General features: G+C 43.5%; 2 protein-coding genes across 5 annotated transcripts in view; one reads left to right on the top strand and one right to left on the bottom strand.

The window, feature by feature from the left end:
- Positions 1-54189: 54189 nt before the first annotated feature.
- KCTD16 (potassium channel tetramerization domain containing 16) lies at positions 54190-265522 on the bottom strand. Of its 2 annotated transcripts, none has more exons than XM_090065064.1 (3): positions 264980-265522; positions 263587-264702; positions 54190-69206 (listed from the first exon to the last, which is right to left on the bottom strand). In XM_090065064.1, the coding sequence occupies exons 2-3, from the start codon at positions 264416-264418 to the stop codon at positions 68755-68757; spliced, it is 1284 nt and encodes a 427-aa protein (XP_089921190.1). In that variant the 5' UTR covers positions 264419-264702; positions 264980-265522; the 3' UTR covers positions 54190-68754. The 2 variants fall into 2 exon arrangements, with proteins under 2 accessions (XP_089921190.1, XP_089921191.1); XM_090065065.1 differs by having other exon boundaries at positions 265361-265522.
- Positions 265523-284241: 18719 nt separating this feature from the next.
- YIPF5 (Yip1 domain family member 5) overlaps positions 284242-288358 on the top strand; it is a 10383-nt gene continuing 6266 nt past the window's right edge. The window contains exons 1-4 of one of the 3 annotated variants that reach the window (XM_090065000.1): positions 284242-284345; positions 284545-284663; positions 286337-286509; positions 287624-287769. In XM_090065000.1, coding sequence (XP_089921126.1) covers positions 284557-284663; positions 286337-286509; positions 287624-287769 — 426 coding nt within the window. In that variant the 5' untranslated portion in view covers positions 284242-284345; positions 284545-284556. The other 2 variants (XM_090065001.1, XM_090065003.1) reach the window with 2 other exon arrangements.

The raw sequence follows: 288358 nt of genomic DNA, 5'->3' as shown, positions 1-288358 counted from the left end.
ATGCACGACAAGGTGCGGTTAGCCTTACTGACCACTTCCTCTCATTGGCAGCTCATGTCCATCCTGGAGTCAACAATGACTCCAAGATCCCTTTCAGCCACCGTGTTGATGAGAAGGGTATTCCCCAGCATATAGGTGTGTTGTAGGTTCCTTCTCCCTAGATGCAGCACCTTGCACTTGTCTGCTTTGAATCCCATCCTATTCTCATCCGTCCACCTCTGTAACCTGCCTAGATCTAGCTGGATTCTGTCCCTCCCCTCTAGTGTGCCCACTTCTTCCCACATCTTTGTGTCATCAACGAATTTGGATGGCGTGCTTTCCATGCCCATCTCCAGGTCACTGATAAAGATGTTGAACAGTACAGGCCCAAGGACCAAGCCCTGGGGAACTCCACTACCTACATCTGTCCAGGTCAAAAATGACCTGTCCACCACCACTCTCTGGGTGTGACCATCGAGCCAATTTGCCACCCATCTGACTGTGTAGGCATCAAAGCCACAGTCACCTATGTTTTTTTATGAGAATGAGGAGATAAACAGTGTCAAAGGCCTTCTTGAAGTCTAGGTAGAAAACATCAACTTCAATGCCCACATCCAAGAACTTTGTGACCAGGTCATAAAAGGAAACAAGGTTAATCAGGCAGGATCGTCCCACAATTAACCTGTGTTGGTTGCCCCTGAGCATTACCTTTCCTACTGGGTCCTTGCAGATGTGCTCCTTGATAATTTTCTCAAAGGTCCTCCCAAGGACCGAGGTGAGACTAACTGACCTATAGTTACCCATGTCCTCCTTTCTTCCCCGCTTGTAAATGGGGACCACATTGGGCCTTTTCCAGTCCTCTGGGACCTGGCACAAGTGTTCATACAGCTGTGCCAGGGACCTTGCTATGACCGCCGCCAATTCCCTCAGTACCCTCGGATGAAGAGCATCCAGATCTGCTGATTTAAACATGTCCAGCCCCTCCAGAATTTCCCTAACTAGATCATCCCTGACCCTAGGCATGGCATCATGTCCCCTGAGCCTGTCCATAATCCTAGTGAGGGAATTGTCCCAGTCCCTCCTCAGAAATATGGAGGCAAAGAACTCATTGAAGAGGTCAGCTTTTTCCTTTGCTGCAATCACCAGATTGCCAAGCCTGTCCTGTAGGGGCCCCATATTACCTGGTGCCTTCTTCTTACTCCCTATGTATTTGAAAAGGGACTTTTTGTTATCCTTAATTCTGGTCACCATCCCTAGCTCCGTCTCTGCCTTGGCCTTCCTAACCACCTCCCTGCAATCATGAGCAATGGCGGTGTAATCCTCCTTAGTGATAGCCCCTTGCTTCCACTGATTGTATGCTACCTTTTTGCCCTTTGGCCATCCTGGATGTATTTACTGAACCAAGGGGGCTTTTTAGCTGAATTTACCTGAACTGTACCAGGTAAAATGCCTGCAAAAATAATTGGGGCTTTGTGAAGCTTTGGTCGCTGATTCAATTCAGTGGAGATTCAGCCCAATTCAGTGGCCGAATCTCTGAATCCGAATCAAATAAGGACACCCTTTAATCTCTCTGAAGAGAATCAGAACCCTCCAAATAATATCTTGTTTTTAATCAAAAAGCCAAATTACCTTGTGATTGGTCAATACTTGGCTAGGAGGTTATGCAGGTCCAGTGGGAAATGGTGCTTTGGATTCAGTAGCTAGTTCTTGTCCTTTAAATACCAGCTGGATTACTGCCTCCTCCTTCTCATCATGGAAGGAAGTAGAGGGCATCTGGAGCTTCCATTCCAAGGACAATAATTTGAGGTCTTCACAAAGCCTGTAGAATAAAAGTACAAGCATAGACAAGGTCTATATACAGTTGTATTTGCCTACCTAAATTCTCCATGTGGTTTTTGTTGGCTCTAGATTTAGGACCCAAAGGCCTTGTTACGGGGTGGGGGGAGGGGAACGACCCACCCTCAGACCGACCATGACCTTTCCATTCAATAATAGGCAAATTTATTGATACATAGTGATAACAGAAAAAAAGCAATACAAACAATTAAGCATTCTATATATCTACCAAATCCTAGGGCTGTCACCACAGTCTGGCCAGGATGCAATCTCCACTCTGAGGCTCTTCATTAGGTATCAGATGTCAGTATGTCAGCAGTCTGGAGGTGGGATGCTGAGGCCCACAGCCTTCCTCCCGTTCCAGTAGGGTGGATAAGATGGGCTGGTGGTATGCCTTCTTTCCTTGGTGGCCTTGGAGACCCTTCCCAGGGGATGAGAATGGGGATCCTCTCAAGAAAGTGGAGGAGGAGAGACGGGGAAGGACCCAGGCAGAGAAGGGAAGGGGAGGGACCCGGGTGGGACTCATTGTTACTCTTAAGTCTCTGCTTCTGTATTCTCCTTCCCTTCTGATGACTCCTGATAACTCTTCATCCATGGCTATTGCTAGTTGGTTGTCCCTCTGCGGTCACACTGTTCACATCAACACATTCCAATCCCATCCCATGCACACCTACTAATTTGGTCCTTCTGTGCCTTCTCCTAATTGGTCTGTTCTCTCCAAATCAGGACTCAGACTCTCTCCCCCCCACCCCTCCCCTCCCTGCCCCAGGCCTTATTAGCTGGTGCTGCTTTATCTTATGTTATGGACAGTATGGTACATATTCCCTCTGTTTCCAGACTGTTTTCAGGCTATGTGTTCTTATTGTCCTTGTTGTGTTAGACAGCCTGTCTGCCTCCAAGGCTGTGTGACTGTGTGACCCAGACTCTTAGAAATCAATTAACCACTGCTGGCAAACTTTGAACCATTCTAATGCATATATATATATATATATATGTATGTATGTATGTATATATATATATATGTATGTATACACACACACACACATATATATAAAGCCAGTTTCAAAAACCCTCTAAATACCAACTGTTCTAAGCCAACAGTTTTAACCTGATACAGCATCCATTTTTTACTCTCCTGCACTGTTGTGTAGACATTATGTTCCATGGTTTACCATCTTAGCCAAAATATGCCTTCATTCTATTATTCAAGCAGTGACTGAATTAACAGATCTAGCTGTAAGGGTGTGTTGGGGTTAGTACCTTTGCCACAGCAGCCTATTAAGAAAGTTAATTACATAAGCACTTCAAAATCATCAAATAAAAGGTGTTCTGTGTCTTGTGTTTTTTATTCACTCAGATTTTAAAACTATGAAGACTTGTTGTCATTGTTTTTCAGTAGTTGAGCTCCAGCAATATTCTCAGAACTGTACAAGACAAAAAAAGCAAGAAGACAGTTCCTAGCTTGGAGAATTTAGAGTCTAACAGGCAGACAGGACAAGACATACTGTTCTAGGAGCCCCCTGGGGATAGAGCAATCATAGTTAATTTTAAATTCTGAAGTAAAATTGAATTTGGACATCACGTAGGAAGGTTTCAGGGGCAGGTGAAATATAGTTGCTTGCTTTTCAGAGCTGTAAGTTTTAGGGGTGGGCAGAATAGTATGGATTGCCTTTTATCCTGGAAATTAATTTCTCTATTAAAGAAGAGCAGTATTATAGAGAGCTTTAACCCAGTTATTCTTCTGATTATAGATAAGCTCTCAGACCAGGTGACAAGCTAGTGTCTTACAGACTTGACAGGGAGCAGTACTCCATTAACAGTGAGCTCATGAACTAGATTTAAGACCTGCATTTTCTCACCACATAGGAAGGTGCTTACTGACATGGGAATATGCCAAGCAATTTCTAAATAATTCAAGTAGCCAGAGGCATATCTAGACACAGGCACATGTAACTCAGACCTACATGGCTTGCCAGGTTTCCCTCTCTCCACTCTAATACCAACAAGAGCCTCAGAATAGGAAAGGAGGAATCAATCTGTAAGAAGGCATTGCTTGGTTGGATTTCCAGGAGTGCTACAGCAGTGTGTTTACACTACGGTTATTTGAGATTATTTAAAATAAGCAAACTCAGGTCCTAAACTTCCCTAAAGTGTACAGTTTGTCCATATCTCGCATTTTGGCTCATTGTACCATACAAAGATCTAATCCAGGTTCAAAGATTAATTCTGTACACTTGACTGAACCAATATTTGGTACAGGGTTTGTATCATGGCATAATGATGTTGTTTGAAAGCCTGTATGGGATACTATCCCCTCCCCTTTCCTTATTAGTCCATCATTAAACTATAATGTAGAGAATTTGTGACATTACTCACTATTTATGGCCCTGTGTTTCTCTTTTTTCTCCCTCAATTCTCTTTAGTTGAGGAGGAAGAACAATTGCTTGGGCTAAAGCTTCTGTGTTACTGGATCGTTCTGGGTTCTAAGAGCCATACATCAGACGAGGTGAAGCATGTTGAGATTGTTAGGGATTTAAATATACAGATCTTGGAATTTATGGTATGCATCTAAATCCTGGAGGTAATTCTAAAAAAAAAATCTCAGTCCTAGTAAGTACAGACATTGACTAATAGAGACACAATTTTGGAACATCACACATACAGAGTTGCATCACATGTGCAATTGCCGAGTTACACCTGTGCCTGGTAATTAGATGTACAGGTCTATAGGGAATTTGTGCATCGAGCAATGAGCAGAAATTCTTTCCGGACTTTGCACTAGTTGTGCATGTCACATCAGTGCAATGTTCCATTTCCAGTTTCCTGCATTTTACAAAAACGTACTTTTAGAACCTGTTGTTTAAAACAAAAGCAAGACTCAGCAGAAAAGACATCGAGATATTCTGTTAAAAATATAAAAAAATGCAATTACTCAGTCTTTTGATGTAAGAACTGGGCATTCAACAGCTCTTTAAGGTGAAATGTCAGCATCAAAAGGAAGTTTCTGGCCAATTTTAGTGAACTTCCAACGTGTGCGTCAGAAAACGAGTGAAGAAAATGGAAGCCGGTAACCTGCAACCCTACTGAGACTCAACCCCTTCTGCGTGTGAGATATGATTAGCTTCTGAAGATTCGCCTCCTTTATACCATGACTGGATTACCATTGCACCTACCCCAGAGTGCCAATTAAAAAAGGAGCCCAATGCAACCCTAAAAAGGGCATGAAAGTAAATATATGAGACTCGTCAGGAACCACCTTCTCTATGTGTCACCAGGCACGTCTGCTTCCTGCTAGATGAAAGCAACTGAAACAGGTGCTCTATTAATATTCATAATTCCTCACTAATGCATTTGATCTGATGGTGCGAAATGCCACATGCTAGAAAAACTTCCCATGAACTGGCTCTCAAGTGCTCTACTTTCTTTCTGTGCTGCTTGCATACATTATATATTTTGCCAGTGGAACTTCATATTATTCCAAACTGATTTTTTGCCCACCAACCTAACAGAGAAAAGCATTTCCCTTCCTCCTGACAGCCTCCCCCACCCTCACCAGCACGGGAGTGCTGCTTGCCGACAGGACACTACGCGCAAAGAGGCTTTAAAAGCCATCAAACATGCAGTTCTGAAAATGCCAGCAGGCAAGTTTTGAGGTTGCCACAATCTTCAGTGCAGCCTTTGTGTGATCTGTAGGGGCATCTGGGCTTCCACATGCTTGAAGTGATGGGAATGGCGTTGCTCTCTTGTTTTCTGTCCTCCATGTTTTAACCCCTGTTACAAATTGTTCTGTGTCTGCTCCATCAAGAAGGGGGAAAGAGTGAATATGATTATAAGCTGGGAATACAGCATGTCTAAGAAACAAGTTGCTCACAATGTAACCACAACACTATAATGGTTACTTGTACACACTTGCCATTCCATTTCAGCATTTAATCAGTTCACTGGTTGTTTGTGAACTATTTAATTGTGAAATAGATATTATATGGCTACTGGATACATCTGATTGTACGCCACTTGTCCACCCTTATGTCACTCCTCTCTTCCTGTAGTGATGCAGCCCCAATCTGGATTGGGGCCTATTAGTATCACCACAAGTATGATGGTATTTGGTCTACTGTCTCAAACATAAAAAGGGAAGAACAGTGAACCTTTGCAATGACTGGATTCACAACAATAAAAAATTGTGAGGCAGTACAAAAATGTTTGTGATTAGGTAATCATTACATACTAAATGACAGGGACTAATGAGTCTTACTTCCACAGCTTTTATTCACAAAAGGACTCATGGACCAGTTATTTTTTTCCCCTTATTTCTTAATTTGTAACACCAGAAGGGTGGTGTCCTGAATAATGCAATGGAGACAATATTGCCCTCGTTTAACCAAAGCATATGACCAGCTTTCCTACTCATCTGATCACACTGGCACTGGTACGGACAGGAAATCCTTTGTTTTGAAATAACATATAAAGCTGAGACCATTCGTTTGTTACAAACAACAGATTCATTAACAAAAAATCACATTTATACATGATGTGACCCATAATTTGGAATTGACCACCTATGTCACAATTCATTGTTGCTATTCCTACTTCAGTGGCAAGTTAGGGATGTGCGAAACGGCTGTTTCATTTCCATTTTGGATTTGGCCATGTTGGAGAGAGAGTGATTCGTTTCAGTGTTTAGTTCAGCCATTTTGATTTGGCTGAATCTGTTTTGGACTTTCAACACTGCTTTGGTGCTGATTTGGAGATTCAGATCAGCCAGGGAGAGGCAGGTTGTGCCTCTGCCCCGATGGGGAAAGCCGCAGGAGAAGCCCCCATGGCTTCTCCCCCACCCGGCCCCAGCCTCCTGGCACTTTAAAAGGAGGGCTGCAGAGCTGTGCTGGACCCTTCCCTGGGGGCGTGGACCCCCAGATCTGCGCGTGGGATGACAGCAGGCTGCCGTCCCTCTGCCAGAGCACTGGGATTGGAAGGGACCTCAGGGACAGATCACAGACACTGGACAGCTACAGATGTCTATATCAGAACAGTCCTTCCCCCGCCCCACTTCTCCCTCCCTCTTCTGAATTTCTGTTTCCCAACAAGCCCGCCTCTGAAACATCCGAAACATTTCCAAAATGTTTTGGATGGCTTAATTTAGTTTCAGAACTGTTTCGGAGCCTTCTATTTCATTTTGGACTTGGTGTTTTGGGTGCTGCCATGGGCCGAGACACCTCCGAAATGAAACGACTGCTGAAGTTCTGCATGAGCCTCTAATATAAGCACTTCCAAATGATTGAAGCCAGAGCCTTTAAAAGGAACAGTGTCTGAACTTTGCTGTCCCTGTCGTGTTCACCATTTTTATCCGTAAGTAAGAAAAAAATACATCACTTGTGCTCTGAAAAATTAAGACTATTAAGGCACTTCTACACAGCTTTCTTTTCTCCCTCAAAACTTGAGCATGAGTACAAACACCCCCTGTTCCCTGCTGTGCACTGTACAAGATCCTTCAGGATCAAAATGTCAGCAGTATAAACTCAGTCCCAAACCTATGCTATTTAATATATTAGAATATTTGGAAAATGACCCTGCTTCCCTGAGATGAGGCAACAGTAACAGCAAGCTTGACACACATAAAACTTTCTTGATTCAATCAATAAAGGCCCATGAAAGCTGAATGAATCTCCTTTGCTTTGTTTCTTTCTAAGAATTAGTTGTGGCTTTTGCCATCTTTAGATTTAATACCTTTCATTTTGTTTTCCAAATGTAAAAAATCATCAAATGTGTGTCTCAGTAGGATACTAACACCCAAGACAAAATAGGAGTACAGAAAGCTTGAAATGATTCTATATGCAGTTTGTTAGCAGAAACAATAACCACAGATTCACCATTCAGTTTTTGTGGGAACATAATTTATAATGATAATAAAAGTGGGATGCTGATAGCAGTAGGTTCATACTGAATGAAGATGAATAGGAGAATGAAATGAAGAGTTCCCTGGTAATGAGGGACAGTTGTTGAAAGTGGTTTATGAGGACATTTTATGCAGCCCATGTACAGTAGGTGCATCAAAGAGGGTAATATAGAGGGAATGAAGGATAAATCTCCTGAGATGTTGTTGTTGTTTTATTGCCCATGTATTTACTTCTGTACCTTTACACTCATGGTAAAGCATGTGTGATGTTAATGGTAGCAATAAAATAATGTATAAAATTAGCATTGCAAACCAACTCTTTATTTTGCCTGTTCAGTGCAAGGCTTTGGCTATTTAGGGCTGCTCAGGAAAGTTAAATTCACATCTTTAATTTGGATTAAAGTAGATTAGTTAAACCATATTACCAGCCTATGTCAACACTCGTGAATTAACCTAAGCATCATTAAGGTCACTGTAATTTTGACTTCAAGGGTCCACATAGGACTTTAATCTGAATGAAGTCTTAAAGCCAATTAGTTAAATGTGGCAGGATGGTCCCTAGGGGTGCCGTGACCTCCCTTAGCGCCCTTGCCTACCGTGCCAACCTGGGTCATGAATGCACCCTCTATCTCGCCCGCCACGTCTTTGATCTTATTATTATTATTATTATTATTATTAATGGGAAGCTGTCTTCCTGCCCTCCTTGGCACACGGCTGGTCTTGCTATACTGGGATTCTGCTCTATTCCCTGTGCTGGTCCTCTCCTAGGGCCTACTCGATATGCGCACTCCTTCTCGGGGCCTACTCAATATACTCGCCCCCTCTCCCAGGCCTGCTCAATATACGCGCCCTCTCCTGGGCTCCTCGCCGCACGCGCCCGCTCCCGGGGCTCCTCGCCGACTGTGCCCTCTGCCCTCACATGGCTTCTCAATGGGCTTACTCCCCTCTTGGGACTTCTCAATTACAGGCAGTGCCCAACTCGGGCCTGCCTCCCATATGTCCCGCGGTCACCTGCACTCAGACCTGTGCCTCGCGCTTCCCGCAGTCTCACGCACGCTCAGGCCTTGTCTCCCACGCTTCTCATGGTCCTGCCTTCACTGGGGCTTCACTCACGCTTCCCGCGCTTACGCACTCCTTGCCCTCACCGGGGCCTTGCTCGCGCTTCCTGCACTCACCCGCACTGGGGCCCACCCGTGCTGGGGCCTTCTATGCCCGACTTGGGTTTGTGCTTGCACTCTTCACATCCCTCGCCCACACTCAGGCCTGTACTCGTGCCTCTCGTGCATCCACCTGCACTGGGGCCTTCTATACTTGCGCCTCTCGTGCGCCCGCCCGCACTGGGGCCTTCTATGCCCGACTTGGGCTTCCCAAGGTTGGGGCTCAGGTGGCCTTAGCCTCACCTGGCCCCCAGACCCACCTTCTCGGGCCTACGCCCCACTGGGGCTCTTCCCAATTGGGGTTTGTCCTGATATCGCCCCTGCTGGGCTGGGGTCGGAATACCCCACTAGCTCAGACCTGCCTTCCTGGGCCTACGCCCCACTGGGCTTCTGCCTACACCGAGCTCTTCCCGAAGCTGCCCACACTGGGCTGGGGTCGGGACACCCCCACAACGCAGCACCCTCTGGGGTGCTAGGAACTCCCCCTCTACCGGGGAGCTCCCTTGAGGCCTCCTCCACCCCTACAGCCTCGCCCGGTCCTCCGGTGTTGCTCAGACAACCCAAACAGAAGCTCAAGACCATAAACCTGCCGGCTGAAACACAAAATAAGCCTCCTGGCTATAACCTCCGTTCAGCGCCACCCTGGCTACTCTCTATCTCCCTGTCAGGGTTCTCTCCACCGCGTATCATAATGCCCACGCTTGGGTGGTCGGGCTGCTCTGCTCTGCTTTACAGCAGAGCTTCCTGCTGTCCAGGCTGCCAGAGGGGAACTGGCTCTGGCCTCAGCCTTCTCTGTTTATGAAGGCCAGGCCCTGCCCCCTGGCAGTCAGCTGACCCAATTAGTTGCTTTGGCAACTCACAGCTGTGCTGCCCTATTGAGTGGCAGCTAAGCCTATATCACCATTATCAGTAGCAGGCTCCTTAGTGCCCTGCTACACACCATTATCTAGTAGCAGGCACCCTGGTGCCCTGCTACATTAAACCACATTCATTTTCTTGAGTGTCCCTGCATACACAAGCCAGTAGTCTTAGAGATGAATCCAGGCTGCATACATTTCCTTCTGGATTTCAAACTCCATAAGGGTCAGAGAAACTTGAATCCAGCATTTTGTTTGGGTCCATTGCCGTGAGAGGGACTTGTTGTGAACTTGGGATGCAGATCTGTATTCACATTTCAGGCAGTTCCAAAGACTGGGAGTGTTCAGAACTGCTGGGAATGATTTAGCTGACTTCTGCTGAATTTTACTACTCATTACTTCTTTATTATATTATTTAGTATAATTATAAATAAACTGTACTTATAATTTGTTTTGCAGTGATACCTAGAGCCTCCAGCCAAGAATTCTGGGCCATTGGGCTTGTCCCAGTATGAAAATGTAACAAAAAGATGGCCCAAAAGGACTGCAGTCTTAGCACTGGATAAGATGAAAGACTATACCTGGATATGACAAGCAGACAAAGGGAGTCAAAGTCACAGTTCTAGAAAAGAAAACAGAGCTGCTCAGGTAAACCTGAAAAAAATAAGAATATGAATTCCATGATATGAAAATACCACCTAGGAGAGAAGTTACAACAGCAAGGGATGTGGGTAGATGACAGTAGTGCTATAGCGCGGGACTATAACTTTACTGCTATAGTAACCACTTATATGTCTGTTCCAACAGACAAGGACAACAGACAAAGGTTCTTCAGAGTGAGATGCTTTTTTGGGAAACGTGCTTGATTTATCTGCTTACATCAATAACCTGAGAGTGCTATTGGGCAAAGCCAGCCATGAGACAGGGGATGCAAATCTTAATAGAGAGTCTGAGGAACTGAAGGAGTTACTTAAAGAGGCCTGCGAAGATTCATAGATTTGTAGATGCTAGGGTCGAAAGGGACCTCAACAGATCATTGAGTCCGACCCCCTGCCCAGGCAGTAAAGAGTGCTGGGGTCAGATGACCCCAGCCAGAGGCCTAGCCAGCCTTAAAGACCCCCAAGGTAGGGGAGAGCACCACCCCGCTTGGAAGCGTGTTCCAAATTTTGGCCACCCTCACCATGAAGTTGCAGAGCAGGTTCTCCTTCCTTTGTACACACTGGGCCACATTCACAAAATCTTGTGTGGCACTTGCCCCCTTCAATCCACTTTCTGCAGCTCTCATCCTATCTGGATGTAATCACAGTTGCTCCATTAGTGCTCCTGCCCCTGGTTCATTAGGTAGCAGCAACCTAGTCTTCATCCCTCGATCCCTTTGGCTCAAGAGCGGAACACAAGTCCCTCCTGTTCTTCTAAGTCTCAGCACATAAGCACCAGCCCTTCACATGACGCTCTCAGGACCACTTCCTACCCTTGTTCCCCAACATCAGTATTCTCTTACCCAAGGTGCTGTCCTCCTCCTCATGCAGCAGCACTTCCTTCACCTCCAGGCTTTCAGTGAAGCCTTTGACCAAAACTTCCTCCACACTGGGAGCTGTCTAGATAACAAGGCACAATTGCCACTTCAAGTTCCCAGCCTGAAGTGGCTGCTTGTCCCTGGCTCGTACTCCTAGACAGGATGGGACTGGAAGTCACCAGCTGCCTGAGTCTTAAGGGGACCTCCCTCTGGACTTCAGCAGAAGTCCTTTTTTTTTATATACATTGAAGCTTCTCAAGTCCCATTGCAGGTTCTAGTCCTGAGCTGTTGGGGAAAAAAAGAAAACTAAATTGTCTGTGGACACTTCCAAGATGTATTGATGCAACCAGAATTAATGACACTGATACTGAAAAGCAGCTGATTCACCGCACAGCACAGCATGCTTCAGAAACTAATTGAGCATTGCTGGTTTCTTTAGCACTTGTTAAAACTATCTGAAACTATTGTAACAGGTTCATGCTGATTATTAATTGTTACTGCGATGTTTAAGTGGGAACGGGATGGGGTGGGAAAGTGGGTGGAACTGTACATTTTACCAAGCTGCAGCACAAGCCAGTTGGAACCAGTTGCCATATCATGCAGAGGCTCATGTTACCCAGTATTGAAAAATTACAGTTTAAATACTGACTGAAGGAGACATGAGTCAGGCTCCTTGGCTCGGAGTGATTACTGAACACCACAGCATCCATAGAAGCCTACCTCCATGGCTTCCAAGCTCTTGCTGCTTATTAACAGAGCTGTAGCAGGCTGCATGGCAGATGCAGCAGCTGTGAGCCTGCTCTGGAAAACTGAGCCAGCTAACAGCGATAATTACCTGGCTCCGCAGGATTTCAGGTTCCTGCAGAGAAACAGGGAGGGTGAGATAGAAGAGAGACAGGGGACAGCGAGGCATGAGGCTAGTGGCAGCACAACTGAGCCAGGCAATTTCTCGAGGTCTGGAAAGAGACCCATGGCTGCAAGGCTGGAAGCAGCTGCACCACCACAGGACCAGAGTCGGAGCCAGGTGGAGAAGGAAGAAGACAGCAGTGTGGAGGGAGCAGAGGGACCCAGAGGCACCTTCTCGGGGCTAGAGGAGACTCAGGACTGTATGGATCTTCTTTAGATGTGTTACTGAGTTCGGATAGATGTTTGTGGCGTTTCCTGAGTGGCCAGTGGACCTGGAAATAAAGGACCATATCTTGTGTAAAGACAGCATGAGCTAAGCAATAACCTGAAACCTGCTACAAGAGCTCTTCCTTTGTTCTTCCTAAAGCACAGAGAGGGCATGGAGCTAAGCATCTCACTGAAGTCATGAAAGCTGTGTTGAAGCCCAGGGCTTTGTCTGCCCATTTTACCTTGTCCTCTTGAGAGTTAATTGGTAGCTATACAGCTGCACTGCACTTCCTGTTTCCTCCTCTGTTCTTGAGCCTTGTCCTGATCGAAACAGCACTTTGTATTTTTACTGTGATGGATCAGGCCGTGTGTGCAAGATGATTAGTTTGGATGTCAGCGGATTGTACGTTTTCTCCTAAGGGTTATATGCTGGGAGCTATAATAAGAAAGGTTTGACTCTACGTGAGAGCTCAGCAGAAATGATGTCAGAGGGATGATTATGATAAACTACAAGCAGCAGCCAAGATCTGTTTGCCACACCTGGCTTTTTAGATCTCTGCAAGCCTCACATCTGGCGCAGGGAACATTATCATTGCTACACTATGTGGGCATAAATGAGATGAAGAGAAACTTCTCAGCATGGATAAAACAATTCCACTGCTTTCGCAGGCAATTTCTTAAGTATTAGCAACCATGGTAACTAGAATAGAACAGGAACCCATGTACTGCGCATTCACAGTTTGACACAATTAAAAAAAGATACCTACATAGGATGTTCGTGTTAAAAATAAACCCGACTTCCATCAGCTACCTAAGTCTGCAAAGTATGGGGGAGCTCCCAAATGTGTGGTTTGGTCATGAGAAACACTATAATATACTGGGATCGTAAGACTGCGGGAAAAGGGGACCATTCCAGCCTCAGGGAATCGCGTCTTCCCCAGCTTTATGTAGGTCAGAAAAGGTTTCGTCAGACCCGTTTTTCTGTCAGAGAATTCCAGTTCCACAAATTGAGTTTTTTCATGAAATCAAGGTGATGTAGATGAAAATTAGTTTAGAAAAAAAAGTTGGACAACGCCTACATTTTTTCCTTAAATTCCAACATTGGAGTCTAATGTATATGACAAGTAAAATTTGATAAGCTAAATAGAGACTGAAATCCCTTGAGGACTTTTTTTTTCCCAGGGATTTTTCTTTTCATTCCCTCTTGCCGTTAAAAAAAATTCCTAATCTTTGCTGTATTTGTAAGCATGCCAGTACAGTTAGCCATTAAATATATATTCACAGGGCTCTAGGTTTAAAAGAAAATGTAGTCTTTTTACCGTTCTTTTTGTTGAGGTCTTAGAAAATAACCAAAATGAAGAGCCTACAGCCAGTGTTTTGCTCCCGTTTTTACTGACCTAAATCAGGGGTGATTTTAATGTGACTGATGTCCTTGTAATCAAAATTGGGATTTAAATTCTAGCTTGCATAATGTCACAGAAATAAGTCATGTCCATTTTCTGCCACACTTATTTTGTCATAACAGTATCTTATACCAGCAGTACAACACCAATGCCTTACAAAGCAATAAGAATACTCATGGCATTAGGGACTAGTCAGGAGGAGTGAAGATGGTAAGCCTTGACTTTTAAAGACTCCATCAATTCAGGAACAAGCACAAAATTGGATTTCTGCTGTGTTCGGGTTGTCTTTCCAATGATCATATTGGGGTTTAAAATGCAAATGTTAGCTTTTGAGTCGCACACTTGTTGCTGCTTCCTCTTTTTAAAGAGAAACAAGAGCTGACAGAATTTATAAACCTCCCTGCAGCTAGCCCATCTTAAAAGCAACCATTAGGCATGTCCCTCTCAAGCATTGATTCAAACTGTGCATCGGATGCATGCTCTAAACCTGGCCTGCATCTCCCATTTGTAAAGTTGCAAAGAATTCCACTTCTGTCTCAAATGGTTGAGTAGGTTTGAAAAGAACCACATCAGTTACCCTTGAAGGTATTATTCGCTCTTCATTTTTCTTTTGAAAGCCCTAGCAGAGTTGATAGCATTTTAGCTTGGTTAGCTTTGTTCAGGAAGAGGGCATTAACAAACTTCACTCTGGCAACCACTTCAGAGGAAACAGAAAGCAAACTAAATAACCAAAAAGATGCTGGAGTTTTTTCCTCTTATTTTCAAATATTTGAAAGAAAGGCTTTGCATTTGCTGCACAACAGGAGAATGAGAACTGGGTAAACAGCAAAAAAAAAGTAGGTGATAGATGCCTTTAATGGAGTAACAATATACCTATATACATGCCAGATGCCTTCTCCAATGCGTGCTAATTAGCACACATTGGAGCAGACTCAATTAAATGATTAATTAGCATGCTCCAACAGCCTCGGCATCATAATCAGCCCCACACTTCAAACTGGCGGCAGGAGCACTTTAACTAAAGCTTGTTTTGAAGTGTGGGATGCTGAATACACAAGACACTGTGGGCACTTTACTTAGAGTGGCTCCTGAAAGCCCCTCTCTCCCTCCCAGCAGCACGTATAAGGGCACCCAAAAACACAGGACAGCAGAAGGGGTGGGGACCAGAGCTTAAGCAGGTATGTAGGCAATGCTTATTTCCAAAGGAAGAACATTTCCCCTCTTGTTGCATGTTCTGAACATCAGAGGGTAAAGACATACATAGATAGCTTAGCTTCCATGCTCCCAACCACCGAATCAGCAAAGGGTTAATACAACACACCATAATTTCCTCAAACATCTCAAATTCCATGGATAGATCCTGATTCTACAGAGTTTTAATGGACCAGATGATGTGCAGTAAGCCCCAGTGACTATTACTGCATTGCAAAGCTGAACAGATGAGAGGAATCCTTTCTTTTGACTGAGATCTTTAATCAATTGTTCCTTCTGTTCATGCCTAATGGCTGCTATCCAAGCATAAGAGATTCCAGGGCCAATGGCAACAAGGTAAGAAGAATGGTGATGACTGCTCCTGCTGAAAAAATTTTCTGTCTCAATTAAATATGGTTCCTAGGAATATGTAAAACCGTGTGAAAACCGTCCAGGTGCAGATTTGATTTGAAGCCATATTTGATCACACATGTATTGGGCTGCCAGCATCTGAGCTGTAAAATCTACCTGGAGGCTGAAAGGCACTATCAAATAGTAAATGCTGGTTACTAGGCTATACTGGCTCACAGACGGGTATGGAATGTATATATATTTCAGAAAGCCAGGGTGGGATACAGCTGATAACGCTGCATTGTGACCCATTGTTTGGCAGTCCTGAGGGTCTGGATGATCATTCTGAGAAAAGAATGATCTTCTGAGATGAAAGCTGGATTATACACTATCCACCTGTTTATGAAATGAGATTGAACAATGTGGCAGCAGCTCATGCCCAGTACCAAAATAATTGGACTGTGCTGTTGCCAAAGCTGATTTGGAAGAAGACCAAGTACAGGACAATCAGCCGTCCTTTCAGGAAAATATATGGGGGAGGTTGTATATTCCCGTGATTTCCTTGGAATCAATATCTAGTAAAACAGTGACTCATGAATGACCAGAACTGATTCAGATGAATAGAATAAAAGAAAAGGATAGAGAATCTGTACATGTATAGATTAATAAACTATTGAAACATCTCTATGGCTGTGAAGACATTGGGATCCAATATAACAAGCTGATTAGTGGTGGAAGTTCATGTCATTTTAATACTCCATTTTGTCAAGGCAAAATAAAGAGAAAATGGGGTTTCACACCTAGCTGTCCCTCTACGTCCCTTGCTGTGCATGGCATTTAAAGCTATTTAAATAAATAGCTCATGCATGAACAGATGAAGTAGTCATTTGAAAACTAGAATCCTCCATTATATGATGGGTCAGTCTGTCTGTTATCTCTCATACCACAGAAGGAACATGTGAAAAGTGATACTGCCTAAGTGGATGGGGCCAACATGTTTTAAACATGGAGGAAAAAGGAATAGTTTTGGTTCAGATACAAGAATTAGGAGATATGCTATGCTACTGGATCATCATGTGGCCTTGGCCAAGTCACTTAACCCTGATATTCCTTCATTTCACTGGCTGTGAGAAGCTTTAGAGATGTCATCCACTTCTGTTAGAAACACATGTCCTCACTGTAGGTCAGCCATGAAGGAAAAACAAGTGAAGTCTACTCCTGATTTCATACCGTAACAGTCCTTAGATTGAGAAATGTGAGCCTGGGTTGCTGTGAAGTGTGAGTAATCTTCTACATTCTGGGTGGTTGGGTAAGGATGGCCTTATATTTCAAATAGATACCTCAAGGTGGTATTTATACAATTCCCAGGTAAGTCTGTGCCTATTGTACAGTACACATTGAGCATATGACTAAACATAGTATTATCTGATCAACCCTCAATGTGTATTTTTTTTTATAGCTTGTCATCTGGACTTATATATTCTGCAATATTGTATTATCTGTGACAGCTGCCAGCACAACAGATGGTTTGGTCTTGTGTCATCGGCACTTTGAAAATGTAGTCATTTAAATGTTCTCTGAGCGTATTCATTGCTTTCGCAAGTTCTGCGAGTACAGCAATAAACTGGCAATTCGACACTGAAATCTGTTGGACTTTCTTCATAAATATCTTTATTTGTATAGTACCAGACTTCCAAAAATACCAAAACTTTTCCCTCAGGTTTTCAAAATACGTAGTACAGAATTTCTTTTCCAAATGAGCAACCACTCGGTGTATAATTCTTCATCTACCCATCTTTAGAACCATAGAAAATGAGGGTGGGAAGGGACCTCAGGACCTCACACCTAGTCCAACCTCCTGCTCAAAGCAGGACCAGCCCCAGCGAGATCACCCAGGCCAAGGCTTTATCTAGCTGGGTCTTAAAAACCTCCAAGGGTGGAAAGTCCACCACCCCTCTGGGTAACCTGGTCCAGTGCTTTACTACCCTCTTTGTGAGAGTTTTTCCCAGTATCTAACCTCAACTTCCCTTGCTGCAACTTGAGCCCATTGCTCCTTGTTCTGTCATTCGTCACCACTGAGAACAGTCCAGCTCCATCCTCTTTGTAACCGCCATTCAGGTAGTTGATGGCTGCTGTTAAATTGCCCCTCAGTCTTTTCTTCTCTCGACTGAATGGGTACCTGTTTAGCCAGTCAGTCCCCAGACCGTACCAGTGCATGGGAATGTTCCAGCCTAAGTGCGGGACTTTGCTTTTTTCCTTATTGAACCTCATGACATCTCTTTTGGCCCAATCCTCCAATTTGTCAAGGTCTCTCTGAATCCTACCTCTATTCTTGAGTGCATCTACTACTCCCCCCATCTTGGTGTCATCTTTAAACTTGCTGAGGGTGCACTGTATGCCTTCTTCCAGGTCATTGATGAAGACATTGCGCAAACCCAGCCCCAGAATCAGCCCCTGAGGCGCTCCACTTGATACCAGCTGCCAGCTAGACATTGAGCCATTGATGACTACCCTTTGAGCCTGGTGACCCAGCCAGCTTTCTATCCACCTTAAAGTCTGTTCACCCAACCCATACTTCTTTAGCTTGTTTACGAAAATGTTGCCGGAGACTATATCAAAAGCCCTGCTGAAGTCAAGGTATAGCATATCCACAGCTCCCCCAGAATCCACAGAGCACCAGTCATCTCATCCTAGAAGGCAATAGGGTTGGTCAGGCATGACTTGCCCTTGGTGAATCCATGCTGACTGTTCCTCATCACCTTCTCCTCCTCCTCCAAGTGCTTAGACATAGATTCTTCCAGGATCTGCTCCATGGTTTTTCCAGGGACCGAGGTAAGGCTGACTGGTCTGTAGTTTGTCTGCTTCTCCTTCTTACCTTTCTTAAAGATGAGCACTATGGGCATCTTTATATGTGCTCTGTGGGTGGGGGGGTTACTTTAATGAGAGGGGAGAGCTGCTCAATCTTGGGAGAACCGCTCTACTTAAAGCACCCACAGGATGTTGTGTATTCAGCATCCCACACTTCAGAATGGTGGCAGGGGCACTTTAACGAAAGGTTGTTCAACAAGTTTTAGTTAAAGCACCCTCAGCACCATTTTGAAGCATGGGAATGCTGAGTACACGAGATACCAAAGCGGTTGGAGCTAATTAGCATGCTCCAGCAGACTCAGCCGAGGCTGCTCCAGCGTAGTGCATCGCATCCAGCCCCATGGACTTGTACACGTCCAGCTTTTCTGAATAGCCCCAGACCTGTTCTTTCACCACCGAGGGCTGCTCACCTCCTTCCACAATGTGCTGCCGGGCGCAGTAGTCTGGGAGCCGACCCTGTCTGTGAAGACTGAGGTGAAAAAGGCATCGAATCATTACCAAGCGTTTTCCTCATCATCTGTCATGAGGTTGCCTCCCCGATTCAGGAAGGGACCCACTCTATCCTTGATCTTCCTCCTGTTGCTGATGTACTTATAGAAACCTTTCTTGTTACCGTTCAAACGAGTTGCTAGCTGCAACTCCAGCTGTGTTTTGGCCTTCTTTATTTATCCCTGCATGCCCGAGCAATGCTCTTATATTCCTTCTGAGTCATTTCTCCAAGTTTTCGCTTCTTCCACAAAAAACTTCCTTTTTGTGTCAAAGCTGACGGAAGAGCTCTGTGCTAAACCAACCTGGTCTTCTGTCATACTTGCCAGTCTTTCTACACATCAGGATGGTTCATTCCTGGACTCTTTAAAATACAGCCAGCTCTCCTGGACTCCCTTACCCCTCAGACTGGCCTCCCAGGGGATCCTACCTATGAGTTCCCCAAGTGAGTTGAAGTCTGCTTTTCTGAAGTCCAGGGTCCTTACTCCGCTCTGCTGAGGTCAATCGTCTCATGGTTGTTGCTGTTCAAATTGCCATCCACTTCTGCATTCCCCATCATTTCTAGCCAACGGTTCTGTTTAGTCACCCTGGGGCCTTTTGCTCAACCAGCTGGTGGATTAATCCCCTGGGCTATACCTGCAGGCTCCCTGCTTCTGTTGGTTTGCCAGAGCCGAGGCATCAGAGCACATATGCTTTACACTCCTTTGGGCTCACAACCCAAAAGGGGACAGGCCCTTGGCGCACTGCCATGTGGCCTCCTTATCTCCCATATAGCCAGCAGGTTCACTAGATGCTGTCACCAAAAGGTTAACAAAACTTTCCTTCTCCACTGGCTCATGGGAACACAAAGCTTCACCCATCTGGGTGCAAGAGGAAAAAAAACCTGTCTGTATACTGCAACTGAAATCTTTACATGTTCGGGTCTCCTCACTGCCCATTCAGGGTACTTGATTTCTTGTCCTTGGGGTGTCTCCCCTCTTTGCAAGATTAGCAAATCCGGGCTCCCGCATCAAGCTTCTCCTTCCTCCACCTCCCGCTTTCTGTCTGGGACAAGTCTTTATACCCACTGGCCCTTCGCCTTTGCTAGTCTCCTGACCTTGGCCACTCAGGCTAGCACAGGAATCTCTCATGAAATAGGTGCTATCTCGAAGGGTGGGTCTGCAGCTGCTGCTCACACTCCTTTTTTGGCTTTTCACTCTTCCTGACCCTGGAGGTCCTTCTCTTAACGGGACCGTGCTACTCGGTTGTCTCTCAATCTCTTCCCAGTAACAGGAGTAGAGCTCCCAGGTACAGGGTGTCACAGATTAAAGTCTCTTCCCCTTCACTTCACCCTAGGAGTAGTGGACTTCATTGCAGGGTGAGTTCATCTGGTTCAGGAAAGTGCTCCTTCCACTTTGTGTTGAGGGTGGAGCTGATTTTTAAGGATGATTGTTCCATCCTTGGACCTCAGAGGGATGGCTTCTTCTGTACTTGGCCCATAGATAACTTTGGTTGCTTCGAAGAAACAACACACGCCGTGACTGTCTGCAGACTTCTGAATCTATTTGCTTTGTCCTTCCACCACTTGTTCTTTTGCGCTCACATTTTCCTCTTGGCTTTTAAAGTGGAGAGAAATGTCTTCCTCCTATTTGGAGTTAATGTCATTCTACCAGCTTTGAAGGCTGTCCTTTTCCTGTCATCAAATCAGTCCTTGACTTAGTTTGGGTCAATTCATGTCCTTCTAATTCAGGGAACAGGACAATGGAGGGTATTTGTTCATCCATAAAAAAGCCAATTTCACTTGGGTATTATTGAGAGAAATAGATCTGTTACTTTCTAATGGGAACTCATGATGCACCTTGTGAACTTAAGTCAGTTTCAAGGTCATTTTCGCTGATAAATAGCAGGAAGTGGCTCGATTAATTATTTGCCCTCAGGAAGATGAATCTTTCAGCAAAGCTCTGACCAGAAAAAGCAGTCTACTTACTTATTAAAATGCTAGCTACATCACTTAAAGATTAAGTATTGTACCTACAGACCCAGCCCTGGCTAACCCTTGGGAAGCAGAGATCTTGCAACATAATAGTAACTGCCCTTTGAAAGTTTAGCAAAGACTCAGTGCTCCTATAGAAAGTTACTTATAACTAATATCTCTGACAAATTTTTGTTTTGACTTAGTTTTGACATTTCAGACCCTGTTAGTAATCACCAAGGAGACTAATGCTCCTAGGGCTCTTCACTTAGACACTGCTAGTGGGTGGCAGCAGCTGATTTGACTTATATTTCATTTTGATCAAGGAAACAGGAACACTGAGTGCTCCCAGGCAATGAAACTCCCAGCTTTCTCTGTCCTACGCTTAAAGCCATCTATGAAGCTACGGTGAATTCGTACACTTGCCAAAAAAAAGGATAGAGGGGGAATATAAGAATTCCATCTTCTCAAAACCTTGTCTCCAGGTAACACATGACCGGTTTATATGCAGGGAGTCACTTCTTGCCACGGTTTTCTCCCATAAAACTTGATATGTTGAACTCCCTTGGACTTGTGCACTGTGCATTCCTGATCAGGAGGTGGCCAGCAGATTTGTACAGTGTCTAGCAAAAAGAGTCCCTGTCTTTGTTGATGTTAAAAGAATACCTTGTAAATGTGTACCTATGAGCTGGGCTTTTTACCCATGCAGATACAACTGTATGGCCATCTTTATCTCAGCAGATAACCAAAATGAAAGGTGCAAAAACACCTGGATCAGCCAAGACCAGAATTCCAAGAGATTCAATCAAATCCTCATATTTTATTGAAGTCGATGAATAAAACAGCTCTGATTGAATTTCACAAGACAAGGCTTGGCTCCTCAGTTTGAAATCATTACCAAGAACAAAAGAAACTCTAAATTATAGGAACCAAGTTACGCTGCTCCATAAACTACCCCCCATACCAAATCCCTAGACTCCAATTTCTAGAGGAGATAAATTGCTTTAAAGGGGAAGAGGGGGAGCTTACCACGGGTCAGCTGAGTGCTCTGTATCTATTCCTTCCCTCCCCTTTTACCCTGTATTAAGTAGAAGTGAATCAAGGGCAGCTTCCACTCAAGGAAACAGAAAAATGATTATGGCTTAGCCACGCTTACTACAGGATAGAAGCAGGCCCATGAAACAGTTACAGTGCTTGGGAACAGTAAGTCCCTTCCCTCCCTTTAGAGCTTTACAGTTATTTGTCTGACCGTATGCCCCACCATACACTTTATGAATACTATTTTATTATGGTTGTGTGTTGTTTCAGGACTCCACCCCGTCATAGAAGGAAGTGAAAGGAAGAGAACTGACTTTTCTGCATACAGTGAAGTAGATGAAGGCAACCCATCATTTCTCTTAATGTCTTGTCTTTTCAACCCAGACTTTGGTGCTGCTGCTGTGACAGATGCTGAAAGAGATTGGTATCATTCTTTGTGCTAGACACAGTATTGCTTGTTGACAAACTGTTAAAAATGGGTTTATTGTACTGTTACCAGCCTGTTTTCCCTTTACGTTCCTTTGCTATGGGAATCATTTAAAGTCCATCTGCGTTAAGGACATTTGGGAATACAGCAGCAACCTGTATATGGAAAGTAAGACCCAAGGGGAGGGGCGTATTGCAAACATTATTTTAAAGGACAGTTTTGACCAGATACAAGCATCTATCGACTATTTGTTTCTTTAAAAAGCTGGTGGGTTTGGACCTGAATCTGCCTCTGTTACTCCAGCTAAGCAGAACAGCATAATGGCCCTTATTCAGGAAAAGTGTTAATACGTACTTAAATCACACTAAATCCAATAGGGTATCAGCATATGCTTAAAGCTATGCATGTACTTTAGTGTTTTCATACCTGTGTGGTCCTATTAGCTTTATTTGAGTCAGAGCACAGGACTGCTAATGATTATCCTTCGCTACTTGTAACCTGCCGTTCCTGCTGCTCTGCTCCTGGGTAAAGCTGCGAGAACTTCCTTTTTTTTTAACGCAGCGCATTGCAAACTTTCTCATCCGGCTTGTTCGTGTACCTGTCACAAGCAACATATAGGTAGAGACTTACCCATCTGGCCTGCCTTAATTCTTGACTTCCTGTGATTTCATGGGCAGAAAATCTTAGCTGTTTTCTTGTCCTGTGTGACCCAGTTTGAAGTACATCCCCAGGGAAGCTTTCACAATATATGCCTTACCTATTCTGGGGCTAAATGGGCTTTATTCTACACACTTGTCAGTCTGGTATTTTTTACAAGCATTAAAACAGTGATTTTTTTTTTCTTCAAAGAGACTGATGGGGGTTTAGCAGCTCACCTCTCGTTTGGAGTTAAACAGAAATCATGTACCTCCAGCTCCATTCAACTGTTTGAAAATATTAATCTGCTGTAAGTGTCTTCTGGTTATATTACACGTCTACCTTTGGCGACTTGACAAGAATTAATAACTGTGTCCACAAAAAAACAAAGCCCAAAGCAAGTCTGTGTGTGTGTGTGTGTGTGTGTGTGTGTGTGAGTATCTTGCTCATGAATGAAGGAAATCATTGTTCAGAGCAAGATGGTTTCATACCTTTCCTCATTTCTCTATTTGCTTATTTCACAGACAGATATTCAGCCACATATGTTATTCAGTTCACCTTGAATGTGTCTGAAATCTCCAATCTCTCTTCAACATATTTTCAGCATTTTGCAATGTCAGATGTTGCTTCCAGCTGTAAGAGAAATTATCCTTTATGCTCTTTAAAGTAAAACCAATTTAGAGCATTTACATCTGTAGAAACAGTAGCTCCTTGTGGAGTCCAACACCCAAGAGGTGCTTGTTTTTATACATGATTGGACTATATCAAAGGCGGCATTGTAGAGTAGTTAATGATTGCCTTTTCATGTCAGTTTTTAAATTCCAGTGCAGAGTCTTTATTATTCATACCAATCTGTCTTTTAGATCATCTTCCATAGGCACTCCAGATTAAATTTTCTTCATTATCATTACAGAACTAGATGAATAAGTGGCACATCTGTTCATGAAGTGGTTTATTATCTGTCCTGATGAGGTTTTGGATGAATAGAGGAATGACTTAAATATGGAGCAGACAAATGCACACAGGTTTGTGCAGAATCTTAAATTCAAAGCCAGTTGTGCTAACTTGGGAAATCTGATTTTACAATGAAGGGATAATTATTATTAACCAATGATCTGGGCCAATTTATCATGCCGAAAACTTAATGTAAGGACAATACAACACGAAACAAAAAGCTGGCATGTGAAACAGAGTTGATGAAGACCCTGCTTTGTTATTTCCCATTCTATCATTAAAACAGAAAACATTAAGCTATGTAAATATTTTATAAACATACCAGCATTTCAGCCTAACCATGTAAAACCAAATTGCACCAATAAATCTATTTATCCTGAAGCCATTAACAAGCCACTATCATTACAGTTGCATCATTTACAGGGGAGGCTCCTATTCATTTGTATATCACAGAGGGCATAATAATGACTCTTCACTACCTAATACTGCACACGCATGACTGATGGTGCCTAGAAACACCCCTAGAAGCCTGGGAGATGCAACAAGTCATGGTGGTACTAGAGTGTAGATGTCCCTGGTTAGAGAGAACAAAAGGTGGGCGGGGTGGAAGAAGTGGCCTGTCTCTTCATTGTGGCTCTGTTATGGCCAACCATAGTTACTATCTTTGTGATTGGTGCCATACCGAATACCAGGAGAATTAAGTCAAGCCCACGTCCTCCCTTGGAATCCCATTGCACTTTTAAACCTGCCCTGAGTTACTGTAGGTGGTCGGTTGTGACACAGCCTGTCTTCTGGTAGTCCTTGCAATATGGACCATGGCTGAACTCCCAGGGCAAGTTGCCAGGCTGCAAGATCAGGGGGGTTCAGGGACAGAAGCTGGATGTAAAGCCCTGCCTTCCCTATCTGATGCACCCTAATATGATACTCCTGTGTATTCAGCCCACCCTCTGGTTGTGGTTTGCATGTGATATCGCATAGCATCAGCCCGAGGTGCCTAAACAACCTATCTTATTTTAGGATATGAAATGGAAACAGATTCTATGTAAAACAATGTAATGTAAGAAAATTTCATCTTGAGATGTTAGTGGCAAATCACTTGAGCAGCATGAGCTGTCATTGTGTATGATGTTGCCTGAACAATCAATGAAATTATAGCCTTGTTCTACACGGTTGTTTATCTGTTATTATGGAAATAAGATGCCATCAAAACTGTTGAAAAATTTGAGGATTATGGTATGCACAGTTTTGGGGTATGACAGCACCGTTTAATCATGCTATCCTGACAGGGCCTGTTTAAAAAAAAATCATAAACATCTACTGCTGTTGTCTGCATGTAGCGGAAAGGCTAGTAATTAATGTTATTTATTAGCTGTTATGCAAGAACAAATTTGGAGCACTGTACAGTGTCTCAGCAGTCTGGAATCCCTGGAGTAGAATAAGTAATATAACAAACAGAAGGTTGTTCATTATTAGCATGCCTTCTACCAAGGAGAAGCGGAAGTATATCAGCTGCACCAGATCCTGGCATGTGTTAATGCTTTTATCATCTGTAATCCATTGTAATTATATATCTACCTATATGATGCTGTAAATAATCTTTCAAGGTAACCAATAGATGGTACCACACTGGAAATGGACCTTGATATATTTAGGTATTCCAGCCCTATACGCAAGCCTAAAGTCATATGAAAGAACAATTTGGGGTATTCAAACAAATACCGAAACGCAGTCGTTCTGCTCCCTGCTGATATCTTTGGCACTCTCACTGTCATAGACATTCTTTGAAAAAATTCAAGGCCCAAATTATGGCATCTCCTCTTTTTTAAAGAAAGAGCTAAGCATTTTACAGCCTTATCTGTTCAAATAAAGAAAAGTTAGGAGATTTGCTTTCATGGTGAATAAGGTCACAGCAGAGGCTCTGTTTCTACCCCCACCAAAAGCATCTGAGTGCCCCATAATCTTTTAATGAATAATGCAAGTGAGGGAAGCTTTATTAACCCCATTTTACTGAGGGCAGATGAGGCCTAGAGACCCAGCTCAGTAACATGATTTAGAGCCGCACAGTAATCAATGAGTAGCATTTTAGGAAATCTCACTAGGGCTAGCTGCCTCATGAAGTACTTAAATGCCTTCAAAAATCCAGCTCCAAGCGTCCAGATCAAGGAAGAGGGAGCCTGTGGTAGAGCAGGGCTTGAATCTAAATCTAATTCGAAACTAGTCACCTAGGCCAAAGACTCTTTTAAAATAAATAAAATAAAAAGAAGAGCAAACTAACCCACTTATTGAAATATAAAGTTTGTTCATCTCCCCACTCCCACCCCACTGCTGCCCTGGGCCTAGCCAGCTTATTCCAATTCATCTGTCAGCTCCAAGTTCCCTTTGTCATTTTCTGTCTCAAAGAACCAAATTGTCCTTTCCTACAACAGCTTCCACTGATTTAAATAGGACTCAAGCACAGAAGGAATAAAATGACTCAAAGTAACCAAAGCAGTATCAGTGTAGCTCCACTTAGGATCTGGCCCAGTTTTACAATAACTGAACACGTTCTGGGCCCGCGGGAGAGCCTAGTCAGCAAACAGGAGGAATACTGATCAGACCACCCCGGTTGGGGATCTCCTGTGTTGTTCAGAGTTGCCAAGGCATCTCCAGCTTCCAGGCAGATGAACATAAAGGATGATCATTTAATGCTTTAGTAATTGAAAGGCAGTAAATAGTAGCATAGCTACAAACAGGCAAGCAGGACACCAGCCTCAGGTGCTGATACAGAGCAACCACCATCTCCATCCCAGGTGCAGAAATTGCTTGTTACATTTCTGGTAGTGAATATAACATTCAAGACCCTTCACTCTCAGCAAGGTACTGGGATAGCTTTAAACTGAGCTCAGGGCCTGGTAGAGAACAAGATTTTTCTGATGTTCAGACTCAGAAAGCAAGAATCTTACAAGTAAACTACACTGATAGCTGATGTCTTCAATGGGAATGATATATTATAACGGATGTTAATTATTTTGATAATAACAATTTATAAAAACCTTTTATAAACATAACAGTATAGCATTACCATTTCCCCTCATCATATGTGTGCCATGTATCTGCTTCTACACTCTTGTAGGTGGGATAGCCGTGTGGCTTCCATATTTATTTTCCAGATTTTGCAACTCAGGAAAGTCTGCACCATGATTTTGATAAAGAACTGTAATTTATACCTAGACTGCTGGCTCAGGCATTTGAAATATAAAAAACCATTTAGTACAGATTAGCCTAAGAACATTATTTATGTAATCTGTCATAGTGGCAGACACTCTATAGCACATTTTTCTCCTGCCTTTGGAACAGAGTATCAATCATGACAGCTCTCAACAGGTCCTAAGGAGAAGACCATTTATCAGTATATATGAGGAGAATCTAAAAATAAAAAATTAATAGAAAGCTGAGAATGACCATTTATATATTCACTGGTTGCATAGCATCAGAAAGAGAACATCCATCTGAGGTGCTTATTCACATCCTCGCCACATTGTAGTATTTGACCACCTCAATATCCTGTTTAAAATATATATTTACCCTTATAAAATATCTGTGTAGTAGGAAATATTCTTGTAAGTATGGGGGGTGGGGGAAGGGCACAGAGCAGGCAAGCAACTCACCCGAGTCTAAGGCAAGCAGGGAATAAAATGTAGTCACCTAGATTAGTAGCCTAACTTCCCATCTCTCTGCACAGGTAGGAGTTACTGGAGCAGTCAGACTTCCAGAGAAGACTAAGCAAGGGACATGATTTAGCTGGAAGTGCACTAAAACCTACAATGTGATATAATGGGTTTGTGTAAGGCAATGATTAGTCTCTGCACTCTCCAAGCTATGTGAAATACACCATTAGTATAAGGGTGTTTGTTTAGTTTGAGCTTTACATAAGATGTAGGCTAGCCAGTGGATCCCAAGAGTACCTTTCTTTCATGAACCCTCCACCTGTTCTTTCCAGTTCTGCTTAATCAGTGAAACAAAGTCAATGCAAGGAGGGCCTGAATTTGAAGAACAACTGTGCTTCTCCACTGCCTTGGCACAATGGACACTGAGTTTCCGTTTCGGCCTCTATGAGTTAATATAAATACATATTAATAATACATGAGCATGCCATTTTTATTAACCTTTCATAGAAAATGCTGTCACTGGGCATTGCTGCCCTACATCTCTAAATGTGTTAACAATACTTCTTGGGGAAGTTTGTTTCCGCCCCCCCCCCCATGACAGCAGCAACAAAACAACAAGCACATCTCTGTCTGGACAAAGATGATAAGCGAGTGAAATAATTTCATTCGTCGAAGAAAGACTTCTTGCCTCATTTTAGACAAGCACAAGAGCGTTCATAAAACATAGAAATCTTCTGTATGATGACAAGAGATACTGCAACTGGAAAGGCTAGTGTAGTTGATTGACTGTATCTACTGTAGGAATCACTTTGAGAAACTGGCTGCTCTTCTTCCACAAATTAAGTGGCCCTCATGCTTCTCAAAGCCAGTAGGTTTTTCTTCTTAAAATGTCAAGCTTTTGACTTGAAAAGGAAAACAAATATATGCAGTGTTCATAATAAGATCGAAATCCCAAAAGAAGGTCAAATCATGACCATACTTGTATAACATTCTCTAGCATAGCGTTCTCAACATTTTTGCTGGGACCTGCATCAAACCTGAGGCCTGTGGCAGACATTACACATAAGCGATTACCTGGTTACATGTTTTAAAGTATAACCCTGCCACATGTTTAGGCAATTAATGGCATGACAAAAAGTGAAGCTAGCCATAAAATTATTAATCATTTTATGGTTGGTTTCAGTTGTGCCTTAAAATGAACATGGCAAAGGACAGAAGTTACACATAAACCCATTGGTGTGATCACAAACTGGTTTAAACCTGAAATAGAACATAAGTTCAGTGCACATAAACCACTTTTAAAATGGCTGAAACTGGTTTAAGATAAAAGTAGTATCAGACTTAACTGATTTGGGTCAAACTGGTTTATGAGACTTCTGTGTTCTGATAAGCTCCCTGCTGGCTTGCTTCAAAGCCATCGAAGTGCAGGCATCTCAGAACCTGAATCCCTTATATCAAATGAAGTTTCTTTATGCAGCTGTTAATGCTGGTGATTGCCTCTATGCATCAATTACTGAGCCTGGTTATAGTGCAGCTTCCCCTCATCCCGCAATCTGTCTGTGTTCAACCGGGGGCAGAGAGAGGTGTGAGAAATGACCTGGTTTGCCATGAATGGGACCTGTCAGTGCTGTTGGCTTGAGATGTAGGCAAATACAAAATACAAGCTAGCAGGATAATGTAGATGCATGTGGTCCACACAAGCAACTCCTCCCTCCCTTTGGCCTTTGCCTTTGCCTCAGAGTGCTAGCCAGGGCCAGGGTCTGAAGACACTCCCTGGCCCATGGGTGGGAAGCTTGGCAGTGACTGCTACCCCCTCCCCCTCCAGGCACACCCTGGCTGGGAACTGTGCAGGCCAGGGTGGGGGTTTAAACCCCTCCCTAATCATAGCATCCTGCCAGGGCCTGGCTTCTCCCCACACCACCCAGCTCATTACTGTGGAAAGGAAGGGAGGGCTCACTCTAGTGCCCACTGGCTTCTAGCCTGAGCCACTGCAGCATGTACCATGCATTTCCTGAATCAAAAGTGAATGTCTATCCACTTGCAAATTGGTTCAACCTCTGCTGGTTAGACAAACCTACAAAGATGTAATCAATTCAGGCTTGGGCTTTTTGAATGTTTGTTCCTAGCCCATGTGGCTGGGTGAAGTCCCAGACTATCACCAATCAACTGATCAGTGGCCAGGTCCAGGGGCTCGAACAGGCCTGGTGGGTCCCTGGAGCCAGCTGGCTATCAGCTGATTCTTGGGTATCTCCCTGGTGAAGACGGAGCCCAAGATCATGATCCTAGGATCCCCCTGTACTGAAAAGTAGGGCGCAATTGAGGTCTGACCCATGATGTCAAAATTAAATGTCTTGCCATGCATATGTAGCATGGCAGAGGGCACAACTGTTGGGATTGCAGAGTAGACCCCATCACACCTTTAACTGGACATGTGTTAGTGGCCTGAGAGTTGCTGTTACAATGGTCAGGCTTGCTGATCAAAAGTGTAATGCAAGTTGCACTTAGTTGGGTACTAATGAATTTCCAGCAGATGTTGTGAGAAGCAGGTCATTCCTTACAGCATGGTTTCTGCTTGAACAACACCTGCCTCAAGATTTGTTCTTTTATTTATGTTCTTTACAGCTAATTCTACTGTGTGGCTTCCAAATGAAATCCCAAGATGGTCCCTGTTTTGGCTCCTTGCTAGCAGGATGTAGCAGACTCTGTCAAAACTCACCAGTTGATGCAAGATCAGGCATTTGCACTTTACCAAAAACAGCATTTATTTCTGTAGTAACTGATCAACCAGAACCAATGTCAGAAGGAATACAGCTGCTTTTGAATCCTGCTAAAGACACAGAAGCGGGTATGTGGTTATCTTTTTAAAGAAATAGTATGTTTCAGCAAAGCAGCATATGGGAAATATAATAGACAGCATGATACTAGCAGTCCAGCCTAATAGCTACTGTACTCCCAAGCACTACTGCTTATCTGTGAATATTTCTTTTTGAACTTCCTTATTTAATATATGATGTAACGAGTAATGCAAAACCAAAATGTTACTTTAAAGCTTCCATGTTTTTCTGCATGGGTGGTTTTATTTATCCCAGACAATCTATTTGCAAAACATAACATGCCAAAACTTAGATCTGCTTAATCTAGTTCTTTCTGGGAACATCCAGAACAGGAGCAGGCAATTATTTGGGCCTGCAGGCCACAAAGGCAGTTCGAGGTAGCTGCAGTGGGCTGGTCAGCACCCCTTCTCCCTCCACAACAGCCCAGAGCCCACATGCCCTGCAGTTCCTCCTTGCCACCCCCAACAGTGCAGAGCCCTAGCCCTGGCCTTGGCCCACTTTGCACCCACTCCGGACTTGACCCAGCTGCAGCAAACCAGCAGGAACCCATGCGCACAGCCCTGAGCCCAGCCTGCTATGTGCGGGCACGGGATTGCCGCTTACACTAAGCAGCAGCAGCAGTGGCCAGCCAGAAGATGCTGCTTGGTGTGAGAAAGGAGCAGCATCTCCCTCTCCCCTCACTGCTGCTGGGCCCTTCTTGTTGAGCTGCACAGAGCCCACACCTGAGCTGCCCTGTGGCGCCTCTCTGCCTCCATCACTGCCACCTCCAGACTACCCAGTGGGACAGCGGTGCCAGTGCAGAGGAGCTGCAGGGCAGCCGGAGTGCGGGCTCCAGGCAGATGCAACACGACGGGCCCGGCAGTAGTGAAGGCGAGGCTGCTTTTCTCTCTCACTAAGCAGCAGCTTCTGCCTGGCCACTGCCACTGCTCAGCATGGGCTGGCGAGTCTGGAGCAGACACGGGGTGGGCTGGGGTCAGAGCTGTGCTTACTGGTCCCCACCAGTACCATAGGGCTGGGGCCCAGCAGCGGCAGCAGCCAGAAGGAACCACTGCCACCTGGATTGCCCAGAAAGGGCAGTCCGCATATGGAGCTGCCCCAACCCCACTGCATGCCCAGGGGCCAGCATCTTATGCCACATACCAGATGGCACCTGGGCCAGGCAGGAGGGATCCGTTGCAGGCTGGACAAAGTCCCTCCGTGGGCCAGATCTGGCCTGTGAGTTGTATTTTGCCCATCCCCCCTCTAGAAAAGATATTGTTGGTGTTTTTGGAGATGCAAAAATATTTGGTACAAAATATACCCCAGAATAGGTGCAATGCTCTCCTCCTCTGTTCCCCAGAAATTTCATCACAGCAGGAAGGCACCTCTGTATAGCATTGTATCTCCCAGTGCAGGGGTCAGTCTGGGAGGAAATACAGCAGGTCCTGGGGGGACCCAAGAAGCAAAGGAGCATATTTGGATATGAAATCTGCCCACCCACATGAATTCTATACCCTTGCATAGTCCTATGTGGTCAATGAAGGAGAGGCATTATATAGAAGATATCTGAGAGTTTCCCTAACTTGTGGATGAGACTACATTATAATCCACAATTCTCTGAACAGGAGAAACAAAAACCTCCTCTCCCATTCTTGGCCTGAAAGTACCAGGGAAAAGATCATATGAGTTGTTGGCATGTTGACTATTATTGGTAACAGTGGAGTTTTCTGAGAAAGAAAGGGAAGGGCTAAAACATAGGCAACGAGAGAAGTATATGGATGAGAACATGTTAATTTTATCTGCTTGAAATGATATATTGTATCAGCATTACTGTAAAAATGTTGATACGGTAAAGTAAGAAAAGGCGAAGAAGTGATATGCATGAATGCATTTTCTTTTCTCCCATATACCATTTCACTCAAGAACTGTCCAGCACTTTATATCCCTAAACATGACACCACATATATTTAGCTTTAATAGTAAAAATCAGTGGGACTACTAAAGTAGATTATGCACTAATAATTATGCAAATATTCCTTCAGTGAAACTATAAAAATCTCATGAAGATTTAGTACGTGGCTATTATAAGATAAGAAATATGTGGAAAATGAAAATGAAGATCGTTAACTTTAAGGGGTTGAGGGATTTTTTTCCTATCATTTAAATACATGATCTGGGACGCCTTTGAAGGTTTAACCTGGAAGAGATTATTAGTTATAACAGTTCTAAAAGACAGTTGCAGGATAAAAATTGGGTCTGCCTGGAGGAATAATTACAAAAAACCACAGATCTCAAATGTTTTGTCCGTTAAAGGGACTTCAGCGTATATGTTAGGTATTTGTAGGAACTAGAAGAACACTTGCATCTCTGGTAGTTAAGAGGGATTTCTAGTCTCATGTTTCAGGGAGTAAATTAATCATTGAAAGACATTAGGAGGGAATTTTCCCCATGCTATAGAAATGCATGGTGTAGTAAGCCTTTTATGGAAGGGAATTTTTGCCCTTTATCTTCTTAATCTTAGTGAGAATGAGCAGGCACGGGTTCAATAGAGCCAAGGAAGACAGCTTTTTGGTCCCATTTGTAAATAAAAGCACAAGGCTCATCTAAGAGCGGTGGTGCTCAACCATTTTGGGTAGTAATCCAGATGGGCAATACCTGGTCCATCTGCAGGCTGGATCTGGCCAGTGGACCCAATTCGGTACCCAGGCTGGGCACAGCAGGCCCTGGCTAGCTGCACAGAGCAGGGAGGGTGGCAACCTGGTCCCAATTCGGCCACACAGGACTCAGTCCCAGCCTGACCTGCAGGGGGAGAGAGGGTGTGGCCCAGCCCCCATACAGCCCCAGGGCAAAAGAAGTGTGGCCCAGCTCTGAGGCTGTCGGGGGGAGGGAGCGTGGTCTGGCTACAACCTGCCATGCAGGGCCTGTGGTTTGGGAATTTGGCAATGGGGAGGGTGGTTATATTAGTGTCCACCACCCCCCGATGCCAAATGTCCCCAGGGGCCAGATGCAATGGCTCCATTGGCTGCATTTGGCCCACAGGCTGGAGGTGGAGCACCCCTCTTCTAGAGCAGTACCAAGAACCAAGTGTTCACCCAGTGGAGAGAGGATGACCCATGATCACACGCTATCGAAGAGTGGTTTCTTCACATGCTGGAACACTCAGGTCCCAATCCAGCAATGCACTTGAGCCTTTGCTTAATTTTAAGCATGAGCTGGACCACCGAAGTGCATTTTCTAAGTGTAGCAACTATGTTTGTCAGAGGAGAATTACAATTCTTAGAGACATCTTCTGCTTGGTCCATTCAGGACTTTTTAGTCAGTTAATAGGTTACTTTTATTTCCTATGCAAACATTTTTTTTAAAGCTTACTAAAATTAACAATCCTTTTCTGTACTACCAAACTAGATCTATTGGTATGCTTGTTCCATGGTCTACCTTGGGCTACCCTGGCAACATAATGCAGCTGTTTTTCCTGGCTTCCCAAAGACAGCTGTGACAGCCCATGGTGGGCACACAGTCAAGCTAACAGCTCCCAAATCTGTGTGGACAGGCCCCCGGTGCAGAAGGCATTGCTGAAAAAAAAGGGAATGGCTGGGTCATGCGGAGCTTCAGCGATGCCTAGCATTCAAATCAGTTTACTAGGGCCATGAGCATCTTAGTTTATACCAGAACAGTGCCAGAGCAATATTAATTTATGCTGTGGATCTGATTGGGTCCATGATTGGTGGGGGATATAAAGAAGGAGGAGGAAAGCCACAAAGCCTTCCCCTGCACTGGGCATAATTTGGCGAGACCCAAATAACTACTAAGTAACATATCAAAGTACCAGGAAAAGAATTGTCCCAGTGACTACCCAATTTAGGTGAATGGGAACAGCATCCCTAGTGTTTCACACCATTCAGATTAATTTAGCAGGCTTCAATAATCCATCATTAGCCGAATTATCACCTCCTTTAGTCTGGGCCATCCCTAACCTTTGAAAATATGCATATATCTTTACAGTCATAAAAACAGAATAAATAAGCATGGCCCAGAGATGTTTGTGGACTAAGGGAATAAGTGTTATAGCAAAATGAAGCATAAGATATAAGAATAGAAACCAGTGTCATCTAGGCAATATCAAACCTAACTATTATAACTGCGGATTTTCCTCTTAGAGATAAAGAATGGTCTTAGATCTAGGGAATGTGAGTGAGAAGACATGAAGATGTGAATGGTTGAAAGATATGAAGGAAACTGAAGGAAGGAAATAACAGAAAAGTTTCTGTATAAATTGTTCTGGACTAGTGTGATGTTGAGAAGGTGAAGAAGAAGGTTTTGAAACACCATACGTTGTTGTGTTATATCACATCATGTTGGCTGAAGGCATGGTGTCACAGCAGAGCCTTCTGCTTTGTGGGGGTCCACCTCACCTTTACAACAGCTACTGCTTCTGAGAGCATGGGCAGTGCCTACATGTTTCATAGTTTCATGGTTTGTAGGGTCGGAAGGGACCTGAGCAGATCATCAAGTCTCACCCCCTGTCATGGCAGGAAAGAGTACAGGGGTCAAACAACCCCAGTAAGGTCATTGTCTAGTTGGAGCTGGGCAAAATGGAGAGAAGAAAGGGACCGCCCTTTGGTGGCTAAGCTTCCTAAGCTAACATCAGGGATTGTACATGACATCTTCAACCATAAAAACAGAATAACTCCATTAGGTATATGCATTAATAAGTTCTCATCTAATTGAACAAGCCACTAGAGAGGGATGCAACACAGTTCATATGTTATAGATTTCCCCATGTCCTGCAAGACTTGTGTTTAAGCCATTCTATGAACCAGCTTTTTACAATGGCTCTTGCTGTTGTCCGCAGGAATCACGCTGACCATTCAACAACAAAAGCACAAACCAGTGCCGCTTGAGCCGAATAAGTAACTTCATTAGGTGGCAGCAGTTAATAGGTTCTTATCCCCCATACCAGCCGTAGGGGTACGGACATAATGTACTTCCTAAACCCAGAGTTATGTATTCAAAATTATAAGAGATAGGAGCAGCATCAGAAAAACATTCCCTGGAGCAGATAGGAAATGGATGGGCTGACAGAACTTGCATGAGAAGAAATAGCATAGAGGTTCCCAACCCCTGGGCCGCAGCCCAGTACCGGGGCACGAAGGGTTGGCTGCCGGTCCGCAGGAGGGTTGGCTGCCGGACCAGAAGTCCAGAAGTGATCATCATACTGCAGACCAGCAATCAACTCTTTTTTATAAAAAAGGGTTGGCTGCTGGTCCTCAGTATGCCGGCCAGTATGCTGCTCAGTAGTTTGCCTGTCCGTGGCCTAAAAAGGTTGGGAACCACTGAAATAGCACATGTAACCTTCCCTGATGACTGTCTAGGTCATTTGCATGCAAAACTGCCAGATCTGCTCTCTTGAGCGAGACTCCGGGGACAATAACATTGGTCTCTTACAAAGAAACTACAATGCAGACTGGGATTTACACAAACAAACATAGATGATAAGCTTGGCAAAAATGACAGCAAAACTACTTGGTGATTAATCAGATCAATAAACTAGATCTGCAGACAGCAAGAGAGTGCTAAACTGCAATATGCAGTGAATTAAGTTGCAACAGATGTGCCTGGAATAACTCACTGGAAAATGAATTAAACATAAACAGGAGACAATACAGGGGGGAAACAGGAAGACACATCGGGACAGTTGTAAAAGCCTGTGGTTCTCCTTAATCCTTTCTATTGCTAGTCTTGTGCTTACTGATTTTACCTTCTGATAACACTTTCTACTAGAGAATACAGTGGGCAGCTGCTGTTTTTAATTCAGGAATTGATGCTCCTGACAACTGATTAAAAGAGTTGCCTCCAGAGGTTCTTTGGTCCGCCTATGTGAGATTTAATATCGCAATGCAAAGGCAGGAGCTGATCATACATGTCAGCATCTCCTCCAAGATCTTTTAATCAGTCATTTAGCTAGATGAAACAGACATGAACATCTTATCGAAAAAAAAATCTAAAACCGCTATGGAAAAATTGGTTTGGAGTATGTGTGGCCTTTGTTTTGAGGAGGTAAGAGGTACCTGCTTTCTGCAGGGTTCCAGCTCTTTGTAGCTCAATATCTCTAAAGTGCAAACTGGCACTTCATTCACAGTTATTTTTCTCCTTCACCTGTTTAGTCAGAAAGCTCAACAGGTGATTAATGGAGGTCACTGAGGGGGGGATGCTGCCAGTAGTAGTGCTTGTTGCTGTTGAGTGAGTCACCTACATGCTGCAAGCGTTTGGTCCCAAATATTGAAAAATGCTTAGCACCTTGAAATCAATTGAACGATCTTTTAGGCTCCCTCTCCAGATTTCCCAAGTCAGGTAGATTTTGGGTTAATACTTTAATGGGAAAGGTCATTACAAGTAGCTTGCACACCTCCAGAGAAATGTTATGCTTATTCACCACGTATTTCTGCCCTTTACTATTTGGATATAATCACTACAACAATAGCATGGGCATTCTCTCAATAGACATATACACTAATAAACAGAATATATAATGTTACTCTCATTGGTAAAATGCAACCTTCATTTCGAACGCAGCCATTGTTCAATGCTGCACAATAGCAACCTTCTATGCCATCAGATGGTAGAATAAAGAATAAGGTATACTTTGGAACAAATTTAAATGATTGTAATGAATAATTATGAGCGTGCCGATATCAGCTCTTTGGGCTAACTGCAAAAATAAAATCTCAAGACTGAAGAAGTAAGGTGAATATAATCCATTCTCAATTCAATTATTTTTTGCATTGATAATATCACAGAATTATATACTTTCTGCAACAAGTTACATTAAAATGGCACAATCTCAGCTATCTTAGCTACACCTCCTTGTAAATAATCAGAACATTTTAATAAAAAAAACCCTTCAAGACATGATCTAATGGCAACATCACAAAACAAGGTAGAAATTATGACTAATATTAAATGCTCTACAATTCATGCATTTTTGCAGGGGAGTGGATTACAAAGGCGCTATTGTAACAACAGGCAGCAGTTGACATAATTTGGATTTTTTTTTAATAAATAAAAAGAACGAACCTGATTTGTCTGCAGAGGTGTAGTCAAGGTCACTTTATTCCTTTGAAATAAACGTGTATAGCCTGTTACATGCCTAAAGCCCTTTATCTGTTATGGTTCATCTGTTGTTCTAGCTTATCTTCATTTTATCTCAATTTATAAAGAGGCAGCAAAAGTGGGAGGGAAAAAAAAAAGAGTGGAGTTAATAATAATGTTAGGATTTCATTTTTTCCTTTAAGCTGAGGGCACCTTTTTTCTTACAGGGCAAGAGTCTGGAATGAAAAGATTAGCTTTGTTTGTCTCTTTCAGTTCACTTGACGGGAACACTTCCCTTCTTGTCGTTCTGTTGATGATGTGCCTTATTGACCACTAGACAACGAAACACCTTCAACAGCAGCATCATAAAATAATCTCTGTTCGGGGCAGACTGATTATCAGCACTCAGTTAGGTCTGTCTTCCCTTTGCAGCTGCTTTTACCCCTAGAGATTGTATGGAGCCTGGACTGGAGGCACTAGAACCCTGTAACCTAGCCCCGATTTCAGGTAACACCAAAACCAGGATTTGCGAACATTCATGTGATAAAAACCTTGAATTTGGCTCCCGTGCCCCTTCCATTTGCTTTCCTCAGACTATTTCTGAAACAAGTTTACAAGTCCTTTTTCTCCTCTGCTTGGTTTGTTTGAGTGTTCACAGAGCAGACATGTCATGGGGGCTTGTGAGAGCGTGTATATACTCAGAGCACATCTGTCACAAATACTTGTGAGACTATAGTTGGACCCACAGTTACTCAAGCCTTGTTATACGCTTTCAAGCATGATCCAATGAGAGTGCAGAAACAAGTAACTAATCAGACAGAGGATGTAAAACTTCTGCCAGGTGCTCTTGGCAGTGACATCGGCCAGGTTCGATTCCCAGGGGGTTCCTGCTGAAGAAATGAGCTAACTCCGGTTGAAGTCATCCCCTGCAAACTTGCAAAATGTTGCCTCTGTGCCTCGGATGAGCCATCTATCCTCACGCACAAGCAGTGAATCTAAAGGTGTAAAACAAAGAGAACTTAAGGGGGAGGTGTTGGGGGAAGTGATACAGGAGGGAGTGCAAAACAAAAGCAGGAAAACCTGAAATTAATAAATTAGCAATACGTATCAGGTAGGACACCACCCCTCCCCACCAGGGCACTTACGCAGCATCCTAATCTTTGTTTTTCTCTCGCAGTTCTGATTGGCTAAGGAACCAAGGCATTCTGGCATTAGCTATTTCCCTTGTCTTCTAGACCTCACTCATGGTGTATTCTGGAGGGCTGGCAGAGTCCAAAGTTTGGACAAATTTAGTTCTCAGCCCTGAAAGACATGTTTCTTCAGTGGCTCTGTCCCCAATCCCAGTGCAAATTATTACAGCTCAGGTTTCGAGTAGGGCACCCCTTCCCAGAATCCCTCAGCTCTACCCGCTACCTCAAAGCTACCTAGACCCAACTTCAGTCTTCAGAAAAGAATCCCTTTCAGAAGCCTTGGCCCAGGACAGACATTTCTGATGAGAATATGTCCTTTTCTCTCTGTCTATTCTGGCCATCCTGACGCAACCACGCCAGCCTGTAGTTGTGGTCAGGGTGACCCCTCACACCAGGACTATTTGGTGCCATTCTCTTGTGCTTTCACTACCCGGAAAAGACAGTTGGCCTTGCGTTAAGCCAAGTTCAAAACTGTATTTTAACCAACCTGGCCCAAACAGTCACACCACTGAAATGTAAATGAGACTTGGCATACTCAGTCATCTCCGCTGGCTCACCAGTGTTTCCACTTGCTTCCTTCCCTGTGGGGATCCGTCCATCTGGAGTTCTCCAGCTGTGCTGGGTTATTCTTTTTCTTGTTCCCCAACAGGTAGCAACTGTGGTTTCCTTGCTCTCTAAGGCTTCAGGCCACAAGTGTACTGTGAATTAGGAACTGCAATTATTCTTCATAATTGCCTTGATCAGTCACTCACAGTGAATTCATAAGCTGACATTTGCTTGCATTAATATCCAGTGAATAAGCTCAGAAAATTAACCCATATGTAAACCTGGAAGTCTATTTGAAGATGCACCAAAAGGGGTGACATTAGCAGCATCATTTTTTTCCTATGTGGCATTCACCCAGATGTAACTCTCGGATAAATGGAAACATGTTGGAGTCAGAGAGATTAGGCAATCTTCCTGACACATTCAATGCTAAATCTTGAAATCAGGGAAGGTTTTGCTTCATTAAAGACCAACTACCATCTAAGCAAAGGCTTTAAGATATGTCAGCATGGTCCAGCACAGAGACACTAGACTGAGAATAACATAATGCAGGTGCTGTTTTCATGGATGCCATTGATTTACTGTATATTAGTCAATCTTCTCTGCCTTGGTTTCCCCTAATAAGTTGGACTGATGATACATACCAGTCTAAAAATCGTTGAGCCCTATGAATGAACATTTAGTCTAATGAAAAATATAGTGCTGTGTACTATTTATTAATAATATAATAGTTCTCTAATGCAAAATTTATGCCACAGACAGCCTGCTTATAGTATTAATATTTTCAATGATTTTAATGAGTCTCTGAAGAAACCATTTTTCACAGGCTTTCCTCTGGGATGCAGCTAAGCTACTAGCAGCTCAATTACTCTATATTTTGTTTGACCTGATGTGTGTTAAAAATGCTGACTATTTGGGGATGATTTGTCAACTATTAATGATGTTTTTGTTGTTGCAGATAAACAGCTTGCCTTGTCTCCACAAATCAATGTCACACCAATAATCCTGTGACAATCATCTCTAATGTGTACAGGGTATCTAGAGCAAATAACATAGGACCAGATCCTGCTCCCATGGTGCGTTTGCTTGAGATGCTAACTGTGCAGTAGCCAAATAATACTGCGCAGTAGCGTGTCACAGCACCAACAGCTAATATGCTACAGCGCAGTATTATTAGGTTACTGTGCAGCAGCATCACTATAAAAGGCATTTGCTGGCACTACTTTGAAGTAACTCTGGTTCCTACACATTTATTTAGTACTTAATTATATGAGCACTAATTAAATGTGCAGTAACTACAGTGCAGTAGTGTCTCATGTAGACACGCCTCCCCTGAAGTAAAAAGGTGTTTTGCCATTAATTTACATGGAAACAAGCAGAGCTTTATTTATACATCAGTAAATGGTCACCTGCTTAGTAGGGCTGTGCAAAGCTTCGGTCCCTGATTCAATTTGGCAGAGGTTCAGCCCGATTTGGTGTCCAAATCTCCAAATACAAATTGAATCAGGAGACCCTTTAATCTCTCCAAATCTAATTGGCCAAATCAATTCAGAGAGATTCAGAAAGATTCGGCAATTCAGGTATAGACATTAGGGCCGTGCTACGCTTCAGGTGCTGATTTGATTTGGAGGAGATGCAGCCCAATTCAGTGGCCAAACCTCCGAATCCGAATTGAATCAGGGGGCTAATTAAAAGGTCAGAATTGATTTGAAGCTCTCTGAATCAATTCGGAAAAGATTCAGAGAGCTTCAGCGATTCAGGCGGTCCCCACACACTGCAGCTGGGAGCTGGACCTGGTCTCCATGCTGGTAAGTAGGGGCAGGGGAGGGGAGGCTGTAGGAGGGGACCATGGGGGGGACGGACCCCTGCCTGCTCCCCCAACCCCCCCAAGTACCCCCATCCCCCCCACACAGCCCCAGCCCCCAGGTCTTTTAAAAAAAGCCCACGCTCACTGGCTGCTGCCAGGTGGGGAGCAAACCCCACTGCCGCCCCACAGCCTCACATTGCATGCGGGGCTCTGCCATGAGCTCCCCAACCCCCGGCCACTTTCTCAGCCCCCTCATGGCTGCCTCACCTGCCCCAGCTCCTGGCCCTTTAAAATTGCTTTTTAAAAAGCCCCCACTCACTTTCTGCTGCAGTGGCCTCAGGGCTTCTGGGGGTTCATGGCAGAGCCTCCCCCCGCCCCCAAGCACAGGGCAGTTGGGAGCAGCAGGGATCATCCTCTTATCTGGTAGTGAGTCAGGGCTTCTTTTTTTTCCTGGTAGTGAGCCAGGAGCTGGGCGAACAGGTCGGGCAGCATAGAGTGTGGGCAGCAGATGAGGCCAATTCAGAGATTTGGCCAATTCAGCAGCGGACGAATGGATTCGGGACATTGATTCAAATCACTGAATCAAATCACTGTCTCCCGAATCAGCCAAATCTGAAGCAAATGCTAGCCGCTTCATACACACCTAATAGACACAGCTTTAAATGGTTTTTCTACATACCTCAAGGTACCAGTGCAGCTTGTGAATGCTGCGATGCTGGGGCAGATGGAGCATCCAACAGGAGTGTAGGGGGGTCCCCAGTGAACTTGGCAGCAGACCTGAAAGTGGACCAGAAGCACTTCCGGTCCACTTCTGGGTTCACCAGAGAGTGCACAGGGGCCCCCCCCGCACTTCTGTGGGATGCTTCATCTGCCCCAGCATCGGAGCATTCACAAGCTGCACTGGTGTCTATGGCTAAATCGATAATTTTCCGAATCAGCATCAAGTCTTCAGATTCAGATTCGGTCAAATCAAATTGGGGACAGTGATCCGAATCAATGAATCGAATCATTCTTCCCGATTCAGGCCAAATCTGAATCCAAATCGAATATGGCCCTTTTTGCACACCCCTACTGCTTAGCCATTTATTTTCTGCATAGACAGAGCTTGGACTCTGATTCTGCCCTTTCAGCTGGGAGTAGGAAAACTGATGCTTTTGTCCACACAAAGCCATCAGCTGGAAGAAGCTGTAGCCACCTTTGAGTGATTTATTCTGCTTTGTATGCTTTGTTCATGATCATTGAAAGTGTGATAGGGCATACTACAGCTAGTTCTTATCTCTCATTTTGCTGCCTTTAGGGAGAGAAACCCCACCTGACAAAAGTCCAATGGTGCCTGCATCCATTCCTATTTAATATACTTAATCAGGTGGCCAAAGATGTTCAACATCAGAGGGTGGTGGTGGATGGGTCATATTCAACGTGGGCAGAAGTGGGCAGCGGAGTCCCCCAGGGCTCGGTCCTTGGGCCCGTGCTGTTCAATTTCTTTATCAGCGATTTGGATGACGGGGTGAAAAGCAACCTGTTTAAATTTGCTGATGATACCAAAATTTGGGGTGAGGTGAGCACGCTAGTAGGGGGGGAAAGACTGCAGCAAGACTGGATAGGTTACGGGAAAGGGGTGGGCTAGCAAAAACAGGATGCGTTTCAATACTGACAAGTGCAGGGTGCTGCACTTGGGCAGTAGTAACCAGCAGCACACTTGCAAGATGGGAAACTCCCTTCTTGAGAGCACGGAGGCAGAAAGGGATCTTGGAGTCATTACTGACTCCAAGATGAACATGGGCCGACAATGCGAGGTCACAGTTGGCAGGGCTAACCGGACCTTGCTGTGCATCCACAGGTGCATCTCTAGCAGGCCCAAGGAGGTGATCCTCCTCCTCTATGCAACACTGGTCAGGCCACAGCTGGAGTACTGCGTCCAGTTCTGTGCGCCCCACTTCAGGAGGGATGTGGACAACATGGAGAGGGTCCAGAGGAGGGCCACCCGCATGATCCGGGGACAACAGGGCAGGCCCTACAAAGAGACTGCGGGACCTAAACCTGTTCGGCCTTCACAAGAGAAGGCTGAGGGGGGAACTGGTGACCGCCTATAAACTCACTAGGGGGGACCAGAAGGGTTTGGGAGAGACCTTGTTTCCTCGCGCCCCCTGGCATAGCAAGGAATAACGGCCACAAGTGGTTGGAGAGGAGGTTTAGATTAGACATCTGCAAGAACTACTTCACAGTTAGGGCGGGTAGGAGCTGGAACCAACTCCCAAGGGAAGTGGTGCTGGCTCCTACCCTGGGGGTCTTTAGGAGGAGGCTTGATGCCTACCTAGCTGGGATCATTTGAGCCCAGTTTTTTCTCCTGCCCAGGCCGGGGGTCAGACTTGAAGATCTACAAGGTCCCTGCCGACCCGACTTCTGTGATTCTGTGATTCTATGAACATGGCCCATTCACTTTAAACAGAAAGTGAGGGGGAAAATACATTTGTAGTCAAAGCAGTGCATTAGGGCTCTCCTATATTTGTGGTCCTGCTAGATTTCTCAGATAAGTTTTGGAAAGTCATTTATGCTGAAAGTGTCCATGAATTTTGGATACCCAACATGATACAGCTAAGGATAGAGGTGTCCTACACACTCGAAGTTGAAGATGAAGTTCAGATGAAGTTGTGTGTCTTCAGTACCTCTGAAAAGTAGGCTGAAGGTGTATCTAGAGGAGGCTCTCAAAATTAGTTGCCACACACAGAAATGGCTTAATTTTTTTTCATTCGCAGTTTCTCCAGCTGGAAAATGGCAGTAATGACATTAATCCCCTCTCAGGCTGACTGTGAGAATGAGTATGTTCACTTTTCTAAATTGGTTTCAGATCCTTGAATGCAATATAAAAATAATAGCATGCATTTCTCTATATACGAAATGCCACCTAAGAAATAAAAATCATAGACAATTTAGATAAATGCTGGTGCTCATTATCAGTATGGATCAGAGGGCATAAAAGAATGGTGTTTCTCTCTCTTGAATGAGAACATGTTTTAGCTTTAATACTTCTTGTCTCACAGAATACCACCTGCCCAAAAGACCCTCCCAGTCCTACAACCTGCATCTTACATTAGTAAACTGATTGTTTCTGGTTCGCTGATAGTGCCAAAGACACCATTTGCTCACACAGAGATTTGTGGGATTATTGTTTTCACTCCAAGCACATCTTTTCCAACTGTGAAGAAAATGTGAGTTTTCCGCAACACTGCAAAGGTCTCTTGGAGTTGCCCTCATGAGGACAATTTACCAAACCCTGGATATCAATCAACCCAAGCATAAGCTGCCCTCTTGGCTTCCAGCTAAACTAGTTTTGTCCTTTTCTTTCAAAAGAACACGGCTTCCTTGTTCCACAGTGTGGAATGAATAACACATTGATCCCAAGGTTAAACACTCTATGACAAGTAATTCACAGGAGCTGGTTGCAAGAATGACAGCCATGGTGTCATTCACCATCTTCTGAATTGCCCTTAGGCATCTTGTGGCCCAAATACAATCTCTACCCTGCCTCCCGTGTTCCAGTCTCTTGCCTTCTCTTCATCCTTTCCTTTCATCAAAGCCAGATCCATTCTCCTCTAATTTCTTGGAGTTAGGACTTCCAGTTTAATATTTTCATGTGTGAGATTTCTGTAAACCCCACCATGCCTTTGCTTCTCATTGTTCTGTGACTAAGAAAGATATTGTAAATGGCATTTCCAGCATGGAAATGATGAAAAAGCACTTTCCGGTACATCCCTATATTTTTCCATTAATAATCAGCACTTTTGTCTTAATCATCTTAATGAACTTTCATATTATTGTATGTTTAACGATTCCTCAGGGACCCCAAAATGCTTTATAAAATTCATTCAAAATGAAAAGCCATGACATCTAGCCATGTGATATGGAATAGATGAACAGCAAACCATGACACTGCATTTATTATTAACACAGGTTCACAGTCTACTTGAACTGAAGTACAGGTGATTGTACTCCAGTTAAGGCTGCATACTGTATTTTGACTAAGCGATTGGAGCACAATTTTTGGACAAAACTTGTCCTCAGAGGAAATAGGCATACTCAGCAATAGTGAAATATTTGCTAAATGGATGTTGATTTCACATTTTTACTTTTTCTTGAACTCTGAAACCAGAGGGTTTTTTTTTAACATTTTCCAAATATTTTTAGATGCTTGCATTTCAGTTTTCTGCTGTGAATACTTTGTTTTATAATCTCCTTTACTGTTGATTTAAAAAATCATTTTCAAAAAAGATTTACAAAGAAAGTAAATGCGAGTTTGCCAAAATTAAATGTTTTAATCAACCAGACATTAAATTATTCTTTTACTTTTGGATTCATTAAAATGATTTTTTTCCCCTTTGAATTCCAAATGGAATATATTTTCCAAATTTCAAACCAAAGAACTGAAAAATCCATTTTCACTGACGTATGATCTACTTTTATTATTTGGCAAGTTTGTTGTTCTGTAAATGATACTTTACTTCTCAATACAGAGCACCTTACATTTTCACTCAAATTAAGATTAACCACTTAATTTTCACGGTAGAACTGTAAGGTAGGTATCCTGACAGCCATTTTGTAAATGAGGAAATTAGGGCACACGTTCTCATGGTTTCTAACTTTGAGTGGCTCATGCTTTGGTTGCTGAACTTTGAACACACAACAGACTCCAGCACGGGCTTTTGAGTACAGAGCACTTCTGACAACCCACCAGGCCCAATGTGACTAAAGTTAAGGGTTCAAACCTGAAATCCCAAAACGAGACACCACTTTGAAAGAATGTGCCCTATTCATTAGGGGAGATCAGTGGAATAGTTGAAGATTAGTTCTCAGGCTTTAGTCCTAACTTTCTGCCCTGAGCTCAGTTAATTCAGTCGTGATGGTTCTCCAATGGGTATTTTTGAATTAATATTTAAAATGAAGTTTCAGTGCTTGTAAAACTACCAAAGCACTGATCAGAAACCAGTAAGCACAGGAGGCAGCACTTTAAAACATCGATGCATCTCACCCTGGAGAGAGCCGGAGGAGCTTTTTCTAACAGTGTGAGGGCTGTTCTTGGGCACTCAGATCACAGGCTGTCTGCTGACACTGTCAATAATGCTGCCAAACAGTCTCGTTTGTAATTCTAATTTTTATTTGATGTGCTACTTTATAAGAGGTACCTGAACCAACTCCCCGATCCAGATCCTAATTTGGATCTGAATCTGCATTGCTCTTAGTAAGAGCCTCATTTGAATGCTGGCCCTGACCATCCTCAGATTTAGGAGCGTTTGTGTTCAGATCTAGATTTCTAACCCATGCATCAGAACATTTTGTTTGACCCTACTCCACACAAGGTTGCTTTGCTACAGTCTGTAATTCAACTGCACAGCTTGAATTTCAGGTTTTGGGCTTTGGTGTAGATACTTCAAAACAGAGTATCCTTCACAACAGAGTAGATAATAGACTGTAAAGAATAACATTAGATTATTTATTGAGGCTGCTGGATTCATATGGAACCTGTGGTTCTTTCTGATCCACTAGCTCCCAAGGTTTACTGAGTCAAAAAGCTATGGAGCCAGAAAGAAACACAGAGGTCCTCTGACTACAGGAGTTTGAATAATGAATGCCCTACTTACTCATTATGATTGAGACTTGGGCTGTCTAGGTAATGCCAGTAAACGTGAAACTGGTTAGTTGCTTATGGGCAAATAATATTTATGCAAACAAGGGATCTGCCCAAGTCCTTCTGTAATCTAAGCAGTCAGGGAAGAGGTTGATTACCCTACTGGCCCAACTCAAGCATTGTTATGATACTTGCCAAAAAGAAAATACCTAGATGGAAAACAAATTTCACTTCCCAGAGCGCACCAACTCCCAGATGACATGGGCCCTTGAGTTTGAAGCCATGGCTTGTTAGATGGTGCAAGCTCTACGTCCCATTTCTAGTTCCCTGAGTATTCCCCACCGGTGTTTTATTTGAATTGAGTTTATATTGGTTTTGTTCTTGCTAAGAATGACTTCCTTCATCTCACTGTAAAGGGTGAAAGTCTCCCTCTGTGAGTCATTTGCACATTATATGATACGGCTGCAGTCTTGTCAATAAGTATCCGTAGCGCACTTCTCAAATATAAGTCTGCTGGAACAGTTCTGACTGTCAGCTACTCAGGTGTGAGATATGCAATCACGTATCTAAAGTCTCTTCAATGAATTTCTTATCTTGGACCTTCAAGACCTAAAAATAAATCTGGAATGCCGCATCTCAGGGTCATTTTTGCATCTGCTGCTCCCTGCCATTCTGTTTCCAAATATAACGCAAGTAGGTTTCATTTTCAAGCCTTTATTTCTGTCCTGGCCAAACATCTCAAGCCCAGAGTAATCACAGTAGATTGCTGTATTTGTTACAAAGAAACATACACTGAAAAGTGCAATCTGACTTCAACAGGCTCCTTTTGGATTAGAATCATATTTCATTTATCATATAAAGTGAGTCTGCTGTGTCACTGTACTGCAAGCTCTGCTGAGAAGGAAGTGTTGCACTGTTTTTTTTTTTGTGTGTTTTTTTTATGAAATGCTTTTAATGATTGTCTCCTATATGGAGGCAATTTTCCTGGACTAGGATGTCTGGAGTAAGATATATACTGGAAAGGCCAGTATCTGAGATTGTCTTGGCAATGACTCAGAGGAGATGGATGTGGAGAGGGAAGTCATAAAGATATATAGAGAGTAACAGCCAGAACCATTGCAAGCTTATCTGATGCCTCTTGAAAAATATTCTGTTAAAATGTCCAGCAATGAGACATTTCAAAAGGTTTAATTGGTGATTCCCCCCACCCCCCAACACACTACGTTCCTATGTTATGGTAGATGAGTAGCTGTATTCAAGAGGCAAAAGGGAAAGGAGGGGTATGGTGGAGAAACAACATAATAGATTTGGAACCAGTGGGCATGTCTACATGTGCATTAATGCTCTGTAGTTACTGTGCATTAAGTTAAGTATCTGTAATAACAGGTACTAAGTAAATGCTCAGTAACTGGCGCTAATGTGCAGTAGTACCAGTGCACACCTTTTAAGTGACGCTAATGTGCAGTAGACGAATTCTACTATGAACTAACGCAATAGCATGGCTTTTGCCATAATAGAAACATAGAAAATTAGGGTTGGAAGGGACCTCAGGAGGTCATCTAGTTCAACCCCTGCTCAAAAGAGGACCGTCCCCAACTAGATCATCCCAGCCAAGGCTTTCTAGCTGGGTCTTAAAAATTTCCAAGGATGGTGAATCCACAACCTCTCTGGATGACCTGTTCCAGTGTTTTACTACCCTTCTAGTCAGAAAGTTCTTCCTAATATCTAACCTAAACTTTCTTTGCTGCAGTTTGAGACCATTGCTCCTTGTACTTGCCACCAGTGAGAACAGTCTACCCTCTTTCGAACCACCCTTTAGGCAGTTGAAGGCTGCTATTAAATCCCCTCTCAGTCTTCTATTCTCTAGAACAAATAAACCCAGTTCCCCCAGCCTCTCCTCATAAGTCATGTGCCCCTGAATCATTTTTGTTGCCCTCCTCTAGACCATCTCAAATTTGTCTACATCCTTTCTGTAGTTGGGGGGGAGGAGGGGGGCTCAAAACTGAACACTACTCCAGATGTGGCCTCACCAGTGCTGAATAAAGGGGAATAATGACTTCCCTTGATCTGCTGGCAACACTCCTGCCAATGGATCCCAGTATACTGTTAGCCTTCTTTGCAAAAAGGGCAAACTGTTGGCTCATATTCAGCTTATTGTCCGTTGTAACACTGCATTAGTATACTGTGCATTAGCATCTCATGTAGACATGCCCAGTGTGTATGGAGTGTTAAATAAAACGAAGGAATATCTATACTAATAGCTAAAGATACTGATTCCCTTCTTTTGAAGAGAATGTGAGAGACTGGATAAATAAGATTTGATGGGATAAAATGTTTTTAGCATTTGACACCCTGGTCATGGGAAATCACCTCCAAGAAGCAATTAAAGAGCATAGTGTGCAATCACTGTTTTTCTGCAAATGAGTTGCTTCTTAAAGGTGAATTTATAGCATGGACAGTGAAGTCCTGTACTTAGCTGTCACCTCAAAGTTGGTGCTTAAATTAAACATAGAGGTTTTTTTTAAGTGCTTTGCTGTATGTAGAAAGAATTAAGCTCTAGTTATTTTCTGCTGAAGCAGGGGAAGAAGGAGTTTGCCTTTTAAGAAAAGAAATAATTTATCTATCAGTTTGCCTTTTTGTTGCGTGTGATGTGCCCACTACCATGGGTTTTGTACAGTTCTGAGGTATTGTGGTTAAAAATGGGAATGAGGAGATCTGGGTTGGAAGACATAAAATCTTCATCTTCAATTTTCTAAAGTAATGAGCGCTTCAGTTTTTGGACAGGGTTCCAATTTTTAGCAGTGCTGATCCACCTAATTTCGGAAAGTCAGGTCCTTTTACTTTGCCTCCATCTGGACCCTCTGGGCACATCTACACAAGATACTCTACTGTACAGTAGACTAATTTATTACACAGTAAATTGTCACCATCTATACGTTCAGATACTTACTGCATAGTAAATTAGTCTACTCTGCCTGCTTGCCTGTCCCATGTTGTGCCCCTGTGCTGGACACTGCAGGCACCTGCCCTGGCCCACCAGCACCTGGACTGTTGTGTGCAAGTCCTGCAAGCCATTGAGGGAGTCACATTGGCATTGTCCCTGATGCCACACACTGCCTCCTGTGGAAGGAACTGCTCCAGGAGAAGACCACAGACCTAGTGGTTTTGTGGGGTGAGGCCAAGGTCCTAAACCAGTTCATACAAAGTGGGCACTCCAATGCCCACATCTAAGTGTTTGTTGTGCTACATGTGGGAGCATGGGCATGACCAGTTGGCATGTCAGTGATGCATAAAAGGTCAAGGCCTTGCAGGCACAGAGGGTCACCGTTGCCAGCCACACTTGACTTGCTGGTCAGGGTCTTCCCGCAAGTCAATTGCCTTTATGTGGCAGCTGAACCAGATCCTTATGTCCCAGGACCCTGGCTGGAGCTGTGCCATGTGCTCCAGCACAGCTTCCTGCTATTCTGTGCCATGGCTCTGCTATGGCCTGGCAGTTGCAATGACGTGTCAGCAGGAGGGGGCCCCTTGAGCCACCAGGAGCCTGTCCTGCTGTGGTCCTCACCCCCAGCCTCATCCAGCAACCCCAGCCATGGCACTGACACCTCTCACCATCATCAGCTCCTCCCTGGAGGAGGCCTCTGCTATGCCTCAGCCAGGTGCTATGCCTCTATACCCCAGGACACTACTGGGAGTCACATGTCATTGCCTCCAGTGGTGACAGACTCAGGCCACAGGACACAACTGCTACACCCACCCAGTAAGCCTTGCAGTGAAGCTCTCCCCACCCCTGCCTCGCCTTTGCCCCTGCCCCACCTCCCCACCCAGCCAGGCTGAGCTCCTCCTGGCCCCCAGAGCTCCCCCCCATAACACAGTGGGAGGCAAGAGGGAGTGTAAAACTTTATATTAAGAAGCCTGTACTCTCTCAGCTAGGCAAGCATGGGGAATGCATTGATGCCAGCAGCAATGTCTTCCTCAGCTGCAGGGGGCAGGGACATGTAGCATAGGCACACGTACCTCTCCGGGCAATGGCAAATGTTGTGGGCCAGGACAGGCTTTCCCACTGCACCACTGAAGTTCATGGTCCCACACCAGGTTCTCAGGTGCACCTGGAGCACCATGGCAAGCAGCAGCAGCAGCAGGATGTAGTGGGTCAGGCACCCCTCAGCCTTTGCAAACAGCTCCTCATGGGGCACCCAGAACACTCTCAGCAGGGACACTCTCAGGGCACATAGCAGGTGAGGGGTGGGGGGCACTGGCCCCCTTGAGGGAGGGCAGGGGTGCCATCAGATCCACATCCCAGTCACCCAGGAGCCCTTCACCCTCCTAGCGTGGGCACTATAAGCCCGGTGGCAACAGAAGAGACAGCCTAGTATGGAGGAGGAGAAGGGTGAGGAGTGGGTCTGGAGCCATAGCAGTAGGTGCTGCCAGGAGCCAGGCCTGTCCTGGCCTAAGAAGAGGGCAGGCTGCCTGCAGCAAGTACGCAGTGGCCCACCTGTGCCTGTGGAGCAAGTGGAGAGAGAGGGCTTGGCAAGTAGCCACTTGTTCCAGGCTCTACCCAGCTGATTTACCATGGTCCCAGAGCACTTGTGTGTACATGACCCCTGGACTGAGGCCATGGAGTGCACAGCCCTTTCATATAGTGCATGTTATCTCAGCAATGTTGTAAACTCCTATGAACAGCCTCTTTCTCCTGGCTCTGGAGGCCCAGCAACTGCACATGGGAGAGAGGCAGCAGTGACCAGCAGGGATGCTACATCAGGGTTACTACCAGTCTCACCCAGGGCCCTCTGTATGTGCTGGCTCCAATGGTGGACCCAGGACCAGACCCAGCTGTTGGACTTTCTGATCACCATGGTGGAAGAGCAGCTGGCAGACTCACATCTGGCATGGGGAGGACATCATGCACAAGCAAGACAGTGATTGGGAGAGTACTGGGTGGACCAGGAGTTGCAGGACAGACTCCTGGCCCTCCAGAAGAGGCACCTGGAAGCCTAGGAGCAGCAGGCTGCCATAGTGGCCAGGGTAGTGGAGGTCATGGAGGAGGACTTCTGGGTGCTGGACACCATTCTGACCCTGGTGGTTGCCTTCATGCTACCCACCCAGCCCCCTGCCATAGTCCTGCCTGCCCCCTGGCAGCTGCCTGCCACCCTGCCACTCTTAGCTCCATGGCAGGAGCAGGAGCTGCCTACAGTGGGGCCATCACTGTGTCAGGGCCCTGCTGGCCTGTCCCACTGGCTGCAGATGCATCAGCAGATGCATGCCAAACAGAACCAAGGAGGTGATACTTCCCCTCTATCAGGCGCTGGTCAGACCGCAGTTGGAATACTGCATGCAGTTTTGGGCACCACACTTCAAGAGGGATGTGGCTAACCTGGAGAGGGTCCAGAGAAGGCCACTCGTATGGTTAAGGGCTTGCAGGCTAAGCCCTATGAGGAGAGACTAAGGCACCTGGACCTCTTCAGCCTCCGCAAGGGAAGGCTGAGAGGCGACTTTGTGGCTACCTATAAATTCATCATGGGGGTGCAGAAAAGAATTGGTGAGGCTCTACTCACCAAGGCACCCCGGGGGGGTCACAAGAAATAATGGCCATAAGCTAGCAGAGAGCAGATTTAGACTGGACATTAGGAAGAACTTCTTCACAGTGAGGGTGACCAAAATCTGGAATGGGCTCCCAAGGGAGGTGGTGCTCTCCCCTACCCTGGGGTCTTCAAGAGGAGGTTAGATAGGCATCTGGCTGGGGTCATCTGAACCCAACACTCTTTCCTGCCTATGCAGGGGTTTGAACTCAATGATCTATTGAGGTCTCTTCTGACCCTAACATCTATGAATCTATGAACCGCCTCCAGGGGGTCATGGATGCAGAACACAGTGGGGCCCAGCACACCCTGGAGGGTGCTGCGGACCTCCAGAACAGCCTCTCTGGTAGTCACCTTACCCACACTGAAGAGGTTGGCTAACTTAGGGCAGACTCATGGGCCTAGACAGCTTGAGCAGGGTGATGGCCAGCTTGGAGTCTTTAGGGTGGGGCCACCACATGGTGGTGGCCTGCTATTCCAGGTGCAGGCAGAACTTCTTGAAGAGTTCCTGGAAGGTGGTTTGGGTCATGCAAAAGGACTCCAGCCACTGTGCATCATCCCAGGTGTACTGGACGATGTCCAGCTACCAGTCCTAGCTGACTAGGTGGGCCAACAAGCAGGGGGGCTGGGGCCCTAGGAGCTCGTGGACAGCACTGGTGGTGGCATCCCTGCCAAGCAGCAGTGAGGTGGCTGGGGGTCTGACATGCTGCGGTAAGCCTGGTCATGAGGCTGTGCCACACGGGGGAGGCAGCCAGGGCTGAGACTGACCTGGGCCAGGTGGTGGTCAGCACAGCAGTGAACCACAGGAAGCAGGGTGGCCAGCAGGAGGCCAGGGCATAGGTCATCGTTCTCAGGGCCTGGGGGTGGAGCAGCTATTATGCAGTGGGCAACAGTCACAGAGGGTTGTGTCAGCCTGCCTGCAGCCTGCTCCAGGCCAGAAAGGCAGGTGGCCAGGGAGAAGCATGTTGAGCTGGCTCTTTGAGATGGCCTCCAGCTCCCCCTAGCTGTTGCAGGGGAGAGGTACAGGACCAGAGGAAGCCAGCAGTGGGCTACTGCCATGAGCAACAAATCTGCTCCCAAATGCATGTGTAGACTCCTTCCCAGGGTGGGTTTACTCCGCAGTAAATTAGAGTAAATCCATATAGCACTAATTGCATATGTAGACATGCCCTCTGGCTCACAATTCACATTTGAAATGTAGGCCTCTGAAGGCAAAGGCACCTGGTCCATTTCCCTTGCTCCAGTTCACAGAAGTTGTGGAGGAAGAATTTTTCACATGAACAAGGGAAATATTTACCAGGCCTTTAAATGGCTTCTAGTGACTTCAGTGTTTGAAGAAATCACTTTGTAAGCATTTACTTGATGACTTGTGTGATGAACCATCAGGAGTGCCAAGACTTCAGTGTACTAACATGATGGGGTTACTTGACTGATGATATATGGACAGACTATGTGCATCATCTGAAAGTGCTGACTTGAATAATAGTAGTTGAATGGTAAAGAGATGTGGGTTATAAACCTAATTTTCTTTCTCATTTGCACCAGGGCAAAGAGAATTAATCTACTAAAATCAATAGAGTTACACAGTTAGGTGAGCAAACAAAGAGCTGAACCAGGCCATTAAATCGGCTATTCTATTCACTTTGGTCTGCAAGTGAAAGGGGAATTGGGCAATATTCTGCTGTTACCCTTGAATAGTTGCAGATTTACATTTAATTTCCTATGCTCAAAGGGGTGAAGTGGCCTTGGCCTCCAGAAAAGAAGGAATGCAAAACACATCATACATATAGCAGTTTCTCTAAGGCTTGAATGGATCCAGCTGGCCAGCAGTGACAGTATTCCAGGCAAACTGTAATGTTTGAGGTGGCTGAGAAGAGTAGAGAGAGCTAGGGAAAGCATATCGCTGTCTATCAAATCACTGGGAGCACTTAACTGAAATGCTAGGACTCACTCTGATAGTATAGAATTAGCCACATTATTAACTAGCTCCAGCATCCCCGGTGATTTTGATAGGACTGGCTACCAGGCTTCTCCAAGAGTTATGCAGCAGCAGGTATTGGAGCCCTCAGACCTGTTCTCCTCCAGTTGTCCCAAAAACTTGAACCCGATGACGTGAATCTTCCCAGCTTGGTATACCTCCCGGTGTAATGTTGAATGACCTCCTCATTAGCTGCATGGAAGTTGTTCAATCCTGTTCCTAGTCACATATACAAAGACTATTGTTTTTGTCTTTGGTTGATTTTTATTTATCAATAAAACAATACTACAAAACATGGGAAACATCTGCATTAAATATAGATCTGCAGTTAATTTACCAACTTTTAACCTGCTGTATTTATAGAGTTTTCCTCCATGTCAGTATTGATCAGGAGGGCCCCCATGGCCAGTTACCACTAATCAAGTCACTTGAAAGCTGTACAAACCACCCCCCTCCCCCTGCCTTTTTCACAAGGAATGGCAATATGAAATGGAGCTAGATGCAAGAATTAGCTGCTTTCTTCCCTTGTTAGACTCAGGATGGTTGTCTCTTGAGTCTCTACAGTAGATCGCATCTTTGCCCCATTCCAGCTATCATCAAAAAAGGCAGTAGATACTGCTGATGTGCTTTCTCAGTCCAGCCCAGTACTACCCCTGAGTGCTCATGTCCTTAGCTAAGATCCTTTTCTGTCTTGTTCGCTATATTTTCTACCAAGCCAATTGCCAAGGTATTTATTCACTCCAGTTCTATTGAGCTTGTAAACGTGGTATTAATTTACTCCCATTTTTACTGAGCCTTTGGACAGTTCTGACTCTTACCATATTTCTTTCCCTGTCTGTGGCATTTGCTAATAACAAAGAGTAGAAAGAGTAACAGAAGTATTAACCTGTAACCTTCCAGTCAGAGACCTCCATCTCCATATAATAAATGCTCAGACAGCTTTTTATTTTCAAGGTCAGAGATGCACCACATCTCCTGGGAGGTGTCTTTCCTCTGACAGGGAGTTGAACAGACTAGTTTCAATTGGTATCCTTTCCCCTCACAGTCCCAATTACTTGTTCGGACTTTAATAATAGAGTATTATAATTTCATGAAAGGTGCAAAATAAGGTTAAAGGCAGTCTTGGATTACTGAGGAGGCGATTTCTCACAATCTAAAAGAACAATGAATGAATCAAAGAAAATAATATATGTACACACAGCTATATACTGTATATACACATCTATATACATCGATATACTGTATATATAAATATACACACACACATATATATGTATGTATATGTATATATGTACTTGACATCATCTAATTAAACAACGGTGAGGCTGATTTGAGCTTCTTTCTGCTACCATCTGGTATCAAATAAAAACACTTCTACTGTTCATATGCAGTACACTGCCTAGCTGGGCTGTAATTGCACCTTCATTTAACTATTAGGGAAGGAGTCTAACTTGGAAAAACTGAGATACACCAGATGCTCTTGAATTAAAAATAATTTAAAAGAAAAAGACTCACACATCCTCTGACACCTCTAGGATTAATAGAAAGATCAAAACTCAGGTTCCAGCTAAGAATGACATCCTCAAATATCTGAGAAAATCCCAAAAGCTTTGCACACAGCAGTCCTCAGAGTAGACAAACCCAAATTGTAGATGCTATGTAAGAGAAAACAGTGAGAAGGGAAAGGATGATGGCAGATGAAAGCTGGGAGAAAGGAGGGACCTAGAAAAAAGAATTAAAAAAAATAATTTTAGGTCCACTTTAACTTTCCCCTTCTCTAAGACCCAGAAGGGTTGGTAAATGAAGACTAAGAGTAAGTGGCAAAGAACCCATTTTAAGTGCTTTCTGCATACGCTTTAGAGAGAGAGTACACGGAAGAAAGAGCTGAAAGGCAAATCATATGGTTTGAATCATGAATGAGTACTCAGAAAGTGGTTCCTTTTTCTCCCTATTTGTTATATTGAATCTGTTATATTAGTGGTCAGTAAAGAAGAGGACTTGCGATATTTTTATGAGCATGGTGCAAATTACGACAATGCACCCCAACTTAATTCCCTTTTTGTCTTCTAGAGGTTTATTAATATCAAAGCAGAACCACATTACTACACATATGCATAATTCACAGTAAGAAAATGGCTCTCTCTCTCTACACCTCTTAACCAAGATTCAGGACCAATTATCCTGCAAAATGAGCACCAGGTTCCAAAGAGCACAATTTCTGCAAAATACCTAGCAAACATTGACTAATACTTACTAAAGTAGTATCATAATTAGGTAAAAACAAAGTAAATGAACAAATGAGGAAAGCTTAACTGCACTATGTTTTGTGATATCTTGAGTCATTAAGGGAAAGCAAAGAGCTTTTGTGAGAAATGAACTGCACATCAAATCAAACAAAAAAAAAAAATCACTTGCTTGTGCTGCTCTACCCAGTCACATAACTAAGTGGTAAGAGTTTAAAAGAATGTAGGACTCAGTTGCTATTGCTGACTGGCAATTGCTACATACAGATACCAAATTTATATATTATATATATTATTGGAAAACTTTCTTCAGTTCAAGAAATTAAGCTCATGTTCTTCAGTCAAAAGTTGAAGGCAGAGTAGATGTGTACCTTTTAGAACAGCTAAAGTCAAAAGTTGTCATCGATGACACTGACTCCCAAGAAAAAAAGTGCACTACTTTACTCACAAACCGTATCCCAAAGTGCCCATAACTTGAACTAGTTAATCCAATCAAAGGGTAGAAACAAAAAAGGTTACGGAGGTGACGAATTTTGTAGCTAAAATTTCATGCATCAAATACTGGTGGCAAACTGCTCCCCTTATAACCTGCATACCGGGCACATATACGCGAGATGCTATTGTGTAGTAGTCACTGCATTTATTTATATATGTCTAAGTTTATATTCGCATAACCAAGTATTAAATAAATGTGCAGTAACTGGAGTTACTGCGCAGTAGCACTGGTGAACATCTTCTAAGTAATGCTACTTAGCACTGTCCATGATGTGACACGCTGCTGTGCTGAGCAGTCAGCATCTTGTGTAGATGTGCCCAATGATAAACTCTGGATGAAATTATTAATTTCAAATAATAAATTAAACTAATAAAACTCTGAGTCTGGTGGACAATTTTTGTGACCAGAAGAAAAGGTAAATGCAAGTGAGCAAATTGTTCTCTACATAATAGTCACCTCAGTCTAATACTGGCTGGTCATATTCCTCTTTATTAGCTGTTTTATTGACATTGTGTTAGTAGCTGCTGCAATATTTTCCAAAGGTGCTTACAATAGTCCTAGAGCTCTGCTAACATGGATTGATTGAATCATGAGTGATTGTAGACAGCTGTTGTCTGTTTTAGCAGCACATAAAACAAATGAAAAGACATTTCTTTGCCTTGCTCTGCCTCTGTGGTACAGACCCTCTGATCAAATAGACCATAATACTCTACACCAATATAACCACTCCCTCACACTTTTTGATGCCAGCACTGATTTCCATACGCAACATCTGTATGTAACATCTTTTCAGTACTGTGTAGAAGGCTCACAACAAAGTTCACCTGAGATTTTTAATATTGAGAAAGAAGAATCACAAAAGAAATACTTTAAAGACCACAACAATCGCAAGCTGGCTTTATAAGCTGATATATGCTACCACCAGATAACACATAAAGCAATAATGTGCTGTTGTAGAGTCACAGAAGGTTAAGACAGGAATGACTTGATATGTCTGGCCCATATTCCTGACACAATGTCCTTTGCAGGCTGCCAGTGGCACAAAATGGCATAATAAACTGAGGAGAGTACTCTGCCTGAGTCACACCTTATCTTCTGAGATTGTTTAACTTTCAAAAATGCTTTGTCTTCCACATGTTTGTACAGATTAATGTGATCTGCATGCAGACACTTCTGCAGGTACAGGTTCCTATCAGCTTCCCTCAAAAACAAACCACCAGACCTAACTTTCCCTCAAGTACCAAAGATGAAAAGGCAAAAGCAACCTCAGAAACTCAGCGACATAAACGGAGCAACTGCCCCTTCTCCTGCCTCCTTCGTCCTTAGATTGCTGACTTATATTAAGGTGCAAGTCCTTAATGGAATCACACCAGCGTAGGTGCCCCTGAGCTGGTGGTCAAAATCCGGTCACAAAGGACTAGGACTATGCCTATACCATGTATCATCTAGCCAGCTGCATGGAGAGGAAGAAGATATGACATCAGTGCACAGGTATGGGTGTGTGCTGTTCAAAGGAGACCGGTGTGAAAAGGGATTACAGATAGGTCTCACTCCCAACTGCTCTGCACTAGCCCAAGGGAGCAACTTAAAGATCTACCGTAATTGCTGAATGCCACTGCCCACCGCTGATCCCTCTTGTGAGGAAGACAAGAAGATTCAATGCAGAGAAAGTCCTCAGCTGTTTTTTTTTTCTTGTCATCACAGCTCTCCTTGGGGAACTTTCCCTTCCCTTGCTTGATGCCCTACATTCTTTTCCGTTTGTCATTCATCCGTAGGCTTTAATGAAGACTTCTTGTTGAGACATATTAAAAAAGACGGCAGAAGAATAAACATCTCCCTCCCAGATGTGTTTCTTTCCTAAGCTCTCTGTTTCATTCTGTAAAATTATTTCCTCTTGGAAGTATCACACTGGCAAGTGGTCTCTGATATGGTGATGCCACTTCCAGGAGCACTGCTCTATGTGACAGCACATTCAGCTATGGCATCAGAAAATACCTTAAGCAGAAGGATTGACAGGTGGTAAACAACCCACCGTACTCACTGAGCTGTGATTTTCATCCCATCTGTAAAATAAAAGAAGAAGAAATAGACTTCAAGGGGAATTACCTCCAATCAAAGACACCGGGTAAAATCAACTGAGGCTAAATTATAATGGGACAAGTAAGGAAGTGCATACCTTTATATATGACAACTAAATGATACCAAATGATTTATTATGAGTTGTGCTATTACAGTGTATATGAAATGGTTCTTTAATGAGGAGACACAAAATAGTTACTGACTTGTAGCTGCACAGTTTCACAATACTGATAGCTGTATGTTTTGGTTAGACTAGTGCATTAAGACTCAAACAGGATGTGGAAGCTGTTAATATCTAATTGCTCTCATTGCCCATAGTGATTCGAAACACAACGGGCACATTACTGTCCCAGAAGAGCAGCTAAAGCAGGATGGCAAGAGCTACAGTTATAGCCACCACTTAAGAGCTTTTGGATGCTATAAATAGCTAGTTTAACTTGTAGTTGGACCAATGATGTCTGGTAGCTCCACTCTGATCAAAAGTATGTTTTCAAGCCTCTTTTTCTTTCAAGATCTCACTCACTATGGGAAAATACAGCAGGCTAAAAGCTACATTTTTTTTTTACATACCACAGTAAAAACAGTTACTGAGTTATATTTGTCAGAGTCACAGTAGTTTATGCATATTTGCTATTCACAGACTGCAGAATATTGCCAAATAACCTCACTGGTGGGGACTGACAACATGGAGATACATGCATTCATGTGAGACCATAATCAATGATGTCTATACTGTATTAAGCACATTCATGTTTTTTAAACACCTTCCAGTAAAATTGATTCCTTTAAAGTTTTAGTTAAAACTGCTTTTTCACAATTACGCACAAAATAACCTGTAAACAATTTGACATTACACTTATGTACAAGTGAACAACATTGGAAAGTAGAAGAGGTAATTCAGTGGGTGCCACTTGATATACATCAATGTGCAACAGACTGACTTGGCCTCAGCAAAGTCATTAAGTGCTTGTATGAGGTCAGAAAATGTAACATGAGCAAGGCCCCGTATAGATCACCATATCACAGAAGTCACAAAAGAAACACAAAAATCCTGTGTTTGCTGTGAAGATATTGCATTTGATGCACTTATTTCACTATGTGTGTGTGTATGTTGATTTGAAATCAAAACAGCTGAGTTATGTTTTTGGATAGCTGCATATGAGTTACTCTTAAAGAGTGATGTCAAAGAGGGAGCCCCATATACATACCAGAGAAGAGCTTCCCAGATGGATCTGAGGAAAGCATGTCCCCCATTAAAACAAATAGGCTGGATCCTGCTCCTGCTTCACTGCATACACATGTTCAAATGATCTGTGAGAATTCTCCCAGGTTTGTTTTCCTGGTAGAAAAACCTACCCAGTGATGCCTGAAGAGACATTTGAATGCTAAGCCCTTGAAGAGCAGAGAGCTTACTGTGCTGATGCTGCACAGCCCGAGGGCTCTTGTGCACACGTCTCAGCATGCTCTGCAGAGTCTCTCAGTCTGCCTGGAAACAGATGGCAGCAGTGCATAGGGCAGCCCTGATCGACTGACCCTGGATGCTCAGGATCAGCCTGCGTCTCCCTGTAGCACAATGTGGAGTTACGAAAGCGGTGCACTCTGTTCCCTGCTTCACTGGAACATCAGAGGCCAATGAGCAACACAGTCTCCTGGGGTGGGGGTGGGGTGGGGAAGCAAATGCTGGAGGACAGTTTTCAAACATTCTCCTGGGAGTTATTTAACTCTTGTTTTCCCGGGTTATTTTTCTCCTGGAGTGGCCATTTTTGCTGTGGGAGAAAAATCCTGAACATCTGTATGCTTGTGGTTTCACCTGGAGGAGCAGCAGCTATCTCAGAAGAAATGGAAGTGCATGTCTGCATGTGGCCTGAACCTCACTAGGAGCCTTGGATCTGTTTTGTTCTGAATTTGACTTCCGTTTCACTTGTCCATTGCTCTAGATTGAAATTAATAATATTTGGGATAGTGATGCCAAGAAAAATGAAGGCAGTATTTTATAAAGATTTTAAAAGTGCTTTTTATATTTTTTTTCTATTAACTTACAAATTCCCTTTTGGGGCATGGACCATTTATGACACCTGCATTTTTTTTTTGTACCATGATTTACAGGGGGCCTTATATTTAAGGTATGTGTAAAGCAAAATACATGTGCATACACACAACTAATGAAAAAAAAGCTATGAAAGAGTAAGATGTTGAGATCCCTTCTTAAGAAGATTTTCAGGACTGTGGAGGTATGGGGGGAGGGGGGCTAAGGGAGAGGGGCAGGAGGTCTCTTGGTTTACATTTGGTCTTTGCCAATGGAGATTAGAGCTGTTTTCACTTTCTGCTTCAACACAATGCAAAGAAAAGTACCAAATGGACCCCTCAGAACTGCAGTGAACAAAACCTGTATTCCAGTATTGCATTGTTATCAAGCACTTAACAAGACTCTGTGCATACAGATGACCTAGAAGGAAAGTATGTGGTCTACAGGGGTCTGAAAGCTCATGTGCTCTCCCTTCCCTCCTCTTACGCTTGAGTTCTACTAGGTTTAGCCAGGTGTATATCTTCAGGTATTTGGATATATGAAGAAGTACCTTCAAAAGGGCAAGATTCATTTTCAGATCGTTACCTTAAAGCTTGGAGACCAAATTGATTCTTGGAGTAAGTGTGCGCAAATCCACTGGAGCCAACTGATCTGCACCTATATATATCCATAGTGAATTTGCCTCCAATAGCTCCCACTTTTTAATGAAGCACATATCACTACAATGGTATAGCACACCATGATAACTGTGAAGTGTGTGTGATGGTAGCTGCATAATGCATCCAGAATACATTCACTCCAAGGTGCATGTGTGCACATGTATATATTTACAATAAATATTTTAAAACTAGTATCAGTCAGCATCCACACCTAAATGACTACTAAAGGAAACAGGATAACCAAAGCCTTTACAAAAGTGACAAAATCTATTCACCATGTTCTGTAACGAACCTCACAGGTGGATGTGCACTGCATTATAAGTTAGCAGCTTTTTTTCTTACTCACTGACATGCATTCACAATAATGGGAGTTTTACCAGTTGAGTCCAATCCCATTGAAGCCAATGTAAATGCTTAAATGAACTTCAAAGGAACTTGGAGTTGGTCCTTCTTAAGTATGGAAAGTAGCTTAAATATTTGGTTGGTTCCATCAATATTTCCAAAAGCTGTCTAGTCAGTGATTTCCAATTTGGCCTTGTGCCCATGATGTAAGCTTTACAAATATTTGAGGGAGGGGTAAGCAGCAACTGGATGTTCCTGTTGTTTTCATTTCCGCACTCCCTATGTGATCTATTGTCACAGAAAGAGAAATTGCAAAAGGAAAGCATAATTGTGTGGTATTTATGACTCAGGTCAGGAAGCAGTGCAAATATTAGCAGACAGGCATGGGACGGGGGTCCTGTTTGTAGATGATTCCTGTTTGTATAAATATCCCCAAAGTAGAATGCTTGACCAAGCATGGCTTACGAATGCTTAGTGCTCCCCTAACAGCTTCTGCATTTTGCCTCTATATTGTTCCCAACTGCCATTAAAATCACTTTGTTTTTTATCTCACTATCTGTCATTCTGGCCCTTCTTTCGTACCAGAACGAGAGGTAATACAGTGTACAGGAAAGTAGGTAACAAAGGACTACATTTTAGCCTGGTATCTAACACATTCACAATGGAAGAAGTGCAGGTGGTGATGAAGACACAACCATGGTCTTACCCCTTTTCAGCATCTGGTTTTCTGAGCAGGGAATTAAATGAAAACACCTCTTTCAGTCTCAATAGTGTAGGTAGCACAGGGCTTGCCTAGTTATGCAAAGTGGGCTTTTTATGCACCGTTTGAGCCCTAAGCAAAGGTCTCATAAGACTATCACAGCTATTTCTGGCAATATATTCTCCCTCAGATACTGCTGCACCTACAGTATTTGACCTGGTAACAATACCAAGAATGAGAATGTGGAAGGATAGCACATATACCCAATAATACCCTATAATTGAAAACATTGTGATGTCCAAGGCAAGCCTGCATCCCACTGAGCCCTGTGCTTTTATGTTGCACATACTTCCATTTCATTTGGTCTGTTCGTCTGTTTCTTAAGCCCCCGACACACGTTAGGTATATTATAAAATTAACTGGGAAATCACGCAATCAATTTAGACTGGCCATAAGTGCAACGTGTATATGGCACAATTAACTAGTCATTAGTGTCATAAATTTAGACTGGCCACATGTGCAAAGTAATTTATCATACCATGAAAATGTCCATCCACCTGTAAAAAGAGCCAATCAGCTACAAAGTTAGTGCTTGAAAATGCATAACAAGCTGATTTCCATCCAGCTTTCATTTGAACATGTGGCAGGGCCCTTAGGTTTAATTTACACTAGCAGGGCTATTACCATGCCCACTGGTATATATTCTCCCCTGCCCACAATAGGTTTTCTGCCAATGGATTAGCCCCAGCTCCACGAAATGGCAGAATCTCTGTCAGCAGAGTTGTGTCTATGACGGGGAATTCGCTTGCCTAGCTATATCTGCACTAGCTTTCTATATCTGCTGTGGGGTGTGCTCTTTTTCATACCTTACCTGACATAGCTCTTCCAGTGGCCCTTTGTAATATAGACAGACAGGGCTATCAGAGAAGGGCATTTGCTGGTTTTAATTATCAGTACGGCATTAACCACAGTTTGGGTTCTGCAGACCAGTGGTAAGTAAAGAAAGAGGCTGGGTTTTACAACAGGGCCTGAAAGAATTAGGCACTGATCTTCCACTGAAACTCGGGCACCTAAAATCCACTGGCCTCAGCCTTAAAAAGCATTATTGTGGAGGAAGCATCTTTAAGGTGAAAAGTTGAGGTCAGCATACATTCCTGTTTGGCCGTTTTGCTGGGACTTCAATCACACTCACAAATGATTGCATGCTATTTCTTTCCCTCCTTCTATTAGTTGCAATTTATATTCTCTGGGGAATTGGCTGTCTCTTAGATCAAGGGCCTAATGTATGGGGTTAACGTGACAGTGTGTAATGTGCTGGGAAAAACGTGGAACGTAGGTGCTTGCTGTTGCTTGTCTTCCCTGCACAGTGGTGCAGCATTTAAACTGCCAGGCAGGAGGCTTGAGTTCCCGAACACATTAGCCTCCTATGTCTGAGGCTAGGAAGGGACTCAGGGAGACTGAGGAAACACAAAGGCAGAAAAGGAGCCAGAGCTGATTTTGTTAATTTCTCGACTGTAATTTAGGGAACATCTCATGCAGAGCTGTGCAAGTACTCCCCCAAGATCTCACATCTCATAAAGAAATTTTAATCTAGAATTAACCTGCGATTTACAGACCAAAAGAATTCAATAAGGGGTCTGATTCTCATTTATCCTAAGGCTCCTACAAAACCCTTCAACAGTTTAAAAAAAATCCTAGTGTCGTTCCCTTTATTCTGCTGAGGTGGTATAAAGGATGCCTCAAGTTAACTGAGAAACGGATGCAGAGGCCGGATCCAGATGTGCAGGCACATGTGGTTGGTGGCACCGCAAATCTCTGTGCAGCACCACAAACTGCATGTGTTTCATGTTAAACTGTGCGCAGCACTACTAATTTGCGTAGCACCAGGGCAAAATTTGCTACCAGGATTTCCCGGTAGCAAAAAAAGGCGGCGCAAAGCATGTTGAAGTGGCATGCATCGGTACAAATGCAGAGATGGGCCACGCCACTCCCCAGCTGGCTTGAGCACAGGGTGCCTCAGCACAGGGGTTGCCTACTGGCTTAGCCCCACACTAAGGTACACTGTGCTGCAGCCAGCCCCCCTCCCCCAGCACATGAAGCACCTGCAAAATGCATGAGCAGGGGCGTGCACTGCAGCACAAAGTTGAGGCACAATTTTTTTCTGCTACTATTTGTGCTGCTGCAAACGCACACCCCTGCTCATATGCATGCAACCAGAAAAATCTATGTTTACACTGTCCAATCTATATGCTTATCCTGGAGCAGCATGTAGAAACAATAAGACGAATGTCTCACCAAGGGCGAGGCCATATCTAGTGCAGGTCCACTCCAATTAAATTAGGACTGAAGTTGGACTCAGGGATTACACTTCTTGTTCCCTAATCAGAATACAGTAACATTATCTATGCCCATTATATATGTATTCGCATATATGTACATACTGTGTGTGTGTGTGTGTATTACACACACACACATACACAAAAGGTGTATATGCACTTTCTAACTTGCATGACCTGCTTATAATAAAGTTTAAGACACTTTTATTTCACCAGCAGTGAAGAGTAATAACCATTTCATCGAAAGCCAGGAACATGAAAGCCACATAAATCAAACCCATTCTGGTGCTTTTCATTTGGTCTAATTTTTCTGCAGATATTAATCATCATACAGTCCTGTGCAAATTGACTCCAAATCCATTCACACTTCAAGGAAAAGAAAAAAATTGAATACAGACACTTTCTCTCTGTCACTCATATTCGGTAAGGCAATATTGTGGGGATTAATGAAAAGAGAAGAAAAGTGACAATACTTGGAGGTGAGGTTGCAAAGCTCCAGCTATACTGAGCTACCAAAAGAGAGAAGAGAAATGGTCAATACTTCACTAATTAATGAAAACTGCTAAACATATTCTTGCTGCAGTGCTACAGAGACCAAACCTGCTCCGTTTTTCTCCATAATTTGCTGGCACAATGGATTAATGCCAGAATTCTTGCTCATGACTCACAGTGACTATAAATAGTGCAGGAGGATAGTAAATAATACTCAGTAGTACTGAGAGTTTTCAACAGGGGAAAAGTTTCTTGGGCTGATTTTCCTTTATTTGGAAAGTCTGGCTGATAGTGATTGTTTTGAAATAGAAACATCACAGTTTGCAACTCCTGATATGTTAGAGATAATGGAGTTGCCTGCTATGAATATAGTGAGAAAGAGAAAAAAACCCCCTATGAAGTCAGTTTTGAGGTCCCTGGTACTGGCCTAGTATTTGCACTTTGCACTGGCAAAAGGGCAGGAAGTTGAGTGCAAACTTGCTAAAACAGCCATATCCAGAGTGGTTTCATAGGAAGCATAAATGCAAAAGTAAGAGGATTTTAAAAAAGGAGTGGAAAGGAAGTAAAACTATGGTAAGAAGAAAACTGTGTGTGCATGCGTACATACGCATGAATGCATACACGTGCAGTCTTATGAATGAGTATGCCTCTGAAATATGTATGTTTGAGTGTGAACAAGTGTTTTAACAGCTTAATTGGTTTAAGCTTCTGAAATCCCTTCTATTTTTAGCTCCGAGCTTTTTTTTTTACTCCATTCACAACAAAAATTTTGCTCTACTGTATATGAACTGGCCTCCTCCTCCTATGTAAAGTAATTTTATAAATTGGACCCTCAGATAGGGGTGAGTCCCAGCTGCAAACTTCAGATCTGGATTCAGAAATTCAAAATTCAGATCAACCCCAAATCGTTGGGCGTAGTTGGGCTGCGAGTTTGATTCACATTCAGCTCCTTTTCCAACCTTCTCGGATTGGGCAGTATTTTTGGAGATATGTTATTTCCTTCGCAGGTATGATTTACATACGCAAATCCTGCAGTTTAGTAGGGCAGATCTCAGTGTTCACATCTCTAACTACTTGATCCTACTGATTTGGCTCCAGATTTCATTTTGTGATGCCAAAATTCATTGCAACAGCCAATTTTGTGGGAGCAGGTTAGCCCTGCAAGCAGAGAATTTCAGCACTATTGAAAATATCCCCTGATTAATCTAATGCATACTTGAGATCATCTCCCTGTGTAGTCTTGTGAATTATTCAAATAGTGAAACTGAAGTTTAGAACCCATGGTGGGGCTAAATAAGTCAATATGCAGGCATATGAAGTTACCAGCGCTCTTGAGGACGGTGTCTCTCTCACTCTGTGTCCTGAGTCATTGACTGACTTACACTAAACTCCCTAGGGCTATAAATAGATGTTGCATTTGTCTCTGGAGAAAGCAATTTGTCCTGTAACCCTACAGACCACTGTCTTGCTTCAAGTTCCATCCACATATGAGGGATAAAATGTGCTATCGTTTTTTCCTGTGACATTGCGGTGTGCATCTGAAAAGTTATCGTGGATCATTTTTGCACCAGCTGGCCAGGATGTCTACTCACCCATCTACTGGCGGAGAAGCAGTACCACCACTTGGAAGGGCAACATGCAAATACCTGCGGTGCTCCTGTTTTGATGTGGGTCAAGCCCTGGGACAATCAGACTCATGCCAGATGCAATATCTATTTACAGCCACCGTGACTTATTCCTCTCTGGAGCCAATGATGGCTCAGCAGACTGGGTAATGCAATGAATGCATCATTAGGTACCTGTTCTTCAGTCTCTTAATGACAATTTCTTTTATCCCATTAGTTGGAGCCTGTCACCTGGAAACCCGTTCACCTTAAATGTCTCTATTCCTACCCCTGAGACCTTTGCCTACCACCAAATTATTGGCACCAACAACTTCTTATTGGCCTGCTAAAAAATAAGGCTTGAATGTCAACTATAGTGCAGATAATGTGGGTCAGTCTTAGAGAAATGGAAACCATTCTCTCTTGTTGCAAGTGCTTAACAAATCCTTGTGCTTCTGAGTTGTTCTCTGCAAAATAAGAGCCCTCTCTCCTCTACCCCCCCCAATGGAACTTAGCAAATAGGAAATTATGAAAAAGTTATGTATTATACATAACAATAATGCTCCAAATGAATTCTGCTACCCAATGGGTTATGCCACTGACTACCCAAGGATGCTGAGAAGGCTGTTTCAATTACAGAGTATGTTCGGTTTCTTTTCAGTTTTTAATTTCCTCTTAAAATGTACATAGTGGAGTATGAGGTGGTTGTCATTTTTAACAATCAATTTCCTGCCAGTCAGAGCACTAAATGCATCTCTTGTTAGGTTTATAATTCCTTATAATTGCATCTGTGTCAGATGGGAACAGGATTCTGCTCTCCCCATTTGTTCAGGCCAAAGATGATTTGGCAACAATGTCTGGCAGGCTTGCAAAAACCAGCTAAGCTTACTAATTCAGCTACTTGATCTGCCATTCCAGTCCATCCAGAAAAAATCCCTGGAACTTGTTTCCCATCTGAAATCCTTCCACATGTAATCCTGTGTCATCTGGAAGCCTTGAAAATGCAAGCATAGATTTGGGGAGGAAATGGTCAAAAACTAACAAAATAGTCTACCCATAGTTACAACAGACACAGATCCTTTTCTCTGATCCCCAGTAAAATGCATGTATGGTGTCCCCCCAATAAGGGAAAGAGAGAGGCCTTGTTCTATTCGTACTTCATATATCTGTAGGGGTAATGGAACATCCAAAGAGTGCTAAGAATTGCTTTTTATTATTTTTTTTTTTGAGAAAGTGCAGAATTATAGGGAGAGAACCAGGAAAATTATTTCTGAAACATATATATATATATATATATACACATACATACATAAATATGTACATATATATATACATATGTATATGGACATGCACACTTACATACACACAAATGCTTAATGTAAACTGCCTCGGCATAGCTTTTTTGCTTAGATCACATACATCTGCCATCTCCCTCATCCCTCCAGATAAATGAATTAAAAGGAGAATGCAAAAGGCATGCAGTTTACGGAAAACACCTGGCCACTGCCTGATTGTGTATGGGACCTCCCCCACTGGCCCCAGGAGCCTCCGCACACGAATTTCATTACTTGTGGTTGTTGTGCCTTTAGTGTTTGAAGTATCCATTTGTGTAAGAGCAAGAGCTTACAAACAAAAGCATCTCTCATTGTGCTTCCACCACTGGAAAAATATCATTACCCTGTGACTGTAAATGTTAAGGTGAAATAGGCAAATTAGGCAGTACTATAGAGATGGATTTTTTTTTTCTTTTTTGTGACCTAACAAATTGTTATTATTATTTCTTTTTATTTCCTTATCACTTAGTGTCTGGATTTGGAAATGATAATAAGGTTATTCACCCCCACCCCTGCTCCTATAGATGATACTTTCGTAGCAGTTCAGATTGCCAGGGATGCTTCCTTTCTGGAAACCTTTCTGGGATTTTGATTTTAAGGAAATCCTGGATGCATTTTTCTAACTCTTCCTCAATAGAGAGCTTTTCCTTCACTGCTTTTTTTTTGCTCGTGTTGGACTCCCTGGAGCCAGAGGTTAGAGTTCGGAGCAGGTCACTTTTTCTTCGGATTTCAGACTGCTGCAGAAGCTGCACGGGGCCCTTCTTGATTGGTCGATCCAGAGTCTGTATGTTGGGCTGGCGGGTAACCGGGCCACAGATGACCGTCTCTTGCGGGGAGCTGGCTTCTGATTGGCTGTCGCAGCTGGACGTAGATAGTTCGTTGCAAGATGTACCACTTTCCCCCTCTTTGTCTCCTTTGCCGTTTTTGCAGCAGCAATCACAGTGGGATGAAGACCACCTGGAAGGCTCGCCTAAAAAAGAGAAAAGCGAGTACACAGTGAGGTAACATAAAGCACAGACAGCGGGGTAGTCAGGCACACGCACAGTCGGGTTTGCTTTCATCTGCTATCAAATCAGCCCTTATCTGCTGAGCACTCTGCACTAGCAGAAGAAAATTGAGGATCTGCTCTAGTAACTGGAACAGGATTAAGGATTTCCGAACTCAGAGGTTCTTGTTTTATATTTTCCTCACAGGTTGTCAGGAAGTTGCTCATGCACAGAACTTGCACGCACATGTTGCTAAATCAGGACCTTCGGCTCCTGGGTCTGATCCTCATGAACATTGAGGCTCTGTTACACAACCTGGTAGTAACCTAGTAATGCCTCTTTAGATTGCCCCAGGGGTTTATAGGGTATTTATGTAAAATGATTTTAGCGTGAGACTTGCTGGTCATCAAGGTATGTTTGAAAAAACACTTTGAGATCCTCACCAGAAACCATTATACTAATGCAACGACTAGGTTGTTATTCTCCTAAGAGCAAACGATCTCCCCTTCAGGAAACCAGTGTTATTTCTGAGGGACTTGCTGCTAACTCTGTGGCAAGTAACCACATAAGCAAATCTCGTGGGGATCGCTCAATTATTTTCTCGAGCAAGCTCCCACTCAAGTCAATGGGATCTTTAGTCAATGGGATCTTTCCCTGAAAAGCACCGAGTTAAAAAAAAGTAAGTCCTTCAACATTTGACCCGAAACCCTTCCTTGCCACCCTTGCCCTTACAAGTAGTTCCACTAAAGCCAATAGGATTTCCTACATCAGCAAAGGTTGCAGGATCACACCTGCGGTCACTGATTCAGGAAAAAAATCTGTTACTGACTCACAGAAACGGAGCCGCTATCCAACAGGCTGCTCTTTACCGAGAAGAGTAAGCAAGCTATTGCCTGCTGCCAAATCACAGCAAAAGTTATTGACTCCAAAAAACATAAAGGCTCCAGCAGCTTATTTTAGTGTTTAATCTTCTAAATCATTTTGATTTAATAAATAAAGGACACGGCAGAAGGAAACAAAACTGGTTTGACAAGAAAAGAATGAAGATATAACTCTTTTTAGGGCAGTAAAATCAAGACGCAGCTACACAGAATACGCTTACTAAGATTATCGCATAAAATACTAAGGCTATTCAGGCTGTTGAGGTATTCCTCCGTTCCACTCTTTTTAAAAGAATGCTGTCATGTTTCATACGTGCAGAAGAAGTTGAGCATTGAGTCTATGATTATAGCAATTGTATCATCTTCTTCTGGTTAAAAAACCCACCAAGGACACATGAGACATACATTGATCAGTTTTTTTTATATTAAAAGCAAAGCCTAAAGCTCAGCTTTTATGTGCAACCCTACTATGACATAGCAGTGCGTGCACCCTGGAATTATCCTAAAGAACATGCCCAGCCCAGGACTCACAGGCAACTCTCCAATAACAAGCTGGGGTGAAAGGCTGACTTCATTAAAGTCAGCAGGAGTTTTAACTTCAATGCAGCCAGGATTTCAACGCCAGTATGTGCACCCCACCACACCAATAACAAGTTGGTTCACATAAACCAATACACAGGGAGAAAACCCTTTCTAATGCTCAGTTTAAGTTGGCGGGGTGTGAACACAAACGGAGGCACTCTATGGAGTTTCACCTGCTGGCACTCTAGCTACTCTTTTAAATTGGTTCCTTGCAGTACAGCATGTGCTGCTTCATCACGTGGTTCCATCGAGGGAGGAAAAAAAACCCCTACCTGCATCAGTAATGCTTTGCAGTATGGTGTGATACAACAAACGAGATATAAGAAGCCAACACAAGGCCAATGTGTATGAAAAACACCACACACAGATTTTGGCCACCATGCACTGCTCTTTTATGAGATCAGAGGTAAAAATCTAACTCCAGTAGAGGTGCAAATCATTTCCTCTGCTGCAGTCTAATGCCTAGTTAAGCTGCAATGATTTTTATGCTACAAAGCTACCAAACAGCTGGGCACAACTGGACATCTCTTTGTGTTCTTAGATATTTAGGGCAGGGAATGCGTGCACTGGAGCCAGCTAGCTGGTAAGATATACAGTCAAAAACAGCTGCCGTTTCCTGATGAAACCCTGTTCATAGGCTATCATCTAGAGGAGCTAATATCTGTGTGTGCTGTGTAGTACCTTGGAAATATGAATTTTCCCAAGAGCTAAAAAATCCCATACTGTTCTTCATGTCTAAATAAAATTGAGACTATAATGCTTCCAATGTAACTAATATTCAAAAGAATGCTTATTATTATTTTATTGTGTGATCATCATCATTTCCACTCAGCACCACAGAAGTGGGAAGGGATCTCAGAGTCACAGTGGGCTCCAAGATGAACATGAGTCATCAGTGTGATGAAATCATCAGCAAAGCTAATGGCACTTTATCATGCATCAACAGATGCATGACAAATAGAGCCAAAGAGGAGGTGATACTTCCCCTCTATGCGGCATTGGTCAGACTGCGCAGTTAGAGTACTGAGTCCGGTTCTGGGCGCCGTACTTCAAGAAGGATGTGGATAGCCTCAAGAGGGTTCAGAGGAGGGCCACTTGCATGGTTGGGGTTTACAGGCCAAGCCCTATGAGGACAGACTGAGGGACCTGGACCTCTTCAGCCTCCACAAGAGAAGGCTGAGAGGTGATCTTGTGGCCCCCTTCAAATTCAATAGGGGGGCACAGCAAGGTATTGGAGATGCTCTGTTCACCAGGGCACCTCTTGGGGTAACAAGGAACAATGGCCACAAACTAACAGAGAGCAGATTTAGGCTAGTCATCAGGAAAAACTTCATGGTAAGGGTGGCCAAAATTTGGAACGGGCTTCCAAGGAAGGTGGTGCTGTCCCCTACCTTGGGGGTCTTCAAGAGAAGGCTGGATAGGCATCTGGCTGGGGCCATCTGACCCCATCACTCTTTCCTGCCTAGGCAGGGAGGTGGGACTCGATGATCTGCTGATGTCCCTTCCCACCCTAGCATCTATGAATCTATGAGTCATCATCATTAGTAAACTAAATGTAATAATTTGTTTCTTAAAAATAAAACTACAAGCAGCATTAAGTTCCTGGTTACCTTAAACTATGTATGTGAATAAACATCTCCTGGGCTACCAAAAAGTTACTTGTCAACAACCATTTAGTGAAAAACGAGACAGCTGTGGAGTCTGTTCTCCACAGTATCACCCACAAGAACACACAGTGGACTCAGCTACTTAAGCACTGATAGCTGCTTTACTTTCTCCTAACATCTTTCCCATGACAGAGGTTGAAGACATTGATCACTCTGCCCAGAAGATGATGCTATGATAGCAGCCTCTTCCCCTCACCCCCACTTCTTTCAAAAGGCTTCTGCTTTGTGTAGCTATAAAATATGACACTGTGAGCCATAACCTATTCCACCAACTGGCATCCAAGTGGCCTGCAGTACCTAAATGCAATTCAACTGAACCCTGCTCAAGTCCCAAAAATCTATGCATGCAGCTACTTCTGTAACACACAGTCCTCTTGCCCTTCAGACAGTGCCAAAATAACAATAGTGAACAAAAGGAGACTCTGGATTAAGAGTCTTTCAGGAATCTGACCACAGTGGACTTAGGTGCCTAGGTCCACGTAAGAGTCTAATCGGCAGAATAGAATCTGGTCCTGGTGTCTAATTAACTTAATTTCCACCTGAAGCATCCGCGCAAATATTTATTTGTACACGCACAAAATGGAACCTTTTGACAAGCATGGCCCTCAATTTCTGTAGGCCTAGGAGGGGAAAAAACCACTAAAGTAAATTATGCTTTGATTTGTTTCTTGAGTCATATGTAGCAGTTCACATGGATCTCTTTTTTTCATTATCAGCTGGAGAACTGCCCAAAAGCTATAATCCATGACCAAGGGGGAGTACTGGCATTGATATAAACTGTTCTCTGACCAAACTGCTGAGATAATCATGGATTTAAATGCCATTTGGAAGCATCCGTCTTCCCAGTAAAATGTAATTATCACCTCCAACTTGGACAGATTGGTACCATTATTCAGGCAAGAAAAATGTAATTCGGCATAGAGAACAGACGCCTTGTATCAACAACACAGCTCCTTATTTCATCCATAAAGCAGAAATGAGGGCACTGTCTTCAGTGCTACACACCTTATACTGCACATTTTAATAATCCACAGGAGATTTTCTTCCGTTTCGAATGAAGAGGAAAGAAAAATCAAGTGATTTGCACTGCATGGAAAGGTTCTGGTCACAGGCTAATGAGGCCTAGATCATTTTCTGTGCAGACTCTACAGGTATGTGCACGTGTCTGTGGGACCCAGTCTTGATTTAAGCTTTGTAATTGTAGATCAGCTCCCACTTGTGCAGACATTCGCCGGTGCTGGTAGCTGCACCAGGACCTCATCCGGGGCTGTGGTGGGGTTGTGTGTTTAGGGGGTGTTGGGACGGGGGGGGGTCAGTGGTCTAAAAGTAGTCCAGTCACGGTGGAGGGGAAGAAAGGAGCAAAAGTGCAGCCCCACAGCTGGGGCAAGTGGCTGCGTTTTCCCCAGACCAGGGCTATGCTCCAAATTGCAGAGTCTATGAACTGGCAATAAAAATAGGCTGTAAGAAAGGATTCTGTACAGGTAGGGTATCAGATGGGTTTCTAAACTCTAGCTCATCTCAGATGAACTAAATTACCTAAAGCTAGCCATTCTTTGCCCAACCTAACCTCAACAAATGTCTGTAAAGATTAGCACTTAGACTGACCTAACTCTAGTTGGGTTGATCTAAGTCTGCACAGACCCAATGCAGGCAAAAGGAAATGTCATTCTGCTTTCTGTGTCCTACATCTTAAATGTAGCTTCTCTCCCCACCAATGGCAGGGGTTGCTACAAGTCACCTAGCCATGGTGTGACCATACTCCAGCAGCACAGAGTTAGAGTCAGTGCTTTTATGTTCTCTTTTTTTAATGTAGACTTTTTTCTGAATACTAAAAAAGAAAGAGTAAATGATAGTCACAGATGCTGCAAGTTCATATATTTTTGCACCTCCAGGCAAGATACTGCCCATGTACACTTTGAAAATATGAAAATAGTCATCCAGGTCTAGTTCTAAGCAGGCCTCTTTTACTCTTTTAAATGAGAGCGATAACAGTATACACGCTTACTTTCTACTCACTGGGCGTTACTGTAAATGCCACAGGTTCAGGACACTAGGGAAACAAACTCATCAAATTCAATAGATGTGCTGCCATTGACTTCAATGATAGCTAGATCAGGTCTGTTTTTCAGGACCGTCTCTGTATTGCAGTCCTAGCTGTGGTATGGCTATTGGGTACATACTAACACATACATACAGATGCTGCAGACTTATTTTCTACAAGAAAGTCAAGCCCAGTGGAGCAAAACATGACTTTGCAAGCTCACAGAGTGCTTATGCATTTTTTAAAAGATGCACTACTCAAAAAGCGTCCCGGTCTTTCAATTTCTCTGTCTTGTTAGTAGCTGTGAACAAAGTGCACATCGTTTATAGAAACAGCTGGGAAAAAGTTCCCCACCCTGCCACTTGCTCTTCCTTGTCAATGATGAAGGAGTCTGGCAGTCTGTGACTCGTGTGGCTAAATTTAATTTATAGACTTGCTTCAAGACTGGTTCTGTATCTAGTCTGCAAAAGTCAATAATGGGTAAATTGAAATTTTTTATAATTCTCCCAGCTTTGGAAGAGACATTGTACACCAAGGCTTTGTAAAACCTGATCATGTGGACTTCTGAAAAACACATCCATGAGCCTTATTGATTTGCCGCTGCTTATTGTGCCTGACATTTTAACTCGATGGTATTTTTCCTCTGCTGCAAATACGTATTGTTTCCTACTAAGAAAAGAATGGGTTCAGAACTCCAGTACTCCATAAACAGAAAATGATTTATTCCAGCAAGCAACTGCCACTTTTCAAAAGGCAAAAATCCATCAGGTACAAAGTAGCTGAGAGAGGTGTACGTGACTGTGCTGGGGCCTGGAAACTATCAGGAGTCCAGTAAACAGCTTATTTTTAAAAGACACATTGTCAACTTAAAAACAACACTTCTGCCTCCAAATAGGAAGCGCACTCAAAGCAAGAGACTGGCAGGGAAGAATGAGATGCTCCGTGTTTTCAGTCTTTACGGTGTGTATTTTGACAGCACTTTGTCTGTAGTCACTTCCAGTGTTCTCCCCTGTATACTTATTTTCCCCTGTTGTTTGTATAGATCTTCCACACTAACAATGGCCTGGAAAACCTTTAAGTATCTAGGAATATGATGGCAGAAACACAAGCAACTGCAGAGATGAGAGGCTTGAGGACAGTGATAGGCCCCACAACTATCTTTTTCTCTTCTGTTTTATTTTTCATGCACTTGATTTAAGGCTGACAAAGACCCTTTAATTCAGTGCTACTCAACCGGGGTAATGCAGCACCCTGGGGCACTTTGAAATCCTTTCAGGGGTGCCACAGGGTACAAGCAAAGTTGTGCAAACACTATTCACAAGATAAACCCAAAGGTTTCAAACAGGGGTTCATAATGCTAAAAACAGTCTGACCTGTTGTGGTTTGAGTTCTTTGCAATAAACACATTTGCGCTATTATTTTTCTGTAGCCAGAAAAACAGATGAAAATTAAGGGCTGGCAAGGGGTGCCTCGAATGTAAAAATGCTGAGACCACCGTTTTAATTAAAAGCTTTTAAAGAGAATACCTGGTTGGCTACTAGTACTCTTACCACTGCCTCATTCTTATGTAGTCATCAACAGGTCTCAAGGTATTTTACCAAACAGATAAGTATTGTTATCTTCATTTTATACCTGGGGAAACTGAGGCACAGAGTGGTAAAATGACTTGCCCAAGGTCACCCAACAGGCTGAAACTCAGGTCTCCTGGGTCTCCGCTAAGTCTGTAGCTGCAGAAATTTAGAAACCTGTCTGACCCCCCACCTGCGCAGCATCGTTTCCTACAGCATATTGCCCCCAGCTTATAGACTCTGGAGTTTAGAGACTCACGCATATCTTAAAATATCCTTACAGATGGAGCTGCACTATTTCCCTCGGGAAGCAATTTCACAGATTAATGCAGCTCACCAGAAAGGTTTCCTCGATACTGAGCACACATTTTTTCTTTCTTTATTTCATCTATTGCTCCTCATTTACCACCCAAGGAGCTAGATCCTCAGTTGGTATAAATCTGCCCTGCTCCATAAATGACAACGGGACTATACCATTTACCCCAGTTGAGGATCTGGCCCAGACTGATCATGGTCCTTGGAAGGATGTGCAGAGTGGCAAGGGTGCTTGCCTTGTACATCCTTTGGAAGAAATAATCACACTCCCTGCACTCGGGGAAGCACAAGCCATGTTCATTCCTTGCTTCCTCTGTGCTCCCCAGAATGGGTGCCACTTATATTGGTTGGTATACTGAAGGCAATTTCACCAGGATCAAGAGTAGATAGACATGCAGCTGTCATCTCAGGGTAATCCACCCTAAGAAGCTATTAATGTGTCTCACTACTAGGTTGTGGGAAAGCAGGTAATAGCCTGTTTTCTTCGCTCAGATTGCTGCTCTGGGATGGATGTAGACTTAAACTAGGAGAACTCCTTCAAAGGTAGTTCTTTACTAGATTAGTCTCTACACTACCTTTTTTATACTGGCATAATGCTAATTACAGCAGTGTAGATGATTTGTCTGTTCATAAACTAATATGCGGCATAGTACTACCCATAGGTATCCTGGAAATAGATGCAGGTTAGAGTATTATCGTTGCATGCCCAATAGAAGGCTCTTTAGTTGCTTCTCAACCACATGCTTACATTTTCCAAAATATATTGATTAAAAAGGTCAGATGAGGAAAACATTACTCCATGGGTAGGAAGACAGACTGAACGTCCCCTTCCACTTCAGTGACATGTACTCCCCTCCCACTCCCTGCAGCTAATTTTTAGCACAGCAGTTTCCTGTTTACCTCAGAAGCAAATTTCAAGCAAATACTTAGGAATATTCAGAGAAATCACATTTAGAAACCCTAATCTAGAGCACTCGCATCAGAAACCTGATTCTAAGGCCTGTGCTCATCCATGGAAAGATCAAAACACTCAAGAATTATGATTTTATTCTCAAGGAGGAAGGAGGTAAAATTCAGTTGATAAATTGAGGTATGGGCACAAGGATAAATTGCACAAAGCAAGCTGAAGTGTAAGCTTCCCTCCTATTTATACTCCATATAGGTGTAGGATCTCTCACGTGTACCACAGCAGAACGTGTGTGCACAGGGGGCTGCTATGGAGGAGTTGATAAGCTGTAACTTTGCACCCTAGCTTAGCTCACTGTCATTGGTACACTCCTAGTTACGGATTAAATCACATGGCACCAGTGATGTGTTTAGGATCTTTTCTGTGTATATGCCATTCCACAGATGCACCCTATAAAAAGTCTAAATAAAACACACATATTTTGCCTTTATTTCCTTAATTAAGACAAATCCTACATCTTTCTCACAGGTCCAAATACACATGACATGGTATAATATAGGCAGTTATTCCAGTTTACACCCGCTGAGCATCTAGGCCAATGGAAATTTTCTGAGTAATGACCGGCCTAGAAGTGGGACACAAAAAAATCTAATTCAGATTATTCTCCTTCCATTTGTAGGCTAAGTAGCTCAAGGGCTCTACTCTATGCTTGAAACAAACTGCATATTCCTAGGATAACTCTTCACATGTGCAATTCATAGGCTATCACTAATGGGATTTCTATATCCACTTATACCAGGAACAGTCTATTGCCTCATCATGTTTTGATCAGAATTCAAAAAAAAAAAATTTCTCATTTACCATTTTTTATCCTTAAAGGAGCCCAATGCATTTTATAAACTTATTCTAATGCACTGCAATAGCATAATTTAAGGGCAGGTGGGGGGGAGGGCTGGTAGGGGGGAACCAGGGCAGCTGGGTGCCACCTTAGATGGGGAGGGGGGAATGCAAAAATAGCTGTGACTGGAGCAGCAGACGATCAGACAACCGTGACTGTTATCACAGAAGCTGGTGCTACACTGGGGTTACATGGCTGCCTGGGGTGCATAGATAGCTGGCTATGCCTCACCGCACTATGTAAATATAGAAATGCTTCATTGAAATATAGGTTGATAGAGGAGGAAAAAACCAGAGACTTTTACAGAGTGGAGGGGTGCTGTGGCAGAGTGGTTAAGGTGCTTCATTATGGCTCCACAGATACAAGCTGAAGCCTCACTCCAGACTCATGCCAAAGGCCACCTCCATACTGGGGAGTCAGAGCCAGCCAGATATAACTATATCATTCTCTTATACATTGTTGGATACAAAAAATTACAGTGGGACAAGGGGTCTTTAGGCTTGGATGGACCTTTGTTCTGACATAGCACTAAAGAGCAACACTACATTTAGTATAGGGGGACAGGAACACCATTCCTATACAGCAATGGTTCTCAACCGACTGCCCACGGGTCACATGCAGCCCAAGCAGCACATTGCTGTGGCCCATGTGATATCCTGTTAAAAAATAGTAAAGACATTTGACAGTGTAGAAATGAGAGGTATTACAGAATACTGATTTGTATTGCATTGCTGTCAGATAAGTTACAAAACACCTTTAAATGAATACACAGGAAGCAAGTTGTGCAGATGCAGCCCACAAAACACATTGAGAGCTGCAAGTGTGGCCCAATATAGCAAATAGGTTGAGAAGCACTGCTGTAGGGGAAGGATGGTCTTGTATGTAGGAAGCACAATTTGTGAGTAGAAAGGCAAGTCATTTCTGCTTTTTGCTTCAGCTCTTCATCTGTAAAATGAGGCTAAATATTATTTCCTTTTCAATATATACTCTTTTCACACCATAAATTTACCATAAATCCTGCCTGGGCTTAGAGAATCAGCTTAAGTGAGACTTAAGTGGTATCTTGGCCCTCTTCACAAGGGTGGATTTACCTTAATTGGATGTTTGTAGTTATATTTTAGCCCTTAGTTCACAGAAGACTGTTCATTTTAATTGTTTGAACGTTAACAGTTCTCATGAAATTGGGCAACTAAATGTCTTAGCTTTACTCTGCTCTTCTGTTAGATGACTGGAACTTTTAAATGGAACTCCTTTAAAAAATAACATATTTTGGTATGATTTGAAAGATGGAGAGTAATTCAAAAGAAAAGCCAGAAAACACACAGGATTTTCAAACCTCAGAATCCGATCAAATCTGAAGAAAAGCTTTCTAGTCGTAAATCCAATAGGACAACGGAAACAGTTAATGAGGAAATTGTGGAACCTCCCTCATTGGAGATTTTCAAAAAGAGGACAGTTTAGGAACAGGGAATCCTGCATCTGTGCAGGGGTTTCAACAAGACGACCTTGGGGGGGGGGGTGTCTCTTCCAACCCCAATGATTCAGGATTGAATATGTTAACAAATGTTCAGCAGCTGTCTAAATACTCACAACACTTTATACGCATACACACACCATACATAACTTTCATTGAAGGGTAGGCTTTTTTTACTTTTTCTTCAGGGTAAGAGTATGCACATAAGCAGTTATTGCAGGACTGCTGATGGACTTACCCTGAAGTACCTTCCTTATGGGCCTGTATCTTTTGAGAATGACCGGTACCAGCTGCTTCATGGGAAGACAAAGGAGCCCTACAGCAAACAATTATGGGATTTCCCATCAACCAGGAAAATTGAATGTTAACTGCCAAAACGAGAGGCTGGCTTTTCCTCTCTGGCCTGAGGGGTTTTATCCCTTTCCAAACATTTCTGGTGGTTGTTATTTACTATAACAACTCTGGCTATTTTTGTTATGAAATCCTCCTTTTTTTTTTTGAATCTCACTAATCATTGGGATTCAGTGATGTACTGTGACAGCAAGTCCCAATGGTTAATTGGCATTGAATAAAAAAAACTATTCCCTTTTATTGACATTAAAGTTGCTTCCTTTTAATTTCATACAAAGTTCCCTTGTCTTTTTATTACGACAAAAGTATGTTAGCGTTGCCCGATGTACTTGCTTTGTACCATCTGTTATTTTGTATTACTCATATAAGTATTGCCACATCATATTTTTGTAAAATACAACTAGGTCTGTTCTTTAGAATGACCAATTAATTCAATATCCAGATAGCCTAAAATATCTTGGTCACTTTTGGACTCATATGTGTACAGGGAGGCTCTCGATTTACATGTGATAGTCTGTTTAAAGCAAGCCCTGAAAGCCAATGAGAAAGGGGCACTATATTCTTGCAAATGCTTCTGTTTTTCCATGTGACACACAGAATAACCACGACCAAACTGCAATCAGGAACTTACTTAATAAACCCAATATAAGCCCATTGTAAGTTAATTAAGACCTAATAAATGTCAATTTACTTAATGAATATTCAACAATTTGGGCACATGACAATCAAGCTAAAAGGTGGAAAATCAGAATCTACTAACTGAGCAAAGGTGGGGGTGCAGACAGAAATGACAATTTTCAACTGATCTGGCCACAGAAAGCAGTCTACAGCTGTGACCAAACACAAGTGCACAGCTGAAACACACTTTAGAAATGGCCACTCAGGTGAAAATCTGAACCCTCATTGCCGATGCCCCTCACTCCTGACCCACAGTCCTCTGCTTCCCAGGCCATGCTGCTGCCCATCACTTCTGACCCACAGCCCCACATCCGTGTTGGTGCCCCTTACTCCTGACCCACAGTCCCCTGCTCCCCCTAGCCCTGCTGGAGGGGGACCCCAGCTGCCCCCATCCTGACTGGACTGGAACATGGTGGCTTTGATTCGTGCAGGTGGTGGTGAAGTGAGTCCAGCCCTGGCACAAGTGGGAGGGAAGGGGGGATGTCTGTGACACCCCCTGCCCTGGGCTGGAGTCCAGCACTGCACTAGGCAGCTTGGCTACATCCCCCCTGGGCAGCATCTCCCAGCTGGCTTAGCCCTGAGAGCAAGGGCAACAGCCCTGGTGCAGCCAGCCAGGCCACAGAACTCCTCAATGCCCTTCAAGGTCCCCCCCCAACCCATCTGCCTCCCTCACTGGTGGGGCAGGTGCCTGCCCCTACCCCACCTGCCATGCCACAGCCCTGGCTCCTAGAAAGCTTCTCCCAGCACCGGTAGGCACCTGCCCCCCCCCCCCCCCCCCACACACACACCCATCCCTTCCACACACCCTGCCACACACACAACCCTCGACAGTCTCCAAGGCCTGGCACTCTAATCCCCGCCCCCCCACAGAATTAACTCCGTCCAGCTGCTGAGGCTGGTCCCACCACCCTGCCTGAATACATGCTGGCCACGTGTGTGTGCACACACAGATGCATGTGCACCTGCTGCCTCCAATCTCTCTTCCCCTGCTCCCTCCAACAGAGGGGGGCAAAATCCTGGACATTGGTTCATATTTCAAAAAAGTCCCCAGACAGAGATTGGAGGGTCCAAAAAGAGGACATGTCTGGAAAAACCCACATGTATGGTAACCCTGGAGGAGAGGCCATTGCTAGGGTATCCCCCTCAAAGCTAGCAGCTAAATTCCCCGCCCCCTGGAACCATCAGTGAACTTGTGTGGTCTGGGGGGTCATTATACTCAGAACACTTCCTGCAAAGAATTCTCAGTTACAGCAGAGAGCTGCACTTCTGTCTGCGCCCTGGGAAAACAGGTCTTATCCAGACCTATGAATAGGTTCTATGTCTGATGAACACACTGCAAATTGTGCGGGGAGGAGGGAGGGAGATGGGATGGGACAAGGGAGTCTTCTGTCAGGGCAGCCATTTAGTAACTCACATGAATACCTCCAGAAACCGCGCCATCTCCAGCAGTTCAACAATAGAGTCCCAGGAAGAGAGAAGCAGTTTTTACTTGCATTGGGTTGAGCTGCTAAAGGATCTGTGCTGCTGTGGTAAAGTGGGCTGCCCCCACCCCCACTCATCAACTGGTGAGACCAGGATTTTTTGACTTTACATAGGTGGCATGTAAGGTGCAAAAGGCTGAGAACCACTGATTTATGATGCACATATATGTTTAGTTATTACAGCTTTGCTGCTTTGTCTAGGTTATTGCATCAGAAGAATAACCTCACCCACATGAAAATGATCTCTGGTCTGATCTCACTTTTCCACATTGCAAAAAAAGTCTGTAAGCAGCATTTCCAGTCAGCAACAAAACCTTGACTGATTCACTACATGATGGAATTGGGCCCTAAAACAGTCGCATGAGAATATTAAAATGTTAAAAGCAACCTTTCCCTTGTGAACTCTATGATTCATTTATGTAGAAAATATAATAGCAGTGAAAAATCCATAACTTGCCATATATTCACACACTTTGACATTCTTGATGAAAGTGTCAAACTTCTCTAAAAGATCTAGGAGCCCAGTTCATTGGCTTTAAACCGTTGTAACTCTCCTGAATTTATTGGATTTACTCCTAACTTGCTCTGGCATCAGTGAGATCAGCATTTCACTATGGCTAGAGACAGAAATTACACATAAAGTGGTTTAAGTGATCATAAACAAAAAAGCCTCAGTCAGACTCCAAGAGCGATGAGAGAGACGCAGGTGCAAGCCCATTGCACCCCACACCCTGAAGCCCCCCAGTGACCCCCAGCAGCCACAGCTGGAGGAAAGTGGGGCTTGTGGTGGGAGGGACATAGCCCAGCTGCAGGGCAGCTGACTGGAGCCGAGGAGGATCTTGCACCACCCTGGCTCCTATTTCACCCAGTCCCCCAGGGAGCCACACAACCGGAGCCTCACAAACAGGACATGCAAACAGGCGAGCTTCTGGGCCCAATGCATGAGTTAGCATGGGAGTTCGTGCAGGTTGGTGAGCGGGAGGGCCCGAGGCCCTGCCAGCGAGCCCTAGGGAAGTTAGTCCCATCAGTAGCCAGCTTACCAGCAGCACAATGTGGATGGGCACATGCCACACTCCGAGGGTCCCCCTGGAGTCTGCACCCCTCAGAGGCCTCCACCCAGATGGAGCCCATGGTTCCAGTCTCTACGCAGATGGAAGCTCTGGCTCTCGGCTGTGGGAGCTGCCTGGCACGTTTCCAGGCTCCAGGGACTGGGAGCATGGCCTCCTCCCCTTGCAAGGTTTTCTCCACTTTGGAGTATCTGGGGTACCAGATAGAGGAGCTCCAGGCTGCAGTCCAGAGACTGCATGCCATCAGGGATGGCAAGCAAGAGACAGACTCCTATTGCCAGGCTCTTCACCCCCTGGAGGCAGATGGTAGACCAAGGTCACCTTCCAGGACAAGGGAGGACTTGAGGATCTTCCATACTGTCCAGCCAGAGGGTTGAAATAAGGCGGTCAAGGATCCCAAGGCCCACAGCACCAAGGTCTCCTCCCCTCTAGGGCTTTGCAATAGGTACAAACCTCTTGCGGCCTCAGCTGAGCCTGCAGAGATGCCAGCTCCTGCAGGCAAAGGAGGACCACCCACCCCTACTCTCCCTAAGACAAAACATACAGTGGTCATTGTGGGAGACTCCCTCCTGAGGGGGACTGAGGGGACAATCTGCCACCCCAACCCCCTAGCCTGGGAAGACTGCTACTTCCTGGGGGCCTGCATCCAGGACATAGCAGAGAAGATCCCAAAGATTATCTGGCTCTCTGACCACTACCCTGTGCCCCTTATCCATGTGGGCACGAATGACATGGCTTGGAGCAATCCCAGCGGGGTCATGAAAAACTACAGGGCTCTGGGGCATGGCTTAGGGGGTTGTGGGCACAGGTGGTCTTTTCCTTGCTCCTCTTGGTTGTGGGTCATGGGCTGAGGGGGGAGAGACAGGTCAAGGTAGTTAACCAAAGACTGCTGCACTGGTGTCATCGTGAAGGCTTTGGCTTTCACAATCACAGTCCGCTCTTTGGTGAGAGAGGCAGTTGTCTTCTGGGGAGAGACAGCTTCCACCTCACTTCATTGGTGGGGAGGCTTTTCTCAGCCAGGCTGACTTCTCAGCTAGCCTGCTTGACCGGGCTTTAAACTAAGCCCACCAGGGGTTGGGGGCATTACTGCCACTGCAAGCCTACTCAGCAACCTTTGCAAATCCAGCAGGATAAGGCACTTAAGGGAACCCTACCCTAGCCCCAGAACAATCTGCAGGGAAGGCAGAGGCCCCCAGTGGGACACTTACCTGCCTGTACACCAATGCCAGGAGCTTGGGGAATAAACAGGAGGAACTGGTCCTCCTGCTAAACAAGAATTACTATGACCTCATAAAGATAACAGAGACCTAGTGGGACTCCACCTATGACTGGGTCACAGGTATAGATGGCTATACCCTGTACAGGCAAGATCATACAGATAAAAGGGATGGGGGTGTAGCTCTTTACGTCAAGAAGAGCTACACATCCCTGGAAATTGACATTGGCACCCAGGAAGGATGACTGGAGTCTCTCTGGGTTAAAATACGTGGGGAACGTGGCACAGGGGACATCGTGGTAGGAGTCTATTACAGACCTTCTAACGAGAAACAAGAGCTAGACCAGGAATTCACCAGGGAATTGGCTGAGGCTGCATGCTCTCAGTGTATGGTTGTCATGGGAGACTTCAACTACCCGGATATCTTATGGGAAGAGCTCTCAACCAAATCCAATCAGTCACAAAGTTTCCTCACGTGCATGGACAAGCTCTACCTGACTCAAGAAGTTTATGGGCCAACAAGACATAAAGCGTTGCTGGGCCTGGTAATGGCCAAAGGGGATGACCTAGTCAGCGACCTAAGAATCGATGGAAAGCTGGGTGATAGTAACCATGAGCTGATCACCTTTATTATCCATCACAAAGCTGGCAAGTCAGTCAGCAATACAGAAGTTCTTGACTTCAGGAAAGCTGACTTTGACAAGCTCAGGAGGCTCACTGTCAAGGCCCTAAGGGACCATGACTTGACAGGAAGAGGAGTCCAAGAGGAGTGGTTACTCCTCAAGAGAGTGATCCTGACAGCACAAGGGATGGCCATCCATATTGGAGGAAGGGTAGCAAAAGGGCACAGCAGCCCCCTTGACTCAGGCAGGGAACCTGAGCACCTCCTACACCTCAAAAGAGATACTTATAAAGGATAGAAGGATGGAATTACCACCAAGGAGGAGTACTCAGCACTGGTCCGTACCTGCAGGGAGCGAATCAGGAAAGCCAGGGCTGCAACGGAGCCCCATATGGCTTCACATATTAAGGACAACAAAAAGTCCTTTTTCAGATATGTAGGAAGCTGGAAAAAAAGCAAAGGTAACATTGGACCCCTGATGAACCAAATGGGACAGCTGGTAACCGACATCCAGGAAAAGGCCAATCTGCTTAATGGGTACTTCACGTTAGTCTTTCATCAGTCCAATGGGACCGCCCTGCCTAGCAAGACATGGGATGGCCAGGGTGAAGGCGTATTTATACCCAGCATAGGTGCTGATTTAGTAAAGGATCACTTTGAGAGGCTGGACACCTTCAAGTCAGCTGGTCCTGATGGATTACACCCTACAGTACTCAAGGAGCTGGCAGGTGTCATAGCCCAACCATTGGCAAAAATATTTGAAAACTCATAGCACTCAGGTAAAGTACCTGAAGACTGGAAGAAGGCCAATGTGGTGCCCTTCTTCAAGAAAGAGCAGAAAGTAGATCCCAGGAATTACAGGTCAATCAGCTTGACCTCAATCTCTGGTAAGATTACGAAGAAAATAATCAAGGAGACCCTTCTGGATAAGATGGCTGAGGGCAACATCCTGAGGGACAGCCAGCACAGGTTTGTTGCAGGTAGGTCTTGCCTGACCAATCTTATCTCTTTCTATGACCAGGTGACATATCACCTGGACAATGGGAAAAGAGATTGACGTCATATATCTGGACTTTTTAAAAGCCTTTGATCTGGTGTCCCATGACCTCCTCATGGAAAAAAACTGACAAACTGTGGCCTTGGCTACACCACAGTCCAATGGCTGGGAAACTGGCTCCAAGGTTGGACCCAGAGAGTAGTGGTCAATGGTAGCGAATTATTATGGCGCTGTGACCAGTGGCATCACCCAAGGCTTTGTCCTTGGACCAGTTCTCTTTAACATCTTTATCAATGATATGGACATTGGTGTCAGAAGCACTCTGGCTAAATTTGCTGATGACACTAAACATTGGGGCATAGCATCCACACCTGAGGACAGGCTAGTAATCCGGGATGACTTGGATAAACTTAGTAAGTGGGTGGATACAAACCTGATGACATTCACTACTGATAAATGTAAGCTACTACACCTCGGGGGAAAAAAACCCTGCAGCATACATATAGCATACATATAGGCTTGGCAGTGCTACACTTGCTAGCACCACTGCTGAAAGAGACTTGGGGGTCATTATTGACCACAAGATGAACATGAGCCACCAATGTGATGTCACAGCTGGTAAAGCAAACAAAACTCTCGCTTGCATCCATAGATGCTTCTCAAGTAAATCTCAGGATGTCATGTTCCTGCTGTACTCGGCCTGGGTGAAGCCGCAGCTGGAGTACTGCATCCAATTCTGGGCTCCACAATTCAAGAAGGATGTCGAAAAGCTTGAGAGAGTCCAGAGGAGAGCCATGTGTATGATTAAAGGGCAAGAGAACAGGCCTTATCCTACACTTGGATGCTTATCTTGCTGGGATCCTTTGACCCTAGCTGACTTCCTGCCCCTGGGGCAGGACTCGATAATCTTCGAGGTCCCTTCCAGCCCTAACATCTACGAAGTCTATGAAACTGGTTTAAACCTGTACAGAACAAAAGTTCAGTGCACATAAACCAGTTTCAAAATGGCTGAAACTGGTTTAAGATAAACCTGGTTGAAAGTAGTAAGAACTTAACTGATTTAGGTCAAATCAGTTTATGCAACTTCTGTCCAAGACCTCTTCCAGGTTTAAGTTAAATCAGAGTCCCCCAGCATCCCAGCATGCTTTTCAGCTCTGGGCTAGGCTGTGCTGTCTGCTCCAGACAGCAGGGCTGGCCCCAGCCCTCTGCTTATCAGCCAGCCCTCACTGCTCAGGTTAGAAGAGAGTGGGGGTGGGAAGCCCGGATGGGGACCACAGCAGGTTCTGCCTGAGGCAAAGGGGCTACCCCAGCCAGACACTTCCCCCTGGAGTGGAGGGGCTTGGGGCAGAGCAGGGCAACAGCCTGAGAGAAACTGCCCTCCAGAGGTCTGGGAGGGGGTTTAATCCCTACTTCCCCAAATCAGTGTGCTGCCCATACCCCCTGCTCTCTGCTCATGCAGGGTGTGGGGCTCAGGTAGGAAACAGCTCAAGAGGGAGTGCCCTCCCTCAAGCAAACCCCTGTCTGGAGCCTGGGAGGGGCTTTAATCCCCACTTCCCCAACTCAGTTTGCTGGTACCAAGCGCTGCAGGACCAGACTGAGAGGTGGAAGGTATTGGCAAAGACCTGGCACAATCACCACATGTTTGAGGGTCATAGACAGCTTGACCAAAGAATGCAGAGAGGTACATATACATTATAAAGCAGAACCTGCAAAAACTGGGAATACCTAAACAAAGGCTTTCTGAATACCTTACCGTTAAGGAGACACTCTGCCCTCAGGATTATGTAACACTTATGTAAGGCTTCATCTTGACTTTTGGTTTCTTACATTCCATTTTAAGTTAGAGCAAGTTGCGTTTGCTCTCACTGTGTTTTACTGGGCTGTACCTTAACTTAGGCGAAGATTTTTAGGTGTTCTTTGTTGTGTGCTTGAGATTGCAAATTGCTGTGTTCAGTACATTCTTGCTTCAGAGAAAGGACTTTTTCCCTGCGCCCCCCTCTCCAACCTCCCCTGACCTCTATGTGGCTTTAAACTCCCACCCTCCAGGGGACTAGTCCTGGGCTGGTGCCTGGCCATGCCCCCTCTGCTCCAGCAGGGAGGGGTGAGAGCCTTTTGAAGGGCTTGTCTCCCCTCTCCTTTGGCAGTGGCTGGCAGGCATGCTCTAGTGCTCCCCAGCTTCTGGCTTGAGCCACTGCAGGCATGTGGCTGCATTTTCTGATTCAAAAGTGAGTGTATGTCCAGTTGTTAATCAGTTCAATTTACACAGCTTAGGCTAACCTTCAAAGATTGAATCAATTCAGGTTCAGGCTTTTTGAATGTCTGTCCCTAGCCTGTGGGTTTTTAAGCAATATAAAATGCTATAAGTGTAATTTTTATTGGCATATAGCTACAACTGTGTGAACCTCAGGGTTTTAGACCAAAGCCCCATGGCATCATCATTATAAAGAAAAAATATCATGTTAGCCAGTCCAGTCCATTGAGGAAACCTGAAGAAAGCAAAGGAGGAAACTGAATTGCCCTTTAACACTTAATGAAGTGGGAAAAAAATCTAATTTTCATGAGAATATCTTCAGATAGTAGGGGAAAAAGGGAAAGATTTCCAGAATTAAGCAGTAATGCATGAAAAATACATCTGTACTAATCAGTAACAAATGAATTACTATGTAGCTTCACCAGTATTTCATATGTTAGTTAAAGCAGTGCTTGCCCTCGAGATTTCTGCTAGTTTTCAAGTCAGGTGGTTTTATACATTGATTTCATAGCTCACAGATCCTCTTTCTAAATGTCATGAAAAGACCTGGGATATTTCACCACTATAAGGGTGAAAAGGTTCAATTTTTTTCACACCAGAAGTCTGCAAATAAATAATGAGGATGAGATTTTTTTCAAAGTTAAGTGCCATCATTTGCAAAACTTTCTGAGCACAAGTCAAGCAGGCTTAGTTCTGCTTTCTGCACATGCTTCATGTAAAACTATACATGCAGGGGCCTGTTGGCATACATGATTGCCAGTCTGTTATCTTACAAACTCATACTCCATAATTTTGACCGCACTCAGGCACTGTGGATTACAAAATGTTAGGGGTGTGTGAAACAAGCTATATTCATTTTGGTCCATTTCACCCAAATCGGGGACAGTGATTCGATTCGTTGATTTGGAACACTGCCCCCAATTCAATTAGGCAGAATCCGAATCCAAAGATTCAATGCTAATTCAGAGAATCAGCGATTTGGCCATAGACATAGCTTTACATGTTTTTTCTACGTACCTCAAGGTACCGGGCGCACCTCGTAAATGCTGCAATGATGGAGCGAAGAGAGCGTCCCACAGGAGCACAGGGGGGCCCCCATGTATGCTTGGCAGCAAAGTTTTCAGTCCACTTCTGGGTCCACCACTGAGCATGCAGGAGGGCCCCCCCCCCCCCATGCCTCCCCAGCTCAGCAATTGGCTACGGAGGGACTCTTGGTGCCCGCCAGACCCAGGAGGCACCAGTTGCTAAACCACAGAGGCATGGGGCCCCTGTGTGCTCCCCAGTAGATTTGGAAGTGGGCCAGAAGTGCTTTTGGTCCACTTCCAGCTCTGCTGCTGAGTGCGCTGGGGACACCCGGTTGCTCCTGTTGTATGCTCCATCTGCCCCAGCATCACAGCATTCACGAGATGCCTGGTCCCTTGAGGTATGTAGAAAAAACATTTAAAGCTGTGTTTATGTCCGAAAGCTATGTCTGTATCTGAATTGCCAAATCTTTCCGAATCTCTCCAAATCAATTTGGAGGGTTCCGATTCAATTCAGAGAGATTAAAGGATCTCCTGATCCGATTTGGATGTGGAGATTCAGCCACCAAATCATGGTCAAATCTCTGCCAAATTGAATCAGGGACCGAAACTTCGCACAGCCCCTACAAAAGATATATTGGTTTTGTCCTGAATTTAAGAGCCTGAGCATGCCTGTGGAAATCAATAGCAAAACTCCCACTAAACTCAGTAGTGTAAGATAAGCACCTTAGGAGAACAGCAAAGAAGAGCTCTTCCCTCTATCCCTGCCACATCAGCTTGCCTTCCCAGAGCTCTCATTCTCTTCCAATTTGTGAAGGGAGGTCTCATTAGGTAAAGGAATCTGAAATGCAAGGAGTAGACAGAGCTAATGCCTGGCTGGAGACTGCAAGTCTCTCACTCCTTCTATTAGAGAGTAAAACTGCCAAATCTTCAATATAAGATTTGTCCTCCCTGCCTGGTACCCTAAAGGAGTGATGAGGAAACTCCCAAACTTTGGGAGTTTTATTTTATATAGAATACATCTTTTGAAACAAAACGGTGATGTATAGTAGCTAGTGGAGAATGAGGACCTGAAAAGCAGACCCCACCTAATGGGGGAGACACTTGGAAGAAGATGATACATCTCTTGAAACATCCTTACATTTTAAAAGGCATCACATTGCATCAGGAATTTCATCTAAGTTGGGTGAAATAGCCCTCAGACTGATACACCTCATACCCTTTTTTACTGTTCTTTCAGTACCCCACCCTAATCGTGGGGAGCAAGACAGCACTAGGGTAGTATTTTGAGCAAGCTGAGCACACATGTTAAGGGTTATCGATTCATTTCAAATAGATACATTTTCCTCCTGTGACTATACTCTTCTCTTTGGTGCATCCTATCCCTTTGATGATACAATCCCGGCATCAACATGGCAGTACTACTGACGACAGCCGCCAGAATTGTGTTCCCTGCTCCTTGTCTTAATCTCTGTGACTATCTGGGAGGAGAAAAGCATGGGGGCGGAAGAGAAATAGGAGTCAGGGAGGAGAGCAGAGAGGGTCACTACCTTGACAATCAATCAAAGAAAGTTACTTGAACATACAGTCAGCAAAGCTCAGCTGGTAAATCAAGAAAGGACAACTCGACCAGCTGAGGCCAGTCTGTCTGTTGAGCTAAATTAAACAGACCTTGATTCTACCTTGGGCAAGTCTAGTCTAGCATTAAGTTGTATGGTTTGGGAAGAAGGAAAATATTTTTGCCCAAAAGAAAGCAGCCAGCACTGACTGTTCAATTTTGCTATGGAGGTCATTTTGACAGCTCATCTCTACACCCTGCATTAGAACACTTATTAGGTTCGGCCGTCTGTTCCTGCACACCTGCTGGGGGTTGCTTGATTGACTCCATTGACTAGGTGCCTGGAGCCTAATTCCACAATCAGGATTCATTATATTGTTTGTAAACAATGACAGCCTATGATAAATACGCAGTTTGGCTAATTGCTGCCTTCTTGTGTCTTGTACCTTCTTTTTCATTTTCTTCAGCATTTCACATCTTAACACCTGATCTGGCTGATTCCTGGTTCCTATGGAAGGAACTAAAGAGCTCTGCTTGCTCTGAAATGAACCTGGCATCCTCACACACCAATAGTCACGTCCAAAGCTAGAATGCTGCTTAGCACCTGCTGCCCACCCTCTGCCCTCTATTCCCAGGGATGTCATGACCTTTCAGGAATGGCTGTGCCGTTATTGTAGATTTAGACTATTTTTCTTCTCTGTTTTATAAAAGATCTCTAAGTTCTGAAAAAACACGAATGGGTGCGACCTCCCGATCACACTCCAGTCTTCCCCAAGGCAGGACCATATTACAATGGTCTCCATTTTACAAATGGAACAATTAAGACAATAAAGTGAATTGAACTCTACTGTGCACAAGTCAGTGTCAGAAGCAGAAAATCCTGATTCCTAGTCTGCTCCTCTAATCAACATTTTCTTCTTACAGACATTTCCCATATGTTTCAGCTGATTTCATCAAACATAAGTAGTGATTTAGGTACAACATATGAAAGACAAAACAGATTCAGCTTTCTGTTGCTATAAATGAGACTGAACCAGTTACAGAATATTTCAAACATAGCAAATAATTTTACAGAAATGTGTTCAGATATTTTTCAACTATAAAGTTTATGGTCACTATTGGCCCAGTCTTAAGCACAATTAAATAGCTGCTGAATTAGTGGAGGATCTGGCTTAGTACTTTCTCTGAGTTATGCATATATTAGCTGGCTGAGAAATACTTCTTATTTTTCATAGAAAACTCTAAAAAGTATTCCTTTATTCTATTTTATCTTTGTTAATATATTTCAGGTTTTTCAACAAGAAAACAACAAAAATCCCTCTCCCTGCAAAAAACCCCACAACTCTCCAGTATGGCTTGAACTTGAGGAAGGGCACTTCGTGCCTGAAAATTTGGCTGACATCTCTCCCAACTATACATTTCGTCCAATGAAAGATATCATGAAAAAAAGCCCTTGCTTCACCCATTCTTAGGTAAAAGTTTGCAGATTCTCAACATAAATTCATATGTTTTTTACCCAAAACTTATTTCTTTACACTTTTTTCCCCAGATTTTGGTTTCTTGTTTTCCATCAAGAAACCTGAAAGTTTTGCATTTCAACAAAAAGACACTGACAGCCCTAGCATGTATGGCTGCTTGTACATGTCACGGAGGTTTAATTTGGCTAAGTTCTCCCTAGATTGAAATGGTGGGTTTTTAAATACACTGCTTGGATTTAGGGAGAATTAAACCAAAGTAAACCCCCATGATGTGTACACAAGGGTGGGGGCCCAATCCTTACCTGCCTCTTTGGGGGGCGGAAAACAAGCTGCCAGCGGGCCGAGCAGTCTCTGAGTTGCTCAGGGGCCCCCGAGGTGGCATCTTCCCGCTGGCACCCAGCCCAGGCAGTCCCTGAGGGCACTGCAGCTGCAGAGGGAAGCACTGACCCCCACACAGCTCGGGCAGGCAGGCAGACTCCGAGGGGGGAAAAAAGAGATCAGGCTCGCCAATTCTTTTTTTCTTCAGTGGAGCCTGCCTGCACAGGCTGCCATGGGTCCCACAGCCCTGAGCTGCGTGGGGCCCGCCAAGCCCTGAGCACATCAGCTTCCAGCACCCCATGCACTGTTACACTTTGTTAGGTAGCAAACTAAAACACCTTGGAGATGTTTTATCTTGCTACGTACTAAAGTCATTTAAAGTGGAATATGCTGCCGAGTGTGCAAACAGTAATGCCATTAAAATCAAGCAAAAGGGCATTTAAACTGCTTTAAAGGCCAATTTTGTGATGTGTACAAAGGCCTTATGAGTGGTTTTCTCTCTCTCCCATATTGCACTTTAAAGAAGCAGAAATCTAATGGCCTGATTGGATTCAACTATTGCTGCAATGGTAACAACTGTGTTTTAATTTAGAGGCCAACTAATGCTCTAACGTGTACCATACTATTAAGAAATTCACTTTTATTCTGGTGGACAACAAACTGGTGCATACCGAGCCACTCTCACCTCCAGACCACAGTAAGTGGTCATCCCAACCACCACTATGGGACCTTATGAAGGCTTTTGTGTCCCAGGGTTATGTCCCACCAGTGAGTTCACATTGCACACTTCCTAGAGGAATTACCTGGCCAGATCCATCAAAAAAGGCAAAAATTTGACCTGAAATTGGGAGTCTGAGAATGATAGGGTAGTCAAGGTATAGAACTAAGAGTATGCAGAACTAGCCTCTCTTCTAGACCCTATCGCTGCCTTGCTCTGGAACTTCAAAAAGTTACTTGACCTCTCTGTCTCAGTTTTCCCCTCTATAAAACACCAATGATAATACTCCCCCTACAATGATAACACTTCACAGGGTATTTTTGCGGCTAACTTTGTAAATGTTTGCAAAGCTTTTTGAGCTCCTCACATACATCTTTGCTGATGATACCAAAATTTGGGGTGAGGTGAGCATGTTAGTAGGGAGGGAAAGACAGCAGCAAGACTGGATAGGTTACAGGGGTGGACTAACAAAAACAGGATGTGTTTCAATACTGACAAGTGCAGGGTGCTACACTTGGGCAGTAGTAACCCGCAGCACACTTAGAAGATGGGAAACTCCCTTCTTGAGAGCACACAGGCAGAAAGGATGAACATGGGCCGCAATGCGAGGGCTAACCAGACCTTGCTGTGCATCCACAGGTGCATCTCGAGCAGGTCTGAGGTGCCCCTCTACGCGGCACTGGTCAGGCCGCAGCTGGAGTACTGCGTCCAGTTCTGGGCACCCCACTTCAGGAGGGATGTGGACAACACTCAGAGGGTCCAGCGGAGGGTCACCCGCATGATCCAGGGACAACAGGGCAGACCTTACAATGAGAGACTGCGGGACCTAAACCTGTTCGGCCTTCACAAGAGAAGGCTGAGGGGGGACCTGGTGACTGCCTATAAACTCACTAGGGGGGACTAGAAGGCTTTAGGGGAGACATTGTTTCCCCGAGCGCCCCCTGGCATAACAAGGAATAACGGTCACAAATTGTTGGAGAGGAGGTTTAGATTAGACATCCGTAAGAACTACTTCATGGTCAGGGCAGCTAGGAGCTGGAACCAACTTCCAAGGGAAGTGGTGCTGGCTCCTACCCTGGGGGTTTTTAAGAAGAGGCTTGATGCCTACCTGGCTGGAGTCATTTGATCCCAGTTTTTTCTCCTGCCCAGGCAGGGGGTCGGACTTGAAGATCTACAAGGTCCTTTCGACCCGACTTCTATGATACTATGACAAGAGACTCTAAATGTGCAAATCAACATTATTATTTCTAGCAACCACACACACACACGCACACACATGCACACACACGCACACACACATAGTAAAACGTTTTTTTTATACCTCCTTAAAAACTGAAGTCATTTCAAAGGCAGTCTTTCCAAAAAAGAATCCAAAACAAACTCTAAACCCACCTATACATTTTTAAGTCCAAAATGCCTTTACCACTTTAATGAATTCAATGAATGATGGCTAAATGCAGTACCACAGCAAGTGAACAAAATTTACCTAACAGAAATATGTGTGGAGGTACATGCAGCTCAAGTTTCTTTGTAATGTAGCTATGGGTTTTTTTTACAGCCTAAGGGTGACATTTTGATCTCACTATAAATCTACAGAAACTCCACTGATTTCCATAAAATATGTTTGTATTTATAACAGTAAATGACATCAAAATTTGGCCCTGTATATTAGGGGAAAAGAAGAAGAACTAGAAAGAGTGAGGGTATAATACATCAGATTCATGTAAAATACCACCCTATCTTCTCTTTCAAGGTACAATGCCAATTTTATGGTTGCAATGTATCAGAAAATGCTATCCTCTTTAATGTCTACATTCACTAAAAATAACAATAAAGTTCTTCAGGAAGAAAGAAGATACTGGAAAAATAATTTCTGACTAGACTTTAAAATTTTAGACACCACAGAAGCTCTAATTTTATCATGGTAAGTGGCTAAATTGCCCTCTCTATTAGATCAAGTAAAATGGTTGACATCAAAGCCATTGCAAATGATTAGCTAGCCTAGTGCAGTGACTCAGTTCAAAACTCTAGAATGATGGGTAATTGCATGCCCTTAACATTTAATGAAAATAAAATCCTTAGCATTGGTATTATAAAGGAAAAAAAATACCGTGAGACTCTATGGCTCTCACATCTAGTATGGCAAAGCGAATCCAGTTCAGCTCATCAGCTGCACTTTAATGCTATATGAAGGCTGCTTGGTGGCACATATGCAAGGACTTTGCAGTCCCAAGACATGAATAATAATTCAAATGAACAAGTTTTAAGCCTGGAGTGTGGATTCAAGCAAATTCACATTTTATCCACATATGCCAACCATCTCTAATTTCACTACTTCTTGGGAAGATCATCTCTAATTTAATATTGGGAACCCATGCCTCTGACAAGTATGTTCCCCAATCAGCATTGCAAAGTCATATTTACCTACAAGGAAATGCTTTAAATAATTAAAAAAATAAAAATATTTAATTGAAAAAGAAGCAAGCTGTTTTGAAAAAGGTAGGAAACCACGGATATAATGGCATCATTTCTGTCTGTTTTTATTTTAACTGATCCAACACGTTGACACTGCTGAGAACACTTTTTTCACCGTGGCAATCTGTCAGAGGTCCAGGTCACTTCAGAGAGCTCTCGCTCCTGACATGATTGAAAGACCTGTTTTTGATGGATTTACTAACTGCATGTCTAGGGAAAAATGCGATACTTCTGAAGTGACTTCACTGCAACCTAATCACAGCCTCACTCCTCACAGAAAGTTACTGGAAAACCAAGATCTTTCCACTCAGTGATTAATGAAGATATTTGCCTTCTGAAACATGGGAAGCACAAAGACCTGGCAAATTCACTTGGAAGATGCATGTTTTAAAAACCTTGCTCAGCATTTAAGTCAGGGCCTTATTCTAGTCACCTGACCAACATGAAGGGTATACGTCTACACCAAAGCGCTGCATTATGGTGCGTCATAATGACATGCTTCACACCCGTTCCATGCACTCTACACACCAAAAAAGATGTAATGTAGCTCTACCTTAGTGCAACACCCACAAGACCGAGCTTACTGGCATATGCTCAGGGACACATTAGCTTGACTATATTACTCCCGCTTCAGAGTATATGGCACATGTGCAGAGGGCACGGTGAACTTTGCCACGGTGATTTCTAGCACACTGTTTGACAGATACTGCTGAAGAAGTCAGTAAAGTGATTAAACATTTCATGGTCAAGTCAGTTTGGGATAAAGCCCTGGTCATTGTAGTCATGTGCAGGGCCGGATTAACCTACGCAAGGCCCTACGCAAACAAACTCGTGAGCCCCTACTTTCTTCACTCAATAATTATAATATGTAAAATAAGCACAACCGGGCCCCTTCCTTACATAAGGCCCTAGGCATGTGCCTAGTGTGCCTATGCATTAATCCGGCCCTGGTCATATGAATATATAGGCTGGGCCATCAACTCTACACTAGAAAAGAGACTGGTTTTACTTGGAGAGTATGCCGACTATGCTGTATTTCTTCTACACCTGTGGACTTCTCATAACAAAAGTAGAGATACAGGAACTAGATCTTCAATGAAGGCCATATAGTCCATCTTATATTTAACCACTAGAGCCTCTTATTTATTCCTATAAGAGAAACTTAGAACAAGATGATCCTGTCAACCTCACTGGTGCAACTCTATTGGCTGCAACAGAAATGCACTAGAGAAGCCAAGAAAAGAATTTGGCCCACTGTCTTAAAAGGCTGAACACCAGCCATTGGAAATGCCATTTTCTTTCTCTAATCTCTTTCTTTGTCTGTTGTTCCCATACATTCTCTCTTCTTTCCATCTCTCTCTAACTTCCTCTGCATTTCTGTCCACAGCAAGAAGATATCTCTTATTCTAATCTTCGTCCTCATGAATTCTCTTATGACTCCTCTATGAAATGACGCTGATTCCTCTCTTGCTCTATTTCACTCCTACTTGCCTCCCTTAAGTGCTAGGGACAGAAATTACACATAAACCAGTACAAGTGATGAGAAACTGGTTTAAACCTGAAAAAGAACAAAAGTTCAGTGCACATAGACCTGTTTCAAAATGGTCAAAACTAGTTTAAGATAAACCTGGATGGATGTAGCATCAGACTTAACTGATTTAGGTTAAACCAATCTATCTAACTTCTATCCCAGATCCCCTCCTGATCCAAGTTTCCCCCCAGGCCTCTCAGCATCCCAGGATGCTTTACACCTCCTCCACAAAGCCCCACTCGCATGGCGGCCCTCTGGACCACAGCACACACTCTGCTGCACAGTGCCTAGCTGGCCCTGACCCTGAGCTGCTACAGTCCTATTGCAGGTGAGGGCAGAGCTGCCAGGTGTTTACCCACATGGAGAGAGCCCCCAGCTTGGGGGGCTACACCCACCCTGTGATCCCCCAGCCTGGGGCAGCCCCAGGGAATTTCTTCTGCCCAGCCACTGCCACAGGTGGGAGGCAGCAGGAGTCCCCAGGGCCAGATGCCTGTCCACACAGCTGGGCATGGCGGAGCCCTTGCATCAGGAGGCTTCCCCTACCCCAGCCCAGGGTTATCCCAGAAGCGGATGGGAATTCCCCCTTCTTCCACTCCTCCTGTAACTGCTTGGCTTAGCCACTGCCATAGGTGAGAGGGGGAAGGAGTCCCCCAGACCAGGGTGGGGGGAAGTCCTCCAAGGTGGAGGCTGTGCAGACAGGCACCCAGCTCGGGGACTCCTTCCCCCTCCCACATGTGGCAGCAGCTGAGACAAGCAACCATAAGGGAGAAGGGGAGGGGAATACCCCTTGGCTCCCCGGGGCTGCCCCAAGCTGCAGGACCCTGGGCCAGGCCAGGGAAACCCCCCTGAGGCAGAAGCTTCCCCCCATGTGAGCTGGTACCTGGACAGGGAACACCCTGTGGGGGGGACAGCAGGAGGTTCGGGGCGGGGGGGTGCTGGGCAGCCAATTGGGGATGGCCTCATTTGGCTGTGCTCACAATGGCTGGCAGGCTGGGAGCCATGCTCTAGTGCCTCTACCTTCATGCCTGGGCCAGTGCAGGCACCTGCCTGCCTTTCCCAACCGAAAAGTGAACATCAGTTCAGTTCACTATCAGTCCAAACTATGCAACTTAGAGACACCTGTGAAGACTGAATCGGTTCCGCCTTGGGCTTTTTGACCGTCTGTACTAACCCAAGGAGTTCTTTTAAAGTGAATATCAACCCTGCATATAAGGCTGCCCTTTTCACAGGTTAACAGATTTTAAAGCCAGGCAGGACCATCATCATTACTTGGTTTGACCTCCTGCATAGCACAGGGCCAAGATTTTATGGCATGATTGCAGCACTTAGCCCAATGTCTTTTCCCTCAGTATTTCCTTTTTGAGTACAGGGAGGAAGGAGGGCAGTTGCAACTCAGAACTGTTCTAAAAAAATACTGATTCAGATAGGAAGCCCTTCACTCTGAAAATTTCTTTTGGCCTAAATGAATCAATCAAACTGCAGGATTTTATTAGGAACTTGAAAAGCTGGGAGTGATGTCACTAAGTGGCCATTACTAGTTATCACACAAGGTTTAATAATATTTCAGTGGTTCCTGAATGCTTTTATTCCATTCAGACCCTCCATGATTAGAGTTTGTTTTATTAATAAGGTTCTGCTCAAGTTATGTTTTCGCCTTTTAATGATCTTCCCTTTCCCCCTTGCACCTGCTTTCAAGTATGTGCTATGCTCTCCATTAATTTCCCTCGAAGAGCTGAATCTCATAGAACATGCCTTGGCTCCTCCTGAGACATCTGTTCTCTGCTCATATCTTCATTAGGAAGTCTGCTCTGAAGCACTCACTCTAAAAGTGGGCAGAAATCAAGATGGGGAGTGGCCTGAACGTCTGTCAGATTACCAGCTGCAAGACAAAATGCAGAGAGCTGATCTCATCACTGGAATTTGAGCACTGCTGAACAGTCCTTGAAGTCCTCTTTGGAAAGTGTAGACTTTATACCTCTGTTGCTACAACAGCCTCCTGTTCAGCTAATTATACAGATACCTCTGTCTGAATGACGAATGTAACACTCAGCTGACAATACTTCATTGCTGTAGACAGCATTCCACTGTGCTCACTGAAATTACAAGTAAAGATGAATTAGACCATTTTACTACCAGCCAATACAGGAGTGCTCCCTCCAGAACATCTTTTATTACTCTGCTCAGTCCAGTTTTAAACACTGCTGATCTTACACATTTTCAACACATTTTTAGAAGTAAAAATTACCTAATTTCTTCAATCTAACTTCAGAAAATTTTCACCAGTCTTGTGATCCTGAGATCCCTGCTGCAATCCCCAGTGAAGCTGCCATGGTCCCATTCACCTGTATGCAAAGCTGTCACTACCCACTCTCCTTTCATACACCTCCTGTTTCTTGCCAAGGCTATAGGTAGGAATCTACCTATACCACACCAGGCAAAAAAAAAATAATCATGGGCCACTTGCAGCCTGTGGCACCATTTTTGCAGTCTTTTCACAACTCCCCTCCCACTACTGATTGGTTAAGGAGCCCCTGCAGCCCTGCCCCTCACCTCTGATTGGCCACGCAGTCTACCCATTGTGCGGTCCCATCCCTTGCTGCTGATTGTTAGAGAAGCATCATATGGCTAGCCCTCTCGGCCAATCAGCAGCAAGCGGTAGGGAGTAGCTGCCATCTTTGCTCCTCCCCTTCATGCCAGCAGCTTCCACCCCCCACTGGCTGCGAGGCCAGACCGCAGCAGCCCTGAGGATGGCTGGCTCTCACTGAGGAGCTAGCATTTGATTTTTAGTATGATTTTTTTTTTCCCCCCTAGTGATTCCATGCCAAAATTTCAGGGATTGCCATTTCTGTAGGGTTCACAGAAACCACTTTTTCTCACGGTTTCCACAAATAACACACAATTGTGAATAGAGTGGATCCCTAACTATAAGCCTCACCCATTCATCTTCCCAAAAGATTCCACATGCAGATTTGTCTGAATGTCCCTAATGCTCTGGCTTGAAACTCATCAAGCAAAGGGTTACTCTCCTGAGCCTCAGAAAAAAGAACTCTTCCCAATTTCCCTGCAACTAAAGTGTGAGACATGGCAGAGGTGCTTCAGAAACTACAGAAAAAGACTGAAGTTCCTTGCCATTTTGACTACAATGAGGAGCTTAAACTATGCTGTCTTTAAACTATGTCTCTTCTCACTCCAGTGCCATTCTTGATACAATTTCTGATTGACAGATCCACCCACGGCAGCATCCTTGAAGCCTGTACGGGCATATTTTAAACTGACAGATCTCATATCCAAGCTCTGTCTTGATGTTCTAAATGTAAATCATCTCTGGAAGAAGTGAAATTCAGAATGAGATGCTTCAGCATGGGTTTTACTCGAGAAAGACTCTTTGGTTCGCTCCATTCACAGGAAATCTTGAGGGATTTCCAAAGTGGCTGGGACCTTAGGCTAAAGTCCTTCAAGAAATGGAAGACAAAAAATAGAGACAGACCCCAAGAGACAATGTCATGTTGTACGGTTCCAGAATGTATGGCAATGTCCAAATGGTTCATTATTAATTTCTCCATATAAAAAAGCAGAGGGGCAGGCAGTGGAGAAACAGGCACCCAAACCATCCAAACAAGAAGCCTCCCAGTTATCCAGTGGGAGTCGAGCACTTGCTTCACACCTTGGTAGGGCTCAAGATACTGGACTTTCATACTAGATTATTTCAAGTAAGGAAAGTGCTTGAAGGAAATTAGATTATGCATTACTTTAGATTTTAGCTTTGTTCTCTCCGCAAGGCCTTTATAGTTAAAACCATATGCCACAAAGGATGAAAGAGTGATAATGCTGTAGTTACATAAGAATCAGGCCCAGAATACAGATCTCAGAAGGGGGTGCTTGATACTTTTACCATTATAACTTTTCAGGTTTTTATAAAATTGCCAGATTCAGACAAATTGGGATTAATTTTTATATGCCAGGTGATTCAAGGTGATTTTTTTTTTTTTGGAAACGTTTAGCCAAAACTGTTTTCAAGAACAGAGCTATGGATAATATGTGGAAGGAACTTGAAATGTGTGTGACGGGGGGCGCTTTTGTATCAGAAAGTCCCTAGGAATGTTTGCCCTAATTTGGGGCTGTACTTGGTAGCCGTGTTGGTCTGAGACAAAAAGACATACAAAAAGCTAGAACTTTTGGTTCCAAAATGATATCTTTTATTAGACCAACTAGAAAGTGGCAAGAAAATCATCCTTTTCTGTAAGCTTTCAGGATCAAAGACAAAGGGACTTTGATCCTGAAGCTTGCAGAAAAGGACTATTTTCTTGCCATTTTCCAGTTGGTCTGATAAAAGGTATCATTTTGGAACCAAGAGTTCTAGTTTTGTGTACGTCCTAATTTGGATAACTTATAAATGGTCATTTTGAAAGGATTCAAGCAATTGGGCTTCCCCCAAGTCTTTGAAATGTGATTTCCAGGACAATAGATTTGACTGCTGGGAAGTACTTATTGATTTTCAACTTAAGCATTCTGCTGATCCTAACTCCTTCACGCTAGTAGAAAGCAGAGGGGGCCAGAGAGGGGGAAATGCAATTAAAAACCTGAAGTAGAGTCAGAGTTTAAGATTACAATCCAGTCGGTTCATCACAGGTGCGCTATTCCATCAGATGTACGGCCCTTTTCCCAAAGAGGGACTTTCCCATAAAGAGTTTAAAGCTTATACTACCCTTCAGCATCCCAGGAATTTCATTCTGAAAGATACTGTTACACAAAAGTAAACACCCTGATAATCCAGTTGCTGACTGTGTGCTGGCTTGCAGCATTTGTACCAATAAAGCAGACTTACTAATCATCACAGTAAAAACTGAACAGTATGCTTCGGGTGATTCTTTTGTATTATCAGATTTGTCCTTCTGCAATCAAATTCCTGACAGCACATCAGAAAGCATAATGTCATATCCCAACTGACTGAAAATGCAGGCATAAATAAATAAATTGATGCACAGCCCTCTGAGACATAATCTATATTCCCTCCTGTTCCTTAAAAGGATTATTATAACTTACTTAAATGGTGCTGTTCCATGAGTTATGAACTTCTACATAATTTGTAACATAAATATGATATCTGATAGCAAATGTACCCAGTAGAAAAGACAATTAATTGTGTTATTAAATCCCATATCAAATGTAAAAAAGGAGCTATCATATCTAGAAGGCCAGGAAGAACATCATTCTTACAGACTTAGAAACTTTCTAATATTTTATAGCAAATGCTTGTCTATCAAGTTAAAATGTTGGCATAAAAAATATACTCTTTGGGGTTTTGTTCTGCTGTGAAATATTTCACTAGAGCCCAAGGGAGAAGCGAACAACCAGAGGTACGTAATGTCACTGAGCACGAGTCCAAATCAGTGGATAGTCTCGTTTCACTGTGGGAAACGATTAGGCTTCAATGTGTTGGAAAGTGGAAAACAATTTCACAAATTGTCAGAGTCTACTGCTCTTCCTTGAAGACGTCAGGAAGAGGAAAGACACACCTCCTGCCCAGCAGGGCCATTGTAATCCCTGGGATGTTAGCACCCTGCCAGGAGGAAGGTCCTTCTTTATCAAACTGAAGGTTCATTGCATTACAAATAGGTGCAATGATTAAATAGGTGCAATGATTCTGATGTATTAATAAAGTATGGGGGGGGGCAGGAACACATGGTTCAACAAGGCAGGGCACACTTTTCCTTACTCAGAAAGTAACCCTGTTCTCTCAGTCAAACATCAGACCAAGGACCCCAGTAAAGCATATATCAGATCATACTGTTCTGATGCAAAGGATGCAAGGTGGCATCTTCCCCTGGAGCAGGGTTTGCAACATCTCTCCAGTTAAGGGTGGCGGAAGACAGTACAAAGCAAGAAGTGGTGAGAGAGACATCACAAGGATCTGCTGGTATAGCAAGGGACTCTGTTTTCTGCATGCAGTTCTCTCCCACATTTGCTATGGTGCTTTAGGCAGGTCATTGAATTTGTCAATGGTGGTTGCATCTACAGGAGACATTTAGGGGAGAAGGGTGCTTCAGTGAAGGGGCTGCCTACCCGCTAGCCCCATACCGGAGCAACCTCATGCCCCAGCCAGCCTCTCCACAGTACACTGAGCCAGGGGAGGAGCAGCCCTGAGCTGGCAGGCTGATCCGACACAGCTCAATGTGCACGTGAAGATGTGGTGCCTGGGAGCAATAAACTCTTGCATGATATGTGCCAGAGTTTATTGCTTTACATTAATTGCACATATAGAAGCACCCAGTGAATGCTATAATAATGCTTCTACCGTGGACCTGATGGGAGTATTTGCATTAGTTGCCCATCAATGTTAGCATCACTGTTATCTGTATTACAGTCATTCCTGGAGGACCTGAGATAGGGAGCCCATTGTGCTTGGCTTTGCACAAGTCTAGTACTTAGGGACAATACATCCACAAAAATTTCTAATCAAAGGATAAAGAAGTCTCCATTTCACAGACAGAAGCCAAAGAACAAAATGACTGAGGCCTGCATCCTCCAAAGATGTTTAGTATATAATTCCCATGAAATCAATGGAATTAAGTTCAAAAATATTTTTGAGGAGCTAGGCTAAAACTTGGCCAAAGGAATACAGGAAGACCATGGCAGACTTAGTCCCAGTATCTTAAACAGAGGATTATCCTTCCTGTCAATAAAATGGATAGACCACTAATTTAACCACAAGATTTATTAATTAATGCTTAAATGTTTTGAGATTCTTGGATAAAGGGGCTAATTAATTCTAGCCTTACTGTCTTACTTCTCCTCCCTGATCTCAGAGCATCTCTTCCCAATGCCCTAATTATAATTATTTCTATTATCAGAAGCATTGAGAAATGTTTTTAAAGAAGCACTAAGCACATAAACCACACACATAAAATATCAGCCATTCAATATTTCTCTTCTCTCTGTCCATTCCAACAAACACCCCCTCAGCAAGTAGGGAAATGTGAAAACCTTCCAAGGGGTCTGATTCCTATACATATAAATCTCCTGAGATGATAGCAGTTATGAGTTTTCAAAGAAAAATTACCAGATTAGCACAGAACCCTCAAATCCAAAACCAATAGAGCATTTTTTCTGAAAAATTGTTTATGGACCTTGAGTCTAGGCATTGTAAGTCCATCTCAGCTACTAGCATGCTCAGATACCATGGTTATAAGCAGGTGATAAATAACCTGATGAAGAGATGGTAATTAGATAACCCTTCCCCATCAACAGAAAATCTGACTATTCAAACGCTAACCACTGATAATGTGCAATGAACTAAGCCTGCCAATTTTGTAGGGGCACATGAGAAAGCTTTTTCTAACGTAGCAGAATGACATGCAAAAGCCTGCCTTTATACTGGAATTCATGTAACGGATATTAATATTTCTAGAAACATAAATAATTAGAATCATGTGATGTTTAACCCTCCCCCTCCCCGCAAAAAAACAAATTGGAGGATGTCAAATGATAGTCACCATGAGCGAGTTCCCACATGCAAAAGCATGCACCTACAGGCTGTGTCCAGATGTGTGTGGACATGTGGGATGTGGCTCCACACACTGCACATGCAGGCATTCCCCATGCTTCTACCTTGCAGCATGGAATCCCAGGGTCAAAAAAAATGTGCCTTAAAAAAGTGGGGTGGCGCACATGACAGCAATGTATGCCACCCAAAACTGGAGCCTGACCTGCTGGAGCCATACTCTAGCTGCTGGCCACACTCCCAGCTGCAGGAGCACCACAGCTGCAGGTCCCTGAGCCCCCCAGAACCACAGGTGAGGCTGGGAGAGCCAACAGTTTTTGGACCCAGCCTCCTCTACCCATCCCGGGGTAACTTGGTGTGCATCAGAGGGCTTGTGGCATGGGTACGCCACTGCTTCTTGTTCCCAGGGAAACAAACGTTTGTGGTCATGAGGATACAGCTATACAGGCAGATAGCAGCGGCACAAATTTGTGCCATTGCTTTATGTCCCACCTCATGCCCCTGAACGTGCACTTCGGCATACAGCAAATTGTCCAAGGTAGGATAGAGCAGCCTGGGGCCAACACCAGTGCTAGCCCCAGCAGTATTACCTGGTGTTCTGGTACAGCAGGAGTATAGATCCAACAGCCTGGAGCCTAGCCAGCAGCCAGCACATTGCTCTGAACAGCCAGCCCTCTGTTTGTTCCAGGGCATGCTACTAACGCATGCTCTGTGCCACCTTTTTCCTCCGAGTCTTTTTTTTTAATCATGAATTCCTGTTAACAAATTTTGCCACCACGCTGCTAATTTGCAGTGAGGTGCACATTTTCACGTTCCCCGCATGCGTTTTGTGGCAACACAAACTGTACACCCCTCCTGCACATGGGGACCCACCCCATGAAAGCATTTCACCAAAAGAAATCTATTTCCCTTTCTTCCCAATAATTTACAACCTGGGGAATGCAGTAGATATTTGACAGAATACTTTAAAATCCTCAAGAATTAGGAACTGTAGAGGAAAAATCATGACTTCTAACCAACTCAGGGTTTGTATCCATGGTTCTGATTTTCACTCATCAAAGGCAACTTTTTATGCATTCCTGCCTGCAATTAAATAAAAGTTTGCACTGTTGGTGCAAATACCTTCTTACGTGCATGGCATCCCTCCGCTGGGTTCCATGAATGTGTTTTCAGCATGTTGAATTAAATGCTGGAGAATATATTATAGAAGGGAACAATTTTTCACTGGTGGGTTTTGGGCTAATATATGACCTAACAGATTGTCTGAGGCCACATTTATTACTGTTGTTTGTGTGGTGGATGGTGGATTCTAGCTCTGATGTCATATGTGGGTACCTTAGCATAATGTTTCTACATCACTTCCCCAGCAGTTCTGGAACACCACTCTAGAGTATGCTCTACCCACTTGCTCCTGCTCCAAATGAACTAAGCCTCTTTCAAGCAGTCCAAGATAAAGACTTTGAGGGCACTGATGGGGAACACCACCAGTGCTTCATTTCCAGGAGAGCGGGAGTCAGTCAGCAGGCATGCTCATGAATCGGAGAAATGGTATAGTGATGAAGCCTGTGCCAAGTGGCTAGTATTCGCTTCGGATTCAGCTAAGGGGATAGTGATTCAATTTGGTGATTTGAATCACTGTCCCAAACTGATTCGGCCAAATCTGATTTGGAGATTCAGCAGCAGCCAAATCCACATAGGCCCACCCCCTGCCCACTTTCCCAGCCTGGCAATGGCTGCCCCACCCACCCCAGCTGTGGCCCTTTAAAAAAACCCCAACACCCCTAAATCACCTGTTCCTGCCCAGTGGGGGGGTGGTGATTCCTGCTGTTCCCTGCTGCCCCATGCCATGTGGGGGGCTCTTGCACAAGCCCCCCGAAGCCACTGCAGAGCTGGTGAGTTTGAGGTTGGTTGTTTTCTTAAAGGGTTGAGAGCTGGGGTGGGTGGGACAGCCATGGGGAGGGGGCTGGGGGCTCATGGTAGAACCCTCCATGCAGTGGGGGGCAGCAGGGATTGTCCCCTGCCTGGCAGCACCCGGTGAGTCTGGGCTTTTTTTTTTCCAAACACCAGGAGCTGGAGTGGACAGTGCACCCATGTGGGGCTGGGGGAGCGGGAAGGGGTGGGGGAGCGGGCAGGGGTCCCCCCATGGTCCCCTCCCCGCTCCTCCAGCCCTCATCCCCCCATCCCCTATTTACCAGCTCCAAGTCTGGCTCTAGCTCCCTACTGCAGCATGTGGGGACTGCCCAAATCATTGAAGCTCTCCAAAGCTTTTCCAAAGATTCAGAGAGCTTTGAATCAATTCATTACTTTTTATTGGTCCCCTGATTCCATTCAGATTTGGAGATTCGGCCACCAAATCAGGCCGAATCACCTCTGAATTGAATCAACACCTGAAGCTTCGCACAGCCCTAACAGTTCTTGCCCAAGTAATCATGGATGATATTAGGGAAAACAGATCCCTTTAAGATATCTTGTTGCTGCTAAATGGGCAGAATGTGCCTTTTTTCCTAAGGCGATCAGGCAGGACTTGTAGTAGAGATGATATCTTTTATTAGACCAACAAGATTTTTGCAAAAAAAATTCTTTAATTGAAAGCTTTCGGGCATAAACACCCTTCATCAGGCATTGGAGAAAAGATTGTCTTTTCGTCTAGACCAGTACAGGTACAACCTGGATACCTGACTGTTTTCCTAGGTGCACCTTCTAGCTGAAAAATGGCTGTACTGGAATTTTTGGAAGCCTCAGATAAGCCTAAGGACTGGTGAAGAAAAATTTGTATGTAATCCATTGATCATTAGAAAACTAAGTCTTATTGGAATCTGAAAGGTTTATAGCAGGAGCATGCCAAGTTGGATGAAACTTTCAACAGGAAAGCATATAAATGAATCATTTCAACTTTCTCATTTTGTTTTGATTTTCATATTATAATATTAATGTTATTATAGTACAGATATTTGGTAAGTTATGATACCATTTCAGTATTATCAAAACAAAATGAGTTGACCTTATCAAACTAAAAAGTTTCAAAATCAAAATTTACCAAGCTTCTATTCCACAATAAAATGATTTAATTTTTTTCTCTCTCATTTGGAATTAAAGCAAATTCTGAAATGTGATAATTGCCTGTGGGATGCAAATTCTCTTTTTCTGATCAGCTTTTATCCTCCGCTCTTACATTCTTGATATGAAAAGCTTGTTGCTTTCAGAGTCGTACTAATTTTATCGAGCTTCTAAATTTTTCATATCCACTTGCTGAGGTTTTGTGGGGCTTTTTTGAGACTGCCATACACAGAACAATGAATGGCAGGTTTGTTGCTATAGATATGGAAATTGAAATGAATTAGTAATCAAAAGTCACAAGTGAGTTTTCTTACTCAGAAAAACATTAGTATTAGCAGGACGGTAGCCTTGCTTCCAATGTTATCAGAATGATCACAGAAAGGAACAGACTGGCTGGGTCACAAACTAGAATGTTATTGCAGAAGCACAGGGCATAGTGCACATGTAAGAGTATAATGCCAACAGTGTGATTTCTGAAGGCTTATGAATCATCTATTCTAGAAAGCAGTGGTGTACATTATTGTACAACAGGGATTCCCAGTTCTCCGGTGGTATATTTTATAACATGAGTTACAGGAGCTATCATAGCTTGAAATGATCAATGAGTCCTTAAACAGGTCAAAGAAGCCATCCATCAGAAGCTATTTATCAAGTAGGCTAGGATGTTTTCAATATCCTGAGCACTCTAGTCCAGTCCATATCTAGAATGAAACCAGGTAAAGGTCTGAGAATGGCACAGTTTTAAACATGTCCTTATTTTTGTTGCACACTGTTCCCTGACTTTGTTTGCTCTCCATTCTTCTGAGTCTTTGTCCTTTTGTTCCCGTTTCCACAGCCCCATTTTGCCCTTTTTTTAATTTCTCCCCTTAATCTTCCCCTTCTGTCATTCTCTTCATCCAGCCTCTCTGTTTTTTCTCTTTCACTTCATACTCCCTCTAGTGTCCGTTTTCCAAGACGTTTTTCCCACTGGTTATTTTCAAGTCCCAATAGTCTTTGTCCCTATAACCCCTTCTTGCTTCCATTCTTTCTCTCTCCATTTATGAGATCACCTTCCATTCATCATTCTGGAGTTATGGCTTAATGTAAGAGTGGCAGGAGCTCCCTGGATCACTAAGTCCAGATAAAGGTCTCCTGGGGTGCCACAGATAAACAACAGAAAAGATGGGGGTGAGGTCCAAGAACTTAGAAAAGCTTTAGAAACTATACATGCTTACATGCCATTATGGAAACCAATGCTAAGTTTTAAAAGATATACTGAACACTAAGCAAATTAGGCCTGTGGGAGTAGGCAGCTATTCGATCCGGCTTTGGATCCGGCTGCTCCGGATGCCAGGGATCCGATTCAGAGTTTCAGATCAATTTCCCACTTTGATCCAGCCAAAGCAGCTTCAAAGCTTCGGAGCTGCCTCGGAGATCCAGCCTTAGGGTATAATGTGAATCAATGAAATATGTGTAACTCTGTTGTTTTTTGTCTGATTTGGAAGAAACTTGAAAGCAAAACTGATGTCACACATACGTGTTACACCAAAAGGGGGTGAAAACTGGAGGGGTAGTGGCCCCTGCTCAGGCCACAAAGCCTGCCAAGTTTCAAGGAGATAAGTGCAGGGGTTTCAGGGGAACTGTACCTCAAGCTGCAGACAAGCAAAACTCGTGAAATGGGTGACAGTGTGTGTGTTAAGGTGCAGCAGGGTGAAAGCTGCAGGGGTGGTGGCCTCTGCTGAGGCCACGAAACCTGCCAGCTGTCAAGGATAGGTTCAGGGGGAGTTTCGGTTATGGGGCCCTGCACCCCTAGCTGCCTACACAAAACTCATGATACGGGTGCTTGTGCAACTGATTGTGTCCGTCTTGGGACAGTTGATTGTCTGTATCGATTCTTTCCTCTCCTTGGTCTATGGCTGTGTAGGTGTTAATCCTTGCTCATTAACTCATTATGTAGTAGCTAGATACTGTGTATTGAGCTGGTCCCTGAGTGAATCATGAGTAACTAGTAACTGGTAACACAGTAACTTAGCAGCCAGGCCTGCAGTAGTCCCCATTTCTCCCCCGCACCCCAAGACAGACAGTTGCACAAGCACCCATGTCACGAGTTTTGCCTGTCAGCAGCTAGAGATGCAGTTCCTCCCAAGCCCCTGCACGTATCTTCTTGAAATTTGGCAGGCTTTGTGGCCTGAGCAGGGGCTGCCACCCCTGCAGTTTTCACTCCCCTGTGGTGTAACACATAGACATGACATGAGTTTTTCTTTCACGAATTTGGGGTGCAGTTTCCTCCGACACCCTGCACTGATCTTCTTGAAGCTTGGTAGGCTTCATGTCCTCAGCAGAGGCTAGAACCCCTGCAAGTTTCATCCAAATCAGAAAACAAACAACAAAGTTATAGATATTTCATTGACTCCCCATTATACCCTATGGCTCCAAAGCGGGTCCAAAGCTTCTCTGAAGCCGATTGGAAGCTCTCCAAATCACTTCAGAAAGCCTAATGAAGCCAGCACTTTGATCTGGACATGCTGCTTTGGATGCCAAAGGTTCAAAGCTTCTGAGGATCCAAAGCACGGTCCAAAGCCTTGCACAGCCCTAAAGCAAATCACATTGGAAGGTGATCACCCTCAAAAAATAAGCAGCAGAAGGAGGATCTATCTCATTAACCCCAGCAGCTATTTGGCTCAAAACAGCATTTTCTAGGGCTGTGCGAAACAGTGGTATTTCAATTTGGTTTCAGCCATTTTGAAGGACTGTGATTCATATTGGCTTTTCAGATCACTGTCCTGTTTTGTTTCGGCCCAATCTCCTCCAAATCTGTTTTGAACAGGATGCAAGGGAAGCTTCACACAGCCCTACCTACCCAGCTGGGAGGGACTTGGGGCTAGGGGCTGCAGGGCCCCAGTAGGGTGAAGGACGAGGCTGTGGGTGACTCATCTGGGGGTGGGGGAGGGCTGCTGCCCTCCATGCGAGAGAGGATACACTTGCAAGGATCTGTGATCCCTGTCATGCTGGGTTACAGGGCAGGGAAGCAGCGCAGAGTGGTGAGCAAGCCTGCTGGTTCCTGCCACATGGCTCTGGAGCAGAGATCCACGCAGGGGGGTCGCCTCACCACCACTGCTCACCCCACGCTGCCCCAGTGACGTGGTGCTGTGCAGGGTGGACAGCGGTGGCCAGGAGACCCTGGCACAGATCTTTGGTCCCTGTGGAGCCAGGTTGCATGTCAGGGCAGTGCTGATTCCTGCCACATGACCTGGCTCCACAAGGAAATCTGGGGCTGCACGGGGTGGGCAGTGGCAGGGAGGAGACCCCAGTGCGGATCTCTGCTCCCTGCAGAGCCAGGTTGCACAGCAGGGCAGTGCTGGTCCCTGCCACATGACCTGGCTCTGCAGGGAGCAGAGATCTGGGGCTGTATGGGGCAGGCAGTGGAAGGGAGGAGACCCTCAGCATGGATCTCTGCTCCTTGCAGAGCCAGGTCACATACTACGAGTTGCCCAGCCCCCGGATCAATTCCCCAACCCCTGGTTTGATTCCCCAGCTCCTTGTTCGATTGCCCAGCCCCCAGTTTGATTCCCCCAGCTCTTTCTGGGGGTGTGGGCCCCCAGATCTGTGCGCTGTGCAGGCTGCCGCTGCAGGCGGGGGCCAGCGGCAACAGCACAATCTTCCCAGTGCTTGGCGTGGGCTGCGCCAAGCAGCTGCTGCTGTGAGCACCGCAGCAGCCTGTTGAAACCTCGAGCGCAGATCAGGGGCCCGTGCCCCCCAAGGTAGAGCTAGGGAAATGATCAGAGAGCTAAGGAATTGAACCGGGAGCTAGATATCAATATTAGAGCAGTCATCCCCAACATCCCTCTTCTTAGTTTTTGTTTCCCTGCAAGCCCAGCTCTGAAACTCCAAAATTCTCGAAAACATTTCCAAAATATTTTGGAGCCTTCCGATTCATTTCAGAGCTGTTTTGGAGCCTTCCGTTTCAATTTGGATTCAGTGTTTCGGGTGCCAAAATGGCCTAAAACACCTCCAAAACAAAACTGCTGAAATTTCGCACAGCTCTAGTATTTTCCACAACAGGGGTGTTAATGCGTGGCCCACAAAACCGCTACATCTGACCTGCTAGGCTACCGGTCAGTTACTTTAAGTTGGGGGAATGCAAGGGGGTGGCCTCCTTAAGAATCTGAGATCCTTGGATGCTGTGGACATGATTGGCAGCAGGAGGACGTACTAGGGCAGACACAGCCTCAGTCACCTGCCAGTTGCTTTGCCCATCACCACCATGGCAGCCCCAGCTTCTTGGAAACCTGCTCTGCTGCTGCCACTGCATGTCTCATGACCTATGCCTCATGCCAGACCCGGAGCAGTCATCGATGCATGCTCCATGCCAGAGTCAGAGCTGCTGTCCCTGAATGGGATCACCACAGGAGCCGGAGCCACCACTGCTATAGTTTACACCAGGCAGGAGCTGCAGCTGCCAACAACAAAGCCACCCATGCACTGGACTGAATGTGCCCTGTGAGGAGCCCTGCAGTCTGGATCCAGCCTGGGGCAGGAAATGAATTTTACACCCTTGATTTACACTCACCTAACTCAGGTTCATTCTCCAAGAGTCTCATGTAGTAAGAAAATCCCAGGGATTGTTTCTTTCACCTCCACATTCACCTTTGTGTTCAACCTTGCAAAGCAAATTTTTTCCTTTCAGCACCAAAATGACACGTCAAAGCTTTTAAAAATATCACACATTATTCATATGGTAAATAAAAAATTGATTGCCTCGAGGTCTAGAGATAAGGTAACGCTGGTAAAGTGACAATTTGATTTAGATCAGTCATTCATGCATACACAACGCCTCGAACAGTTTATGTATCCACACATGACTTAAAGGCCTTGTGATTGATGAGAGAGCAAGATCTAATTGGTGTTTTAATAAATACATTCTGACTTGGTAATCTAGCTAGATTTATCAGCAGAAAATGCCCCTGTCTAAATAAAATTACCAAGGTAAAGCTTAGGAACAATGACAAATGCCATGTAAGTAATTGGCTGTTGTATCAGTGTTGGCAACAGGAGGACATGTAGTAGATTTATTTGCATTGGAGACCAAGTATCTGGAGCAAAAATTCAGCAAGCAAACAAAACTAAGGGGAGAGCTGACAGTTATGTCATTTACTTCAAGGTACTCCGTATGCACAAAGACAGTAGCTATACAAACACAGATAGACTTCTGAATGTAATATCTGGTGTCAAGTGCTGGAAATAAGTTAACATAACCAGTAAGGAAACAGAAGCACATCATTCTCACGTATTCATTTTGCATCCAATCCAATGCCCACCGTGAGGCTTTTCACTGAGTACATCAATATGGCAAAATGTAGTTCTGTACAGTCACCTCAGTTAGCTCTGCAGGTAGCCTGGACACAATTGGAGAAATACTGTCACCCTCCACTTTCCATAACTACCTCTCTCCCTTGCACACACGGGTCTGGATGCGAGCACAGAACTCCACAATGAAAACAGCCGGGGTTTCTCTATGAAGGGTCATAACAGGATTTGAGTGACTCTCTTTACAAGTACTACCGATAAGTATGCCGCAAGATCCTAAATTGGATTATGACCCATATCTATCCATATTTCCTGACTTCTCTTTGCACCCCAGGTAATAACTGCCCAGTTCCCTTTCAACCATTTAGTTCATTAACATGACGGGATATAACTGAAGCAATTGTTCTAATTTGTCCTTAGCATGGACTACAACTGTTGTGTTTCTGAATCTGAGGAACAGCACTTAAAGCCTGAAAGCTTGTCTCCTCACTCTCTTAATTATCCAGGATGGTCCAATAAAAGATATTTAGTCACTTTGCAAATCTTACTTCTCACATGCCCCAGACCAGTCTGGTAGCTATGACAGTGCTACCATGTATTTATTAAAATATTTTTCCATATCTACAGAGCAGGAGGACATGACAGTTCAAAATAACCATACAAGTTGTCCTGTTTGGTAATTTTACAGAGAATCTCCTGGTCTTGAAGTCCCAGATCTGGATGCCAGACAAGCGAATGAAAATCTCACCTTCCATTAAAGAAAAAATCCTTCGTGACTGTTCCAAAAACGATTAAAAATCAGATTTTGAAAGGTTCTAAATCCAGAATCAAATTTTAAAAAGCCCAAACTGTTTAACATCTCATGATTTTTAAGCTAATGACCTCCTAAGTTTCCAAGGCCTGACTCATGAATTTTGAACACATGGGTCACTAATACCCGGTGCTTGAGAGGTGGGTTGAAAGGGAAAAATCTCTTGCAATGTCATGAATCCAAATACTAGAGGCATATGCAATGGTAGGAAAAGCCAGGAAATGAAGTTAGTTTCATTATCCAGAGTGAATGAAAACATTATAGGAACAAAAATAATACATGTATTGAAAAGTGTAAATTTTGTAAAATGCTTTCAGATAGTCTTAAGCTGATATTCTTGATATTATCAATACAATAGAAATTAATTGTATATATGACTCTGAACCATTGCCATTTTCCCAGGACTTGGGAAAGCTCTCATGCAGGTCTAAATGTTGCATAGCAGGCCATATGAAACTATGAAAGAAGGAAGATCAAAATTACAGATGACGTGAAAGAACAAAATACAAGATCCAATCTGTTAACAGATTGTTATAAATAAGTAAAACTGGATGTAGTGATAAACACAGTTATTAGAAAGCACTGATCTTAAAGATGCAATATGTTCCTTTCCCCAGGTCATAAATGCAATAAAGACAAAAAACAAAAGCATATACATTCAGACCAGCTGCATATTTCAATAATATAGGAACAGATTTGACATGATCTGTTATTTCATGTTAACTCAACACCACAGGAACTTGGCCTTAGCCATTTAACAGTTGGGGTTTACTTCAGTGAAGTAGGAAGTGGACAGTTGGTTCTGGATGTTTTTTCACAGTATTATTGCTTTTCCCAGAGTAGGAGCCAATGTCATGTTGGCCAGGATGCCTGAATGATACTGCCTGACTCTCAGTGTGCCAAACTGATAGATATCACTTGGTAGAAATTCTTCTGTTCAACCGTATTTTTTAGCTCAGAAAAAAATGTGAACATAAACACTAACTTCAGTTATGGTTCTAGTTTGAAAGCAGAACATCCTCATTTTATTTCCGTGTTAGCAGGCTGCTCAAAGTGGTAATGACAAGTATACTTTTTAAAAAATCTACTGATTACACAATAAAGCAAAAGAATCAATTTGTGAAAAATCATGGGTAAAATTTTGCAACTCTCATGTGTTTATTTTGCCTCTGATCTAATACACGTTCCCTTCGATGTATGCGGATTCTTCATATGTGAATTCACTCTTATGCAATGAGCATATTTAGACCCATAATTCATTATATGCAAGGTAAATTTGCTCTTACGTGATCATCATATACGTGTCCCCCCCAGCAGGTAAGTTTGTGGGGGGAAGGGAAAGGGCCGTGGCCCCACTCAAGCCAGCCCCGGCTGCAGTGGCCCCAGGAGCAGCCAGTGCCAGCAGCCTGCAGGCACTGGGCTGCACCATGCTCCACCTGTCCCCCACCATGCCTGGGCTCTGCTTGTCCGCAATCACCTCTGCTCCTGGGCTGTGCCATGCCCTGGTGCAGGCAGCTGGTGTCAGCTGCTCCTGGGGCTGCTCCAGCATGGGCTGGGGTGAGTGTGGACAAGCAGAGCCCCAGGCGGCGCAGGGCGCAGCACTCACCCCAGCCCTGACTGCAGCGGCCCTGGGAGCGGCTGACACAAGCTGCCTGTAGCTGCTGGGCTGCACTGTGCCCCAAACCCCTCAGGGCTCTGCCTGTCCCCACTCACCCCAGCTCCTGCCGCAGCAGCCCTGGGAGCAGCTGACACCAGCTGCCTGTAGCTGCTGAGCTGCTCCGTGCCCTGATGTTGGCAGCTAGTGTCGGCTGCTCCTGGGGCCGTTGCAGCCAGGACTGGGGTGAGTGCCGCTCTGTTCCCTCTGCTGCCTTGTGCACCCCTCCCCCCACCCCTTCCCTAGTCCCAGCCTCACTCCCTCCCTCATTGCCATGGGAGCCTATCCCTATTTCTTACGCTGTAAAGTGGGTTCACTTTATGCAAATTCGATTTATGCGCTGTTCTCCGAGAACGCATGTACCACGTAAATCAAGGGAAACCCGTACTTACTGAAGTCAATAGGAGTACATTCACTGGGTGCGTGTACATCAGAGCTACCCATGCTAGCTATAAATGTACTAGCTCTGTGTGCGACGGCTGTGTGAGGCTTTGGACTGTGCTTCATATCTGGAGAAGCTTCAGGTGTTTCAGCATCCAAAACAGCATGTCTGGATTGAAGCACTGGCTTTGGAGCCATCTCAGAGATCCGATCATAGGATATAATGGGAAAATCAATGAAATAGCTATAACTGCTGTTTTTTGTCCGTTTGGGATGAAACTTGCAGGGGCGGTAGCCTCTGCTGAGAGCAGGGAGCCTGCCAAGTTTTAAGATCAGTGACGGGACCTGGGGGGAACTGCACCCCAAATTCTTGAAAGCAAAACTCACGTCACATGTGTTACACTACAGGGGCATGAAAACTGTAGGGATGGTGGACCCTGGTGAGGCCACAAAGCATACCAAGTTTCAAGAAGATAGGTGCAGGGGTTTGAGGAGAACTGCACCTCAAGCTGCTGACAGGCAAAACTCGTGCCATGGGTGACACTGTGTGTGTTAAGGTGCAGCGGGGTGAAAGCTGCAGGAATAGTAGCTGCTGCTGCCGCAGCCATGAAGCCTGCCAGCTGTTGAGAAGATTGGTGCAGGGCTTCTGGGTTCTGGGGTCCTGCCCCCCTAGCTGCTGTATGGTATAACACATAAAAGTGACATGAGTTTTGCTTTCAAGAATTTGGGGTGCAGTCTCCCACGAACTCCTGCACCGATCTTCTTGGCAGTCTTCATGCTCTCTGCAGAGGCTACCATCCCTGCAAGTTTCATCCAAATCAGACAAAAGAAACCCCAATGTTATAGATATTTCATTGATTCCCCATTATACCCTATGGCCGGATCTCCAAGGCAGCTTCGGAGCCGCTTCGGCCGGATCGAAGCAGGAACCCCGTCTGGAGCTCCAGATCAGATTGCTGGTGTCTAAAGCGGCCAGATCTGAAGCCGGATCGAATAGCCGCCTACTCGCACGGGCCTCCTGTGTGCTTAATGGAAGCAGCATAGCCAGGCCAGTGTACCCTGTTTTTCATCAGGCTAATTAACACAGGCAAAACATGATAGTAATGAAACTACGCTCCTTCCAGTACTTGATCTACTGTGGTTAGAGTTAGCTTGAATATCTACGCAGAGCATTTAGTGCCACATAGACAAATCCACGGATTCCAGTTGGTGAAATAGTAGGCCTCATGATTCAGTATGTGTACATGTGGTCTATAAAAGTTATTTCTAAATTCAGGAAACCAGTATGCTCTTTGTTGTTATGGAGACATGTGTTTACTGCTCCACAAATGTTTCCAGCATTGATTCTGGTCACTTGCCAACTTATAATTGTTTCCGTTCATCATTGCTTCAAACTGATGCTTTTCTCACATCTATCTTTATCTATTTAACCATACTGTTTTCTGTATAAGACTTCAGAAATCAGAGCTCTGTTGGGTTTGTTTGGGGTTTTTTTTACCTTTTATTATTTTCTCTATCTTACCAAGGAAAAAATTTCCCCGAGGCAAGATAAAAGACAGGTAAGGAGCACTTTTCATATCTGTATTTCAGAGTCAATGTCTGGTAAGCTTGTGGACTGAAGGAGAAATACAAAGTACCATGGAGCATGTCTTATAGAAAGAGCAGCCAAAGTTTGACTATATTCAGCACATCTATTACAGCAAATTCAAAAGCTGAATTTAGTGCAAGCACATTCCCAGTTCCACACTTTGCTTTCCAGACAATATTTCTGGGTATAATATTTTGATACAACTCCCAGGAGTATGGCATTTAATGGCTTTTTCTGGGGAAAAGCATCTTGGTATAAAAAAAAGACAGAAAAATTCTTTCTGGGAATTCTATTCACTTCCTCACTGAACAAACTCACACAGACTTTTAATGAAAATGTTTGCACCGAGAATTAAATATCTGCTTTTACAAATACGATGGTCTTACTTCCTCAGTTATATAACTGCCTCCTCTAAATTTAGCCAGGTCCCTAATATAGTTTGGGTTTCTTATTATTTTGATTGAACGTAAGCAGTTAGGGTTAAAGAGAAAGGGCTTGTCTACTATTTTCTGAATAATATCTTTGAATTAACAAAAGAACAACTCTGACTTGCATCGTCTTCCTGTCACACAAAATATGTGAACTACTCCAATGGGACATTAAATCAGCTGAGGACCAGAAACCAGTGAAGTCATGAAATTGCATGTGGCCTGATAATTCATAATCATTTTGCATTGACTTGTTGCTGGGGTTTATGAAGAAAGGAATTTAAATCCTCACATGAGCCCTCTCCTCCCAATGGCCTAGTCATAAAATTTTCACCTATATAATTACTGCATCTCTGTAAAGGAAAAGCTGAATCAGATCCCGAGGTGATGGGCAATGTACTGCAAAACCTAAACTGATAGAGGTACTTTCTCTTGTCTATCAAGACATACTGAGTACAGAAACAAAGGGACTATGAGGCCCTCCCTAGCCTTAGCCAAGAATATTCCCACCCTTGGAAGTGAATTAGGACATGCATATGTTCACATCCCCACTGGGTAACAGCGCCACAGGCTTCTCTGCCTCCTGTCTCCAAGAAATGCCGGATGAAGAGGAATTCGCTGGATTCCCAAAGCTCGGCTTTCTCAGCTGCTTTGCACTACTGGACTGAGGCTCCTGCAGAAGCGAGGATTTGCTTTGTTAACTGCAACTACTAAACTGGCTGCAAAATCAAACTACATGTTTGTCATAAACACTTCTTGGTCAGTATGAATGTCATCAATCATGTCAATGGTCAATGCCCACTGTGTGTTAAGGCACGTAAGTTCCTTTAGCCAATAGCATGCAAGGGAGTGATGTGGTCACTAGGACTGCATCCAGCCACCTTTGATTCCCCACCTAAATGACCAGGTATCCATTCACAGCTAGATCATCTGGGCCGTCTTTGGCATGAGGCCAAGTCAGGGCTTGGACTCAAGACTCAATGGCCATATCAGGATGCCTAATGTACAACGTCACCACGTCCCCCAACGTCAGCAACATTTCTGCAGTTTCATGTAAACTCCTGATGTCACGTAAACAGGAATGGTCTTAAGAGAAATTGATTTGGGTTTTGTGTAAGCAGGCAGCAACTCTCAACAATATCAAGTTTTGCACAGTGTAAGTTATAGAAACTGTATGGTAGAAGCAGTGGGACACCTTGTTCTAGCATCTTTTGACTTTGACTGCTTAACTTTGCACCTTTAGCCTTTTTAAAAATTTTTAATTTAGTATTTTTTTAACCAGGTTGGGATTATTATAACTGAGGATTCAAAGCACACAAACACACAAAATAAGCAAAAACTGGAATTTAGGAGAGGTCAATATTATTATCCATATCTACATATCAATAAGTTAAACCACTATAGGTTCATTTACTCATCCAAAATTAGAAGGCAAAATAATAGGCGAGCCTGGATTATGACCACCAAAAATAACATGTTTGATTTTACAGTTGATTGTGCCCATTTAAGATTCATGCTTAACTTTCAGTATCCCATCTGAACATTTACCATTTACAAGGAACAGGCATGCTGCTATAAAATTCCAATTAAAAAGAAACAGATTAGAAATGGATAACAGATGGCTTTGATAAGATGGAAACCTCTATTTTGGAATTTTTAAAAATTAGGACTCAAGAATTGAAAAGGACTCTAGAGATACAGAGTCATCGTGTCAGCCCATGTTGTTCCAATTAATTGCAATAAATTGCTAATTTCAAGTTATTTTAAGATTGATTATTGCACTAAACATAATGGGAAATAGTTTCTTGGGATTTTTTCCAATGATTATTTATACAAATTCAAAGGACTCCCTGCTATATGAGAAAGAAAGGAAGAACAACCAAAAGACAGACCGATTTCTTCTGTGTCTTGTTTTATATCTACTTTAAAGTCAGGCCTTCTAATTGACTTCAGGTTTATGGAATCAGTGTTTTCATGAGTATCAACTAAAAAATATTTTTAAAAGGCATCTTAGATTATTATGGTAATCCACTTCCCCCTATACATAACCTTTTTCTCCTAGATGTAGGATTTCCAGAAACCACACAAATAATGTCTCCTTTTTAATAAAAGCTAATGCCTACAAAGAATGTTGTACTTTAAACCAGAACTGCAACAGGAGGAGAAGAATGAACGGCAAAAAGAATCTTTGGGGGCTGCCTGCCTTTATTATGTTATGGGAAAGAGTTGTTTTGAGATATGCCATGGACGTTTAAAAGAAATGTTAAACCATTTTACATTCAGAGAAAAGGCAAGGATTAAAATAGTCCTAAATTAGTGTTTATGCAATAGCATTGCTTGAACAGCACCATGACAACATGCTGGGCTGACAACTTACACATCAAGTATATCCCAGACCAAAGCAGGTGTTTTGCAACCGAAATGTGAGCAGAGAGAAGAAACCACAAGGCTTAGGATTCAATCCTGCTGTTCAGAAAATATTCCCACTGTTATAAGGACAAAGGTCCTCCTGAGCCTAGCAGCTGAGAGGCTTAGTGTGCTTCAGGAACAACAGTTTCTGTAGCCTATTGCACAAGATGGAGCAATGTGGCTGGCATTACAACCAACCACTTTTGCCTCCATTGCCCAAGTAGCCAGCTCCCCATGTATACTAGTGCTGTACGAAACAGCTGTGTTTCGATTCAGTTTTGGATTCGGCCGTTTCAGAGGAGAGTGATTCGTTTCAGTGTTTCAGATCACTGTCCTGTTTCGTTTCAGCCAAATCTGTTTTGGAGATTTGGCTCTGCTGAATCTCCTCTGAATCTGTTTTGAATGGGCTGCAAGGCAAGCTTCACGCAGTCCTACCCAGCCAAGTGGGGCTTGGGGCCCCAGCGGGAAGCAGGATGGGGGTATGGGAGGCTCATCCAGGAGAGGGCCGCTGCCCTCCATGCAGGTGAGGAGACCCCCGTGCAGATCTCTGATCCCGGTCACACTGGGTCATGAGGCAAGGAAGCAGTGCAGAGTGGCAAGCAAGCCTGCTGGTCTCTTCCACGCAACTCTGCTCCGAGGGTCACCTCACTGCTGCTGCCCACCCCGCAATGCCAAGAATCTCTGCTCCCTATGGAGCCAGGTCACGCGGCAAGGACCAGCACTGCTCTGCTGTGTGCCCTGGCTCAACATGGAGAAGAGATCCATGCTGGGGTCTCCTCACCACCGCTGCCTGCCCCATGCAGCCCTAGATCTCTGCTCCCTGCGGAGCCAGGTCACATGGCAGGGACCAGCACTGCCCTGCTGTGCAACCTGGCTCCACAGGGAGCACAGATCCAGGGCTTCATGGGGAGGCCAGACGCAGCGAGGAAACCCTGGTGTGGATCTCTGCTCCCAGAGGAGCCAGGTTGCGTGGCAGGGACCAGCACTGCCCTGCCGCGTGACCTGGCTCCACAGGGAGCAGGGATCCAGGGCTGCACAGGGCAGGCATCAGCAGCGAGGAGATCCCAGTGCAAATCTCTGCTCCCTGTGAAGCCGAGTCGCATGGCAGGGCAGCAGCGTACTGCTGTTTCCCTGCAAGCCTGGCTCTGAAAATCTGAAATTTTCTGAAACATTTCCAAAACATTTCAGATGCCTTGTTTCATTTCAGAGACGTTACTGAGCCTTCTGTTTCAATTTCAATTCAGTGTTTCGGGAGCCGAAATGGCCCCAAACACCTCCAAAATGAAACTGCTGCTGAAATTTCACACAGCCCTACTGTATACCTGGGTTGACTGGGTGTATAGCCTTTAACACAAGTCCATATTAGACATCAAACTGGAGTCACAGTGAGAGGCCTTAACCCAGGGGTGGGCAAAATATGGTCCACAGTCAGATCCAGCCTGCAGAGAGACTTTGTTCAGCCCACAGTGGGTCCCTCAGTCCTGCTTGGTCCAATCACCATATGGCCCATGATGCATTTCACTGCCCCCTAGTGCACAATGGGGCTGGGGAAGCTTTGCAGCTGGACTGCCTTTCTAGGGAGCCCAGGCAGTGGCGGATCCTTCCCACTGCTGTCCCTGCTGACCATCATTGCTGGCCACAACACCATGGTACTGGTGGGGTCCCGCATGCACAGCCCCAGCCAGGGCCCAACCTACCCCATGCCTTCTTCAGACTCTCCCCAACCAGTGTGCACCAACTCTGGACTAGCTGGGACCTGTGTGCATAGCCCTGACCCTGGCCTACCCTGCATCCACTGCAAACCGCCTGTCAATGCTGAGCAGTGGTAATTACAGCAGCAGCAGCAGCAGCTGCCAGTCAAAAGCTGCTGCTGGGCACAGGGGAAAATTAACCACATCCCCCTTGCCACAGCCAGGCCCTTCTTGCTACAGCCCCCCAGAGCCTGTGCGGAGGCTGCCCTCTGACTCCTCTCCCCTACCATCACCACTGCCTCTGGGTCACCCAGCAGGGCAGCAGTGGCAGCGGAGAGCAGCCATAGGGCATGAGGGGCACCAGGCGGTCACCGCAAAAAGGGCCAGGCAGTGGCAAGGGGGAGGCAGCCACTTTTCCCCTGTGCCCAGCAGAAGTTTTTGCACAGCTGCCACCACAGCTGCTGCCACTCAGCTTGGGTGGGTGGTCCAGAGTGGGTGCAGGGTGGCCCAGGACTAGGGCCGTAAATGCAGGTCCTGGTTGGTCTGGAGTTGGTCCGCTCTTGTCCGGTTGAGTCTGAAGTGGGTGCAGGATGGGCCGAGGCTGGGGCCAGGGCTGTGAACTCGGCTGCTGCTGGGTACTGGTGGCGGAGGTGGGGTGGAGCCGCACGGTGCTCAGGCTCTGGGCTCTTGCGGGGGCAAGGAGGGTGATGCTGACTAGCCTGCGATAGTTCCCCAGAACTGCCTATGTGGCCTGCAGGCCCAAATGAATGCCTTCCTCTACCTTAAACACTCTGTCATCCCTTCAGGATTCCTACTATAATCAAGGGGAATTTACCCTCAGCAAAGTTGGTAGGAGTGATCAGTTTTGGAAGTTGGGATGGATGACTAAATAAGTCATCAGTCAATTTGTAATTTCTAAATATAAGAATGAAAACAGAGAATAAATAAAGAGTGCTCATCTCTTAGGCTAAAATGAAACTAGCCTAAGTTTAAAATTAAAAATAGCTCTCCCCACCCCCGCAAAAAAATTAAATACAGAGCTAATGGGATAAGCCAAAGGTCCAAATTTGAGAAATACAGGACCAGATCAGCTTGGCCCCCTCCGTGTTTAACATGCTGTACATCTACACATGCGCTTTACTGTGGACTTGACTAATTAGCTCCGCTATAAAGTGTCATTGTCCACATGTCTGCTGGTATTAGGGTGCAATAAATTAATTAACTCCACTGTAAGATGGTACACGTAGACAGTGAAAGGGGCTAGCTGGGGTGCAAAGGAGCTAAATTGCACGGGCTGCCTGCTGCCTAGCCCCTCATTTTAGCACTCTTGTACCCCAGCCAGCCCCTCCACCTGGCCTGACGCTGCCACCCAGAGCCTGGGGCTGCTCACCCTGGGCCTCCTGTTAGTCTGGGGCTGCTCAGCCCCAGCTCAAACTGCTGTGGTCCTGGGTATACGTGCAGATGCTGTGCCTGAAAGCAGATGACCCTGGCAAAAACTGCACCAGAGTTTATCACATCGCCTTAATGGCACATATAGATACACCCACAGTGATATATTAGTATGCAAATTGAGGCTATAAGGTGCAAAGTAACAGGATGCAATAATAACTAGAACACACACTGGTAATAACACACACATTAAGTCATAATGTGTTCTGGAGCAGAAACAAACTGCCTGAAGGAGTCAGGAAGGTTTTTTTTCCCTTAAAAACCAATGGGTCTGAAGTCACCCAAACCTATCATGAACCTACAAGTATGATGACAGCCCTACCTGGGTTTTTACAGAAGAAGGTGATGTTTGAAGGGAAAGGATGCTGTCTGGGCTTGTCGCATTGTAAACCATGATTGTTTTCCTCTCAGGAATTTTATATTTGATCTGATTTTAATTTTAATTTTCAGCAAAAGCCCCGGGAGTCACAAAGATGATTTTTAATACAAAGTCAAAAGAAACAAAGAGCAGTGCATGCAGCTTTCTGCAATAGTCCAGGTGTATTATAGGAAGTGCCCTTCTTCTGAAGCATCAAATCTTTGCCATGGCTAGAGGTAGGCTGCATTACTAGAGATCACAGCTATCCATTTCAGTATAGTAAGCCTTTTCTTTACAACTGCCCATTGTTTCTGCAAAGAACTAGTGATTGTATACATACATGCATACATACCTATACACGTACACACACACACACACACACACACACATATATATTTAGAGAGAGAGCAGCTTGGAAGCAGTTTCTGTATTTAGCAAGGCCGAGCGTTAGGGAAATCCTCAGGCAAATAATACTCAGATGAGGAATTTCCATTTATGAGGGATATAGGGCAAGTTCCAAGAAACATAGATTATTTTGCAGATCAGCACTTATTCTGCATGTTTTGATTGTAATGTACTATGCTGGCAATTGCACAAAAACCTAAGTCACACCCCCTGCTTTTCAAATGGCTAAACAAAATGGTTTTTTTACTTCTGGACATTTAGCTACGCTTCCCCCCTCCCCACACACACACTCACTCTCTGCTTCTCAAATGTCTAAACAAAGGGGTTTTTTACTTCTGGACCTTTAGCTACATTGACCATTCTTTCCTATTTTCCTTCTAGCCCCCATATATACCTTCGGACTTTTTGACTGACTTCTTGGCTTACTACCCCACAATCAAACATTTTCACCCTCCCCTGTTTACCTTGTCTACACCAACATCTTAGCTGTCAAGTCTTCCTGCTTTCCCACTATCTCATTATGCTGTTCCAATTCATCTCTCCTCTATCTTTATATCATTTTCTGCATCAAGCTGTCCACTGCTGTTGAACCAGAGTGCTCTCTCATGCCCTGATCGTTGCTTCTTCAACTCCATGCTTAAAACTCTCTTCCTACACGAACCATTATATCTGAATCTCCTTACTAATGTCTCCAGCTCTTGAAATGACTGCAGTGCTAATTTGTTTTTGCTTAGGCCACTGACTTGTTATTTGTTTTCTCACACTAAACACACATTTATCATGTTATATACATTAATAAAATAAAAACAACACTATGCAATAGTCTGTTATCACCGATATGAATCATAGCTTGGAAAACATGTATGGGAGGTAAGTGTTCTGTATCTATAGCTAAGGTATCAATTCAGTTTGCTAGCATGCCAGTCACAAGGACAAGTATCCTCTGTTTAAACCCAGATCAGATACCGGCTGGGATAAGACACCATGACCTCCTAGATTTCATTCCCTTCCATGCCCCCTGCAAAGTGCTGCATTGTATTGGATGAAAAGATAGCTCAATTTCCACAGCCCACTCAAGTGTCTCTGATGAGGACGACAACACAGGTATCAATCAGTGTCATCTGAGACAGCAGTTTTTCGGGTGAGGACACCCGAGTAAACCAAATCCCTAGTCCTCAGACAATAACACTTACTGCTCACTATTGCAATTTCTGCCGTGGTATACTCTAAGGAAGCCACATATATTAAGCACTGTCATGCAGGTAATGAAGAAGTTTGTATTAGCAGCATATAGTTATTAACTTGCAATTAGTTCATTAGCAGCTCCCTTTCCTCCTAAGTCTAGCTCCATTTGCTAAAGATTTCCTTCTGCAGTCTGTGGCAGCATGGATGCTACTGGCAGTGCTGAGAGAAACAGGTGCTTTCTTGATTATCAACAGTGATGTGATGTATGTTGTTATTATGAAATGAGCTGAACCATGGCTTGTGCATCTGGACCATGCTACAATAAGATGGGGAAGAATACCAGCAAATCAAGAAGCAACGTTCCTACTGCTAATAAATGAATATTTTCAGAGAAAACTATTGATAGCAATTGAAAAAAGAAAGTTGTTTAGACGAAACAATTACTTTGGAAAACACTGTGTCTTTTTCTTCGCTGAAACCATTACTAATTTTCTAATTGCCACGGTTTGTTTTCCTTTTCTTCTAGGCTTAGTTTAAATAATGCAATATCCTAGGGTTACCATAAATATTGTACAAAATGAAGAAGTAACCAACTGCAGCCTATGATGGGGAAACATCAGTTACAAGCCTAATGGCATGGCTTGTGGCTATAGCATCTATTGACCAAAGAGGGTTTAACTCTGCTTAGTTTTCCACGATCGATCCAAGGCTTCATTTTTACGTAGTTGGGATGCATCCTTGAAGGGTGCCATAAATTATTTCCCGACTTATTTGGAATTAACATCACCACAGAAACATAATTTACTGCAGTACATGCCTAGCCATGTTTGCAATGTGCTCACCGCATACTTACTGCTCAGGATCACACAGAATCTGCTGTGGTCTTTCACTTTGACAACGGGCACTAATAAATAACTCATGTTCTTTGCAGTAGCAGCGCATTTTCAATAGCATCGAACCGAGCCTCATTTTTCATAAGTGACTTCTTAAGAATAACATTGTGTGGCGCTGGCAAATCAGCCAATTGATCGCGAGCACATGGAAGTGTCAGGTGTATGAATCCTGGCGCCATCAACATCCCATAAAAACGTTGTGGGTGGCGGTAACTCATCAATTCTCACTGAGCTGACCCTGCTGTTTGGTGTCGTACTGTGCTGTACTGCCAGAGCCTTGCTTTTGTTCTCCATACATTTCAAATCAATTGCATCTAGATAAACATTGTAGTTACAAAGAAAATCAAAAAGCAAAAGGATGTTAAGCAAGGAGAAGCCCTGCAGGGCACTCTCCTGAAGGAATATTGCTTGTTAACTGGGTGTTTCAAGCATAAATCTGACAAAAGTGCCTCACAAAGCAGTCCATGTCAAGCAGGGAGAGAAAGAGTCCTGAGACTTCACTAGCGTGGACATTACCAAGAGGCCTGCATATAGTATAGTGATATATTAAAGGGGATTCTGGGAAGCCTTGTCTTTAGAGGCAGATGTTCACTTTGTATGAAGTGTCTGAGGACCAGCTTATCCCTGAACATGGCTCAGGCTGGCAGGATCTGTGGAAGACTCTGGAGGTATATAAGACCACTTTCTTTCTGGAAGCCTTTATAGTCTTTTGCTACAGATCTCAGGAGAGAGCTTCCTGCTACCCAGAGATAAACTGGGTTTATATGTGAAAAATGCACCCTGACACAGAGGGGTTGAAAGAAGGCTTTGCCCTAGAATCTGTATCTTGCTGTTTAATGTTGTTGGGGTTTTCCTTCTTTTCCATCCTGCAAGAAGTGCATTGAACTTTAAATGGTTTTGTTTATCAGCCTTAACTTCTACAGCTCTGCATTAAATAAAAAGATGCTGCAGGAGACTCTCCAGATATTGCTTTTTAAAAAGGCAGTTCTTTCAAGACATTTTTAGCACTAGCTTCAAGACCAATTAAGTGATCAAATGTCTGGACAAATTCTAACCGCTCTGAAATAGCAGCCTTTCAGTTCCATAAAAACAAGGCTCTCAGGGCACATTTAGGAGAGCACTGCTGCTGATGCAGGCAACATGACAAGGAGAGGAAATGCAAAAGCTCTGTTCATTTTCCCTTTCACACGGCAGGTCTCTATGTAGGTCATTCGCAAGCTCTTTCTAACATAGAGAGTCAACGTGAACATACTTCTTTGACTGTACCTGGCTACTTCCCTTTTTTGTAACATATAAAAAAAATGTAGGAAACCAAAGTTTTATATACCCTGGAACACACTTAAAGGAAGTTTTATGCGCAAAGGGTATACAGAATTTATTCCTTTGAGTAGCCCATCCAATAAATAAACCAGTAGCATTTGTGAACTGGTTCTGTTGGAGTAAATCCAAGTGGGATCTGGAGCAAGTGACATTTTGAAAACAAATAAAACAAAGCACCTGGGCCCTAGTGATGGAAATGACACTGTGGAAGAACATGAATCAGAAAAAAAATGCTGATTGGAAGGTGAGATAGAAGTGGATTCGTTTACATGAGGTGTCTCCACTCTCTGTTACCTCTCAAGGGTCCAGAGAAGCAAAACAGATAAAGGAAGGGGCATGTATGACTTGATTGATTTTCAGATGCATTGGTTAGCTGGGCAGAGAAGTCAGATCCCTAGACACATGCTAAGTGAAAGGTTACTGATCTTTTCAACTGAATACAGATCAGAGCCAATAACTGGTCATCATTTGCCTATCAGAAACTTTTCTGGATAAATTCCCTCTAAACAATGTCTGCAGGGTAGAAGTCTCTTGGTTTTCTGCATTTAGAGTTTTATATGGCAACAAACACAAAATATTCTGAAATTCTGAAGCTTTTGGTTTTTTTTGCGCTTCTGGTTTACAGTGTATGCACTGTTTACTGGGATATGTATTTTAGCTGTGTAGAAAGTGTAGAACTAGGATCTTAATAAACAAGATAAGCTCCACCTAACCCTCACATCCTCACCTGTCAGACAACAGTATCTAGTCTGATTAAGTGCCAGGCAAGCGTAGTTTCATTAGTGGAACTTCATAACACAACTTTGTACTAACTTATCATTAAATCTTCCATAGCAATAGAACAAAACCAACATTATTTTGTTCTTGCTATTAAATGCGGGTCCAAAAGTCAAATAAATAGGGTACAAATCAAATAAAATATGCTATGTAAGATTTGACAATGTTTCAAAGAAGCATCACCTATAATTTTTAAGCCATCCAATAACATTTTAAAGCAGGGATATCATTTTTTATTAAATTATATATATATATATATTTATTAAATATATGCACACGCACACACACAACTACACATACCACACACACAGTAGCATTTGTGAATGGGTTACACACACACACACTGACCATACAGAAGGTTTCACATTTTTTATTAAATTCCAGAGTTTTTCTTTAATGGGCATAGAGACGAACTGTACTCAGTTTTTGAGGTGGTCCCTCTGGGTTAGGTAAGCTGTGGGAGGACTTTATATTCTGTTGCTTATAATATAGTTGACCTGTTCTGTCTTCATGGAAAAACTTCACCAAATTTAATAGAAAATAAAAATGTTTCTATAAAACTTCTGAATGAACTTTTCTATTACAGTAGCTAATAGAAAATCATATCCTACCATTACATTTTGCAGGCAGGTTAAAAAAAAAAAAGTCCATATAGAGGTTAGCCTTTTCTATTAAATTGTGGAAGTTTTTAGTCATTTTCATGGAATCCTATTGATTTCATCCCTACTAAAGTCCAAAGAATTTTTTTTTTCCATAGGCATGTGGAAAACCTTAAAGATTGCCAATCCAACAACCTCAGGCATGAGGGTCATCGGAAGTTTTACAGATTTATTAAATAACAGGAAAGGGAACTTTCTATTAGTTAGAAGTACTTTGAAAATAAAGAGAGTAACAAATTATTGCCCTGCTTCTTAGAAGCATGCTTTGGAAGTTAATGCAGACCTAGAAGGGTTTGAGCTAAACTCATTTGAAAAGAAGGGGAATCTTTCTGTTGAGTTAAATCGGCTCTTTCTCACCCCCCAAAAGAATATACCAGACACAGTTCTAGGTTATCAACAGATCTCTTTATACTGTTTTTCTGTGGAAACTTGCTCTGTAAACTAGCACTCCTCCTACTGCTGTGCAATATCTGTATGGTAGATTATTAAGCCGACAGATTTTAAAGGAAACATCTTGGAATACTAATTTAGATCGGGTTTATTGCCGTTTGTGTCTGAAGATTTTCATACCAATTCCTTGACATAATTGTGTTCATCTTTAAAGGGGATATTGGTAATTGTACCCTGAGTACTATCATACAGTAACCAGCATTTTCTTGCACAGTAACCCATAAGAGTGCAATACACCCTTGAAAAGGAAAGAAGCAAGCCCTAGGTAGTAATATATTACCATACAGTTTACATCTTATTCATGTCAAAGTGATTGGAAAGTAGTTTTCTATTTTTCTTAAGTACCAGAACAATGAACAGTGGATTATGCTCCCTCAGTCTGTTTGAAACTGGGAGGGAGCTAAGCTGAGCCCAACCATATTTGCATTTTCTTGATTTCTTGTGTTTTGCTTTAGGTTTGAACAGAAGTGTTTGCAATGCACTTTCTGGAGTGACTGAAATGTATTACTTTCATCTTAGCAGTTTGTAGCATAAATTACAGAAATCTTTTTTATGCAACTTCTACAATGGAGCCCTCAACTCAGTAAAAACCCAGTCCGGACTCGCTTCACCTACATTTCCATATTCAGCCTGTCAAAACTAAATGAAACAACATACTGCCTGACCTTCAGATCTTTTGCCAATGAATATGCTAATGACCCAAATATAGAGGAGAAATTGGGATCTCAAATAATGCTGAGTGAACTTTTTCAAATATAAAATGAATCACTCCAAACTCTGACCCCAAAATAAAACCTAACCCAAAGCACACTCTTTGTGCAATCTGAAATAAATGTGCATAACTATTTATGTCACTTACTGGTTTCTCTTTTTATTTCCACTGCTCACTGGCACTGGGAAAGAGAGAATTAAATTACCAAGAAATAATATTTTTTTCTTGTTTATTTCTTCAGCTTGCCTAAACCAAGAGATCATTTTTGAGATCCTACAACAGTCTCAAAACTTGCTATTTTCCTTAGGACTTCTATGGCACCTGCAAAATACTATTTAAGTCTTATCTAGAAATATCTAGAACAGGCTTTACACAGCAGGAATAATTTCGGAGGAGGAAACTGAGGCACAGAACTATGTTTGATGAGAGTCCTCCAGTATGTCAGTCTATATCCAGCACCCATCACAGAACATACTGGCTTTCATTGAACACAGAAAGCCAACAACAGTGCCAAAACTTTGTCAAAAACAATTTTCTACTGGAAAATGTTTTATGCTGATTTGCTTTAGTGAAATTGTATACATTTTAATGGAAATTCAAAGGAAAACATTTATTCAAATGATTTTTATTTATGCTTTATAACAAAATTTAAAACTTTCAGAAGAAAAGCAGTGGCTTGAAACACTTATTTCCAATTTTAATGTTCCTTTTTTTAAAATTTTGCCTTATTCCATAACTTACTAGCAATCCTTCCCCCTCACCCCATATCTCTGTTTCAGGGGTGTCAAACTCACTTCCAGCACCAGATGGGATCCAGACCATGGGAGTTCCTCATAGACCAGATCTGGCCTGGGGCATGGAGCAGTGGTGGCAGAACGAGCAGCAGTGGGTAGTAGTGGCATGAGCGGCCACAGGCCAGGCAGCTGTTAGCATGACAGAAGTGCACTAGTGGTGGCAGATAAAGTTGCTACAAGGCGACCAGGGGCTACAGTCCTCATTCATCCCCCTGCTGCTAAGCGCCCTGTCAATTAGGGTCCCAGATTCTGTGGCAGGGCACGCCACTGCTAGCCACACCCACAACATCCTTGGCCTGCCAGTGTGTTTGACACCTCGGCTCTCTCTCATAAGAAATTTCAAAAATATTTGTTTTTATTCTAGTTTGTATCAACAACAAGTTTTGAAATGCTGACATCCTCCCCCTCCCCCCCAAAACAGAAATTGGGAGTTTTAGCCAGCTCTAGTTTACACTACTTATCCAATCATTAAAAGAAAATTGCCTAATCATTCCTTCTTTGGGGCTCTCTCATGGGGAATGCCAGTATTTTAAATATTGAATTGCTATGCATACCATATCAGCAATTAGCAATTAATAATAAAGAGTCAAAATACTATGAATAAGGATGCTCCTCTGAGATTTCCAGCCCATTTTTGCAGACTTAAAAAGTTCTGTTAATTTGAATCAGGTATATCCAAATATTTGGATATCTAGGTCCCTTAAAACAAGTCCCCTGCCTTGGTAGGAAGTCTTGGGGGTGGAGAGGAAGAGAAGGGATAATGGTATTGGAGTTATCTCCTAGCTGCAGCTGGAACTGTTACTCAGCTCAAGCAAATGATTTACTTATTCCATCAGTTCACATATCAACACCTAGAGGCCCTATATTCTACTCATGGGTCATTAGCTGCTCCTGTTCGCTTTCGAGTGATCACCTGTGGCCACAAAATGATCATTCGTGCTACAACCCATCATCTATCTCAATCCACATTATGGACAACCTATCTCTAGAACTGTATGTACAATGCCCTCTCCAGACACAGGCTCCATATAAATTACATCAAGAAAGGCGTCCTGCTGACGGCAGGTATTTTGCACAATGTCACCAATCCATCCAGCGCAAAAAGGATATAGAAGGGAGTTTACTGACATATTGTCTGACATTGTCGTGATCCATGAGTGGCAGAGAATAGACACCCTGTAAGTAGGCAGAGTTCCATCTGGCAAAAAGATGGCTTTAACGAGTGCCAGTGTAAAATGACAGATAGTAATAGAAACTAGAAAGTCAGATTGGAAAATTAGCTTTCCCAATTTCACATCTGCACAATGGGGGCAGCTGCCAATCACTGTCTCCAGAGGGAGGCTTATCTGGGTTTCCGACCACGTGCAAAATCATGTTCCTCTAACTTAAAAAACAGCATGAAAAAATGAATCAGTCTGTTAGGGAGCTTTAAACAAATGTGTGGATGAGAAACAAGCTGTCACAAATTGGCAAAGAGAATGCAGAAAATTAATGTGAAATGAAAGCTGCATTTTCCAATGAAATAAAGCAGACAATTAACTCTTCCTTCCCTCACAACATTACAAAGCATTTAAACTCTTGAAGCACTGCCTGGAAGTGACTGAGCACTGCACGCTGTATATATACACTGTGCAGGGGGAAAGAGAGCGATTTAAAAATGGGTGACCAGATTAAGCAATTTGTTACCATTAACCCTGACATGTCTTTCACATAATACTTTGTTAACAGCATAATTAGGCACAGGTCAATCTGTCACTGTCATTCTCTTTGTTTTTAGAGTGAATTTAGGAGGGAGAGGGCTTTGGATGCTAGGTGTCAGGTTTTACCATATTGCCCTGCTCACTATTCTCAGTTAAAGGGACCATTTTAAGGCTAAGAAACCACATCCAGGATCTGTCATTCGCAGAGCCCAAACTGACAGAAGTATCAATGGTACTTTTCTTAATCTGTCCCTTTGAGACTGAGCTGAGATCCACTTGGTCTTTCTCATAATGTGTCAGTATAGCATTGTCAGGTACTACAGAACCAGATGGATCTTAAATTTGTAATTCCCCCTTACCCATATTTTTAAAGCTCCACCTCTTTTTCTGTGCTTCCATCTCTTTCCTTCCATTCCAAGCAGTCAATCTCAAATTTGGTCCAAAAGGAGATTCAGGCATAGGGTTCTCTGGTGTTCACGACCATGGATAGGTATTCCATTCATAGTGTTAAGTATTAGGGGTATGCGAAGTGGGCCCTATTCGATTTGGATTTGGATTTGGCCCAGTTAATTCAGCTCACTGTCCCCGATTCTATTTGGCCGAATCTGAAGATTTGATGCTGATTCAGACTCAGTGATTCGGACATAGACTCAGCTTTAAATGTTTTTTCTACGTACCTTGAGGTACCAACATGGCTCGTGAATGCTGCAATGCTGGAGCAGATGGAGCATCCCACAGGAGTGTGGGGGCCCACTACGTGCTTGGTGGCGAACCCAGAAGTCTGGGTCTGCTGGGGAGCCTGTTGGTGGGGGCTGCCCATGCCTCCCTGGCTTGGAAATCAGCCACAGGGGGACCCCAGGTGCCCCCCCCCCCGACCCAGGAGGTACCAGTCACCAAGCTGGGGGCGGGGGTGCAGGGAGACCTCCCTGTGTACTCCCTGGTGGACCTGGAAGTGGACTGGAAGTGCTTCTAGTCCACTTATGGGTCTGCTCCCGGAACCCCCCATGCTTCTGTGGAACACCCCATGCACCCCACCATTGCAGCACTCATGAGCTGCCTGCTACTTAGAAGTATGTACAAAAAAACATTTAAAGCTGTGTCTATGTCCAAATCGCCAAATCTTTCCAAATTGATTTGGAGGGTTCCTATTTGATTCAGAGAGATTCAAGGGTCTTCTGATTTGATTTAGATTCAGAGATTTGGCCACCGAATTGGGCCGAATCTCCATCGAATTGAATCAGAGACTGAAGCTTCACACAGCCCTACTAAATAGACACCCTTGTAGTGCTACAAAAAGCAACCATATGACATGTCAAGCTGTTAACAGCACTACAAAGCTACTGAAAGTGTTATAAATTATTAGAGACACAAGGATTTCCTAGAGTGTTAGAAGGTAATCACCCTAAGTAAACCTTGCCTCTCACATAATTTCTGGACCATCATGGCTACAACATCACTCTCATGCCACAAATTATTAGTACTTTCACAGAGTTACTTCTTGACAGCATTATAGTTTGTAGTGCTGCATGTAACACCTGTATAGATATATGTAGTACTACAGGTGTCACTAGTATGCCCAGTGTCCCATAGTCCACTCCTCTCCCTCAACCTACCTACAACAGGAAGGGAGGGAGGAAGACTGGCTGACTCCCTAGTGGCAAGCTGTCAGAAAACCCTGCTGGGGCCCTACTACTGCTGCTACTTGAACAATCCCTGCTGGAGCCATTTGAATATGTAGGGGAGGCATTCCCTGCAGCCATTTGCACAGTTATGGCTCTGTCCAGAGCTCTTCAAGTGAGGGATGGGGGAGCAATTCCTGCTGCTGGCAGGGAAAAGGGTAAGTTGTCAGTGACTAGGTTCCCCTAAGGGAAAGGAGAGCAAAAAAGCAGCCCCCTACCATCCCTGGCAGCTTGCCTTTGAGGTAACTTTGTAGCTCACCAGCCAAGGGACTGCAACATCTGTATGCCACCACTGCACTCCATTTTTGTAGTGCTACAAGTGCCAAGAGACTACAAACTACCACCTGTCCATGCTCAGGATGCTTCACTCTTACAGAATGGAGTTGTGCAGAGGACCATAGCAAGGAAAGGAAAGCAACAGAAGCCCACCTACCACCATTATCTACCACTCACTCCACCATCACCAAGACTTCTGGGTAATTACATTGCCACTTTATGGAGGGGATGAACGAAAAAAGAGGCTTTGTAGTCTTGTCACTTCTTTTCTGGAAGAAGAGTGAATGAGTATCATAATGACCAACAACCACTTGCTTATTTCCTGTTTAATATATTGTGGGAACTTTGCCTGATGTCCTTCTTCTGGCCTCTAGACCTTCCACTGACATGGACATGTGGCTTTTTGGACCTAATCTAAGAGTATTTCTGAACAGCCGGTCAGCTGCATGTTCACAAGAGAATCTAAAAATCCATTTTGAAAACTGCAAGCCCTTGTCAAGCATTAACACCCTAAATCTAATACAAATGCAGTAAGTTAGTTACTGTGTGATATGAAAACCATGAATGAAGATGCATATGCTGGCACTGGAGGAAGCACCATTGCTAATGGCTACCATGTAACAGTATTACTTAATCTCATTGTCCTAATTCCCATCAGAATTAATTTCTCCTATAAATGCAACATTTGGAAAGCTGTGTGAAACGTTTGCAGTGAAACCAAGTGGCACTCCCATAATTTTAAAGAAATTTAGATTCTGCATAGTGAGGACAGATTCTCCTTACCTTTCCAATCAGTAACTGAGATGACAGAAGAGGAAGCATGTATTAACAGGACCAGACCTCACTGCTTTTGTGCTGTTCTCAAGGCAGTCACTGAAAAATAGGTGTCACATATCCACTCCCAATCCACACACTCCAGTCCCAGAACTGAGGCTGGGAGGATGCTCAGAGATCTCCAGCAGCCTGAATATCTTCACTAGCATCTTTCAAGGTCTGAAGCATGGGGAGAAGGATCAGATGAGTGAGGCTTCTTTTTTCAGTGGCAGCCTCAACAGCAGTGCAAAGCCAACATAGATGAAAACCAATACATGTCTGGGATGGCTTAGACAGGGAAGAACCTGCCTTGGGCGGGAAGTCAGGGGTGGGCAAAATTCAGCCCAGGGGCCAGATGTGGCCCACCAGGCCATTCCATCCAGCCCATGGGGCCCCTAAAAACTTTAGAAAATTAATATTTCTCTGCCCCTAGCTGCCTATCAGGCAGCCCTCTATGGCTTGCCAAAACTCAGTAAGCCGCTCTCTGCCCAAAATAATTGCCCACCCCTGGACTAGATAAACCTTATGTGATCCCTTTCAGTCCTACCTGTATACAACTTTATGTGCCCAAAGCATGGACAAATTTGGCCTTAAGTTTTCAAAGACATGAATCAGCTTATAGTTATGCACAGGTGATGCCGAGTACTTTGAAACTCTGAAGCAGGGGTTGTCTTGTGCTAGTGCAGGGCTGTGCATAATGGGGTCCAGGTCCAGGCTATGAGCTACCAGGTGCTATTACAATACATATGACCTGCCCCTTCACTTCAGCATGGTTTGGATCAGACTGCAATAACATTTGAAATTTTTGATGTGGCTTCAGTGTGAAATCAGCTGAAACGTGTTTCCTGCAGCTGCAGGTGCAGTTTTGGCAGCAGTTCAGAATGAAATGGGAGAGACTTTAAACCCAAAGAAAACATTCTCACATTCCAGCATAAAAGAAAATTCAGATATTTCTGCAGCTCTGAACATTTTCAAGTATTCTATACAGTCCTGATGGAGAGGCAGTGGTTGTTCTGTGGATACATATGTATAATTCATATTCACAATTCCTGGAGTTATAGCTATATGTATGCACGATAAGGGAGATGACATCCCTGTGTCAGAAACTAGGAGACTCTGATACTTTGGAAATGCTATGCAGGAAGAATTTCACTGTTCTTGTATCTAGCAAGGTGTCTCAGGCTGTGATAGTCATAACCACCAAGTTCGTTTGCAGCATCCCAATAAGTAAACGTAGAATCAGATACAAGAACTCCAACACCTCATAAATGTGACCTTTTCATTAGTCTGCATTCCAACTGGCTGCTCATTCCAGCTTCCCTTTAGGTGATAAAGAGGCCACAAAGGGTATACCCAACTAGTCAAATTACAAAGATACTATAAAGGTCAGAGTAGCAAAGACTACTGTTATCTTTCACTGACTGATGCAATTTGAACATCCTCCCCTACCTTACTGATCATGACAACAGACGGGAAACCAGGACTGATTCATTCTAATCACCGTGATTGCACAGGTACAGGGAGCATCCTGCTCAGAGCTAAAGTTCCCTTGATGGAAGAATAAATAATGGAGCATTTTGTACATCACTTTATTATCTCTTTATTTATACACTCAGAGTCTGGGCAAGCTGCACTGCTCTCATTGTGAAGCTGTCCTTGGCTGGTCCCAAACACAAATGATACCAGCCTAAGGGTGCCAAGGGACTTTCTAAGCAGCATGGTCCTTTAGATCTTGAGACACATGGCCCTTAGCTTGCTAGGAATGCTTCCTTCATTAGTGGCTGAGAGTGGGGAACAGCAATCACTATAGCATCTTTGTGCTACTGGGAGTTAATCTTACAGAAGAGGAAACAACTGTGTGGGGACAAAGGGCAAGAATTCAGTGGAGAAGAGTAGCTGGAACAGGACCAGGATCCAAACTAGAGAGCATATCAGGCTTTCAGACTGAAATTCAGAAAATGAGAGATGCTAGGGACAGACTGAAACAGTAAAGGAAAATGAGGAATCTGTGTAAGTCAGGAATTGGAACAGCAGAGGTTATATCAAGTCCAGTTTTAGCCTCGCAGATTTAATAGCCGAGCATATCTGGTGACTCAAAAGCTAGGGCTTTATTTGTGTCCAGCAAGGAAGTTTGTAAGAGTTGCAAAAGTTGTTGATATGGAACCGTATCATTTGAAATGGGGATTTTCTATTTAAATGTTATCCCTTCACAATAACCTCTGCCATAACGGAAACACAAAACTGCACCTGTTGGTGGCCAGCCAGGGTGTAAGTTCTAACTGATGATACTAAAATCACAAAAAATTAAGCACTCAATTAATCTATGCCAAAACATGGGCATTTTCATTTCTTAGCTCTATCGCCCATTAGTTTTTAATCTTTTCTTCCTATTATATCTTGACTTTCAGACTGTAAATGAAGACTTTTCAAAGTTTATTGCAATGGAGTCTAAAGCAATGGGATGCTGATGCCTCTAGGCACTTCCACAATATAAAACATTAACATTTATTTTATATGTTTCTAATTATTATCTTTCCTAATTATATTTTGATTTTAGGGTGGGGAATTCCAATGACTACCTAAAAGGTAGTGCAGATAACATCTGCTGGGCCTAAATAAAGTATATAGGCATGGTCATTGTATACACAGACTAATCAGAGTAAAATGGGTCCTTTTCAAGTGACTGATTGCAGATGCTTGTCTGAAAGGGTTAACATTTGCAATGCCAATAATATTTGTCATGTCTGTGGGCAGCACAGAATGAAGATCCTACCCAGTACCCCACTTGTTCCTGGAACTTTGCCCCAAAGAGCTAGTAAAAAATATACTCAGTGAATTTCTGACTGGACTACTTTGAATTTTCAGATTTAAATTTAACTGATTAGCTTCACTTCTAATACATAAATACAGTGTCAAACATGCCCATGAGTCAGAGGACTGCACATCTGAAATGACAAGGCTGCGTATGCCCACAGTAAATAAAGTGCAGCTAGACACTAAGCCTAACAGGTTTTGCATAAATTTTGGTGACAAAGTATTTAAAAAGTTAAAGAATATAAATAGGAAAAAGGTTTATTTGAAGCGAATTTCCTATTTACATTCTTTAATCTTTTCTATACTTTGTCACCAAAATTTATGCAAAACCTGTTAGGCTTAGTGTCTAGCTGCACTTTATTTACTGTGGGCATACGCAGCCTTGTCATTTCAGATGTGCAGTCCTCTGACTCATGGGCATGTTTGACACTGTATTGCTGTGTGTGTGTGTGTGTGTGTGTGTGTGTGTGTGTGTGTGTGTGCGCGCGCGTGTGTGTGTGTGTGCGCGCACGCACACAACCCACTCTGTGCTGGCTCCTATTCCACACACCCATTCTATCTCCAGGTGGCTTCTCCTTTCTTTATTTTCTTTTGTATTTCCAGCCTTGGACCGCTAGGTGCCATCAGTGCACTTGATCTGAGCCCATAAGAAGCCCATCTAAACCAGGAACTAAACTAGTTCAGGGAGAAGAGCGCAGAGAATCCTTTGCTGGCAGATCTGTGTATGCTGGGAGCTGTAACTTTTGCACTAACACAGGCACTAAATGCCTCCTGATTGGAATATCATTATATTTGCATGCATTAAGGTTTTATAAAATATTGAAACATGTGTAACTACTTAGTGGGAATGATAAATGGGCAGTGCCATTATCCTCAGGAAAAATCAAATACTGCCTTACAACAGCCATTATAGACTAGATGCTTCAATTTTAGTCCCAAAATGTATCTTTGATTGCTTTTTAAAATATTTTGTATTATTAATAAAGGGCAGGTCTCTCTTTAGGAGTGCCTGCTTTTTTCAAAGCTGCCTGAGAAATCTCCAATAGCAACAGGCATATTTAAATTATATAGACTCTTTCCTTATACCTCTTTACTTTGTTTTCACCATTATACAAGCCATGTTATCTTTTGTTAGTATCTTAAAATAGGTTGTTAGTTAATAACGTTTTATTTATTGTCTTTGGCATCATAGTGCTGTACTCCTCTGGCCAGTAAGATAGGAAAAATACCATCAACAATTTCTAATGTGACTTTGGGCAGTAAAATGAAAAAAGTGAACTGAGAATTTCATCTTGGTTAAAGTTATTTTTTCGCAGCCTTGCTACACGTGCACAGCAGGAGGTGTGATTATGGGATACCATTGCACAATACTGCTGGTGCACAGGGATCCTGAGTCTGGGCTCCCTTTGCACTACCAAGAAGCAAGTTCCTGTGGTTGGGAGCCCCTGCAATTGATGGGGCTTCCAGACACGTGCCACCCCATGTATCCATGTGACTGGGACATTGCAGCAGTGCCCCATGGCTGCTGGGACCTAGACTCCGGCAGCTGCAGATATTGGGTCCTGGAAGCTGTGGGGGGCTGCCAGAGCTGAGAGTCCCTTCAGCTGTGGGACTGCAGCCCTGGCTGTGCATAGTGCACCCCTGCAGCTGGGTGCCCGTAGGGGCACACCCCAATACGTGTGCAAATTAAAGGTGGATGACAACCAGCTATAGGTATTGCACATTTTCCAGCAATAACATCATAGTTGGTTGGACCTTTTTACGGCACACTAGTTAATTTGCATATGTAGCAGGTCTAAATGAACTGTGCAATTAACCCAGTAACTGTGTGATACATGTAAAGTGCAGAGGGGCTTCAGAAACCTTCATGCTTTCAATCCACACAATGAGCTCTGGTTTAGCAGATGCATTAATAAAAGAAACGAAAGGATTATTGCTGTTTCCAGTTGTTCTATGTGTGCCTGCATTATTCCCATTTTGTACTGCACAGAGAAATTGGATCCAGTGACAAGGGTGTTATTTGTTGTTCCATAAGTGAAGTATTAGAAAAAAGATTGAAGATGAATGCCTTGGCTTTGTTAAGTATAACTGTTCAGTACTGGGATGGAATGCAATTTGAGTAAGTTTTCCCTCTCTCTGGAGGCAGAAGGAATTGAGTGGGAGTAAAGGCAGAGAGGAAAGGAGGCCTATAAATCCTGACCCTGTCCTTGTCACTTCTGTAGACTAAGCACAGCAAAGCTGACCATATTGGGGACCATATGTATTTGCCAGTGCTCCAAGAAGATTTACAAGGGACAAAAATCTAGAAAAGGGGAAGTACTGGGTAAGTGGGGTCTCTGCAATTTCCACTTGTGGTGTGAGGTTTAGGATGTATATGGTCCTTTATATTTTATCTCCATGCACTTAGTGCAGTTCAAGGCAGGGTTTAGCCAAGATGATGTTATGCCATCTTTATGCCCATCAATCTGGGGGACAGAACAGCTCTAATCTTCATATTTTAAAACTTTAATTGCAGGATCTTTATTTATATTACATGCATGCGTTTGCAATACCTATAACCATGGGACCTTCGTACCCTTTAGGCGCTACCACAGAGCAAATAATAATGGTAACTGAGAGCAGCCTCAAAGTTAGCAATGCTTCTTACATTTGTTTTTTATTTTGTGTCTGTTTTAAAAGGAATGCCACATAAATGTCTAGAAGACCAGCTAATTTAAACACAATACATGAGTTTGGAGCAGAGAATTTAGCAGAGCTTTTGTTCTTTTCCAAACACCCCACAGCACCATTTGCAACAGGAGTCTTTCACATAGAATTAGGAGGAACAGTAATTACAAAGGATGGTTTCACAGACACTATCTAAGAGTGTCTGGGGAAGGGAAGATGATGATCTGTAGCAGCCCCTTCTGGTTACCCACAGAGAGGCCATCAACTAGGAAAGTAGGTCATGCTTAAAAACATATCAAACCAGCACATTTTAACTAACATATTTCTAAGCACTAGTGCAGACAGGAAACCATTTAAGATATAGGGTGTGTGTAGATGAAACGGGGGCCCCAAATTGAAGCGGTGGGTTTTAAAAAACACTGCTTCAATTTAGGGCTGATTAACCCCCCATGTCGTACACACCACCCACTGACTTACCTGCCTTTCCGGCAGGGAGGGGAGAGCGAGCTGCCAGCAGGTGGAGCAGTCCCCAGGCTGCAGGCGGGTGGCGGAGATTGGTGCTTCCCTCCATGGCAGTGGTAGCCCCCTCCCAGGCGGCACCTGCCCGCAGGCACCCAGCTCAGGTGGTCCCAGGGGGCACCACAGCCACAGAGGGAAGCACGAGACCCTCATGCAGCTCAGGCAGGCTCCAAGGGGAGGGAGGGGGGCGGGGGGAAGGTCAGGCTCACCACTTTTCTTGGGTGGAACTGGCTTTCCCGGGCTGCTGCCAGGCTGCCTGCAGGGCTGTCTGCAGAGCTGTGGAGCTGCACGGAGACCAGTGCTTTGCTCCATTGCTGTAGGGGCAGCAAACTAAAACTCCTTCAAGGAGTGCCCCAAGCCATTTAAGTTTGCTGAATTTCCTACAGTGGCTGGAATTAACGTGCAATACACTGCTGAAGCATGCAAACACCAACACCATTAAAGCAGTGCAAAAGCATTTAGCCTGCTTTAAAGTGTCATGCACACATGCCTCTCGTTTCGTCTACACACGACATAGTCCTTAGATGGGAGTCCGCCCCAAGGGCTGGCCTTGTGCAGCTAACAAGTATATAAATGTGACCCCTTTTCCTAGCCTAGACAAGGTCACAGAAAGACTGGTGGTGATGTCTGGCATCTCAGGCAACACTTCCCTGATTCTTAAGAAAGTTAGCTAATTAGTTAATAACAATAATAATAATAATAATAGTGAATAGCCATCCTTATTCCAAGGGACCTGGAACTACTGTGCTGTTACCTGTGTAGCAGGGTCACCAGTCTCAAGTGATTATTCTATATTTGGTCTGTGCACAGTGCTAATCCCATGACTGCTAGTCACTTGAAAGGTAAGGCAAGGTATGGATTACTCGACACAGGCTCTGTCTCTTATATTTTCTCTATAAAGCAATTACTGCTTGCCACTGTTAAAGGCAAGCTATTGGGTAGACAGAACTTTGGTCTGCCCCAGTACAGCTGTTTTTATGTTCTGCATATTCTTATAGTTTGCACTGGAAATCATTGAGACTTACGCACCATAGAGATTCACAGTGTGGACTGCAAAGAAGAACCCTACTCTTTGTTTGGGCAATGAACTGTGCATATAACTGAAATAGCTCATATCAGAAAGTGACTGGTCCAAATCAGATCCCTTGCATGCATCACTATGCTCTCCTCAACAAGACAGATATGGAATACACTTACATTTTACACTAATGTGATTTTATCCATTTATTCAAACATCTTTTATTACTCATTGCTCCAAACTCTACAAGGGGCCTTGAATCTTAGAAGAAAGAAAGCAGGATGGCAGACAAAAAAAAGCTAGTTAGGACTAGGAGTTGACTGATCTGAACTGAGGCATGGTAATATTAATATGTTTTTAAATTTTCACTGAATGCAGCTCCTACAGCTCTATAATGAAAGATTTCCAGTCTCCACTTGACTGGAAAACATCCATAATAAAGCTACACAGGCGATCATATAGTAAAACTCTCCTGAGAAAATAATGCAGGTTTAGTAAGGCAGGGTTTTCAGCTGCTCTAATCATTCTAATTACTTGAGAATGTTTCCTTTTTCCCCTTGCACCCTCTAGGGCCTTTTTGCCTTCAAATCAGCTACAGAAACAAAGTAATTTAGCCAAGTAAAAAGCTTATTAATGCCTGATACAGTTCACTGGCACAAAAAAAAAGCTGGAAAACTAGATTTGAATCCCATCCACTCCCTACACAGGTAGATCTGAAAATACAAACAGGCTTCCTTGGGCGTAGAATACCTCGTCTTGGTGGGGGAGGAGAGATCAGAAGCACAAAGATCTGCTTTGGTTGGGAACCTACAATGTACAGGGTTGATGCAGCGGGTTCAATATCCAGATGCGACTGTTGAGTCAGGAGTCACAATTACAGCAAGCAATTAGAAGTCCTGACCTAACAGTTAAGAGTGTCCTCAGATGGCTTTTCTCTTTCTGAGAACCTTGTGCCTTGTTAAGTTGCCAGGCATCAATGAACATGAGACTAGTCCTTGCCGGTTTTCAGTACTCTGGGTGCGTCGTGTGCACTTAAAATGAGAAATCTGGACAATGTCTTTTGATAAAGTACATGAACTCATTAAGATCAACCCCATTATAGGTCAGACTCTGAAGCTAAGGTAAAATTATCTCTGAGCTAATTACTCAGATCTTACTTCATTGTTACGCAGGAAACCCAACGCTCCAAATTCTGCTTCCAGCTAAACACCTACAACATGAGAACAAAATCACCAAAATCAATATATATAGTTCATTCTAGATTTTCACCAATGCATTTCTAATCAGATTTAGGTCTGCTGACTTTCATCAATATTGCCAGAGTAAAGATCTGGCAGGATTTCAGGATCTGGCTCCAGAGACAACAAGAAAAAAAAGGCATTCCTGCTTTAGAGGTAAGAAGGCATTTATAATGAAACAAAGGTAGTTTTTAATATTAACAGATGTTTCTATCTCCTCTGTCACCTTCTAAAATTAAACTGTAAGGGGAAGTCATAAATGAGGGAAGCATTTGTAGGGGAGGTCTTGCACATGTATAATATGGACAAAGAATGCCTTATAACGGGCTAGGCGATTTACTCTATAGCTGTGACTTTTATCAGGGTTTAAATTCCAGAAATAAAGTTAACCAAAAAATTTATCAGCCCATCTGATACATTTTAACTGAAGTTTAATGTATGGAGCCAGATTATAGCTATCCATGAAACACAGAAACTTGCTAGAAACTAAAATGGAAGGACAGGCTGGATCTTGTTCACCTCAAATCTAACATTGACAAAGTTCACAGAAAAGTACACCACGGACCCTCTGTAACAGCAGTCTTAGGGAACATCAGATCAGTGTCAGGAAAGCAAGTCTTCTCAATAGCCAAAAGTAGTCCTTCCCTCTGCTGTTGACTGCAATAAGCAGGAATTATCTACAGGGAAACAGTTGGCTGCAATATGCTTGCATATTTGTGCAGCCAGAATTAGACTCGCATTACACTGGTGCTTCGATTATATACTTCACTGCAGCATCCCAAGATGATCACTTTGTCTTGGATAGCCTTTTATAGTATTCACTACAGAGGGGACACCAGCTTATTGTGCCATTATCGTGCAGTAATGCAATGCCATAAAAATGTATTACTGTGGGAAAATGTGATCACAACCATTATTCCCAAAGGAAATAATGCCTGGCTGTCATTACAAGTACAATAGCTGTCACAAGCTCTGGTGGGAAATTGCATGAGCTCTTAGGATGGGCTTTCAGATTAATCTGTAAGCAATACGTTGGTATCCAAGTAATTTTTTAAACAGCAGGAAAGCAAGTCTATTTGGAATCTATGTGTGAAGGTTGAATATATAATAAAAATACTACTTAGCATTTAGGAAACATTTTAGATTTTCAAACCACTTTATAAAATGAATCAATCCTCACAACGCCCATTAAGGTAAATCCTACTACACAAATCCAGAAATTCAGGTAGAGTTACTTGGCCATGGCTGCCTAAGTAGTCAGTGGTAGAGGCAGGATTATGAATCAGGATTTGCTAACTTTGCTGTTTGGCACCTTTCTGGACTGCTCCCTCAAGCTCATGAAGTTCCCCTGACTCACAGTTGGACTCTCTTCAAGAGCAAGAGCTATCTGTGGCAGGGTATGAGCCTAAAGCAGCTCTCTACCTATTCCCCCAGATCATGCTGCTTCCCAGAAGTTCAGGACCGCTTACCAGATGAGTGAGTGTGGCCACAAAGTTATGGGGGAAGGGCTACACTAACAAAACTGCCAAATGTACTGCACCTGGGAAGGAAGAACCAGCACCATACCTACAGGCTGGGGAACTCCTTTCTCATCAGCGCAGAGGCAGAAAAGGATCTTGGAGTCAGTGACGCCAAAATGAACATGGGCCGGCAGTGTGGGGATGCGGTCAGGAAGGCCAACCATACCTTGTCATGCATCCACAGATGCATCTCGAGCAGGTCCAAGGAGGTGATCCTCCCCCCTCTGTGCAGCACTGGTCAGGCCGCAGCTGGAGTACTGCGTCCAGTTCTGGGCGCCGCACTTCAAGAGGGATGTGGACAGCATGGAGAGGGTCCAGAGGAGGCCACTCGCATGATCAGGGGCAGCAGGGCAGGCCCTACGAGGACAGGCTATGGGACCTGAACCTGTTCAGCCTCCACAAGAGAAGGCTGAGGGGGGATCTTGTGGCCTGTTACAAACTAGTCAGAGGGGACCAGCAGGCACTGGAGGAGTCCCTGTTCCCCCAAGCACCACCAGGAGTGACCAGGAATAACAGTCACAAGCTGGCAGAGGGTAGATTCAGGCTAGACATCAGAAGGCGCTACTTCACAGTCAGGGCGGCTAGGGTCTGGAACCAACTTCCAAGAGAAGTGGTGCTGGCTCCTACCCTGGGGGTCTTTAAGAGGAGGCTGGATGAACACCTCACCGGGGTCATTTGACTCCAGTACTCTTTCCTGCCACGGCAGGGGGTCAGACTTGATGTTCTGCTCAGGTCCCTTCCAACCCTACCAACTATGAAACTATATAAACTCCTTCTATTTCCCATTATTTACAGTCTGTCCCTGTACTGAGCAACATGCACCTCTCTCTATACAATAACACTCATGCACTCTCTCTGTCTCTTCCTTTCTGAGGTATAGGGGAATAACTTAGGTAGTACATAGGCTTGGGGCAAGGGTTGGCTAGGGGTTGTGGGGGGTGTTGAAAGTATTTTTTAGGACTGTAAGAAGCTTTGGTCCCTGATTCAATTTTGCGGAGATTCGGCCTGATTTGGTGGCCAAATCTCCAAATCTGAATCGAATCACAGGAGGACCCTTTAATCTCTCTGAATCAAATCAGAACCCTCCAAATGGATATGAAGAGATTGAGAAAGATTCAGTGATTTGGACATAGACAAAGTTTTAAATGTTTTTTCTACACACCTCTAGGTAGCAGGGGCTCATGAGTGCTGCAATGGTGGGGTGCATGGAGTGTCCTACAGCTCCCTAGCACACTCCCCAGCAGACCCAGAAGCGAACCAGAAACACTTCCAGTCCACTCCCAGGTCCGCTAGGGAGTGTGCAGGGGAACCCCCCCACCTTCCCCCGGCTCAGTGACTGGTGCCTCCTGGGTCTGGGGGGGCACCCAGGGTCCTCCCATGACCAGTCACCGAACCGGAGGAGCGCCGGGGGGCCCCCAGCACACTCCCCGGCAGACCTGGAAGTGAGCTGGAAGTACTTCTGGTCCACTTCCAGGTTCACCGCCGAGCATGCAGGGGGCCCCCCCACGCTCCTGTGGGATGCTCCATCTGCCCCAGCATTGCAGCATTCATGAGCTGCGCCTGGTACCTCAAGGTATGTAGAAAAACATGTAAAGCTGTGTCTGTGTCCGAATTGCCGATGCTCCAAATCAGCATCGAATCTTCAGATTTGGATTCGGCTGAATCAAATCGGGGACAGTGATCTGAATCAACAAATTGAATCACTGTCACTGACTTGGGCTGAATCTGAATCGAATAGGTCCCATTTTGCACACCCCTAGTATTTTTTCCTTGAACTGGTCATCACTGATGTAGGCATACAGAACTCGGTTGAAGCCTGCTCTACAGGATTTTCAGCCTTCTTTAATGAAAACCAAAGACTGGAATCTGAGCATCTCTTTCAGGGAAGATAAATGATATTCCAAGAGCATCCGTGACCTCACGTTCAAGCTCTGTTTGTTTTGGTTTTACAGTCTTTATTTATTGACCAGCCAGGAGATTTAAATCTGGTGCTCTGAGTTATTTGGAATAGGTTGGAAGTTAATAGGAGTATTGGCTCAACAACAAAAGGAAGCTAATAAGAATGCAATCTTGCTGACATTAGCCCTGAACAGAATAAATATCATGGGTCTGGTTCACTGCTATGCTAGTTCAGTTTTACAACAGAGTAAATCGATTGATTTCAGTGTAGTTGCACCAACACAAAATGGGATTAATCTGGCGATGAATCAGCCCTTCAAGTGTAGAGATGGCTGGAAATATGAGGGGGAAAAGTTAAAACATATATGTTTGATTTTTAATTTAAAAGTAAAATCTTACAGCCAGCTCTCTGGAAATGAGTCACAGAAAAACTGTTTAGATTATTTCATGTTTTTTTTCTTTCCTATTAGCCTGTTTGAGCCTAATTTTGCTATGTATTAGACCTATTTCTGTCTCTGCAGAAAGCGATGGGATTACATCACCATACAGCTCACTGATGGTGAACCAGGCCCTGCATATCTTTCACTTCGAGGGGTGGGCTCAGAATCTCTTGCAATTTGCTTTGCGGTGACCAGCAGAGAGTACAAATCGAGAGTGGGCATAATTTCTAAAGGGAGCTGCTGACCCTGAGATAATCTGAGATAATGTGTCCATTTCACAAACCGTCACATGTAATTTAGCACAGTTCAGCACAGCTGACAGTCTCTACTCAAGTGGGGCCAGGGCACAGAATAGCAAGGGATGCTGCAGACTCAGCTGCCCTAGCAGTGAACGAGGTGTGTGGAGATCCAGGACTGGAATAAGAGAGAAGTTCAATGCCAGAACCATGTGGCAATACACACAACCGGCCTCCCTATGGCATCCCTGGGTCTAGGCTAGCATGAATAATTCCCTTCCTTCAAAAAAGGGAGGTGAACATCCTTATACTTATCTGGGTGGAAGCGAATAAAATTCATCTACATGCAGCCCAGACTTCTCAATCACAGCACAGATAGTATTTCTCACTGGACGTTTGGGTTGGCAGACAATACATGCATCATTGTGGGGTTATTATTTCATTGCAGGTTCTTGGAGTTCCACCCACATTTTCAAAAAAAATAATAAACTAGTATCTAACATAGGAGATAAATCTCTTAATACAAATGACTTAATACATTGAAATTTCATTTCACGGGTGCTTGCATTTTTGTTATAAGTGTTAGCTTAAGACCAGTATATTATCAAATACCGCCCAAGACAAAGCAATCATTTGTCTATATTGCAGTCAAGCATAACAAATAGCCAAGTAATATTTTGGCACAGCTCAGTAATGTTTGATGCATTAGTCCCCTACATGAATAATTTATAACTACAGGTCCATCTCATTACATTTACCAGAGCAAAAGCTGTTTACACTTGTTATATCACGGTGACACCTGGCATGTGAAGTATTAACTATGCTTATCTATGCATTTCATTTAGATGTTACTGAATTCGCCTTACATATTACATAAAGAAATAAATGTAAGCAACAGGTTTATCAATGGTGGACCCCTAGGAAAGTGATATATATTTTAGTGCCTGGTTGTTCAACCTTAATAGAAAAGGACTTTGGAACTATGGAAGCAAATGATTCTCATTCCACTGGGTTTTGGTGTTATAATGGAGAAAAACCCATACCTAGTATGAGGACGTATCCACTAGCTGTAGGATCAGGTGTCACTAGCTCTTATTCAGCCCTCCCCACAGTCATGGGAGCTGTTTGTGAATGAAGTCTGAAGAATGCTCTGCCCTTCAATCTCCTCAGCTGGTGGACAGTCCTTTTACACAGGTTATAGCTGCATTTTGGCCAGGCAAAACATTATGGAGCCGAACTAGCTCCTATAAAATCTCCATTCAAGATTTTGTGCTTCATTGAGGGTCTTGGATTTTCCCTAATCTGCTTTCTGCAATATCAGATTCAGGTCAGTTCCATTCAGTCGAGGCATTGCGTCTAACCATTTCCCAGGAGGTGCATGTTTAAAGGATTACCGCATCTCATGCATTCTTAAATCACGTATCTTTTGGCCTTCTGCCCTGCAATACTCATTTTCCACCAACCCCCCCACCCCGTGTTCCTAGCATAGTGAAAAGTGGCACTGTGTTGCTGTGCCGGCTGGCTTTCTGGGGGGCGACTGTGGAGGTGTCCGGGGGGGGTTGTCCCAGCCCTGATGCCTCCCCTGACTCACAGCAGATCCAGGTGGGGCAGGCACTCCCAGCCTCCACTGTGGCTCCAGGGAGATGCCAGTGCCCAGCCTGCCCCTCATCCCCAGCACTCAGAAGACAGGCTCCCCCAGCTGGTTCCTGCTGTCCCCAGCCTGGCACAGAGCTCCCATCCAGCACCACTCTCTGTGATTCTCTGATTCTTCTCACTGACAGAGCAGCAGGGGGTGGGGGACTGCTCCCCCCTGCCAGACAGCCAGGCAGGGATGGCTTTCACATTTGGCCACACTCAGGAGTCTCTAGCAGCCTGGGGAGTCCCCAGGGCAAACTAGGAGGTGTGGGAGAGCTCCCCCTGCCTCCTGGCTTTGAGCAATGTCAGCCCCCTTTCCCCCCCAACAACTGAACCATGAACATTTGTTCAGTTCAAACATGCTCTAACTTACAGTGGTTTAAGTAAAACACAATAGTTAAAGCACTTTTGCCACAGGCTTTTTGAATGTCTATACTTAGCCAACGAAGCTATGATAATTTACCTCACCTGAGGAGCTGCTCATAGTGCCAAATCCTGTGGTCCTTTCTCAGATAAAACTCCCACAGACTTTAATACGAGTATGTCCTGAGTAAGAGCTATAGCAACTGGTATAGTTGCTATAAAGGGCACATCTACATGAGACACTATGGCGCAGTAGCAATGAGCCACAGTGCTGTAACTTGTTGCTACCACAGAGTAGCATTGCTAGGCACTAACTGTGCGCCGACAATACTGTGCAGTAGTAACAAGACACTGTACAGTAGCGTCAGGAAAAAACCATGCAACAACGGTACTACACAATAACTCCAGTTACCGCACAGTCATTTAGTACTTGCTTATGCAAGTACTACACAAGCATAAGCAAGTACTAAATGACTGCACAGTAACAACTGCACAGTCAACCATGCATGTAGATGCGGCCAAAGAGTGTTAGTCAGATTCTTAAAGACCCTTCTACCTTCTTCACCACTTACAAGGGCCGTGGAGTTGATACAAACGTAATTTACATCCACTTCAAGGTCCTTTTACACCGCTAGAAAGGTGTACAGGGGCCCTAGTATAAATGACAATTGGACTTGTAATATGTAACAGCTGTAAAATATATACATCCCCTATATACTGAGTTGTTTCAAAATCTATAGAACCACATGAAGATAAATAAGCATTAATTAGAGCTGGTCAAACACTATTCACTAAATAAATGATTCAGTGCATTTTCTAATTAAAAATAAATACATTATTCAACAAAGTATATTTGTCCATGCAAGTATAAATATATGTACTATATGGTTATTTAACCTGAAGTATATTTTTCTATGTCCTTCATTTTTGTAATATATATATAATTATGAAAACCAAACCAACACATAGAGAGAGACATAAAAAGCTAGAAAGGGTACAGTAAAAACAGTAAATACTAAACTAAATTTTCATAGCACACGATAAAAGTCCTTACTTGAAGTAACACTACTACATGAGTACATGAAATTCCATAACTGAGCTATTTCCATCGCTTTAAATATTGATTATCTGCATGCTGTTATGAAAATACCAAATAAAGTACTTGAAGCTAACCCCCCAAAAATTTAATACACAGAAAAATGAAGAGGCTACAATAATCGCAACAAATTTGTTTGGTGAAGACTCCTATATGACATATACATTAAAACAGCTTCAGCCTTCTCTTCTCCTTCTGTATCTTGGGTTTTTATTTAGTTTCAACAAAAAGTGTCCCACCTACCTCATTCCTTCATCTCCTCTCCTGGCCCATATCCCAGCAAAGGATATATAAATAGAAAGAGGAGACCAAGAGGTCAACATAAAGCAGCAACTGGCATTTGGTCTCCAAATATTTTTTTTCAGTCTTTGAAGGGTATGACTGTAAATGAAGAAGTCCTTTGGCAGATCAAAAGTGTGTGACATTTAATTATGTGGAATAGGTTTGACTGCCCTTGGGGGAACTTGCTCTAACATATATTAGGCACCAAAAAGCACATAATGTGTGGCTTGCTACACCTGTGATTTCAGAAGTATATTTACTGTGAGATTTTTTGTGCAGCTGCCCTGGATGTGATAAACAAGGTGAGATTGATCAACATTTTCAGGGGTAAATATTCCAGTTTTGCTGACTGCTGTTGTGAGTCCTGTAACTTGTTGTTCAAAGATATTCAGATAACAATAAGCCATTTATGCATGAAAATATTTGCAAATCCTGAAAGTTACGTTACGCAGGTTGCGGGGAATAATTACTGAGACTAAAAGTGCACGAGTCAGCTTCCATTGTTCACTAGTCCACTCAGTTTCATATTTAAAATGTTTCAGTCACAGTGGCATACAGCAAGGAAGATACTATCTGCCTGAGATGATCATTCATAAACCTTGAATCTCAAAGTGAACCAAAGTGGACTGTTCACAAATATTCTTCAGTATAGAATTTCTCTGCATTAACTAATTGGTAAATATAATAAATAACACAGCTGTAGACATCAGGATTATTTTATGATTTTCAAACAATCTATGTACAAATGTGGAAAACTTTCTGTTCCTGACCACCTAATTTTTTTGTCACCATTTGTCCCTAGTTTTATCCAATCTTCCCAAACCAGATTGTTATTTTAGTATTTTCCTTCATAGTTTTTAAATTCATAGTTTGGATTTGTTAAATAGTTACTTGAGAGGTTGCTCCTCTGCCCATGAAATACACATGTGACTGGAGAGGACTTTCAGTTAGACATTAGGTCATCATCTGGCTGGTCTATATTACACTGACTAAAAACCTAGGGCATCTATACATGTGCTCCAGGGTAGGGAGCAGGACGCTTTAATTACAGTGGGGGAGCCACTCTACTTTAAGCACCCGCAGCATCTTGTGCATTCAGTGTCCTGCACTTCAAAATGGTAGTGGGGGCCCTTTAACTTACGCTCATTCAATGAACTTTAGTTAAAGTGCTCCCACCACCATTTTGAAGCATAAGGCTTTGAATACATGTGATGCCGAGGCTGCTGGAGCGTGCTAATTAGTGTGCTCCAGCAGACTAGATTCAGGCACCTGGCACGTGTATAGGTGCCCCTAGTGCCTAGATGACTTTCCTTCTCTATACCATTCCCTCAACATGATATGTATCGGGTGTACCTTGGTTAAATCCTGTTTTCAGAGGCCTTTCTAAACATTAACTAAATAATCCTCTCTGTCCTCCTTGTAAGTTAAAACTATTATTATCAACCCCCTTCTACAACTCAGGAGTCAAGGCTTAGAGATAGTTTGTATGTCTCTTTTGCACTCAAAGGCCACTACCAGGAGAACTGTCACTCTCCCAACAGAAATTACAAGCATGCTAGCATTCATTCAATTTTCCCCAGGAAAAACATGCCTCTTCCAGGAGAAAGATCCTCCAAGTGTCAACCTAGAAGTTCTCCCTTGCAAGAGAAACACTCTTGCAAAAATGAACACTTGTATACTCCCAAAGGTGTAACTGCAGTTGTATTGACAAAGCCAAGCTAATTTGAATTTTTAACTAGCTGAGATACTGGTAACAGAGCAAGCGTGGCTATCTGGAGCCCAACTTGTGGCATGGGTTTTGCAGTACACAGGGTGGGATGCTACTGTGCAGTGGTCACTGTGCATTCATTTAGTACTTGTATAACCAAGTACTAACTAAATACACAATAACCAGAGTTACTGCATGGTAGCACCAGTGAGTGCCTTTACGTAATGCTACTGTGCAGTGGCTTAATAATACTGTGCAGCAGCATATCAGAACTACTGCTGCTGCTGTGACACTGCTGCGCAGTATTATTTGGCTACTACACAGTTAGTAGCTCACGTAGATGCATCCACACAGAGGCAAGTGCTGCTATGGCTATACCTAAACTTGGTTGATTAAAGATAGCTGGGATGTGTCTGCTAAGCTAGAGACACCTTGACTGCGGTGTAGACATTCTCTACATTCCTTATTTCAATAGACAAGATTGAACATCAGGCTCTTAGGAAGATGTCTCTTTGGGCAAGAACAAGAAAGCAAACAGCACACATACGCAGTAATCAAAGGTCTATCTACCATTCTGTGTACAAACTAAAGCATGGTATTCCCCTAAATCAGGCACAGAATCATAAAAAAATAGGGGCAGAAGGGACCTCAAGAGGTCATATAGTTCATCCTGTTGCCCCCAGTCAAAATCAGCTATATTTGGATACATGTCCCTGACAAAGGGCCAAAAATCAGATACTAAGAACTTCTAGGGCCCTACTTCAATTTGTTAACAGCTTGGGGTAGGACTTCAACAGCTTTTTCCTTTTAACTCACATATTCATCTCATTAGACTGCACTCTTTGCACAAATGCTAACTGTACCAGCATATTGGATGGCTTTATGACTCGCACAAAAGGGCTCTTGAATGAGACCACAGGACTGCTATTTCCTGATTGACTTGAGCCAGGACTTTAATTGAAACCATCAGAAGTTCTAGACTAACAAGGTACCTCTGTGCATAATCTACCCCCTTTCAGGCCATCATTAAGAAAGTGTTTTAATTAAAAGACTCCAGGGTATGTGCTTCTATCATGAAATGGAGGCATTGATTCAGCAATCACAAGAAAAAAACACTAAGAACATTAGGACATAAAAACTGCTTAGCCAGTTTTTTGCCCATGTCCTATGATTTTGAGCAGTACTGGAATAATCAGAAGAAAACCCTAAACTGTGCATCATGCACTAGGTTGTGATACTCATTTAATGGTCCATAAACAGAATCCTTATACTATCCCCAGTCTAAATCTGAGGTTTTATACCAGGCATAAGAACATAAGAACTTCCATTTACTGGGTCAGATCATAGATCCATCTTGCCCAGTAGCCTGTGGCACACAGTGGCAGAGTGGATGCTGAAAGGGACAGTGACCTGGAGATGACCAGATTTTTTTTCCCACTTTTCCTCTCTCACTTGTAGCTTCCAGCATCTAAGGCCTAGGACGTTCTGATTAAGAGGCTGTATCCCTAACTCCCATGCTCAATAGCTACTGATGCCCCTTTCCTCTAAGAATCTATCCAATCCTGCTTTGAATCTAGCTAAACTGCCAGCTTCCACTGGATCTGGGGGAACGCCAGGTGAAAAAGAACTTCCTTCCGTTAGTTTGAAACTTGCTACATTCCAGTTTCATTTTATCACCCCTAGTTCTTGTACTGAAAGAGAAAAAATAATAAATCCCTATTTACTTCCTTTTCACCATGTAGTATTTTATAAACCCTTATCTTGTCCCCTCTCGAGTGTCTCTTTTCTAAACTAGGCCTACCCTCTTTAGTCTCTCCTTATACAGAAGCCCCTCCATTACCACTGATCATCCTTGTTGCCCTTCTCTAGTTCTTCTATATGCTTTTTCATGTGTGGGGACCAGAACTGGGCACAGTATTCAAGGTGTGGGCACACCATCGATTTATAAAGGGGCATGATGATACCTACTACTTGTCACCCTACTAGCTGAGAATCTAATTTCTAATGCCCATATTTTCAAATGCTCATTCAAGCGACTACATTCTGGTGCAATGCTATATAACTGCTAGTTCCAACAAAGGACTGTAGAGGAAATAAAACCCTGACAAATATCTGATTCCTAAGTGAAAAAAGGTTTAAGAAACCAGACTGCTATAGTCAGCCCTGCTTCCTGCCCCCAACTTCTTAGTCAAGTAGCACTATCTGAAAAGAAAGACAAGGGCATGCCCATCAGCCATCCAAATTCATAAGCAAATTTCTATGATGTGCACACTAGAACTCAGCTAGTACTGCACTGCAAACTGCTCTCCTGAAAACCTGTCTAGGTCCTGACCTCCTCATTTTACATATTTATTTTAGATGTTTAGCTGATGGGTAACTTTTAAACAAACCAGGGTATCATGCCTATTTAATTAAAAGTCACCAGTAGCATTATGGTAGCTGGCCCCTTGCCCCTACAGGAAATGAGGGCTTCTTCTCTGGATTCTTTTGCATTCACTGCTGGCAGGAATGTCAACCCAATGACTTGGATGAAAGGCATGTAAGTGATCTCAATACCTCTCCTGTCATTTACCAGCAGACAGGAAGAAGCAGCAGGATCACTGACTTCTCCTGCCCATGATTGACTGTGACACCCTGAGGCCACAATTAGCCTCTGTGGGTGCATCTACACATGCAGGCACGTGAGCTTGCAGCAGCTCAAATACAAGTGGTACAAATTTGAGCCAGGGCTTTTTGCCTCAGTGCACAAGCCTGGACACTTGCACTTTGGTGTGGTGTAAGTTGTGCCACTTGGGGCAAATAAGTCTTCCTGGCTCCTCCCAGATCTGCAGCCAAGGGGAGCTAGAGCCTGGGCCAACAAAAGCTGCCCTGTCCTGGCCCCATCAGTACAAAAAGCTGCCGTAGCAGGTAGCTCAGGACTACTCGCTCTCAGGACCTTCTGGCCTGCATAATCAGTACCTGGGGACACTACCTCTTTTACCAGCTGGACTACTGAAGCAGCCCTGAGAGTTCCCTGCACCCTTTACCCACTGCAGCAGTCTGGCAGTGGGGGCTGCTGCCTGGCTGTGACCTGCTGTGTACCTGCCAAACTCGGATGGGGACTGCAGAGCCAGTAGAGGCATCTGTCCCTCTGGTCCAGCTGCCAGTGAGCTGTGGCTGCAGAGTTGGCCTTTGTGTGGCACTACTGTCATGTGTGCCCCTGCCCAGCCATCCAGGGTGGTGACCTGCTTTAAATTGTCAAAGTATGTCCTCCTGGCCCCAACTGGCCAGGAGGTTAGCCACCTCCAGCTGGGTCCAAGTTGCCAGCTCTGAGCAGGCTTCTCTGCCTGGGTCCTGCCACTTGCCTCCCTAGCAGGAATTCTGGTGTTCTGTATTTGAAAACTGAAAAATCCCTGATAAAAAAAATCCCAAATTCACTCTGTAAAATACCCCGAAATCCATGTTCCTCCACAATTAAAACAAAAGACCACTATATATATATATATATATATATATATATATGAATATTATGAATATATATTCAAATGAATGAGGGGGAGAGAGAGAGAGAGCGAGCAATCAGTTGGCCAAGGTTTTATTGATACATCTACAATGTTACAGCAATTTGGAAGCCTACCAGTTTCTCTATCATCATAACAAAATGATTTCTAAATATCTATGTTTTGTTGTTTGCCTTTGGTTTTCTTACCATGGAGCAGTTGGAGCTCCCCCTAACCCCTTCACTAACCAGATGTGGGGACAGCTGCCCCTGCAGCCACAACTGCTGCCAGCAGGTCTCATCCTGTCTGGCAGCTGGGCATGCAGGGTGTGTGCTGGGGGATGTAGGGTTTGTTACAGCCCCACCAACAGTGGCCACATGGCCCCCACAGGGGCTGCATCCCACCCTGCAGTGGTGGGGCTCAGGGAGCAGCCAAGAGATGGGGCTGGTGGGGGTCCCCCCATGGTCCCCTTCCCCCTCCACCCCTTATTGGCAGGGAGCCTACGTTCAGCTTCAGCACTGGGGCAAAGGCCAGCCATAGAGATGCTCTAGCTGGCTATCAGAGCATCTCTGCGGAGGACCCAAGCCTCCAGTTGCCTCAGGACATGATTGTGGACTGTGCCCTGCCCTGCTTTTTTTGCTTGGGGTATTTTTTGACCCTTGGATATCCAGGGATATCATTTTGCCCCTGTGCTGCAAATCTGCAGCACAGGGAACATTTTTTTGTTCCTGTATGTGCCTCTTGCAGCGTCTCAAAGGACTTTGTCTGGACGTGGCCTGTTGGTCCAAAGTCTGAAATCCTGTCATAGTTCCTGAACAGGTGTTTATGGAAAGCAAGTAGGGTATCATAGGAGGTTCTGCTGAGCAGGAGACGGTATGTGATGTCGCCCACCTGGAAGATGCATTTTGCTTCTAAGCAAAATGAAAAACCAGCTTGAACTGCCAGCTTGTAGTTCCCACAGTACTGAAAATCTCACAATAGCATTTATTTCATTTGTTTTTATTCTTTTTTATGAGCTCATTGCAGCACTGAGATTTGTACTTAGAGCAGGACTTACATTCCTCCATTTCACATTTTAATGACTGAATTGTTGTCTCCAAATTCACCGCGATGACTCTGCAGAGGACAATTGAATATCATACATAGAATAAACTTCCACATAATATGAGGTTGTAAAGAGGCAGACAGAGGTGGCAGGATTGGGGAGGGGAGTGCGGAATTGAAGGTTCAAAAAAGGTTGCAGCAGCAGAAGAATAGAGGTTTTGAGGCGATTAGCACTGCTGAGCATCAATGCCAATTAGCCTGCCCCAGCACTTTGCAGACACAGCTACCTTGCTTCCAGCCAGAGGGGTAGTATGTGGAACAGTACAGCGTGCTTCAAGGCAGCACGGGAAGTGTGTGGGCTAGACATGACTAGGGTTAGCTGGAAGCAATGTGCAGCAAGTCAGGGCAAATACATACTTAAGGTGGGAATAACACGCAGATGCCTGCTGCATCAGGGATAGCCCAAGGGCTCCTCATTCAGATTAGGGAGTCTGCAGGGCTCCTGCAGCCCTGCTAGTGGCCCAGCTCACAAACAGAAGCCAAGTGCAACCTTGGAAATGACATTAGCTGTCTGCATTAGACTTCTACCAGCCCAAGCCATAATCTCCAGAAAACAGCTGTTCTAGGGAGATTTCAGCTCTAGCCAAACCAAAACTGAACAGAGGTCCCTTCTGATTTTGGATAAAACCCAGAACAAAGCCTGGAGAGGTAGGTTCCAGTTCAGCAGTGGAAAAAAATAAATTCAGGTTTGAGCTACCAGATCGTGCCTATCCCTACTAGCAGCCTGGGAGAACTGATTAACCCTTTCATGGGTATTACGTGCAGTTCACATAGGCTATTATCTTGTCCACACTGAGGACTCCTCCACATGCTCAGTTCAGTGCACTGAGTTCAGCCTAAATTGGATTTAGAGAATAATGTAGAGAAATAAGTTAAGAATTTTTCTAGTAGGCTGAGAAAGCTCCCCGAGCTCCCTCACATCAATTCCATTACAGCTGTGAAACTGACATACTTTAAGAAAATATAAACTTAATTTTAAAACATTTGGGAAATTCCATTAAGTGATTTATCATGCATCTGATGAAACTACAATTTAACATCGAAGCTCTAAACACTATTACAGCAAGCCCCATGTGTTCAAATTAACAGTAAAATATTTGACACCGAAAATTATTGAAACAGCAAATAGTGTTGTTCTCTAATTAGTCTAAAGCAATAGATCACCATTTGGGCAAGCATCCCAGCAGGTCTACATTCAGATGCATATATTCAGGGTATTTTATGTCACTCTTAAATGCCTGATGCTCTTGCTGTGTGGGCAAAAAGGACTGATCGGGTAGGATAAATCTTTGCTATGTCACTCTAGGAAACTCAACCTTGTACAAAAGTATCCATATCTTACCTCTAACATTGTATCTAACATATGGTTTTATAGGGCTTATACTTCCACCAAGAAAAAACCCCCCTCTTACAGCAATTAATCTGTGCAGAGCCTAACGCACTCTGAGGTTATTTTACCTGCTCAGAGGAAATACAGAGAAGCAAGAGCAAGTATTGTTCAGCCTGAGTATGCCTAATTAGTTTACAACTGTCTCTTTCAATAACTTACGAATAAGATCCCTATTGATCTAATTAGCAACAGTGGGAGAAAATTCTCCTTTCCAGGGCTGAAGACTGCTTCTACACTCTAGATAAACAGCTCTGTTATTTCCCACGCAAACACAAATGGGCAACTGGGGAAGTAACCCAGGAGAATGAGCATTTGGGCCCATGTAGCATGGGGATTTCTGAAGGCCCCAGAAATTCAATGCATTGAGAAAAGTCACCTGATTGAGCAATCATCTCTTGGCATTCTCTACTGTTCTTTAATAGCCTGTGTTCTGACAATTCTGGCTCACCCCTTCTTGGAATGGGCCCTGATTTTGAATTGAGCCTGATACAGCCTGAGGTGGAAGACAATGGTATTTGTGTTCCCTATACGGTCAATTTATATGTTCAAAAAACACTGGTGGCTGCTCTGATTCATGCGGCCGACAACCCCATCCCAAGGAACCAGACAACAACTCAGAACAGCAAGGAACTCAGCCACAGCTCTTCGGCAACTGCTGTCTGCTCACACCTCAGCATGGGAGTTCTGACATGAACTACTATAGGTCCTTTCCACCAGTTTTACACAATCACAGTTCTTTCTTTCCATCTCCTCGTAGGCTTTGCAGACTCAGTAGGCCAAAACAGCCAACACCTGAGTACTGCAGTCCACGTTATCATAGCTATAGCTACTCTACCCTGCCTGCCCCTTATATAGTGCTTTACATCTATGAAAAGAGAATGTAAAGAGGATATAACATTGCCATTCTGAAAATCCCAGCTCTTAAACTAAAAAAGCAAAAGGGTGAAAAATCTATGGAGGTGACTATTTCTTTTAAAGGAAAACTTTATAGAAGCAAACAGCCAAGTAAGTGCTTGCTGGCATGATAGTTTTTTTCTGCTTGCTTAGCAAATATTCTTACAGCTGTAACCAGAAGAGGAATTAGGATGTCTTAAGAGAGAAACAGGGAGACCGTAAGAAAAGATCTGTTATCCTCCATCAAAATCAACAGTGGCTACATGGCTGATAATTCAGTTCATTTTCAAAGTGTCTGGTTACTTGGAGCAGAGAGTTGGTCTTCCTTTCAGCATAGCTTCTACTTAACAGTGATATTACTACTGATTTCTCTACTACACAACCGTGGAAGCCAAAGAGAAAAGATACCCAACCTCACAGCACACTGGATGAATCCAAAGAGTGCCAAAACGTACTTGCAATGGGACTGCAGCTGAAGAGCAGCTCACTCCCATATCAAATTAAAGATTCATCATTTTATCTCCAGTTGTTCTAGTTGAAACAATTTCTCTCTCAAAATAATTATAAAGCAATTACTTGTTGGTTTTCATTTTATTAGTTACTACTTTTACTCGAAGCATGCCGATTACAATCTAATTACAGCACGTGGTTTTGTGAGGACTCTGAACTGTTCTGACAAACGATAAATTATAGTTGCTGTTACACTAATTATGTAGTCAGTAGAGCATAAATATGTAATGACAATGTAACTACACATTAATAAATACCACAGTAGTATCCCTCAAAAAAGTGTACACTTCTCTGCGTTTTAATATTGTCTCTGTTAGGGTCCTACAAAATGTTAGATATATATCCCCAAATGGAAGCAGAAAGGGCTATAGTTTGACTGTACGTTCTGTGCTGAACAACAGTTTTCAGTCCCACAAACAATCTTTTGATTAATCCAGGGAGAAAATAACCTAAATTGGTTAAGGTAAAATTGTCCACAGTCAATTTGCCTGACCAGCATTTTTTATTTCAGCAAACCAGCAGCTATGGCTGAGATTCAAGATCTGCAGGTGCTTAGATAGTAGCTTAAATCTTCCCACTATTAGTAAACCCCCATGCAATTATGATGGAAAATTATTAGACTGAACAATGAGGGCAAGATAAGAAAGGAATCCTACTTTTCCATTCATGGAGATTTTTCAAAGGCATACAAAAGACTGTCGGGCCAAATTCCCACTGGAAATCAATGACAGTTGGGTACTTACTTAGCATTAGGCCTTTAAAAATCTCGCACTAGTGATTAATTCATTGTTTCCCTGGCTCTTTTCTTGATTTAAGAACCGTCAAACAAAAATTATGCATTGGATCACTGGTATCTAAAGGTACACCTCCACCATTCACCTCCACCTCCACCTCCCTTCCTTCCCAGGCTTTAATTCCTAGGTTATTTCAGAGTAATACTACATTTATGTTAATAGAATTGCATATAGACCAGAGTTCAAAAACTTTCCCACAGCAACTGGCCAAAAAGTAGGGAACCAATCCTCCCCCAGGCTCTGGGGCCCCAACACCTGGGCTCCAATCCTCCCCCGGCCAAGCCTGGCTGGGACCCTACTCACCACAAGACACCTGGGCTCCAATCCTCCCCTGGCCCGGCTTGGCTGGGACCCCACTCACCCATGTCCCTGCCCTACTCCCTCCCTCACTGTGGAGGCTTCGATCTGTGCCCCCACTCCCGACTGATCTGCTGGGTGGAGGGGCAGGGCAGGGGGCTTGGGGAAAGGGCTTGGGGAGGGGACGGGGGGAGTGGGAAGGGAAGGGGCATGGTAGATCCTGGATTGCCCTTTACTTCAAAAAGTGATCTTCACTTTTAAAAGGTTGGAGACCACTGGTCTAGAGCAACAGCACGGGTTAATTGGTTTCTAAAAGCCTGTCTGAGACAAAAGTTTCCTTCAAGACCCACTGCATCTGAAGCCAGTAGACAGAAAGGCTGGGAAATTGAAGACATGTACCACACTGTTCCATAACTGTGTACTGAAACAGAGGTAAGGGACTCTGCAGCATTGGCACCAAGTCACAGTGCCCAACTGCAGAGCCCTTGGAATTTCCGGCCTTGGTGGATGAACCAAATTAGGAGACCGGTACATAACAAAATTAAGATGTGTGCATGCGATGGGTTTGTTGGAACAAAAGAATATGCTGACAGAACAGAACACGGACAGTATGATGACTACAGGGAAACCAGTCAACAATACCCAGACATGAAGAGATGTCAGTGGGGAGAAAGGATATAAAAGGAGGGTTTTCAGAGCAGCAAAAGGTCCCCAAGGGGGGAACTCACAGGTCCCCTCTCACAGGCTACCATTGTGAGAACACACCGCCAGCCCATCACACCCACCCCACTGGGGAGGGTGGGCCTTGGCCTTTGACTTCCAGGCTGCTGCCATCTGACATTCAAGAAAGAACCTCAGGATTTAGCTTGCATACTGGCCAAACGTACCTTCCCTCTGTGACAGTCCTAGGACTAGTGGATACAGAATTGTTTGCCTTGCCTGCATTATTCTTATCTGCTATCACTGTGTATCAATAACATTTGCCTATTATCGAATGGAGACATCGTGGTCAGTCTGAAGGTTTCAATCTGCCCAGAACAAGGTTTCTGGGTCATAAATCCAGTGCCAACAATCATTCTCCTGGATCATTAAAAAACAGCTAGTCTGTGAAAAAAACTGTATTTGGCTCAAATTTCAAAGGACAGGACATTTTAGTTTCTGTAGTTCTAGATTCTGAATTCTTTTTAAAGCATTATTTTCAACTGTACTTCATAAAACCACCCAACATGAGATTGCACTGTCCACAACTGGCACCATGACAAGACCTCACAAGTACACACAAGCAAGAAAATACACAATGAGCTCTTCTTCCCACTTGTGCACCTAGGAAGCAGTCACAATCTGAGCATAGTAAACTGACAGCAACCAGCAATAACTCTGATGATTGACCACTTTTAAAGTGCTCTGTGTGTCACGCCGCGGCTGTAGAGTGCTTTCAGGGGCCTATTGTACAACAAATGTCACTTCTGTCAGTGTCCACTAAGTACAGGACAGGTCAGAATCTCCATGGTCACACGGCATTTGTCTGGATGGATGAGCAAAATGTTGCGTAACGTCAATCACGCCATGAGTTAGAGTGGGGAGTTGCACATCGGTCAGCACCCAGTGGTTCAACTTTGAATACACAGCACAGATCTAGAAATGACAATCTTCTCCCCAACCCCTCCACCCCCTTTTTCTTTTTACTGATTGTTTTCCCCTCATCTTTTCTGCTTTTCTTTTATCCTTCATTCTTTTGTGATATTTTACCTTTTGGCTGGCATAGCAGGAGAGGCGTGGCCTGTGACAATACTGTCATGTGCCAGTGAGGCTAGCTAAAATATTCTTTTTAAAGACAGGGACACTGTGGGTTGACAGATGGGTGTCTAGAATTGCTTTTGGACACCTAGGGCAAAATTCTTCAATCTGACTCCCACTGTGAAGTGCTCATCTATATTGCATCTTTCTCTTGCATATTCCCTGCTTGTTCCAAAAACACATGGAACCACTCCATGAAGTACAATAACCATACAGAGTAGATGAAAAAAAAGGAAATCTGCCTATATTTTTGGGAAATATTCTGTCCTGTGTTCCACTGGGGGATGGAAGGAGTCACATGTGCAGGGAGCAGAATAGGGACCTAGCATTGACCTCAGTGGCTAGGCAGGCTGTCCAGGTAACATGGTTTTGGATACTCTATCATCCCGTTGATCCTTGCATGCATGTTTATGTTGCTGGAGGCTACTTTAAGGCGCCCTGAAATGTGTTGCTTGTGGTGTGGCATGTCTGAGCCATCAAGGTGTATATAGGCAGCATGACTGAAAGTCCTTTTGCTTCGCTACTAACCCTTTTCTCTAGAACATCCCACAGCTTTAAGGGTAAGATTTATTAGTTTATGCCGACAATTTTGCATTGGCTGGGGCCTTTCACTTGGAAGTGAGAATTGTGAGATTTGTCAAGTATCAGGCAGCTAAATTTCTAACTTCTTTGGGCTCTTTTGAAACTCTCCCGTATGGTTTATGAAACAAAGAATTCCTTCACTGCATTTCTGACAGATAGTGGTTCTTTTTGTGGATTCTGGAGAAGTAATATTTCATAATCAAGCCATGCAAAATATTCATGATGAAAGAGCAAAATACCTAATCATGTTTATTTTGGTTGGTTGCTTGGTTATTTGGAGAATATTTCCCATATTTTATTTTGTTAAAACTTAAGATTGAGTTCAGTTCAAGCAATTATGGCTTCTTCAAAAAGATCTGAATTCCAAAAAAACTAAGTTGAAAATTATCAACAAACTGGGAGGGATTCAGGAATCTCGCTCTCCAAATACACATACCTTGAATGGGCTCGGTATTTAATTCCAAAATTGTTTAGAGTTTCCACAGGTAAAAATTTTTGATCATTTATACAATTTGCTGCTAAACATATTTATGAAAATGTCAGTAACTTTTCTCCTTTTTAGTGTTTGACATTTTAAGATTTTGAATTATGTGACTGAATCTAGTTAGCATTATACATGCAACTTCCCTTTTCATCTTCTTACACTTCACGAGTTCTCTTTTTCATACAGTATGGAAATGAAGGGAAGTGCCAGCTAGAAAATTCAGATTAAAACCCAACTTTGTAAACCCTGAGGTTCTGCAGTACTTTTTTGTTTTTCAAACATCCCCTAAGTTCAAAGATATTTTGATGTCAGGGCGTAGCTAAGGTTTTTTAACAGAATTGTTGAAATAAGCACAATATAAGACGCTTTCTAGTCGACCATTTATTTAACCTTCAGTACTGCAGGCCATTTTTCCAGCACTGAAATTTCATATCACTGCCTTAGCAGACAGTATGCTGCTATGAAAAGGCTCAGACTCAACTGCCAGTAGCATGCATCACCAATTCTGTCCCCATTCCCAGGTCTTCTGGATGGCAGTAACTCATCATAAATACTGTTGTTATGCCAGCAAGTCAAGCTTGCACTGAACACTTCCTGAAAGAAGGAGGAGTTCCCTGAGGTGACAGCTACTTGCCAGTGACATCATCATAAATACTGCATGCTAGTTCAAGAACACAACTCACAACCATCATGAAATGCCAAGAGCAATTATTTAATCTCTTTGATCTCTGTCCTTATGAGATGCATGAAGCATAATTATATTCTTGCTTTAAGACGAGTCAAGGGAAAGAAGGCTTTATTTTGATGTTTTAGTGTTTGCTTCTCAGCAATATGTGCTCGAAGGAAACTACTGTAATTTATCCTTCCACTGCCTGCTTTCTACATCTGAAAAAAATAATAAAGAGGATGCTTGCTATACATTTGCATCTCAATTTTAGCTCAAACAACTTGACAAGGATTCAGCTAAATGAATCACCATAGTTTGCAAAGAAAGCAGCTGAAGTAAATAAACCCCACAGGGATGCTGACAAAAATGCATTAAGAATAGGATCTGTTATTAAGAGCGGAGGAAATCAAGCACTGAGGGCTTGATTCCTTGAAATCTTCCCATGTGTAGTGGCATAAATGGAGAAATGTGCATCAGGGCACAGAAAATAGTGGCGGTGCGCTTTTGAACTAAAGCAACTCAGAGGTGTTTTAGTTAAAAAGTGCACAACCGCCATTTTCTTTGTGCTGACACATTTCACCCCTTGCATAACTACACACATCGCAGTGCCAGGCACTTTTCTAAGTGCCCAGTGCTGCAGTGCTTGCATGTGCAAAAAAGCCCAATGATCAGAAATTGATCTAAGCCCATAACCATACGGAAGTTCAGTGCACATAGACTGGTCTAAAAATGGTGGAACCTGGTCTAAGACAGACTTGGATCAATGTGAACTCAAATCTAATTGATTTAAGTTAGTCTGGTGAACTGAACTTCTGTTCCAGATCCCCTATCGATTCAAGAATGCTGTCCTCCAGCATCCCAGCCTCCTTTGCAGCTCAACCCGTAATCACCTGCTCCAGCTGAGCACCCAGTGGGCCCCATACCTAAGCTCTCCTAAGGCAGAAACAGCACTACCCTCTCCCCAGCCCCAGCCCCTGCCTCTGGCCATCGGTCAGCCACAGGCAGCTAGCAAGGTGGGGGTGGGGGGAAGGGGAGAGCAGGAAGACACCTATGACCCCTGCAGAGTCCCCAGGACCTGGGCACCTGAGTTCTCAAACCAGGCCCCAGAACCCGATTACAAAGCACCCTGTGATGTACACACACACCTGATACTGAGCCTAGGAGAATTGCTGTGCTCAGGCACAACCCAATCTGAACCTGGCCCTGGTTGTCACACATCTACCCATGGATTCTCATACCCCGCTGCTTGGGCACAGCCCCACAGACCCAGCCCTAGCTGCTACATACCACACCTCAGAGGCCAGAGACAGGCATCATGCTACTCAGACCCCAGCATGGACTCCCCTCCTCCCTTGCCCCAGCAGGAGCTGGTGCTAGCAACTCACCTCTGGTGGGGCAGGGTGGCAGGGAGCAGAACATAGGGATTGGGCCTGCATGGAGGCAACCCTGTGACCTCCACAATCTGGCCACTGCCAGCAGGTACCTGGGCCATGGGCACCTGGGATGCTGTAAGGCTGTTTTGGCCAGCAGCTACAGGGTCCTAGAGTACTAGGGATGGGGGGTATGGGGAGGAGCCAATGAGCATCCAACCCAGGGCAAGGACAGTTGGGGCATGCTTGTCTGTACCTTGCAGCCAATCGTGTGTGGCCCAGGTGCTCGGCTGTGCTTGGCAGTCTCTGGCAGCCCAGGGAGCCTGCAGGACGTGCTGGGAGACATTCAGGAGTGCCCCCAACCTGCTGGCCTCAGCCAGTGCAGGCGGCCTGCATTTTCCTCTCCCCTCCTCCCCCTGCCCCCAACCAAAGGGTGAACATGTGTTCTGTTCAATACCAATCTAATCTAGGCCACTTACAGAAAACAGCATAACTTAAATCGATTGCACCTTGGGCTTTTTGAACTTCTGTATCTAGGTTTGTATCTCAGTATCCTATGGATTCAGAGTTCAGGTTATTTTATCAGATCAGAAGAAACTTCACTGAAAGCAGAAGAAAAAAAAGTAAGTGCAGTAACAAAGTTAATGGGAGTTTTTCAACTGATGTCAATGCCAGTTTTATTCAAAACCCACTGAAGCCAAAATGAGTCTTTCCATTAGCTCAGTGCACCTGTGATCAGCCTATAGGCAGTGTTCCCTCTAAGGTGCTCAGCATGAGCAGTCACACAGATGTGCCTGGCAGCGCAGCATGAGTGCGCTTGCATGGCCATGCACACCATGCAGCTTAGAGGGAACACTACCTATAGGTGAGTTAATTACTAGAAATACTGCAGAAGAGGTACACCTACAGTGAAACCAAAACTTTAATTTAGAGGAGCTGTTCAGAATATGCAGGATATTTAAGGATATTAAATTTAGAGAAGCTGTTCAGGCTTGTCTACATAAGATGCTACCTTGCCCTAGTGATGAGCTATGGTGATGTAGCATTGGTGGACACTAACTGTGATGTTACCGCTACTGCACAGTAGCTCATTGCTTCTGCACGGTTGGGTCAAAAAGGACCTATGCACTACTGGGACTGTGCAGTACTGACAGGTACTGTGTAGTCAGTTGTATGTTTAGATGCATCCACCAATATGTAGCCCAACCAGCTAGTGGCTATTGTGGTTACAGATCATCTTTTAGTTAAAGACCATTGTCAAATCAAAGCCTATTGAAAATGCAATGGTTTCCAAAGCTTAAATACATTACATCTCAGAATTTCAGAGCAATGAGTGAAGTCTAACTAGATGTGAAGTAAAGGATGATACACTACCCACAAACAGGCAGCTTTAGAACTGTTATGTCCCATGTTAACAAATCATAACTGATATTCTGTGCGCTCATGAAAATAAAAACATAGATGGGTACAAGAACAGTAGAGCAGGGCTGTGCAGATCTTCAGGCCCTGATACAATTCAGCAGAGATCTGGCCTGATTCAGTGGCCAAATCTCCAAATCCAAATCGAATCAGAGGACCCCTTAAGCTTTCCAAATCAAATCAGAACCCTCCGAATCCATTTGGAGAGATTTGGAAAGATTCGACGATTTGGACATAGACACAACTTTAAATGTTTTTTCTACATATCTCTAGGTAGCAGGTGGCTTGTGAATGCTGCAAGGCTGGGGTATATGGAGTGTCCCACAGAAGCACAGGGGGCTCCCCAGTGCGCTTGGCAGCAGACCTGGAAGTGGACCAGAAACACTTCCAGGCCACTTCTGGGTCTGCCAGGGAGCACACTGGGCTCCCCACCCTGTGCCCTCTCAGCTCAGTGACTGGTGCTTCCTGGGTCTGGGGGGGCACCCAGGGTCCCCCCGTGGTTGATCGCCGATCACCGGCAGACCCAGAAGTAGACCAGAAGTACTTCCGGTCTACTTCCGGGTTCACCACCGAGCACGTGGGGGGTCCCCCCCCACACACCTATGGGATGCTCCATCCTCCCCAGCATTGCAGCATTCATGAGCCACACTGGTACCTCATGGTACGTAGAAAAAACATTTAAAGTTGTGTCTACCTCTGAATTGTTGATTCTCCGACTCAGTATCAAATCTTCAGATTCGGATCTGGCCGAATCGAATCAGGGAGTGTTCTGAAGCAACAAATTGAATCGCTGTCCCTGATTTGGCCCGAATCCAAATCCAATAAGGCTTGCTTCGCACAACCCTACAATAGAGCAAACGAAGTATAGTTATGCTTGATGATTTATTGCTATAAGAAAACTTCTATCTTCATATTCTTTAACTTAAAATTGCCTCAAAGCATCTTTTAAATTCTTCTCTTTTGTTCTGTATATTGTCAAATAGAGAACAATCAAAGGAACTCAAGCTCTTTAATGCCATTTAAGTCAATATTAACAAACAAAGCTCAGTGGCTTTGGCCCAGTGTGCCTATAAAGAAGGTGATAAGCATAGGGTAAAGTGCTTAAAACCTTTATGGGTTGAGTGTCCACATTCACATTTAGGGGAAGATCCAAACTAAATTTCCTGGCAAATTTGGGAGATTTTAATTCAATAGTTTCATAGTTTCATAGTTTCATAGTAGCTAGAGTCGGAAGGGACCTAGGTAGATCATCTAGTCCGACCCCCTGCCTTAGCAGGAAAGAGCACCGGGGTCAGATGACCCCGGCAAGGTGCTCATCTAACTTCCTTTTAAAAATCCCCAGGCTAGGAGCCTGCACCACTTCCCCTGGAATGTGGAATGTTTTGTTCTAGACCATTTTCCATTAATGCAGATTAGAATTTATTCATAAATGGAAAAATAATTTAGTGAAAGCTGAAGAAAAATGTGAAGTTGTTTCTATTTGAAAGATCCATTTTTTGTTTTTCATAACTTTTATGGTAGGTGGTCATTTTATTTAAATTTGTATTTAAATCATTTTCAAAATGTTTATGGAAATAGCCCATGTGCCCAAAACTATATTTTTATTTTGAAACTGGGTTTTTAATGAAGAAAATTTTCAAGCAATGAAAAAGAACAGAATTATATTATAGTAATTTCTATTCAGTTTTGTTCAATACAGTGGTATAATATTTTTAAAATGCCAAAAACTAGAAAATGTTGGTCATCAGGGCATTTTTAATAATATATATATTTAGATAAAAATTCTGACGTGTAAAATACTGGCCCACTCTTAAGCTCTTGAGGAAGTTGCAAGCACTGATCTAGAGAATTATGAAAAGTTATTTTACTGTATAACAAGTAATGATTCTGGTTTTTAAGAAGCTAGGGACAGATTCTCAGCTAGTCTAACCTACTATAGCTACATTGATTTCAACTGTTATGCTTATTTCTATAAACTAAGGTCCTAACTCTCTCAGTTGATCCCGCAGTTCTCTGAAGGTTACTAATTCTCAGGCTTATTCAGATCTGATCTAACTCTAATCGTTGATTTCAATGGGCTCAGAGTTAAGCTAATAATTCATTAACCCTATGGATGCATCCCCAAAAGTGAGACATATTTGTGCCACTGCTAGTTGTCCCCAGGGAATGCCCTTACATGTGAGCTCTGGCACATGGCGAGTTGCCCCAGGTGAGGCAGGCTGGGGCCTGCACCTGGGATGGCCCCAGCAGCCTTACCTGGGGGACCCCTGGGGCTCCAGAAATGATATTCTGGGTGTGTGGACCCTGGCCAATGCTGAAGCATGGCTCTGGCTGGCTAGGTTCCGGTTTTGGGCAGTGTACTCTGCAGCCACACAGGCTTCCCACCGTTTTTTCTGGCATGAGGTTTTTGTTTTTTTTACACCAGAATCTCCCTGTGTCAAAAAACCCCACTGCGCTGCAAGTTAGCAGTGTGGCAAACACCTGCATGTGCAGCATATGTGGTTTGCGGCACTGTAAACCACATGTGGGCACTCATGGGGACGTGACCAACAACAGTCCACATTATTTTAATACACTGTGAGTTACAGAGACTAAAGGCAGGGTAGAAAGGAAAAAACATCTCTGTGGAAGTTGAATACATCCATTTATTCAGCAATACAGATTTTAGGCAGAATGCTCTCCTGTTCTATCCAGCAAAGAAAGAATAGAAGAATAAGATACTTTAAAAGGTGCCTATCGCTAGTTTCTTTTCAGTAGGTATTGCTCCTTATTGTTACTCAATTGGCTTTGGTCCACTGAACTTGGTCATTTATAATGGTTCACTATCTCGAGCGAGTAGGAAGAAAAAAAATGCTATATAAGTAATGCATTTTGGTCCAAATAGAGGGGCAGCTGCCAGCTGCTCTCTTACTTTATATCAAAGCTGCCCAATTTGTAATCCAAGGGACAAAGACAGCTAGAAAAACCTAACTTATAGACACCTTGTCCCTGTAACTGCAGGTTGCGATAGGGGAGGGGAAAGTAATTAACCATAGATTTTTATTGAAGATAGAGTTATATTGGACAACATTAAAAACTCACAATTTACTGCTCTGTGTATATGGAGCACATGTGGTGTCCTCCCATGAACAGTGGTCTAATCACAACAGAGTAGCAGGCTAGGTTTTTAATGGCAGCTACTGTCCAAGCAATTATTTGTGGTTTTATAAATTAGTTCCTAATTTTGTTTCCTAGCAACAAATACATGGGTGAATGACACAAGATAGCTTCCTGTATTGCCTTTCGCACAAACTTCTGATTCGAACCCCCAAGACTTGAGGCCCAGTACTGGCTCTATTTCACCACAATCTAATATTCACTTTTTAATATGATGAAACCCAGCTTGCATTGGGTTTAAAATTTAGTTCCAACCTAAACGTACTGTCAAATTTGTAGGGCACAAATCTGATGGATCAAAATGCTGGCACAAAGCCAAACCTTTAAGAAAGGTTTAAGAAAACTGAACAGACAAAAATATTCAGAAAGTGAAAAAAAATCTACCCTTCCTTGGAATCATCCAAGAACAGTTGTCTCTTGAGAGTAAAATGAGTTGAACAATGCTAAAACTACAAATGATGTGTTTTTGAAGAGGACCTTGAAAATAGTTTCAATTGAGGGATAAGAAGGAGGTTTCTAATGTCATGTCTAAAGACAAGTTTGAAAGTGTATGGGAAGAACTGTTACCAGATACACACAGATTCCATCTAGCAACAGACTGCTTCTAATTCACAGAATTTAAATGCAGATGCTATTCTTGGCTCTTAACCAAAACCTTACACAACCTGTTCAGTTATAAAACATCAGCATTTAATACAGTTACAGTAAAAAGGAAAAATGATGTTTTGCATCCTCTGCCACTTCTATTTGCTTCATTTTGTTATTGCAGTTTCTGATACACTGTTCCTAACCTCAGGGTACTGTAAATCAACCCACAAAAATATTTCAGCCAGCATCTGAGCTGAAGACTAATGAATGGAGTGCTTTACAAATGTTTTAATATTGGCCCAAACCCTTTTTGTTGTACTTTGTCTATGCCAAAGATTGTTTTACACAAATAAGAGTAAAACAACGTAATAAATATGATGGTGTTCTGCCATCCATGATGAGATAACGCTCATCAGAGGTAATATTTTTCTAGACTTGGTCCTGGCCAAAGGAGACAACCTGGTGACCAACTTAAACACAGAGGGTAGCCTGGGCAACAGCAACCATGAAAGCATTATGTTCACTGTCCATTGCAAGGCAGACACATTGGATAGCAGGGTTGAAGTTCAAAACTTCAAAAATGCAAATATCAACAAGCTTAGGTCACTAGTAGGGGAAGTGCTATGGGACCAGGGACTGAAAGCAAAAGGAGTGCATGAAGAGTGGTTGTTCCTTGAGGACACAATCCTTGAAGCACAAAGGAAGTCCATTTTCATGTGAAGGAAAGGTAGCAGGGAAGAACTGGGAAGCTGTCTTGGTTCAACAAGGAAATCATGGTCCTCTTAAGAAAGAAGAAAGAAGTGTACAAGCATGGAAGCTTGTGACAGCCCCAAGGAGTACTATACAACAATGGCCTGCACTTGTAGGGAACAGATTAGACAAGCTAAGGCAGTGACTGAATTTAAATTAACAATAGGAATCAAGGACAACAAGAAGTCTTTCTTTAGGTATGTAAGGAACAGAAGGAAAACAAATGGGAGCGTGGGGCCACTGCTCAGCAACACAGGACATCTGGTTACTGGCACTCAGAAGAAAACTGAACTCCTGAATGACTACTATGCTTTGGTATTTCACCAGGTCAGGAGGAAAATCATGCCAGATAGGGTACAGAATGAGCAGGGTAGGAATGACTACCATCCTACTATTACCATAGAACCAGTGTGTGATCAATTAAAAAAATTAGACATATATAAGTAGCTTGACCAGTTGAATTTCATCTGAGAGTGCTGAAACAGCTGGCTGAAGTCATCATGGAACCCCTGGCAAAGCTCTTCCAAAACTCATGGTGCTCCAGAGAGGTTTCTGAGAACTAGAAGAAGGCCAATGTTGTGCCCATCTTCAAGAAGGGGAGAAAGAAGGACACAGGTAATTATAGGCCAGTTAGCCTAACTTCTATCCCAGGGAAAATCCTGGAAAAATTCATTAAGGAGTCTATGTGCAATAGGCTTGCAGAAGGTAGGACTCTGAATGACAGCCATGCCTTTGTCACGGGCAGGTCTTTTCTTACCAACCTCATCTCCATTTACAATCAGGTAACTCGCCACATGAATAAGAGAGAAGAGTTTGACACTGTATACCTCAGCTTCCAGAAAGCCTTTGATCTGGTATCCCACAACGTTCTCATGAGAAAATTGAAGGATTGTGGGCTTAACTGCAAGTCAGTTAGGTGGGTAGGAAGCTGACTGTGGGGTAGGACCCAGACAGTTCTAATGAACGGAACTGTGTCATCCTGCTGAAAAGTGGCCAGTGGTGTCCCTCAGGGGTTGGTGCTTGGTCCAGTGTTTTTCAGCATCTTTATCAATGATTTGGAGGTGGGAGTGAAGACCTCACTGGCCAAGTTCGCAGACAATGCCAAGTTATGGAGAAGTGTGGTCATGCTTGAAGACAGGCTGCAGATACAGGTGGACCTAGATGGGCTGGCAAGTTGGGCAGATTGGAACCAGATGAAGTTCAACATTGAGAAATGTGAAGTGCTCCACCTGGGCACAAACAAACCCCTACACACCTACAGGCATGGCAACACCAAACTGACCAGAACCACGAATGAAAGGGACCTGGGAATAATAATAGACCTCAGTATGTATATAAGCCAGCAATGCAACACTGTAGCCAGTGGGGCAAATAATACTGTGGCAGGCATCAATCAATACATCTCCAGCAAAACCAAGGACGCAATTCTTCCACTCTACTCAGCATTGGTGAGACAGCAGCTGGAGTACTGTGTCCAGTTCTGGGCACTGCACCTTAACAAGGACATGGTAAAGCTTGAGAGAGTCTGGAGGGCCACCTGTCTGATCAGAGACTTGCACAGCAAGTCACATGAGGAAAGGCTGAGGGACCTGGGACACTTCAGCCTCAAAAAGAGAAGACTGAGAGGGGACTTGGTAGCAGCTTTCTGCTACATCAAGGGAGTACATCAAGGGCTCGGTGAACAACTGGTCACCAGGGAATCCTTGGGGAAAAAAACAGCAGTAATGGCCACAAATTCATGGAAGACCATTTCAGGCTCAACATTAGGAAAAACTTCTTCACAGTTACAGTGTCCAGACTGTGGAATAAGCTCCCTCCAGAGGTGGTACAATCACCTACCCTAGAAATATTCAAAAGGAGTGTGAGAGGGGAGTCAAAAGCCCCCTGGCTCACCCCAGACACCCCCTCAACTCACCCCAGTACTCACCACAGGGGTGACAAAGAGCGGCAGCTGAGGAGAGACACCGGGGCAGGCTTGGCAGTACTGGAGTTGCCTGAACCTGCAAATCAGCAGACACAGGGGGGTGTGGTCCTGACAAAGCACAGGCTCTTCAAGAAGTTGCTGAGGATACGGTTGAGCCCACGCTGGGAAGAGAAAAGGAGAATGGCAGTGGAGAGGCAGGGGCTGCAGAGCCAGGGACCATAAAACCTGGTCGCTGGGGGAAGAGGTCAGGTGCCTGCTGGAAGACATAGGCAACTTGGAGAGCCTAAGCACCGGGAACAGATGGGGGCCAGGGAGCTGCACCAGGGAGCATCAGCTCCCCAGGACACCACAGGGAAACAGCAAGGCTCTGGCTGGGAACTCAGGTACTGCAGCAGGGGAGGGATGGCCCCGAGAGACAGCAGACATCCCTGGGCAGCGCTGTGGCAAGAGAGGTGCAGAGGATCATGGACCTCCAGGAGAAGGGAGCAAATGACACCGGCTGGTGGGACCAGGACAGCCCAGCCACAGATCAGCTGGGCCCAAGGGAGGTTGCAATGAGAAAGCCAATGGAGGCTGGGCACAGGGTGGCCACCCACCCCCATGCCTACTAGGTCAGGAGGGTTGGATGAGTCCCGCACGTGACCAACAGTCCTGTGAGTCGCTGACCATTTTCAGTTAGTTTTCTCATGTTGCAGTTAACCCTGGATAGGGCATATTTAGTTGCCCAAGAGTCACACCAAAGACAAGGGACGGCCTCAGGAGGACTGACAGCCAGGAAGGCCCAACCCATTAAGGTGGGCAGCATGGATGAGGTGAGATCATCCCAGAGGAAGACCTGTGATGAGCAGTGTCCAGCCAGGCTGCAGATGTGGCAAGGGTGGGGTAAAGGGGAGGTTGGAGCCCCACGAAGAAACCCAGGGTTGAGATCCCCTTGGGCCACCTATAGGGAACTGCCTCTCAAGTAAAGATCAAAAGAACATCAAAGACGTGGCAAACGAGTAGGAGTAGCACCCAAACCACCGCAGCGGTGCCAAACCCAGATCGCACCCTGATGTCCCTGGGGAGCAAGGCACGAACCAAGGAGGGGCCTAAGCCCTACAACACCTACCAGCAACCAAGAAACTGGACGGTCACCTTGCTGGGGTCACCTGATCCCAGTCGTCTTTCCTGCCTGGGGCTTGACCCAATGATCTTCTGAGGTCCCTTCCAGCCTTACAATCTATGAATTTATGAATCTATGACTGCTCCTACTAAACACAATGATGTAGGGGGAAAAGTAGTTCCAGAATATCTGAAACAAAGAAAATGAAAGCGTACCATGTTCCCTCTGTTCATCTAAAGAATATCTTAACTCTATATTAGCTACTATGAGACTCAAATGACAATGAAAGATTGCACCATTAGTTTTCTCTGAACACGTACGTGTATGAGAGCCACAGATTTGTGACTTTGCATCCCAAATCCTTACACAGATTTAGGTAAGTCATTTACCATCTCCTCTGGATCAGTAAAATAAGGGTAATATCAACTCACCAGGGTGTGTTCATTGTTAATTATAAGTCAAGTGGTTTGAAAATTAAAAGTGTTATATGACCTGATTCTAAACCCCTCAAAGTCAATGAAAAGGCTCATTAATGTCTGTGGATTTTGGCTTAGGGTCAATACAAATATTAAATACCATCATCATTATCAATATGTTCAGACCAATCTCTGTTATTCAGTTTTGACATACGGTACAGTTACCTAGCAGTGCATCTATGGAAGTGCATTACAACTACCCAGAGGTAGACCATTGGAAGTTATCCTTCAGTGATTATTGAATAGATCTTTACTGTAGAATAAGTCAAGGACCAAGAAATATCCTATGGGCAGAGTGTAAAAAGAACAGCTCATTCCAATTTTTAATCTCAATTTTCTGAGAATTAGTGACTTGCATAATACAGCAGATCAGAACATTTTGATTTTAAAAAATTATAGGGGAAAACTGAAGTATTTAAAAAGTGTTCACAATTTTTTTCTTCTATTTTCAGTAACCAGGATCACATTACCAGGATCAGAACAGCAGTCAGCGTTGTTCAACATCCAGTCATCTAACTATAAGTAAAAGGAGAAACTAATATGTTCCAGAATGCTCTTGTTTCAGGATAATTCTGATGTCTTTCACTGTGACCCACTAAAGTGCTAATCATTTGGAAAATGTATCCAAGCCTTCTTACTAACACTTCCAGTTTGGCTCCCTAAGCAAGTCTTCAGGGGACTCAATTAGGAAGGCAATTTTCTTTTAATTGTTTTCTTGTCAGGCAAAACATGCCAGGAGGGGCCCTAGATCCCCATCTCATAGCAATGGGTGGGATTAATCCATTTTTCTTCTACAGGTAATGATATCCATGGTTCATTACATTACATATAATTTAAATATAGCATGCGCTAAGATGTAACGGTCACCTTAATTAAACTGCAAATAACATATTCCCTCAATGTAGTAAGCATATTTCTCCCCCATGTGGTTCAACCAATGGAACCCCATCAGTGGAAACTTCCTCTGTAAAATGATTTAAAACACCAGGGATTACTGAGTTGCTATCACCTCAGATAAATTATATTTTATCAAAGAAGCACTGAAGTACATAATACAATTACTCTGAGAACAATTTACTGATGCCAGAAGACAGAATATTTTACATATGCCATTGAGTTTACAGTTTAAGACTAATAAGTCTGAGCAGTCAATGAGCTGACTTCTGACAGGGTTTTCTTCTTCTTAGCCATTAAATTACCAACTACCATTTGGCTGAATTAATGAGAGTCTTGATAGAGTTTGTACAAATACTTGACCAATGTCATAGCAGAAGACACCTATGCACTTACATTTTCTATGAGGACCTCTGACCTCTGGAGGTCATTGCCACTCTGAGTCTTAAACAGCCCAATATTTGTTGATCTTCCGTGTATTGTACAAACCTCCACCTTTTTTTGCTTAGAGAGACATTCACCGAGTGGCAATACTTGGAAAGGAAAAGGTTCTTTTTTCATCCGCTTACTGTAAGTTTTAGTTATGGCTACTTAGAGAGGAAGTTGTTAATGTATTTGTCTTCATATTTTGAACAATAAGCAAATATGCCTAGAGCCTGAGACAGCACCTTTTTGGTGTCCTGTTCTTATACATATTAGTATTTGTTTTAAATACAGCCCTCAGTTCCCAGAAATCATAATACTCTTATGGCCACAACTATTTCTCTTCAGAATGAGAGGGCCATGTCTGATGCAACAGGAGAATGCTAGGGACACTGGTAAAACAATTGTGTACAATTAGGCAATCAATGGGATTTTCATATCATATTATCATTTCTAAAAACTATCATACCATCACAGGCTTACAACTGTTTGGCATTCCTGTCTCCATCTCATGAAGACAGTTCTATACAGAAACGATACAGTTTCCCAAAAAAAGATATTATATGCCTGTGTTCAAATGAGAAAAGATGCAAGACCCTTATTCCTTTAAGCATTTTACCGTAGAGTGGCAAAATGGTAACCTCATTTCATCACTAAACTGATAAATGCCCTTGTTATACAAATTTTCTCAAGCTTTCTGAACAAAAGACTGGGTCATGTTTACTCCTGACTAGCTTATGGAGGGAGAAATATGACTTGTGCCCAGCAGAATATTTTTGTTATCTGTTTTATTTTATTTATTTATTTATTTTTGGGGGAGGGAGAGAGAGGATAGTTGTTTTTTTATTTGGATTTTTGCCTTTTCATTTTTTGTGGTTATATCATGGGAAATATCATGGGTTCAATGTTTCAATAAAATGTTTCATTCATTCCAATGTTAGTTTTCTAGAAGCTTGTTTGCAAAGCTTACAAACCATCATTTGGTGCTCCACTGATTTAATTTTCCTGTTTCACAGATACAGTGAGTAAATATGGCTAATACACTAACACTAATCTGAGCAGACAAAACTTTTTTTTTTCCCTTGGCTACCATAAATCCTACCAACCTGCATAGCAGAAGTACCATTTAAATTACCATGCCAAAGCCAAGCCAAACTCAATGAGTGACTCAGGCTAATAAAAAGTAAGAGTTTAATGTCAGTGAGCAATCTGTGCGGTCTGTTACACCTGGACTTGGCTGGCAAGGGAGGGCCAGCTGGGCAGCCATTATCCAGAAGGAAGGAATAAAACGCTTTACTTACAAGAATCTGTTTTTCCCCCAGAGTTGGACGTATTGTCTGGGATGACACGATTCCAAATGAATAAACACTACTGAATACTCATTTTCTTAAAGAAATTGCTGCAGTTCCTTAAGCACAAGTGATTCAATGCCAATGGGTGACATGTTACACATAATGTACTACTAAGGCCTACCATGGATAAAAATAACCATAATATCCAGTAAGTATGCATGTAATGGCAGGGTCAGCTTCCAACATCAATGAGCTTGAGAACCAGTCCTTTCCAATATTATAAAAGGAATTCACTAAGCATTATTTTTATTCACAGCATCATCTATGCTGGCCAACATGTTCATAGATTTCATAGACATTAGGGCTGGAAGGGACCTCGGGAGATCATCGAGTCCAGCCCCCTGCCCAAAGGGCAGGAAGTCAGCTGGGGTCATAGGATCCCAGCAAGATAAGCATCCAATTTACTCTTGAAGGTGCTCAACATAGGCGCTTGAACCACCTCCGATGGCAGGCTGTTCTAGACCTTGGGGGCTTGGACAGTAAAGAAATTCTTCGTTATGTCCAACCTGAAACAGTCTCACAGTAGTTTATGACCGTTTGACCTCGTCATCCCTTGGGGCACCCTGGTGAACAAATGTTCCCCCAGATACTGGTGGTCACCCCGATAAACTTATAGGTGGCCATCAGATCACCCCTGAGCCTACGCTTTTCCAGGCTAAAGAGCCCCATGGCTGTCAGCCTGTCATTGTAAGGTCTGTTTTCCTGACCTCTGATTATGTGCGTGGCTCTTCTCTGGACTCTCTCAAGCTTCTCCACATCCTTTTTGAATTGTGGAGCCCAAAACTGGATGCAGTACTCCAGCTGCGGCCTCACCAAGGCTGAGTACAAGGAGAGAATGATGTCCCGGGATTTGCTGGAGAAGCATCTTTGGATGCAAGCCAGCGTTTTGATTGCTTTATTAGCGGCAGCATCGCATTGCAGGCTCATGTTCATCTTGTGGTCAATAACGACCCCCAAGTCTCTTTCTTCCATAGTGCTATCCAGCATAGTACTGCTGAGCCTATAAGGATGCTGCAGGTTTTTCCTCCCAAGGTGGAGAACCTTGCATTTTTTGGTGTTAAACACCATCAGGTTCTTGTCCGCCCATTTGCTGAGCCTGTCCAAGTCAGCCTGGATCACCTGCCTGCCTGCTGGTGTGGATGCTTTGCCCCAAAGTTTGGTGTCATCGGCGAACTTGGCCAGTCCCGTTCTGACTCCAATGTCCACATCATTAATGAAGATGTTGAACAATATGGGTCCAAGGACAGAGCCTTGGGGGACCCCACTGGTCACAGGACACCATGATGAGTGACTTCCATCAATTACTACCTCTTGGTCTGACCACAGAGCCAAATTTCCCAGCCAGTGGATCGTGGTGGACCCAAGGCCACAATTGGCCAGTTTTGCCAAGAGGTGATCATGGGATACCAGATTGAAGGCTCTTTTGAAGTCAAGATATATGACATCAATCTCTTCTCCCTTGTCCAGGTGATAAGTCACCTGGTCATAGAAGGAAATGAGATTGGTCAAGCAAGACCTACCCGCCACAAACCCATGCTGGCTTTCCCTTAGGATGTTAGCGTCAGCCAGTTCATTAAGGATGGCCTCTTTAATAAACTTTTCTAAGATCCTCCCCGGGATAGAAGTCAGGCTGATGGTCCTATAGTTAGCCGGATCCACTTTTCTCCCTTTCTTGAAGATCGGCACCACATTGGCCTTCTTCCAGTCTTCGGGCACTACACCAGAGCGCCAGGAGTTTTCAAAGATCCGTGCCAGAGGTTGGGATATGACGCTCGCCAGCTCCTTGAGTACCCTGGCGTGTAGATTGTCAGGGCCGGCTGACTTGAAGGTATCCAGCTTCTCAAGGTGTTCCTTCACAAGGTCAGCATTAATGGAGGGCAGGGGATCTCCCTCACCCAGACCTCCCTGTCCCATGGCGGGCATGGGCGTCCCATGGGACTGATGAAAGACTGATGCAAAGTACCCAATTAATAGGTTGGCTTTTTCCTAGGCGTCAGTTTTCAGTTGCCCCATCTGGTTCAGCAGGGTCCAAAGTTGCCCTTGCTTGTCCTCCCGCTCCCCACATATCTGAAAAAGGACTTATTATTGTCCTTTATGCTCAGAGCTAGTTGGAGTTCAGTTGCAGCCTTGGCTTTCCACCACTCTTCTTGAACTTCCCTCTCCCTGGGGTCGTGGTGCTTTAGGGCCTTACTGACAAGCCTCTTGAGCTTGTCAAAGTTGGCTTTCCTGAAGTCAAGGACTTCTGTGTTGCTGACTGACTTGCCAGCTTTACAGCGGATGGTGAAGGTGATCAGCTCATGGTCATTATCACCCAGCTCCCCATCAATCACTAGGTCACCTGTTAGGTCATCCCCAGTAGCCAGTACCAGGTCGAGCAGCGCTTTACCTCTCGTTGGCCTTTACCTCTCGTTGAACCTTAACAGAAACCCTCTTTGGAAATAACTCCCAGAACTGTGCACAAGAGTGATATGTCCTCATGAGCTATGGCAAAGTCAGTCTGCAAAAGGCATAGTCTACAGTCTGCTGATTCCAAAGATAAACCTCACTAGTGATTTCAGTAGGCTTTGCATCACTGAGATTGAGTAGAAGATCAAAAATCTAGGGCTTTATGCACATGCACAGAAAGGAACTTTGGAAGTCCAGAGGTTATTTTAAACTTCTTTCTCTCTCAAAAGTCAGTAGTGATAAAAGATGCCAGACTAGCAGCACTGAAAAATAATGCTATGTTCATTTGCAGAATGAGCTGAGAAACAGCAATGCAAAGGCATATCTACTCTGCCTCTGGGGTGTTTTAGGGGTTCACAGTGAAGTATAACCTACCCACTAGGCACACACCACCACCTGAAACAAATGCAACATAGCTGTCTTAGTGTGGTGCACTGTATGAGTCCCTAATGTCTCCAGAAGCAGCATGAATTTACTGATCATGTAGACAAGTGTTAAGATTTTTCCCTCCAAGGTAGTAGGGTTAGAGTGATCTTGTAGCTCAAGACTTCACCAATCTGAAGAAACTAGTGTCAGTGAGTATCAAGAAACTGAGTCTTCCATACTCTTTCTTAAAACCATCAATAAGAGGGTCAAATATGCCACTCTGTTTGGTGGCTTCTGTGACATAAACATCTGTGCTCAAAGCTGGATTGAGATCAAATAGTTTTATGTAGGCCACTGAACTGCTAAAGCTTTCAGTCAGTAAAACCTGGAATAGATTCAGCCCTATAATCAAGATGCATAAAACTTCATGTCCCATTATTAAGCAGAGAAAACTTGATTTTCACTATATTTTCACAAATTCTTTTCTGAGCCAATTTCAAAAGAAGAATTTGACATTTCAATAAAAAATAATCACCAGTGAGGATTGGTTGTTATCTGACATTTCAGATGTTACTGTGCAAAAGTTGCATATTTTAAATTTCTGAAAAAAACCTCATTTTTATCTGAAATTTTGTAAACAAGTGAAATGTTACTATTTTCTGTTTTATAATGAAACAATTAAAAACATAATGCCCAAGTCTGAGAGTTTTTTTTTTCATCTAATAGGGTACCCATACACACCACGAGTTTTAATTCTCATTAAATTAAATAGGTTTATAAAATTTTGGAGTGTCTTATCTGTGTTTAGACACACTGGGTTTTCAAACAAATTAAGCTGGGTCCCTGGCCGGCACCCCAGGAGAGCAGGATGGTCCTGCACTGCCCCACTGGCCCGGGGTCCTCCACCCACCCCATGTCCCTGGCCTGCCACACAGCTGTGGAAGCAGGGAGTCAGCAAAGAAGAAAAAAAAAGTGGAATTGATTAGAAAGCAAAAGTAATTCGAAGGGGTGAACTACAAAAAATTTGCAGTGCCATCTGGTTGGCAAAGAGGCTCATTACACATCTTTGAGTGCCTTTGTGTTTGCATGCAACAAATCCATGGATACAACGCTTTAATTCCCGGTGAGCCAAACTAAACTACGTCCAAGGAGTTTTAGTTTAATGTACAAGAAATACTTTTAAAGCATCAGGAAATCCAACTCATGCAGAAAGGCATGCAGTTGTAGCACGTGAAAGGGCAAAAATTGTGGCAAGTACATGAGCCCATATTGGCCAGTCCCTCTCTCTCAAAATAATCCTCAAAGACATATTTATATCTTCAGACTGTAAAGGCGCATCTACATGTGCATTAAGGCATTTTTCCTAATGCTCATAATTCCTAATTTTCATTATGCAACTAGGCTTTGGCATATGTATAAAGCTAGGATGGGCACATAACACAAAAGATACAGAACTGATGGATTAATTCCTTGCATACATATAGGTCAAACCATTCCTGATGCAATGCTAATTAAATCAAAAAATCAGATAACAGATTAATTTGGTTTTTGTTCTTTTTCCTCAGATTTCCTCGGTTCTCAGAAATTCCTCTAAGTTTTAGAAACTAAGCAAACCCTCATTAATTTAGGAGTCATAAATTTATTATTACATATTTGGCATCTTCTAAAAATGTAGGCCAGAGCACATAGTATTTCACATCAAAATCATGAATTGTAAAGTAAATGAAAGCTGTATTTCTGACATGTCCTGCTCAAAGTTTTCCCATAGTTCAGTGGTCACCAACCCAGGGATCCCGATCGGCTAGTAGATCCTGAAGCCTCTTTGGGTCAGTCTTGGGATGGGGGGGACAACTGGGCACCCATGTATGCGCACACCCACTGCCTCCAGCCCCAGCAGGTCAGTCTGTGGGGGAGGGAAGCCGCAGAGGCCAGATGGAGGCCCCCCCACGGTGAGTAACTTGACTGTGTGGCCCAGCCAGGAGCAGGGAATGGTAAGTAGGAGGACTGGAGCCCAGGGGGTTCCTCCAGAGGTGCAGGGGTGGGGGGGCTCCCACCCCATCTCTGTGGTGGCAGAGATAGCTGCTGCTGCACCTTGGGTCCCATTGCTGCTGGCTATGGCTCAACTCAGCAGCAGGGACTTACATGGGGGTAGCCCCAGCCCAGCTGGGTTTGGGAAGATGTGGTTGTCCAGGGGCATGGTAGGGGGAGGTCTCCTGCTACTGGGTGCAGTCTGGCAGAGGCTCCCGGGGCCTGTGCTCCCCAACCTGTGCTCAGGGCACAGCAGGCAGCCTGCAGCAGCAGCCACCTTGTCCCAAGCACAGGTGGAGGGACACGGACCCCTGGGGCCTCTGCTGGGCTGTTACTAGTAGCAGAAGCCTCCCCCCACGTACCCCTGGATGACCAAATCTTCCCACACCCGGCTGGGCCAGGACCCAATTCCACTTCTGTGCTGCTGCTGTGCTGAACAGTGCCTGCCAAGTGGCCAGGGGAGCATAGCATCAGGCCCCGACCTGGCCAGGTCTAGGACTCTGTGGCCCCGGGGTGCATGGTGCCACTGGGCACAGCCCAGCAGAGGCCCCAGGGGCCAGTGTCCCCTAACCTATGCTCAGTGTGAGGCTGCTCCTGCTGCCTGCCTGCTGCTCCTGGAACACAGGTGGGGGACCATGAGCCCCTGAGGCCTCTGCTGGACTGTGCCCATCAGTGGGACCCCCCCGGGCCATGCAGAGCCCCACTTCTGTACTGCCATCGCACTGTGATGAGCCGCACCCACCTAGCTACCAGAAGAATGTGGCATCCGGCTCTGGCCTAGGGGTGTGTGGAGGGGGGCTCCTGCTGCAGGGCACAGTGTAGCAGAGGCCTTGGGGGCCCATGTCCCCTCCATCTGTACTCCAGGTGCAGCGGGTAGCCTGTAGCAGCAGCAGCCTCCTCCAGGAGCACAGGTGGTGGGGGCTGCATGGGTCCCTAGAGCCTCCGGAACACAGGTGGGGGGGCACAGGCCCCTGGGGCCTCCAGAGTACAGGTGGGGGGGCATGTGGCCCTGGGGTCTCTGCTGGGCTGCATCCAGTGGCGGGAGCCCAATGGCCCCCCACATGCCCCTGGACTATGGAGAGTCTCAGACCCAACCTGACCAGGCCCTGATGCTATGCTCATCTGGCCACCAGGCAGGCATGGCTCAGCACATCCATGGCACTGAAGTGGGATTGGGTTCCAGCCTGGCCAGGTCTGAGACAGTCCATGGTGCAGGGGCAGGCCAGGGTGGGGGGGGGGGCACAGTAAATCCTGGGGTGCCCTTTACTTCCAAAAAGTGATCTTCACCATAGAAAGGTTAGAGACCACTTAATAGATAATGCATGATATACAACGTTGAGGGCTGAGGGCCCTGTTTCTGAAACTTTCTTCTTGGAAGAAATCCCTAGTGAAATTTGAAGATATACTTTTTGCCAAACACTCTTTTTCTGAGTTATATGTTCAGAGATGGGAAAATCAGTGAAGCTAGGTCTCTTGGCAAAGAAAAACATTGTGCTTTAGCAAACATGGATAAATGAAGAATATTTACAACTGGATTTCTACGAGGAAATAGCTTGATGAATTTTATTTTATACTGTTGATCAAACCCTATTAAAAGCTCCAAAATTTTATGGCCCTGTCACATCTATGACACTAATATTTCCAGTGTATTTTACTAGTCTGAACTACAAACACTGACAATGAAATTTAATAGGGCAGCTGCCAAACACTACACTACTCATGCTGAACTAGATTGCTAGAACACATCATGATGAATGTCATAAATCTAAGGAAATACCAATGCATAGAGAGATATCTTTGCTACTCTATGGGCATGTCTCCACATGTGCTTTAATGTGTGGTAGCCTATTTTACTGCTTATTAAAGCCTTGAGTAAAAAACTGTGAGATTATGCTAATACGTGGTAAAATAGGCTACTGTACAGTAAGCATCACCTAAAAACCATGTACATTCATTACTGTGCATTTAGGCAGTCTGATGCACATATCTTTAGTACCATACCTTTAGTACTGGAGGGTGCCTATACATGAGCATGGAGGCTGGAATTCTTTTGCGTAAGACTTGATTAATTAAGTGTACTGGAGGCTGATTACTATGCTCCAACAGCCTCCTACATCTAATGCATCAGCATCCCTGCACTTAAAAATGGTGTTCAGGGCACCTGAAATAAGGATCATCGAACAAGATTTAATTAAAATGCCCCCCTGCCACCATTTTTAAGCACGAGGACACTGATACAGGAGATGCAGTGACAGCTTTAATCAGAGCCACTCTAATTAAAACACCACTCCCCATCATCTCCACAGAGCATGTGTAAAAGTGCCCAGAGGTACTAAATTTAATGTGCATTAGAAAAAAGCACCTTAATGTACATGTAGATACACCCTTTGTGATAACTGTGTTTGCCTACTCTAATGTGAATATTTGTTATGCTCAGTGCCTGCATCTACAATTGCAATTAATGCTATTTAGGACTTACTATGCAGTAAGACAACCCTGGAAAGGTGTCTACACTTAATCCTATAAGGAGCAAATCTGGTGTAAGCAGATCCAGGCATGCTTCTGCCTTGCTCTGACCTCTTGCAGAAGCCAGGGGAGCTGCAGCCTCTGGATGCAGCTGCCTGAGTGCCAGATGTCTCCAGGGGGCAGGCTCAGCCTGGCAGTGGTCTCTAGGGGAGGAAGGCTGAGGCTGGCAGGGGTCTCCAGGGAGGTCAGGCTGAGATTAGCAGGGATCTCCATGCAGGAATAGGGTCAGGCTGGCAAGGGTGTCCAGGGGGACAGGCTCAGACAGGCAGGAGTCTCTGGGGAGAATAGGCTCAGATAGGCCCAGCCTCTGGTGGCACCCCCATAGTGAGGCTGGCATCCCAGGAGACCAGCCAGGGGCAAGGTTGAGCACTGACCAGGCTACTCCCCCTCCTTCATGGGCTCAGGCACAGTGGTGTCATTTCATGCTCAGAGGCCAAATGGTAGGCAGGTGAGCTGTGGGTAGCAGCGCAGGTGAGTGGCCTTGCTGCTACAGGACCTTGCTCAGGAGCAGGGGGAGGGAGCCCTGGCCACTGCAGGCACCACTGGACCTCCTCCCAGGCCCACTGGAAGGCATTTGGCACAGGGCCACAAGTGGCTGTCAGGCAGCAAGCAGGGACAGAGCTGGAGCTGGGGCTGACAGCTGGGCAGCAGGCAGCTGCTAGGTGGCAGGCAAAGCTGGAGCCAGGAACTAAGCAATGAGTGGCAGAAAGATGGCCACCAGTGCCAGGGTGGTGTCAGGTACCCAGCAGTCCTCCTCTGTGGCTTCTATTGCCCAGGCCACCCTGGCAGCCTGCTTCTCCTCTGCCTCCAGCATCCTGTCTCTCCTCAAAGGCAAAAAGCCTGTTTCAGAAGCTGTGGTCCCCCTGATTCCTCTCCAGTTCATATGTGATAGTCTGTGGGACTGCTGGAGCCAACTCATGCCCACAGATCAGGGGCATGGTGCCCAGGGGCCAGGGAATAGCCAGAAGATCCTTGGGGGTCAAGCTGGGGCTCTGCAGCACTGCTGCAACCAGCACATACCCACCCCAGCAGCACACAGTGGCCAGGGATAGGCATCAGCTGGTCTGGGGCCAAGGGTTCAAGTCTAAAAGCCAGTCAAGGACTGCTAAATAGCCATCCCTATCCTGTGGCTGGAGGAACTCCCAGCCATGTTGCTGTGCCCTTGGCAGAAGGCTAGCCCCCTTCAGGTTTGGTTGACCAGAAGCAAATTCGCTCCCAGTCAGCATCTACATGTGCACTACTGTGCATTAGCTAATGTGCAGTAAATCTACTACATGTATTTAGAGGCGGTACATTTACTGCGCATTAGCCTATTTTACTGCACAGTAGCTCAGCAAACAGTTACATAGTGATGCTTTAACGCACAGTAAATTAGAGTACTGAGCAGAAAAGCATCTCATGTAGATGTGCCCAGTCTTTGAATTACAAGCACTGATTACAAGCACTTCCTGTGGCCAAGTACAGGTAGAATAAAACCAGCTAAAATATTCATTGCAAAACTCAGTCTAGTGCCATCAGGGCACTTAACAGTGATTTTTGCAATGAATGCAAAGAAAGACATTGAATATACCAGCATGTTTCAGAACTTTGGAGGTGGTATCTCTGGTCCTGCATCATCCCAAACACAGTGGTCACAGGCTATAGCTGATAGGCCTGGGCAAAGTGGCTAGTATTTGCTTCGGATTCAGCTGATTCGGGGGACGGTGATTTGAATCGGCGATTTGAATTACCGTCCCAAATCAATTCTGCCGAATCTGATTTGGAGATTTGGCTGCTGCTGAATCAGCCAACTCTCCAAATCACAGAGGCCCCATCCCCTGCCCACTTTCCCAGCCCCAGCAATGGCTGCCCCACCCACCCCAGCTTCCAGATCTTTGGGGGAAAAAAGCCCCCACTCACTGGCTCCTGCCCAGCTGGGGGACAAGTCCCACTGTCCCACATCACATGGGGGGCTCTGCAGAATCCCCGAGGGTCAGGATCTGGGGTGGGTGGGGCAGCCATGGAGAGAGAGGCTGGGACAGCAGGCAGGGGCTGAGGGGGGCTCATGACAAAGCCCCCCCCATGCAGCATGGGGCTCTGGGGAGCAGTAGGGATTGCCCCCTCCCCACCCCCGCTGGGCAGCACCTGGTGAGTGGTTTGGGGGGTTTTTTGTTTTTTGGGGTTTTTTTGTTTTTTAGAGGGCCAGGAGCTGGGGCCGGCCCAGGCAGCCATGGGAGGAGCTGGGGGAGCAGGCAGGGGATGGGGCCTGGTGGGGGTTTCCCCCTGGGTCCCCACCACAGGGTCCACATGTGCCTCCACATGACCCACATGCGCCCCTGCAGCAGTGGCCATCAGGGCCCTCCTGGCACAGCCCCTCCGTGGTGTCACAGGGCAGCATGGCAGGGCCCCAGCCACCTGGCATCCAGCGCTGGCTGTGCCAAAGCATGCAGGCACAGGTATCAAATTTTGAGCCCGTGCTGCAAATATGCCTCTTGCCACGTCTCAAACTGCTATGAGATGTGGCGAGAGGCACATGCAGGTTCATCTGGACATATGTTATGATGGTGCCTGCTGCTCCATGGACAACAGAAGTATTTCAATACTCAGCCATTATCTTAACTATCAATCTGTAGCCATATATTCAAATCCAAATATCATTCTCCAAGGGGGCTGTCTTTCGAAGCTGATGCTATGAGGAATTAAACAACTGGCTTGATAGTCAAGACAGTTTTCCCTGCTGCTCCAACATGAACTGAACATGTCTGATCAGTAGAAGGGGGAGAGGATGGGGAGGGAAGGGAGGAGTGCTTATGGAAAGCAAACAGTAAGGAAAACAAAATGGTGACTATTAAAATGAACATCAGATACCACATTAACCTACTTTTCTGTGTCCTAAAAACATATTTGCTTCCCATCTTCAATATTTTATAGAAAGGCCATATATACTGTATTGCATAAAGATTTAATTATAAGCAGTTAATGAAAACACTGCAGTTAATAAAAATCTCAAAGTAGCATGCACAGATATAGCAAGGAACAATTTTGCATATAAATGAAAAACTAAGACAGTGTATACTCTAGGTAAAGTGTTGAACGCCTGCTTAACTAAATTCATTCACATTAATTAACTCCTTCTCAAACAATTATTAACATTTTTCTATTCTTCCTCTCTCTTCTTCTCCTACTTGTTAGCTCAGGCTTGGCAAAGCATGTTCACTCAGTATTGCTTCATTTTAGCAGCAATACATAGATTTCAATAAATGTTTGATGTCTTTCATGCCATTTTGTTTTAAGCCTTTAGCTGCAGAGTACAAGAAAAGTGAAACAGAAGTCTTCAGATATATTGTCCAGAACCTGCAATTCTCATATTTCATTTGTTTTTAAAGGAATAGTTTCAAGTTGCACAGGCCTAAATTTTAGGATCTGGAAAATAATCTCCATTTTCAAAATAAACATTTAGCTTATGAAACTCATTGCCATATTAAATTAAAAAGCTTGGCAGTAATCAATAGACAGCGTGTCTGCATGCACATTTACGTGTGCCTAAACTTAATGTACATTTGCCTAAAGCATATTAAGGCAATTTAGGCACAAATCTACATATGCAAGTGCTAATGTGCATTAACGTGGGTGTACGGACCAATTTGGGACTAAAGTTAGTCCCAAGTCAATGGACACACACCATGTTAAAGCACATTAGCACATCTACACGTTCACTAATGAGATTTAGCTATTCGTGCCTAAATTTGACACCTGCTTTATGCAGGTATCAAATTTAGGTACAAATAGCCTAAAATTTCCATTTTTAAGGTGCCTTAAGTGTGTGCACATGTAGATGCGTGCCCTTAATGTGCCTTAAATTGAGCTAAAGTGCCTTAAACTCAGCACATGTAGACTCACCCAAAGGTGACTAAAAATTTACATAGATAATCAAGATACAAAAAGATATAACCCCCCCCCTCCCAGTTTAAATAAATAGTTTAGGAATATAAAACAAGGTGCTTCATAGCATCTGATGATTTTGAATTAATGGGGATTAAAAAGAAACTTTACCTGTGCACAAGGATGGGAGGATCCAAGATCACACAGTGACAGGTATGCAGCTGTGGTGCTGAATGCCAGGGAAAGCTCAGAGCTCACTGGCATGTCACCACGGCTCCTTTTAGGAGCTCTGCATGTGTGGTGAGCTTTATGAGCTCTGCATGGGTCTGCCCAGAGTCCCTGCTTTCAGTTCCAGAACATGCTACTGTTTGCACTCTTCCCCTCTCTCCTTCCTCTTCCCTGAATTCAGCAGCAGGGTGTTGAGCTCTGCTGCCACTGCCACTTGCCCCCTCCTTTCCACTGCTACTGAATTCAGAGAGGCAGGGGAAGAAAGGAAAGAAAGAACAAACTCCTGCAGGCTCCAGAGTGGAAAGCAAGGACTCCAGGCAGACCCTGCACTGGTGAACTCACAGAGTTCCCAGCACATGTGGAGCTCTTGCGTAGTTGTTCGCATCTCACTAGCTGCATTAACTTTTAGCATTTGGATAACTCAGTTAAGGAGGTCACATGAAAGAAATATATTCAAGCTATTTGTTACAGACCTTGAATAAGGGACAGAGTTTAACAGGGCTTCCAGGTCCCTTGCTCCCTTCCACAGGTTGCCCAAACTGCAGATAACTACACAAGGGCAACAGCCTCCACAGAGCATCCATATCCCCTCCACGAAGGAGGCATGACCAGTCCCATAGCTCTGCCTGCTTTGGTGCGGACCATCAGAGCTTCACCAATGCACAAGTTAAAACACACTTTGTGGGTAACAGCTCTGGAGCAGGGCACCTCCCATTATAGACACAGGAGAAGCAGAGTCTGATCGTGACTCAGCACCTGTTTTTGCAGCAGAGCAATACATCAAGGTTGCTGTCAGTGCCACAATTTAACTGTAGGTAAATTCAGGATCTGGCCCATTGCATTTATCACATAGGGTGGGGGAGTATAAGTACATAGTGTTTAAGAAATATTAACAGGAACTTTTGGATTTTTATATCACAAATGAACAAAGTTCAGAACAGGTCTATTTGTGGGAACAATTAGACATTTGCAATAAAATCTGAAGGGGGATAGAGATGGGAATTTTATTGTTTTTCATCACAGCCGCTATATTATCTTTGCATAGGCAAAGGGAACCATAAACTGTGCTTAAAACTCTTCAGCAGTCTACAGTACAAATTAATAATGGCTCATAAGATGAGGTGTTACATATTATTCATAATCTTGAAACTATTATCATAATATGGAGCAATTATCAACACACAGAGCCAGGGTAATTAACACATCTTAACTAATAAATTATGGGCATCAAATCAAAATACAAGATAATTACCCTGCATAACTACACAACCAAAATGTAGAAAAGACATATGGAAAATGAACTAAGAATAACAGGTCATTAAGTTGATTGGAACTACGATGATGTCATTGCCACAAAACTAGACAAATTTTACCATTTTTCTCGGAGATGACATAAATGTTGCTGTCTGTAATTGGTGCATGCCTTATAAACACAATGACCTATGATCTCCATTATCTACTCTCTGCTATGACCCTCTCATCTCAAAATCCATCATACAGAGGAAACGTAAGGAAAAACAAATCAGTGAGGAAACTAACAATTATCAGCTTTTAAGAAAATCCCCTAAACATGCAATTAATTTTCCTCTGTAACACTTCTGAGCTACCAAACACAAGGTGGAGGATGAAGCAAGTAGTAGAAATGGTGTAATTAAAGAATTGTTTATACATTTAATTTGCACTCACAACAATCTGTACATGCAGGATTAGATAAAGGAGTGATATTTTCCTTGTAACAAAAACCAACTGGCACATTAGCATAGTAATAGAGAGAGAAAACCATAGGCACTTATTCAAACCATCATACATTCGATCCTTGCAGCAACTTACACCTATATTCCATTAGGTTTCCTCATTATGGAGCAGTGAAGCAGAGCTAGAAGGAGTTGGATTGATATTAGCTGTCTGCAGTGCAATGCAGGTCAGAATAGAGAACTGCCACTATTCTCAAGGCAGGACACACTGCAGTTCCTTTAGAAAGAAAACTCCACAAAACTAGATAGCATGTAGATCTTGAGTGTATGAACTGGGAATGATGGATGAGCAGAACTTTGAACATTTCTCTCCATCTCAGAGAGCTATCATTGACATCTGCGATCTATTCTCTGTGAATCTGCAGCAAGCTGCTCTGACCAGCAGAAAGTCTTTACAAAAAGTACCTTTAACACATTAGACATAGAACATAGCAGAGGATTACAAAGCCTAGCAGAGGGTGTTATACCTTTAGTGGCCTTTCTTAATGCCTAGCTTGTTCTAATGCCTCTCTCCATTTTCCAAATTCATGAAAGATTGACTGTAGATTAGTTCTTTGTGACTGGCCATACTCTGTCTGTGATAAGATTAACTTTTATCCAGTTCTGGAAATAAATTTAAGGTGAGGTTCCAAACTTTACAGCTGACCTCTGCTCCTGTAATGATCAAAACCAAATATAGGATCCAAACTGGGGTGGATCCACAGGGGGGGGCTCAGTGGTGTAGTCACCCCCACTTCTTGATTCCCAGTCCATCCAAACTTTAAAAATCAACTGCCTAACAGTGGCAGCAGCATTTCTATACAGACACCAGAAAGGAAGACAATCAATTTCATAGCTCACTACCGGAGATGCCTTCTAAACTCTTCATCCCACCAGTGTTAATGATCCTCTCTCTTTTTTAATGGCCTTGATGTTCCACTGATCAAGCTAGCCTTTCTTCTGCAATTCTGCCACCTGTAAGCTGATCCTAGCAAAGTATCTCCTATTTCACAGCCCTGTAGACTGTTTTTAACTCCAGCTAAAACCATTAAGTCAGGAGTGGAAACAGCATTCAGTGAAACATTGGATATACTGTCAAGATGTTCAAGAAAGCTAGACTTTGTTTTATGAATTTGCAAAAAGAGATGTCCATTTAATTCTAATGACTATAGGACTAACGAATCAGAATCTTTTGATTATTTTTGCAGACTTTTTAATACATAATGAGTGCATATTCCAATACAGTTGGTTCCTCTACAGTTCTGATTCCTCTGATTCCTCTACAAATCTTATTCCTCTACAATTTTTGCCCTATTCTTCCTTTCTTCTTTTCACTTTGATGCAGTACTCCATGCCCTCTCTGCAGAGAATAAATCCATAGGTGTTTGTTGAAATGATTTACAAAGCTTAAAAAGATAATGGCTGTTATGGAATAAAAATCTGGAATGATTCTGGTTACTGCAGAAGACAAAGCAGCAGGAACATTTCTGATATGTCATTTGAGGAACAGTTCCCCTGGAAGAGCACTCAGATCATCACACTACTATTAATTGGTAGCTACTCCCTTAAAACAATGTGCAATTTATGAGATTTCATATACTTACACTTTTTTATTCCGTGAAATTATGCTACGAAATGTATCCATCATAAAACAGTGAGGAAATTATGTGCATTTTTAAGGAAGAAACAGTTCTCCCATGATGGGTCTTGGGAGTTTGAAAGGCAAGTCTGATGTAACTGAACTCAGACTCAAGACTTCTATTCTCCACCTTCACCCCAACAAAGCTTTTTTTCCTAGAGGAGGTATTGGTATTAAAGCACTGAGGGAACAGTGGAAATGAAGAGAAATGCAACAGCACATAACTGAAACATATGCAGATGCAGGACTGCACAGTACAAGGTACCGAAACTACAAGTTGGATAAATCATTGGGCTGAAACATGACCTCAGGGAAATAATTTTAATGGAGGGAAGGCAACCAGAGAAGATGGTAAGATCAAACTTCTGCCTTATGTGGACTTAATGAGTCTGTGCAGTAAAGCAATTACCATTCTGTAACAAAGGATATTGACTGTAGCAGCCCAAGAATCACATTATGTGCACATACTTACATCTTCTTAGAATAAATTACACTTGACAAAGTAAACTTATACATCTTTTCAGCATCTTGCAGCCCTCAGACATGTTTTCCAATCCAATGTTACAATAATCTACAGTGTTTCCCACAGGCAACATCTTATATATATATCATTCACACTAGTTAAACTGAACCAAGATATGCTGAAATAGAAATAAGAGAACATATATTCAAAGGCAATTATTTTAGAATTGCCCTTTCCATGAGAGTTAATATGACTGTTATTATCATGAGCATTTATTTGGTATCCATCAGCATGGCATGTAGAGCCCAGAGGGTGAGAGCTATGTTCAAGAAAAAAGAGAAGCCACTAAACCTCAACGTAATTTGTCCCAAACAAAACCTGTAGGTTTCTTATTTTGGTTTGTCCCATATCATAAATGTAACATTTGTCAAAACTGGCAACAGCTGCTCAAAAATGACGATCAGAGCTGGACTGCTGGAATGCATAGAGCAGAGAGTTTTAAGCATAGGTTGGAGGATCTAAATCTTACTTGCAATTTTCAGAATAAAAATAGCTTACCTTTCCTAGCAGGACTAGTTCAAACTCTAGTTATAATATGCACAGTTAGGACAGGGATACAACTAAATCACACTATAACAATTAAAATATTAATCCAGTCTATTCTCATTTTAGGTCCAATTCATCAGCATTATGAACAAATCTTTCATATGTGCATGACATTTATATACTTGCAGGATCATAACTAAAGCTGCAGTAAATGGCTATTTTTTATATACAATTATTGAGATGCATATATGAGATGCACACATGACATATGAACACAAATTATACAATGTGAAGTTCTAGGTTTTGGGATCAAATTCTGCTCCTAGTTATGCTACAACAAATCTGGAGGAATTATTTTTGAATGGACCAACCAAGTTCAGAAACTGGCCCCTGGCGCTTAAAATATAATTCACTGCCTACCGTCACTGCCTTGTATGCTCATTTCATTGTGGAGTAAGTGTGCAAATTACACCATCATTTCTCTGTTATTTATCAACATGCTCCTCCACTGAAAATGAACTGTTTCATAGTTGTTAGGGTTGGAAGGGACCTGAGCAGATCATCAAGTCCAACCCCCTGCCATGGCAGGAAAGGGTACTGGGCTCAAATGGCTAGGTGATTATCTAGCCTCCTTTTGAAGACCTCCCAGGGTAGGAGCGAGCACCACTTCCCTTGGAAGCTGGTTCCAGATCCTAGCTGCCCTGACAGTGAAGTAGCGCCTTCTGATGTCTAGCCTGAACCTACTCTCAGTCAACTCGTGGGCATTATTCCTAGTTACTCCTGGTAGTGCTCGGGGGAACAGGGACTCTTCCATTCCCTGCTGGTCCCCCCGGTAAGTTTATAGACGGCCACCAGATCCCTCTCAGTCTTCTGTTGTAGAGGCTGAACAGGTTCAGGTCCCGTAGCCTCTCCTCATAAGGTCTGCCCTGCTGCCCCCTGATCATGCTGGTGGCCCTCCTCTGAACCCTCAATGTTGTCCACATCCCTCCTGAAGTGCGGTGCCCAGAACTGGATGCAGTACTCCAGCTGCAGCCTGACCAGTGTTGTATAGAGGGGGAGGATCACCTCCTTGGACCTGCTCGAGATGCATCTGTGGATGGATGACAAGGTGTGCTTAGCCTGCCTGACTGCATCCCCCACACTGTTGGCCCATGTTCATCTTGGCATCAATGATGACTCCAAGATCCTTTTCTGCCTCTGCACTGACGAGAAGGGAGCTCCCCAGCCTGTAGGTATGCTGCTGGTTCTTCCCCCCCCAGGTGCATCGCCTTGCACTTGTCAGTGTTGAATTCCATCTTATTCTCATCCACTCACCCCTGTAACCTGTTCAGATCTAGTTGTAGCCTGTCCCCCCTTCTAGTGCTCACTTCTCCTCACATCTTAGTGTCATCAGCAAAGTTGAACAGGGTGCTTTTCACCCCCTCGTCCAAGTCGCTGATGAAGATGTTAAACAGTGCAGGTCCAAGGACCGAGTCCTGGGGGACCCCACTGCCCACATCCCTCCAGGTCAAAAATGACCCATCCACCACCACTCTGGGTGTGGCTCCCCAGCCAATTTGTAACGCATAGTATAATTGATTATTGTGGGTACCAGTTTGCTGAAGTTTTGTCACTGCCATAAATACTTTCCCTTACATTATGGCTTCAGCCCCATTTTAAAAAACTATGCTTTTTCTTTCTTTCCTTCTACTATGTAGATATTTCTCATCTGTAAGCCAGAAAAGAAAAGGAAAAGAAAACAGAAACGGAAACAGAAACAGAAGTGGAAAAGGAAAAAGGAAGAGTCCAGCCAAATATTTGTCTTCAATTTTTTTTATTTTCCTCTAAAATTTCCTTAAAGTTTTTCAAAATGCTGAAAACAAAACAAAAATCTATTTCAAGTGGGGGAAAAATGAAAATTTGCACCCAAGTCTAGAAAATTGCATTTGGGACAGGTGAGTGGGAGGCAAAAGTGTTTCCATCTGCTGTTACATTTATGCAGGGGCATAGCCTGCAATTAGATAACGTGCCTTCCAATCGAAGACTCCAAAAAGAAGGAACAACAGCTGAAGACCCAACATGTGGTGCTGTGAAGGGTCATGGCTCCTGCAAAGTGTCTGATTTCAGAACTTAAGATCAGACTTAACTTTTAATGTCATTTTCATGAAGGCCTTAAATTAGTATTCTCTCTCTCCCTCTCTTTTTCATCCCAATGGAGAAAGAGGAATGGCTTTGTAAGCTCAAGAGAACTGGTACTGCTTATTTGTAACAAATTTCAATACTACCAAATAACTTGCTGAGCACTGCCAGCAACAGTGCTTAATCACCTCCTACTGCTGCCTTCGGTACCAGAAACATTTTGTAAAGCTCACATGCAGCACTTGCCTAGTGCAACCCATTCAAAACTGGCAATGCCATGTGGAAATTGCAGCACTGAGGACCAAACTATTAATACAAACAGCATAGTGCGATTTTATTTTGGACGGAGCATTAGGAGTCTGTATTTGAAGTACTGAATTAGATGGATACAGAAAATAAACCAAAAGCTATAAAGAGCAGTTGCTACAAGTCTGCAGAGACCTCAAAAACCTTTTGAATCACAGGCTATAGTGTAATTCTGGCCTTTCCAGAATAATAGGCTTACAGGCATTGATTTTTTTTTTTTTTTTTTTTGCTATATCTATTCATCCTGAACAGTGAGTTAGTGTTTATAAAAGCAGATAAAATTAAAAAAAAAAAAAAAAGCTGAACCCAGGCTGTTGGAGAGAATCCCTTGGTTGCATTGCCTTGGACTTGCATATTGATAAGACCAGCTGACTACCTCACCATTCTGGCATCCATGCCTTCCAGGAGTCTGTAATAAGTTGATAATGTGATAATTAAATGTCACAAGAGGAAAGGCAGGCTTGATTAGAGATCCATAGAAATAACTCAATTTCCTATACATTTTACTGATTTTCATCTTTTACAAAATCATGTAAAATTAATCCCTTTAAGACTTTCTAATCCAACAGCAGTAGCTAAAATCAGACAAAAATGAGTTTAAAAAACTCACAAAAGATAAAACATCATGTGGTGGTTTGGGTCAGTTGGTTTGTCCCCCTCCTGGTAATAAATCATGAAAAGAAAATCTCTACCACCACTACTGTATCATGTATTCTTTTTTTTCCAATGAGCACTGTGTATACAGCAATTTTCTCCTTTAGCTACAATTATTAAAAGTCCATTCTAGGAGTAAACTGAAACGGTTCATTTCAAACAAGTTTTCACCTCGCTCTGCTCCTAGGTCAGTGATACTCAACCAGGGTGCAGAGGCATCCTACAGTGCTGCCAGATCCTTTGAAGGGTGCTGGAAAGTGTGAGGTATAAGCAAGGGGTGAAGAGAGAAGCAGATGTATTAAAGCAGATAAGCACAGCCTTAGGCTTAACCCTCCCTGGATGATTCCCCACCCCTGCTGCCCGCCCTCTCCGCAAGGATGTAAGCACTACTCAATTCACAAAAGTTACCGAGGGAGTCCTCAAGTCCAGTGAAGAATGCCTCTGGTCCAAAGTGGCTGAGAAGCACTGTTCTAGGTGCTGGCAATATCACTCAAGAGCCTATGGGGGCTAACTTGACATTAGAATAGTTCTGATCTTGCAATAAGTTGACCAATAACAGGTAACGGCTGATCTGTGCACACAGAGAAAAGCATAACCAATGATTTAACTTTAGACTCTAGCGGCCTCTTCCTAGCTCTGCTGCGCCCATTTGCTATGCATCTCTGACACCTCTTCATTTTGCAGTTTGTTAAATGAGTATAACATTATGTTTTCCTCAATTCTGAGGATCAATTAATGTCTACAGAGCAGTTTCTCTCTTTATATAGGCATTTATAGCCTCACAATAGTCCCCGGGTCCTATGAGATGTTCAGATAAAAGCACCCATAATAGAGCAAAGATTTGTTCTTGTTAACCAGTAGTATTTAATATTAAAAAGTTCAGCTAGCAATATCAATTTCTTTAATCCCATGTAGGAATCCCTTAAGATGCTTTAAGGAGAATAATGGATACTTAGAATGAAGCAGCACATATAAGCAGGCATTCTTGAAACGAGTATAAAAAAGACAATTCAGCATTACAGGTAATTAGAAGCCCAGGAATTAGCAATAGCACATGAAAAATCTGATCAGAGAAAGTAAGAGCCAATATTAACATTTTCAAGAACAGATTCTTCTGTGTTCTGCAGACAAAACTAAATTACCATCAAATACCTCATTGGTGTGCAGGGATATGCTTGTGCCAGCTTTTACTGTATAAAGACCTCTTCCCCTGAGGAAGAGGATACACATTTAGGTTTTTAGAGTCACTGGTTGGGTCCAAAATGTCAATTTTGGTGGCTGTGTCTGGCTAATATGAGTAGGAAGCCACTTCTGATACAATCTGGTCCCTCAAGGGGGGGGCATGGAGTTTGGAAAGGACGGTCTCTGTTGAACCACATAAGCAACGATTGGTATTGGCAGGGCCCTGCTTCAGGGAAACCCACTGTGCCATGACATCCTGTCTGTACCTTACAGCACAAGGGTTCATGCTAGCTTTATGACTCTAAATTTTAAAAAAATGAAGGGAACTTAAAAATAAATAAGACCTAGCAGCAGATCAAAAACGTAAGCCCTGACCTCTTAGCAAAGTTCCTTAGCAACTTTTATTTGCAGCTATTTGTAGTAACTGGAAACAGTGCCTGTAACAAATTCTACAGACAGGAGATTTCTTTGATCAAGATAAATCAGATTTCAGAATCACTTTCAGAATAGGTATAGAGAACCGCCCATCTGAGAGGGGTGGAAATTAAAACCCAGTGACTGAAATTGTATAACAATTTCGTATGTGGCTGCAACAACAGATGCTAATATTGTAACGGGAAAGCATTAGGGAGTTGTCAGCATATATTTTACTCATATCAATAGAAAGAAAGTCAATAGATGTTAAAAATGAATGATCATCTTTTTGTTAGGCTATCATTTTCGCTTTAATGTCAGAATAAGCGAAACAAGAGATAACTTACTGATGTTCATCTACAAGAGAAAAGGAAGTTTTGATTCACATAACTGCATGGCTTATATCAGCTATTCCTGCATATCTGGCTGATTCATCTCGTAGGCATCTCTAGCAGAAGTCCCATGACCAGATGGAATTTGTCCACTGTAAATTCATCCCCTTCTCCTTCAGCTCTGCCACCTTCTTAGTGAACTTCCCCAGCTTAACTGAATTTGACACCGTGCTCCCAGCCAGCTTAGACTCACTTCTCAAGCACTCTCTCTGTGTTTGTCTCTGTACAGAATTTCACTGATTTCCACCAAGAAAAAAAACTGAAAAAATGGCACGAACTTCATCTCTACTTAATTTGCCTTTCCCTCCTACAACTCCTTCTTCCTCTGTCTTCACAGAGATGGAGGTTTCTCATCTCCTCTCCTAGTCTGACCCTTCCACTCACCCTAATGACCTAATTTTCTAACCTGCCTCAAGCTCACTTTCATCCTCTCCTTAACTTCTCACTTTCTCCAGGTGCTTTCACTTCAATATAAGTACTCATTAATCCCTCCATGTAAAGGTAATTGGAGAAAAAAAAACAACCCAGTCCTTGACCCACCTGCCCTTTTTGACCACCAGCCAGTCTCTGTTTTGTCGCTGGGCTCATTGAACATGCTGCTTACGGTTGTTGTATGGAGTTCCTCTTATGCATTCCCATCCTAGACTCTCTTGAGTTTGACTTCTGCTTTCTGTACTGCTCTGAAACTACCCTCACCAAAATCTAAGGATTGCTTCCCAAGCACAGCTCAGTACCAGTACGGTAGCCTCATCCTCCTCTACCTCTCATTCTCATTTGACAGAGTCATGGCCTTCTTGATACCTTGTCCTCCCCCTCAGCTTCCATCAAAAAAAAAATATCTCTCTCCTCTTTTTTTCTCCCCGTCCATCAAATCACTCCTTCAGCAGTCTTTAGAGAATCCTCCTCATCCCAGATCCACCTTCCTGTGGGGATTCCACATGACCCCATCCTTGATCCAATTTTCTTCAGCATAATATCATCCATAATACACAAATTCAACTACCATACCCATGCTGACAACTTGCATACCTACTTAAATACTACAGATCTACCTCCTCCTTTTCAAACTAAAACACTGATACATGATAGATAATTCAAGCATAACAAGGTTAATGCCAAGCTCTTAATCCTTCCCTTCTTTTTCCTCTATGTTCAACTGCTGGGGACAATGCCACTGTTTTCCTGTCACTTAGGCCCATACTCTAGTCATCATTTTCAACTTAAACCATTCTCTAGGTCCTCATATCCAGGTTATACCTAAATCTTCTAGATTCTCTCTCTAGAACACCTCTTAAGATATGACCTTTTTATCTCTCCATACAGACAAAGCTGTCATCAACTCAGGTCTCAAAAATGAAAAATCCTTTACTCTGGGCTTGGTGCACATATCCTTGTAATACTTCTACCCCTGCAGAAAACTGTTTGAAAGATCATTCTCCCACACTATCACTTTGGCCACCTCACCCCACTTCGTATTTCTCCACCGGTTCCCCCATCTTCCTAACATGAAATATAAAAACCGCTTGCCTTCATCATCTCTCCGATGCAACTGAAATGTCTCCTTCCTTGGGCCGGCTAGTGGCAGGAATTGGGCATTTCTACATGAAATGCTATGTTGCCATAGCAATGAGCTACGGTGATGTAGCCCATTGCTATGGCAACATAGCATCAGCAGGCACAAACTGTGACACCGACGCTACATTGCTGTAGTGACGAGCTACCACTACGGCAACATAGTGTCTAAGAATAACCATGTGCTACCAGGACTGCACGGCACCTTACTAAGTACTAAATGACTGCACGGTACCAAATGTGCAGTCAGGAAACTGTGTAGATGTGCCCACAGTAGACACAACCACTGAACTGAGTTTCACACTTTCTTTTCAGCATCAACTTTATTTTATTTTTTCTGTTCATCTGAAGTTCAGATCCTTAAAATTGATTTCCAGAATGAAATAACCTGGGGAAAAGTATCAAGTCTGAATCTCTTTCTCTCTCTTTCATTACTGCATGATCCAAGCTCCATATTCATAAAAGTTATATTATATTTTTCCCCAAGAACTACAACCTAGCTGCTTTCATGCATGGAATAGTTTTGAGGACCGTCTTCCAGGAATCTGATGGTCGGCTAGTCAAGCCAAAATTGTGGGTTGAACTACCCAAAGAAAAGGGTCTTATACCAACACCTAAAAGCAGCAGCCTCTTTTGGAAGAAAATTCCATAGCCTACATTATTGTGAGTATCTAGGAATCAGTCAGTCTCTGCAGCTTTTGCCCAGCAAACCATCCGCCACAGTACCTGATGACTGTAACTATCACACTTCATTGGAGGAAACAACAGAAGCAGCAAGCTTTCACACAGCTAAAAACTCATTTAGCACTTTAAATTGTATTTCTGCTCTTCACATGTTTCCTGATTTATGAATGAAAGTACCATCAGATAATCACAAATTTGGAGACCAGCATCGACTAAGACATCCATCATACAGAAGTGAACGCTGGCACAGAGGTTGTGAAAAGACCTGAGAGACTATAGAAAAGGTGGTAAGCAGCACTTACGGGCTTAGGGTGCACAGACAAAAAAAAGCGTAGAGAAAGTAAACTGGGAGAACTGCAGAAATGGTGCACAGAACCCAAATAAATACAGAGAGATATGCTATTAAGTTTATGTTTATTGTAAAAACTAAAACAAAAACTAAAAATTGTTTTCAAAATGTAAATCTTTGGGCTCTATCTGTGCCAGCCGCAGAACTAGAACCTTAAATTCTGCAATCCTCAACCCACCGGGGAAACTGTAATCTACTGGGGAAAACAATGTTGTATGTAATTCAGAGATTGAACACATTGCCTGGCAGTACAGCATTCACTCTTTTCCAAGATAGAAATGATCCAGGAAGAGTTGGGTAGTTTCGGTTAAAAAAAATTAAATACTAATGACACGATGGTGAAAATGAAGCTCCTTTGCTAACACATCTTCCACAAACTGCTTCTTTATGCATTTCCCCCACAGCACAGAAGGCAGCATTACAGAAATACTGTTAAGTACTAAATACTGCTCTAAGAACATTTGAGAAAATGCATTTGGCCATTATTATCTAGGGCACGGTGCGTGGGCTGGGTGATTTCTATTAAGAGGAATGCTTACTGTGCATTAAGAAAGGAAATGTGCTGGGGGTGGGGGTGAACATTCCCTGTGCCCCCCATCCCTTCTCTCTCTCTCTAGAAATCTCAGATGAATTCCAATCACCGGATTTTCCTGGGTTTACAGTAGGACAAATGGAGAATGAGAGTGGATTCTATAATAAAATGGATGCGGCCTGCCTTTTGCTACAGGTAAAAGCAAAAGCAAATGAAATGAGAAAAGGAAACAACTGTTAGCAGAAACCACTTTGGGACCTAAAAAGCATATGTGCTCACCAAACAGGTGATTACCAGTCACAGGAAGAAAGAATGATGTGAGGCGGATAATAAGCAGTCTCCACAGATATACGTCTATACAGGCTAGACACTTAGGACATTTTTTTTTTTATGGCATTACATGCTTACTGGCTTGGACTTCAATTTTCCTAAAACTCTGAGCAGAAAAGCATTAGAGACAGACATGGAAATGCAGTACTGAGTGAAATGGCTAGATCTGTGTTCTGCTTTCATACACCAGGATGAAGGGGGCTGTTTTATAGCTAGCAATTGCAGATTACTTCATTTCCCTCCAGGTAAAAGACAGCAGCAAGCCAACTCCTGGGCACTGCCACAGCTCACTGTAGGAAAAGGCTGAGGTGCTAATCAATAAATAACAGGTTTCTCTTTTATACTAAGTAAGTATAATTGGGGGAAATGTAATCACAAATGTAATCACAAATGCTTAAGCAGCACTTAAAAAGGGAACTGTAAGTATAAGAAATGGAATTTTAAATCAATGAACATGCTCTGGTGTTGTGGCTATGAAAGTTAGGAAGCTATTAGCCTTTAAGCTATGATAATCACCCTCTTGAAACTGCAGATTAGGTATTGCAAATGGGTCCGACTGATTGGGAACAGCTTGGAGTAACTCCAAATACTCATGTGCCCATAGATCCAGCATATCACTGCCTGCCAACACCCATGAAAAACAGGTCACATAGTTCAGATGACCTGCAGCTGCAGAACTGTCCTTAAGTACTGTAGAGTTTCTCTTGCCCTAGAAGACAGCCGCCCTTTGTGACCTGAGCTTTCGGTGAATTCCCAACATTGCCAGAAGTTATTTCAGTTGGTGTCTGACGAGGAGACAGAAAATAACAAGGCTGAGGATGAGCACTCTCATAAAAGACAAAACAGTTAAACAACAGGCTCTTCATTAAAAATCAGCATTGTACTTTAAATGTCTAAAAAAACCCCATATCCTTGTAATTGCTGCCTTATTCTTCCACCCAAGAAAGGACAAGCCTAGAAATAAAGTGCAGCCACAAATAGCTCAGTTGTGCTTGGTTGTTGAAAATATTAGTAAATATTGCTGGCTCACAGAATAGCATATTTCTGCAAAAATAACTCTCATTGCATACATCATTTGCAGGGATCACTGATTCCCTTCTGTATTGCCTTGCTTCAGGGTTTTATTTACACTTCTTAAGCCTGATTATAATCAAGCACGTGTCTCAGAGAACTCACTGAGTATAGAGTATTACCTCTCCTCGCTTCTTTGGTCTCCATACTGACCATTGAGCACAGATAGATATTTGCTACAGTCCAAAGGATGCAACTCTTAAGTTGTCGTACAAGTTAATTATTTTAAATTCAGAGCAATCTTAAACCTCTTTCCTTGTTGTCTCTGAGAAAATTATTTTTTCTTGTTAAGCATCTGAAGCTCCTCTCTTTCTTCTCGGTCTGGTTAAGATCTTCAGAAATATAAAATACTAACCACCTTAACAACTTGGTTGGGTTGGGGTGGGGAGAGTTCTTGTACAACAGAGAGGGAGCTGTGAAAAAACGTCTTCCTCCATTTCAACCTTGGCCAAAACCTGAGCTAAAAACATCAAGATTGAGGCTTGCCCAGACAAGAAAACACAGAGGTCTTAAGTGGGCTTCTCTTCAGCTCAGGTCAAGAGACCGTGACGAATAGTACAACCTCTCTTCTTAGAGACTCTTTACCCTTACCATGCCACTTATGCAATTCTGAAGGGACCGTAATAGTTACTCGAAGCTGGGCCAGCTCTCTCTCCTACGTCCAGGCAGAGTGCAAGCTCTAACCTGCTCTGCCGATAATGGAATGGATTCTGTACATCTACTTACTGAAGTGAACAATTTTGCTCTCGTTGCATTCAGGTAGCTTTTAGTTTTTGAGATCAGGCCTCACAAATTTCAACCTAGTTGTAACTTTTAGAAAGTGAGCAGATAGGGGCTATAGCAGAAACAGACCAACAACCCTAGTCCCTGGCCCTGAACACAGAACTAGGCCAGCGATGTTTTCCTCTCTCATTCTAGGGCAGAGGTGCTGACAGCTGGGAAGGTGATGCTTCGTTTTCTTGTGTCTGACTTGCTATTGTTTTGCATATTATTTCATATAATATTGAATATTTAGATAGGGGATTTTTTTTGGTTAGATTTAGAGGTTTCTTTGTACATAGCTGGAAGGATCACCTGCCCGATTCAGGAATTTTGGGAATACACCAGCAGTTGTTTTATTTCCAAAGCGTTTTGCCAGCAGTCACGCAGTGATTTCACAGATATGCTGTCCTCACAACTAATGACTTCAGACATGACAGGTAGTGACTCAATCTTCTGTGAAGCAATTTAGACTCCACGCTGTCTCACCCACATGCCCCTACTAAGTGCTGAATTGTGGCAACTTCCATAAAGTGGTTTTGTGATATGCATTTCAAATTGTCCACTGAGAATTTAACTAAGATACCCATGGTCTAAGTGGCATTGTTCCAGCTTTACAGCAGGATGTGAGAACAAAATTTGACCCTCAATACTTTTAAGATGACTATAGTCTGTGTTTTAAAAAAAATAGCCATTTCCAGGACCTAATTGTGTTATTTATCTCCTGCAAAGTGAGCATAAAATATGGCACAAGATGCTACATCGTTCTTATTCTTACTTGTCAGCATTTTACTACCATTTTGCAAACATTTAAAAGACGAGATAGATTGCAAATTGCTCCCCAGAGATCTGGTGATGCAGTTGTCCCCTCTGTCACACCTGTGTCCATGCAGGGTAACTGCACTGAAAATCTTTGAGGTGAAAACCCAGGAATTGCCTCTGAACACTTTTTAAAAGTATCTCTTTCCCCAAGAGATCCACCCATCTATAAAGACTTTTTCGTCATTTGCAATAATTTGCCCACTTCAAATGAGGGATGAAGACAAATGACACATGAATATATATGTGCAAGTCAAGCACCAATTTTTTTCTCATTCTTTATATTTTTAAAAATACTGAAACATAGCAGGCAGCAATTACTGGCAACTTACAGCACATTTTGTCTTTGTATGATATCTTTCAATATTATTTGGGTATGACACTTATTTTTCAGGTATCACAAAAACAGTGCACAGGGAGAAATGACTAGATTCACTTTCTGCCGTGGATTCAATGTTGTTTACGGGAATACCTGTATAATACTGCTTTCCTGGGTTTATTCTTCTTTAAGGAACTCTCTCTGAAAGTGTGAACAAGCATTTTTTTCTTTAAAACTAAAATCTGCTGATGATGTATGCTCAGCAGCAAAATAGTTCAGTTTCGCTCATCATCATCATCAACCAGCAATGGAGTGACACAGATTTAAGATAAAAAGGCCCTGATTAGCACAACATAAGTATCCAAACAGAAGCAAAATCTCAGGTCCCTGAAGTGGAAATATCCCCATTAAAACCCGTAGCGTTTATAAAGCTTGTTTGTGAGACATCAGGCTCTTGAGAGAGAAGAAGTTGATTTTCTTCTTCAGGGAGAAATTTGAAACGTTAGGCACACATCAACCTTAAATAAAAGCTGATGCGGCAAATCAGCATCAGAGAGCAATGTTACATAGCACCCTGTCATTTGCTCCATGTTGACTAGAGCTGGTGGAATAATGAAAGCCCACATCTACAAATATTTGTGAATAAACAACTCATCCTTAATTTGCTTCTGTTCAGAGTAATCATGATATGGGATCATACAATCATTCATAAATATTAGATCAACATTCACAGAAATATTTGCAAAATTTTCATGTTTAACAAATTTCTGCCGGCAGCATGTTAATCTTTGTTCTCTGCTTGTCTTTCATCACTGTTTGTTATTCTCCTAGTCAAACATTCAGCCACCCAATCAAAAAGCAGAAATGCCACCATATCACAAATCCCACTCTACACTTTGTGAACAGTTGTAGCAAATAGTAAATAGCAAATACTGCACATTAGCACATTCCACAGCCCAGCACGTATTTCGTGTCCTATGCGAAAAGGCCCTCGGTGTCCAAACTGGATGAGAGGAGGAATTGCCGCTCTCAGAACATTTACTTAAAATAAAACCTAAACACTCTATTAGGGGAAATCTCTATTAGCACCTCTGAGACCCGTTAGGAAGTCGAGGCTCACTCAGCATAGCAGATGTTCTACATGACAGCTTTACCGGGCAACTGCAATGCCCAGAAATCCCCAGTCATAAAAACCATCACGTTCCATGCCACACTGGTGGAGGCCCATTTCATTAAGAGAGCACAGGAGAGGGAAGCCTACCTAGGGAAATGGGCAACCCATTCCTTATTGTTCTAAGAAAAAAAGACAACCAAGGAGCTCTGCAGTAAGACAATTCAACATCAGACCGTGAGCCTGTGACATACAGTTCTGTTGGCTCAAACCCAGTTAATTTGCCAGGTTTTTTTTCATTAACCATTAACCCATACCTGCTTATAATTCAGTGTCTAGAATGGTGATTCTCAGCCAGGCACCCTGAGGTGCCCTGAGATCTTTGCAGGGGTGTTGCAAGGTGCCACACACTCTTAGCACTGTTAGGTATACCGCATTTTTCAAGGGGTGCTTTGAGTCTATTCAGGGGTGCCTTGAGGTTAAAAAAGGCTGACAACTACTGGTCTAGAAAGAAAAACAGGAGTCTATGCTAAGCCTGCTCCCATACACTGTTAAAACTGCACTGGTTTTCCCATGGTATATAACGCTTTCCCCGTTTTAATTTCAGTATATGGATAAAATAATTGTTTGGTCTTTAATACTGAGTCTACGTTTCAGTGATTTGCATTTAAATGTGTTGTCAGAGAACTTCCAGAAATCTTTAATAAGAAGACCGATTTGCATTTTAATGTGCACTTAAAGAATTTCAAGAAATCTTTTAATGTGAATACAGTGTTATCTGAGCAATGCTCACATTTTGAGGGACATGAGAACTGTCGATTTACTGAGAAGTACAATTCAAACAAAACTGGCTTTGAGAGATACCAAAGCTTTGTTGAACTCTGTTTTAAAAAAAAGATCATCTTACAGAAGATGCGATTTGTAGGAGAAGTGAAGGTTGTCAGAAACAAACTATTAAAAGAACAGGAGTCTGAAGAGCTAGGCAAGTACAAGTACTTGAAGATGTCACCTTATTTCGAACTGTTTCCACACGGGGTCTCATTTGTTCTTTTAAGTCGAGAACATTCAAAACACTGAGGAAGCTCTCGGCACTAGGCACAATGAGATCCTATGTTATTAATCCCCTGTGATATCTGTGCATAACTGATCCAATGATACGTTGCAAACATCGTTACCAAAAAATCTGGGCCCAATTCTACTCTCGTTCACCCTTCCAGAAAAATTAGAACCTCAAAAGTAAAAGCTGGAGTTACAGCAACGCAAAAACAGCACTGATGCTAGAAACAGATGTCTTCATTGGAGCATCATCAGGTATGCTATGACATGTCACAGCGCAGCTGATCATGCTCCAGGAATTAGGGCTGCACGAAGCGTCGGGTGGCGATTTGATTCGGAGGAGATTCAGTCTAATTTGGTGGCTGAATCTCCAAATCCAAATCGAATCAGGGGACCAGTTAAAAGGTCCAAATCAATTCAAAGCTCTCTGAATCTTCAGAAAGGATTCAGGGAGCTTTGATCATTCGGGTGGTCCCTGCTTGCAGCCAACTCTGAGAGGATAAGTACTAGGCGCAGGAGAGGGGGAGCTGGGGGAGGAGACCATGGGGGGACCCCTGCCAGCCCGCATCCCCTGCCTGCTCCCCCAGCCCCCCCAACCCCTGCCCACTCCCCCAGCCCCCCCCGCCACAGGTGCCCCACCCACCCCAACTCCTGGTCTTTTAAAAAAAGAGCCCCGGTGCTCACCGGGTGCTGCCGGGCATAAGGGGAAATCCCTGCTGCCCTCCACTGCCCCACACTGCATGGGGGCTCTGCACAAGTCTCCTGACTGCCCCGACTTCCCCAGCCCCCCACAGGTGCCCCACCCAGGTCAGCTCTGGCCCTTTAAGAAAAAAAGCCGAGACAAGCACCAGGACTCACCGCTCCAGCAGCGGTGTCCAGGCTTCAGGGGGCTTATGCAAAGTCTCCCCCCGGCCCCATGCAGCATGGGACAGTGGGGATCACCCCCCCCACCACTGCCAGAAGCAGTGAGTGCAGGGTTCTCTTGGGCTTTTTTTTTTTCTTAAAGGGCTGGAGCAGTATCAGGTAGGGCATCCATGGGGGGTGGGGACTAGCACAGTGGGGGGGGACCAGAGGGCTCGTGGCAGAGCCCCTCCCACAGCTTGGGGCTATGGGGGCAGCAGGGATCACCCCCCATTCCAAAGTGAATACTAACCACTTCGCACAGGCCTACCAGGAACGTCTGCAGAAAACTTCAGTTGCCACACCCTGGCTTGGGGCATGTCTAAGGGGAACCCCCCCCCCCACTTACAGACATGCCCCACCCCATAATGGGGAAGCAGAGAATTTCTCCATGAACCCTGAAAGCATGGAGGGGGGACTCGAAGAGTCAGGTTGTGTGAAGCTTCAGGTGCTGATAAGATTCAGAGGAGATTTGGCCGATTCGGTGGCCAAAACTCTGAATCCAAATCTAATCAGGGGACCAATGAAAAGGTCCAAATCAATTCGGAAAAGATTTGAAGAGCTTCAGCAATTCAGCCAGTCCCTGACCACTACAGCATGGAGCTAGATTTGGACTCTGAGCTGGTAAGTAGGGGGCAGGGGAGTGGGGGCTGGAGGAGCAGGAAGGGGACCATGGAGGGACCCCTGCCAGGACCGATCCCCTGGCTGCTCCCCCAGCCCCCCAACCGCTGCCTGCTCTCCCAGCCCGCTCCCCTCACCCCCCTCCCAGCGCTTTAAAAAGAAGCTCCCACTCACCACCTGCTGCCTGGCGAGGAGGGCCGATCCCCACTAACCCCACTGCCCCACGTCACATGGGGGGCTCTGCCACAAGCCCCCCGCAACTCTCCCAGCCCCCTCCTAATGGTTGCCCAACCTGCCCCAGCTCTGGCACTTTAAAAAAAACAAACTTTTTTTTTCTTAAAGGCAGGAGCTGCATTGGGCGGGGCAGCCATGGGGGCGCTGGGAGAGCAGGCGGGGGTTGGGGGGACTCATGACAGAGCTGCCCATGCAGCGTGGGACAGTGGGGAGCAGCAGGGATTGCCCCCACCAGCCTGGCAGCATCCGATGAGTTTGGGCTTTTTTTTCTTGAAAGAGCTGGGGCAGACAGGCCAGCCATTGAGAGCGGACGGAGGATGGGGCCTGCATGAGTCAGAGACTCGGCTGATTCAGCAGCAGCTGATTCGATTCGGGACAGTGATTCAAATCACCACATTGAATCACTGTCCCCCGAATCAGCCAAATTCAAATCCAAAGCGAATACTAGCTGCTTTGCACAGGCCTATCGAACAGGGATCCCCTGACCCTGCACGTGAAGGTGGGTGTGGGAAAATCCCTCTGCAAGGGATATCTTCCCCCCCAAGCATGTCTGCAGGCATGGGGGGGATGGCGGGGGCGTTTGCCAGCATGCATTCTTGGCAGCAGCATGGAGCACAGGTTGCAGACATGGAGGGGGGACCCCCCTGTGGAAAGTACCTCTACTCTGCACTTGAAAGTGCGCCTGGGGACATTCCCTGCAGAGGGATTCCACTGCGTGCTGCACACGGTGTGCGTCTGCAGACCGGCCCTGACTTGCCCCTTTTGTCAAGACCTGGAGGGATGCATCTGGGCAAGTGGGGAAAGCGAGGCAGGCCCTCCCAAGGCTTATGGAGGATGATCCGCCCCAGGATCCCCAAATAATGCAGGCCTGAGCCCCTCAAACCCAAGGAGTCCCTGCCTCAGAGAGACTGGAGAGCCTGGACAGCTTCAAAGTGCCCGAGCCCTTCCGCTGTAAGCAAACTCATGGGCCACAATAAAATGGCCCAATTTGTTACTTTGTTCCGTTGCAGCCGCAAATCTAGCAGTTGTGGTAAGATAGAAAGTATGGATGCCGGTCTGCTTTCACTTTGTGCCGCCACAAAAAAAAAAATGTATGGCGGCACAAAAGCGACGTCTCGTTCTAACCTCAGTGCAGAACCAAGACGTGCGTTTCTTTGGTTCCGTTTTTTTCCTTTGGTTCTGGAAATACAAGGCGCCTGACAGAGGCCCAGTTCTGGCTGACTTTCTGTAAAGCATTTGCCTTGTGGACATTTAGGCGCAAATCTACCCTGCCTTCTGTCTGATCTTTTGTAAGCCATCAAAGCCAGCATCTCTCAACCCTTACGTCAAACAAAAGCTTGGTCTAAGCATTTCATTCTGAATCTTCCTTTGCTGCCTTTCAGCAACGTGTTCTGGAACAGCCTGGCACGCCAAATTTGGAGGGGAATTTTGGGGGTTCATCCTTCATCATGATGGGGATGAAGGTCTTTTAGGTAAAGACTGAGCCTAGTGGGCAAAAATAAACAGATGGAGCGTGAGCTTTAAAAAGGGCTTGTTTTCCAGAGTTTGCAGTTTGCTACAGCTTTATAAATAATTCAGTTGGATAATGTCTCACCATCAGCTTCACTGTAATTTAAAGGGCCAGCAGCTATTTTTTGTCTTTCAAGTCAGAAGTGAAAATAGAGAAAAGCTTCATTCTCCTATTGTTCTCTACCACAAAATGCATATTTCAAGCTCCATGCGAGTCTCCCTCTCAGTGGGTCTTTTTCAAGCCTGCTGTAATATTTGAACAGTACTAAGACACTTATGCCTTTGAGTTATAAGGTGACCCTCTAGCGTTCCAATCAATCCAGCAGCGTTTGCGTCAAGCGGATACCAACAGAGAGCAAATTGTTAGGAAAAGACCGTGAAGAAACTTAGCAAAGAATTCCTGAGGACAAAAAATATGGAATAAATCTTAATGAACGCATGTAACAAAGATGAGGTACAAATACTTAAAGTAATTAGCTATAGCCAACACCACATTTGTTGCCTTTTATAACATTAGGGTTCCCAATCCCTCCTGCCTCCCTGCTGTTTGCCTGTTGACCAGAAGGACTACAGACAGACACAACATGTGATCCCTGTAGTGTTCCTTTCAAAAGGAAAGGGAAGACAACTTCAGGTGCTGCACCGGTATTGTACAGCTGACCAACAGGTGTAGAAAAACAAGTGTCTGCTAACAGCATCAGTGCAGATGTCTGAACAGCCTTATTTGCATTTTTTCCTTCAAAGCAGCAGAATATTAAGATGTCTCACTATTCTTATGTTAATCACAGGCATGCAGCATGGCTTAAAAGAAAAACAATCTGCTCCTCTGATTATCAGTTTGACTTATCTTATCAGAGTGTGTGTACAATATACTTTGTAAGGAAACCCATTATGAAGCAGCAGTGACTTTGCTACTGTTAAGAGCTTTCACATCAATTTAGATTTTGATGCCACTCAGGATGAAGAAAGAGATCAAACAGAACAGTAATTTCTAAGGCTGCCCAGACTCTTTTATCCTCACTTTTTAAAAGGAAAGACGTAATTTTATAGTTTCACCTAAGAATGAATATGTTCTGCATATGCAGTTATAATAAATTGGGTTATTATAGATTTAGATCACACCTTGGAACCAGACAAAGTCTTACCAAGTCAATTTTATCTCATATGTATCAGGAACACAGAGCTGAGGCACAGATGTAATCCCTGTCAAAATTCATAACTTGGACTAACCTCCAAAACAGATTAAAACAAATTTTCTGGCAAGAATGCCCAAAACTCTGGGGAAGGTTTGGATTCAAATGAGATGTTGGTCTTAGCTTCATACTTATCTGCACAGGTATCAGACAGGCTCTTTCCCTGTGCTGTCTACCTGAAGTTAAACCCCCAGGGCTGCATGTTCTTTTTCCATTAAAAGCTGCAATGAACAAATAAGCATGGGGCACAGATTATGCTGACTGTATCAAAAGGATGGAGAAAGGAGAGATAGAGGAAGAGGGGTAGAAAGAGAGAGCACCCACAGAGCCAAAAAGGGAAAGCAAGGACATCAAAGGCTTAGCTATAATATGAATGAGCTCAGTTCTTGCAGACTTCAAAAGTTACTTGAGACTATAACCATGCTGATGGAATACAGAATATTGTCAGAGGTTGATAGTATTCCATTACTGAACAAATTCAAAGCAAAGCTGAAGTGTGTATCAAAAATAAATCACAGGAAACCAAAATGTTTATTTTTAGAAGACAAAATCATTTTCTGATGATGTTCCATTCAATTCACATAACTTGACTTATACCAAATGACTCATGTTGTTTTAATCACCTCCTCCGATGGATGTTAACACACCAGAATGACAGATGTTCACTGTGCCTACCATTACTAACCTGTTGCATGGTGCCTGGATCAAGCACAAGCCTATTTTGAGCAGAAAGATACATTATAAACCCAAATTTAGGCTCTAAAAATAAGCATGCACTTACTGTATCTGCAATAGAAGTGTTTTAATACAAATATAAACCTGTCTTTAAACAAATACTTTTCCACTGCAGTGTTTGAAATTCAAACATTGCATGATTATAAACGAAAAAATATTCCGAACTGTAAATGGAAGTGAAACTGTTTTTCATTGACTGCCACTTCCCAAGTAAAGAAACATGCAAAAAGGAAAGCAGAATAAGTAGTAAGTGGTCTATTAGATGCCTTAAATAAGGTACGGCAAAATTGTTAAACAAAAAATAAATAAATAAAATATTTATTGGTTTAAAACATCTGAGGTCTGTTCCTGTCACCACTTAGATCAGTTAAACAACAGCAACTGACATTAACTACAGAAGACCAAGACTTTTAAAATAGTAATTTAATCAAAGACCAGGATATCAAAGTAGAGTGATAAGACTAATTTTTGCCTGGCTAAAAACCTTATTATGTTGGAAAGGGGGTAAGGGGAGTATTTTATTTCCCTTAACTGAAAAGCAACTCATAAATTTCTGCTGGCTGTAATGATGCCAACTCTTGCAATTTCATCATAATATCTGGAGTGTTTACGCTCCAGATCACGGAATCAAATTTGAGTTTTGAGCGCCTTTACACAGTGGCACCTACAACACTCCTATTCTGCAGTTTGCCTAAACAAATGATCCAGGATAGTGCTACCAACACTGATACTGGCGGCCATAGGACTTAGTGATGCAACTGCCCCTACAGATCAGTAGTGCTCTGGAAGCTCTCAAGTGCTCTCAAGACCAGTAGTGCTCTGGTAATTAATGCTGCTGCTGCTCCCCGCCACTGCCAAATTTGTAGACGTGGGGAGCCCTGCAGGTCAGATGACATGGCCCCACAGACCAGACTGCAGTGGTGCATGGGGTCACTCTGTGGCCAGATCTGGCATGCAGAGTCAAGTCAGTGCATGGGAGTCAGGTCATGGCCAAATCCAGCACAGGAGGCTAGGCCAGCATCCCAGACTGCACCTATGGACCAACCCCACCCACAGAATCCAGCCTGTAGATCAGCCCTTCACCACTCACCTACATAGCACAACACAGCCATTTGTAGACATCCTCTGAACAAATGAAGCAGCTCAAATGAAGCAGCTCACATCCTAGAAGCCGGACAGCTACGTTGGCATAGTTCTGCACCTGGGCTAATAAGCCCTGCTCATCTATGTGCAATGTCACACTTATATGGCTGCACTGCTTCTAGTTCTAGAGTTAGTCTTAGTCTATACTAAGAAGTTCTGCCAGGTAAACAGAGTATGCCTATACCCAAAGCTATTCCACAGTGGCAGATCTCTCCTCCTTGCTGATAGTTTCCCGCACTCTGCCTAATGGGGTAAGACTTCTGCTGTTATCCTTCCAGACCTTCTACCAGATGTGGTGGTCACTTTAATAGCTGGCACCTTCCCAGGATGCACTCCATGTTCTGGTGGTTGGTGCTACCTGCTGCCAGATATTTAAGCAGGAGGGCAAGAAAAATCCAGACAAGACAGAAGTTTAAGGAATTGGTGAAAGTAATTTTAGAGTCACTGGCTATCCTCTTGGAGAACTCATGGAGGTCAGGTGAGGGCCCAAATGATTGGAAAAGGGCAAATATAGTGCCTATATTTAAGAAGAGGACTAAGGAGGATCCAGGGAACTAGAGACCAATCAACTTAACCTTGATACCTGGAGGGATCATGTAGCGGGTTCTTAAGGAATCAACTGTAAAGCACCTAGAGAAGAACAAGATTATTTGGACCAGCCAGCATGGATTCACCAAGAGCAAGTCTTGCCTGACCAACCTGATTTCCTTCTGTGATTAAAAAGACAGATTCTGGATAAGGGGAGTGCAGTGAATGTAATATACCTTGATACTGTTTCCTGTAACAATGAGATAGTAAGATGGTATAAAAATCTATGTAATCAAACCTTATAAACATTTCTAAGAAAAATCTCATACCCATTTCTCTTTCTATAAAGAACTTTTCCATTAGTGGTAAACTTCTTAAATCCTGCCTATTGTTGAAATCATCAGTGGGCTCCTTAAAACAGCCTAATTGCCAGATTGCAAAAGAAGCCATTTCTATTCTGTTTCTTCTTTCAAGTAACATCCAGGAGGCATCTCTCAAAGAGATACTGCTGCTACTGGATCCTTGAATTTACTGGAGAAAGTCCATTCATCCTTTTGTTTGTTTCATGTTGTTAAGCCATTTTAATGTCTGAAAGCAAAAGGTTGACAGTAATTCAAAAATATGATTGAGTACCACAAACCCTATAAGGGCAGCTCAGAAATCTCATGTGCTTTATACAACAAATAAAATGACAACATGTGCCTGCTGGGAATACTTTAAAGCAGTGGTGCTCAACCTTTCGGTGCCAGGGGCTGAAGAGTGGTACAAGGCCAGTCTGTGGCTCGATCAAGCCCTGCACCCCAAGATCAGGCCCCCCACAGCCTCCCTCAGTCCCTCACTGGATCATGGCCCACATTGCCCAACTGAGGCCAGCCCCTGTATGCCAAGATCAGGTCTGGACCACCTCCACATGCCCATCTAGCATGCTATTCAGTCCACTGGCCTCCCCATGAGTCCAGAAATTTGGCAGCAAGGGAGAGGCAATTGCTGCCACCATTCCCCTGCCACCAACTTTTCAGGTGACTCAGGGACCACTGCAGACTGGATGGTATATCTCTGTGGGCCAAGGACTGAGCAATTCTGCTTTAAAGGAATAATTGAAATAGGACTAACACTAAAACTAACCTACTGGTCTAATGACCTTTTGCAACTCATTTCGATTCCAACCCTACAAAACAACTAAGAAAAGATTTAAGACGTTTTATCTAGGGGCTTTTAATTGGTTTGTATAAACCCTAACCTTTGATAACCCAGGGATGATCAGACCATTTTGCTTTTGTTCTATGACATGCAGTATTTGTCCCTTTCCTCTAATGGGAGGTTGTTCTATAGGAGTTCGTATACATCCAGGCAGATGCTCTAGATCCAGGCAGTATTCAGATGGAAGAATTAAACAGTTCAGTGAAATCCTGGATATTGTAAATTCAAACAGCTTATGGCAAAGTACGTCTTTTTCAGTTCCTCAGCATTGATATATCTTTGGGATGAAGTTGTGTCAATATAGATTAAGTTGGTACACTGCATATGATGAACATATGATGACATGCTATAAATGCAAGCAAACACCACACAAAGTGTATGAGTTTTTCTTTGCTTGTCTATTTAAAGGTAGATAAAAAATAGCCTTGGATGCAAAATTTTAACTTTGTCTCTACAGGGTTTTATTATAGAGTCTTTACAGCACAGATGCAGAGTTTAACTCAGCTCAGTTCCAGAGGCAAAGGCAAAAGCCACTACTGCAAACACTGTTGTAGGGCTAGCAGGTACCGCATACCAGCAAGAATCATTGGAGTACACTATGGTACCTGCAGCCTTGAAACACGATAAGCTGACCTCTAATATACCATGTTTTTCAGGAACAGAGGGAGAGAGAGGAGAAAATGGCATAGATCTGGTATCACAACAAAAGAGGATGCCTTCAGGCCAAGGAAATCCTTAGGTATCCATTTGAGACAATTTTATAGGGCCCTTGCATTTCCCTAATGTTCTTACTGTTTGCCAGGAAACAGCTTCACAGAGTTGGGGGAGGGAAGGTCCTGCAAATGATTAAGTACTACTGACTGTATGTCTTGCAGATATAGGAGTCAACATTTGGTCCTAAAATTGTCCCAGCAGCCAAAAAACTTCCAGGCCTGCCCTAGTTCTATACAGATGAACCACTGTTTAGACTCATAAACAGATCAGCTTTTCCACACCAAATCAAAGCCACTCCAAGCCAATATTCTTTCCCCTAAGAAGAGCCAAAGCATACTTTAGGATTTCATTAACATTCAGCTTAAATTTGCTCTCTTCAGTCGCTTCATCTCTTGGGAGCAAGCACATTAAAACAATGAAGTTCTCCTACAAGCAAAATGCATTACACTTCCACTATCAATACAAACCTATATAAAATGCTTCCAGTATTTAGGGATGAACCATAGTGGGTGCGTTTAGATGAGATGCTTACTGCACAGTAGTTCATTACTACTGCATTGTAACTCGTTACTACTGCGCAGTAGCGTCATCGGGTACAAATCGCGATGTGACGCTACTGCACAGTAAGCATCACCAGACAACTGTGCCAGGATGCTACTGTGCAGTAATGCCGGTTACTGCACAGTCATTTAATACGTGGTTATGCAATTGCTAAATGACTGTGCAGTAACAACTGCATTATGGTGTCTTGTACAGATGCGCCTAGTAGGAGTGCAAACAGTCTTTGATCATTTTTTTCGAACGTTTTTTAATCTCAGGTGTATCTCACAACTCTGTGAAGAATGCACTGACAAACAAGAAATAATGCAGTATTTAATAAGTGTTGTTCCTAGAGCTGAACAAATACATTCTAACTAATAGTTTCCTCAAATTTTCACTCTTCCCTACCCGCACCTTTACTTGGAAAAATGTTTAAACCCAGAAGCCTAACAAATGTCTTCATCACCTAGATTTTTGCTTCATTTTTACCACTGGGATATTTTCTTGTACCAAATGCTCACAAACAAGTGATTTCAAATGTCTGATATTACAAGATCAGAATTGAACTATACTGGTTACTTGTATAAGTCACATGGAAAAGTTTCTGTTTCCCAAGCAAATATATAAACCAGCCATCGCAGCAGTAATTTGGAATACTGCATTTGAGCACCTCATTTGAAATGCATTCTTGAATTTCACAAGCCTACATAAGGCCTGTGCATTAATTATGTTCTGGATAAATGCTATTTTCAGGACTTAGTTGGGCTCTCAGGCCACGTCCAGATGAGCAGGGTGTGCGCTTGCAGTGACACAAATTGCCTCAGTGCATGCCCCTGCACATGTGCTTCACTGTGGGACAAACTGCCCTTGCTCAGCTTCTCCTGGCTCTTCAGCCAGGGACAGCTAGAGGCTAGGGCCAGCACCTGTCGTGGCTCCAACCTGGTGGCCCGGTGGTGTGCTGGAGCAGCAGGGGCAGCATGGTGGCTTGGCTGGCAGCCAAAGCGTTGCTCTGGATAGCCTGGCTTCCATTTGTTCTGGCGCATGCTTGTTCTGTGTGCATTGCACCACTTTTTCTCTCCAGGTTTTGTTTGGTTGGTTTTTTGCTACCAGGAAATCCCAGGAGCAAATTTTGCCACCACACTGCAGATTTGGTGTGGTGCACATTTTAACATTCACCATGTGCAGTTTGTGGCATCACAAACCATATGCCTCTGTTTGCCAGGACACGACCACAAAGGCTAAATTTGGAAAAGGTGCAAGAACTAGTTGATTCATTTCACAATAAACTCATAAATCTGGATATCAAAAATCCGGAATTCTCAAAAATCTGGGACTTTTAAAAAATACACTACTGCCTGGTGTGGAGGTGGAAGTTCGCGTGTGATGGCTGCCACCACCATCCACCACCCCACTCCACGTGTGGCCACTGCTCCAGGACCAGCTGTTGCTATGCGCCCCTACCCTGCCGCTCTGCAACCAACTGCCACTCAAAAATCTGGAATTTTCAAATTTCCAGCAGTGCTCAGTCCCAAGCATGCCAGATTTATGAGGTTATACTGTATAGACTTTGCAAACTCCTTTGTTTATTCAGGTCATCATGCAGCAGCATAAGATGTTTTAAAAGGTTGGAATAAAGCAGGAGAATGCCTGCATGGAGACTAAGAACTGGTATAACTAGTGTTAAAGGGGAAGAGAGAAAAGGGTACAAGTACTAATGTCAGAGGGGCAAAAGCTATTTCATATGTGGGAGCATAAAGCAATTCAGTACAGGAACAAGTTTGTGACTAGCTTACTAATAGCCGGCATACAGTAAAATTGCCCCAGTTGAGAGACAGCAAACCAAGCATCCCAGGATTGCAAAACCACTGTATCACACATGAGAATCATGGAAGAATGATAAGCCTTAAGAGCCCAAGAAGGAAAACAAACAAAGCAGAGCAAGTGAGTGATATAAAAAAAAAAAAAAAGTAATCCCTTCACTTCATTCAGGAATAACCAGACAAAGAACAAGGCCCCGCTTACAGGATTTCTACAGCCAAATGAGAAATGAGTTCATGACTAACCTGAGTCACACTGAGATGCCTGAAAAGTGACCTGGTAGGCAGCCAGAATGCAAAGGAGATTAAAGAACCCCGGCCACATTTCCACCAGGGTAACCAAACCTCAACCATCGCTGTGGCAGACTTTTATAGACCAAACTCCCAAATGCACACAACACAGGGCAGGGTACCTATATTTAGCATAGACACCATGAAGAATCTCAAGATTAAAACTAGCAAATTTAGATACTGAAAGCTGAGACCTGAAATACATATCTGGTTAAAAAAAGATGTCAGAGAAAAGGAACAGTTGGGAACACAACCTGCTTCACAGTGGGCACATCTACACATGCAAATAATCTGAGGGCAGTTTACTCTCGAGTAAACTCTCCTGGCCACGTGTCTACATGTGCAGGAAAAACAGAAGCAGATTTGTGCTCCTATCAGCAGATTGCTCCTGTTGCCTGCGGCCCTGCAACATGTCCCTGCAGCAGCCAGGGGGAGCTCTAGACTCCCCTGGGGTGCTATCCCAGGGGCCAGGAGACATTGCTCCCTGCCCCCAGGAGCTGCCTGCTGATGGGGCAGGCTCTACCACCGAAACCCGGCAGGGACAATGTTCCCCTGCCCCAACTCTGTGGTTGCCAGGGCTAGGCTGGGAGTTCCTCATCTTTGTTCTCAGTCAGGCCTCGACACATGCACTACTGTGCAGTAAGTAATCGAGTAAATTTTCTGCTTGCATTTGCATGTAGCAAATTTACTCGTGATTAGAGCCAGTTCCTGCACAATAAGCATCTGCATGTGTAGACATGGGTACTTACTGCATAGTAATTAGTTCTACTGTGCAGTAAAGTGTCTTCTGAAGATGCTTTCTGTAGGTAATGCAATTTCAAACATATACACAGCTACTCTCCAAAACAGTTCCCATACACTGGCCCTGATGTACAAACAGTGAAGTGGGAGAGAGACAGATGCTTGGTGGTCAGAATCAAACACTGAGTGGGAAGTAGCATGTGAACACGTAACAACCATTTTACACTTGCAGATAGAAACATTTCACAAAACTAACATTTGGATTCCAGCTACGTGATTCCTCAGAACAGTACTAGCAAAAAGAAAAAAAAAAATGTCACATTTAAGTTCACTTACCTAACACAGTTTTAGCAGCAACATAAAAAAAAGAGCCACATATTATGGATTTTTCTGGCTTTTCTTTCTAAGACTTGTGAAAGCAGTTCCAAACTCCAGGTAAAAAGAACGCATTCTCCATTGTGTCTAACACAACAGATTACATGGCTCACCACTTGTATTTGAAATGCAGATTGTTCTCATATTGCACCTCCTACATTTGAAGAATAAATTACTTCACGCCAGGAGCCTTTTATGATAATTTGCTACTGCTGGACACATTTTCAATTTAGTGGTTTGAAGAGGTATTACACCATTGCCTATTGACTCAACACCTGCCACAGGAACAGACAAGAATAACAAAGGCTTTTTCTATGAGCAGAAGTGACTTCTCCATAAAATAAAACCTTTAATGCATGGAAAGACTCCTTTTGTTGATAAAACCAGCACTATGAGGAAACCAATAGTTTGCTAGTGTCTATGCTTTCATTTTCAAAAAGCAGTGTTGGAAAGGAGGACACGGGAAAAAAGCTCAAAACACACCCAACAATTAATTCAAATCTTATTTTGATTTATGGTCTGCACAGAACAAGGAGCACAGTTCACCAGTACCCTGTAATCCCAATCCACTTGCCATCAGAGGTATACCAAGGTGGTGGTGGGGGGAAGCTGGCTTTCAAAAAGCTTAAGAAATGATTATACCCTTGAAAACAGATTATTCAAAAATGGCACCAGCAGATATGCTCCCTACATGTATAGGCAGTCAACTGATTTTAATAGGAAAAAGAAATGTTTACTACTATTCATTCAAGTTGGCCTACAGAACAAACACAGCTGTGAGTAACAGCTGGATTCCATCCTGTTATTTGTATTACCATCCTTTGGCTTGTGTGGGACCAAATTGTTAGTTATGTTCCATGTTAAGGCAAATTCTATCTAAGTAAAGACAGTGGGACGGCATAGATAGAAGTGGCAGAGAGGCGCTTATAACATGCCTTGAATAAAGACTAGCATATAGATGCACTATCCATGAGCAAAGAAAAGAAGAATCTGAGTGACTCAAGTTCCTCTCCTACTGTGGATGAGGAGTTAATCATTCTCTGCTTTTGTGGAGCAGTTTACCAAATCCTGTGCACCCAGTCATCCACTCTGACCAGTAAATAGGTGTAAGTGGCACAGTGGTGGACTTGTATCCTGCTCTCGTTCTCATGACAGCTGAAAGCTACACAGGGGAGTGAAGGAGAGGTTACCCTGGGGAGAGTTATGGCTGTGACCATCTGGCTCTAAAAGGTCAATGAAGACTTTGTGGATCTGGCCTGCCGGAACCAGGAAAAACTGTTTGACTTTCAGAGCCCAGGTTCAGCCCTTAGGGCTAGCACCTAGGAGGGGAGCACATTTTTTTTCATATGTAAAGTTAGCAGATGCAAAATGGAGTCACTGAGGGGCAAAGGATAAAACCAGTAACAGAGCCATTGATACAGAGTTGCTTTTGAAGCCAAACTGCACATCAATTAGTGACTTTTTCCCAGGGTTGATTTTATTTCTTCTTGTGCTTGATGGATAGTCTGAGGCTGTGAGCTCAAATGCATCTGCCCTGCAAGGCATGCCATGCTATCTAGAATGAGACAGGCAAAAATGTCATGGTAGTGACCATGTGGCCCAAATATTAAGTGAAGCTTTAAGCCGAGATGGCCTCAGGGCTCCATGGTCACCTCCCCAAATACTCTTGCTGCTGCTTCTCTTTTATGCTGGCATGCTACACTGCCTCATGCTGCCACTTCTTTGCTCACCTGGCTCCCAGAAGCTCTCCTGCTTTTCTGTACTTTCTCTTTCAGTGTGAAATGCAATTTTATTTCTGCTTCACGGTAACCTCCTTTCTCTCTTCCTATTAACTTACTTCTGTTTGATCCCATCAGTGCTGCAAGAGACTAATGCCCCCCTTCAGCTGTTATAGCATGACATAACTGTTGTGTAGCAGGCCACGTGTTTACAGAAAAAAAAAGAAGTCTCTTTCACTGCTGAGGACTACGGTGCACCCAGGCCTCACTCCAGCCATGACTGGGTCTTGATCGCTCCTTGTACACCATGGACTGAAGAGCACTTGGAGATAGTCCCTGAATGCCATCTGGCATCACAGTAGAGGATGTGTCATCCAGAGAGGGACTCTAGGAGGCATCTGCAGGGAGCATGTTTGAGAAATGAACCCCATAACTGTCCTCATCCTCCAGGAAAAAAAAATACCTACCTAACCTCAGTCTTATTGATGAGATACAGAGTGAAATATACTCCAGCAAAATAACCCAGTCCTGAATTATTAGGACTTCTCTCCCCATCACCTTTTATCTCAATAATATTTCATGCTACTGAAGCCTGCACAAGTGAGAGAAGCCACTTTTATAATACAGTATTCACTTTCAAAGCCAGTTTTATACAGATAATACTTAATGCTGTGAGAGTTAGTGACAAGTTTTCATCAAAGAGACCATTGCATGATGAAAGAAAAACAACTGCTGGGCCATGCACCTCCTTGTTCATGTAGTAGCAGCAAAAAAGAAAGAAAGGTAATAATACTAGCTTTAAACTTCCAGCATACACCTGAAGTGAAAACCCTTGCAGACTGGAGCAATGGCCGGGTACCTTTTTATAAGCTAACTCCCTGTCATAATGGAGGAAGCATGCAAGTCCTTAAGAAAAAGAGAACCCTGCTCTGGTTCATCTTTGAAGTCTGCTATGATGAGACAAAGAAACTGTGAGGCCTTTTTGCAGCCTGTGGGGCTTGGAGAGACCAGTTCCTGCTGTATTGTATCAGGCTGCCAAGTGTTAAATGAAGCAAAACTCAGGAGGGTGGGGAAGACATAGCTTTCACATTTCAGAGAGCACAGCATTTGGTTTTGAAGGTAATATTCCAGTTGTAGCATAAAGTGCAGAAGTTAATATTTCATAGCTACTTAATCCATTCACTCAGAAATAGCAACACAAACTTTCAAATATTTATACTGCAGAGACAAAACATGGCAGATTGAACAGAGCATTGTGCTGCTCTCTCTGCCGCTGCTTCTCAATTCCCCACAGGGCTGGTAACCAAACAGAGAAGAATACAGTCTTGTGTTAGAAAGTGGCTGTGATGATATGCTGACATGCACAGCTATATACACACAAACTCCCATCATCCACCTACTTCTCATTACAATTTAAACATCCCCAAAATGAACTAGTTGAATAATGACCTTCAAAACCCTACTCATACCCGTGCAGGATGTGGCTGACTGATGTATTCCAAGAGAACAAATCAGCTAAAATACCTGTGGGTGGGTTCACAAACAACTGCAGCTTTAAGCAAGATAATTTGATTATTAAAGATAATAAATTGTAGCCTATGTTGCTAGCTGGGAGGGCAAGGAGGTTATGACCAATTCCTTGGTTAACTGGAAGGAAAACAAAGGTTTCCTGTCAAGTATTCATGTTTATGCCATGCTAGTTTTAGCTAGATCTCTCCCTGAAGTAAGGAACCAACCTGAAGTTCCTTATAAAGTAGGTAGGCTGTCTCCTAGTACCCCAAAGGAGGAGAACCTCCCATTGTAGACTTCAGCTGGGAGACAACTGTGAAAGGCTTTTTCTTTTTAGAATTTATTCTTGGCACCTATCACCAATACATCCAGCAAACATGGTACAATAGATACAATTGTACAGAAAGGACAGAGTGGGGAAAAGGGGGGGAGGGGTTGCGCTCTATGTTAAGGAGCAATATACATCAACCCTCATCAAGACAGAATCAAAGGATGAGGAAGTAGAAGGACTGTGGGTTAGGCTACATGGGGGGCAAGGAGAAAAGGATTTGGTGGTAGGGGTCTGCTACAGACCCCCACATCAAGGGGAAGAAATAGATTTGGGGCTCCTGAGGCAACTCTCGGAGACCATAAAAGCTAAAGAGGCGGTGGTCATGGGGGACCTAAACTACCCGGACATCTGCTGGGAGACACAGACAGCAAAGTCCCACCGCTCACGCAGGTTTCTAACCTGTGTACAGGACCTCCACCTGACGCAGGAGGTACATGGTCCCACTAGGGGGAATACCTTACTGGATCTGGTATTGGCAACGGGGGATGACATAGTAGGGGACCTACAGATCGGTAGCCATCTGGGGGACAGTGATCACCTAAAAGTACAATTCAACATAAGGCGTCGAGTGGGTAAGGTAACCAGTAGGGTGAACGTGCTGGACTTTAGGAAAGCTGATTTCAGCAAACTCAGGCGATTAGTGAAGGATGCACTGCAGAGTAGTAGTTTTGAAACGATGGGAGCCCAAGAAGGGTGGCTGTGCCTTAAGGAAGCTATCCTTCTCGCACAAAGCGAGACGATCCCCGTGCGAGGTAAAAGAGGGAAAGGGGCCAGGAGGCTTCCCTGGCTGACCAGAGAAATCCAGGGCAGACTAAGGGCCAAAAGGGGAGCACATAAAAAGTGGAAACAGGGAGAGATCACCAAAGAGGAATATACCTCTTCTGCTCGTGCTTGTAGGGAGGCAGTTAGACAGGCCAAAGCTACCATGGAGCTGAGGATGGCAACCCAAGTAAAAGACAATAAGAAATTGTTTTTTAGATATATAGGGAGTAAAAGGAAGGCCCAGGGAGGAATAGGACCCCTGCTAAATGGGCAGAAACAATTGGTGACGGACAGAGGGGACAAGGCTGAACTCCTCAACGAGTTCTTCGCCTCAGTGTTCCTAAGCGAGAGGCACGACAAGTCTCTCACTGGGAGTGTAGGGAGGCAGCAGCGAGGCACCAGACTGCCATGCGTGGACCCTGAGGTGGTGCAGGGTCACTTGGAGGAACTGGATGCCTTTAAGTCGGCAGGCCCGGATGAGCTCCATCCGAGGGTACTGAAGGCACTGGCCGACATCATTGCAGAGCCACTGGCGGGAATATTTGAACGCTCGTGGCGCACGGGTCAAGTCCCGGAGGACTGGAAAAGGGCCAGTGTGGTTCCCATTTTCAAGAAGGGGAGGAAGGAGGACCCGGGTAACTATAGGCCAGTCAGTCTCACCTCCATCCTTGGCAAAATCTTTGAGAAAATCATCAAGGCTCACATTTGTGAGAGCCTGGCAGGACAAATTATGCTGAGGGGAAACCAGCACGGGTTCGTGGCAGGTAGATCATGCCTGACCAATCTAGTCTCTTTTTATGACCAGGTCACAAAACGCCTCGACGCAGGAGGAGGGGTGGATGTCGTATACTTGGACTTCAGGAAGGCCTTTGACACGGTATCCCACCCCATACTGGTGAACAAGTTAAGGGGCTGTGACTTGGATGACTGCACAGTCCGGTGGGTGGAGAATTGGCTGGAGGGTCGCACCCAGAGAGTTGTGGTGGATGGGTCGGTTTCGACCTGGAAGAGTGTGGGCAGTGGGGTCCCGCAGGGCTCGGTGCTTGGACCGATACTCTTTAATGTCTTCATCAGCAACTTGGACGAGGGGGTGAAATGTACTCTGTCCAAGTTTGCAGATGACACTAAGCTATGGGGCGAAGTGGACACGCCGGAGGGCAGGGAACAGCTGCAAGCAGACCTGGACAGGTTAGACAAGTGGGCAGAAAACAACAGAATGCAGTTCAACAAGGAGAAATGCAAAGTGCTGCATCTAGGGAGGAAAAATGTCCAGCACACCTACAGCCTAGGAAATGACCTGCTGGGTGGCACGGAAGTGGAAAGGGATCTTGGAGTCCTAGTAGACTCCAAGATGAACATGAGTCGGCAGTGTGATGAAACCATCAGAAAAGCCAATGGCACTTTATCGTGCATCAGCAGATGCATGACAAATAAGTCCAAGGAGATGATACTTCCCCTCTATCGGGCGCTGGTCAGACCGCAGCTGGAGTACTGCGTGCAATTCTGGGCGCCGCACTTCAAGAAAGATGCGGATAACCTGGAGAGGGTCCAGAGAAGGGCCACTCGTATGGTTGAGGGCCTGCAGGCCAAGCCCTATGAGGAGAGATTAGAGAAACTGGACCTTTTCAGCCTCCGCAAGAGAAGGTTGAGAGGCGACCTGGTGGCTGCCTATAAGTTCGTCAGGGGGGCACAGAAGAGAATTGGTGAGTATTTATTCACCAAGGCGCCCCCGGGGGTTACAAGAAATAATGGCCACAAGCTAGAGGAGAGCAGATTTAGATTGGATATTAGGAGGAACTTCTTCACAGTTCGAGTGGCCAAGGTCTGGAACGGGCTCCCAAGGGAGGTGGTGCTCTCCCCTACCCTGGGGGTATTCAAGAGAAGGTTGGATGTGTATCTAGCTGGGGTAATGTAGGCCCAGCACTCTTTCCTGCTTATGCAGGGGGTCGGACTCGATGATCTATTGAGGTCCCTTCCGACCCTAGCATCTATGAATCTATGAATCTATGAATTAACCTTCCCTTGATCTCAGCTCTGTGTCTACTTTGCCATCCATCTTTTTGTTTTCGGTAAAAACCGTGCTAGTCTCTGAATAGCCCATCATGCTACCTGCTGAAATGCAGATGAGTTTAATCATGACACAGTGAACAGCCAGACTCCTCTGGATTCTCCATCTCAGAAATAATACCTAATAATTTTTTAGGAAACATTTCTTCACAATTATGGTGTCCAAACTGTGGAAAAAGCTCCCTCCAGAAGTGGTGCAATCACCTACCCTACAAATCTTCAAGACGAGACTAGACAGTCAACTTGCTGGGGTCACCTGTTCCCAGTTGTCTTTCCTGCCTAGTGCAGGGGGACTGGACCCAATGATCTTACAAGGTCCCCTCTAGCCCCTTACAATCTATGAATTAAATAGTCTATGATTAGGACCTTCAGAATTACAATATAATTCCCATAACCCATTATGGAGCAGATATACTACTGTTATATGCTTTTACACTTGTATAAAAGTGCAGTGGATGCATGGGGCACAGTCCCACACCAGTATGTCATTCTGCTTCAGGGTTAAGTTACCCTACAAGAGACATACAAGTAGATTATTTACCATATTCTCCTACATATCACGTGCCTCCAAACAAAACAAGCACCTTGTTTTTGGAAGGGAGAACATAGGGGGGAAAAAGATTTTTCTAGTCCTGGCCAACTGCATGACACACAGTATCCAGGAAGTGTGGCATCCCAGGAGACAGTCTGAGTGAGGCAGCAGGAACTTTCTGGTGTGGCAGGATAGCAACAAGACTAGGTCTGAAACCTTGCCAAGGGCAGTAGTAAGACTGTTACTTCTTTACTCTAACTAGTTCTTTATACAAGTCCCTGTAAATTAATAAAGTGTTATTTCCAAACTCCAGGCCCCATCAAGATGGTGCAGACTGAATACAACAGATCACTCATGCTGAACCAACTTAGTGGCTCATCAGCCAAAAGCTACAGCCTCACCATTGGCTGTGAAAGGGTTAACACTGGACTCTGCCCCTGATGTTGCAGCCCCAGGGAGAAGTCACAGCTATCTTAGCAGCCATGACTCACTGGGCACATCCAGACACGCTGGACATGCAGGTGTTCACCGTGCTGCTAATTTGTAGCACAATGTGCGTGAGGTTTTGACACTGGTAAATCCTGGTGTCAAAAAACCCCACAGCAGAAAAATGGGGGATGGCACACATGGTGTGGCCCACCCAAAGCCAGAGCCTGGCCAGCCAGAGCCACACTCCAGCTGCTGGCCAGGCTCTGCATGCCTGGATCACTTCTGGGGGGCCAGTCCAGGTGCTGGCCCCAGCCTCCCCTACCTCCCCCAGGGTAACTTGCCAGAGTGCATGTGTGCAGGCATTCCCCAGGACAAGTAGGAGGAGCACAACTATGTGCCACAGCTATTTGTGCCCGGGGAAAGGGATGTGCATGCTCATCTGGATGCTCCCACTGTGTCTCCTTGCTTTATTCCACCCTTCTTCTATTTCAGTGAAGAAAAGCCAGCTTTCCTGATTAAGACATGCACCCTGTGGGAGTTTCGTGCTTGATGGTGACTATGGGAGTTTTCTGCTTGATGCTGACTGATCAGTAGCCACTGTCCCTCACTCTAGATTGCCTCCATTAATGTTTGCCCGCCACACCTTGATGTTCAAAAGAAAAAGGAAAATAAGGAGAATGAGGTGTTTGTTACCACTAGTGAGGAGGATTGCTCACGATCCTCCTTCACAAGGCTCTGCCTCCCCTACACCCTGCCCTTACCACACCTATGTAGGAACCAGTACGTGACCCATCTCTGGGGCTCATCCTCCCACAGGCAGTGTATTTAGATCTCGTAACCACTCAGCCCAACAATTACCAAGTTTTATTCTTCCTCTAATTAATTGGGGTTTACACCTTCACTGAGTACACGCCATCATGACATCAATTTCCACTTGAGTTATATCAATTAACTAATGTCCCTTTTCTATGGAGCACACGCTAGCACAACATCAATTCATTTCTATTCCATTCATCCCCGGATGCTCAGCTATAAAGTCCATCAGCATTCCATTAATTAATTCCCCAATAGGCGGGTCAACTAACTGGATTATTGGCCATGATTAAATCATTTCGCGCATCAATTCATTAAATTCAGTGAGGGGCAGTTTCTTCTTTAAGTCTATGGGACAGGATCCCATTACCCACCAGCCCTTATCACTTAGCCAAGTTCAGTATCCTGGGCATAAACCCCTTTAAATGTCCACTTTAGTGGTCTGTGTAGCCCTTTTCCTTCACTGTGGCTTTAAGACTGACCTCACCTGTGGATACATGGAGGCTTTCAGGGTCCTGCTTAGTTTCACTCCATCTTTGGTCCATTGGACCAGCTTCTATTATCAGTTCTGAGCCTCCACACAGCTCACATAACCTCTGCCCTGCTTGTGCTCCCCCTCTCCAGGGCCGGCATAGCCTTATTTTTCATTCAAGCTCCTCCTGGCCAATAGGAGCCAGCTCTGGGCTCCCATGACCTGGTTTCCCCATGTGTCAGGCACGGAAGGCACCACATCTACCCCAGACATCACCATCTCAGCTCCCTCTGCCACGTTGCCAGTCCTTCACCTCCCAGTAGGTCCCCCAGCATGTCTGGGTCCAGTGATACTCTCCAAACCATTACAGGGCCCAAGAGTAGTGCCCCAATTTTAGAAGACTGATTTTTAGAGGAAACGTGTGCATGGTATGTGAGAAAATATGGTATACTATGCTGTATCTTCTGAGTCCTGTGTCTGCAGCGCTAGACAATTTGAACTATCTTGGGACAGTCCTTTCTTCAGTTGTTATCTTATTCCCAGCTGCCTAATGGTCAGATACAGTAATAGCAACCTGCAATCCACTACTCTGAGAAATGGCAGTCCTCTTCCTTTCCAGATGCTGGTGTAATTTACATCAGTGTACAAAACCACTGCTAATTACACCAATGTAAATGAGTAATAGACTATTTACACTGTTGCTATCAAATCAATTAAACCCTCAGTCACACAAACAAATGTAGTTTATTTAAAAATGTATGTACATTCTCACACTGACCAGACTCTGAACTCAGTTTGCTTCTATAAAACTGAGTTAAAACTGAGTTCAAGAATTGCCCTGGAGTATTTACAATAGGCATTATTTACCAAATTGCCTATCATGTAAATGTAGACTTTAGAAGTTTTCATAAAAAGAAAAAAGACAATGCAAATATCAAACCTATATTAGCATTTAAATAGATACTTATGGGCTTTTAAAATGCTGATTATTTGCTCGGTGACTCTTAATGGCTCATTAGACTGTAAATTTCTATTCTGTAACTCCCTAAGAAGTCTGATCTTTAACCTACTAGACCCTAATGGCACCGAATAAGCTCACATAGTCCTAGTGAGTCTTCAAGAATGTATGAACTTGTAAATTAGCAGACAGTTCAGTAACCGGTTCACAACAGAACCATGTGCTGAAATTCTGTGACTGTTCCCCTGGAAAAATTTATTTTCCTGAGTACCTCTGATATCTCAGGAGGAAGAGTACCTAGAGGCAAAGATAATGACACCTGGAAATGGGTAAACGTCATAATCTCAGCATCTTGCTGTCCCCTTACTTAGCTCATTACAAGACTAGGTTCAATGGCTCTAGAGTTGTTCAGCTGAAATGCAAAAGAGCTTAATCATGGCACAGTGAGAAACTAAACTCCTCTGAATTCTCCATCTGAGCCAAAAGAAAAGCAGATTTACAACCCAAACCAGGCGTAGGTGAGAGAAGGGTTCTGAACTGGGACTTCAAGCTGTAGGACTCCAGAGTCTACATCAACAAGCCACTGACACTTAGGAATTCAGGGTGCGGATAGAAAAGCAGCTCCCCGCTCTAAGTCGTAATGCTTTGCAGAAAGTGTTCTGAGTTACAACGATCCCCCAGACCAAACAGAAGTTCACTGCTGGGTCCAGGGAGGAGCGGGGCTAAAGGAATCCAGCTGCTGGTTGCCAGCCAGCAGCCCATTTCCCCCAGCAATGACCCCTCCTCCCTCCCAGCCCCGGCACTGTTTTCAGAATGCGAGGGGGGGGAAAGGCAGCAGAGGAGCTCATTCTAGGGGTTCCCCAGCTGGTGCTGGAGGGTGAGGTGGGGGGCCTGGAGCCCCCAACAATCTTGGGGGGCTCCAATTCACCAACCCCACCCCCCAGCGCCAGCTGAAAATACCCCAGACCAAGCTCTCTCCTCTCCCTTTCCCCCCTCCCATTCTGAAAACAGCTCTGAGGCTGGGAGTCAGGCAGACACAAGTTACTGAAGACGCTATGTTTTGAAACATCTTCATCTGAAACTTCATGCCATGAGTGCTCAGGTTTTCATGGGATTGGACCCTTTTGAAGCACTTTGTAGCCATACGCTTCTCTTTGGTCATGGCTGTAAAGCATTTTCAGGGGCCAGATTAGGCAAAAATTGTCACTTCCATCTGCACCCTAAGTGCCTCTTTCTGCCCCAGTAGACAGAGATCTTCCCAGCATACCAGAAATCATGAAAATTGAGCACCTTCTCTCTGTTAAAATAACGGAGGTAGTGACAATAGGCATGGAGACTTTTACACTGAAAATGAGAAAAATGTGCAATGGTAACAGGGATGAGGGAGGAATAAAAGACTCCCGATTACACAAGCACCTGCAAGTATCATCTTTGCCCTTCTGCCATATGTTTGCATCTTCTTTCAAAGAAACCTGACCTTTAATCTTAGGATATAACAAATGTGTGTCATACAGAAGGGCTGGTAGGAGCCTGAACTTTAATTTTTGCTGGGCTCCGTCTCATCATGCCAAAGTCAGACTTTTAGAGGTGAATTCCCTTGTCAAATGACAAGGGCAAGTAGCCATACTTCCAAGGGTTACTGTTATGCAGGAGTCCTGACATTTGGGTCCAAAAGATTTCAAAATACACCTCTTTTAAACTTCAGAAAAGGCACCGAGTTCCCTTCGACCCAATCCTAAGAGTGGCATAAAGTATTGAGCTGTGCAACTGTCCTTCCAGGTGTTTTTTGGCACTTAAAAACAGATTGAGTCTAAAAATATACATTTCTTTCTGTTTGGATTGCAAAAATGTCTCCTGGAATAGAAACCTTTTGCCTTGTCTCAAGCCACAGAAATTTTCCTAAATTAAATCTAACTACCAGATGATATGCTGTTTAACCGCTTAATCCTAAAAGATGACAGATGTCCTCGCTTCAAGTGGAAGCTTAAGGTTCTGATGTTTGAAGGTGTTCAGTACCTTTAGGATTAGGCCCTAAAATGAGAAAGCTGGCCTGTGCTTTTACTGTAGCATTATAATCTTATCATCACAGTCACGATAGCTAAAGATGCAGCTGCTGTATTTTTTTTCAATATAAAAATTGCATATGTGCAAGTCAGATGCTTTTCTAAGGCTCGGAACGAAAAAGGGACAGAGGTTCAGCACCACAGTGACTCACTTTTAAGCACCTGAATCCCTTAGCAGAATACAGACAGGAGTTAGGAAGATCTCTCCTGGAAGGGCCTCAGAAAATAGGATCCACAAAAGCCAGCCCAGTGAGTAGGGAGCCATCTAAATTAGTCTAATAAGGATACGGATGCATCTTAAAATACCAGTTTTCTGGAGAGCTGAGGTGCTATGACCAGCACAATGGAGACACATCTCCCTCCCATTTGAAATTCCCAGCTTAAAACCCTTATCTGTAGTTAAGCGAAAAGCAAACAAAGGCCAATCTTATTTTAAAACTATCATAGTGTTCTCTTTTTATCCCATAGTTCAGCGATAAGAGCATCCACCCAGGCACTTTTACAACCAGGCCTTAGCCTGGTCAGTACTTAAGTCCCCTCCCTTCATTCTGGGGCAGGGAGTCAGAAGCCCAGGAAGAAGCAGATTCCCAGGGACAGACAATGAAAAGGAGGGATGGGATTGAGGGTCATAAATTTAAAATGAGGATTGCAAAGGGGACACTCAACAGAAAACCCTGGACTCTACTTACTGCTCGTCTAAGGAGTCTCAGAAGTTGGAGTACTACCCAAAAGGACCCCAATGACAAAGAACCCCAGCCCCCTCCAACTCACTCTCCTTGACAGATGAATAGTCATCTTGGCCAGAGCTAGAAGGAGGGTAGTTAAGAGGCCCTGAGACATCAGAGGACCATGAAGAAGGTGCATCTGAAAACAAGATGCACATGGAGGTTCTGCCCACACTTCTCCTTGTGGCATACATGTGCCAACATCTCCCTTTTGTCGTCACAGATAAACCAAGTGTTGTGGTAACTTTGTGAAATGCGTCAAAACCAGGCATATGCTTAGTTCCATAAAGAAACTACTCATTTGTACTTCCTGCAGACCAAGGTTCAATAAAGATTGGCCTATTGGGGCCCTCCCCCTGTACACATACTAAAATTATCTGCAATGCTTAGTTTTTATGGACGGGGTAGACAAGAAATTAAGGAAAGAAATTAAGAAAATGTGTATAAAGCACAAATTGCACAGGCATTTTAAAAGCACTTTGATATCCTTACAAGAAGGTTATAATACATAGTACATGTAAAAAAATATTAACTCCAAGATATTGGTTCCAATACATCTATACCAGGGTTCGCCAGCAGAAAAAATAGCCCAGGGTTTTATTTTTCTCTGTAAAGGAATAAATAGTCTTACAAACTGTGCCAAAAACAGGGAACAAGCAATAAATATAGTCACAGTTGGTTTTTTAAAAGTCTCATTGTAGCATGTTTCTCTCATAAACCTATGTTTAGAAACAATATTAAAAATCAAGGGCTATGAGATTGGAATCTTAACCTAGACACCTTCATTACTACCGTCTTTCATTTTTCCATTCACCAGTATCTTGCTGTACAAACCCTCTCATGGGAATCAGCAGCATAGGGAGATTTCAGTGTCTGGCTTTCAGTGAGCCTTGGCATGGGATTTACTCTCCTTGGTGACAAAGGGCAATTTTCCCCAGGAGGCGAATAAGTTGAACACATACACAGACACCTCCCGCGAGCTAAGCAACTATAATAGTTCCAGTCAGGTCTTTCACAGCAGTTATTACTGCAAGGATTTCAAGGAGGCAACAGGTTTTAGGTGAAAAGGAAAGGGCCTCTAGGAAAGTGAGACGAGCTAGAGGGAAATGAAATGCTGGCATGGAATCAGGGAGGGAGTGCAGGTGGAGGGATTATTTCGACCACAAAGTTTCAGGAAAAAACGAAAAATAAATAATGAGAATATTTGCAACCTCCTTCCCCTCCCACCATAACTGACAAGTAGAGCAATAACAACAATACTCATAAAGTAATTTATGCTTAACCTGTTCAAAACAAAAATAACTAGTGCACAAGTTCACTACTTGGGCCATCTGCATCTCATAAGCATAAGTTTAAATCCTGACACCATCTGTTCAATTGGAATTTTAATACTGTACCAATATGCCAAATCACAATTATGTTAGCAAGGACAGCAGCCTCCTCATTTACAAAACAACTTGCTACCGTACTTTAAATGAGATAGGGAACTAGAGGCAGCCAACTTGGAGCAAAATGAATCGGGTTGCTTGCTGCTAGCCCTGATGTGGAATAAACAGACACATGCTGTCCATGGAACTCAGGGAACCACCCTCTCACAGTATGAGCATTAAAAAGTCAAGCTGTAGGATTTATGAAGACCAAAAATCCCTCCCAGATTTTCCAGATTGTAGTGTAGTGAATTTATTCCCAACACTGACAGCCTCTTTGACATTCAGGAGGGTTTGGTTGCTCAAATAATCCCTTCCATATGAGGTCAATAAATTATCACAACAGCGAAGGGTATGAAGTCACTTTATGTTAGGATGAAGAAGATGGACAAGAACAACTAGAAGTGTCTATCAGAAGTATAAAGCATGTTTTCCTATATTTTACAAACAGCATAAAGAGCTATTGTTCACATCTGGATTTTTCAACCAGGTCTCAGTCAGGTTCAGGTTAAGCTTGGGAGTACGAGTTCAGGGCACTTGAGTCTGACTTTGTATCAAAATTCTGTGAGCTGATCCAGAGACAGTGACAAGGATCAGAAAAAAAATCTTACAAACATAGGCGGAGGGAGAAAAAATTACTGGGGGCAGGGAGCTGAACACATGTACGCATGCACCCCACAACAGGTAAGTCTGTGGGGGAAGGGGCAGGGAGAAGGGAACGGGCCATGGGGGGAAGTCGATCAAGGGCCCCATGGTGAGGGAGGAAGCGTGGCACAAACAAGAGCAGGGGCTGGGGTGAGTGGGGCCCCAGCTGCGTTGGGTGGCGGGACAAGCAGAGGCCCGGGTAGCATGTACCCCCCCTGATCTGTGTGGGGCAGAGGCAGCTGCTGCTACGCACTGGGCTTTGAGTCCTGCTGCCCCAAAAGCATTCGCTCTGCACACAGATCGGTGGGGCACGTGCCCTCCAGGCCTCCACTTGTCCCACCCGACCCAGCCTGGCCAGGGCCCCACCTCACACCAGCCCCTGCTCTTGTCTGTGCCCTGCTTCCTCCCCCACCACTAGGGCCTCAATCTGCCCCCCTACAGTGGTGAGGGAGGGAGTCGGGCTGGGGCTGGGGCAGAGCATGGGTCAGAGCTGCAAGCAGCTTGTCCAGGGGGCACTCAGCATGGGGATGGGGTGGTGACTTCTGCTGCTACACGCAGTCTAGGAGGCCTGGGAGGCGTGTACCCCCAGGTCTGCATGAGGCGAGGGCAGCGAGGGTAGGAGGCCCTCTACCCTAGACCTCTCGGGCGTGTCCAGATGAGCGAGCACATGCCTGTTGCCATGTCTCAAAGCAATCTGAGATGCAGCAGGAGGCACACTGGGAACAAAAAAATATTTCCTGCGCTGCATATTTGCCGTGCAGACTCTAAATTTCATACCAGGAAATCCCAGTATAAAAAAAATACATGCTGAAAAAAAGTGGTGCAGGGCACGCTCCTGGAGCATGCCCTGAAAAAACTGGAGGCTGGGTCCTCCAGAGAGATGCTCTGGCAATCAACCAGAGTATCTCTATACCTGTCCCTTTCCCCTGCTGCTCCAGCATGCTGCCTCAGCGTGCTGTGGCAAATAGGAGAAGGGCAAGGCTTCAGCGGTGTCTCAGGCCCAAGTGCTGTCCCCAGTAAGTAGGGACATGGGGGTGTGGGGATGGGGGGTTGTGTGTGAGGGTTGGGGGAAACGGTGGGGCACTGTTTGTGGGGAAAGGAACTGCTTGGGAGGGGTAGGGCCCCTGCCCGCCCACCCTCCAGCATGGAGCACAGCCCTCCTGCAGCAGCATCAGTAGCTGAAGTGCTCAGGGCCCAGTACTGGCAGCCTCCCCTAGAGGTGTAGCACAGCCCCAGCTGCCTAGGACCTGGCACCACTTGTGCCACATGGTGCAGGCCTGGCCCAGCCTGGGGACATATGCCTTTGGGCAGGACCAGGGCCGCTGCTGCTGTCACTCTGGGACCCTGGCACTGTATGCAGGGGCTGTGTGTCAGGTTGGGTCCTGCTTCCATGGAGCTGACCCAGACCAACGGCATGTGGGGAACTTGGAGGCAGAACCGAGCCCAGCCCAGCGCATAGCTCTTATATGTGGTGCTAGGACCCTGGGTGACAGCAGAAGCAGCCTGGTCCTGCCCAAAGGTACATGCCCCCAGGCCAGGTCCTGGGGGAGGCCCTGAGTGCCCTGATGGCCACTCTTGTTGCTTCGGGGCAGCTGTGCACTGTGCTGGGGCATGGGCACAGGTATTGGCTCCAACCACTAGTTCCCCCTGGCTGAAGATCCAGGAGGAGTTGGACAGCAATTTTGCACTGCTTCTGTTTGAGCTACTGCAAGCACATGTGCCTCCATGTGGGGCAGGCCCCTTAAGCATATATTGACAACATTTTATAAAAGCAGGACATTAGCTGCCATGGTTCTCCTGCTTGACCTGTGGCAGGTAGGGTGTTAGGTCTATGTTGTGTCAGGGTTGAGAGCAGTCTAGCCTTATGTAGAGTTTAGATTATGGTTCTATGGGATGGTCTGGATAGGACTGATCCTGCCTCAGGCAGGGGGTTGGACTACATGACCTCTGGAGGTCCTTTCCAGCCCTACTTCTTTATGACTCTATTACTCCATTATAAATTGCCCATTTTGGTAAATAGTGACCGTGTCTTTTTAAGGCACCTTTCCCCATGGGGTGCCAGTCCTGGTTAAGGTTTTCCGGAACAATGATAATAGAAACCATTATCATCCATATGAGTCACTGCCATATTTTAGCATATTTCAAAAATAAAGACATAGCATGAAATGGATGACTATGCTATAAATATAACTAAATATTGCTGGTGAGACAGTTGAAGAGCTGCAGACAATTTCCATGGCTCCTAGTGAGAGAAGTCCATTGTATAATGGAGATTAACTTAAAAGTCTCAAGAGTCTGATAGCTATCTCTGCAAAGTAACTTTATGACTGTCTTCACTATATATATGAAATCTTAGAGTGCTACACAGAGCTAGAAGGAACCTCATGAGGTCAACTAGCCTAGCTCCTTGTGGCAAACAGGATCCTACCTGACTAAACCATTCTGCCCAAACTGTTCTTGAAAACGTCCAAGGATGGAGATTCTACAACTTCTCTAGACAGCCAGTTCCAATGCTTGAAAACCCACATCATCAGAAAATTCCTCCTAATTTCCAACCTAATTTCTTCTGTTGAAGCTTGAGGTCTTTGCTTCTTGTCCTGTCCATTGTGGTCACAGAGAAGAGCCCATCTCTGTCCCTTCTATAATCATCCTTCAGGTATTTGAAAACTGTTATCAAACCCCTCCTCAGTCTTCTATACTCCAGATTAAACACCCCTTACTCTTTCAGCCTCTCCTTGTAAGTCTTGCCTCCCATGCCCCAATCATTTTTGTAGCTTCATGCTGAACTCTTTCCAATATTTCCACATCCTTCTTGAAGTATAGGGCTTAACAGTGGACACGAGGGCTGCACGAAGCTTCGGTCCCCAATTCAATTTGGTGAAGATTCAGCCCGATTCAGCGGACAAATCTCCGAATCCAAATTGAATCAAAGGATCCTTTAATTTCTCTGAATCAAATCAGAACCCTCCAAAGCAATTCAGAGAGATTCAGTGATTCAGACATAGACACAGCTTTAAATGTTTTTTCTACATACCTCTAGGTAGCAGGTGGCTCACAAATGCTACGATGCTGGGACAGATGGAGTGTCCCACAGAAGCACAGGGGGTTCCCCAGTACACACAGAAGCAGACCCAGAAGTGGACCAGAAGCACTTCTGGCCCACTTCTGGGTCTGCCAGGGAGCATGCTGGAGGCCACCCCAGCACAGCAACTGGTGCTTCCTGGGTCTGGGGGTGGGGTACTTGGGGTCCCCCCCATGGCCAATCGCTGAGTCGGGGGGGAGGGCCCTGTGCTTTCCTCAGCAGACCCAGAAGTGGATCAGAAATACTTCCGATCCACTTCCAAGTTCACTTCCAAACACGTGGAGGGCACCCTCAGACTCCTGTGGGACGCTCCATCTGCCTCAGCATTGCAGAGATCATGAGCCATGCTGGTACCTCAAGGTATGTAGAAAAAACATTTAAAGCTGCATCTATGCCCAAATTGCTGATTCTTCAAATCAGCATCAAATCTTCAGATCTGGATTTGGCTGAATCGAATCAGGGCCAGTGATCCAAATCAATGAATCAAATCACTGTCCCTGATTTGAACTGATTCTTCATATGAATCGAATAGGGCCCCCTTTGCACATCCCTACTGGGCACACTATTCCAGGTCAGGCCTCACCAGTGCTGAATACAGTAGAAGAACCACTTTCCCCGATACACACGTGACACTCCTGTTAATATAATCCAGTATATACTGTTGACCTTTCTCTGCAAGAGGAGCACACTGTTGGCTCATATTCACCTTATTGTCTACTGTAAACCCTAGGTCCTTCTTTTCAGTACTGCAGCCTAGCCAATCATTCTCCAGTCTCTATTTGTACATGCAATTATTCTGTCCCAAGTGCAGGACTTTGCATTTGTCCATGTTGAATTTAATCTAACTGACTATGGACCATTTCACCAGTCTATCCAAGCTATTGTAGATCCTAGCCCTGCTCTCTAAACTGTCTGCAACTCCACGCAACTTAGAGTCATCAGCACATTTGCTAAGCATTCACTCAATCCCAACATCAAATCAACACTTAGGTTGTTGAACAGTGTGGACCTGGAAAGACCCTGGAAAACCTCACCTGATACCTCCTCCCAACTAGACATTGAACCATTGAGGACAACTAGTTGAGAACAATGATTCAACCAGTTACATATTAGGACTGTGTGAAGCTTTGGTCAATTTGGAGGAGATCTGGCCTGATTTGGTGGCCGAATCTCCAAATCCTAATCAAATCAGGAGAGCCATTAATCTCTCTGAATCAAATTGGAAGCCTCTGATTCAATTCAGAGACATTCAATGATTCAACCGTAGACGCAGCTTATATGTTTTTTCTATGTACCTCAAGGTACCAGGTGTGGCTCATGAATGCTGAGGTGGTGGGGTGGATGGAACGTCCCAAAGGAGCATGGGGGAGTCCCTCACATGCTCAGCAGTAAACCTGGAAATGGACTAGAAGTAGTTCTGGTCCACTTCCAGGTCCACCGTGGAGTGTGCGGGGTACCCCCGAGCTCCCTGCTCAGTGACTGGTGCCTCCTGGGTCTGGGGGAGCACCCAGGGTCCTCCCATGTCCAACCACCGAGCCAGGGGGATACGGGGGGGGGGGGAGGGGAGGGGTCCCCTGCATGCTCAGCAGCAGACCCAGAAGTGGACCAGGAATTCTTCCAGTCCACTTCCAGGTCCACCACCAAGTGCGCGGGGACCTCCCTCCCCCCATGCTCCTGTGGGATGCTCCATCCACCCCACTATCTCAGCATTCATAAGCCACGCCTGGTACCTCAAGGTAAGTAGAAAAAACATATAAAGCTGTGTCTATGGCCAAATTGCTGATTCTCCAAATCAGAATTGAATCTCCAGATTCAGCTGAATGGAATTGAAACTGCAATCCAAATCAATTAATTGAATCACCATCCCCTGAATCAGGCTGAATCTAAATCCGAATCAAATATTGCCCACTTCACACACCCCTGTTATGTATCCATCTCTCAATACTTTCTTCTAGTCTGTATTTCCATAGCTTGTTAATACTTTATTATATTAATGAAGTTGGTCCATCCTAGTTCTCAGCATGCGTGGAGGGTCAAAGACTAAGGACTGAACACCAATGGGAGTGGCTGGAAGGGGCGGGGGGAGGTCACAGGGATGGCAGAGAGACAGCCCCATGAACACATGAGACTGGCTAAAATGCACCAATGTGGACCAGGGCTGGTATGATTAATTTGTTAATTCTTCATTATTATAGATCTTAAATCAGAAACAGTGACTGAGCAAAAAAAAAAAAATAAATTTTTTTTCATATTATTGTGCTAGGATACTCCAAGAACTGGGATCACATAAAGGAGAGCAAGAGTGAGAACATTAGTTAGTTAAGTACATAGCTAAAGACATAACACAAGTACTATTTTCAGATCAACGGAAGTACATAGGCATGTTCCTGAAATTTCTATGGCTCACAGACACTGATTATATATATTTCCCTACAATTATTTCTTTACTGCCTGTCATGCAGCTTTTAGTTTTCATTCAGAGAGCAATCAGTCACTGCCACATTTCCATGTTCATTAGCAAATCTGGTCTCATGTCCGGTTTCTTCAACCTATTTATTGACTATCTTACTATAAAGAACAATCTATAACTGTTTTTATACTCTTTTCATGTCTGAAGCCAACTGCATGCAGGCAACTATCAAAACTCAACTGAGCTTTGGATCCATGCAGGGTCATAACCCCTAGCTATACTAAGATCAATGCTCTATCCATCTGAAAGCTTTCAAGGTTCATCTTTCCCTTCAGTACTCTTAAATCTTGTGAAAATTCAGGATTCCCATTGATTTTAGTAGGAAGGATTGAACGATAGCAAAAAGATATGGACATATTTTTTAAAGATTTCTTAACAACTAAATTATTAAGAATTCTACATTTATTATCAGTATTATTCCAGTAGTGCACAGAGGCTCAATCTGAGATTAGAACCTCATCATACTACTATCTGTATGCACACAGTAAGCAGTCTTCCTTAATGCAATGAGATTACAATTTAAGTAGACAAGATGAACAAAAGATGCTTCTTTGCATGAAGAGCTGGCAGAAGATATTTTCTAAGTTGTCTCATAACCTATCATAATTTGCCACACTGTAGGAAAAAAGAATTTCTCATGTACTCAGAATCATTCAATATCTATTTATTTGATAAACCAACTATGCCTATCAGAGAGGAGGATGATCAATGTTTCCCTAGAGATCTATACCATCAATTATTATGCTTTTTCAAGTATCATTTTGTCGGTTTTTCATTATTATACTTTAAAACTGAGATTTTCAAAGCTGCAAAAACATTTGGATACTCAGATCCACAAAGCAGCTTTGAACTTCTCAGCCCAAATCTTTTTCATCGTCCATTTTGTTTGATTTTAGCACCAAAACAGAGATTGGTCTGTTCTAAAAGTTTTGATCCAGTACCAAATTTCTCTATACTACAGTTGGATGAGCCAGTTGCAAACTTTGACTCTAAATCCAGAGCCAAACTCATGAATGATATCAGGAAATGAACCTGCATCCAAAACATTAGTTCAGCTGTATTCCTGTAACAGTAACTGAAAAACACGTGCAGTATCAAAACAGAGCAGAATGTTATTTGAAAGAGAAGTTTAGTTTATAGATCAAATTCAGTTCTGACAGAAGATGTAAATTATCCCAGAGTCAGAGATCTGACTGTTTACTTCAAGGCTGAATTTGGCCCTAATGTTGTTATTGCTCAACAGTAAAATGTTTTACGCAATGAAAAGGGCTCAAAACTCTGCTGCTGCAGCAGAATTAATTTTAGAACGGCAAGCTGTGTACTAGTGTGCAACATCTGGGCAAAAGTGAAAAAAACCTTATCAGTTGTATGGATGGGTGAACTCCCAAATGGGAAGTTTGAACTGTTTGTCTTGTCTTTAGAAATCAAAAACACGCAAGAAAAGCAGTCATTTTCTAACAATTACCATGACTTGGCTGCTAATGCACCACCTGCTTAGTATTAACATGACTGAGAATGTGAGATCTGCTGTTAAGGGGGGAAAAAAGTGTACAATTACTGAAGCTTAAAATGTCTCCTACAGCCTTTAAATTGTATTTACTACACTGGAAAGACTATTTTGGATTTTTAATCTACAAAGCCTTTTAAAAAAAAGGAAATACTACCATTACCTAAGTACAAATCAAGCCTTTCAGAGATTCCAAATAGAATAAAAATTTGTGGTCGGTTAAGAATCCTTCCTCACCAACTCTGGATCTTCACTGCATCTACCGTATCCATTGCACACAGATTTACCATAAAAGATGATGAAAATGACCAGTGTAATTCCACACCTAGGAATGCTGCTTCATCTTAGAACAGTAAACTAGATTCTTTTCTATTCATTGCACATCCCTAGCAACAAAAGATCTAACACACGTAAAACAAGAAAAATAGGCTGTAACATCCATTTCCATTTTAAATGCAAATAATGTGACAATGCAGTGCTTTAGGGATGGAACGTATTCATTTTATTTTATTTATCGTAAAGGACAGTCCCAGTGTCTAGTGTATCAAATAATACCATTGCCATTAAACTCTCTGTCTTTATGATAACATGAAAAAATGTAAGCTTGTTTAGAGGTCTGACTTCTAAAACCAGAGGCATCTGTTTTCAGGCCTGCATTAAGATGATGATAATGCTCCCTGATGGTCAAGATCACTCAACAGGAAGCAGGGAGCTAGAAGGGTGCTGATTTTAGTAAAAACCCACGCACTGGAGATTTCAATGGAGCAATGTAAAGAGTTAATGATAATGATGGGTTTACTCTCTCCGACAAAATTTCACAAAAATTATGATAGTAACTGATCTGTAGTAGATTGTCCTGCACTTAGAACCAAAACTAACTTTTCATAACCCCTCTGCAAAGCCTTTTGCAATAAATATGTCCCCTGGTTTTTGCTTTTGCCCAAGGGATATTTTATGGCAATAGGTTCTTTAATAAAAATCAATACCAACAGAAATGTTTGACCAGAGCCTCAGACCTAGAAAAGAACGTACTGCATTCAAAAACACTCTAAGGCTACCCCACAGAAATGCTTGACCAGAACGCTCATTCAAAAATTCTCTGGCTAAGGCAAGGAGAACAGATTTTTACTTGCCGATCTGTATCTGAATTTAGAGAAAGGATGATGCTGGGAGGACTAGGAGCAAAGAAAAATTAATCATAGATTTCATAGACATTAGGGCTGGAAGGGACCTCGGAAGATCATCAAGTCCAGCCCCCCGCCCAAAGGGCAAGAAGTCAGCTGGGGTCATAGGATCCCAGCAAGATAAGCGTCCAATTTGCAATTCTATTACTAGTTTTATTACCGAATCATGACCTGGCAGCACTCTGGTGAGCAGGGGAGCAGCCAGCAGTGGTGAAAGAACATGTTAGGGACTATTTAGAAAAACTGGATATGTAAAAATCCATGGGGCTGGACGTGACGCACCTGAGGGTGCTGAGGGAGCTGGCAGGCATGATTCCAGAGCCACTGGCCATTACCTTTGCAAACTCATAGCAGTCGGGAGAGGTCCTGGATGACTGGAAAACAGCAAATATAGTGCCTATCTTTAAGAAAGGGAAAAAGGAAGATCTAGGGAACTACAGACTGGCCTCACCTCAGTCCCTGGAAAAATCATGGAGCAGGTCCTCAAGGAATGCATTTCTAAGCACTTGAAGGAGAAGGTGATTAGGAACAGTCAGCATGGATTCACCAAGAGCAAGTTGTGCCTGACCAACAGGATTGCCTTCTATGATGCAATGACTGGCTCTGTGGATGTGGAGAGAGACGTAAGCATGATATAGCTCGACCCTAACAAGGCTTTTGATAGTCTCCCACAATATTCTTGCAAGCAAGCTTACGAAGTATTGGTTGGATGAATGGGCTGTAAGGTAGATAAGAAACTAGCTGGCTTGTTGGGCTCAAAGGGTAGTAATCAATGGTTCAATGTCTAGCTGGAAGCTGGTTTATAATGGAGTGCCCCAGGGGTCTGTCCTGGGAAATGGTTTGTTCACTATCTTCATCAACAACCTGAAAAATAGGATGGAATGTACCCTCAGCAAGTCTGGAGATGGCATCAAGTTAGGGGGAGTAGTAAAGCTGAAGGGTAGGACTAAGATTCAAAGAGACCTTGACACATCGGACAATCAGACCAAAAGAAATCTCATGAGGACAAAGTGCAAAGTCCTGAACTTAGGATGGAACAATCTCAAGCACCAGTACAGGCTGGGGCTGACTGGCTAACCAGCAGCTCTGCAGAAAAAGACCTGGGGGTTACAGTGGACAATAAGTTGAATATGAACCAACAGTATGCCCTTGTTGCCAAGAAGGCTAAAGGCATCCTGGGCTGCATTAGTAGAAGCGATGCCAGCAGACCAAGGGAAGTGATTTTTCCCCTCTATTCAGCACTGGTGAAGTCACATCTGGAGTACTGTGTCCAGTTTTCAGCCCACCCTCTACAGAAAGGATGTGGACAAATTGTAGAGAGTCTAACACAGGGCAGCAAAAATGGTGAGGGGACTGGGGGACATGACTTCTGAGGACAGGCTAAGGGAACTGGGTTTATTTAGTCTAGAGAAGACAAGACAGAGGGGGGATTTAATAGCAGCCTTCAACTACCTGAAGGATGGTTCCAAAGAGAATGGGGCTGGACTGTTCTCCGTGGTGGCAGATGACAGAACAAGGAGCAACCGCCTCAAGTTGCAGCAAGAGAAGTTTAGGTTAGATATTAGAAAAAACTCTCTCACTAGAAGGGTAGTAAAGAACAAAAACAGATTACCCAGAGAGGTGGTAGAATCTCCGTCCTTGGAGACCTGGCTAGACAAAGCTTCGGATGGGATGATCTGGTTGAGGCTGGTCCTGCTTTGAGCAGGGGGTTGGACTAGATGTCCTCCTGAGGTCCCTTCCAACCCTCATTTCTATGATTCAGAATCTTGGGATTAAGGGTAAAAATCAGCATTTTTTCCACTGAATTCAGGCACCTTTGTCACCATGGGTACCTATATGCGTAACAGAGCTCTGTTCTGATGTGCTAATTAGCATGCATCAGAGTAGACTCGATTAATCAAGTCTGCTGCAAGTCTCCACATCACACATATTCAGCATTTCAAAATGGTGGCGAAAGTACTTTAATTAAAGCTTATCAAATGAGCTTTAGTTAAAGTGCCCCCACTACTGTTCTGAAGTGCAGAACAGTGAATACACGTCACGCTGTAGACACTTCTCTAAATAAAGTACCCCACTTCCCACCCCAAAGCTCAGGTAGATGCCCCATGTTTACCAGATTCTAAAGAATAAATGAAAAGGAAGGCAGTTCGACAGCTTGTAATGAAAACTGTAGTCAGAGTCCAACTGAATGGAACAAAGAATTTGTAAGACTTGTAACATGTCTATATATAACAAGGATAAAAAGGTATCTTTGAATTTGTTTGGTGTCTGTGAAGTTATATGTTAAAGAACTGTTCCATGTATTTGGTTTCTCTTGTTTTGAAAAAAATGCATAGCTAGTTTGTGGATAAATTTGCTTGGATTTGGATAGTTGCTTACCCATCTGTGGTTAAGCACCCCCCCCAAGAGGTTGCTTGATTTTCTCTTTTTTTCTGCCTGTTTTTCAGTCACTGTTCATCCTTGAAATTGTAAGGAGATTTCAAGACACAACCTGGGCATTCAACCCATTCTGGATGTTTAACTGCAATGAGTCAGGTTGTGAACATCTCCCTGAGTGGAAGGTAAGAGATTCATCAGGTCTATGATACTTAACCAATTGCTCAGTCATTCTATGAACTATCTATGAAACTCCAAGTAACTAAAAGTAACACCACATACACTAAGTGAAGCAACTCTATTGCCATTTGGCTTTACCAATGAATGACCATTGGGTTCTAATAATTCAGAACGGTGGGGGAGGCGGGGAATAGATAAGCCCTGTCAATACCAAGAAATTTCAGTGTCCACTGAGCCTTAAGAGTTCTTCATAATGAACTGAATTTCACCTAGCAATATAGAAGACACAAAGGGACACTTGATTCAGGCACATAAAACTGCCAGAATATGCATATATATTAGGGTTGTACATGCCAATGTTTCATAATAGTGGGAATACAAAGAAGGATGCTTTTTTCCACATTTAAAGACATGCAATGACTGTATAGAATAAAATATTATCTCATCTCATTTCTGTTGGCGAACACAACACAACGTCTGCTAAGAAATGCTGCACAGCCTTATGGAAAGAAGACTTATGCTTTATGTCTTAATGAGCAGTTGTATTCTAGATGGCCACATATTTCCTTGGTAGAAGCAAAGTGGTTACAGATAAATGATATCCAACATAATGGAAGAGTTCAGGCAAGTTATAAATGCAATAATCACCTGACAAACCTAGAGGCCAAATATTTCAAAAGGTTGCTCAAGTGCTAGCTGATGCTGCAATGGGGCAAAATTTCTTGTATGGGCTAGCAGCTAGGTCATGTGACTGTCATGTCATCCAGCTTGGGACTGGAGTAACAAAGATAAAGTAGCAGGGTAAATATAACCAAATGATAGCATGGAATCATAACATTAATAAGATTAGAAGGAACTGGAGTCCAATCTCCCTGTTAATTTCTAATATCTGAAATAGCAGCCTCTCAAGAAAACACAACTGTGTTTCAAATTAGATATATGAATAGAAGCATATTTGGTATACTTGTTATGTATAGGAATAAGAAATCTTTAATAGAGAGTCTGTCTAATCAGCCAAACCGCCTAGGGATATACCTTTGTCAGTGGAATAGAGAAATAAGTACAGTAATAAAGCACTGTAGGAAGCCTCTTGGCCAGACCCTCAGCTGCTGTATATCAGTAGAGCTTCACTGAAGTCAATGGAGATATGCCAATTAACAGCAGCTGGAGATGTTGCTCTGCCACCAGAACTGGAGGGCTGAGATTCAGAAAGCTTTTTGGTGGGTGGCTAAAAACAGAAGGAGTATGCCATTAGGTAGGTAAAGAGAAGAATAGAAGTTATATAAGAATATTGCATTTGTGGCATCTATTAAAGGGGTATTTGTACAAAAGATACCATGATGAGGAAAAAGAAGAAATTATAAAAATACCATAATTGTTTGTATAGAGATGGTGTCTCTCTATATTAATGCAGTTCTCTGATTTACTGAGCATCAAGCAGGTGCTCACTTTTGCACAAAATGTGACCTATAAAGCACAAAAAATCATCTCTGTAAGATCATTACTGTACAGAACTTTACAAATGCAAAATAGTAGTATTGTTGGCCTTTGAGTCTGCAAAAAAGATCTCTGATTAATTGCTGATCTCAAAGGGTATTGTTTAAAAATTAGTGGCACAATAGTGCCATCATTATGATATGCTATGTTAAATGGAGGAAGGTAGTTGGCACTAGCTGCTCATTCCCTAGATTTCCCAAACATCATGTTTCCCAGCCTGAATCGATGACTACTAAGAGTGTGTGAAGCAGGCCCTATTTGATTTAGATTCAGCCCAAATCAGGGACAGTGAACATCCAAGGGAAGGGAGAGGCCATCACCAAGGAGGACTATACCTCTGTTGCTCGGGACTGTAGGGGGGTGGTCAGGAAGGCCAAGGTGGAGATGGAACTGGGGCTAGCTACCTGGATAGAAGACAACAAGAAGTCCTTTTTTAAATACATAGGGGGTAAAAAGAAGATACTGGGTAACATGGGGCCTCTGCAGGACATGCTAGGAAACCCGGTCATCGCACGAGACAGCAAAGCTAACCTATTTAACAATTTCTTTGCCTCCATTTTTCTGAGCAGGACCCGGGTCATCCCCCGCACTGGCCCCAGGGGAGGCACACCCAGGCCTAGGATCAGAGAGGACCTAGTCAGGGAACTTCTGGAGGCACTGGATATGTTTAAATCAGCAGGTCCTGATGATCTCCACCCCAGAGTGCTGAGGGAATTAGCAGAGGTCATTGCAGGACCCCAGCACAAATTTCTCATGGTGCTCTGGCACTGTGCCAGAGGACTGGAAAAGGGCCAATGTGGTTCTCATTTTCAAAAAAGGGAGGAAAGAGGAGCCAGGAAACTATAGGCCCGTTAGTCTTACCTCAGTCCTGAGTAAGTTTTTTGAGAGAATTATCCTGGCGCATAGCCACTAGGGGCCAGCAGGGGAGATTATGCTTAGGCGCAACCACCATGGGTTCATTAGAGGTAGGTCCTGTCAGACCAACCTGGTGGCTTTCTGTGGACACAGTCTTTCTGGACTTTTGCAAGGCCTTCAACAGTTTCTGTCAACCCATTCGCATTAAAAAACTAGTAAACTGTGGCGTCGATACCTACACAGTCAGATGGGTCACTAATTGGCTGGAGGGCCACACCCAGAGTTGTAGTGGATTGGTTTTATTCAACCTGGAGGGATGTGGGTAGTGGGGTTTTGTAGGGCTCGGCCCTTGGGCCCGCACTGTTCAACATCTTCATCAGCGAGTTGGAGGAGGCAGTAAAAAGCACCCTGTTCAAATTCACAGATGACACTAAGATGTGGGGAAAAGTGGGCATGCAAGAAGGGAGGAATAGGCTGCAATCGGACCTAGACAAGTTACAGAGGTGAGTGGATGAGAACAGGATGGGTTTCAACATGCATGAGTGCAAGGTGCTGCACCTGGGGAGGAAGAACCAGCACCATACCTACAGGATGGAGAACTCCCTTCTCGTCAGTGCAGAGGCACAGAAGGATCTTGGAGTCATTATTGATGCCAAAATGAACATGGGCCGACAGTGTGGGGATGCGGTCAGGAAGGCCGATCGTTCCTTGTCATGCATCCACAGATGCATCTCGAGCAGGTCCAAGGAGGTGATCCTCCCCATCTGTGCAACACTGGTCAGGCCGCAGTTGGAGTACTGCGTCCAGTTCTGGGCGCTACACTTCAGGAGGGATGTGGAGATCAACATGGAGAGGGTCCAGAAGAGGGCCACCCGCATGATCAGGGGGCAGCAGGGCAGGCCCTACAAGGAGAGGCTAAGGGACCTGAACCTGTTCAGCCTCCAAAAGAGAAGCCTGAGGGGGGATCTAGTGGCCATGTACAAACTAGTCAGGGGAGACCAGCAGGCACTGGGGGAGTCCCTGTTCCCCTGAGCACTGCCAGGAGTGATTAGAAATAATGGTCACAAGGTGGGAGAGGGTAGTTTCAGGCTAGACATCAGGAGGCGTGACTTCACGGTCAGGGCAGGCTAGGATCTGGAACCATCTTCCAAGAGAAGTGGTGCTGGCTCATACCCTGGGGGTCTTTAAAAGGAGGCTACATAATAACCTAGCCGGGGCCATTTGACCCCAGTACTCTTTCCTGCCATGGCAGGGGATCGGACTTGAAGATCTGTACAGGTCCCTTCCGAACCTACCAGCTATGAAACTACTTGCATGCTGGGGAGCCCCCCACGCTTCTATGGGACACTCCATGCACCCCAGCATTGCAACATTCACAACCTGCTACCTAGAGGTATGTAGAAAAAACATTTAACGCTGTGTCTATGTCCGAATCGCTGAATCTTTCTGAATCTCTCCGAATCTATTCAGAGGGTTCCGATTTGATTCAGGGATTAAAGGGTCCTCTGATTTGATTCAGATTCATATATTTGACCACTGAATCATGCTGATTCTCTGCTGAATCGAATCAGGGACCGAAGCTTCGCACAGCCCTAATGACTACTTGAAACACTGAAGAGCAAATCAAACAAAAACAAGGTAAAGTAAAAACTTTGCTATCCGGCATGAGTGGAGCAAGGGGGGTGCTAGTTATCTAAAAATTCTGGTTACTTGAGGCAGGGGTTTTTGGCCGGATATGCAGCAGGGAGTGGGGTGCCACACAGAGCGGTGACAATGCAGGGTGGTGGGTGGAGGCCACATTCAAGGTCCCCCTCCCCCAACATCGAGCCAGCCAGCCAGAAATTTTGGTTAATAAAGTATTCTGGTGACTAAAATGTTAGTTAACACAGCTTTCACTGTACTTTTGAATTATAACCAACCCACTAAATTCTTCCATATAAACTTACTAAAAATGCAGTAGTATCATTGTCTATGTTAAAATTAACATTAATTTACAATGTTCATCTGTTTTCCAGTAAGTATTTAAGCTTGTCCAAAGACACAAGCTTATATTTTCAGTAATGGCCCCATTCCAAAAACATTCACACACAGTAAGACAAAAATCTTTCCAATATTGATAAGGAAACAGTCTGCGTGAGCTATAGATGTGCGCATTTTACAGATAGCTCATTCATTATCAAGAGGGTTCCGGGTTTTCCATTTGCCATGGAAAAATGTGGTAAACCCCAGATTTTCTTATTTTAAAGGAGAAAAACCCAGATTTTGTCTTTTAAAGGAGAAAAACCTATGAAACTCAGATTTCCCCTTGCAGGCTGGCAGAGTTCCAGCCTGCAAGGGACTGGAGAAAGAGGGCGATCAGCAGGGGGCACCATGTGCCTGTGCACACATACACATGGACACCAGGCAGCCTCAGAAGCAGCTCCTCGCAGATAAGTCTGGTGGCAGCGTCGTGGGGGGGCAGAATTTGAGGCCCCCATAGTGAGGGAGGGAGGGAGTTGGACAGGCCTGGGGCTGAGGCTGCTGCCCAGCCTGAGCACTGTATAGGGCTTGAATGCGTGGGTGCAGGGCTTGGAGAGGGAGCAGAATGGGACCATAGGCAGCTGGTCCAGGGGGCAGCAGTGGGGTTGGCTCCCCACCATTGTGTGCAGTCCTGGAGGGGGCATTGGTGGGCATATCCCCCCAGATTTATGCATGGGCTGGGGGCAAGTGTGGGCTGCCCACTGAGGTCTCAAACTCCCCACCCTGCTGCCCTCCCCCTGGGGCCTCTGCAGCCCAGCAGGCAGGACCCAGTGCAGCACAGCAGAGCAGGGTGGGAATGCCTGTTGACACCACTGTGAGCCCCATGCTGCCATAGCAAGGTGGCCCCTGCCCACCTGTCAGCAGTGGGAGTGGCAGCATGGAGTTGCACTTCTCACTGCTGCCAGGCAAGCAGGGGGCACCTCGGTATGGTGATCTGGAGCTCCCAGAGGTGGCAACAAGCTTCCCTACCCAGTCCCACTCTATCCTGCCATGCTGAGTCTCGTCCACTGGGCTGCAGAGGCCATGACAGTAGGGCAGGGAGCCCACGCCTGCAGCAGGCAGCCCATATCCCTCCCACCCTCCAAAAGGGCTCTGCTCTGGCCATGCTATCCATGGGAAAAGGGCAGCCAAGCTCTGTGCTCTATTCCACTGCAGCAGCTGCTGCCTCCCACTGGCGGCAGCCAGGTATTGGACACTGCTGCAGGGGGCTGCAGACCTGGGTCTCTGGCCCCACAGCCCTGGCAGATGAGGGCTCACTCCAGCAGGACTCGGGGGCCAGAGGGCTGTGAGTGGGAAGTGAGGGCCACCAGCAGGACCAGGGGACTGTAAGTTGGGAGTGAGGGGCAATGGCATGGGCAGGACACCAGCCAGGGGGAAGGGGGGGGGGAAGAAACAACTGCAGCTGGACCCGTATCCTGGTGAGCAAAGGGGCAGCGGGGGTTCTGATTTTCCATTATAAAAACCCCCAAATCAAATGCCAAAATGTATAGGTATTTATTTTATTATAGTAATTAAGGCACCAGTAGGCTTCCAAATTGCTTTAAAGTTGTAAACGTACAAATGAAATATTATGTTCAACTGATATCTATGTATACAGTGGCTTTTCGTTTTAATCATGGAAAAATGCAGATTTTGGGGTTTTTAATCAGAGAATGTCATTTTTATCAGACAAAACCAGGATCCCTGATAATAATGACATATCCAAAGGAGTTTTTAAATAGCTTCTTTAAAAAAGCCACCTGGCTTTCAAATACAGGCATTAGCTCTCATGACAGCCTTTGAAAATTTGATACTGAACACCTGAAGGTTCGTAAGGTATGATTTAAAACTCTGAGCTGTTAGGAATTTAATAGATTTTTTTTACATGGATACATGTAAACATCTAGGCAAGCAAACTCTCACTTTCTCAAGCTGTGCCCTATGTTTTGTACCTTTAGGAAACTTAACTACCCCACATGGATCTCTGTCAGAACCACTAGGTTCCTCTTGGTTTTATTTCAATTCCATTTAATTTTGATGTAAAAATAGGGACTGTTCCAACTCTCCTGGAAATTTGTTCAAGACTCACTTAAAATAAGATGGAGATTCTCTCTAGAGATTTCCAAAGAGTGGGAATACCCTTCTAAGTAAAGTTTGCAGTACCTGTTCAAAGTCTGGTAAACATACAGAGATGGAAGGGAGGGTGTGTATTCCCAAACACACACTATACAAATTCAGAACATGTGCTATATTTCTGTTTTTTTAGAAAGGATTATATCATTCTTAACAGGAGCTGGAGCATGTTGAACACTTTTCATACTTCAGCAGCCATCTCTCAAAGAAGGCCAATATCAATGAGGAGATCCAGTATAGGATCCAATGTGCCAGCTCTGCCTTTGGAAGGCTGAATCATTGTGTGTTCAATGTTCACAATATCCAGTCTTGAACAAAGCTCATACAAGGTTGTGGTAATGCCAAATCTTCTCTACAGCTGTGAAGCTTGGGTGACCTACAAGGACCACTTGAAAAGCCTGGACCGCCATCGCCAACCCTACCTCTGAAAGATCCTTGGTATATAGTAGAAGGATTACTGCACAAATGCCATTGTCCTCACTGACGCTAGCACTACCATTATGGAAGCATTGATTATGCAGCATCAGTTGCTGTGGACAGGGCATTCTGTGTGCATGCCTGACGTATGTTCACCAAAACAACTGCTATACCCCCAACACATCCAAGGATGAAGGATACATGCAGGGGCCAGACAAAATGCTTCAAGGATACCCTCAAGGCAAACATTAAGAAGTGTGGCATCGACATCACAAATTGAGAAATACTAGCCCGGGACAGTTACATGGTAACATCTTGTGAGATAAGGTACATCTTACTTGGAGGAAAATTGTCTTGCCCTGAAGACAGAAAAATGACAGAAATGGAAGGAAAGGAAACAAGACCAAGAAATCTTGTGATCCAGTTTGGCATTTGCCAAAGAGTCTGCAACTCTAGGATTGGCCTTCTTCGCCATCAACAGACTCATTTACAACCCTTTACTTGACCCATGGGAGTGATCATCCTTGAGAGTGAGGGATTGTTGCCACCACCAATGATATCATTATTGAAATGCAGTGCACAGTCTCCAAGTCGAACAACTTTCCTAATGTTCATTTTGAGCATATTTCTTCCATATCAAGTCCCAAGCCTCCCAAGTCAGAACCCTGGCTCACCAGGTTTGTAGAAGAAACAAGACAGAGTTTTTTTTTGTTTGTTTGTTTGTTTGTTTTTAACAGAGAAAGATTATACTATGTAAATTAGGCTCAAATCAACTGGTTCCAACCATTACAAAAATAATTGATGTCAGATGGAAGATAAGGATATTAAAAGGCAGTTAGCTATACCAAGAGAAGGGGCAAGGTGAATATTTATAACAGCACAATGAACAAAGTTCACCACCACCCCCACTATCCAATCATTAAAACCAAGCTCCCAAAAGACAGGGATCGTTAATAGTTTTGCACTGAGTCATTCAAAAGGCAATTTAAAGTCTCAAAAACAAAGATGTCAGTGACGTTTCCAAGAATGCTTTCACCTTAGGAATAAGGCTGAAATATTTTAAGAAAGGTGAGGATGTAAGCAACAGGTAATTTTCCTTAGATCCTTCCTTCCCCTCTGAAGAACTTGCATACTGACTCAAGGTGAAACACACTCTAATCAAGACTGAAATAATGCTGATGAACTCTCATTCCCTCCTGCTCAACATCACTAATCGGCCATTTGTTACGACTCCGTCAGACCCTTCAGCTTCTGCAGCCAATAGAAACATAACAGCAGCAAGTATGTTTTTTTTTCCCCCCCCAAGAGTCAATACCAAGCAATGTAAAATCATCCAGAAACTCAACACCTGCAGCAAAGTGCTGACCATGCTCACAACACTAGTATTTCAATAATGTCTCAGGAACCAAAAAAGAAGCAAACAGAACATGCCACTAATCAGCTGAGACATAACGTTCAGCTGCTCATTAACTAAGGTCACTCGTATAAGGGTTTTTCAGGATGGATTAGAAACCAGGATGGCCAACATTTTCTTTATTATTGTTTTGTAGGGGAGGCAAAAGTGTCTGGAACAGCTAATCAATGAGCCCCTACAAATTGCCAATCATTTTGGTAGTAGATTCAGGAGAAGCACTAGAAAATTATTAACATTAGTAATTTATGAACTGCATTGTAAGCCTGTTCATCTATTACAGCTATAAAACAGTTACATCAGCATTCAGCTTATAGATGAAAGGGATTTTTATGTGACTGATATTCAATAAGCACTGGTCAATAGGATCACACTGTCTAACTGTACAGTTTATATATATGGGGATTTCAACAATCCTCATAAACAGCCCTTTAAATATAAAACTATTATCATATTTTCAGATTATTAGTTACCTTTAAAATTATTGTAGGAAGGCTAACATATCAAGCTTACCTGTCAAAACCAAGAAAAAAAGCATGCAATATGCTCATACTCCAAGGACGCTGCTCCCTGGCCTTCATTTTGCTTAGCCAGTAGTAATCACCAGCACAGAGAATACCTAGGACCTTTAGAAAAGTCACAAGTACTTCAGTCTTAGTATGATACCTGAACCTCAGGGGTTAAGGCCAAGATTCGCAAGGTATTTAAGTAACCATCTTCCCATTGGTACTCCATACCTGAGTCTGATTGGCAACTGAGAGAGATGCCATCACGTTCATTTAGTTGAATATTATATATAAACGGCTTTCGGAGAGGAGCTGAGGCTGTTTCAATAGGTGTTAAAAAGGAACTTCTGAAAATCAGCCATGTGTGGGGCATAGTGTGCTCTCTTTTTAACAGCAATGCCCTCTTATTTTTAATAAAGAAGTAATGGGAGCCCACTAGGACTCACTAGGTATGTCTTGTTATAATATGTGCGATTATAATGGCAAATTTGGCTTCAAAATAGCCTCTCTGGTTTGCATTTACACTTATCTCTTTTTATTGACTTGCTCATATCCTTTGAAAGCAATTATGCAAAATCACTAATATATACTTGGCATGTCTTATTCCCCACTTCATTTCAGAGATTATTTAAATAAATCTTCCAAATCTAACCTACTAGATAACTATTTTCCTTCTTTACAAAGAAGAACATGTTTTAGGGTAAGATTAATAAAATTTCCTATAACTCTCTCCAAACTGCAATTTAAATTGTGCTTCCAGTTTTCAAATGTGCTACATATTATTCTAGCATTTCAAAGCTGCAAATGCAGAAGTAGAGAAAACACTGCTGCTACAAATTCTACCTATTCCTGAACAACTTAAAAAGACTGTCACAGTGAAACATTTGTTTATATATTTCGATATGCTTGTTAAGATGCAGTTAAAATAAGTATTTCCATTGTACACTCTCATTCATACTCTTTTGTTCTTTCTTATTTGATTTCCCTTTTTTTAAAAAAAAAGCATATATACCTTTCAACAAACATTCATTTTTTTTTAAATCTAACATCAGACTAGAAAAAGGAGTGGAGAATGTACTATTAAGTGCAATTCCTGACTGGTCCTCAGTGAACATATAAAATGACAGTCATTTCTATTGCTAATGTCTATCACATCTGAAATGCTGGAACTCTTCTCCTGAGTATCTTCAAAGAGCCCAGTTCTGGATTTCCTTTCTTCTATGCCTTTTCCACTGCTAAGATACCTCACAAAGATGTACTAACTTTTAATTACAGTGCCATTCAACCTTGAAAAGATCAAAACTGCTTGGTCTACAACTAAAAGGATGCATTTTTCTGCCAACCTTGTACACTCAAGCTGAACCCTGATAGTTAAGCTAGATTCTTAATGGCATGCACATCTGCAGCAGCAATTAAGATTTTGCAGTATAGATTCTGCCTTTAGTTAGAAGAACTGAAGAAGGATAACTGAGGACAGAATTCAACTTAGGGCTTGATCCACAATTCATTAAATTTAATCGGGGTCTTTGGTTTTTGGAGTAGTCCTTAAAACATGAATAACAATTCTGTTGATAACACCCATGCCAGAAATGTATTCAGCTCACTTTCCTGTGCCAAATCTGCAGTGTCAATTAAAGGGAAAAAGTAATAAAAATGTTTTGCCATCAAGATAGGCTACGTGAGCTGGGGCATACAGCAGATCAGTAACACTATCTAGGAAGGTGTCCTTTTTACTTAGTCCCGTTTCAGATAGAAGGACCATATGGTCTTATGGAAAAGTGAACTATACTTGTGCTATAGAGTTCATTAGATTGATTAATATCTATAAAACAGACAGTTTATCATCCTTTATTACATTTTATACACATTCTAAATCAGTGGTTCTCAACATTTTTAGGCTCAAGGAACCCCTCCATAAGTTTTCTGAATTTAGCAGCACCTCTGTTGAAAATCACTGAGCTACAATCTAAATCACTGAGCAACAATCTAAATTCAAAAAAGTTATGGAGATGTGCATGGAGACTGAAAAGGCCGAGAACCAATGCCATAGACTAAAGAGCTGAATAAGTCCAGGGTGGTTCTCCATTTTTAGTGCAGTGGCTGGCAATATCACAAACTTCAGGCTCCAATTATGAGTTTCCTGTAGAGCACAGATAGCCAAAATATGGCCCGCAGGCCATATCCAGACCGCCAATTGATTGTATCTGGCTCGCAGCTGTCCCTGCTGCACTCCCCACAGGGCTCAGCCCTGCTTGTTCCCTATCAGGGCAGCCCATGCCATGCTCCCACCTGCAGCTGCCAATGGCACCACCCTGGCCCAGGCCCCAGCCAGCATGCACAGCATCCCAGCAGGACTGCTCCTGCTGCTGTTGGAGCTACCTAAGTGCTGCTTGACACCCCCCCCCCCACCTCCTGTGGCTCCTCCTCCTTTGTGGGACAATGAGATGTCTGGCAGGAGGCAAAGAAAATGCTTACCTCCTGGCACAGGGGCCAGGTGCTACAGCTCCCTGGGAAGGATTTCCTGTCACCCCAGTTGAGAACCACTGCTCTAGGCCATTCTATTACAATGCCACAACTCCCGTTTAGTTTCACCCATCACGTTCTACAAAGTTTTTCCGTATAGGCCATACATCTATTTTTACACAGGTTTCTCCTTGAAAACTGATGGCATAATATAACCCAAAATGATTCAATTATCACTATAGTGTATACAGCCTAATGACAGACTAGCAGAAAGTTGGGAAAATCATAGCTGGGTGACCAGGTAACATTCACCTGAAGTTCCAGCTGTGACTCCCAACTCCTCATCCTCAAAGGAGGCCTAGGTGATCATGAAAAAGCAACAGCTTCCCTTCTGTCCCTTCTGGTGGATCTTCCACAGAATTCAGTCCAACATGAAAGGGACCATCTGCACTGGCCTCCATCAATATGGAATAATTTATATTGCAAGTTAAATAGTACTTTTAATGACAGCAACATGACAAGTCGACTTACTCAAATAAAATGTGAATCAAGCATTCAGATCTACACAGAGCATATCCAATGGGAGATTTAAGAGAACTGATCCTTGTGGTAAGTACTGCATAGGTGGAAAGGCCAATTCCCAATAGGTACCATTACTGGCTCCTGAACAACAATACTGGTAACTATTTATAGTCTAATGTGATAGAAAACAAATGAACAGAAGCTACTTTTGCAAAACAGCTAAAGCATTTTTCTTCAAGGAATTTATTTAATTTCTGAGGTGAGAGTTTGAAATTATCTGTAGATCAATCTGTTTGTAATAAGACTAGGAAAAGCCTGATTATTCAGGCTATAAATCAACACTTTCAACCAAATAATCACATTCCCGATCTGTGGGATGACTCTAATCAGACTGTTCTACTAAAGTTAAATTCTGAAGAGCAATCTCTTCAGCCTGGAAAACAAATTGGGCATAATTTAACCCTCACTCATATCATTCAGAAGTGCCTTTCAATGTGGTCTTTGAAATCATCTGACTTTATAGTAACATAGCTACAAAATCAGACTTGTTAACAGAGTCAGATCCTCACTAAGCTGCAGAAGTGAAGTCTAGTGAGATTTCAAACTAACCCCTGATTCAGCATGATGGACAGGAAGCTCTGCTTAATAAGCATTTCACCAAGCAGCTGGAAGCAAAACACTGATGATGATGTTGATGATGATGATGATGATAATTAACCAAAGGCAGTGAGGGTTTAAACATCTCACATCTGAAGGAACAGTAGATCATATCATGTGAAGCATTTGATTTTATTTTGTTATTTTTCTGGTTATTTTGATCTTCTTCACTTAAAACATGTAATATTATACTGCACAAAGAACAAAAAAGGCCATAAAATGTATTTAAGGGACCAGTCTGAAGAGGCAGGAAGATAGTTAAGATAATAGTTAATTTCTATGCTTAATCCTTATGATTTTATAGCTGTAGATTTCACAGTATAAATGTAGTGAATTGTATTAATCCAACCTTCGCATTAAGATTAAGTTATTTAAGCAGGAGGGCTGTATTATGCACCCATACACTACATACATTCATAAATATACATATATACACATGCACACACACACACATATGTACATATATATGTTATCGCTCTATCTAGTATATTATATTATACTCCACTCTCTCATATATAATGTGTGCGCATATACATAATATACACACACGCATACACACACCCCTAAATAACTTGGTCTTAATGTTGGATTCATAAAATGTGTATGCATTATATAATATATATTATAACAGTATAAATATATATAGTATATATATATAAATTTATGCACATACAGAATACTATATGATATATATATACATACAATATATAATCACCATTATAATTATAATGGTTATATTGTATATAATTATTATGATGGTTATAAATAAAATAATGGTTATATATATGAGAGAGAGAGAGAGAGAGAGAAATAAAATAACCATCATATACTCGCAACTAATTTTTTTCAGCTGTATTCAGATAAAACCAGTGATATCCTCCAGCTGATTACATTAATCTCAGGTAAAATTCCATATGAATAACCCAAGGATGATATATGACCTAGATTTGTACATCAAGTTAAAAGTCATCAATCTAATTTCTGTGGATACCAGCTACCACACCTGTTCTTCTATGCAGTCCTGCTAAATAGAATATAACCACTTAACCAAGGGTAATTTGAAGTGTAGTCCTGAACCATTTCCTTAAGTCAAACAGGGAACAGGGGAAGGAGGAGGGGGAACAAATAGCAGCATTTTCTTGAAAGAATAATGTGAAAACAGGGCAAAATTGACATCTTTTGCCATAATGAGTTAAGACTGAGCGTGTCTTTAAGGAGCAAGAATCCTGTCAATTACTTTTCTGCCTACAGTTATACTGCTATAAATGTCGCGAAGTTTCCTTTGAACATTTACAGCTACTTGAGTGGCTTTACGTGCATAGTTATGAAGTGGCCTACTCAAGGCTAGATTTAAGGGAATGTGCATACATTCCTCAAATTTCAAAGTAACTTTCATGCTTGCTCAGACTTTGGAAGCTGGCTCTAAGAACTCATTGTACTTATTACATGGAGAGTTACTGAATCTAGCTTCAGTCACTCTACATTTCCTTTGGTTGGAAACCTCTTTGGATAAATTAAAGGACGGGCACCCCTGTAGAGTCCCTTCTCACCCTATCTTGGCATCTGTCTCTTCTTGTCTGTTCACTTGCTGTTTCTCTCCAGCTCTTTTTCTACTATTTCTAGTGTATTTATGCCTAGTGATTCTCTCCTCTGTCTCCCACTTCTGATTCCTCCAGTTAAGCAGAATGCCACTTGCTGATGGGTGAGCATTGATGCTACTCACAGCCATCCTAACAGCTGAAAGAGTAAAGAAAAGAAGCTTATCCTAGAAGTCTATAGTGGAAGCCTACAGCCATATGCATTAGACTTGTTCCCAATTACCTGAGGTGCCTCTAAGATGCAGAGAGAGATGAGTGGCTTCAAAGTACAACTTGCAACTCCATTTATTGCATCAGGAGCTTGTTTGCAATGAGGGCAGAGTCCTGTCCCTCCCTGAATTGCCATATTCTTCCACTCTGGATCCCTTCAACTACTCTAGCATGTGAACACATTTTAGGATTACAAGTCACTGAGCTAACAGTTAGAACCAGGACATTTCCATTTCCAACTTATACTTTCCTATTTCAGGTCTGAGAACTCATAGACATGTGTTTGCGAGACCCAGCCAATTGCTCTGGCAAGAGTGTCATTTTGAAACCAGGTGGAGAGGTTTACTTTCCATACGCTGTTTATGAGACAGCAGAAAGACCATAAAAGGACATAACATATTTATATGTAATATATTGTATCATACTGCTTTATAATCAGGCATGAACTTATAACATTCTGATCCAGTTCCATATTTCAAGCACTTAAGGGATGTTCAAAGCACAGGAGAACCAGGGGATGGAATAAAGAGAAAGAAATCTTCCCTTCAACCCGTGGTCAGGGCAAGGCCCTTAAGCCCTTAACTACTGGCCCACCTCTAAGCAATACCAGCCTTTGACAACTGCATTCTCCCTGTACAGGAACTCCGTTCCCTGGGTCCATTTAATTGTAGACCTAATGTTCAAATGCTGCCTGTCTCCAAATTCCCTTTTGCATTGGCCTATTTGAAACTGGAGTAGAGCCCAGCTGCACAGCACACAAAGACTGCGTAGTCATCCTGAGTTTCTGCTCTGCAGCACATCTCACTACCCCCCTCAGCAAAACAGACGCAACTTTGCTGCGTTGGATGCTTTCTGTGGCCCTTGTAATCATGGGTAAGTTTCACCCAGAGAGAACATGAATCTCCCATTAGCCTTAATGGCCCCTAAATATAAACTCCAAAGGGAGCATAAGTCTCACCATATTAATAATACATTTCAACAGCATATGCTGTATCCATTAGTTTATCTGAATAACTGCCACTTTGCACAATTTCCTTCAATCCACCTGATTGCTTTCAAATGGATTAATTTTCACATGCAGAATGTTCTTTAAATACATGCCACCATGAGCTTTTAGAGACAAATATTTTAGGACATAAAAATGACTTTTCCTTCTAGTCTTCTTGTAGCAATGAACCACTTCCACACACATTGCCTAGCTCAGATGTACCGGAGCTTCACGTTTGCGCAAGAGGTAGTTAAACTGCTCAGCTAAGAACATCTTAACATGTAGCTAACTAGTTGCATTAGAGCACCTCCCATGTTTCAGCCCATTAACCTGAGCACAACAGCTTGATGAATTAATGCTTATATAAGCACAGTTGGCAGCTTCTAATTAAATAATTATGGCTAAGCAGCTGCAGAGAAGTTATAATGTCCCACTAGAAAGCCAGCTGTCATTTTATCGGTCCTCAAAGTTTAAAATAAAATGACTTTTGAAGATTTGATTTGAAGGGCCTTCTTTGACTAACATATTCTGTAAGTATTGCCTCAGTTCCTACATTAGCTCGGCCTGGGATTGGATTACTAACGCACAGCTGTACAATCCTGGCAAGCCAACAATGGCAACTGTTACAATAACTGGAGGCAGGCTCAAGTCACAAGAGTCAGACCTGGATCTAGACTGAGCAGGCTGAGTTGGCCTCTTCGTCATTAGTTTAGTTCATTCTAGAGACAAAGCTCATTTAAATAAATTCTGATCCAGAGCCAGGCTTAAATTTTAAAGATCCACAGAGCTGAAATGTGCTCAGATAGGGCTAGACCCAAAGCCTGTTGAATGCAATGGGCATCGCTCCAGGGACTTCAGTGGGTTGAGCCCAGGCTTGTGTTGCTGAAGCTACACATTGATATTCTCCTTCTTTCTCTTGCATATATTTCTAAGATGCCTCTCACTTTGGCAACTAAGCACTAGTACTGATAAAAAAGAAAGTAAAAGCTAACAGTCTTGGAAGGGTAAGGATGGGAAGAATACAAGATAACAGTGATCTTGTGTTTGCTAATTAAAATAACATGATTCAGGGCCTATCTTCAATTATGAAACAGTCTCTAAATAAAGCACAAGTAAGCTTCCCTATTTTTTTCAGAAAATACTTTAATTTAAGGTATGCTTCAGCCTATTTGTGGAACTACATTAATTTTGCTTCAGTTCTGTAAGAGATATGGATTAGAAACTTATTATTAAGTTACCAATCTCAGCCTGCCTTAAAGGGGATCCAAGACCTTTGAACTATTTTATAAGAAGTCCAGACATAAAACATAGTTTTTAATAAATCTATGTATATAAAAAATAGAGAAGTCTTTTACAGAATGCTAACCTAAGCACTGTTACCTTAGCAGATCTGAGGTGTCTGTTGAGAGGCCCTAGCATTGCACTGTAGTGTATTACACTTGTAACAATAAAGTACCCAAGTTCTGCCACATCTTTCAACATAAACTTTAGTAAATTTTTCATGATATTGGCATTGCTAATAATAGTTACATGCAGCGTGATAGGTAAGTAGGGCAAAGTAGCTATTATTCACCTTCCTTCCTCTCTCTGCCCAGCATCTTCAAGATATAGGACAAAGTCCACTTCAGTAAATGAAATAGGGAAATATTCTCTCCTTTACCCTTTCAAAATAAAGTAATATAGCCGGGTCAGCTCCTTGACTATTTCAGTCCCAGAGGTTATGGAATGATTTTCTGATACAGGATTATGGAATTAAAATTACTCTGATGTTACCATTGGTAACAGTGTCCCTGCCTGAACATCTGAACATCAACTTAGAAATTTAATGAGCCTGCTAGAGCTATCAGATGAAAATTAGTACAACAGTATGTGATCTGATGTGACTGCAGTTAGCAGGGCAGATGCATCTAGTTATGAGGGGGCCTATTTTTTCATGGGCATGTTGCATAACAAGATGAAACAATCTGCCTCTCTATCCACTGAACCCTCACTTTAAAGTATACGAATTGGCTCTGAGGAAGACCCCTGCTGAAAAGGAGATAGAACAACTGGATTTTGTTTCTTCTTCCCTGCATGTAAGTGTGTCAGTTTTGTTGACAGATGGCTTGGCTGGCTGTGCCTGACTAGTATCAAACAGCTATTACCTTTGTAAATTGAATCTCATTTGAAGATTTTCTGTAATTAAATCTGCAGTGTGTTTGCAAGGCTTCTATTGAATCCAGCAAGTACTCAGAAAATGTGTCAGGCAGTCAGATAAACGGCAGATTTACAAAGCCAAGCATAACCGAATCTTTCAGCTGCAGGGGGCGAAAAGGATGCTTTTGGCAGTCTGTGCTGCCACCTAGCCAAGACGATACCATTGAGTTCAGCATCAGTTTATAAGAGCTTAACCTAAAACACAGCCACTGGAATCCCGTTTTATCAAAAGACAACTTCCATCAGCAACAGACACAGTAAAATCAAGTCTGCCAGTGCTTTGAAACCAAGAAAAATATGAAAAAAAGACTGACTTTAAGCAGATGATTAATTTTTGCACTGCAAATAGCTTGTACTTACGGTAGAAGACGTATTCAGTATAGCTGGACCAGACCTTGTCGTCTGTGTATTGATTGACAAAAGAAGCCGTTACTGAGGAATTACAGGCCACCATGTGGAATCCACATTCTGACAGCATGTCAAAAGCCCTCTCTAGGTGCTTGAACTTGAGATAGAACCTGGAGGTGTATCTTTCCGGAGCCCTATCGGGGTCTCTGCTCTCATTCAAACTTTCTCCAAAGACCTCTTTGACTAGAGCAATCCTTCCACAAACCAAAATCCTTGGAACTCTCCTGAATTTGGCATCAGCTTGGCTCTCTCTGCCGATGGTGCACGACCCCCTGTACCCAATGGTAATGAATCCCCACTTTCGGTCAGAAGGTAAGAGCGATGATGGGGGGCATATTCTTGTGTCACTGCTTTGGGAAACCTCCTCGTAATCGCTGTGGCAATAGTCATCAGGGCTTTGCTTGACATCATCAGGAGTAAGGAGTTTGACCAAGTCTGGGAGCTGGAAGTATTCAGCTTCCCTCTTGAGCCTTCCCTTCTCTGGGAAGTGGTCAGGCAGGACCACTTGCTTGTCCCTGAGATAGTCCAGAATGTAGCGGAAAAGAAAGCCATCCCTATCAATGAAGAACCTTCCTTTGGAGTCCTTGGCTAGATCATTGGCTGTGTCTCTCTTCGGGGTGAACATTTTCCACAGCAAGGAGTGGGGGATGCCTATCAGGGTGGAATGGCGAGTGAAGTAAACTTGGCCACCCACATTTAGCTCCACCACCTCAGGAAAAGAGTGAAGACCAGCCCCTTGTTCTCTAGCAGGGAGGTAAGTCCTGCAGTTTCCACTCAGAGCCATTGTATTTTCAAACAAAAAATCAACCGCAAAGAAAGGCAGGGCTATAAATCACATCAAAGTATAAAATAAGGCTCCTACCATGTAACAGGAAAAGGAAAACACCAGGGGGCTTATTTAAAAAAAAAAGTCAGATTTGTCCATAAGTGACTGTGTCACAGAAGCTGGAAAAGTGGCTTAAACAGTGGATGGAGAGCAATCGCCTTGTGAAATGCAATCACATCATCAGATCTTCCAACAAAGCCCCAAAAATCAAGGTCATGCCAAGCCTATGATTATTCACAGGTCTGTTAAAGAGGGAAAACAAAACAAAACAAAACAATTATTTCTCTGAATATCAGAAAAGTTAAAACAAGGTAAAGCAGGTTAGTCTATAAAGCTAAGAGAAATCTCTTTGCTAATTTTCTTTTTGCTGGGGTTTCTTTTTCCTCCCCCAAGCAATAATTAGTGTGGGAAAAATATACATGACAGCATTGTATTAAGAAGAAATTACATATTTCAGCTTTAAACAAGCTGGGCATCTAGAGCCTATGCAGATGGGAAAATGAGAACATTGAGTCTTACCTTGGTTACAGTTAATGCATAGTTCTTGTCAAGAAAAGCAAATTGTCAAAGCAATCAGAACACACGCACAGGCACACAGAGTCCAATTAATAGCAAATCCAACCCCAGCAAGGTACGCGAAAGGGAAGAAAAGTGCTCTTAGCAATATCCATGTAGATCTCAAGAGTTAAACCGAGTCACAGGAAAGTTAACCATGGCAGGTGATGATAAGAAACCAGTATGTATAGCAATATCTGAGATGGAAAAAAAAACAACAAAAAAACCACAAAATAAATCCCAATCAGTATCCTTAAGAGTGGGGGGAAGAGAGAGACAGTGTTTCAGAAGGGACCTTGGCTCAGATGACTTGCAGAAACCCCAGAATTTGAGAAAAGAACTGACACGTTTCAGTGGGATCCCACAGTGGTATCCAGCCTGTCAGTAAGGGCACAGAAGCTCCCATGTTCCCAGCACGGTTGAAAGAAGCCAGCCAGCAGCAGTTTGAAAGGATGCCCAAGGTAGCTAGCTGCTTGGTCTGCTCTTGCTGCCGGAGCTGCTGCTCTGGCTGCTGAGCTGGGTGGTTCCACAGTTCCCAGTGCAGTTCAGATGCTGTTGTTTCAGCAGTGCAGGGAAGAAACCATCCAGGGAAATGACTATTACATCATCTTAAAGGAATATGGCTTTGAGAAAACAGAGGAATCGAGAGGAGGACTTTCTGATTCATTTCTCTTTCTTATGTTTTAACAAGTTACAGAAAGAAGCACTGCACTATCCTGCCACATACAGCTATTCCCAAAGCAGGCAGAAGGCTCCTCCAGGGAGGTGCTACTATTGCCTTCCGTTTAATCCTCTTGATGGAAAGTAAAAGATTCCAGCAGTTTTTCCTTTTGCAAAGCTGTTTTTAAGTTGAAATAAAGTTATTTAGTGCTTTAAGAGCAGGATTTTTTTCACCCTTTAGCATCAGATACGTTTCTCCTGCAGAACAAAAATGCATCCCTCTGGCACAAAACAAAAGGTGGTGACTTTCTAAAGGTTCTAACAGACATATGGAGCAAAATGATCAGAGTAATAAAGATGCAAAATCAGCCTCTCTCTATTTTTCAAGATGAGATTTTTATTTGATCACAGAGCTGTTGTCCATAATCTGAGATGGAATAAACAGAATATGCAGGGGGGGCGGGGACAGGTTTAAAAAAATCCAAGCAAGTACAGTTTTGCCAGGGAACTGTATTTTCCTAAACAAACTCCTAGGACAGTTTGTAAAACAGGAGTTAAAAATAATGCTAGGGACATTATCAAAGGGCTTGCCTAGATTAGTAACATGAGAAATGTTTGCAAACATGTTAGCTAATAATATCAATTAGCATTATTTTACTGGTGTACCCAGTTTCATGAACCATTAAAGTTCTGAGCAATCTTTCAGGCAATGCTCTAAATAAAATGAACACCATTCAGTTGAAAACACAGTATAATGCTTCTCTCGTTTGCAATGAGGTAAAATCAACAGAACATCTACTGAAGTTACTCACTCCGCTAACTGCCAGGGAAGCAACGTGTGATTTAGATCAGAATCAGTCACAGCATATTTGAACGTGGTCAAAGTTATTTTCCAATTCCTATATCAAATTCATATCGCTCAGGCATTCTGCAGTAATTCACCACAGATTTCTGTTTTCTATTTCACATATTTAACTTTCTTAATCTTAAAATTGTTATAAAAGACAAGCATTCCATACATAAAGCCTGGTTTAAGCACTAGCCTCTTAATAACATCCAGGTTGTTTTGCATAGTCAATACATTAATAAACATCATTGCTTACTTGTTGTTTAACTCCACATTCCCTTTCACCAAGTTCTTAACATGTTCTGGTCCCCTACAACTATTTTCTTTTGCAGCCCTTATCTACAGTACGTGTTATTTTGCACACTTACAGTGACACCTAATGGCTTTGGAATATAACAACATGCTGGCTGCAATTCTAAATCTTCAGTTAGCTTTCATGTTTTAGCCAGGAATTGTTGTCATATGAACTATTCTTGCATTTGTTTCATTTCAGTTCAAAGTACATGCTAAACTTCATTTCTAATCTGGAAAGCACGTGCTTAAAATTAAAACACTGGGATTTCTATATGTGCTTCGAACTAAAGTATATGCTTAAATACTTTGCTGAATCAAGGCCATAGCAAACAAAGCAGCCTGAGACTAGTTGCAATGCGGGTCAAATATGCATTGAAAAAAACTGGTCCTGTACCACTATACATCATTCTTTAGCCCAAAGCATATGTTGTTCAAACGTCTCATGTAACTGCAAGTCTGATTTTTAAAACGTCTTTTATTCAAAAGCGCTCTCAAAAGCTGAAGGCACAGATTTAAGCACAACTTGTATCTATAGATTTTATGACAAGGTTTTTTTCATAGGATTACAAAAAAGTAAGGATGGAAAGGACCTCCAGTCACCATCTAGTCTAACCCCTTTCTCGGGGCCATATTTGTCTAAACCAAGGGTGCTCAACCCCTGGCATGCAGGCCAGATACAGCCCCTAGAGCCATGTCATTCCAGACAACTTAAATACTTCCAGTGATGGAGCTTCCATAGCCTGTAGGTAACCAGTGCTAGTGATTGACCATCTCCTTATAGTTAGAAAGTTCTTTTTAATTTTTAGTCCAAATCTCCCTCATTTCAATTTACTTCTTAACCTGTTCCATGGGGACATAGAGACAATTGATCAGCTTCCATTTTTAGGAACCTTTTTGCATCAGATCCCCTGTAAAGGGTCCCTTTCCCCATTACTAAGTAGAGCACACCCAACCCAAGCCACAATCCCCTGGCATAGTCCAAACCTAGTTTTCTGGTGAGCATACTCAAGGGCATTCATTTGCAAACATTCTCAAGCACTTGATCTTAAGTGTGCTTGAGAGAGGAGTGAGACTGAGCCCAGAGCAGCTTCATCAGCATACTTCCAGATTTGGAGCATGACTGTGAGACAACAGGCCATCCTAACCAGGATATGCTGCTGCTACAGCAAGCCCAAAGGGACCAGGGCTCCAGAGCCAAGGATTGTGCTGGACAGCTCCCAGCAGAAGGTCAGAGATGCTGAAGCAGAAGCAAGTGATAAAGAGCGAGAGCTTGGGGCAGTGAAGACTGAGGGCCCTGAAGGAGGCAGTGGGATCAGGCATAAGATGAAAGAGCACACAGTCCATGGGACCAGCCAGTCCCATAAGATTAAAGAGCACTGGACTTCTCTGACAGAGTGCAGCAGAGAAGGCCAGAGCACAAAAGTCAATGAAGTTATGAAGGACATTTTGAGTGGAGAACATGTGTAGGAATACCACTACGCTACGGCTAGGGCAAGAGCAAAGCTAGTTGTCGCAATGCAGGCTGGAAAAGAAACCTGCCTACATCCCTATTCAGATTTCTCCAGAATAAATAGCCACTATCCTTCTAACCTGTCCTCATACGACGTGTTTTCTAGACCTCTAAGTATTTCTGTCACTGGTCTCTAGAATCTCCCCAAAATGTATACATCTCTCCAAGTTCATTGCCCAAAATAAAAAGGTACTCAAGGTGAGGTGTCACCAGTACTGACTAGAATAAAAGAACTTCCTGTGGCTTGTATATGACACCCCTGGTAATACATCACCATATGCTATTATCTTTTTTGCAAAAACATTCTGTTATAGGCTCAGACTGAGCTTATGATCCACTGCAACATCTAGGTCCTTCTGCAGTACTGCAGCCTACTCTGTCATTCTACTTTCAGGTCTGTGCATATGATTGTTCTTTCCTAAGTATAGTTCTTTACACTTCTCCTTATTGAATTTCATCCTGCTTAATTCAAACCATATTTCCAATTTATCAAGGTCATTTTCACTTTATATCCATTCTCTGGTGTCTGTTCTGCCACCCAACTTGGTGTCGTTTGCAAATTTACTAAAGGTATGCTCACGTCCATTCTCCAAGTTATCAATTAGTTTAATTATCTATACCTGTCTAGGGCACTCAGATGCAATTTATGTGCTTAAGCCTGGACTTTTTGTGCATTTGAAAATGGAGTAGTCAAAAATGGTTTATTCAAAACTGTATCTGCACTTTCAGAGACTAGTTTGAGACTCCTTTGAAAATCTATCCATCATTTTATTTAAATAAAACACTAACAGTCATTTGAAAGATGTAATATATGCAAAACATTTATTTGTATGCTTCCAGATTTTAAAATTAATGGTAAAATCTAAAGCTGAAGACTTTAATCTATCCACTCAAAATTGGTATTTTTAATAGTTTAGTCGAAAGCAGCTGCTGAACTAGAATCTAGATTAGATTTTTCCATTTGACCTCCATCCTAACAATGCATCTTTCACCCTTGTCTAAACAAGGCCAAGGAATCTATTTTGAACAGGGATAAAGTTTTAACATCACTTCCCTACTGGTCAATAAAAGTTGACCTGCTTGTATCAGGGCCAAATTTACCTTTACTGCTGCCTCAAATAATTTCTAAATTCTGATTCCAACCTTCTAGGCTAACAGGTCTGGGGTACATTTTGGAGACACAAGGCTCAGCCTGCCTCACTTTATAGTGCCTCATTGACAAACAGGTTCCAATGCAGAACGTGGTACTGCCTAAAAAAAATCCTGTGAAACATTCTGGCAAGGATAACATGAGATTAGTAATACTGAAGTATTAAGTTCCAAGTCTTTTTGAGGCATTGGAATCAGAATTGTCCTTTGAAAAGAACAATTTCTTCATTTAGAGTCTTAATCACAACAGGTTTAGAAATGCATCTGCACATTTCAAGTAATAAATGAAAGAAATTCAATTCAAGATCTTGCTTCTTTACACAGGATGTTTCAAGTCATCTTGCCATAATATGATACAATTTCTTTTGGTGCACTTCCTTAGTAAAAGCATCACATAATGCTTCACTGCCAAATGCAAGCCATTGGGCAAAATCCGTTAAATTCTACTAGAAAAGGACTGACATTCCCAAATCTGTGTTAAATTAAGTGGCATATTAAGTGGTAGGATAATGTATGGGTCAGGGACAAAGTTAGGACCTTAACCACTTCTCTGAGACCTATATAATAGAAAGGAAGAACAATTACCAGGAGGTAGTAAGATAAAGCATGTTTCTTCTTTTAAAGCATGCCAGAATCACCTTTGATATTTTTAGAGGAAAATTTAGCCGTAGCCTAAAGTGACAGCAGCTATGCTTAAAATTGATAACTCAATGACCCAATATTACCCTTGGAAACATCATTGTTCAGGCTGATTGCCTTTGTCAAAGTGACATAATAGCATTCAGGCTTTCTGGAAATCATGGGACTAATAACTAAGTCAAGCATTGTGCCTGCCTCTAAAAAAGAAACAGTGAAGCCTGGAACTGAAGAGTAGATATTTGTCTACATCATTGTCAATAATAACAGTTATATATCTTTACATTCGGAAGGATCCCAGAGTAAAACTATGTAAATAATTGACCCACTTTCAATGTGAAATGCAGAACGTACACATAAGTTTAGGTTCAATAATGCTACACAAGTTTAAGACAACTGGAGAATAAGAATACAGTATCTAGCTGGAATTGCAGGAAAAAATAATAATATAATAATGTTGGAATTTGGCCAGGGTATTTACATTAATAACCTTGTTCTTCTGAAAAGCTCTATAGGAACTATGACTATAAGCGATGAGTATTCCATTTTTACATGATAGTCAAAAAACAGAACCCCCAGCATTGTTCTCTCTAGTACCATACATTGATTCAGAAATGACTCGGAGAGAAAAGTGCCACCTAATGAGTCATCACCACCATATCCTGAAATACTTGGTATTTTCCGCTGTTTCATATTTAAATCCTGATTCACCCCAACCTGGCTTAAATTGTGAAATGTGATCAGATCACAGCATGTGGTGTTATTCCTGGGGGAGTAGGGTCATTGTAATGTGAAAAGGAAATATCTGAGCGTCACACTCTGGGGGAAAAGGAGGAGCAAAGACAAATGCTCATTCACTGGCAGAGGAGTATAAAGGGATATTATATAAATAGAATCAGAACTGCATCTTAGAAGCAAACTCCAATAATTTCAACCAATCCTCCCATCTAAAACTGTGACATTTCTTTTCAGAGAACAGCAAAAGAGCACTCAAAGGCTGCAAACTCAAAACCAATCCAAAGTAACACCTGCAATTCCAGAATTTTTGTAAAAAGCATTGTGTAGAAAACATGTTTGTACTTAGCAGCCTTCACATTTCTTGGGAAGCCTTGGAAAGTGACAAACCCCCCCAAGCATTGTGCCTGATAAAAGAAAGTACAGCAATCAGTTGAAATAATAGGTTGTCCACTGATGCAGTGGTATGAGTTAGCGTGGTAAAAGTCTCATATGCTGAAATCCAACGGTCCATGGAAATTACAGTAAAATCTTTCGTTTTGGAAAAAAGTGCATAAAGAAACACTAAATAGAGGACTCTGGCAAAAAGAAAGAAAAAAAAAAGACTGGCAAGCAACAGAGCTTGAATGCCATAATGTCTGATTCATTAAAAAATACATAGTATGGTATTATGCGATTTTTGCTCCGGATCCGTTATTCATAAGTTGAGCGCATAATACACTTCCATTAGAGGAGGGAGAGGAGAAAGAATGACTATTACAGTTGCTCAGCATGTGGGCAAGGTGTTAAGTAGACAGAGCCTGCAATTCTCAGATGGAATGTGGGAAAACCTTCTTTTTCACCGTGTAATGTACAGGATTTGTGTAGCTTCTGGAGAGAAAACTGCATGATGCTTTTACCAACTACCCTCCAAAGAGCAAAGACACTACACAAGTTCCCCGGTTTACAGAAACTGACAGCAAGGTCAAACATATTCAATTTATTTCAATGGTAGTCACTGAAATATTTCAGGTAGGAATTGATGAATCCTTCATTGGTAAATGCATTAAGCTTTTCTTGATTCTGTTCTATACACCAGTTTGATATATAAATACCAGGTATGTAACACTGTACTCTAGAGCATTGCACTAAAGAGAGAGACAAATCTCATCATCGTTATACTCGCACAAACTTCTGGGATTAATAAAACCCATAAAGAAATTATTAAATTGTTATCCTGTTACCCTTTTGTAAAGCACTTTTGCTTCATTTTGGTCCTACAGGTCCTTTTCTCTCCATATCATGCCCTTTCCTCTAACAACCCCTTACCTGATTTCAAAATCCTCTTAAAATACAAGCTGTTTACCTAAAATGGAGTTGTGATTACTGTACTCACAGGGTGCATCCGGATGAGCAGTGGTGTGCGCTTGCAGTGGCACAAATTGCCTCAGCACACACCCCTGCATGTGCATTTCATTGCAGGACAAATCGCCCCACAGTAAGCAAACTGCCATTGCCCAGCTCCTGCCAGCTCTTCAGTCAGGGAGAGCTGGAGGTTGGGACCAGCACCTGTGTTGGACCCATCAGTTTTACCTAGTGGCATGCTAGAGCAGCAAGAGCAGCAAAAAGGCCTAGGCAGCAGCCAGAGCATTGCTCAGGATGGCTCAATGTCCGTTTGTTCCTGCGTGTACTTGTTTTGCATATGTTGCACCACCTTTTTCTCCTAAGCTGTTTTTTGCTTCCAGGAAATCCCAGCAGCAAATTTTGCTGCCATGTTGCAGTGTAGCACATGTTTTAATGTTCACCATGTGTAGCTAGTGGCACCACAAAGAGGTTTTGTGGCATCACAAACCACATAGCCACTGTGGCCAAATCCTCCTTCTATTAATACTAGGAATTCAACATAGCTTTCAACAGGTTTGGAAAAAAAGAGTTTTGTCCTCAGTGTCCAGAGTCTCATGTGAATAGCGTACAGAACATATTATAGGAATAAGTTGCATATAGCAGTGAAAACTGCAAGCTTCAATTTTTCCAGAGAACCCAGCAAGTATTTTTCCCCCATTGCAGACCTGGCAGAGAGTTGGGGATCATATGGCATCTGTGGGCTTGCTCCTTCTCCATGTAACATGTGCCTATGAGCAGCATAAGAGTCCTTTTACGTATGGCTTGCTTCCTCTTGTTTTTCATGTAAGGATGGTCCAGTGATTATAGTGGAACTTAGGAAATATTGGTTCAATTCCCAGTTCCCCAGCCAAATGTCTCTGTAACTTTAGACTGGTCATCTAATCTGTCTATTCGTCTTACCATCTGTAAAACAATAGTAGTTTCCGACCTCAAGGGCACATGCTGATAGTAAAGTATGTGAGGTATCTAAGACAGAGAACGTCCATTGTGTTAAGGGACAGGTTCTTCACAGATCCCTTGTTGCCACAAGCCCCTTCTTTGTTCCAATCTGGCACATTTTCTCATTTTATGTCCCTTCCCACCCAAAGGGAGATTCAGGGATAGATACTCCTCCACAGATGGGCGTACTAGAGTCTCTTACGAAATACAGCTTGCAGTGTGTTTTTAAAACAAAGAGGTGCTCTGGAGGCACAAAACTAGCTTTTGGAAAGCAGGTTCTTTATTTGGAAATAAGAGCAGGAAACCCCTAAGAAGATCATGAAAATATTGGCAACTTGAAATTAGCCTGTATTAAAGACCTTCATATGATGACAGAAATAATCTGAAGGGTGACATTTTGCATGTGTGTTTGAGGAAATGAACAACAGAGATGAAAGCCAGAGAGAAATGACAAGCCATCCGTTCAAAATTAAAGGTATTGTCAAATATGCCAGTGAAACTTGCAGATAGACAGAACATCTCTGATTTGCTTATAGATAAGATGGATAAAAAGGACGTATTCTTGCAAACCATCTCCACTGCATCACCCAAGGAAAATTAGTGTAAAATCCCAATTAGTCAGCCTAGAAAAAGAATAATGACACAACGCATTCACAACAAGCTTCTGAAACACTCTTGGGGAGAGAAGGGGAGAGGGTAAGAAATACAATCTATTTATATTGAGCTTCTTGAAATATGTGCGTGCAGAGAAGAATATAAAGCTGAAATTTAAAGCACAAGCCTGTCTGGCCTTTTGCCCCAGAGATCAAAGGACTTGTTTTGTTTAGATGTAGGTCTTCGTGACCGACTATAAAGTACACCTGGTAGCACCAATGAGAAGATATCAAGGTTAAAATCTATATCCAAATTCTCACCCAGCGTGCAGTTCAGCAGAGGCTATTCTACTACAATTTTATAGGCTGCTGGAACGACTCTCGCATCCTCAGAGAATTCCCAAACTGGAATCCAGACATCTAGACGTGAGGACTGGCCTCAGTCTTATGGAACATAAAAGAATGTCCACAGCAAGTGATAGCATTTGGGATAAAAAAAGATATTAATAAAGGGGGGCTTCATCATGCCTCTTGCAGCAGCACTGCATCACCACCTTTTGGCAAGAATTTGGGACAAGAAAAGTATCTGAAAGCATTCATAGCCCCAGGCCCAAACTAATGTACTCTGCCCAAGTATGTAGGCATGTTCACATGATTAAACTCACATTCCTAGTCTATACATATATATGCATCTTGTGTCATACTGGGTCTCTGGTTTCCCCTACAGAAGGAAGAACATGTTAGTGATATGGCTTCTTTCTTCTACTGGAGAAGGTAATTCTGAAAATAAAACTTCAGGTCAAGTCAGTTCCTTCTCTTATCTTCCTGCAATTCCACCTACTGCTAGTCCTTGGTTTCTCCTGCTCTCACCTCTGTTGTCTAAAAAAGAAGGATGAGGTGTTCTAGAGGTTCTTCCATGCTTTAGAAAGGAGAAAAAGTATGATTTGATCTTCAGCTTTTTCTCCCGTTTTATTTGGTACATGATCTTAATCCCTGCTATCAGTGATTGGTGAAATGTATCCTGCACACTCTAGGGGTCTTCCCTGTCATGACAATGGGTTATCTTCTCAGCTCTCAAAGGATAATTCACCTAACGCATGAAACTGCAAACAGCAGCCTATGCTATGGTTACTGATCTCTGTGGATATAATTCCTGCATCATTTCATTCTGTTTCAACACACACATATTCTGGAGGGCTGCTTTTAAAAGACAGTCTTTATTTAGTCTGCATTGCAAGGTGTCTTTGACAAAGAAGGTTTAAAAAGAATTTCACTGGAACTAGAATTTGAGTACAGTAAGCTCAGCAGATCATTACATAGTTGAAAGCTTCTGAACAATACAACTAAATGCATCCCAAAAAATGGAAACTGAAGCAGAGAGAAAACTAAAGTCTCCAGTTTTCAAAAACTCACACGCCCTGTTTGCAAGTGTTCAGTTCTGATGTGCTTATAAACCAGGGACCTACTGAATTTATAATTATGCAGTTTTGCAGAAAATGCAAAATTGGGCAATCTGAGATTTTGGAGGGCTCACTGCAAAAACCAAAAGACTCACTGAAAATAAAATGCTGGTTCCAGCAGTGTTCATGGTGCTGTGGCCAGATCATGCAACCCACCAGGCAGGAGCGGGGAGGAGTGCTGCCAGAATGAAAGTCTGCTGGCAAGATGGCTGCCACGCCCACCCGATTGGCTGAGAGGGCTGCCTGTTATGCGACCCTGCCATCTCCACCGAGATGCATCAAGTGGCGGATATCCCTTACAACCAATCAATGGTGAGGGGCAGGGCTGTATGATAGACAGCCCTCACAACCAGTCAGTGGTGAGGCATAGTGCTACCAGGGCCCCCTAGCCAATCAGAGGCACCGGGGGTGGGGGGGGGTCTTGCCATGCTTAGCCCACAAAAATGACAGCTGGTTCTGGGATCTGCCCACAAAATTGGCTGGCCACCTCCTCGAGTTAGGCTGACCCCTATAAGCCAGGCTCACATGCACCGAGCATGGCAAGTGTTCACAAGTTCTCAATTAATACATTTCTGAAACTTATTATCATGCACCCATTAAACAATGGCAACAAAGTGCAATTATATGATTCACATCAGTCTAAATGTCTAGCTAAGCTACATCACCTGGGGTTTCCCCTGGCTCTGTACCCAAATGGAGGCCCATCTGAGTCAGCAGTGAATGCTTCTTGCACTAAGTAGCAATGCCTCAGACAGCTCATAAAAACAACCCCTAATTAACAGAGAGTCTGAGCAGATGCCTCTCCCTATGGCCCTATATGCAAAACGGGGAGCAAAAATGATGGCAATGAAAGAAGTAAACAGAACAACTGGCAAAGGAATGCAAAGAAAAGAGATCTCTGAGGATAATTAACAGCAGGCCAGCTGCAATACAATAGAGAGCCTTAAAGACAAAGAGAAACATTATTTTGTTATGCTTAATAGTTATAAATAATTACACACAAATCCTACATTAAAAGCAGTTCAAATTGTGAAGGTGAGCAAAGTTTGGAAAATCCAGACTGAAAGTCTTTCATTGCATGATCACAATTTGCAAGTGAGTGTGGCCTCAGAATCTGGCCCCTTTCTGCTTCAGCCACTCCAATCTGTACTTTGTCCTCTCCTAGCCTCCCTCCCAGCTGACTTGACCCAATCTCCCCTTGCTCTCTCTTGGAGCTTCATCATAGTCCCAGTCCCAGCGCACCAGCATGGGGACACTGAGAGCACAGGAAGTAGTCTCCCTTGTTTTCATCTCCTGTCCCTGGCAACATAACAATCCTTGGCAGACGGAAAGGTCAATTGTGAGAAAAATACTGCTGCTCATGCACTTTAAATGTGGGCTGAAGCATGCTCAATTTGTTTGTGAAGGTGGCACCACCAAAGAGAGAGAAATGTTTCCCTTCAGTGGGCACAGCAAGCACCTACCCAGGGCAGTAGCATCTCAGGCCACAGTTTCTTTAATGGGAACATAAGAAACAATAGGAGGCTAACAGTAATTTACTCAAAGCTATACATGTCAGTGGCAGAGACAGGAACAAAGATTTTTGACCTCTAACACCCAGCTCTACCCACGGCAATTTATGTGCATGCATAAGATGTATACATCTTTCTCATAGCAGATCACTGAGAAGAAATTGGTCAAAGAAAAACTCATATGCATATTTGCTCCTTTCTCCACCACAGCAGCTGCCACCTCCTGTAGGCCATAGCCAGGGCTTGGGCACTGCTGCAGAGGGCAGGGGCCTGTGGACCCAAGTCCCTAGCCCCATAGTCCTGGCAGCTGGAAGCCCCCTCTGGGAGGGCTGAAGGGGCTGTAAATAGGGAGGGGAGCTGTAGTTGGGGAGTGAGGGGCACTAGCAGGGTTGGGGGGCTGTGGCTTGGGAGTGAGGGGCCTGGACCTGTGTCTGGTGAGCAAAGGGTGCAGGCGAAGCTCTGAATTTCCATGATAAAAACAAAAAAAAAATCAAATACCAAAATTTGTACGTACTTAGAATTTATTTTATTATAGTGACTGAGGCACTGGTAAGCTTCCAAAAAGCTTTAAAATTGTAAATATATCAATAAAATATTGTGTTCTATTGATCCCTATATATACACATTTACACATATACATATAGTGGCATTTCATTTTAATCATGGATTTGAGGTTTGTAAATCAGAAAACTTGCAGTTTCCCAGCTACCTGCTACAGCTGGCCCAGTCTCTGGGCAGTCTCCTGCCACCCACCACAGAGTCCAGGCTACTCACAGCAGGCAGCAGGGAGGCTACAAGCAGCTGCACCGAGGTCTGTAGAGCCCTGACCCAGCTCATTGCTGGTGGCAGGTGTACGCACGCCTCCAGGTGGACAGCAGGGCAGCCCAATGCTTGTTGTGTCAGTGTAGCCCCAGCCCCTTCCCCAAGTCACACTTGCCAAGCAAAATGCCTCCATATGCCACACACTGGCACATGTGCTGGGGGTTGCCAACCCACATCCTAACCTAATGTAGGAGAACTGATTCAGTACAGTCTTTCAGCAGTTGCTTCCTTTCCAATCACCCACTTTCCCCATGCCCACCCCTCCCCAACCCCTTTATGTAATGCATGAAGTTTCCCGTGAGATCTACAGAGTAACAAAGTGCACCCTACTTTCTTTATGGGATCTAAGCAGATCAGAGCTCAGACTGGCAGAGCTTCAGGCAAAATTACTTCAAGTAACTAAGCTATGGGCTTCAGTAAAAAACATGTCATATGAACATTTATATGAAGTACCCATAGCTCTAGGGCCAAACTGCTCTCCTACTTAAAGGAAAATGCCATTGAAGTAAAAAGAGTTCTGCGTAAAGCAAGGAGGATTTTATCTCTACTTTGTCCAAATTTAACAATAACACTGTTTGTTAAGTTTGGCTTTCTATTTGATGAGCAACAGAAAAAAAACCCTTGGGAGATAGATGTTTCACAACAGAATAGTTACCTACAGATATTCCACAGTGACCTCAAATACCTTAACATTAAAATTTAAATGGAAACCTTCTCTTGCAGTCTGTGCTTGTATTCCAGAGATAACCAAAATGAGTGCATCCAGTTGAAAATAAGTTATGGTGGTGAACATAAATAAGTAAGTATGGTGGACTTGGCATGCACTATAAACTTGATAGACAGTCTATGTATTTTAGTTTGGAAAGTTAGATTAAAAATGAATAATATGCTCACTAAGGATGAAATGCATATTTGTCCACAGAAAGCCTGAATGATTTGTTTTATGAAAGTGAAATGGAGCAAAAGAAAGGTTAGGGAGGTGTAATTAACCCTTAACCCAGCACTAAGACATAAAGCCACTGCATATATTTCTACAGCCTCTGTCTTCTGAGGCTGCCACCCAAGACTGCAGACTGGAGTGACAAGCCCCATCTTTCAAGTCTTCTTCTGAGACCTGGAGTTTCACTTGATTCATACAACACAGATCCCACAATCAGTCCCCTGGACTGCCCCAGACTTATTCCAAATTGACCTGTGCATGGCAGTCATTGACCTATTAATACTGTGTTTTCCTATTCCTTTGTTTCCTGTTCAGAGGTGTTACTCCTGTTGAACGTAACTGTTTAAGCACCTCTATTACAGTGGAGGACTTCTGGTTGAAGTGGGTTTGTAAAGACTTTTCATACCAAGGTAATGTTACTGTGTGAAATCATAAGCAAAAGCAAAAACTTTACATCTAAATACTAGCTTTACTAAAATACAATGAATAAGTAACACCACTTAGCAATTACATGGAACATTACAATTCCCCTTCACGGTAAGTTAGTTAGTATTATTCCCATTTAACAGTTGGCGAATCTGAGGCCCAGAGAAGGCAGTCATACAAATCAATATTTCTAAAGGACAGAGTAATCAGTAATGTTTTTCTGCCACTTGACAGCTCTTGGATACTTCATCTGTTATGCTGTGCATTGCTAAAATACACAATGCACGAAAGAAAAGGTTTGAGCTAATGTTGAGTAACAATTTTACAGCATATGAGAATATACAAAAAAGCCTGTTTTCCTATTGTTGAATAAGAAATCCGTATGATTTAACATTTTTTAATAGAAGTTACTTACAATAAACTCATCCTCAAGTGTCAGTGGAAGAGCAGGCAACTTCACTCCAACAAGGAAGAACATAAAATCAGCAGAAGTTCAGGAGAAAACATAGACCTAGCTCTGAGATCCCCAACATGCAGAATAGTAATATATAGTACAAGTTACATATGTATTTTGTATTGAATTCCAAAAACATGATGCAATATAATTACCAAATAATTTAATAACATTGGACCTACTTTTAATACATTTCCTTAGTTTTTCACTGGGCACTGCACAAGACATTTACTGCAGTGGACTAATTAGCTCCACAGTAAACATCTCGCATCTACACATGTGGCCCTGTTAAACTGGAATAAACTAATTAACTCCTCAGCAGGGTAGTATTTATAAATACAAGTACTATCCTGCTGCAGTTTTCAATTCCGCAGTGGTGCACCTGTCGACACTGATGTGGTTTGGCTGGGATACAAGGGTGCTTCAATGTGGGGGCTGCCTGCTGGCTAGCCCCACACTGGAGCATCTTTGGCCCCAGCCAGCCCCTCTGCAGTCACTGAGCCAGATCAGAGCAGCCCCAGGCTGGCAGGCTGACCCACCAGAGCTCCTGCCAGCCATGGCTGCTCTAACCCAGTACAATGTGCTATGGTTGTGGGCACACATGTAAATACAGTGCCCAAGAGTGATAAACCCTGGTATGATAAGCACCAGAGTTTATTGCTTTGCCTTAAAAGCACTTGTAGCACAGTCTCAGTGGGCGTGTCTACATTTCACTCAACAATTGTAAGAAAAAAATTATACTGTAGTTCAAGCTGACAGAAACTTTCAATAACTGCATAAAGAACAATAAATAAATAAAAAGATACCATTTTGCAGTTTAAATGTTCCAATACTCTTACTGACAGACTGAAACATGGAAAATTCTGACTTACCATTTGTATAAATCAGACATCTGCAAATCCAAAACCCATCCCCTGATGGACAAAGGAACATTTAAAGAGGCAGTAAAAAACAGATGAGACATTGATCAGAGAACACTGCAATACCCATTACATTGTGTAAAGCAACGGGAAATAACAATTTCACATGAATGCAGATGCAATGATTTAATGAATTCACAAAAACTTGTTCCAGGCAATGTCTCAAATGAAGATTTCAGTATGGGGTCACATACATCGTTGCACATTTTGGTTAACAAACAGACTAACATTCAGGACAAGTCCTTACTTATGTGAGTAGTAGTCTCATTCTCTGCAGTAATCTAAGACATATTTGTAGTCCTGAGATCTATTTTCCATAGCAACATCTGAAGAAAAACTGTACTTCATTGACATGAATGGAGAATCTTCTTTCAAAACTCTGACAATATCAGAGTGATGATCTAAAATCATTACAAAACACTTTAGTACATGAGTTGCCTATTGATTCCTGAATTGTTGCATTCATGTGCTGTATGTCGGATATTTTAGAAATTTTAGAAAAACTGACGAAGATTAAATATTGCTCTATAGCAAATGAGCAGAAGAAAGTTTCTTTTTAAATTTCAGGCACTAAATATAATCATGCAAAGGAGAATTACTGCATTCCACTGGTTAACTGAAATTAAGTTTTCAAACGTATTCATTCTATTCACTATTTAAGATTTCATTGGGCTTTGTATAGTAGATAAAAGACTAGACCTACACTTCAGTTCACCAGAAGTTGGAGGTTTCACATTCATCTTGAATAGCAGCAAGACAGGCTAAATTAAATTAAAAGCATTGTAATTCTCTGTTATGAATCTCTCTAGGACTACATTTAAAAATAACAAAATAAAAACAAAATTATGTTTGAGGATACTTTTTCTGAATACCAAATATTTCTAACTCAATACCTGAGAAAGAAAGTAAGTTTAAAATAGGTTCACTGGACTTTAGGCAAATTCTACATTAGCTGCTTATCTGTTGAACACATGGTATTTTCCATTATTTCTTTTTCCTGAGAGTTGAACTTGCTAACTATTTTTAACATAGTTATGGGCAGACAAGTCACATAAATCTAATAGCATGATTTAAGAATTTTTCGTCTGTTGCTGAAAAGGTCATATATGATATCAGTCTCTGAAGCTGATCTAAATGCATCCTTATTCATGATACAGAAGATAAAGTTTAGGCTAGTGATCTGAGCACAAGTCTAAGAATCAGACATACCTGCATTTCAATTCTATTCCTGACGCTAACTACCCCTGTGGCAGAGGCCAACTTCTATCTCCTCTCTGCCTTAGTATACCAATTTATGGAATATTTTTTTTAATCCATACTTTTTTGAGGATACTAATTAGGTCATATGCTAAAATAAGACATTCATTAAAGCAAAAAGTCACTGCTCTTTTTTGTCTCGGGCTAATAAAAGCTGTTGCTTAACACCTGATAGCTGCTTCCAACACATCTGAAATAAGACCTAATAAAAAGTGTTCATGTAAAAAAAAAAAAAAATTCAGTGAATTATGCAACCCCGGGGGGGCTGAGGCTATAGCCCCACAGACACTATGTTGTATCCTTGCTTGCGGCCTCAGCAAAGATGACCAAGTTGAACAGGAAAAGTCTTAAACTGACCTGCGTTCTGTTGCACAGTGGTAGTTCCACCAGGTTGGTATTTAGGCGCATTGGTGGAGTCACATAAGGAAAAGTTTGCTCTGACACCACGCAGGTCATACCTTTGAATGAAAACATAGGTCTTATGAGCCTGGTGCTGATCTCCTCTACCCCAGTGTAAATCAGTAACAGCTTCATTGTAAGGAAGGTCTGATTAAAAGCAGGCCTTTTTCCTTTCTTCAAACAATTACACCAACACAAGATTTGCCTTAAAAAATAAGAAACACCACTAACACTGGCATTGCAGTCCCAGGTCTGCAGCCTCCAATGTTTACATATTTGTTTACCATATGTGACAGGAAATGTAATTCAATGTTTGGTACATTCATAATATTTCTATTATACATATGAAAATTTCGGGGGAGGGGAGGAAAAGTGGATGTGGAGACACACGAAAAACCTCCTCTCCAAATTTCTTATCAAGTACGTTGGCATCAATTAACAGACACTCCAACTAGCTAGAATGTGTCTCCAAAAACAGTTGATTTTTTAAAGACCTTGAACTCTGTTAAATGATTATGATAAAAGCAGAAATGTGTTTATATGATTACACTGTGGAAATCAGTAAAAAAAGAATATAAGAAATTCCAGTAACAAAGCCCTAAGAACTTGGGCAATTTGACAGGATAGATAGTATACTAGCAGCATGACCTTTCAATTAAGTGACACACACTAACTAACATTGTATAAAAATTTGCAGATACAAATTGCATTATTTCACTATACTTTCCAAGTCCTGCCCCCCCCCAGTAATACACAATAAATTTTCCACCATGTTATTTCCTAATGCTGCATTTTCTTAATACGTTAAAATTGTTCAGCCATCCGTGACAAAAAATATAAGCAGGTAAGAGAAAACTTTTTTGTAAAAATCAGCATGTCTAGCAGCTTGACAGCCCAAGGAATAAGATAATTAACTTTCCAAGTCAGTGAATATTATTATTCTTTTAAAATCACAGAGAAGCAGAGAAGTACAAGAGGTTTGCAAAAACTTGATGCAGCTCATTAAAATTATAAAAAAAAGAAAGAACAGTCATGAGGTAATTGTCATTTCAATCTCTAATAAAATACTACCAATGGATATTAAGTGGGAAAAAAAAAGTCTATGAGCACCAAGAAGTACCCAGGGTAATAAACATTTCAAACAAAGAGATCCACCAGGCTGTGAATCAAGTCTATCAAGAGAAGCCCCCAAATTTCATTCATTTAAAACTAGGTGGCCAACCTTACTGCAGGGCAGTTTTATCTTATTCTAGTCAATATAGCTGTGGTTTTATCTGTGGTTTTACAGTCAAAGCACCCTTCCTTAGACTCAAGGCATGTTCAGAAAAATACCAGCTCTTCACTTGCACTCACATTTTGACCACAGGCAACCCCACGTAACACTGTTTTGCTTAGTGCTATTATGCACTATTATTTTAAATTGACATCTGATTTCACTTAGCACTCAGTGACTTTCACCATCTTGGGTCATTAAAAACAATTGCAGTCACCACCTTGGGTTATCAGATACTTTCGGTTTTGCTTAGCACTCAGTTTTTCAGGAACCTATTAGGGGCATTAAGCAGGGTTTGCCCGTGGAAAAAAATAATGGAGACATTCTTCTGTCGCAAAGAGCGCAGAAAGACTGCGAGAGGTTGGCACGCTCTTGACATTATGGAGTCTTATTTTTTAAGTCACGGGGCTTATCTCATGAATCAAAGCACCCTTAAAAGGATCTCGCAACACCCCAGGGTGCAACATCACCCCATTTGAGACTTCCTGCTCTATGGCTTGATACATTGGAGCCATTGTTCTTCCCTCTGCCCCTGCATTTAGCGACATCTGCCACCTGTTCACTCTCCCCTCCCAGGGCTTGGATTAGACTGATTTATTTGGACCCTTTTTTTTTGCTTTTTTTTCATTTGGTCAGCCACCACCCTGCTCAAAACAGCCCAGATGACTGGCCCTGGGTACACATGCAAATAAAAGCTGGATAGAAACCAGCTATAAAGTTGTTCTGCATTTTCAAGCTCTCACTCGGTAGCTGGTTGGGCTTTTGTAGCTGGATAGCCATTTTTGGAATGCGATAATTATATTGCACAGATGGCCAGCCTAAACGTATCGCATCATTCACCAGTTAACAGCTCATCAATACTTTGCATGAAAGTTAGCAAGCGCTTCACCAACGGCGCCGGACCTGCGCTCACACGGGCAGACCTGCTCAGACCCACTGCGCATGCGCCGCGCGCGGCAAGGCTGGAGAGGTCGGAGTTGCTACGGCGCATGCTCAGTCCCTACGCTACCCTGGGGTCCTCAGAGCGCATGTTCCCGGAAGTGCACACTGTTTGACCCGGAAGTGCTCGCGTCAATTCGTGACACGTCGCACCGGCAGCGCGAAGGGAGGAGGGGCCGCCAGGTGAGTGTTGTGGGTCTCTCCGGCCTGCCCTGCCCTGCCCTGCCCTGCCCGCCCCGGCCCCGGCAGGGAGCGCGGAGTCACCGCCGCCTTCCCCGAGGCTAGGCCTGGCTTAACGCTTTGTCGCGCGAGATTCAGAGGTCAAAATATTTATTTATTTATTTATTGTGACGGCCAAAAAAATATTCTGTTGACTCTTCAGGTATTTTTTGCAATGTCTGGGTTTGACGGCTTCAATACGGATTTCTATCAAACCAGCTACAGCATTGACGACCAAACGCAGGCCTATGATTACAGCGGGAGCGGAGGAGCCTACAACAAGTAACTCGAGCCGTGTATTTAGTTCTGTGATTTGTTCGGGTTCAGTGTCTACTCAGTTTGTGTTGTTAGGTGGGGTCCGGGAAGGTCCCTTGGTGGGCAATGTCACCAATGCGTATGGGAAATAACAGGTTGCCGGCTAGATTACTCTCCCCAATTCAGTGAGCGATGTGTTTTTATATCTGCCTAACCTCATCAGGTGAGGGACTGATTAGCATTTCAGGTAAGTATTTCTAGTTGCATCTTAGAGAGAAGATGAGTCTGCAGGTATAAGAGTGCTGCAAGAGTTTTGTGTCGGGTGTACCTGGCCTAGATGAATAATAAATTGGGGGGGAGCATTTGGGGAAAGAAATCTCTTCCCCCTGCACAAGACCATCCTATATAATTCTGCCCATGAGCAAGGTATGCCCCCATGAAAGGCACCTGAGATTTTCTTGGGTGTGTGTTCGCCTGGCTGAGTAACAAATTGGAGAAGCGCATTCAGGGAAAAAAATGTCTTTCCCCCCACCCGTTAACAACAACATCCCATATAATTCTGCCAGTGGGCAGGGTGTGCCCCCAGCACGGGCACCTCTGTGCAGTCGAGGAGGTCGTATTACCATAACTTCTTAGCATCATATTATCTTGGTTGCACAAGTAAAACACATGTGACTGAAGAGGTGAGACCATTGAGGATGGACTAGTCATTCAAAATGTTATTAAATTCTGAATGACATCTAAAGAGAGTCTTTCCAGAAATGCTGTAGATACATCTATCTGGGTGTCACAATAATGATACTTTATTAAAAGTGTGAAAGAGATTCAGAGATACACGTTTCATTTACTTCTCTAGAAGTGATTTAAGAGTAGAGTCATCTAATATTTAGGAAAAATAAAAAATGATGAAACTTACAGTCATTATATAGTTTTGACCCTCAGGGGCACTGTCAGGTCACTGACAAATTTAGGAATAGAAACTGAAAAATTACTGGGGTTTCATGCATTTTTTTTCTTGATGTCATGCTGGTATATGTCATAATGTGTGCTTTGTCATCATATGTAAGTCGATAGCAATACTGATGCTTTTTTATCAGGTATTTTTGATTAGGCTGTCTGTCTTTCAAATACATGACATGCAGGAAGCTTGACCAAGATGAACTCAGATCTATAAGAATGAGCTTTTGTAAACATAGGGTAGGTTTATACTGAGAATATAGACTTCCATATTAACTCTGATTAAATAAGGCTCAGAGATGTACAATTTAAGGAGCTACTTAATGGTAGACTTTAGAGATGGCTTTTTCGTAGTCTTTTCTATGCTTGTCAAACTTGCAAATTAAGTGAGTTTGCAATGGCATCAACATGAAAATGCTAATACTTATTATACAGTAGCAAAAATAAAAAAGCTGCATATCTCATGGTAATATGAAACCTTCTAACCAGGATGTGGCTTGATTTCATACCTAAGGACCACAAGGAGTCCATAGAACTCATGTATCACTGTCGCACTGTACTGTTCTCCAGGGGTTTGGTTGGCTAATGCACCTGTGCAGCTGGGATGGGGTATAGATTTAGAGTAGAGGAAGATTATTGTTTAAAAATATTATAGCCAAAGTTATAATAATTAAAACAGTGTGCAATTTGATGGAAATTTTTACAAAGTCCTTCTTCCTAGTAATATATTTTTTTATTTACAGACAATATAGCGGTTATGACTACTCTCAACAAAGTGGATTTGTCCCTCCAGAGATGATGCAGCAACAGCAACCTTACACAGGGCAAATTTACCAGCCAACACAAACATACACTCCAACTACAGCACAGTCATTCTATGGAAGCAGTTTTGAGGATGAACCCCCATTGCTAGAAGGTACATCTCCTCCTTTGCTGCTGGACTCTGAAACTGATCAGTTTTGTGTTAATCTGGGAAAAAGTGTTCTTAAAGAAACACTGTCAACTTGAATTTCTGTTAACTGAAATCCAGTGAACTAAAAAAGCTAACTAACTTGATTTCCGTTCCCCCATCAGCTTCTCTAGTTCTGTAGTCCTGTAATGTAGTTATGTATTTCTACCTTATTACTCTGTCTAATAGATAAAGAGATAAATAGGCAAGTAGACTGAACCCATTTTTTCTATCAAGTCTGGAAATAAAACTGAAAGCATAGATTATTTTCTCTTTCTTTTAGTTATAGTAATCCTAAGTATTTGCAGCAGCAAAAAGAAAAATCTTCTAATAAAATTTATAATATTCTTTTCATTGTAAATCATTGTGATTTTTTTTTTTTTTTTGGTGTCTAGAGCCCAGATCCTGATTTAAGAAAGGAGTAAACACATAAGAATTGTCCTGCGTATAATAGCGTCTATAGACTGCACAAGATGCCAGAATGGATAGATAGAAGGAATATTGATGGAAAGTGGGAGCTTTGTGAAGTACTATGTTATATAAAGAAGATGGAAACTCAAATCTTCAACCAGTATTTGAGACGTGTTTATCCATTATTAATATCAGTGAAAGTACAGTTTTGGCAGAAGTGAATAACGCACATTCTGCTGCTAGGCTAATAAACCAAATGTATATGGACAGTGACTCCCAGCATGTGAGGGAATTAATCGTGCAGTGCACAGGACAAAGCTTTGAAACAATCCTGTAGTTAGATGCTTAGGTACTTGGATTCAGGGGTCCACCCAAGTGGATCTGGTTGCAGGTTCTGGTTACGAAATCTGGGCTTCAGAAACTGCCTGTCTCTCACTTTTCCACCTTGAAAGGTGGAGTGCCACAGAAGCAGTGCAGGCAAACCCAAAAGGGACTAATGGCTCACAGGGGTGTTATCTTAAGAATAGCATTTTATAGCTTTCTTGTAGGCAATGTCTTTTCATCAGTCTGAAACAGTTATGAAATTGGAGGAGCAGGGAAAAATAATAGAGGTAAAAGGAGAAATAGCAGGAGAAGTGAATCTGAATAATTATTTTTGTGTGACCTGTAGAATTAGGGATTAATTTCGACCACATCTGGCAGAAGACGTTAACGGTACTACACCCATTAAAAGTAGCAGATGGCAGCATCATGAATGAGACTGATTTGGCAGGACCAATGGTCTTCTGTCTAGCATTTGGAGCCACATTATTGCTGGTAAGATAGAGACTGTGAATTATTACTGCATATGTTTATTGACATTCAAAAGCATTGGGGGTGTGGGAATAGAGTTATCCATGGGTCTCTCAAAGGCAGCTCTGTATCCTGGAGTCCATAAAGCATACCTCTTGACATGATACATAATTTAGTGCTTGATGCAAAGTGCTCAGAAATTAATGGGAGTCTTTCCATTCTGTCAGTGTACTTTGGAACAGATTTTTCTGGCTCAGGTTTTAACATGTGGTGCATCTTGGTCGATGAGTTCTTCTTGCCGTCTCTTGCTTTTAAGAAATATGTTCCTTTTATCATGAAAAGGCAGGGGAAATAAAATGGATCAGATGATCTATTTTGTCCTTTTATTTTTTTCCCCTAAAGATAAACCTCTGTTTTTCACCTCTTATTTCTTCTACAAATCAAGATTTTATTATAAAAAATACACGTTAATAATTTTTAGTGAAATAATTATTGCACAAAATGTTAATATCCACTGTTTTTGCTCTTGATATTCAGTTTTTCTGTTTAGTAATTTTGTTTTCTGTCATTTCAGTTTCTACTGTGCTTAATTTCTGCTGTCTTATTCTAGTTT

Source organism: Crocodylus siamensis, chromosome 10, assembly GCF_052110815.1.
Source record: "Crocodylus siamensis isolate JL-2025a chromosome 10, ASM5211081v1, whole genome shotgun sequence".
Taxonomy (NCBI): domain Eukaryota; kingdom Metazoa; phylum Chordata; order Crocodylia; family Crocodylidae; genus Crocodylus; species Crocodylus siamensis.
This window is presented reverse-complemented; position numbering and strand designations above follow the sequence as displayed.

Coding starts and splice junctions, on each gene's coding strand:
- KCTD16 (XM_090065064.1), bottom strand. CDS start 264,418: ATGGCTCTGAGTGGAAACTGCAGGACTTACCTCCCTGCTAGAGAACAA. Junction 69,207..263,586: donor TACTGAATACGTCTTCTACC/GTAAGTACAAGC, acceptor TCTCTTTTTTAG/GCGAGCCTTCCAGGTGGTCT.